The 280,634-nt window shown below is 39.9% G+C and overlaps 33 protein-coding genes, 1 long non-coding RNA gene, 1 other non-coding gene and 1 pseudogene across 52 annotated transcripts; 19 read left to right on the forward strand and 17 right to left on the reverse strand.

Annotated features, from left to right (window-relative positions):
* Nucleotides 1-1,159: 1,159 nt before the first annotated feature.
* LOC115767941 (dihydropyrimidinase 1-like) lies at nt 1,160-4,782 on the forward strand. 4 transcript variants are annotated; one of them, XM_030712315.1, is made up of 10 exons: nt 1,160-1,238; nt 1,951-2,097; nt 2,158-2,298; nt 2,356-2,405; nt 2,475-2,749; nt 2,802-2,948; nt 3,525-3,748; nt 3,817-4,052; nt 4,156-4,626; nt 4,687-4,782. In XM_030712315.1, exons 2-10 carry the CDS (start codon nt 1,955-1,957, stop codon nt 4,764-4,766), a joined length of 1,767 nt encoding a protein of 588 aa, XP_030568175.1. In that variant the 5' UTR covers nt 1,160-1,238; nt 1,951-1,954; the 3' UTR covers nt 4,767-4,782. The 4 variants fall into 4 exon arrangements, with proteins under 4 accessions (XP_030568175.1, XP_030568178.1, XP_030568176.1 ...); XM_030712318.1 differs by lacking the exon at nt 1,160-1,238 and adding an exon at nt 1,530-1,606; XM_030712316.1 differs by lacking the exon at nt 1,160-1,238 and adding an exon at nt 1,820-1,838.
* Nucleotides 3,757-14,994, reverse strand: LOC115767939. Of its 4 annotated transcripts, none has more exons than XM_030712314.1 (7): nt 14,150-14,994; nt 11,590-13,917; nt 6,902-10,898; nt 6,306-6,385; nt 6,121-6,249; nt 5,878-6,061; nt 3,757-3,852 (listed from the first exon to the last, which is right to left on the reverse strand). In XM_030712314.1, the coding sequence occupies exons 1-6, from the start codon at nt 14,561-14,563 to the stop codon at nt 5,900-5,902; spliced, it is 7,110 nt and encodes a 2,369-aa protein (XP_030568174.1). In that variant the 5' UTR covers nt 14,564-14,994; the 3' UTR covers nt 3,757-3,852; nt 5,878-5,899. The 4 variants fall into 4 exon arrangements, with proteins under 4 accessions (XP_030568174.1, XP_030568173.1, XP_030568172.1 ...); XM_030712313.1 differs by lacking the exon at nt 3,757-3,852 and adding an exon at nt 5,692-5,773 and having other exon boundaries at nt 14,150-14,993; XM_030712312.1 differs by lacking the exon at nt 3,757-3,852 and adding an exon at nt 5,717-5,799 and having other exon boundaries at nt 14,150-14,993.
* Nucleotides 14,995-15,430: 436 nt separating this feature from the next.
* Nucleotides 15,431-24,849, forward strand: LOC115767945 (E3 SUMO-protein ligase RanBP2). The gene is made up of 6 exons (XM_030712324.1): nt 15,431-15,718; nt 16,044-18,915; nt 19,454-22,542; nt 22,648-23,506; nt 23,614-24,378; nt 24,439-24,849. The coding sequence occupies exons 1-6, from the start codon at nt 15,647-15,649 to the stop codon at nt 24,768-24,770; spliced, it is 7,989 nt and encodes a 2,662-aa protein (XP_030568184.1). The 5' UTR covers nt 15,431-15,646; the 3' UTR covers nt 24,771-24,849.
* Nucleotides 24,850-25,046: 197 nt separating this feature from the next.
* LOC115767922 (protein RER1) lies at nt 25,047-26,715 on the forward strand. Its single transcript, XM_030712290.1, has 2 exons — nt 25,047-25,497; nt 25,556-26,715. The coding sequence occupies exons 1-2, from the start codon at nt 25,417-25,419 to the stop codon at nt 26,090-26,092; spliced, it is 618 nt and encodes a 205-aa protein (XP_030568150.1). The 5' UTR covers nt 25,047-25,416; the 3' UTR covers nt 26,093-26,715.
* Nucleotides 26,716-26,879: 164 nt separating this feature from the next.
* Nucleotides 26,880-32,219, forward strand: LOC115767894 (eukaryotic translation initiation factor 2-alpha kinase). 2 transcript variants are annotated; one of them, XM_030712263.1, is made up of 4 exons: nt 26,880-27,379; nt 28,335-29,076; nt 29,198-30,364; nt 30,441-32,219. In XM_030712263.1, exons 1-4 carry the CDS (start codon nt 27,153-27,155, stop codon nt 31,809-31,811), a joined length of 3,507 nt encoding a protein of 1,168 aa, XP_030568123.1. In that variant the 5' UTR covers nt 26,880-27,152; the 3' UTR covers nt 31,812-32,219. The 2 variants fall into 2 exon arrangements, with proteins under 2 accessions (XP_030568123.1, XP_030568124.1); XM_030712264.1 differs by having other exon boundaries at nt 27,337-27,689; nt 30,441-32,218.
* A 2,255-nt stretch (nt 32,220-34,474) lies between these two features.
* LOC115767944 (ras-like protein family member 10B) lies at nt 34,475-47,390 on the reverse strand. The gene is given in 8 exon segments (XM_030712323.1): nt 34,475-35,468; nt 35,539-35,606; nt 35,792-35,905; nt 35,968-36,081; nt 38,830-38,952; nt 40,116-40,642; nt 45,855-46,372; nt 47,315-47,390. Coding segments are annotated over 6 exon segments (915 nt in total). The 5' UTR covers nt 40,473-40,642; nt 45,855-46,372; nt 47,315-47,390; the 3' UTR covers nt 34,475-35,329.
* On the forward strand, nt 41,949-43,612 carry LOC115767943 (casein kinase I). 2 transcript variants are annotated; one of them, XM_030712321.1, is made up of 2 exons: nt 41,949-42,058; nt 42,131-43,612. In XM_030712321.1, exons 1-2 carry the CDS (start codon nt 42,050-42,052, stop codon nt 43,217-43,219), a joined length of 1,098 nt encoding a protein of 365 aa, XP_030568181.1. In that variant the 5' UTR covers nt 41,949-42,049; the 3' UTR covers nt 43,220-43,612. The 2 variants fall into 2 exon arrangements, with proteins under 2 accessions (XP_030568181.1, XP_030568182.1); XM_030712322.1 differs by having other exon boundaries at nt 42,134-43,612.
* Nucleotides 47,391-52,337: 4,947 nt separating the features above from the next.
* LOC115767942 (odorant receptor coreceptor) lies at nt 52,338-55,074 on the forward strand. The gene is made up of 6 exons (XM_030712320.1): nt 52,338-52,670; nt 52,734-53,248; nt 53,304-53,523; nt 54,262-54,466; nt 54,522-54,677; nt 54,730-55,074. The coding sequence occupies exons 1-6, from the start codon at nt 52,363-52,365 to the stop codon at nt 54,778-54,780; spliced, it is 1,455 nt and encodes a 484-aa protein (XP_030568180.1). The 5' UTR covers nt 52,338-52,362; the 3' UTR covers nt 54,781-55,074.
* Nucleotides 55,075-58,638: 3,564 nt separating this feature from the next.
* Nucleotides 58,639-62,369, forward strand: LOC115767923 (alpha-tocopherol transfer protein-like). Its single transcript, XM_030712291.1, has 3 exons — nt 58,639-58,762; nt 61,199-61,503; nt 61,568-62,369. Exons 2-3 carry the CDS (start codon nt 61,199-61,201, stop codon nt 62,187-62,189), a joined length of 927 nt encoding a protein of 308 aa, XP_030568151.1. The 5' UTR covers nt 58,639-58,762; the 3' UTR covers nt 62,190-62,369.
* A 387-nt stretch (nt 62,370-62,756) lies between these two features.
* Nucleotides 62,757-64,403, forward strand: LOC115767918 (odorant receptor 83a). Its single transcript, XM_030712287.1, has 4 exons — nt 62,757-63,343; nt 63,404-63,603; nt 63,668-64,217; nt 64,295-64,403. Exons 1-4 carry the CDS (start codon nt 62,792-62,794, stop codon nt 64,352-64,354), a joined length of 1,362 nt encoding a protein of 453 aa, XP_030568147.1. The 5' UTR covers nt 62,757-62,791; the 3' UTR covers nt 64,355-64,403.
* An 886-nt stretch (nt 64,404-65,289) lies between these two features.
* Nucleotides 65,290-67,208, reverse strand: LOC115767919 (ubiquitin domain-containing protein 1). Its single transcript, XM_030712288.1, has 4 exons — nt 66,991-67,208; nt 66,659-66,911; nt 65,895-66,135; nt 65,290-65,823 (listed from the first exon to the last, which is right to left on the reverse strand). Exons 1-4 carry the CDS (start codon nt 67,073-67,075, stop codon nt 65,641-65,643), a joined length of 762 nt encoding a protein of 253 aa, XP_030568148.1. The 5' UTR covers nt 67,076-67,208; the 3' UTR covers nt 65,290-65,640.
* A 4,538-nt stretch (nt 67,209-71,746) lies between these two features.
* On the reverse strand, nt 71,747-71,819 carry Trnar-ucg. Its single transcript has one exon. It is a non-coding gene; the product is annotated as a tRNA-Arg (tRNA).
* A 1,354-nt stretch (nt 71,820-73,173) lies between these two features.
* On the forward strand, nt 73,174-80,965 carry LOC115767891 (chitin synthase chs-2). 2 transcript variants are annotated; one of them, XM_030712257.1, is made up of 11 exons: nt 73,174-73,284; nt 73,704-73,890; nt 74,276-74,519; nt 74,577-75,806; nt 75,862-76,132; nt 76,615-78,545; nt 78,629-78,805; nt 79,798-79,998; nt 80,064-80,429; nt 80,489-80,590; nt 80,656-80,965. In XM_030712257.1, exons 2-11 carry the CDS (start codon nt 73,769-73,771, stop codon nt 80,812-80,814), a joined length of 4,803 nt encoding a protein of 1,600 aa, XP_030568117.1. In that variant the 5' UTR covers nt 73,174-73,284; nt 73,704-73,768; the 3' UTR covers nt 80,815-80,965. The 2 variants fall into 2 exon arrangements, with proteins under 2 accessions (XP_030568117.1, XP_030568118.1); XM_030712258.1 differs by lacking the exon at nt 78,629-78,805 and having other exon boundaries at nt 73,174-73,890.
* Nucleotides 80,966-81,306: 341 nt separating this feature from the next.
* On the reverse strand, nt 81,307-84,230 carry LOC115767900. 2 transcript variants are annotated; one of them, XR_004018413.1, is made up of 5 exons: nt 83,846-84,230; nt 83,133-83,779; nt 82,972-83,079; nt 82,378-82,916; nt 82,225-82,307 (listed from the first exon to the last, which is right to left on the reverse strand). XR_004018413.1 is itself a non-coding variant. In XM_030712272.1 (2 exons), exons 1-2 carry the CDS (start codon nt 82,403-82,405, stop codon nt 81,496-81,498), a joined length of 840 nt encoding a protein of 279 aa, XP_030568132.1. In that variant the 5' UTR covers nt 82,406-82,716; the 3' UTR covers nt 81,307-81,495. The 2 variants fall into 2 exon arrangements, 1 of the variants encoding a protein (XP_030568132.1); XM_030712272.1 differs by lacking the exons at nt 82,972-83,079; nt 83,133-83,779; nt 83,846-84,230 and having other exon boundaries at nt 81,307-82,307; nt 82,378-82,716.
* A 73-nt stretch (nt 84,231-84,303) lies between these two features.
* On the forward strand, nt 84,304-86,310 carry LOC115767898 (protein downstream neighbor of son homolog). Its single transcript, XM_030712271.1, has 3 exons — nt 84,304-84,486; nt 84,545-84,696; nt 84,749-86,310. The coding sequence occupies exons 1-3, from the start codon at nt 84,364-84,366 to the stop codon at nt 86,286-86,288; spliced, it is 1,815 nt and encodes a 604-aa protein (XP_030568131.1). The 5' UTR covers nt 84,304-84,363; the 3' UTR covers nt 86,289-86,310.
* A 25-nt stretch (nt 86,311-86,335) lies between these two features.
* Nucleotides 86,336-86,928, reverse strand: LOC115767903 (DNA-directed RNA polymerases I, II, and III subunit RPABC2). The gene is made up of 2 exons (XM_030712276.1): nt 86,845-86,928; nt 86,336-86,783 (listed from the first exon to the last, which is right to left on the reverse strand). The coding sequence occupies exons 1-2, from the start codon at nt 86,871-86,873 to the stop codon at nt 86,417-86,419; spliced, it is 396 nt and encodes a 131-aa protein (XP_030568136.1). The 5' UTR covers nt 86,874-86,928; the 3' UTR covers nt 86,336-86,416.
* A 174-nt stretch (nt 86,929-87,102) lies between these two features.
* LOC115767901 lies at nt 87,103-89,151 on the reverse strand. The gene is made up of 2 exons (XM_030712273.1): nt 88,119-89,151; nt 87,103-87,993 (listed from the first exon to the last, which is right to left on the reverse strand). Exons 1-2 carry the CDS (start codon nt 88,120-88,122, stop codon nt 87,119-87,121), a joined length of 879 nt encoding a protein of 292 aa, XP_030568133.1. The 5' UTR covers nt 88,123-89,151; the 3' UTR covers nt 87,103-87,118.
* Nucleotides 89,152-89,235: 84 nt separating this feature from the next.
* LOC115767902 (general transcriptional corepressor ssn6) lies at nt 89,236-90,046 on the reverse strand. The gene is made up of 2 exons (XM_030712274.1): nt 89,946-90,046; nt 89,236-89,884 (listed from the first exon to the last, which is right to left on the reverse strand). The coding sequence occupies exons 1-2, from the start codon at nt 89,947-89,949 to the stop codon at nt 89,295-89,297; spliced, it is 594 nt and encodes a 197-aa protein (XP_030568134.1). The 5' UTR covers nt 89,950-90,046; the 3' UTR covers nt 89,236-89,294.
* Nucleotides 90,047-90,263: 217 nt separating this feature from the next.
* Nucleotides 90,264-96,449, forward strand: LOC115767897 (ceramide kinase). 3 transcript variants are annotated; one of them, XM_030712270.1, is made up of 4 exons: nt 90,264-90,348; nt 94,000-95,754; nt 95,822-96,021; nt 96,093-96,449. In XM_030712270.1, the coding sequence occupies exons 2-4, from the start codon at nt 94,018-94,020 to the stop codon at nt 96,223-96,225; spliced, it is 2,070 nt and encodes a 689-aa protein (XP_030568130.1). In that variant the 5' UTR covers nt 90,264-90,348; nt 94,000-94,017; the 3' UTR covers nt 96,226-96,449. The 3 variants fall into 3 exon arrangements, with proteins under 3 accessions (XP_030568130.1, XP_030568129.1, XP_030568128.1); XM_030712269.1 differs by having other exon boundaries at nt 90,266-90,599; XM_030712268.1 differs by lacking the exon at nt 90,264-90,348 and adding an exon at nt 93,531-93,608.
* Nucleotides 96,450-96,739: 290 nt separating this feature from the next.
* Nucleotides 96,740-97,985, forward strand: LOC115767934 (proteasome subunit beta type-4). Its single transcript, XM_030712307.1, has 3 exons — nt 96,740-97,142; nt 97,198-97,699; nt 97,762-97,985. Exons 1-3 carry the CDS (start codon nt 97,003-97,005, stop codon nt 97,912-97,914), a joined length of 795 nt encoding a protein of 264 aa, XP_030568167.1. The 5' UTR covers nt 96,740-97,002; the 3' UTR covers nt 97,915-97,985.
* A 152-nt stretch (nt 97,986-98,137) lies between these two features.
* On the reverse strand, nt 98,138-99,487 carry LOC115767935 (uncharacterized protein CG1161). The gene is made up of 5 exons (XM_030712308.1): nt 99,344-99,487; nt 99,101-99,273; nt 98,930-99,038; nt 98,737-98,865; nt 98,138-98,461 (listed from the first exon to the last, which is right to left on the reverse strand). The coding sequence occupies exons 1-5, from the start codon at nt 99,410-99,412 to the stop codon at nt 98,303-98,305; spliced, it is 639 nt and encodes a 212-aa protein (XP_030568168.1). The 5' UTR covers nt 99,413-99,487; the 3' UTR covers nt 98,138-98,302.
* A 262-nt stretch (nt 99,488-99,749) lies between these two features.
* Nucleotides 99,750-104,431, forward strand: LOC115767931 (Bloom syndrome protein homolog). Its single transcript, XM_030712303.1, has 4 exons — nt 99,750-100,037; nt 100,103-102,108; nt 102,166-102,988; nt 103,054-104,431. Exons 1-4 carry the CDS (start codon nt 99,938-99,940, stop codon nt 104,307-104,309), a joined length of 4,185 nt encoding a protein of 1,394 aa, XP_030568163.1. The 5' UTR covers nt 99,750-99,937; the 3' UTR covers nt 104,310-104,431.
* LOC115767933 (thiamin pyrophosphokinase 1) lies at nt 104,355-105,616 on the reverse strand. The gene is made up of 3 exons (XM_030712306.1): nt 105,260-105,616; nt 104,668-105,201; nt 104,355-104,594 (listed from the first exon to the last, which is right to left on the reverse strand). The coding sequence occupies exons 1-3, from the start codon at nt 105,576-105,578 to the stop codon at nt 104,449-104,451; spliced, it is 999 nt and encodes a 332-aa protein (XP_030568166.1). The 5' UTR covers nt 105,579-105,616; the 3' UTR covers nt 104,355-104,448.
* A 70-nt stretch (nt 105,617-105,686) lies between these two features.
* On the forward strand, nt 105,687-110,672 carry LOC115767932 (zinc finger protein 208). Its single transcript, XM_030712304.1, has 2 exons — nt 105,687-107,245; nt 107,303-110,672. Exons 1-2 carry the CDS (start codon nt 106,025-106,027, stop codon nt 109,934-109,936), a joined length of 3,855 nt encoding a protein of 1,284 aa, XP_030568164.1. The 5' UTR covers nt 105,687-106,024; the 3' UTR covers nt 109,937-110,672.
* Nucleotides 110,673-111,586: 914 nt separating this feature from the next.
* Nucleotides 111,587-116,597, reverse strand: LOC115767888 (TBC1 domain family member whacked). Of its 4 annotated transcripts, none has more exons than XM_030712256.1 (4): nt 116,524-116,597; nt 113,383-113,603; nt 112,953-113,317; nt 111,587-112,897 (listed from the first exon to the last, which is right to left on the reverse strand). In XM_030712256.1, the coding sequence occupies exons 2-4, from the start codon at nt 113,587-113,589 to the stop codon at nt 112,363-112,365; spliced, it is 1,107 nt and encodes a 368-aa protein (XP_030568116.1). In that variant the 5' UTR covers nt 113,590-113,603; nt 116,524-116,597; the 3' UTR covers nt 111,587-112,362. The 4 variants fall into 4 exon arrangements, with proteins under 4 accessions (XP_030568116.1, XP_030568115.1, XP_030568113.1 ...); XM_030712255.1 differs by having other exon boundaries at nt 113,383-113,623; XM_030712253.1 differs by lacking the exon at nt 116,524-116,597 and adding an exon at nt 114,410-114,427 and having other exon boundaries at nt 113,383-113,623.
* A 497-nt stretch (nt 116,598-117,094) lies between these two features.
* LOC115767887 (GPI ethanolamine phosphate transferase 1) lies at nt 117,095-120,066 on the reverse strand. Its single transcript, XM_030712252.1, has 2 exons — nt 118,953-120,066; nt 117,095-118,892 (listed from the first exon to the last, which is right to left on the reverse strand). Exons 1-2 carry the CDS (start codon nt 119,683-119,685, stop codon nt 117,115-117,117), a joined length of 2,511 nt encoding a protein of 836 aa, XP_030568112.1. The 5' UTR covers nt 119,686-120,066; the 3' UTR covers nt 117,095-117,114.
* An 829-nt stretch (nt 120,067-120,895) lies between these two features.
* LOC115767926 (GPI ethanolamine phosphate transferase 1) lies at nt 120,896-124,129 on the forward strand. The gene is made up of 2 exons (XM_030712296.1): nt 120,896-121,731; nt 122,124-124,129. The coding sequence occupies exons 1-2, from the start codon at nt 120,954-120,956 to the stop codon at nt 124,040-124,042; spliced, it is 2,697 nt and encodes an 898-aa protein (XP_030568156.1). The 5' UTR covers nt 120,896-120,953; the 3' UTR covers nt 124,043-124,129.
* A 69-nt stretch (nt 124,130-124,198) lies between these two features.
* LOC115767925 (probable multidrug resistance-associated protein lethal(2)03659) lies at nt 124,199-129,597 on the reverse strand. 2 transcript variants are annotated; one of them, XM_030712294.1, is made up of 8 exons: nt 129,539-129,597; nt 129,306-129,448; nt 128,680-128,765; nt 128,148-128,307; nt 127,716-128,082; nt 126,049-127,661; nt 124,351-125,989; nt 124,199-124,281 (listed from the first exon to the last, which is right to left on the reverse strand). In XM_030712294.1, the coding sequence occupies exons 2-8, from the start codon at nt 129,380-129,382 to the stop codon at nt 124,246-124,248; spliced, it is 3,978 nt and encodes a 1,325-aa protein (XP_030568154.1). In that variant the 5' UTR covers nt 129,383-129,448; nt 129,539-129,597; the 3' UTR covers nt 124,199-124,245. The 2 variants fall into 2 exon arrangements, with proteins under 2 accessions (XP_030568154.1, XP_030568155.1); XM_030712295.1 differs by lacking the exons at nt 128,680-128,765; nt 129,306-129,448; nt 129,539-129,597 and adding an exon at nt 128,370-128,429.
* Nucleotides 129,395-133,301, reverse strand: LOC115767885 (annotated as a pseudogene).
* A 39-nt stretch (nt 133,302-133,340) lies between these two features.
* LOC115767924 (probable multidrug resistance-associated protein lethal(2)03659) lies at nt 133,341-139,833 on the reverse strand. The gene is made up of 7 exons (XM_030712292.1): nt 139,159-139,833; nt 138,303-138,388; nt 138,078-138,237; nt 137,654-138,020; nt 135,960-137,587; nt 134,267-135,905; nt 133,341-134,207 (listed from the first exon to the last, which is right to left on the reverse strand). Exons 1-7 carry the CDS (start codon nt 139,233-139,235, stop codon nt 134,172-134,174), a joined length of 3,993 nt encoding a protein of 1,330 aa, XP_030568152.1. The 5' UTR covers nt 139,236-139,833; the 3' UTR covers nt 133,341-134,171.
* A 1,785-nt stretch (nt 139,834-141,618) lies between these two features.
* On the forward strand, nt 141,619-144,458 carry LOC115767920 (fatty acid-binding protein, muscle). The gene is made up of 3 exons (XM_030712289.1): nt 141,619-141,753; nt 143,904-144,175; nt 144,254-144,458. The coding sequence occupies exons 1-3, from the start codon at nt 141,681-141,683 to the stop codon at nt 144,302-144,304; spliced, it is 396 nt and encodes a 131-aa protein (XP_030568149.1). The 5' UTR covers nt 141,619-141,680; the 3' UTR covers nt 144,305-144,458.
* A 1,334-nt stretch (nt 144,459-145,792) lies between these two features.
* Nucleotides 145,793-149,665, forward strand: LOC115767892 (putative tricarboxylate transport protein, mitochondrial). 2 transcript variants are annotated; one of them, XM_030712261.1, is made up of 4 exons: nt 145,793-145,889; nt 147,587-147,928; nt 147,988-148,315; nt 149,151-149,665. In XM_030712261.1, the coding sequence occupies exons 2-4, from the start codon at nt 147,600-147,602 to the stop codon at nt 149,451-149,453; spliced, it is 960 nt and encodes a 319-aa protein (XP_030568121.1). In that variant the 5' UTR covers nt 145,793-145,889; nt 147,587-147,599; the 3' UTR covers nt 149,454-149,665. The 2 variants fall into 2 exon arrangements, with proteins under 2 accessions (XP_030568121.1, XP_030568120.1); XM_030712260.1 differs by lacking the exon at nt 145,793-145,889 and having other exon boundaries at nt 147,436-147,928; nt 149,151-149,664.
* A 90-nt stretch (nt 149,666-149,755) lies between these two features.
* Nucleotides 149,756-151,038, reverse strand: LOC115767893 (8-oxo-dGDP phosphatase NUDT18). Its single transcript, XM_030712262.1, has 2 exons — nt 150,789-151,038; nt 149,756-150,726 (listed from the first exon to the last, which is right to left on the reverse strand). Exons 1-2 carry the CDS (start codon nt 151,036-151,038, stop codon nt 149,936-149,938), a joined length of 1,041 nt encoding a protein of 346 aa, XP_030568122.1. The 3' UTR covers nt 149,756-149,935.
* A 5,423-nt stretch (nt 151,039-156,461) lies between these two features.
* LOC115767927 lies at nt 156,462-157,270 on the forward strand. The gene is made up of 3 exons (XR_004018449.1): nt 156,462-156,544; nt 156,598-156,725; nt 157,151-157,270. It is a non-coding gene; the product is annotated as an uncharacterized LOC115767927 (long non-coding RNA).
* Nucleotides 157,271-165,324: 8,054 nt separating this feature from the next.
* LOC115767915 (limbic system-associated membrane protein) lies at nt 165,325-186,850 on the forward strand. The gene is made up of 6 exons (XM_030712286.1): nt 165,325-166,061; nt 168,988-169,194; nt 169,978-170,132; nt 183,640-183,850; nt 183,949-184,206; nt 185,368-186,850. The coding sequence occupies exons 2-6, from the start codon at nt 169,110-169,112 to the stop codon at nt 185,643-185,645; spliced, it is 987 nt and encodes a 328-aa protein (XP_030568146.1). The 5' UTR covers nt 165,325-166,061; nt 168,988-169,109; the 3' UTR covers nt 185,646-186,850.
* Nucleotides 186,851-219,191: 32,341 nt separating this feature from the next.
* Nucleotides 219,192-225,911, reverse strand: LOC115767905 (hemicentin-2). Its single transcript, XM_030712278.1, has 6 exons — nt 225,635-225,911; nt 224,867-225,000; nt 221,949-222,299; nt 220,058-220,315; nt 219,715-219,961; nt 219,192-219,650 (listed from the first exon to the last, which is right to left on the reverse strand). The coding sequence occupies exons 2-5, from the start codon at nt 224,964-224,966 to the stop codon at nt 219,789-219,791; spliced, it is 882 nt and encodes a 293-aa protein (XP_030568138.1). The 5' UTR covers nt 224,967-225,000; nt 225,635-225,911; the 3' UTR covers nt 219,192-219,650; nt 219,715-219,788.
* Between the last annotated feature and the right edge of the window lie 54,723 nt (nt 225,912-280,634).

The raw sequence follows: 280,634 nt of genomic DNA on the forward strand, positions 1-280,634 counted from the left end.
ACATTAAACATAATTTAGGCGTAAATGACAAGTTTATATAATAAGTTTTTATCTTAATCTTAATTTAAAAATATTCAACCTTAATGAAACACAGTTCATAAAAACTAGAAAGGAATACAAACTAATCGATATAGAATCACGCAAAATTAACTTACATGCTTACTATTATAAAGACGTGAAACCAATAGAAAACATATATCGCAGATTTATTGAGCACCTGAAAATGGACATGTGCGAAATGTTGTAAGCGGTACTTTGATGCATAACCAATTAATGCTCAAAGTACATGGAAATATAACAAAATGGACTGATGTTTAAAAAAAAATTGAAGTCAAGTAGACTGGGCTATTAGCAAGCCCTGACATAAGAATAATGTCATGTCGATCAACAGGAACACAAGGATCAGTTGAATCCCTAAAGATATATAATTTATGTAGTTTTCCAAAACAAAAATGTGACTCAACATCTCGATATCGATATATTTACCTGTAGTTATTAGTGTATAATTTTGCTAGGATGTAAATGTATGTCCCTCAAACTTAATTTAATTATTTAATTAATATACATATATAATATACAATAAAGTGTTTTTTATATGATCGGGGATATGCACACACTTGTATACGTAAGAGCTTACATGACGTAAGTGTAATGCGTGTAGGATTTTTTCGAATTCAATATTTAAGCGCTCTTTCATGCAGACTGGCATATCGGGGTTTTCGTGGTAAATGTGGGGACTCTAATGCTTATAACCGAACACTTCAAATACGTCGTCATAGGACCTCAAAGACACTACGCTGTAAAACCATCTGCTAAACAAGAAGTTGTCCTTTCCCTCTCGGATAAGAACAGTTTTCCTACGAGAAATAACAAACAGGGACGCCAACCTATAATTTAAGTTAAGCATTCTATTTACAAATACCGATATATTCAAGACCTAAAGCTCGGTTAGGAGAAAACATTTTGCTGGAAAATGGGGAAAATTGGGTGTTAATATTACTTTTGAGTGTAAACTTAAATATTTTGTACCAACGTTTTATGATGTACAGCAAATTAAAACCAATACGTTAAACAAGCGTAAACGAATTTCTAAAAAGTGGGCACACTGAACACATCAAAATATCGATAACGTTAAATCGACAACTGCACCAGTATCCGAGTTTTTCTGCAAAAGTGGGTGTGTGCTACTTGGTTTGCTAAATAAGATTCCTCGAAGCTTCAACGGTTAAATATAAAAGGTTATTAAGCTGAAACAACACTTCATTTTTAAATCGTCTTCTGAATATGGCATATCAAGTTGAAACTCGTTTAGAGATCGAATGATTTGCTAAGCTGCATACATATTTATGTACAGAAATGTACATGACATATACAGTTTTGTGTCTTAAGATACATATGTATACACACATGCGCAAGGATATACAACTACGGAAAATTATATTATCTTGTAATTTTGTGCATATATACCTACACACGCATGTAACATAGGGTTCGTGGTTTTCGTTTAGACAGCCTATTTTATCGATTCAACAAAAGTTGTATTACCGCTAGTATTTTTGCTTCAATGTACCTCATACTTTTTATGTATACGTATATATGTGGGTTGGTAAGTCCAATAAAAACTTAACCCGTTTATTTCAAAAGCCAGCTTAAGCTATGTATTAATATTAATAGAAAGCCGATTAAATTTTCTCTAATGACTATACTCATCTCTGGTTAAATATATGTATGTACAAAAAAGTGTAGGGAATGTCGTCGCACGTTCAAGTAATTTGGTACAATTCCCATTTGCACATAAAATGCTAAGACCGCTGCTCGCCGCATTAAAGTCCATAAAGGTCACTGGCCGCTTACGTGTTTATCTGATCTGAATAATTTGCGATTATTGATGTGTGGAAATTGTTAATAGCAGCCGCAAAATTATTTAATACAATATGCTACCTTTTTCAGAACAATGTCTGCTAGCCCAAAGCCTGTGAAGAAAGTGCCCATACACTTACAAAGTGCCCAAAATCGAATATATATTAAAAACGGCGAAGTCGTAAATCATGATAAGAGTTTTAAAGCAGACGTTTACATCGAGGATGGTATCATAAAGTAAAAAATAACAAAACTCCATTAAAAACTATATAACTAATTTTATTGGACTTATTGCAGATTTGTTGGGCCTGCTTTCGAAATAACAATACCTGGAGGCGTGCGTATCATAGATGCAACGGGAAGAATGATTATACCGGGGGGCATTGACCCTCATACCCATCTTCAATGTCCTATAGAAGACAACGTTACCGTTGATGAGTAAGTTTTCATTTAACTACATTATCGTATGGTATAACATTTTTTTTATATTTAAAGTTTTTATCGGGGAACAAAAGCGGCAGTGGCTGGTGGCACTACAATGATAAGTAGGAAACTCTTCAATACCACTGTTTGGTTTAGTTACTAGTAATATTAATAATTTTTATCGGAATTAGTTGACTGTGTACTACCCAAAAAACACGAGTCAATGGTGGAGGCTTATGATAAGTGGCGTAGCTGGGCGGACCCTAAGGTATGTTGTGACTATGCTTTACACGTGGGAATTACTTGGTGGTCCAAATCGGTTTCCGAGGAGATTGGTATACTATGCAAGGAACTAGGCGTAAATTCGTTCAAAATGTACATGGCCTATAAAGGCCTCTACATGTTAAGCGATTCTGAGCTTTTGGATATTTTCGAGCGAATTAGAAGCCTAAATGGGGTGGCATTGGTAAGTTGTACCTGTAAGCATATCATATACGATGAGCTCAATTATTTACTAGGTGCATGCCGAGAATGGTGACATCATAGCGAAGAATACCAAAAATTTGTTAGCCGATGGAATATGCGGGCCCGAGGGGCATGAATTGTCACGGCAGGAGGAAGTTGAAGCAGAGGCTGTACACCGCGCTTGCATTTTAGCCCACCAGGTAAGTATTATTTAAATAAAATGTAGGAATACACATTTAGTCAAAATTGTATAAAATTAAAGCTCGTGGGAACTAAGGAAATGTTACAATAAATGTACATATATGTTGCTATAATTGTTTATTTTGTTTTTAATTTATTATTATTTTCATTATGTATGATGCACTCTTGTACATAAATAAGAATGTATGCGGTATGTGGCACTTGATAATACTCCAATAAATGTAACCCCCGATGCTGCACTTTTATAAAATATATAAATCTTGATTGCCTGCTATATGTACTCAAATTATATGCAAATTAAATGGCATCAAGGTAGCGCGGCACCAATAGCCAGTGCCCGTACTAAAATCAAACAGGGCTATAAGCTAAATCAACTTTTGTGGCCAGTAACGATACAAAGACGGCCGTGATCCTGATCAAGCTTCTGGCGAAGTAAGTAATATAGATACTGGATTGTCCCATATTATTATCGCCCAATAATTTTGTTCATATCACTTAAAATCATCAAACGTACAGCATATAAATACTAATGCCTATAAATCTTTAATAATTTTTCTTATAAAAATTCTGCTTAGATGAAGACACCTCTATACGTTGCTGGTGTAACAACCAAGTCCTCTGCCGAACTCGTAGGTCGTGCCCGTCGTAGCGGCTATTCCGTGTTCGGTGAAACGCTTGCAAGCTCTATTGGCCGCAGTATGAGCAGTGTTAGCAAATCGGAACGAGTTTATTATATTACTAGTCCACCAATTCGTATGTCGGCAGAAACGCCAAGGCAATTAATGAAATCTTTAGCATAGTAAGTATATTGTAGAAACACACATTTGTTATTAATCTTACAATCTTCCATCGTTTTTGATATGACAGCGACGATCTACAGGTCACAGGGAGTGATAACTGCACCTATAATAAGAAACAAAAAGAACTGGGTTTATTTGACTTTACTAAAATACCTAATGGTGTTAATGGTGCTGAGGATCGAATGTCGGTGGTGTGGGAGAAGGGAGTACATCAGGGCCTTCTTGATCCATGTAGATTTGTGGCTGTAACTAGCACTAATGCCGCAAAAATTTTTAATATTTACCCACAAAAAGGACGAATTGGTATGTTGAAAATGTGTAAATATTTAAATGTGGCCAAAGTCTATGTATTTGAAAAAAAAATATATATATATAATATCAACTTTTTAAATCTTTTTTATCTTAGCTGTTGGCTCGGATGCTGATATTGTTATATGGAATCCACAGGCTACACGCACCATTTCTAAAGAAACCCATCATCATGCTTGTGACATAAATATTTTCGAAGGTATGACTGTTCATGGTGTGGCTGAATATGTATTAGTGCGCGGACGAATTTGTGCCGAGAATGGATCTATTCGCGTTGCAGAAGGGTTTGGACGTTTCATACCGATGCCCCTACGGTCGCCATTTGTTTATGACATTATTGAGGGAAAAGTGCGATCATCTGAAGAGCAGCACGAGGAAAATCAAAACGGCCACTTGGCTAAAAAATTTGCGGAATTAGACATTTTAATACCAGAAGAAAAAAATATAACTGCAATGCTAGCTGGTAATATGCCATTGGCGGCAGGAGGTTCCCCATGCAGCACGCCATCTGTGCGTGGCCGTGTTGATGGCCATCGAGACATGCAAGAATCATCTTTTTCGATTAGCGGTGAGTTAGATTAACTATGTTGTTTTCATTGTTACATATCATATGCATTTTTTTTTTTAGAGGAACTAGACAAATCAAGTGTTCGTTCTTGTATTAAAGTAAAGAATCCGCCAGGCGGGAAATCATCTGGATTTTGGTAATGCAATTGGCGTCTCTCAAGGGTATAATAATCGCACAACGCGGTCTTAATCACCAAAATCGGGGTTTATATAAAATTAGATATCCAAACACCAAAAATTCCATTCATATACCCCCAAGTTAACTTTAATATAGCCGCGAAAATTGTTTATTCACATCAATTTCTAGGTTAATGAACTGACATCAATATATTGGAATATAGCTTACTTTTCGTTGAATATACTCAGTGTTTAAATTTTATGAATTTGAAGCTACGTTTAATTTTTGGTATTTCAAAATAAATTAGTAAAATATGTACACAATAATATGATTGCTACTGATTTTACGTTACTTTGTAGGTATGCACTCTTTATTTAGAAATGATGATTGACAAATTATTTAATTAAAAATTAACTCAAATTAGGCATTACAATATACAGTTATTTACGCTTGATACATAATTACATTTGTTTCTTCAACGATTTACATAAATACTCATGTTGCAAATAAAATACTCCCCTATCTGCCTTTTGACAATTTGCATTTAAAATCTAACTCTAATATAATTCAGAGGGTAATTAGGTGCCTAAGTAAATGATCCCGAATTTTCAACAGATATATTGGGTCAATATAATTGAATTAATAATTTATATAAATTGAATCGATTAAGTCATGAGGTCCAATAAAAGTTTCTTTTTTGCCCGTCTGTTTTCATCTATTTACTTACAGTTTGTTAAAGCAAAGCAGTATTACTCATAAAGTCATATAAATAAAAAAAAGTAATCAACAAAAATTTGTTTTATTTAACTTTTTGAGTTTGCGGTGCTTTCAATAAAATCAGAAAAACGAAAATTAACAGACGAGTTTTACTGCTTAATATATATTTTCACTTCTGTATTAGCTTATTCTCTAAAATCATTTGTAGTGTAACCTAAAATTGACTTAACAACTAAATTTCAGTAGCAATGACAATATTTGTATTTGCGCTTACGGGCATCGATTTATGGAGGCGTAGGAATGCTTTCGGCCGCTGAACATAATATTGTTAAGAAAACGCTATGAAGACAATTTTGCTGTCCATTTTGAGATTCAAAATAATTTTGAATATATCTCATAACACGTTCAGATACTCACCGCCCACTATCCCTACGTTTGCTTATAGCTTCTTTAAATATGCGGCACATTTGACGGCACTGCTTACTTGTCCCGTATTTAGCAGACCTAACTTCTTGTGTTTAGCGCGGAATTTCCTTACATAGGCATCAATTAAATTTTTTATTTTGTGGGGATTAATTTCACCAGAGCGACTGTGACAAATCTATAAGTTTGGATGATATATATTAAAACATGTAGTATTTGTGTGCAACAGCCACATACTTTGGGTACAGCGCGTCGCATAATATCCTTGTAATCGTCCTTCGTTATCACTTTTTTATTGAAATGTGGTTTCAATACCAGCTTCACTTCCTCAACAACACGTTCCTGGCGGTTTAGCTTACGTATAAACTACAACCGATTTATGGAAGAGTTTCAAAAACATATTGATATTGTTATTTACTTACCCTATCCTTGACTTGTAAATCCACTGCTGAATTGGGCACATCGTCATAGAGTTTCACGTGCTCGTCGACCAATTTGCTACCTAAAACCACATAATGGAAAAGTTTATGATATGAAAACATCATTGTAATTGTTAGCAAAATTTGTTTGAAAATGGCAACAAACCGCAAAATGTTTAACGCACGGAATAAATAAGTGCGAATTCCATTCTATAAATATATAGGATATAATGAACTGGACGACGTTACCCTGAGTTTGGTGTTTTTTTATTTAAGGAACATACTCAAAACATAACCTATATATTCAAAGCACAACCTACTTTCTGATGATTTATAATGTTGGTAGATGATATGTAGAATAATACATATAGTCAACGTACGTACAACTTTGAAAATTCAAAAAATTAGCGGAATGAGATATAAAACAAAACGGACATAATGCCTTAATTCTCTTGTCAATAAACCAGAGTAAACCAGGATCCTTTGCAGGAAAGATACACTGATTTCAAATAATTATTAATATTTCCTTTGCGGCCCCAACAGCCTACATAGTAAGGTTAAAGTTACTGCAAATACAAGTATTATCAATTGAAACCCACCTTTGACTTTCGTTTTGCGTTCGGATTTGTTATTTGCACGTTGCTGTTTCCTTCCAGTTAAGGCATTGTACCGCGATGGCATCCTTTGTTGAGCCACAGGGGAACTGCTTCCAAAGAGATTGTCAAACATCTCTGCTTTACCTCCTGCAGCAGGCACCCCGCTGCTTTTTGAACGTCTAATTGAACCAATTGCGTTACCGCCATCTGGCGGGGGCTCAAACAAATCCTCGTAGTCTGCCGAACCAGGAGAATATGGGCTTTCAATTTCCATATTGAAAGAGTCGTCCAGCACAGTGGCCATACTACTAACACCGGTGTTGCCGTTACGCATTGCTCCACTACCCGAGGGCAGATTCACTATACCACTACTGCTGCTGGCCACACTACCGCCAGTCTTGGGCATGGTACCCAACTTTCTTACTAGTGTAGTCGGCGGACTAGATATAACGGGTATGTGTTGTGGCGCGGACACAACACTACTACTTGTTAGTAGGACGTTCGACAAAACCGTAATTGTATTATCAGCAAGATTATCCTCAGCACCAGGCACGGCCAACGATGTGCTCATTGTAGTGCTGTTGAGATACGATGCTGACGAGACTTCGCAGGATTTATTGGCCAGGTCTTGTTGAATGGTGTTACTGGGCTTACTCATGAGTGCCATGACCAGCTCTACTGGATTAATGCTCACACTCGTATTTACTTGGGTCGTTGTGTTGCTAGTGCTTGACAAGGTCGGTGTACCTGTGTTAACGTCGACCAGATCGTCGCTGTGGCTGTTGTGTTTTAGGGTGCACGTAAGTGCATCAATTTTTTCCACACCACCGCAAGCACTACCGCTAACGCCAGTGGAAGTCTGCAAGGTCATTGGTTCTAGATTCTGAGCAGGAGTTGGTGTTGGGGAACGCGGGGATAAAGAGGGTGATTTTGTCGGCTCAAAAGGATCATAAGCATCCGGGGAACAAGGTCCCGATTCCGGTGGTGTGTTTGGTCCTATCTTTTGCGCTGAAGTGAGCCCGTCATTAGCATGTGGCTGTTGCGGCTCTCCGTCAATAGCACCCCGCAGAGAGCATACTGTTTCTAGTTCGTCTGCAGAGTGTATATCGTCGGCATCATCGTGCAGCGGATTATTACGCACTTTGTGTTGTTTTTTGGCGGGTAAGTTGAACTTCACAAGATGTGGCTCCGGTGGCGTTTTAGGACCGGTAGTTTGTGTGAGATTTTCATATGAAGCCTCCAAAATCGTTTCCAAACAATTGGTCGGTGGCGTTTTTTCGCGTTGTCCATTCTCTCTCATCATCACATGATCCGTAGCGGATGCGACGCTGTTACGTCGCCTTTCGCGTCTCATCAAGAGCTGATTATCATTTGCATCTTCGCTATCGGTCAGCACAATAACATCAGCCGGCTCTTGGTGCACTTGAAATGGCGAACGTTCCAGATCAATAATCGCTACAGGCTTTGCATCTAGCTTTTTTCGCTTGCGTTTAGCCTTCTTACTTGCTACCCCGCTACTGTTAGTTAGCCGGTCTGTGGAGGTGCGCCGCCCTCCAAGGAACTCATCCCTAGTCGGTGGCAATGTTACTACAGTCTGCTGTTGTCCCGACCCTACTAGTGCATTGTTTACCTCCTTGTTGAAACTAACGCTGACAAGAATATTGTTGCCCGATGCAAATACCTCCTTTGAAGGCAACGGTTCAGGCGTCATAGTGTGGCGCTTACGCTTTTTGTCCTTGCGCTGCTTGTCTAACGGCTTTTTCTTCTTCTTGCTTTTGTCTCGCTTGGGTTTCACTTTTTTCCCTACTACTGGCGTTAGGCTGCGATGAGTATTTTCAGTATAGTGCGTAACGGGCGCTTGAGGAGACGTCAGGGGCGGCGTCCACGACGCAGGCTTTTCGTCACTAGTTCCAGCTCCACTCTCGTGAATAAAATGTGAATGTGAATGTTCCGCAGAAAGACTGGGCGTGGGGGACGGTGACCAATGCATGGCTCCTATGCTCGCTGATGATTTTTTGGACTTTTTACCCAACTGAGGTGCGAGGAAATCATCAGCATCATCAAAAGGGTCACGTTGCCGCGAAATACGTCGCTGCCGAGCCACCGGACTGTTACTAGAAGGACGCTTCTTGCCTTTCTTCTTCTTATCACTCTTCTTTTTCTTCTTTTTTCGTGGACTTTTTGAAGCACTACGACTTAGCCGTGGTGTATACCGTGGTGAATAGCCAGGCGAATTCTTTGCTCCCTGCATGTTGCGGCTGCCATTCATTCGCGCGGGCGTATTTGATCGTGATCGTACAGATATTGTGCTGTTACTTCGCTGCAGCGGGCTGTTACGATGTGCTGGTTGAAGTGGTTGAGAATTCGACGGTGAATGTTCGAATCGTCTATTACCCGATGACACTGATCTGCGACGTATTCCTTGTTCATGCTGATGCCTGGCAACACCTGGTGGCGGAGTTGGCGAAATGCTAAAACTGCGGAAGCGTTTCGGGGAGGTTGAACGTGTACGCGTGCGCCTGGAGCTACCTGAATAGCTACGGGAACGTTGTCGCCGTTCATAACTAACAGATCGACTCCTAGCAGACCGAGCTGCGTCCCGGCCATAACGATCCTTTTGGTGATGACGCGACGTGCTAACGACGTTGCGGACATCGTAGCGTGGCAGTTCGCGTCGCTTTTGTCGCTGAAAATGTGGCTGCATATGGTATTGATTTTGAGACTGATACTGCTGATGATGTTGGTGGTACTGGTGAGGGTATTGGTGTTGATTATGGGTTTGCTGGTAGTGTCTATGCTGGAATTGCTGGTTGCGAAAATTGAACCGTAACCCACCACGGCCTCGACCAAATCCTCGAACACATTCGCGACCCCTGAAAGTAGCTCGTTGGCGTCCGCCATGTGGACTATGTGAGTGCGATCTTGATCGGGAATAGGACTTGGAACGACTATTACGTCTACGACCGCGTGGCGATCTAGTAAGACTACGACTGCGGCTGCGATCGGTACTTCGATTACTGCAGCTGCGTGTGACAGAACGTAGCGTCTTAGAGTGAGAACGACGGGAATGACTTCGGTCCTGTTGTTGCTGTTTATCGCCTCGGTAATTGCGGTCTTTTCGCCGCTTGCCCACTTTTTTAAACGTCTCAGAAGCTTCCTTTCTACGTTTAGAACTGCGCTTAGATTTACCAACTTTGGTCTCCCCTTCATTGCGATGGTGACTACAACTGCGACTGCGTCGCTTTGATTCGTTTTCATTTGTCAACTCTTCGTCCTCGGATATGAGTTCGGTACTCATACCAGCCACGCGCTCCTCACTGTCTTCGGCATCTTCAGACTTGTTGAAATTGCTTTTTTTAGCTTCACATGAAGGATCTGATTTATCGTTTTGCTGTCCGACCGTTGCATCCTCCTCCATATTTTTCTCATCCAAACATGGCGTATAGGATCGATCTTGGTCAGATTCGCTGCTTGAAGTCTTCGCTGATACCTCGCCTTCTGTGGTTTCGTTATTACCAACAGCGGGAGTATCCTCGACAGTTTCCTCAATGAGCGCCTTCTCAAATTCTTTCGGTTTATCAATCTCTAACTCTTCCCAATCACTGTCATCGTACAGTTCCAAAACACCTTTGCCTCTGTCTACAGATTGGCCATCCTTGATTATGGGGCTAGGAGTACTGCGCGCTTTCGTTTCATCATCATCTTCAGGTTCTTTGCTAGCTGGTGTAGGCGATGCGCTTCGTTCACAATTCAATTTGCTACTTTCCAGTTTGTCATTGCATTCTTCCACGTTGCTGTCACCGCATTGAACAGGCTTTCTAACAATCTCGTTCTCTTCCTCTTCTTGCTCTTCTGTCGGGTTTTCCGGTTCATAAAGATCGCTACCGGCATTGCGATTATCCTTAACATTGACGACCGTTTCGGTTTGAGGCTCTGGCGGCAATGGTATATCGTCATCATCATCTAATTGTACTAAATCTGCATTCATTTCGTCGTCATCCTGAACAAGTAAAATAATTTCAAAATTGAAAGAAAGAAAATAACATATCACGGTTAGTATGCCAAGGAATTTCGAGGTGTGAATGGGAGCTACATACATACAGACTGCAACTAAGCCTCAATAACTGTTAAAAAAAACCTATTTTTATCAGATATTAATATAATTATACTCTGTAACCATTAAAAATGAGAGTATCAGTATAAAAGTATTATGTACTAAGCAGTCGGTAGAAGGCATTCTTATAACCTTCAAGGGTGTATGTTTATTCTTGGTCAGCATCAAGTCTGCGTAGCTATATTCTATCTGGCTATGAGAAAGATAATCAGAATCAGACATCTAATTTGGTAAACACTCACCAATCATACTTATTTTGATTTATTGTACATGGTTATACATTTCAGTTATCCATGTCCAATTTTATAATTTTCGGACAATTTAGACACAAGTTTTTAATGACGAGGTTAAGGTATAAATAATTATGGGAGCAGGATATCTCGGGAGCTCTCGAGTAAAACACTATTGATCTTTCGTGTTGGTTCAAATGATATATAAAGTATGCAAAAAAAAGTATAGGTACAAATATTTGAATATTGCCAACCCCAAAGAAAGTTGCATTCTTCGGACACTTATAGATAAGTGCCATTTGTCAAACATTGCTTTCATACAAGTCTTACAAGCAAAGAAATCTTACCTCGTCTGAGTTCTTTGCAGGTTTTTGCGGTTGCGCGAAGAGTTCTGTAGCTACCGCCTGCGATTCCTGTGAGTAAATGGAGAAATTCGGACAATTTTCATCGTCGTCGTCACCGTATTTTTTAGTATCAATTTGCTTCCCATAATCTGTGCTAAGTTTAAACAATGAGCTGTTCCACGACAAGCTGGGCGGCGGTGCCGGTGGTGGTGGTACAGTCAAAACCGGTGGCATTGATATGCGTGAGCCGAGAACGGGTGCGGGCAGGCCGCTGAAAAGTGGTCGCTGTTGCTGCTGAGGAGTTATGTGTGCAAAACTGGTGGATGGGGAGACAGATGGCGTTAAGGGCATACTTATGCCGCTGGACGCGTATGATGATTGGCGCGATTGTTGCAAATTTTGATTGCGCTGCTGTTGATTAGGTGAATTATACCGTATGTTGAATGGCGTAAAGTTTGTATTGGGCACAGTATTGCTGTTGCTGTTAGGGTTGTTGTTGCTATTAAAAGTTTGATTGCCAAAATTAGATTCTGCCGACAAATTATCACTGCTATTTGCCATACTATTGCCAGTTGAATGTTGTTGGTACTGATTAGCAGCAGCTGCACTGCCTCCTCCGCCGCCGCCACCACCGCCACGAGAGTTGTTACCGCTATAGCGATTGTTATAGTTTCCAGTACCACCTTGACCTAGGTTGGGTCCAGAACCGCCCCGTTGATAAAGGGGCATTTTAGTGATATGTTCTGAAGGCTTCTTAAAATCAGTTATTTTCGTTGGTTTGTTCATAGCCGTTGCCATCGCTCGCTCAGGTAAATTCAGGCTGCCATCGGCATTAATATGGACTTCGCTCAGATTTCGCGATGCATTATGCCAACGATCTTGCAGTTCCATTATACTGGATAATATATCACTGGCCGTAGCAGCAGCCGAATTGCGTGTTGAGGTACCTATTCTCGCTTTGCCCAGGAGGAGCGCTTTGCGATTGCGCGGCGCTCCTATGCAAGAACTGCGAACTGACGTTTGAACTGCAGTTGAAGCTGAGTTCCCAATATTAATATCTCCTCCAACATCATCGCGAACTTCATCGCTATCCGAAAAATACTCCAAGTTGTTAGGATTGCCAAATAATGTGAAACTAGAAGAGCTGCCACCGCTTATATGCGATCTACGCACTCCGTCCATTTTGACGCCAAGTTGTTCCGCTAATCGCTTGCTGGCCGACATTCGGGCGCTGTCATCTAAGCTTCGAGCGCATTTGGATCTAATTTTGCGGGTTACTCTCCGTCTTCTTCTACGCCGTATGACCTTTTTGCTAGTCCTTACTGCGAACTTTTCATCAAAATTATTAATATCATACTCTACTACGTATGTGCGATGATTCGTACGCCGGCTACTTCGTCGTCGCGATGTGGCGTTTCGTCTTGTTGTTGTAGTGCGTGTGGTTCGCGTTGTTGTGCCATTTTGATTGCGTCGAGTGGTTGCTTGTATCATTGTTGTGGTTTCCAACTGCGCTTCTGCTACAGCCTGGCTCAGGGATCTCGTCTGGGTGTGCCGCAAGACTGCGGCCCGTATTCGTTCGTTTTGACGAGTGCGTAAAATACGAGGCTGCTGGACTTGACGTACACGAAAACGCGTTTCTGGCAATCCCATTCCACGAATATCTTCGTACAGAGTGTGTAAGTCCTCAGCCAGCTCTAAATCTTCGTCTTCAGCCTCTTCGCTTGAGTCAATGCAGTTGTCGCAGTACCAGGAGCCTGCAGGTATTTCATAAAGAGGCGGATCTAAGCAGTCCATGTGGTAACCTTGGTTACAGCTATCGCAAAGCAGCATTATTTCTTCGCGGTCCGGCCTACTGCATATTTCACAATTGGTAATATCATCATCATCATTGTCCACAATACCAGTCGCGTACTCCTCGTCGTCTAACACTAGTTCCTTTTTTGACTTGCTCAGGTCTACTCGAACTTCGCGAACAATGTTGCGTCGTTGACAACTATCAAGCACAATGATTCTATCGAACGCAAGTCGATCAATGGGACAAGTTTGAACATTTTTCGCCCATGCCTCAATACAGGCTGCACAAAACATGTGCTCGCACGTAACAGGTCTGCCGATCTCCTGTTGGCGGAACGTCAACAGGCAAATTGGGCATTTCTCCAGCAGATCGTTACTGTTGTTACTGCCATCAGAACTAAAACCGCCATCGAGATCCGCTTGAACATCAGTTCTGATAATATTATTGGCCGCCGCTTTTTCATTCTCATCCTCGGAAATGATTAATTTCTTTCGTTTCTTTCCACGTACCCGCTTTCTCGTAATTTTTTCATCAATCTGAGGATAAAAAAAGATAAAATGTAATAATTTGTTAAGAAACACTTCTAGCTTTTCAGATACTATATATAGGTATATTTCAGATACTATAGGGTAAATCCTTATCCTTCTTGCTCTTTATTGTAACTCAAATCACTTTCAAATATTCATTATAGTTAAAAAAAAAAAATACGTAAAAGGAAGGCAAGAAAGGATACACCAATAAATATGTATAATTAAATCAAACTTTTACCTCACTACCACTGTCAGGATCATTGGCTGAATAAAGTCGGCTTGCATCACCACGTCTTTTAAGCTGGAGAACCGACATATTTGCCGCTCCATTTCTGTTAGCGTTGCTAATGTCATGGGGAAGTTGTTTTCGATTAGATCGGTAACTCTGACAAGATTGTAAGCCCGACGAGCCTGTCACCCGCGTACCAAGGTCAATACCTGCACTCGAAGAAGCAGAGGCAAGGGCAGGGGCAGCATTGTCATTACTTGATACCGAAGGCGAATCATCCGCGTCCGTGTCGTCCGAATCGTTAAATTCAATTCGCATAATTATTCGACGATTCCTCTTCTCACGATCATTACTCTGTACAGTCTTCCTGCTGCAAGACGGCTGATTCATCTCTGCATCGCTGCAGTCGCCGGAATCAGGCATGCTGATGCAACTTTGAATGTGTGTATATGTCAGTCTATATAGACTTCCAGTAAGTTCGCAAACCTCGTCTTTATGATATAAACTTGAGAAGAACTTTCTTTGCGAGGCTTTTTATGTATTTATGTTTATTTTCCACTTTTACTCCTTCATATACGATTTTTCTACTTCTTCGCAGCTACATTTTTCTGTTAAGTTGGCTGCGCTTACGCAAACCTATCGATTTATTGTAAATAGGCAATTGATATCGGCACTTCGGCGGCGTCTAAAACTGTTGACGCCGCTGCTCAAAGTCACAGTGCTCGTAAAACTGTTATTTAATCTGGTTGTCTTCGGGCGTCAAGAGCACTTGCATATTTGCCTTATCTTTTTTACCATGGAAGATATGTAGCAACATTAGTTAATATAATCAATATTAATGGGTTTTTGTATTATAGAACTTTCAAAAAAATTTTCTTGTACAATATTCACATACACATAAATATATACACACACACATAGCGAGACAAGTCAAAAATAATCGAAATATTACCAAGTGTTACTATCATAATAAAAAAATTCATCGATAATTGCTAATGGTGCTATCTTAATAAGTCTGACATTATTGGCTTTGGCAATGGTCACACTAAAATGTAACTTTATATTTATCAAAAAAGTTATGTGTACAACTTAACGTAACGAACCGCAAATTATAGTGAACAAAATTTGTGTTCAAGAATACATGATATGGATAATTTTAATTACAAATAATATGGCCAATTATTTTCCACATACTTCGATAGATTTTTTATGGTTGTTATCGATATATCGTATAAGCATATTCGCTGATTTCGGTGCAGTGTGCGCGCTAAAAAGTGATTCTTTGCTGTACAGCTCTTTACAATATAACAAATTTAACTTGATAAGAAACAAGATTTATTAGTCAGTTTAAAAGAAAAAAAAATTTATTGAAAGCTAATTGTTTTCTTTCTAAAAATTAATGATTTGTTTTCACTGTCGCAGAGTGCATGACGAGTAAGAACAAGGCACATTTTTGCGCAAGAAAACGTGAAAAATATAAGTTATAAAACATTAAGAAAATAAACTATGTTTACAACTCGGAAAGAGGTGGATGAGCATGTCCACAAAATGTTTTCTAAAGTTCCGCCTGGCCCAGAGGTTAGTTGCATACAACACTATTGCGTCTGCATTGCAATTTTTTAGCAACGCTTGCGAAATAATGGGTGCCCGCCATTCATATGCATACATACACACGCATTTGTGTACGTATATGTATCGGCGTCTCTTAGCATTCAAGAAGCCGCTATAGGATATACCTACATATATGCATACAAATTAAGTTTTTCTCTTAATAGTATAATAAATAAATACTGTAATAATTGGATTGTATGTAATGTTTCATCCAATGACATTATACATGTATATAATGCATATCGCAATACTAATTGAGGTTATGTTTTATATGTTCTTCCTTTACAAACAGCGCGACATGAAGGGCTGGGCGGTGGGCCGCTTGTATAGCAAGATCCAAGAATACGCCAAGGCCATTGAGCATTTAAATGCTTTTTTGAAGGTAAACGACGATGCTGGCGCTCATAAGCTAATTGCCCGCTGTTATAAACAGTTGAAAAATCCGGATTACCAAAAGGCGTTTGAGCACTACCAACGCTCCATTCAGTTAAATCCCAAGCAGTCAGACGTTATAAATGAGTGTTGCAGAATGCTATATGAGCAAAAGACTCTCTGCACACCAGATAGGGTTAGCTATTGGTTGGAGTTGGCTAGCACGGTTGAAGATCTTCAAGAAAGCGAATTGCTGCTTGTGCTCCGCATGCGCTCCTCGGCGGGTACAGTAGGTTGGGCAGAGCTGGATAACTCGATGGAACTTGTTATAAAAAAAGAGCTGTTGACCCGTCCACATAATACGCTATTGCAGTTACGGCTGCTACAAACCTACTTGGAAAAAAAACGCATCGACGAAGCCTTTAATTATGCTTACAAAACAGAGCTCGAATTCCCTGCTCACTCCCAGTCGACTGAGTGGTACGATGTGGTTTCGACGGTGCTTCAGAAATGCGAGTCCAAAGAGACATCAAAGGATTGGCCATACTGGCAGTTGTTGCTTATCACTTTCGATCGGCTCCTCCAACTCAACCTGCAATCCGATGCCAGCAATAGTTTGGGGGAAAGCATTGCCCAGCTCTTTAAATTGGATCAGTATGTATACAAATTTAGTCTACTTGCCGATCAGCTTTCGATTAACGGGAGCCGTGAACTGCATCAATATTGTCTAGAACACTACGCTGGACAATTGTTCCTACACGCAGTAACGGTGCTTTTTAAGCGTGAAATTCTCGGCAACAAAAACAAATGGTCCATTACGGTGCGTGCAGCTCTGCCGTTGATGTTACTTGGCTATCAACAGAATTTGCATGAGGCGAAATCATCTTATTGGCAACGCCATTGCAACAGCGTGCAGCAGAAGCTGCTTAACCTTTGGCGGCATCAAGCCGCCTTTCGGTGTGCCCAGCTAGGACGAACCCTTCTCGGCTGTGTGCAAATACCTATAGATGATGCCGGACAAAATGATTTGTGGGAAAGCCAATTGCAAGGCCTTTGGCCGAATAGCGATGAGCTATTGGCGGCAGCACGCCAACACTGTGTAGACAGCCAGTGGCGATCACAGCTTTATCAACAGTTATACACGCATCCCGAAAACAAATTGAAGGAGCAATCGTCATATTTAGTACGTGATCAGCGCCTCCAACAGCCGCTTTACGAATGGCCATCGCTTGCCCAAATTGAAGAACATGAGCAGCTGGCGCTTCAGCTAACACCATCAACTCTAGAACACCATGTTTACCTAGCGCTTAGCACTGACAATTTGGCAGAGGCGCCGCGCGTGCACTTTTATAAAGCCTTGCGTCGCGATTGTAAGCAGCCTTTGAGCAACTGCAGTGTTGACACTCTAAGTCAGGTGGATGTAGACATTTTTCTGTATGCTGTTGTACTACAGGCACAGCGTAAGATGAATGTGCAACGCGAGAGTTACAATAGCTACCATGTGGGCAATCGCAGCGCGGCCGCACGGCCCTATATGCTGCCTTTTGCAAACATAATGGGACACAATGAGTTGATAACACCGGAGCAGAACAGATGGTGGACTGTTATGCAGCGCATTCACGACAATATAGACATTGGTGAAAACCATCGCATTGAGCACCGAGACCACCTCCAGTTCGGACTTGAGGTAGTGCGCTGCCAGAATGAGCCGCATATTGAAATAATAATGCTACTCCAACTTGGCAAGCTGCTAGCCAGCCGTGAGGATTGTGCTAATTTGGAAACGCGGATCGAGGCATTTTACAAACTGGGTATTAGCATGATGATACGTCATCAGGAGCATAAGCTGGAGCCATTTTATAGGTACTTTAAATATATGAATATCAATGCAAGCAGTGTCTGGATACAGGTAAAGCAGTTGGCTGAAGAAGCTCTCGCATATTTAAGTAAGCGTTCAATAAAGCTAGGAAATCACCAAGAGTTCGTAAAAGATATTCATGGCCTTAAGTTGCCCATGGCCACATATCTGCAGGCGGAGGCCTATCGTCAGCTGGCAGATTCAAGCCACACGTCTCGAGTGGCGCGTCAAAACTTTCAAGAACGACGAATAGAGTGCCTGAGGGAAACTAAGGTTTTACTTGGAAATAATCATGAGCATCCACTCAGCTCTGTGGTGCAGCGCGAACTAAAGAATTCTTTAGCTGACGAGCGCTATGGTTCACCCGAACTTCATAACAATTCCAGTACCTATGAGGATGCTGAGGATGATTATTATACTGGTGCTGCACAGTCGCTTAATCGCTCAAGGCGCCAGCTGGAGTCGCAATCGCCAGCTACCTTACACCTGGAGCAAACGATAAAACTAATAAGCAAACAATTGTGCGTTCTCAAGGATAATGTAGGCGGTAATTTGGAGGCTATGCGCCAAGACATTAAAACTATATCCGAAAAATTCGATATGATTGAAGAGTTACTTAAGAAATTGAAGACGAATGGTGGCTGCAGTCACGAAGTTCAATCCCGTGATGTAGACGCCGCTGCTGCAGCGGCTGCACTTGGTCTTGATGACTTTTTAAACATGGATGATGCAATCCAGACAAATTACTTAAATTCCGTGCCGCCAACTCATAATGCCCAAGAACGTTTATATCCGTCCGGAAGTGCTACACAGCCTAATGCAGCATATGGGAGCCCTATGTTTAACCAGAATCAAATGTACAATTACTTCGCTAGCCAAGCCCAGTTTATGAGAACTCCGCCAGCAGCTAGTAACATGCCATCCAATCTCTATGGTAAGTTAGCCCACACATTGCGAAATACTTTGAACTATATACAACAGTTTTTCTCTGTTGGTTATATATTAAAAATTTCTGTAGACATCAAACAAATTAAATTTAAACAAACTTTTGCTTACCATCCGATCGGCCTCAAACTCATTGTTGAGTTTTTTTTAAGTTATTCTCAAAGCACTACATAAAAACTAAATGAATAAGTGTTTTGTTTATTTTCAAAACTGTTGCATTAAACATTTTGGTTTACCATCGGCTCAGCTTCAAACTCACTTTCAGATAACTTTGTTAAAATTTATTTAATACGATTTTCGAGACATGCACATGCGTCATCAAGATTTGCATTACAAGATTAGCGGAAATCGTTCATTCGAACTTATGGGGTTTTAGAAGATGGACTTTAAACATTCTATTAACATAATGGCAGTTCAAGATATTGCGGCCAGAATTAAATTTTACATATATTCATATAACAGCTGACGGGATTTTTATTTACAGAATAACTATATAAAAAATAATAATTATATTTTTTGTTCAACAGGACCACGTCCACCAGCGAGCTTTAGTGTGCCGCCCAACATGTATCCGAATCCAACAGGTGCTCCATTTATAGAGAGTTTGAATTATGGAATTGCTGCGCCGCCACCCAGCTTAGTACTACCGCAAGTTTCACAGGCACAGTCGTATAACCACCATCCAGTTCCACAAAACGTTAATATGGCTTCCGGTGCAAACTTCTTCAACACAGCACAATTTCTGCCATCGAACGTTCAAATTCCACAGCCGGTACCGCAACCAGCTCAACAACTACAGCCGCCTGTGCAGGCACCTCTACAACAGCACAAGCCCACAATAGGCACTACCACATCGATTACACTGGCTTCTGCTACAGGTACTGCTGCAGTAACTGCACCTGTCGACGCTTCTCCTGCTGCGGCTGCTCCAGCCTTAGCTCCTTCGGCCGGTGGCGCTTCTTCAACTATTTTTAATCGGGCACTCAATAATCAGCCAGTGGAAAAGGAGCCTCCAGCCAATGTGGTTATCACCAGCTCAGATCCGCTTCCCAAAACAGCAGTCGCTAGTGCCCAACCGACTCTCAGTGTCACCATACCGCCCCAGCATATAAAGCCCAGTTTAGTGCAGTCCGCAGAGCCAGCCGCCGTTGGAGGAAGTGATTTTAATTTCAGTCTAGGCAATAATAATGCAGGCAACATTTTCAGCGGACTGCCCACATCCACATTTTCATTCAAGACGCAGGTTGCGCAAGCAGCAGCCGAAAAGCAAAAAGAATTGGCTGCAGATGCAGCTAACAACGATAGCGTCGTGAGTGAGCCCAATAATGGTCTTGCTGGAGATGCGTCTGCTGAGCTAGACTATGATCCACGGCCAGATTTTCAAGGCATCATACCGCTACCGGCAGAAGTGGAAGTGCGTACCGGAGAGGAGGATGAGAAAGTCAATTTCAGTCATCGAGCCAAGCTTTTTCGGCATGTTGACAAAGAGTGGAAGGAGCGCGGAATCGGTATCATTAAAATATTGACGAACCAAACCAGCGGTTGCACGCGAATTTTAATGCGACGTGAGCAGACCCATAAGATTTGTGCAAATCACAAAATCACATCGGGTATGACCCTTACCACGCCCGAGCAGGATAAAGAGGAAAAGTCTTTTCTATGGGCAGCCAATGATTTTGCGGATGAGAAGTTAAAAGTGGAAAAGTTTCTTGTCCGCTTTAAGCTGGCCGAGACAGCCAAAGATTTTAAGTTAGCTTTTGAACAAGCGGCAAGAGAAACAAAAACAAATGAAATAAAGCCGCCTGTATTTGGTCTTGCTAAGAGTAGCGCCATCAACAGCTTTGTGACCAGCACGCCTGCTGCAAGTGCGTTGCCCAAACAAATAGAGCCAGTTAAGGTGGGTAAAGTTGAACCTAAAGTTGACGCTGTAGTTCCCAAGACACTTTTTGGTAATTTACCCGGTACAACAAACGCTGCGACATCCTCGCCCTTCGCCAATTTCAACTTTGGCACTACCTCAAAGGGCACTAAGCCTTCGGTTAATCTCTCTTTTGGTAGTGTATCAGTTGTAACAGACACAAGTAGTAGCAACACAGCCTTCACAACTGCTTTTAACTTTGGCAGCAACCTTTTCAGTAAACCTGCAGTGCAAAGTGAGCAACATGCAGGACCTCAGCTACAGACCCAAAATCAATCGACTGCTTCAGACGTAGAACCTGAGGAGGAATATGTGCCTACAGCGCAATTTGCACCTGTGATCCCGTTGCCAGAGCTGGTCGAAGTAGTAACTGGCGAGGAGGATGAACTGGTACTTTTCGAGCATCGCGCCAAATTATTGCGCTTCGACAAAAAAACAAACGAATGGAAGGAGCGTGGCCTGGGCAATATTAAGCTACTTCAGAAGAAAACGGATCCCAGTCTAGTACGACTGCTCATGCGCCGGGAACAGGTTCTCAAAGTGTGCTGCAATCAGCGTCTTCAGCCAGACGCTAAGTTCAGCTATTTAAATAATACACAGAATGCGCTAACCTGGGCAGCACCAGATTATGCCGAGCAGGAGATGACCACCGAGTTGCTATGTGTGCGATTTAAGACCGCCGAAATATGTAAAGAGTTTTATGATTCGGTACTCAAGGCACAGGCAGTCATGTCCCAAGAGAAACCTAATCCTGAACCGCAAAACAAACAGATTGACAAAAACGTCAATAAGGATACTGAAAACGAAACTCACGGATTTGGAGATGCTTTTAAGCCAAAAGCCGGAAGCTGGAACTGCAAAGGCTGCTATACCAACAACGATGCTGCGCAGCTTTATTGTGTGGCTTGCGAAACTCCCAAAGATGACACAGTTCCACCAAAGTCTGCAACGCTCGACCAGAGTGGGGTTCTAAATCTTAGCAGCAGTGCTGGCAAATTTACTTTTGGTTTTGGACAGTCCACAGCAACGAAAAGTTTTAGTGTTGATACCAAAACGGCTTTAGAAAAGTTACCACCTCCAGCCGATCCACTTGCTGCTACAACAAATGTAGCGTCCGATATCAACTTTGGCGATGCAGTTACTACTAAGCTCACTGCCTCAGTGTCAGATAAACCCAAAGCTGTTGGCTTTGGAGATGCCTTCAAACCGAAGACAGGTAGCTGGGACTGTAAAGACTGTTATACCCTAAACGATGTCGCGCAACTGTACTGTCTAGCCTGTCAGGCACCGAAGGATGACAACGTACCTAAGAAGGACAACAAACTTGACGGTAGTGGTGGGATAAACTTTCCAGCTTCCTCGAGCAAGTATACGTTTGGTTTTGGTGCAGTTCCAGTCGAGTCAACCAAATCAATCGGCGGCTCCAGTAGCGACAGCATTACCAATGTAATGCCCAAAAAAAACATCGAGGGCAACATCTTTAATTCTGCCAGTTTTAATTTTAAGCCAACAACGGTTACAAGCAGCAGTAATTTGGTTTCCAACACATTTAGTTTCTCAATGCCCAAGATACATCAGCAACCCAAAAGTCCAATTGGAGTTAGTGGAGGAGCCGATGTGAGTAATGATGATGAAAGTCACGTCGATGAGGAGGAGAATAATGCATATTTTGCACCCGTTATTCCGTTGCCGGATAAAGTAAGTAACGTTTGATTTAAATGTAACGTAAAACAAAGTTTATCTTTTAGGGATTATATACAAAAAAAAATTAAACCCCATAAAATAAAAACTTTGCCCTTACAGATTGATGTTAGGACGGGCGAAGAGGATGAATTCCTGCTCTACGTGCAACGTGCGAAGCTGTATCGCCTGACTGAGGCTGGGGAGTGGAAAGAACGCGGTTTGGGCGACCTAAAGATCCTCCGTCATAAGGAGACTAAAAATCTGCGTGTGGTCATGCGGCGGGAAAAAGTATTGAAAATTTGCCTCAATCATGTGCTAAACTCAAGCGTGGTCTATAAGCCCAAAGATGAAAAAACATGGTTGTTTGCCGTGCACGATTTTAGCGAAGGTGAGTCTGTATTGGAGCGGTTTGCATTGCGCTTCAAAAACGCGGACATTGCGCAAGTATTTTATAATACGGTGAAGTGCGCCCTCAATGGCACTGCTGAGCCCATTTGCGATGAGGAGAACCAACAGCAAGAGCAGTTGAATGCAACACCCAGCAAACCTGATGATGAACCAGATATTTCCAATGAAATTCAGACGCTGGCGAACAAGCTTACGCTCAGTTGCGAGTTTCTGACAACCCAGTCGAGCTGCAGCGGCTGTCGTGGCTGTGAGCCAGAAAACTTTGATTACGGACACCCGGCAAAAGATGAAGTAGCGATTAAGCCACTTCCCCTAACATTGCCTGCCTTGAAGTTACCTACACCCAAGGAACAGGATCAGTTTCCGGGGCAGGAAGGTGCTGCATCGCCCAATCGGGGCTTGCTCAAGGCAAGTACTCTGGCAGCCAACAGCACCACTAATAAATTTGGTAGCTTCGGCGGTTTTAGCAGCGCTGTCTCCGCCAACTCTACAGTCACCTCTGCCGCGTCACCGAATCAAACGGAGACAAAATCTGTTGGTCTGGGAGGTGGCTTCCTCTTTGGGAACCCAGGTAAGCATTGGTCCTGCGCCTTTAACGAGGAAAATCTGTCGAATTATGTAGTATAACGACAATTCGTACTATCTTATTTAGAATTGATTTTAATTTTGCTTTCTCAGAAAAACCTGTTTTTGGGCTTAGTGCATCGCTGTTTGGAGGAAACAACGCCGCCAAGCCGCAACAGTCCGTCTTTGGAGGTCTTAGTGGCGAGGAAAACAAATATAGTAGTCAGACTAATTCGATATTTGGTAGTACTGGGATTCCACAAATCAGCAATCAAGAGGAGGTGCCCAAGTCAATTTTTAGCCCGTTCGGTGACAGCAGCTTCAAAAACAGCAATAGCTCACCCGGTTTTACGTTCGGCACCATCTCTGGATCGAGTGTGGCTCTCTCATTTGACAGTCAGGTGAGGGATAAAACAATCACAGTTGCGGAAACGGCAAACAGCCAGGAACAGACCAAGGACAACAAAGAGAATATTGCGGAGACCTCTGGAACGAATCCAGGTATCTCCCCTTCGTCTCTTGATCAAAAAACTGTCAGTTGTTTCTCAGACTTGGCAGCAAAGGCCGGCGATGATTTTGCAAGCTTGGCAGCGAAGGGAACCAGTAACCCGATTGGTTTTCAAAAGTCAGACACTGGTGGCTATTTTGGCTTAACGCATCAGGATGATTTCAAGAACTTTAAGTCACCGACAGCAAAAGAAGACAACACTACGGAAAGCGTGAACGATGATGATAACTACGATCCACATTATGAGCCCATAATTGCTTTGCCCAATGAGATTGTGGTCAGTACCGGCGAGGAAAACGAGGTGAAACTGTTTGGTGAACGCGCGACGTTGTTTCGCTTCAATTCAGATTCCAAAGAGTGGAAGGAGCGTGGTAATTTTTCTACAAGTGTTTGCTAAATGAGTCAGGTTAATGTCATCTCGTTCATTATAGGAGTAGGCGAGTTGAAGATTTTAAAGCATACGACTTTAAACACCTGTCGCATGGTCATGCGTCGTGAGCAAATTCATAAACTGGTACTCAACATGAAGATAAGTAAGTCGTTCACGATGGAGTACATGAACGGACAAAAAAAAAGTTTTATCTGGGCGAACTTTAATTATGCCGAGTCCTCTGATGGTGTGGTAGAACGTCTTGCCTGCCGTTTTAAGAAGCAAGAACTGGCTGATAAATTCCATGAGACTATAGAACAGTGCGTTGCTGACGCAAAAGCGTCGTCTTCGGGTGAAGAGCCAAACCAGAAGGATGCATTCGTCGAAACTTGAGTTAATAATAAGCCGTACTACGTTTAAACTTATTCATTGTTATATAAGATTCAAAAGTAATAAAATGAAAATAATTGTATGGGTTCGTTTTTTATGGTTTTGCGGTCTGGCAGCGTAGAAATATGTGTGATTTGCGACACTGCCCACTTTGTGTTTTACATCACTGTTCACTGCAACCTTTTACAACACTTGTACTCTTGACAGATACTGCTGCGAGAGAGTGCATTATATTTGACATAATGACGTGGTGAACAGTGTGTGAAAAAAGAATAATAAATGACTGATGCCGACACAATTATTAATTTAATTAATTAATTTGTAAACAACTGTGCTATATTTACATATATGTCAGCAGCAGGCATTGATACTTGAAATACACATTGACAGCTTAATCGACACTAAAACAAGCATTTTGTATAAGCAAGAGGAAGGAGGTCGACCAGGCGTAGACGTCTCATCAAGGCAATGAAATAATTTAAGCTAAGGAAGTGTTTTTGGTCCACTTTTTGCTTGACAACGTGATTGCGTCTCAAGCAGCACCAACCAATTTACATCACAAACGCAAATACAACGTCGTCCACAATTGTGAAAAGAGAAGAGCGTGTAGCTGTTTTTGGTGAGGTAGCTAAAGAACGCTGCAGGGACTATGATGAACGAAGACAATAGCAGTGCCTCGACGGCGAGTAGCGCCGGTGGCGTTAAAAAGTTCTTTCAGCGTTTATCACAGGTAAGTAAAAGTAATTTAGAGTATGTGGACGCAATTTTGATTCTATCTTCGTTTGCAGACCTACCAATCGTCACTTGATCGCTCCACACCGCACACACGTATGCGCTGGGTTTTTGCCGGATTTGTGTTGCTTTTGTTTGTGCTGCGCATATTCATTTATCAGGGCTGGTATATTGTGTGTTATGCCCTAGGCATCTATCACTTGAATTTATTCATTGCATTTTTGACGCCAAAAATTGACCCTGAGTTTGATCCGTATGCGCAAGATGAAGAAGACGATGGACCTAATTTGCCAACGCATAGTAATGAGGAATTCCGGCCTTTTATACGCCGACTGCCTGAGTTTAAGTTCTGGTTGTCGGTGACAAAAAGTACTGCTATCGGTCTATTCTGCACATTCTTTGACTTTTTTAATGTGCCTGTGTTTTGGCCCATATTGGTCATGTATTTTATTACGCTTTTCTGCATAACAATGAAGCGGCAAATCAAGCATATGATTAAGTACAAGTACTTGCCATTTACCCGCAATAAACCACGATATCAGCGTGTCAACGAGACCGCGGGTGGCGCCAATTTTGGAGGTAACTCAAAGTGACAATTAGCCGCACAGACGCCTGACACACAAACGACAACATCGGTAGCAGCAGGTGCAGCAACAACTTGCGACAGCTCGGCTTCAATGGTAGCAGCGGGTTCAACGGCTGCGGCGGAGTCAACGGCTACTGCTAAACCACCGCAAATCATAGCAATTGAAGAATATTAGGAAGTTATATCAAAAACTAAGCAACAGTGTCCAACAAATTCATGTAAAATAGCATTTGCAATCAATTCAGGTTCGGCCATTGTATCCAATAGCATGCAATTTAGTTTGTGAAACATAGATTTAGTTTTTGATTTATTACGTTGTCGTGCGGCGTTTTGTGCAAAGCATTGTTTTTGTTTTTAATTTCTTTATTAATTTTATATTTATTTACATGCAATTTTTTTCGCTCCAACAACAAAAGTTCAAGATTCTAGCCAACAATTATATTTTAATTTCCGTATTGTAATACCTTAAACTATGTAAAATCCAAAAAGTAGATTTACTGAATCTAAAAATTATTTTTGATTACATACCTTGGCTAGATGTGTATTTTTCTTTATATATTTTGTTAGCGTTAACTATACAAAATGTTAGAATAAACGAGCTAAAGAAGGTTTGAGCTGGGTGCATCGTATGAATTAAATAAAAACAAATGAAACTAAAAAACCATTGGGCTTATGAAATTGAGCCATGCCGCTTAGTCTGTCATAGTTTGGCGTTGCCACCTAAATTCTTAAGTTGGTGGCCCTGTTACATACAATTCAACAGATGGTCACACTTTTTAGGCAGCCCTAACACGGATACAGTTCTTGCGAAACCGCACCACGCATTGCGTTGGGATAGTTAAAAAAAATTATTTTTGCCATTTTAAACTGTTGTTTTTGTTGTTCTGCGTCCAAGTAATGCGGCAATGTCCCTTAGCTTTGATGGGCGCTCCTGCTGCTGCTGTAACCAAAGTAAAATCTCCAGCGCCGTTGATGAGTCTGTCGCCGACGTCGTCAAAAAAAACAATTAACAGCTAATTCACCGTTCCGCTGCCCTTCTAAGAGAAAATAAACGGCACACACGTATAATGGGCATACAAAATGATCTAATAGGCATCACGGTACGTCGCCGTAGTCTAATCCTGTGTACCATGATCACGAGCATTGTGACAGCAGCTTTATTAATACCACCAGTAAATGCGTTAGCATCAACCCAGTCAAAAGACCCAACCGAATCAGATTTACTGGCGGCGATGCCAGCTCCACCCGCAATTCCTCACTGTGTAGAGCAGCAGGAGCGAAGCATTGGACGAAGGTAAGAAGAAGCACAGGCACAGGCATGTTAGCTGTGAGGAATACATATGTATGTGCGTTCTGGAAAGTTCTCGTCAAAAAGTGCAAGTGAAAAGAAATGCAGTGCAGCAACTATGTATTGTCATAACTATCTAACCAATGGGGTTGGACAGTATTTCTCGTCGTAACAAATGACAAGCGATAAGCACAACAATGTAGATTGACGAATAATTTAAATTAATTAGTGTAGCTCATAAATGTAAATTAATCCTGGCACAAAAAGAAATGATGTCGAACAAATTAGACGCATGTTCTAGCTTATCAAAGCGACGGTGAGTCATGTTTCAAATGTACAGCTATAATTGTCTGTTTACCTTCACACAATTATTAAAACGATAAAAAAAAAACAATCGGAAACTTAACCTGCTTAGAAAAATGTACGTGATTGTACCGCGATTGGCTTCAATATTCGATTTTTAACAAGCTTAAACAAATTTTGAATTTCACCATTCTTGGCCTTTGCTTTGCTGTCTTGTAAGGTGCTGGGCCTGCTCGCGTCGTTGCGATTTTGCTAGTGTATGTGGCAATATGAGTGGGAGCGTGTACCTGTTTGCGGCGAAGGCCCAATCATGTTTTGATTGATTGTCTCAACTAAAAAAGTTTTCTTCTCAGACCCTATTTATAGTTGCAGCATTAATGCGTTCTTTAATTGTTGGTGTACCCGCAACCGGTGCAACGCTGTTTCGTTGAAGAGTTTATGTTTATATAAGTCCTAATATATATATTTGTTGTAAATATTGTAAACATTCAGACTTCATTAGGAGTTTCTTTCTAGACTAATGGTTATAACCAACGATCTAGTGACAATGCATGGTGAATATACATTTACATAAATAGATACATCGTTAAGTACCAAAGAAATAAAGCGGTGACTCCCATAAGCTAACTAGTGTATTTCTCACCTTTTTCTGTTTTAGATTACTCTATATAACTACACTTGATGGCCGTCTCAGCGCCTTAGACATTGCCAAGTCAGGCAAGATACGCTGGAGCATAGAAACGGGTCCAGGTCCACTCATATCATCGAGCATACATCGCCTTGAGCTAACCAATAATGGTCAGTTTGTGCGCATGATACCATCGCTTAGTGGCGGTATTTACAAATTCGATGGCGACTCCATAGATCCCATACCTATTACTGCAGAACATTTGCTTAGCTCCAGCGCTAAATTCAGTGATGATCTTGTTATCTCCGGCGGCAAGGAGACACGTAATTATGGCGTATCGGTCAGGACTGGGCAGCTGCTTTATGAGTGCTCCATCAATGGCTGCGTAAATTCCACAAATGAGGGGCGTGCCATTGACGATACATATGAAGAAAAAGACAAGGACGAGAATAACCAACAGCAGCACGATGACCAATTACGGGATGAGGATGGGTACATTATCCCACACAATTCGCTCTTGGATGATGTTATTGTAGTCCGTCGCCAGACTCAAACAGTTCGTGCAGTGGAGTCCCGCACAGGCATAGAGCGTTGGAATTTTAGCGTTGGACAACACGAGCTAAATTTGATGCGCGCTGATGATTGCCATGAGCAGCCGCGTAGTGACCTGGAATTGGCTGTACTGGATGTGGATATCAGAGTTGTAGTGCCCGAGGGAATTATATGTGCATTCAGCAAGAGTGACCCTGAGCTGATGCTCTGGAAGCATCAGGTGAGTGAAAAAAAGGTTATTTTTTACAATTCCCCTTTTTTTATGAGTATTTAAATTGTAATACTAATTTAATTAGTTGGTTTAAAAAAGTATCTAAGGGAATTAATTACATTTCTTGCAGTTTAACAATCCCATTGTAAGTGTCTGGAAAATTAATGCTGCCGATGAGCTACAGTCCATCGATCTATTTGCTTCGGCGCATTGGCAGGCCGAACAACAAGCGAAAGGCAAGCAGCCTAGCCATGCGCCTTCCATCTATCTGGGCATGTACGAAAAGCAGTTGTATATACAAGAGTCCGTACGTCTGCGCGAGGAAATTATGCAACAGTCGGAGCATTACCAACAGCTGACGCGAGATACTAGGCTTATGCCTAAAATACCTTGGCGGCCAATTGCTGCCAGCAGCAACTCACTTGTGCTATTCCGGAACGAACACGATCAAGTGGTTATTGAAGACGGTTATGGAAAAAACGAATTGATTCCATATGACGAGCAAAACATAGCAGTTGCAGCGCAGTCAGTGCTAAATGCCTCGGAGTTTGTCAATGGTAATGGCTTCTACTTTTTTGCTGACACACAACTGAGTAAGGAAAGTAGTGCGCTGGAGTGCGGCACTAATGATACGCCTAGCGGATTTCCCGCCATAGAAACGCCGCCTGCCAGTAACGAGACGGCTAGTAACTCGAAAGCGGGTGGTGGAAATCATAGCATCAATGATGATCTAGGCTTCAGTTTGGATGATATTGATGCACCCGTTAAAGTAATCATACTCTCACTGTGGTTCTGGTGGAAGGAGATAGTGGTAATTGCGTTTACCTCAGCAGTGCTGCTCAACATGTTTATGGGCCATCGCAATCAGCGTGTGGAACGTGAGTACCTCGTCATTGAGCGCCATGTGCCAGTTCAAACGGCTATTGAGGCAACGGAAGCATCTACACAAGCGCTCTTAGGGCCAGTAATGCCTTTGACGGGAACACACCACCAACAGCGTGGTAATCGCATCAGCTTTACGGGTGGCGTCAGTCGTACGCAGCGCTCAATTTCGGAGTCAACGACGAATTCCGGTGAACATTTTACCTCCCGCTTTCAAACTGACTTCGATCTAATGCAATGTCTTGGCCGAGGGGGCTTTGGTGTCGTTTTTGAAGCAAAAAACAAGTTGGATGAGAACCATTATGCGATTAAACGTATAACGTTGCCCAATAAGGAGTCATCGCGGCAGCGAGTTCTGCGTGAGGCTCGGACTCTAGCCAGCTGTGAGCACCACAACATTGTTCGATACTTTCACGTAAGTCAGTTTGGTTACATTATCTAAATAACGTAATTTATAAAACTCTTTGTTTTTATTTTTGAATAATATACAGTCCTGGGTAGAAACTCCGCCTGTAGGCTGGCAGGAAGAGGAGGATCGTAAGCTTTTAGCACATGAACTGTCTACATCTATACAAATCGAGACACCCGATGGCAGTACCTTGCCATCATTTATAAATCACACGGAAGATAAACATCGCCAGCTGATCTCGTGGGTATCAGACCCCGCTAATAGCACTGCCTGTAGCTATGAGTTGGGACATACCGAGAAACCTTTTAAACAGATTAAGGAATACAACGACTATGAGGAAGATGATTCCCTTATTGAGTTTCGCAGTGAATCACAGTCGGCTGCCTTGCTTGCAGACGTGGAAGACGTTGAGGAGCAGTACCAAGGGCAAATAAAATATGAAACCCAGTGTCGTGCGCAACGGAGCTCTGTTTCTATTGATGTACACTCTGCATCTTTTGATTTAAAGAATATCAATTACACGCAACATCAGCTATCAAATTCATTTCAAATCGAATCAATTCGCTCCAAGGGCAATATCAGCGACACAGACGAAGACATTGAAGTATCCAGGCACAAACCGCTGACTTTGGCACTGTCCCAGAATCACAATCAGCAGTTACAACCAAAGTCACCCAATAGCAGCCAGGTAGCGCTGCCGAATGCTACTGTACAGAACGGACTCATAGTCAAGCCCAACAAGGTTTACCTATACATTCAAATGCAACTGTGCCGCAAGGAGAGTTTGCGTGATTGGCTGCGAGACAATCGGACCGAAGCGCGTGCCTCGCACATCGCCCATATCTTTCATCAGATTGTAGACGCGGTGGACTACGTCCATCTTAAGGGTCTCATTCATCGGGATCTGAAGCCCAGCAACATATTCTTTTCGCAGGATGGACAGATCAAAATTGGTGACTTTGGGCTTGTTACCGACATGGCGGATATACCCAACATATTAAACGATTGTGGTGACCAATCCGGGTTACCCTCGTGCGCCCGCCATACACAACTGGTGGGTACACACCTATACATGTCACCAGAGCAGCTGAGAGGCCAAAACTATGACTATAAGGTGGACATATATTCGCTAGGCCTAATATTTTTCGAGCTACATGTTTATTTTTCCACTGAAATGGAGCGCATAAAGACACTTCGTGGCTTGAGAGATGGCCAGTATCCAGAGGCTTTTGTCAAACAAAATCCGGAGCAGTATGAGCTGTTGCAAAGGATGCTCTCCTCGCAGCCAACGCAGCGACCGCAAACAAAACAGTTGAAACAGCAGCTGCACGAAATTCTGAAGCTTCCCGAAAAACTGGTGGATGGGCATAGCGACCAGGCAGCAATTGCGGCGGCCACGCATCGGTTGAGTCGTAGCCGCACTTTCAGCAGCACCAGCGAACAGCATCAGTGATAGAGAATATAGCCGGACGAAGTTGGTGCACGTAGACCTTAAGTTAAAATAAGTCACATTTGCTTTAAGTTATGATTCTGTTTGACTAAAGTAACAGCAATTATTAATCTGGGCACGTAGCCTATTACTTTTTCTGGTCTGACCCTGATAAGCCATCTTAATAGACAGCTAATGTTAAGTTATTCATTTTCTTTATGTATATTATAAGAGATATTTAAGGAGTCCGTTTTTGATTAAAAGATTTCAAAATAGAAGAGATACATGTGTATGTAATGACATGTAACTGGGATATAAACTCTTAATAATTTGTAAACTTTTCCCAAAACTAATTTATTGGTTTATATCAAATGATTATTTGTACTTTTCACAAAATAAGATCTACTTATTGTTTGTTTAATAACAACTAATTTAAATAAAAAAAAAACTATATATATATACTTTGTGTTCGCTTCAGCTTTAATAATGTTATTTATTTATTGTCTTTAATTCAACCGACCTTGTCACAACTATAATTTTGAGTAAAAATATCCAAGTTTAATATTTGGGTTACGGTTGTTGTAATCCCTTTCCGAATGCTTAACGTTTTTTAGTTAATACTGAGGATCTAAAATGGTATAAGATGTGATTTCCATTTGCGATTGTTGTTCAAAAGTTATTTACACTTAAGTTTTTGTGTACTTGAAAGGAGTATATTTATATAACTTCCCATCACAAAATACCCAAAAAATTTTCAAAATACTTATATAACTTTATTCTATTATTTTTTTATTTCAGTTTGCAGCTTTCCAAAAACGTTTTCTACATTTCTAACGGACTAGTCGTTATATACTTGCGGGTTAACGCATATTGCAAAAACACAATACATACACATGGCATAATATAAGCACATATATAAGTACTAGTACTATATGATTATTAGGTTGAGGCTTCTTCTTCATTGCTTAATAGTTATTTGCGGTGTTTTTTTCTTTTTGTGTGGTTAGCTCTTTTGAATTAACAGTTTGATCTATTAATTTTAATTATTTTATTTATGTGATTTTCATTGCATTAAAAAAGAGATCATTAGTGTCCTACTAGAGGACATGTGTACTCGTGTATAAGTGCCTTTACACTAATTGTTACCACTTCATTTAAACTTTTTTTGAACACACTAAACAAACAAAACGCGGTTGAATCATATTGCATTTGAGTCATTGATGTTTTATTTATATGTTAATTTTTAAGTACATAACTACAAGTTTTACGTTTTACTGTAGCAGGCAACGCGTTCCTTAAATTTAATTCAACCGCAATTTGTTTTGTATTAGTGTATATAATAGTTGGTTTCTCATTGTGAATCAGTTTTAGCATATTTTATATTCAAAAATTAACAGCCATTTTGACGAATCCGTAATCTTTCGAAATCATGAAAGAAAACTAACTAAATATATGTACATTATTTATTATAAAGTACAGTACGTATATTTTATACAAATAGTTTGATGTCCGCGTAGTCCGGCTTTTTGTGTACATTAATGAGCAATTTATATAGGATTTTCAGTTTGGCCGAAGTTAATTTTATGAATTTTGATATTTAATGAACACATTTCAACAAGTCAATGTATTTGGCTGCACATTTTTATAACTATTATAAATTTTTCGGGTAATTTTACATATATATTTTTTATCAAAGCATCAATGCTACAGTTTTAAGTTTAAATATAATTTCAACTACTTTTTTTTTTTTTAATATTTGTGTCGCTTTAATTTAAACATTATTATTGCCTATGAATTTTACCCTTCGCTAAATTCAAAAATGTACGTGTTGATAGGCTTCATCTTAATTGAGCACTGAACTTGAGTTGATTTCATTGACCGACCCGATTGGCAGTGCGCTCAATTGTCTTCAGCATAAATCACTATAAAGACTCACTAGTTTTGGTGTTTGTTCACAGTTCAAATATATTGCTGTAAACATTGATTAAATTTAGTTATGTAATGTGTTTGCTTTTTATATATTGCAGTTACGACAGTTTTGAAAGTTCTATGTACAAAGTCAGACTTGATTGCTTATCTTTCGAGTTTTGTTGAGGTAAAGAAAGAGTTCGGTATAGAGCTACGTAGATTTGTTGTGAAAATATTAATTGTTATTTTTAGGTCAGCAATTTTATTGTGGAAACTTAACAGTTACCTACCTAGTGAGCTAGGCAATATTCTTCTAGCCCTAAAAAATATACATATATTTGAAAATAAATATGAGTTCATCAAATGTGTATTTGCTCTTAAATTAACAATAAAGCAATTGTTTTCTTGTGCGCTTTATAAAATTGCAACGCTAATTTTAGAACAAATCGGTCTATAAAGGAATACTTTTTTTTTGGGTTGCATTAGTTAAGGCTTGATGCTTTAATTATTTGTAGTATTTTGGCTCCAGTTTGAGTTAAATACAATGTAGCGCTAAAAATTAAAGATTAATGAAAAGAAATTGTTTTAAGGCAACAATTCTTGTTTTTTTCTTATCATTTAATTTTGTTTAATAATACTTAATTTTATTGTATCATTTTTATAAATGAATACAATAAATATAAGGGCTGAGAAACTATTTAACTGTTTGTTATAATGTTGAGGCTTTCGGCAGTATTTAATAAATTGCTGCAATAAAACAATTTCAATTGCATTAGCATTTCTTATTAATATTTAAATACGTATTTTTCCAAATTTAAAAGGGTGTATCATTTATTTATTTGGTAACCTTTAAAGGGATTCTTTTTACTTGACTTTAACTGACATATTTATCATCTTGTGCCTAATAACTAATTCTTGAAATGATCACAACGTTAATGAAGTTTTATATATATGTATATATACACTATTTTGCCTATATAAAGTATACAATTTATACTGATGGATTTTTATTTTATCGCTCCCGTTGTGTTAACAATATTTATTCGTAAAATGTATTGTAAATTATGGTGGGATTAATTGCCTATTACGTACAAAAAATAATATAATATATTTCAAGCTTTCCATTAGCAGCTTTTTAACAATTGTAACGTTTTGAATTTTTGTTCTTGTAAATGTTCCTATAGTTTCCGACATACAACTTTAAGACTTAGCATTGCAATTGTGAATGTATCAAACGTTGCTAGCGATGCAGCTCGGACTCGCAATAAGCAAGGATGGAATGAATGTTGGATTTAATAAAGCAGCGAGCATAATGTTAAAATTATGGCAAACAAAAGTAAGGAGACAATGGCCAACAAGGATAAGGTAAGGCAAAGATTGAGGGCATGAGCTAACCTGCAAAGTGTGTCGGCAACAAATTATATTGTATATATAATTACATACATATATAAGCGTGTGCTAAAAGATGCATCAGTAAGCGTTTGAAAGGGACATTATTGTTGACGTAGTTAGCTCTCAGTTACTATGCTAAAGAGAATGCGGAATCATCGGCACGTCCCAGCTCAACTGGAACACTCGCTTGGGTATTATTCGCTAGAATAAAATGCTTGTTTTAATAACTTATTCAGCATTTGCTAGAGTATTGTACAGCGTCCTTTATTTCTAGTTGATTGTGAGTACTCAGTGCCAACAAGAACGCCGACAGTTGTGCCGCTGACGCCACTTCTGCAGCCCATTAGCTCGCGAAAAACATCGCCGATTTTGTAGTTGTATCTGGAATCAGCAAATATGTCCTGCATGGGCAATACCTGAATTTACAAAGGTTTTTGTAAGAGCTACTTACTGTGCCGAACACTCTACATATCCACAACGCCAATGCTTACGCACCAGCGTAGAAATGTCCTTGAGCTCCTAAAAGGCATAACATTAAAGAGTTTGAACGGCTAAAAGTATTTATATACTAAGTATTTAACAAAAGTATTTAACAATTTATGTAAGCATTAAACAATACCAAGAGTTCACATTTATTTTTAACCACATCTATTTATATAACACAAATTAAAGATCAATTATATGTTTGATAGGCCTTCACATACCTGCGAGTTAACCTGCGCCTCAGAAACATTGTCATATTTATTGCCCACCACAATTATGGTAAAATCACGATGACTGAAACTATCCAAAATTTGATCTCTTATGGAGCGGCAATACTGCGAACAATTCCCACAAATCTCTTAACTAGGCAGGAGTCAAAATTATTTGGTTGGCCTACCTGAAACGTTTCCAAGTTGCCCATATCATAAACTAGAACATAGGCCTGCACCGTTCGCAGCCCCAGCGGATGTCCATTATTCCATTCAGCAAAGTTATCAGCCGGAAATCTCTTCTGGGAAGGTCACAAAACATGAAGAAACGTTTGTATATATTTTATTTGTCAGAGTTTATATTATTACAATACGTAGGTAGTGACCCTTAGGACTCTCTTAAGTATACAATAAAAATGACAGTGGAAACGTATAATAGTAAGTTGTTAAGTTGTTACTTTCCCGGGTCAATTATCATTGTAGTTACCGTATGTAATGAAGGCGCTCGTTAGGACGGGGTCTCGGGAAATTCCACACGCATATGTGGAAAAATCGCGAAACACATTTGTATGAAACTTTTTTGTTTACCATCCGATCGGCCTCAAACTCATTTTCACACTTCACAAAAAATGCATTGCTCTTTGGTGGGAATGGGGGTCAAAGATTTGGTGGGTGACGTTTCGTGTTCAAATTTATTGCCAAAGATCTATTTGATAAATCATTTAAAACACGTTCGCAGAATCCAAGCTTTATGGGTAGAAATGCGATTTAAAGATTTCTTGGGCGAAGTTTTAAGTTTACATACATATATGCATTTTTATACCCTGAACTCATTGAAAATGGGTAAAAAGGGTACATTGTATTTGTGCAAAATGCAAATGTTTGTAACAGGCAGAAGGAAGCATCTCCGACCCCATATAGTCGATCTAGCCATGTTCGTCTGTCTGTCCGTCCGCACAAATACCCATTTTAAATGGGTTCAATCAACAAAAAAAAAACACAACAAAAAAGCATCAATAAAAACAAAAAAAAAAAAAACACCAAAAGAAAAGCGCTACACTACTAGCTTAGCATGAAAAACTTCAGAGCCTACTTGGATTCTTGAGAATCGATGAGGAGAGAACTTCACAGAGATTCGTTTTATTTAAACTTGCAGCACAGCGACAAATAAGCTTAGTCTACGTTTGGTATTAGAAAACATACATGAATGCATACATTAACACACACACGCCCAAACACACACAAACGTAAACACACACAAACACAAACATATATATATTACTTAAATCTCTTCGTACAAAATACTTGTATACTAACAGACAATAATACAAACATAGATACATAGATACTTGCATACATGTGTATATCCATACATGTTATACATACATACAGGCATACATCCACAAACACATTTACGTATATGCATACTTTTATGACTGCAAATGAAATTCATCTATATATTTATATATACATGTATGCACACGTAAATACATAATTACGTACATACATACATACATGCATACACATACAAATATTTATTCAGTCATACAAAAATAAAGCCTTTCCGATTTTCGTTACAATTTGTTAATAAGACATGCAAATTTGTCTATTTACTTTGTGATTCTTTTTACTTAATTTGAATATTCAGCCAATGACATTGGTATTTTACATTTCTCTTCTCCTTCTGCCTGTTGAGTAATGTTCCTGTCGGTGTTTAGCCCAATATTGGCTAAATATAAAATAAAAGGGCACGAAAGCTACGAGCCGCGTGTGCTTCCCATAAATTTTTATTGTGGAGTATACAATTGTTAATTTAGGGTGTGGTGGTATAAGGATGTGAAAAGTAAAATCTGTTGGAGAACAACACGCTGTTCACACAATTGGAAGCCATTAGAGTGGTCTTTGAATAATAACTGACCAGCATTTTAGTTGACAATGAAAAATTTACCATATTTCTAACGTTTATTCACAGGCCACCAGATCTCTAACTAGGGTACCTGACAGGAAACTATTTGGCCAACACGATGGAATAAGAAATGCTTAGCAAAACAAAAAAAAAAACAAAAAACTTGTATAGAAAAATAAATAATCAACTAAAAGGGAAGGCTATCTTTAGTGTATCGAATGTTTAATACTCTTGCTGGCTTTGCCATTCGCACGGTCTGAAACATTAAGACGGATCTAAAAAGTTACGTCAATGCAGCATTGAGCTAAAGGACTGGTTTCCATATAAAAAGGCATAGGGATATGGCAACACCTTGCTGTTGACATTTATTAAGAATATAAACACTTCATCGAGTCAAAAAAGACAAGAGCGCCTATTACATACATTCTTTAACACTCTGTTGGTACACGGTACACAAATGAGTTCACGCCAAGGTGGACATAAATGAATTGAAAGCCAAGAAAAACTATTGGTATGTTTGAGGCGTAAGTGGGGGACATGAAGTATATAATATAATAAAGTTGGTCAATTCTATAGCAATTGCCTGTCAGATTCGTCTTTTTGTACTTTTGCAAAGAAATGCAAATGAAATTATTTGTATATGAGGACTGACTGTATGTATCAGCATATTATACCCGTTACACCAATATACTTTTATCCGTCATTATAAGTAAGTCATAATTTCTATATATAACACTATCCTAATTGTCCTAATTGACTGACAGGCTGATCGATTGCTGACTAACGCATAGCCGTAAGAGCTGTGTGTTTCGGTTGAAAGTTGTTTGCTTAGATCGGCCTCAACATTTTTTTTCACAGATCTTTGTGAGAATTTATTTGATAGGTTTATAAACGAAAGTTTGTTTTTCAGCTTCAAGATTCTCACCGCAAGACTAACATGGGCGGAAACCGTTGTTTCTAACACTCGTTTCTTTATTCGAACAAATTTTTCAAATGAAATGAAAAAATTTTTCAATATACTTAGTGGAAAGCTAATATTTTTAGCACAAAACTTTGCACGGACAAGGCCGGGCAATACTTTGCTAGTTATTTATAAGGTAAGTGTACAGGTCGAGATGTTGTTAAGCTTTGAATTTGCACTCACCTGGGGAGGAACATCCAGTACCATCAGCTCCCGTATGCAGGTATCGCACACCAAACAGTTTTTATAAATTTTGCGATGAGTTGTCGTCTGATGAGTCTTTGGGAAGTCATGGTAAAAAAATTGCTGTAAAGAAATTATATTCAATAAATAAATTTGAAATATTAAATATACGTGATTTAATAGTCCGATCAAATGCAGACGAAGCATTTATTATTTCTTTTTATACCCTGAACTCATTAAAAATGGGTGTAAGGGTATATTGTATTTGTGCAAAATGCAAATGTATGTAACAGGCAGAAGAAAGCATCTCCGACCCCATAAAGTATATATATTCTTGATCAGCATCAATAGCCGAGTCGATCTAGCCATGTCCGTCTGTCTGTCCGTCCATCCGTCCGTCCCTATGTATGAACGCAAGGATCTCAGAACCTATAAGAGCTAGAGACTTGAAATTTTAGATGTAGGTGCTCCTAGTGCCTGCGCAGATCGAGTTTGTTTCCGATAATCGATAACATACTCCGTTTCCAAGCAATCGATAAAAAAAGATATCGACATCCTGTTTTTTGGGCGATTTTGGTAAATAATAAGAGCTAGAGTAACCAAACTTGACATATAGCTTCTAAAATAGAATATATATATGCATTTGATATTGGAAAAAGAGGGTTCAGGGTATCCCCCAGCTGGGAGCTCCCGACTAGAACCTCTTACTTGTTATGTTTACAAGACCGGTTGATAATAGTATCTGTACTTCGTGCTAGCTTCAAGTATATACAAATAACCTTTGAAAATGCTTTAAGCGTATATAAAAGCGTTCTAATAAACACCACTCGACTACATTCCATTCCATAAAATACATTTAAATATGTTCAGAAAAGGTTCATTCTGCAAGCGCGAGAACACTTATTTGCGGTTCACCCATGTCTAATTACAACTTTTAATTCACAAAGACGTAAAATGCAGCGTAAATGCAGTGATGCATCGGTGAAGCGAAAATCAAATTAGCGCTGCTTCCACATGCATTCAAATGCCATTAGTAGAGAATGACGCCGAATGGAGGACGATTCCATTAAGAGTTTAACCTGTTGTTAAACCTTTAGTGTTTCATCGGACGTCATATTTCACAGTACCCAAGCGTAAATGTTGGATATTTATATAAAAAATAAATTTATATATAATATATTTTATGAATTAACCAGGTTATAACAAGCTTTAAATTTAACTTTATGTGTAGTCTCTTTATATGTGCATTACATTATAAAAATATTATATGTGAAGATAGCACTTACCTGTAATATGCTTGTTTTGCCGACGCCAGTAGCCCCCAAAAATGCTGCTTTAAGGGGGCCCTGCAGCCATGGCGGCTCTGCACCACCCTCCAGAGTGATACGCTATGCCGAAATGCACTTATTTTGTATATGTATCTCCATTTCAATTGAGATTTTTGTTGTATTCGCTGGAATGGTGGTTGTTGTTGTTGGTTTTTGTTGTGATTTTGTCGCTGATCCCTTTGTAGCTGCTCCTGTTGCTGCTGTCTTATTATTGGCTGCTGCTGTTTTCGCACTATCACCGACATAATCAACGCTTCGTATACTACCGATCAATAGCTTCTTAGAATTTGTTGGTGATATTGTACTACTCCACATTATATAATTATTGTAATTGCAAGTATGGTCGTTATTTCCCTTTAACGACGCCAGTTTGATTGATGCCTTATTTTTTGTAAAGTTCAATTACCGATTCTATAGTTCGATGCATAGAGAATGCATAGCTTGAGTTTTTTTCCAAAACCTTTCCGAAAAATATATGTATTTATCTATTATTAATTTAAATAAGAAAATTAGAATTATAATTTTGTTCTGTATGCGTTAGTTTTGAGAAGTGAATAAATATACTTTAAACAAGTAAGAGGTTCTAGTCGGGAGCTTCCGACTAGGGGATACCCTGAACCCTCTTCTTCCAACATCAAATGCATATATATATTCTATTTTAGAAGCTATATGTCAAGTTTGGTGACACTAGCTCTTATTATTTACCAAAATTGCCCAAAAAATAGGATATCGATATCGATTTTTAGCGACTGATTGGAAACGGAGTAAGTTATCGATTATCGGAAACAAACTCGATCTGCGCGGGAACTAGGAGCATCTACATCTAATTTCAAGTCTCTAGATCTTATAGGTTCTAAGATCCTTGCGTTCATACATACGGACGGACGGACGGACGGACAGACAGACGGACATGGCTAGATCGACTCGGCTATTGATGCTGATCAAGAATATATATACTTTCCTTCTGCCTGTTACACTCATTTTGCTTTCGCACAAATACAATATACCCTTATACCCATTTTTAATGGGTTCAGGGTATAAAAAATAATAAACAGTTTTAACAGTTATTGAAGAATTCGCAGGTCAGAATGGCTTTGAATTACTACTTATTTATGAAAAGGGTCTAATCCAATTATAGAGACAGGAAATAATTGTCGGTCCACAAATTTAATATGTATAATTACATAATTGTTTTTTAAAAAAAAATAGGAAAATATGTGTAGATTAGTTTTGGAAGCAATTTTAAATTTATCATGATTTTGGAAGCTGTTTGTACATAAAGAGGTGAGGAAAGTTCTTACAGATAATTTGGCATCATTAGGGTTTTTTTTTGTTGTTTATGATTGTTAATAAAAATCTCCCGCCTGCCTTGGTCAATTTGCAAAATATCCCAGCGCCGCAAAACTTCAATCGTTTTCTTTTCTATAAGTTTTTAATAGATACAGCGTAGAATTATTGCGTCGTAAATAGTTTATGAGAGTTCACAATGGCAAGTGCTTGTCCAATCACCCACATATGGATATATAAACAGAGCTGATAAGTTTATGTAGATGCGGCTAATGTAGTTTTTATAAATTCTTGTTTGTAAATAGATGCATAGATACATATCTACAACCATAATTGTTGCCGTGTTAGCGTGGACTACGAGTTTTTTAAAGGTGTTTAAAAAAGTGCAATGCGCACTTGTTTTCCTATTCTTACCGACATTTTGATTATTTTACCTTCGCACAAAATGTACTCACAGTATATCCTTGACTTTATGGTTTTATTGCATTGTATTACTTTTTTGTAATATTGACAGAATATATTCCCACACAAGTCATGCTAGTCATGCCTAGCGACACTTTAAACTTTCTTTAACCTTCACCGAACACCGATCCGAGCACGAGAGGATGGCACAAGTAAGATATCCGAATGAAAATCAATGTTGGCAACTTGGACATCAAAATCGATACCTACACGTTCAATGTCAGCAGCTACGACCACAGGTGAAACCCATTAAGCCATTGGGGTCCACTAAACGAAGCGGTCTACGGGACATTATTGTTGGTGGCAAGTATCGTCTGTTGAGTCCAATAGGCAGTGGATCCTTTGGAGAGCTATACCGTGCCTCTGGTCTTCAGTGCGGCGAGGAGGTGGCTGTTAAACTAGAGAGCAGTTCCGTCAAGTACCCACAGCTGCCGCGCGAAGCAAAAATATACAATATACTTCGAGGTGGCGTTGGCTTTCCGCATATTCGTTATTTCGGCACCGAGGGCATATATAATGTGCTGGTTCTAGATTTATTGGGTCCCACCTTAGAAGATCTGCTAAACTTTTGTGCGCGAAACTTTAGCTTAAAGACTACACTGATGCTGGCGGATCAAATACTGGCCCGTGTGGAGTACCTGCATATGAACTGTCTGTTGCATCGAGATATCAAGCCAGAAAACTTTCTAATGGGTTTAGGCAGTCAGCGAACTCGCGTTTTCATGATTGACTTTGGTTTGGCCAAAAAATACTATCGTCCCAGCACCCGTACACATATCAACTACTATGAGCGTCATGAGCTCATAGGTACTGCTCGATACGCTTCTGTACATGCCCATTATGCGGAGCAGGGACGTCGTGATGACTTGGAGTCCGTGGGCTATCTGCTGCTCTACTTTTTGCGTGGTCGCCTTCCTTGGCAGGGCATCAATGCCGCGACACGAATACAAAAGTACGAGAGAATTGCCGAGAGCAAGTCAACGCTGCCATTAAATATATTATGTTCGGGAGTGCCTACCGAATTCTATTTGTATATGAAGTACTGTCGCAGCCTACACTTTACCGAGCAGCCGGATTACGTTTATTTGCGGCAGCTATTTAAGGTGTTGTTCCGAAATCATTTTCTGCTCTATGACTATCTCTATGATTGGGTGGACATTAATTTGGAGATGGCGCATAATAAACGCATAATGCCACAGCAGCGGGGTAAAGATCGAAATCAAGAGGAGGATGTGGAAGAAGTGCAGAAATCGGATTCGCGTCGTCATGTCAAGAAAAAACGCCACCACGAACAAAAGCGACAGAAACAGTAGTCAGAGCATCTGGTAGAGCAATGCGTTATCCGTTAATTGACTGCACCTTAACTATATTTGGCATGCATTTATCATTTTTATGTGTTTGTAAGAATATTAATGTAGGTGTAAGTGTGGGAGTGTATATCCTTTGTTCTTCAAATCAATTCCCTATGGCATAATTGTTCCAGCCACACTAAACCGAGTAACTTTTTAGCTTACTAACGAGAGAGGGGCTAAAGCTTATCAAGCAGAAAATCAATAGCTTTTGTATTTAAAACCAATTTAAATTAAATGAAGCTGGTTCACTTTGATAAGGAAAGGGCTATCTCTGGATTACAATTTGGTTTAATATAAGTTCAGTTGTAATATACTATGTATTTCGCTATGTTAAAAAATGTTAATAAAACAACTTCGATTTGACAGCGCCAATTTCATTCGATTGAAACGAATGAACAATCACAAAAGTGACAAATATCACAATGAAGAGTTCAGTATAGTTAATCCGTACGCAAACTGGGGAACCATAGAGCACAAGTATAATTGGCAAAGCATATTGCTAAAAGGGTTAATTAGAAGTGTTCACATCTATGGAGAATGGAGGTCAGCCAAAGCAAGGCAAAGTAGCATGCTTATTCACGCTGCAATAATATGGAATGGAGCATACACTCTCCACGTACAGATCCACATATGTACGTATACAAGATACACTCATACACACAAATGGCGACTTAACTATTTTCAGCCCCGAAGCGATTTTACCGACCTCTCTTCATGTGGGTGAGTGCGTATTTATCTAAAAATAGCATCCTTGTAACACGACTGCCGCCCACACGCTTCGTTCCTATGTCTTTGTGCTTGCGCCTGGCTGAGCAGAGTCTTGGGACCCGAAACCAAATCCCTCAAATACCACATATCAGATCCGCAAAATTGCCGCGTGCTGATGCATGCCTAATGGCAGCAGCTGAGCACATTCACTCATTACAGTGCGCTGGAGAATAACAATATTGGGTCTCCATTCAATTTTGGTTTTCGATAAAGCATTTGAAATTAATTTTAAAAATGTATATTTTGTTAATAATTTAAGTAAGGGGAAATGCTCAGGCCCATATTTTAAGAGCCAGTACAGCTAATAAAATGGATGCAAATTATTTTTATATTGGTCCCCAACTAAGCGACTAGCAAGTTAATTAAATAAATATATGTATAAGTAAAATAGTATTAAAGTTTACTAGTAAACAACTGGTTTTTATAAAATCCTGACGGTTGGCTGGTTGGTCAAGCAGCATCAAACTTTATTTTTAGTCAGCCATTATAAGTCAGCGAAGTCAGCCATTTATGAAGCTAATATATTTTGCATTGCATACTTTTCTGGGCACCTTTCACTGCAAATAATAATGCAAAAAGGAAAAACAGTGATTAGATTTAAATACCTATAAACGAGAGTCAGAACTGAGCCTAAGGCTTTTAAATTCGTATAAATTGGGTATTCGCCATTTGGAATTGTTAATATTGACTTGGGCTTGAGCTCGTTAAGGTGTGTGTATACGCGTGGCTTTAATGGGAATTGAGTTGCAAGACTTCTTTTATTAGTTTGTCCCAAGAGATGAAATTGTGCCGGGATGTTTACTCGTATATATAAAGTGGCATCATGCAGTGTGTAAGAGGTTTGGATTGCAACAGTCTAATAATATAATAAAAGATATAATCATTGGGAAAGAGAACTATTAATATTTATTAATTAATGAGAGTTTTTATACCCTGAACCCATTAGAAATGGGAATAAGGGTATATTGTATTTGTGCAAAATCCTAATGTGTGTAACAGTCAGAAGGAAGCATCTCCGGCCCCATAAAGTATATATATTCTTGATCAGCATCAATAGCCGAGTCGATCTAGCCATGTCCGTCTGTCTGTCTGTCCGTCCGTCCGTCCGTCCGTATGTATGAACGCAAAGATCTCAGAACCTATAAGAGCTAGAGACTTTTAAGTAAGAGGTTCTAGTCGGGAGCTCCCGACTAGGGGATACCCTGAACACTCTTCTTCCAACATCAAATGCATATATATATTCTATTTTAGAAGCTATATGCCAAGTTTGGTGACTCTAGCTCTTATTATTTACCAAAATTGGCCAAAAAACAGGATATCGATATCGATGTTTATCGATTTTTTAGAAACGGAGTAAGTTATCGATTATCGGAAACACACTCGATCTGCGCAGGCACTATGAGCACCTACATCTAAAATTTCAAGTCTCTAGCTCTTATAGGTTCTGAGATCCTTGCGTTCATACATACGGACGGGCGGACGGACGGACAGACGGACATGGCTAGATCGATGCGGCTATTGGTGCTGATCAAGAAGATATACACTTTATGGGGTCGGAGATGCTTCCTTCTGTCTGTTACATACATTTGGATTTTGCACATACATATACCCATATACCCATTTTTAATGTGTTCAGGGTATAAAAATATCGAATATTTGTTTAGTTTAATAATAGTTACATGGCTTTCCCTTATGCATATGCTGTAGGGAAAGTATCAAATGCGTTGCATTCAGTAATTAATTCAAAAAACATAATCATCTTAGTCTACACAATAGGTACAAGTATGAAAAAAAAACAATTTTAAAAATTTGATCGACATTAACCAACCTTTTATGTTAATGCAATTGTAACTTGCATTTAAAGTTCCACAAAATTGCAGATGTTCCTTTTGTTATTATGACTGTTGTTTCCGATTTGCACACAAATTGCAATAAAACAGGTAATCCATCATAATTATGCATTTCATTGTTTGTTGTTTTGTTGTCGTTTATTAAACAGATATATATTTATGTTGTGTACTTGTCTTGTCGGTATGTTGCTTATTAGGGATTATTGCTTCTTCTTCTGGTGGCGCTCTTTTTATTTTGACAACAGCAAAATATCCATGCTTGAATAACTGAAAACGTGACAACAAAGCTGCTGCCACCTGGTAGGAAAGGTACGGTAATTGTCTAAAGGGTCAAAGCTTTCATGCGTTGGTTTTGTTATTGTTGCTGCCACACGAGTATCTTTCAAAGGCGACCATTTTGTTTGCGGTCTGTAGGATTATACAATGCGCCGACATCCAAAAACCGCCGCGAATACGGGTCTAAAAACAAGATGGTGTGTCTAAGCAGCCATTTTTGCTGTCGCACAAAAAAAAACAACAATTTGGTAATAAATACATGTTTACTTCAAATAAAATTTCTATTTGTTTTTCTCTTCCGGTTTGGATTTCGATTTCTTTGCTGCGCATGCCGTGTCTGAACAGTATTTAAGATGGCATACTGATTAGGGTAGTTTTTATCTGGATTCAAATTCTTAACAGGGCCCAATCTATCTATTCTATATTTTAGGCAAAAAAATTAGTTTAATGTGCTTTATACATCGCAATAAAATCAACAGCTATACATCAAGTATCAGGGACATTTGAGGGAATATCTTCGGTGCATAGGCGTTATATCGAAAGATTTTAGCCTGGGGTAACAATTGCTATTGCCATTGTTGTTGGTGTATTTCACTAACGCTATTTTCATTGCTTCCGATGCTGGTGTAACGTCCCCGATGTTACATGAACAGTCCAAGGGCAAATAATCGTGCTTTACGCGCGACAGTTGGCATCATTGAAACTAAAGGAGTTGAATTTATAGCTGCTGATAATGATGATACCTTATGTAACTAACGCTGCATAAATCCGTGCACAAACACACCTACACAGACTTAATTTCCACACACACACATACAGGCACACAAACACTTACAGAAACAAAAGCTTCTACTAGGATTTATTGGCTAATTTTTTCAAATGCTAGTTTTTAGGACATTGTATTTCCTTCTATGGTATGATATTGTGCGAGTATATTCATAATAAGAAATGATTTTTTTTATGAATATTTTTAGTAGCAAGACTTAATATTTGTACAACAACTTTTTTCTTGTGCGCTTTCAACACTAGCCATGGGCAGCACCAGCGACAAGAACATGTTGGGCCCTTACTTTGCCGTAGGACTTGCCACTTCACATTTGGTCTGATTTTGCTGGCAACGTATATATATATATATATATATATATGAACAGAACACACTTACACATACGCACACGTTTTGCGAGTTCGGTTACTGAGGCTAACAAGGCTGCGGCTGCGAATGCTGCTGACGGTTCATGTCGCGCCGATGGACCATTTTTGACTGGCTTCGAATCGAAGTGATTTAAAATACAGAGATCTTATAACAGTCGCTGCTGCTCGTTCTTGTTGTTATTGCTGCAGCTCTGTTCTCGTTGGGGAAATCAAGAAGAAGAGATAGAGAGATTCTGATAAAGAGAGCAGGAATGCGAGAGTCTGACCCTTGTTGCATATGTTGTGTTTTATTTTTGGTTTTGCGTTACGCAGCTTAGTGCCTACGGAAGTTGCCAGATAGTTCACAGTGGCATATATAGAATATAGCTAGATTTTTATCATAGTTCTTAAATCAAATTTCGAAACAAAATAGTTGCCTGTTTAATAAGTTGATGTTGATAGTTTGCCTGTAAGACCAGATTAAAAAAGTTTTAAAAGAGGCAGACTGAGGTAATTTGAAAACGGAATAAACGCCTATATTAGAGAAATAATAAAAATAATAACTATTTAAAATATAAGTATATTTTACCAAGTTGTAAGTGGTTGTTGTACTGCGATTGCGCTAGACTTATATAACGTATAACCATCTGGCACCATTCATGTTCCCTTGTGAAGTACTCTTATATCTTTCACTCTGTCAATTCCTCACACTCTCTCTCTGTCTCTCTTTCTCTCTCTTCTCCCTACGGTGTTAATATCTCTCCTCGTCAACATTGCCTTTTTCTCATTTTGCCATTTGCTGACATGCGCACTAATCATCAGAACAACTTAGAAACTGAAACTGGTAACAACAACCATAACTTTTCTCTACAATAGCCATAATCTACTTATTTAGGCAACCTCAGGCAAAACTCGTTTAGTTTGCGCGTTGACAATTTTGTGGCAGGCAAGAAACATACAATAACACACACGTACCCATGTAAGCAGACGACAGACACAGAGACAATATATCTGCTGGGATACCAGACCAGGACCATTTCTTCTTTAATATAGACAAGTGTTTGGTAAAAGTATTGACCTGGTTACACCCCCACATAGCAGACACACATATGCACAGCGACGACTTATGCTGGGCAGAGTAGCAGCAACAACAACATCAATAACAAATGGCATATAAATCTAATGCTAAACTTTTGAATGTATTTCCTCCACACCTACATTTCCTATAACAATGTCAACATTTTTTTGGCATCTCTAAAATATATGTATTTGCAATTGGTTTGTTATACCCTGACCCCTTTGAAAATGGGTATAAAAGGTATGTTCTATTTATGCAAAATGCAAATGTATGTAACAGGCTGAAGAAAACATCTCCGACCCCATAAAGTATATATATTCTTGATCAGCATCAATAGCCGTGTCCGTCTGTCTGTCCGTCCGTCCGTCCGTCCGTATGTATGAACGCAAGGATCTCAGAAACTATAAGAGCTAGAGACTTGAAATTTTAGATGTAGGTGCTCCTAGCTCCCGTGCAGATCGAGTTTGTTTCCGATAATCGATAACTTACTCCGTTTCCAAGCAATCGATAAAAATCGATATCGATATCCTGTTTTTTTTTTAGCAAATTGGGTAAATAATAAGAGCTAGTGTCACCAAACTTGACATATAGCTTCTAAGATAGAATATATATATGCATTTGATGTTCGAAGAAGAGGGTTCAGGGTATCCCCTATTCGGGAGCTCCCGACTAGAACCTCTTACTTGTTATACCCTGAACCCATTAAAAATGGGTACAAGGGTATATTGTATGTGTGCAAAATCCAAATGTATGTAACAGGCAGAAGGAAGCATCTCCGACCCCATAAAGTATATATATTCTTGATCAGCATCAATAGCCGAGTCGATCTAGCCATGTCCGTCTATCTGTCCGTCCGTCCGTCCGTCCGTATGCATGAACGCAAGGATCTCAGAACCTATAAGAGCTAGAGACTTGAAATTTGAGCTGTAGGTCCTCCTAGTCCATGCGCAGATCGAGTTTGTTGCTGTTTCCAAGCAATCGATAAAAATCGATACCTACATCCTGTTTTTATACCCTGAACCCATTAAAAATGGGTATAAGGGTATATTGTATTTGTGCAAAATCCAAATGTATGTAACGGGCAGAAGGAAGCATCTCCGACCCCATAAAGTATATATATTCTTGATCAGCATCAATAGCCGAGTCGATCTAGCCATGTCCGTCTGTCTGTCCGTTCGTCCGTTCGTCCGTATGCATGAACGCAAGGATCTCAGAACCTATAAGAGCTAGAGACTTGAAATTTGAGCTGTAGGTCCTCCTAGTCCATGCGCAGATCGAGTTTGTTGCTGTTTCCAAGCAATCGATAAAAATCGATACCTACATCCTGTTTTTATACCCTGAACCCATTAAAAATGGGTATAAGGGTATATTGTATTTGTGCAAAATCCAAATGTATGTAACGGGCAGAAGGAAGCAACTCCGATCCCATAAAGTATATATATTGTTGATCAGCATCAATAGCCGAGTCGATCTAGCCATGTCCGTCTGTCTGTCCGTCCGTCCGTCCGTCCGTCCGTCCGTCCGTATGTATGAACGCAAGGATCTCAGAAACTAAAAGAGCTAGAGACTTGAAATTTTAGATGTATGTGCTCCTAGTGCCTGCGCAGATCGAGTTTATTTCCGATAATCGATAACTTACTCCATTTCCAAGCAATCGATAAAAATATATATCGATATCCTGATTTTTGTGCAATTTTTGTTAATAATATGAGCTAGTCACCAAACTTGACATATAGCTTCTAAAATAGAATATAAATATGCATTTAATGTTGGAAGAAGAGGGTTCAGGGTATTTCCTAGTCGGGAGCTACTGACTAGAACCTCTTACTTGTTATCGCTACGCATGCAGACAAATTAATGTGCAAGCACATAGTGCGCGTGTAGCGCCAAAAATTGGGCGAATTGCTTAAGTAGATTCTGATATTGATTGCTTATTTTTCAAATAATATAAATATGTATGTAAGTATAAAGTATAAACTATATTTATTTAATACTATTAAAGAACAATACCTACAATTGTAACAGCTGTTTCTTTAATTTCAAACGTAATTAAAATAGTTATGTTGGTGTGAGACATACCCGTTTGATGCCGCCTCCTCCGCCAAAGCTATATCCTCCAATTCCTTCATAGTGAAATCTGCCTCCTCCAATATTAAATGCACCTTCCCCCATAGTTGCAGCCGCAGTCTCCTCTCTAGTTAAAGCTACCACTTCCTTATTTGCCGCCGTCTCCTCCATCCGCTTCCCCCAATAAGAATATCCAAAATCATTACCACTTGATGAACACTGCTTATGAAGGGCCTTGGAAATTCGTTTGAATCAAATTGGACAAATCTTAATACTTCGCCAAAAATCCTTGAATCGCATTTTTACAGAGGATGATTCGATTTTGCAAAAAGTGTGAACCATCTCAAATGATTTTCGTATAGATATTTGTAGGCGGAATGAACTTTTCGATTTGAGCAAAGATTATTGAAAATAAGTAAGAAGTTCTAGTCGGGAGCTCCCGACTAGAGGATACCCTGAACCCTCTTCTTCCAACATCAAATGCATATTTATATTCTTCTTCCAACATCAAATGCATATTTATATTCTATTTTAGAAGCTATATGTCAAGTTTGGTGACTCTAGCTCTTATTATTTACCAAAATTGCCCAAAAAACAGGATATCGATATCGATTGCTTGGAAACGGAGTAAGTTATCGATTATCGGAAACAAACTCGATCTGCGCGGGAACTAGGAGCACCTACATCTAAAATTTAAAGTCTCTAGCCTTTATAGGTTCTGAGATCCTTGCGTTCATACATACGGACAGACAGACGGACATGGTTAGATCGACTCGGCTATTGATGCTGATCAAGAATATATATACTTTATGGGGTCGGAGATGCTTCCTTCTGCCTGTTACATACATTTGACTTTCGCACAAATACAATATACCCTTATACCCATTTTTAATGGGTTCAGGGTATAATAAATTCGAGACCAATCGGATGGTAAAAAAAAAGTTCCATACAGAAGCTTTTCGCAATTTTTCGGGTGGAATTTGCAAAAAACCTTAATTTAGGATTTTTATAACATTCCAATTGCTGTCCCTAGGTACTGAAATATTTTAAATCAACATCAAATCAAACCAATATTTCTATAAATTCAGTCAGCGGAAGCGAGTTGTTGCATAAGGTACCAATCTCTTTGTAAATAATCGATAGTTTGAAAATATGGATATCACAGATGGTCGAGCTAACAACAAATTAAGCCAATAACACAGTTTACAATTGTACATGGGGTGGAGGGGGTTAAACTTTGTAGTGTTCGATTTAATTGTGGGAATTCTACAGCCGGCGCACTATAAGTATATAATGTAGATAGGCCGTATATAAGTATTTTTATTAACATGCACGGACGGTCAAGCTGCCAGGGACCAAACAGAACGGGCCAATGATTTCAATTTACCTGAATAGCATAGAGCAGACGTGTCCTTGCTTTATGTACTTGGCCCCTGAAAAGGATCTTTTTAGTGGGCGTAGCGTGTGAATTTTGTTTTCAAAGTACACGTCCGTCTATGTCTAGAAACTAAATGTAATCGGGCTTTCATATAGGTTTAACCAATAAGTGGATGACAGCCGTGTTAAAACGGTTTCCCAGCAGAGCTTTTAACGCTGTAAGATTTCTGTTTTCATTACCATCGAAGACTCGAAGGAGGCAAGTTGCGATTCCGTAAAAAAAAAAAATAATTGTAATTGTTCACATTAATTGGTATTTATTTAACGCGCCTTTAAGAAATTAAAATTATTTTTTTTTACTTTTAAACACTTTATTTAAAATGTCAAAAATCTCTTAAAATATTTATTTTTTAAATCAGTCAAAAATGGCGATGTTGTTAAGAACTCGCAGTCATTTTTACGGACTGAAAATATGCATGTGCATTTGCTCAGTTTTAATATAACTTCTCTTCATTTAATGGATATAGGACATAAGACGAAATCTATTTTGTGAGCAGATGGCTACAACAATGCAGCCCAGCAAGTATACGGGCTTAGTTGCCGATTTAATGCCCAATATACGGGCTATGAGATATTCTGGACTGTTTATGCACAACTTTACTGGAGGCAGCACCTTTATGAAGAGGATTTACTCGTCAGTACATATGGTGGTGCTTATAATGCAGATAGGATTTATCATGGTTAATCTAGCGTTGAATGCGGACGAGGTTAATGAGTTGTCCGGAAACACGATAACCACGTTGTTTTTTACGCATTGTATTGTTAAGTTCGTATATCTAGCCGTAAATCAAAAGAACTTTTACAGGTGAGCAGGCACACTTTTTTTTTGGTAGGGGGCTTACGTTTTCCTTTATTTTGGTCCTGACAGAACTTTAAACATTTGGAATCAGGCCAACACACATCCCCTGTTTGCCGAATCAGATGCTCGTTACCACTCGATAGCTTTGGCCAAAATGCGCAAGCTCTTCTTTCTGGTAATGCTAACAACGTTCGCCTCGGCCACGGCCTGGACAACGATTACGTTCTTTGGCGATAGTGTGAAGTTGGCGCTTGATAAGGAGACAAATTCAAGTATAACCGTCGAGATACCTAGGCTGCCAATTAAAGCTTTCTATCCGTGGGATGCCAGCCATGGCATGTTTTACATGATTAGCTTTGCACTTCAGGTTTATTATGTGCTTTTCTCAATGGTGCACTCTAATTTGTGCGATGTTATGTTTTGCTCCTGGTTAATTTTTGCCTGCGAACAATTACAGCATCTTAAAGGCATCATGAAACCATTAATGGAACTTTCCGCTTCGCTGGACACATACAGACCCAACTCGGCGGCGCTGTTCAGATCACTATCCGCGAATTCCAAGTCAGAGCTGATACACAACGAGGGTGTGTATTTGTCCTAAGTTAACTAATCGAATGTTTAGCTCAAATTAAATTGTAGAGAAGGAACCAGTCACTGACTTGGACATGACAGGAATATACAGTACTAAAGCAGATTGGGGTGCACAGTTCCGAGCGCCATCCACGCTGCAGTCCTTCAACGCCGGTGCCAATGGCAACGGTAACCTGGCCAGTAATCCCAATGGACTCACCAAAAAACAGGAAATGATGGTTCGCAGTGCTATCAAGTATTGGGTAGAGCGTCACAAGCACGTCGTCCGGTAAGTCCAAGGCTAAAACTTAAATACAATTTGTGTTCAACACGAAAATTAAACAGCAAGATAGGTGGAAGAAAGCTAGGGCACAATATGATTGTGTGCGTGTGCTGTGTGATAATCGTTAATGCAAAGCTTATATTTTTACTAATTTTCTGGCTTTATATAGATACATATATACAGTGGAATATTTTTTTGCTGATTACCTGATGCATTTTGTATACCCATGCAGAGGGTATTTGACTTTTTGTCGTGAAATGTGTAACGCATAGAAGGAGACATCTCCGACCACATAAAGTACATATATTCTTGATCAGTATCAACAGCCGGGTCGATATAGCCATGTCCGTCTATCTGTTTTTATGCGAACTAGTCTCTCAGTTTAAAAGCTATCTTTATAAAAATAAAATTGTTGTATGGAAAACGTTTTGGTTTTCAAGATATCTTGACCAACCTCGCCCTTTATATCATGTACATCGGAATACTCTATCATGTAGCTTCCATAAGAACGATATGTCTAAAATTAAGTTGCATGAAAAACTTTTTGTTTTTCAAGATATCTTATCCATAGTCGGTATTACCTATTTTGCTCGTGCTTCTTAGATATGGGCTAAGCACTATAAAAAGGTTGGGTCTGCAAGGGTATTAAATCTTTGGAGTGCCGAAGATAGCCCTTCTTTCTCGTTATGAATTAATTATTTTTAACACAATTGCTGACCCTTATTATACAACCTATGGTTTTAGGTTAGTGGCTGCCATTGGGGATACCTACGGCGCTGCTCTGCTCTTACATATGCTTGTTTCGACAATTATGCTCACTCTGCTGGCTTATCAGGCAACCAAAATCAACGGCGTTAACGTCTATGCCTTTACGGTAATTGGATATTTGGGTTATGCACTAGCGCAGGTATTTCACTTTTGCATTTTCGGCAACCGTCTGATTGAGGAGGTGAGCGAACATATCTTTAGAAAAAACTTGAACTAACTCGATATGCCTTACACAGAGCTCGTCTGTCATGGAGGCTGCCTACTCCTGTCATTGGTATGATGGCTCTGAGGAAGCCAAGACTTTTGTGCAGATTGTTTGCCAGCAATGCCAAAAGGCAATGAGCATATCGGGGGCAAAGTTCTTTACTGTGTCACTGGATTTGTTTGCCTCGGTAAGTATTAGTTATCCTCATGCAAGCCATTTATAATTTCAAACTCTTTCAGGTGCTCGGTGCTGTTGTCACTTACTTTATGGTGCTGGTACAACTTAAATGAGTTGGGTTTACAGTCTTAACAACAACTCTGTCCACCTTAAGGTTGATCAATTGTATTGCTTTTTGTCAGTGTCAACAAATTGTGTCAAACTTTATACCTAACGATAGCCGCAGAGCCAGCAATAACATTTTCCCCAAATTATGTACTTGTTATCGAATATAAGCAACAACTACAAGCTTTCGACTACTAATTAAGCACATTCTTTTTATTAATTCTTTTCAATATTATCAATAAGATTAGTGTTTTGCCCATTACTGTGAACAAAAAATAAATGTGTTACAAACTCGATTAAATGCAAACAAGTAAGAGGTTCTAGTCGGGAGCTCCCGACTAGGGGATACCCTGAACCCTCTTATTCCAACACCAAATAAATAAATAAATAATTAATAAAAAAAAGCACACCAGCAAAAAAAAAAATAATAATACTTTCCCCGATAGGGCTCGAACTTGCGACAGACCGCACCAATTGCTATGCTCAGCAGCCACACCAACAATTAAGAAGTTATAATAAAACAAGTAAGAGGTTCTAGTCGGGAGCTCCCGACTAGGGGATACCCTGAACCCTCTTCCTCCAACATCAAATGCATATATGTATTCTATTTTAGAAGCTATATGTCAAGTTCGCTGACTCTGGCTCTTATTATTTACCAAAATTGCCCAAAAAACAGGATATTGATATCGATTTTTATCGATTGCTTGAAAACGGAATAAGCTATCGAGATTCGGAAACAAACTCGATCTGCGCGGGAGCTAGGAGCACCTACATCTAAAATTTTAAGTCTCTAGCTCTCATACATACATACGGACTCGGCTATTGATGCTGATCAAGAATATATACTTTATGGGGTCGGAGATGCTTCCTTCTGCCTGTTACATACATTTGCACAAATACAATATACCCTTTTACCCATTTTCAATGGGTTGCTGCAATCTAGTAAGTAAGTAAGTATGTATAATATATTATATGTAATAAAAAAAAAAAAAAGAATAATTGAAAAACGTAAATTCTGAATAATAGCTTTATGAAAGCAGCTCTTTTCCTGGCTGTACTTTAAGATCATCATATCATCAACCTATACACCACACCCTCCGACCAAAATTATTCTCGCCCACTGCACGCTTCGCTGCATGCCAATAATTTTAGCTGGACAGATGAGGAAATCTCGCTTAATTGAATATAAATTATTAATAGCGATTTCTAGTCTGCCATTTCTCATATTTTTATACCCTGAACCCATTAACAATGGGTATAAGGGTATATTGTATTTGTGCAAAATCCAAATGTATGTGACAGGCAGAAGAAAGCATCTCCGACCCCATAAAGTATATATATTCTTGATCAGCATCAATAGCCGAGTCGATCTAGCCATGTCCGTCTGTCTGTCCGTCCGTCCGTCCGTCCTTCCGTCCGTATATATAAACGCAAGGATCTCAGAACTGATGAGAGCTAGAGGCTTGAAAGTTTAGATGTAGATGCTCCTAGTTTCCGCGCAGATCGAGTTTGTTTCCGATAATCGAAAACTTACTCCTTTTCCAAGCAATCGACAAAAATCGATATCGATATCCTGTTTTTTGGGCAATTTTGGTAAATAATAAGAGCTAGAGTCACCAAACTTGACATATAGCTTCTAAAATAAAATATATATATATAAATTTGATGTTGGAAGAAGAGGGTTCAGGGTATCCCCTAGTCGGGGGCTCACAACTAGAACTTGCTTAAAATTTTTTCGGCAGCCACATTAAGAGCTAACAAAAGCAGCTGTTAGTTTAGTCAGTAACTGCAACAGCAATTGAAGTTGGCAATTAAAGTGTGTTGAGAGTTTTGAACGAAATGTGGCAAAAATGTATTTTAAAATCGCACAGACACACACACACACATTTTGAAAGCGCGCGTTTATGATTTCTCGAATTGCTCAACACAAGCTCCAGCTCCAACTGCAACTGAACTGAACCGAGCTGAACTCCAAGCAACGCTACACAACTCGCACTTTACTTAAATGCGGCCACGGCTGTGTGTGTACGGTCATACATCGTACTTGGGGTCCAGTGAGGGGGGGAGGTGGAATTTGGTCTTCTAACGGCTTTAATTGCCTGACACTAAAACAGGAAACACGAAATATCTGCTTATTTGTGTGTTTGAGCTTGCAACAACAAGTTACCTTCTTCTTCTTTTTCTTTATATTTCCTTCTCATTTTTCTCTTGTGCTTACATGAGTGCTGGCTGTTAATTTCTTTATGGCACAGACTTTCGTCTGGCAATGAAAGTTTCTTGACTTGTGCGCGATGCAACAACACACATGGACAGCAGCTGCTTAATTTATTAGTCTACTGTTTAATTACTTTTCTTCTCTTTGTTATTGTACTTGTTGGGCTTAAATTGTAGGCAGGTGAGGAAGAAAGCAGTAAAGGGCAGCATTTTTGAGTCATTAATTTCTTAAAATTGCAAGATTTTTTTGGTTAAACTTGATTTGTTATTGTTTCTCCATTTTTTAGGCTATTTCGTAAATTCCTTTGAATAGTTTAACAAACTGCCAAAATAACATGTGCAGTATAAAGTTGTTAGTTTTACTGTTAGCAACATTTATTAGCCCTAAACTAAAGATATTGAATAAATTACATAAATGCACGGCGAAAGCTTAAGCTTAACCATAGCTTTTAAATTATTAGGATTACCTTATATAACTATGAGCATAGCATAATAAAAGTTTTTTAGAACTGGATCTGCTAAAAAAAGAGCAGTAAAATGCTCAATAAACACAACTTTAGTTTAAGCGTAACCTTCAGTTCTTAAAAGTAAGGTTTATAAAAGCCCTTTTTAAGAGTTCGAATAATTGTAAGCAATCATCACGTGGAACAATAAAAACAAAATGAAGCTTAAACGCAATCTGTGGCAAAGTTATTACCGGTGTTCGTTATAGAAAACATTTTGCATTTGAATGAAAATGAGGAAACACTCCTGGCACTGACACAAGTTCAACGACCCTTATGTTGTTAGTAAAAACCGTATAGTAGAGTATTGCTGTAGACAATATTACGGACTGCTTTGGTCAAATTGCTTAATTGAAAAATGTCGAAAAAAAAACAAATGATATAATTATGGCAAAACTTATTTGATTTGAAATCCAATGTGCACGCCAATGCGTTTCAATTATATTCGACGATTGGCAACGATTTAGCTACACATTTTGTCTGCCGCACAGTTTTCGTCATAGCTCACATGGCGGGCATAAGATATTACTATTATTTTTCTTAAGTGGAAATACTTGGAAAGTTAAAAATATATATATTTTTACAACTTGCACGCAGCAGTTTTTACCATGACTGATAGGTGGAATAATCTGCAAAGGGCGGGGCAGCGCATTTGTACAGCACCATGCCTTCAAAGAACAAAAATAAAAGACTGAAGACACAAACTTGGCTAGCTACTACCACTCTACGGTTCGGAACTTGACTAAGCCTGGTTGACAAAATTTTTGGGCTGACCGTTGTGTTACTCGTCTGAACGGCTGGCTGGCAGTGGAGCGTGGCGGGTCTGTGGCCGATGTGCGCTCATTGAACTTTTCTTGCGCAAATGGCAGCAAAGCTTTCGTGCCTGCGAGCCTCGCGCACCCCTCAATGCCATGCCGCTTAGACTTACGCAGATGCAGACAGTTGCTGGTTCGTGCAGATTTTTCTCTTTGACCGATTTTCTTGGCATGATCTGTTTAACGGCTTTCGGGTTTCTTCTGCTCATGTTGTTGCTATTGCAATCGTCGTCGTGGTCGTTCGTCAGCTGGCTTTTTTGTTTTCGTCGTTGCTCGCGTGGAAGTATTTATATGCGCTGCAACTTGTTTCAAAACGATCAGATTTAGTTACCGTCTTCAGCGCTTCGGTCGTGTTTTGTGCGTTTAATATTCCATTCCTACGTTGCCCATTGGATACTTAAAGCCAAAGCTCCCAAAAAGGATTACCAGCTGACTATCCAATTAACAACGAAATCAAGGTGAGCTGTAATACTCATTCGACTTTACATAAAGCCGGCTATTCAGGAATATTTAAATCAACATGGCCTTTTATCCGATATTCTATATAAATTCCACATACCAATATATATTTGCATTTCACATCTTTGTCATGTATTCGCACATTCGGAATGCAGCATGGAATTTAAATGAGTGAAATAACAATAATAAAATGTGTGCAAATTATGTTCAGTTGAATTGTGCTCAAAGAAGAAAAAATGTAATTATAAACGGTCTTAAATTGCCAATGGGCAATTGTGACATAGGAATAATTGAGAACAATAATCTGAAAAATTCTTTAAATCGTTTCTGAAGCAATTTTAATTGTGATTAAATACACATTTTAAATTAACAATTAACAAAATAGACCAGATATACACAAAGTTTGGCTTTGATTAGTTACATGGCTTTGCCTCACACCATTTTGTCCAAGTTTTACTTACAATACTACTTTTAACTTGGCAAATATATCAATCATTCTCTCATCCGCTTCAGCTGAAAAACTCTGAAATACTGCACAACTATAAAGCAAATACGAACAACATAAGCAACATTAAGGTAATAACAATAATGGCATATATGTATATAGAAGACAGAAGGAGAAAGAAACGGAGTACCAATTAGACCCAAAGACCAAAAGCCAGACAATAAACCCGTTTCTGTTTTAACCGCCTTACATTTGGTTTTCGCGAAGATTTTCGCAATATTTGAAGTTGTTGCAGGCAACATTTGCAGTAAACGCAATGGCCATTAGCAGCAGTAGCAACAACAACAACAACAACAACAACAACAACAACAACAAAGCCACATGAGTGTACATAGAGAATTGTGTGCCTAGTTGCCTCACAATACCCAAGCAGCACATACACATCCAATATATGGTATACATCCACGTTAATCAAATTTGCAACCGATAGTAATTGTTGTTGATGTTCATTGCATGACTGTTAGTTGATGTGGTTCCTGCTGAGAGAATACCATACAGCACGTGGTTTGGAAATATGCAATTTTCGTTTTGCTTTTGCAACAATTTTTTTTTTTAACTTAACCACAAAATGTAACATTCGCTTTTCGTGTAACTGACCTCAATGAGTCATTTTTTTCCTATTGCACCTTGCAGTAAATGAGTTTACAATTAATCAAAATATAATAAGGATTGCAATTCCTGTATGAATACCACATTTGCATAACCTTAAAGTTGTATCTCTTAATTTAAATAAACACATACCATAAAAAAATATCTAAATAAGCTACCTCAAAGCTATTATACTATGAACCCCCGATACTCACGCAGATGTGATGCTAGACTATAGTAACAGCACATCAGTAATAAAAGAATCTAAAATTTAAAAAAAAAAAAAAAAAAAAAAAAAAAGTATCTCTTGACTAACCAATCCCTTAATTTAAATATATTTCAACCCTCAATTCGTTTTCTAAATAGTTTGTCTTCATCTATCGGTTTTCCTTATACTTTTTAGGAATTTGCAGATGTAGCCACCTTCCAAAGATTATGTTAGTTAATAGGTTTTAATCTAAACATTTTCGAATTTCCCACACACACAAAAAAGCAAAGAGTATATGAACCAAAGTCAACCAATAATAATATAAAGAAATAACCGTTGGGAGGTCAAAGTGTGGCGTAGCCAAGACTTAATTACAAAAGATGCATTTAAATACAAGGGTTTGAGGTAAGAGTCTTAAATATTGCTTTTCCGGCTCAATTAACGCTGAATTTAGTTTAAGCTGTTGCTACGTTTTGAGTTTGCATTAGGTTATTCAAAACATATTTGTTATTGTTGTTTAAAGTGTTTTTTCTTTTTTGTACTTACTTTTATGGAGGCAAATGTTGTTGTTGTTAAAATTGCTGCTAGTGTATCAAAAGTCAACTGAAATTGCCAAATAAACGTGAACCATGAACAGTTTTTATTTTGAGGTCGCTTCGCAGTTGATTTGGGCCGAGCTAAAACACCTTACGCAAGTGGGCGTGACAGTACTATGACTGGGACCGGGTCTAACTACGGCCGTGTACAGCAATCGCAGGGGCTACATTTTGACAATGTAAAGTCGTATAAGGGGTCTGGCCATGTTAATGACACGACGCAGTCGCGTGTGACTTCAGGTAGAGATTTCACCGTAGCTTAATTAAAATCTTAAAATGAATGTTAGATAGAAGATAATACGTTAAAAAAAATAATGATTGGGCAAGTAACAAATGGGTCTGATGAGTTTATTAGACAATATAATGAAAGTTGCTTGGCTTGAAAGAGTCAAAAACTTTTATTAAAATAAATAATGCATTCAGATTTTTTTCCTACCTACACCTGCGTTCAGGTGTTAATACTTATAAAATGCACCCGTTCTTTCTGTTTCCCATTTGGCATTATTTCATCTGGTATTCCTTGTCTTTACTTGATCAGATGATGATGCTACATCCCACACCCGCACAGCGAGTAAGCATTCGCGAGGAGTTGCGCGAACCTGAGGACCCAGCTGATATTGAGCGTGATATTAAACTGATTCGTGAGTGGCTGGAGACCCAACCACATCTGCCTAAGGATATGGATGATATGCGGCTGACAACTTTCTTGCGAGGCTGCAAATTCAGCCTAGAGAAAGTGAAGAAGAAGCTGGATATGTACTATACGATGCGGAATGCAGTGCCCGAGTTTTTTGCCAATCGTGACATAAATCGCGAGGAGCTGAACATTGTCCTGGACTATGTGTACTTATAATCAACAATATACATTCGATCATCCTACCTAATATACCTACCTACCTTTTAACAGTCACTGCCCCACACTTCCGGGAATAACGCCCAATGGACGACGCATTACGTTTATTCGCGGCATTGATTGCGATTTTCAGCCACATCATATTCTGGATGCAATGAAGGTGGCTCTGATGATTGGCGATGTCCGCTTGGCGGAGGAGTCCGTGGGCATTGCCGGCGATGTGTTCATTTTGGATGCGGCTGTAGCTAGTGCATCACATTTTGCTAAATTCTCGCCGACGGTGGTGAAGAAGTTTTTGATTGCCGTACAGGAGGCGTATCCAGTTAAGGTGAAGGAGGTGCATGTGATCAACATTTCTCCATTGGTGGACACCATATTTAACTTTGTTAAGCCCTTCGTCAAGGAGAAGATTCGCAGCCGTATTACCTTCCACAACGATGTAGAGAGCCTTTACAAGGTGGTGCCACGTGACTTGCTGCCCAATGAATATGGCGGCAAGGCGGGACCAATTGTTGAGCTCAACCAGTGGTGGAAACAGAAATTGGCTGATAATACCGAGTGGTTTAAGGAGCAAGAGGACAAAAAGGCAAATGAATCATTACGCCCAGGCGCACCAAAGACAAGCGATGATCTGTTTGGCATGGAGGGCACCTTCCGTCAGCTAAACATAGATTGAGATTACAATTATATTCAAAGTGTTTTTCATGTGTACTTACATTTTTTACATTAACCAATCATTTATTTAGCCCATACACAATAATATTGTTCGCTTTACGCTTCATTTCCTATATATGTACCTCATGTTGTCTCACATCGCTGAAAATCGCAGTAATTACAATAAAGAAAATACAGCAAATTAAGGAATGAATTACACACAAGTTTAGATTCTTCTACAAGATTAATTTTTATGAAAGTTTGACTGCCATTCAAAATAATAGGAGAAGAGGTGACATTTATATTTTTACCGCCCTTCCCCCATAAAATTGGGGAATAAATTGCCTTATTTTACTTTTCAATCGGAAAGTAAAGCAATGAAATAAGGTAATTTAATTATGGACTTACCATGGATACCAATTAAAGTATTAAAAAAGTTTTTGGCTTATAATTTATTAACAATATATATAATTTCAATAAAAAGTTTTGACAGCAAATGGTCGCCTTGAACCTAATAATTTAAAATTTATATATAAATACACAATATTATGACTATTCACAAACTATTTAAAAGCGTGAACATTCAAATAATATTCGATTAGTATAGCAGTATTAGAGAACAGCATGAAATGCTCAGATATTCCAACTAAAGAGGAGTCGCAACGCCGCGATCTGTTCGTCTTTATACTGTCGACGATGCGCGTGGCTGGCATGTATCCATTTCGAATGGGAAATCAAAGCAGCTGCCTAAATTTCTTGCTTATCGTGTTGAATTGGATCTACGAGATATTTAATTACTTTGTATGCATGCACATAGCCATATTATTTATCTATACTATCTACATTTACTACGGCCAAGGTGATCTAGAGTTTCTTGTCAACTGTCTTATACAAACGGTGATCTATCTGTGGACAATTACAATGAAGTTATACTTTCGACGCTTCAGACACAAGCTTTTAAATGAGATAATTAGCTCTGTCAATGAAAAACATCAGATACGCTCGGCGTACGGATTTACCTATGTGACCGTCACAGAAGCCCTGCGTCAGTCTAATTTATGGATCAAAAGTTATGTCTACTGTTGCTATGTGGGAACCATATTCTGGTTGATGCTGCCCATAGTTTACCGAGACAGAAGTCTGCCCTTAGCATGTTGGTATCCGTTTAATTATAGCGTAAGTCGGAATGAAGTCAAAAAAAGGAGCTCTTGTATATTATTTTGTTATTTTTGACAGCAACCGATTGTCTATGAATTGGTTTTCTTTCTTCAGGCTGTCGGACAGATTCAAGTGGCTGCCGCCTTTGCTTCTTCCAGTGGGTTTCATATGGTTCTAGGTATAGTAATATCTGGCCAATATGATATGTTGTCCTGTAGCCTGAAGAATATTCTAGCTACTAGTTATTTGAAGATGGGCGCGAATATGGCCGAGCTAAGGTTATTTCCTTCATATTAGACAAGACAAAATCATGCAATAAATTTTACCTTATCGATTTCACAGTAAACTCCAAAATGCACAATCTGTGGCGGATGACGAGTTAAATCAATTTTGTTACTCCTACGAAATTACTACTCCACTGGAAAAACTTATGCAGCAACAAAAACGAAACAAAATTACTACCTTCCCCACCGCATTCAACCACTCATTAAAGCGATGTGTGCAGCAACATAACTATATTATATCAATTCTGCAAAAAATGGAAAGTTTCTATAATCCCATTTGGTTGTTCAAAATCGCCGAAGTTACTTTTCTTATGTGCCTGGTGGCTTTTGTTTCAATAAAGAGCACTACGGTCAATTCATTGATGCGCATGGTGTCATTGGGCCAGTATCTGCTGTTAGTCCTCTATGAGCTCTTTATTATTTGCTACTTTGCTGATGTTGTGTATCAGAACAGTCAACGATGTGGGGATGCACTCTTGCGAAGTCCTTGGCAACTGCATTTGCGTCAGTTGCGCAGCGATTATATTATTTTCTTGATAAATTCCCGTCGAACCTTTCGACTGACTGCTGGTAAAATATACAATCTGAATGTGGACCGATTGAGATCTGTAAGTGGTGTCTTTTAATATTAACATAATATATTAACATACCTCTCATATTATTATCAATCTTCCTTGTCTTACAGACTATTGCAACAGCCTTTTCCTTCCTGACTCTATTGCAAAAAATGGATGCGCGTGGATAAAGAATGCTTGACTCGCAATTCCATTTTATTTTTTTTTTAATATATTACAGTTACTAAAATTTAAAAAAAAAAATGCATAAAAAGAAGTACACATAAACATTAAATGGCAAAGATATGCCGGTGCGGTGTAACTGTTTACATTGTTCGTTACTATTTCCAGACAAAAGCATATTTTAAATAATTATAAAATCTAACAATTATTGTATTCCATTTGTTGCGTTCAACAGCGATTTGCTCAGTCTAATATCGCATGGTCTCAATTTGAAGTGCTTCTCAATATTGCAATAAATAATTTAAACGAAAATCATACAAAACTAGAATCTTTTTTTAAATAAGTAAGCACTTCATTGTATTTCTGTTCTGGCTTTAAAACTATAAGCAAAAATCATATACATTTATAAGGTACTTGGGTTTACTCTATCCGATATTAACGTTTCCAACCGTTCAACCACTTTATACTATTGTGTTAACTACATTGAGCAAGAATTAAATTTAACAATTTCTTTTGGAATTTCGTTTGTTTTTGTTAAAGATTATTACATTAAATTTGTGCTCGGCGTTCCAACATTTTTACATATATGCTTTCTTGTACAGTATCAAAAGTTGATGTAGTATTTCGACACATTAAGCGAATGTTTGCTTTGCTTTTTCATTACAGCCAAATACTACAGTATTTTTTTTTACAATACATACAAATGTTTGCGTATAATTAGTTAATAAGCAATTTGTAATTATTATGCGTTTTTCTGAATTTGGAGTTCTAGTTTTGTTTTTGATTTCATGAGAAATGTACATTTGTTTATTTGATTTTTAATTGTGAATTTCATGCGCATATTTGAATATTTCTACTCAATACAGCAGTTTATACAAATTATTCTTTATAGCGACTGCTTAATTTTGTTAACATACATAATTATTATCAAAAAAATATATGTATTTATAATTAATTTTTATATTTATAGGCATTTTTCATTAATTTTTTGTATTTGCTCAGAATTGTATGTTTCGCAATAGCAATACAACAACAATAACAACAAGAACAACAATAAGGCGAGCTAATATAAAAACAAAACATAACTATTGGCATTTTGCGTGTGCTTTGGATAAATGCAATACGTTAGTTGTCGATGTTTTTGTTTTGGTTCTTTGTGCTTTATATTAAAGCTCTTTGTGTTGCTGCCGGAGTGCTTGGAATTGTTGTTGTTGTCACTGCTAGCCAATTGCCGTTGTTCACAAAGCTTATTGCTGTTGATGCCTAAGTTGACTAGTATGGAGTTGGTGTATTGCTAGCTCGCAAGCGACAAATGAACGATACTCGTGCTGTTGTCGTGATTATAGTGCTCTGTATTAACAATGACCTGCACCACATAGCCTTGGTGTATGCTGCACTCATCAATGGGTACCTTATCGCCTAGCAGCTTTCCGCTGTAGAACCAACGTTGGCAGCATGCATCGACGCCTTCTACAGACTGCGTGATTAAAAATAATAACAATACAGATTTACAAGCTCTATCGATAAAATAGTTTTATTCTTACTCACCTGCAACTTTTTTTTGCACTGTCCCACCGTATCTTTTGAATATACCGGCAGTTTAACATCAGTCATGGTCGATGATATGCGCAGTTTCAGAAAGATTTCGGTTCCTCCATCTACAGGCTCTGAGTATTCAGCTGGCGAGTCGCGCCCATTCTCCTCTTTTACAATGTTAATGGGATAGGACAGACAATAAATGGGCACCTTGTACTGTGTACCCAGTTCATCGTAGCATTCTGTGAGGTAGCTGCAAGAGAAGGATGTTATATAGATGTTACCAGCAATTAGTTACCAAACATTGTTTTAAAAAAAATATATCAACAGCATAGCAACATTTTAATGATTGAACTATAAAATGTTAAGATACGATGTGTACCAGAACATTATAAACAGCAATTTTTGACTGTCAATGAAAAATGGATTATGTATACCTTAAATCCAAAAGTTGTCACGTACTTTTTTCTTTTTAAACAAAAAAAAAATTAATTTGAATATTAAGTCTTCCAAACAATTTGTTTTTTTTTTTTTTTGATTCTCTCTCCACACCATGTTTTAAATGTAATTAGATTGATATTTACTTCTGTATTATTAGTTAATAAACTGAAGGTATGCAAAGTGTTGTGGGTTTGCATCAATAGAGTTATATGGTCAACTTAATCACATTTTATTGATTTTTTGTAGGTGGCGTCAAGAGTAATTAGTGTTTAATGCAGCCGCGTTGAAGCGGAGGGGTTTGATTTATTTGATAGGAGTCACCTAGTTAAACTCACCCATTGGGCACGGACACATTAGCGCCATCTAATATGGCCTGGGCCATTTGGAAATCCAGACATTCTGCTGCATTTGTGGCAGCTCGAAGCGCATCCCAAATCTCTTTTCGCCCGTCAAATGCCGGAGCAGTGTCCCAAAACTCGTCCCGTTTGGAGCGCAGTTGACCTTCAGTTAATGGGACGTCCGAGCGCCACTTAATGGTCTCATGGCATAGTGGACGATTCTTGCGCGCAGCGCCCCCCAAAGCGATTCCTATGTGACGCATACAATAACAAAGCATTTCACTTTGATAATGGATGCAAATTGATGTTGGTGTGGAAAGGCTACTCACCTGCGCTGGCCGGACGCGAAGCGCTCGCCGAGGAAACACTCATTGTCTCATTGTCGGGATTCATGCGACATACACAGGCTCCCATTGTACCGTCTTTGTTCTTTTACTCACATTAAAAGATGTTTTTATGGCTGCGGTGTGTGCGTTTGTGTAATTTCAATAATTTTTACACGAGCAACAGCCGAACAACGCGACATACAATTTTAACGCAATGTGGCCAGAGTTATAAAGAACCTTTCATACAGTTCGATCAAAAGACTCACTGTACTGAACTAAGGAACTAGATCAAATAGGTTATTCGATTACATTTTATCGTTCACTGTCACTGTTTATTTATAATGCATTCTTTTTACACATAAATAACACAATTATACTGGTACTTATAGGAAACGGTAATTTTTCTAGGAAATTGTTATGTATCAGTAATTACATTTTTATATACCATTCGATTAAAATTCAATTGTAGCTCGATTTGAACTAAACTGCTGGCCTTTTGATAAAGATAATATACGAGCCTTAACAATCTGAATGCAATGTGACCGAATTTTCTCATGCTTTCTAATCGATATTAATCGCATATATTTAAACGTATTTTAAAAAGTTTGTCAACTCTCCGCTATAAGTCGGTTGCTCTTGGGTTATAGAAAGTTGTTTTAGATAATAAAATCGAAATGGATTTGTTTTTCTTAATACATTAGATTTACAAGTCATCCTCCCCCATTAGAGACGATAACACATCATTCTCTTACTCCTTTTTTGCTCAAATGTTTTTCTTCTTATTCCTTATTATTATATTTTAAAACAAATAATTTATTAAACAGGCACTGGTCGTTCGCTTTACGTTGACAGGCTCCCACAGATGGCTTTTCCCATTGTATCGCTTGATTATGTGCTTCCCATGAGGAGAGGTAGCACTTACTTACTTACTTATTTGGTGCCGTCAAAGAGAGAAACAAGCAATGTTGAGCTTTTTCTCGAAAAGCTGCCCCTTACCCATCTGTTCATATAAACACGAAAATACACATGTACTACACACATGTTCATCGCAAAGAGAGCTAATTTTATTACTTAAGTAAAACTTACAAACTCTGTATCCCTTACTTGAATTAATGGATATCACAAAGATAGTGGTCCATCATATATGTTTTATTAATGGCATGACAATCGCCGAAAATGGCGAGCATTTTTCAAAAATAAAAAAAAAAAACTACGATGTAGCTGAGGCAATATTAATTAAGTAAAATAAGCTTGGTAATCTTATTCTATAAAAGAAACTATGTATATTTCTGTTAATTGATCCTCAGTCGACATTCGGATAATAAATATATATTTTTTGCATTCGGATATAGCTTCATCAGCTTCATCATTCTCTTTCACATAGTATTAATGGGTAAAGGGTACAAGAAAACGAAACCAGATGACCTCGACAAAGTTGTCGCAAAAAACATGTATTTGTGCAGCAAACAACAAACCTTATATTCACTAGATAGGAAGAGGCAAAATATTATGATTTCAAGCGGCTAGCAAAAGAGATTAATAAAAAGTGAAAATAAGAGAGTAAAAACTTCTTAAAGTGTACACACATACTGGCCATACATTGCCACTAGAACGACAACAGCCAACTGAACCGAAGAGCAAAGCAAGTACAAGCTAACAAGAAAAACTCAACAAACAACCACGCTCATATTTTACTTCCAGTTGCCAACGGCTTCAGCTAAAGAAGTAGCAATCAAAGTCATGCCCAGAGCCACAGTTGCGTCCACTTCCAATAAGCACAAACGAAAGACTTCAATTTAGTTTGGCGAAGACAACGAACTCGAAAAGAGCTTAGCGCGGATAAAAGAAAAGGCTAAAAGCAAATATCACGTCTGGGGCTCGCTCTCATAAACGGTACGTGCGCGCAGGCGTATACGTATGCATGTACATGTACATGCACACATATACAAACATGTATTTGTGTATAGCTGGCTAAAAGTTTAATGCAGCAGCAACAACAAAAAACAAGACAACTCGGGCAACGGTTAAGTAAAAGAAATAACGAATAATACGAAAGAAATTAAATGATAAATACAATTTGTATTTCAAAAGTTTTGAGCCACGCAGACGATTCGAGAAAAATAAAAAATACGTATGTGTGTGTGAAAAACGTATTTATAAAGATTGTAAAGAAATCCTAGCAGAATACAGAAAAGTGAAATTTATGTAAAGGTCAAAAGTGTATATGTTAAGTGAAAACGAAGATAAAGTGCGCTGAAATAGTTAAGAGCAGTCTACTGTGAAGAAGCTCTTAGCTTTCATAACAGCATTCACTTCTGCTGATTAACTGTACTAATATTATTTCTTTTGTTCTTTTTATTTTGTCGCCATTCCCAGTGGCATCAAACGGTACATTTTTATATGTGAAAGTTATGCGCCAGACAAATACAAAGCACAATCTCATTCTCGTTTATTCAGTAGTCTCTTTCTGTTTAGCTAAGATTTATTTTTCTTTCACTTCTTTTTTTTGCTGACTAACGGGTTTTGTGTAAGACTCTGGCAACACTTTTGCTTTTTATAAAATAAAAACGAGCTATTTTGCGATTTAAATTCGGTATGATTTTGCGTTGTGTACCAAAACCCGTTTCGTAAAAATATAAAGAGATACACAAACACACCTTAAAAACAAGTTGTTCTATAACTTATAAGCCTTAATTAGCAGATTATATAGATGGTGTGGCTGTGGCTGGCATCAACAGCTAAAATTCACTAAATCGAATCCTTGCAAAAATGTCAATTATAAAAGTATCCAGATGCTATCCAGGGCGTTCATCTAATTGGCTTTTTTAATCTGCGCCAGTCAATTTTCGCATAATTTTAAAGGCCGAACCGCCTACATGCAAGCCAAGAAACCAAGATAAAGTTTTTTTTCACTGTGGAGATATACAAGCAGTGTGTCGGTCTCTCTCTCTCTCTCTCTCTCTCTCTCTCTCTCTCTCTTTCTCTCTCTCTCTCCATATATTTTTTTGGCTCTCTTATCCACTGTTTGTCTTTCTAATTTAAATTTCAGACAACGTCTTTTTGCGCTCAGCTAAAATGTCTCCGCAAATATTAAATGTTTATTGCTCAAATCGGGCACATTCTTATTTGGATTGATAACTGTTTTTGATTTTTTTACGTAAAGTTGGAAAGGCGAAAACTGTTCATATGCAATCAAAATATAATTTGTCTCTTTCATACATCGGTGAAACTTTACCCTTCTTACCCATGTTAATTGGTAATGGGTGAAGCCCAAAATGTAATACCAGATTAAAATTAAGTTACGCATAGCGTAAAACCCATATTTTTGGTTATGAGTAAACTTTGTGAATCATGGTGCATAATTAAAATACATATGCATATTGTATGGAGAGTCCTTAGTTATGGGCAAAAATGGCATTCAGTACGGATGGAATTCAGTGGAAGGCGTACTAGCCTTTCAAATTTTGTGAGTCAGAGTTGGTTGAGGTCTTGAATTTATTTATGTGTATCTGTATAACAGTATTATGACTGGAACTTGACTCAATGAGTTGGCGAAACAAAAACATATTAAAGAACTCTTAATTGACAGGTCTTGAAAGGAAATTGAAAGGTTTGTTGAACTGCAAGGGGAATTCAAGAATTACACTAACTCTGCTTATATGTAAAACACATATGTAAAGCGTACCTGTAATAATCCGAACCGAACACGATAAATACCTGAGACCGATATACCTGAACTGTTCTCCATTTAGATCAGACTTACTTTAATACAACTGTTCAATCCGGTTTAGTCCATATTATCTTCCTATGTCACCATTCTGACAGCATTTGTTTCTACTATTATCATTTATGTTTGGGCATGTTTTTCGCATACTTTTCAAGTCGCTCACTGTTCCTGTAGTACTCCAGTACTTAAAAACTGGTTGGCTGGCAATGCTTATAATACAAGTTGGACTCAGTTGTCGGACTGCCGGACAGCCGGACAGCTTGGCGTGGCCGGTTTGGACACGTTCGGTTCGATTGGTTTGATTTTGTTTCCGTTGTTAAATGTAGCAATCAAATTCAACCAGCAGCCAGCAACAGTTGCAACTACTGAGTTGTTGTTGGCATGACGGCAATGCTGTTGCTGTTGGGTCTTGGCTAGTAGTATCTTATTCATAGATTGTTTTTATTATAACATTTTTTAGACTTTCACTTTTTTTGCCTTTGTATTTGCTGGGTTGAGCGGCGTTTAAGCTGTTGATTGAATCACGATGTACAGCTCAACAATATACTCAAGTATGAAATACATATTGCACAAATTTGTATTATGAATATTGTGTTCAGAGCCATAATGAACTACTAGGCATTATCATTACATTGTTCGCTATGGTATTTAATCCTTTGCTGCTCGACTTTTCTAGCTATAGACACATTCATACACTTTTCATAGTGTTGGCATGAATGCATAATAATAAGTTTTCAACGGAAAATCTTTATGTTTAGTTCACATTTGGTATGGCCAGCACGTTTTGTGTTTTTATTTACTTTTTCGTCGGTTGGAACTAGGGGTTTACTAGACTTATTACGTGAACTGTTTAATGACCAATGTGTCAAGTCAGTTCAATCAACTTAAACTTCTTTCCTTTGAAGAGGTTTAAAGAGGCTTAAAATAAATTTTGTAATCAAAAAAATTAAGTTCAGTAGGTCTGCATTTTCTAAAAAAATATACGCTTACGAGCACATATAAAAAAATTAAAAAAGAATTGCTAAAAAAAAACGACCGTGACAGGACTCGAACCTGCAATCTTCGGATTCGAAGTCCGACGCCTTATCCATTAGGCCACACGGTCCCGTTGTAAAGCGGCGTTTGTTGCGGCCTTATAAACAGCGAAAGAGGCACGCAGCAAAACCATAATCAGGCTAGAGCATCCTAACACATATAATGACTATCCACCCTTATCCTTAACATTGCGTTGAGGGTGGGTGTGACTACAGCAGCTGCGACTTTTGTTGGGGGTTGCAATCATATGACTATAAAGTTGATGACCCCATGTCGACGTCTTCCGCGCAGGCGCCAGGTTGCTAACAGCATCTTTGGCCTTTCTATAAGCAACGGCCTATTTCCCATTATGGAATTATTGTATTATATAATAAAATTCTGTTTATGCTCGGGAAATATATATCATTTTATTAACCTAACTTCCCGGCTAGCCAACAGATTGCAAACTGTGGATTATTACTAGTCTACATACCTTTGCTTTAATCTACCCAATAGAAACCTTAAAAATAAATCTTTTTTTTAATCTGTCCAGACTCAAAATTGTACAACCGAATTATAATACCGGCTCCATGAGAACACAATATAACCAAAACAATGCCCAAACAAAAGAAGTCTAAAATTCCAAATACCATCCAGGATGTGTTAAAACTTCAAAATCGCAAATTTGTTTTCGACTTGCTTCCGTTGACGCAACTGGTTGAAATTATGCCGTCAGATGTAGCCAAGTGTAGTCACATGGCCGCAAAAGATAGGAGTAGGGATAAACAGATCAAATTCTTTGAAACATACAAGACCAACAATGAGTTACTTAACTTTATATTGCAACCAAGCCCCAAGACTCGATCGCCACCATCAGTTCTGAAGCCGACACCAGTAAATCAAAATTCTGGGAGTTCTTTTAAAAACAAATCTAATCAAGGACCACATATTGAGCATTCACTGCCACCGCCCAAATCTACTAGGGCGTTCATAACAAGTCGGCGAAATTCAGAAGGCTCCAAGGCACAAAATACTCGCAGACCATTTCCCTTGAATGTCGCAAGCAATCCTAGCAGTTCATCCAGTAATCTTAGAACCCAAAACGTTTCTGCGCCTGCTGTTGCCACCAAAGTCAAGCTCCAAGCCACATTAACTGGCATTGTACATGGCCATTGTAGAGGACCTAGTGCTCCTTCCTATTGCTTTTACGATGTACGCGGCGAAGAATCTTCCGAGGCGTTTTACGACATCGAGAGTTCAAGTCGCAGATTTTAAGAAATGCTGGCTTAATTCCTTAGTTTTAACTAGTGCTTTAAGAAGTTTTATTTTATTTTTTATCAAAACTGCAAAGTAAATTGTCAAAAAAAGAGTTAAATTTAAGCGCACATAAGTTGCCGATGCACAACTTAATCCTTGTTAGCATTTCAACTTGCTATCGCTTGGTCATCAGCATCTATTTAATTTTTTTATATCATGCTTTGCTTCCACGGCTAACAGAAATCCGATGCGGTGCTGCTAAAATGTGGCACAAGGCCTGCGAAAAGAACAATGTATGAGTAGGTATTTGTACATGCAACAACATACGTGCTCGTAATTATCATAAATTCAAATTGGCAAAAGCTTTAGTTCCGTGCCAAAGAGGCGCATCCGATACATATGCCCGGCTCAGGCACATGCGTCTCGCCCACAGATCGTGCTCGACTTCTTTGTTTTACTAAATATGTGCAACAGAGTAAAGCAATCAGTTTTTCTCTTAGACAGAAACCACAGTAATTGCCAGTTCTCTTTCCCCTTTGCTTAGTAAGTTATTTTAGACGATCATGACTCGCGTGTATGTCAGACCAGCCCTTCAGGCTCGATGGACCGGTTGGAAGTCCTTAAAGGCCTATACACATACAATAGTTTGCTTTTACAGATTGGTGATAAATTCGCGTGCATTATAACTGGACTCAATTAATTTTCACTTCCACTTCAGCAACAGTTTGACTTCAAGATTGAGCACTTCCAAACAGCAGGGCTCGGTCGCAATAACCGTGGGAGATGTCTGCGGTGCGGCATCGCCCGATGGCTCCGCCAGCCACTGGGGAGCATGGCGATAGCGATGACAATAACTTTACCGACGACGAGAGCTCACCATTGACACACGATATTTATGGAGGCAGGTAAGTCTTGCAATGTTGCAAATAGTTGGAGGGTTTCTCGGGAGCAACCAGAAATATACCCTCATATTTAATATTTGTTGTTGTAATAACAAACCGGAACAAAAACGATCCATACAAACAACATTAATTGCCGTTCTGCACAACACATCTATAGCGGTCCGCCTTCTCTCAAATCTTGAGCAACCGCTGCTCAATAATCACTTTCAATGAAATGTGTAGCCATTCCAATGACAATTACTCTCAGCGAATTGAAAACTGGAAGTAACGCCAACCTCTTCTTGACCATTAAAACTGAACTTTCAAAAAACATGATGATCATACAACTTTTCTAACCATCAGCTTCATTGATTTTCGGCTTCTAATTATTTTGAAACCTGCTTTCTAGCCAACGCACAATACAGGAAACAAAAGGCTGGGATGTATTTCGTGATCCTCCAATTAAAATTGAGACCGGTTCAACGGCAAACCAAGAATGTCTCGAGCTAACCATTAAGATTTTAAAAATCTTCGCCTACATATTCACCTTTATCATAGTCTTAACCGGTGGCGTTATAGCCAAAGGAACAGTTCTTTTTATGACCTCACAAGTGCGGAAGGATCGCAAGATTGAATACTGCAACAAGGATTTGGTAAGGCAAACGTGATTATCAGTCACTTAATCAATACAAATGCCAATTTCTACATAGGGCCGCGACAAAAGCTTCGTTGTGCGACTACCTGAGGAGGAACGTATTGCCTGGATTTGGGCGCTAGTGATTGCATATTCCCTTCCCGAGATCGGCTCGCTGATACGATCGGTGCGAATTTGCTTTTTTAAAACTTTCAAGGTACCGAAAACAGGTCACTTTTTGTTCGTCTGGATGATGGAGAGCTTTAGCGCTCTGGGCACAGCGTTATTGATGTTTGTGGTGCTGCCGCAGATTGATGCTATACAAGGCGCAATGTTAACCAACTGCCTCTGCGTGATACCTGGCATTTTTGGACTGCTTTCGCGTACCTCCAAGGAGGGTAAGCGCTTCATTAAAGTCATCATCGATCTGGCTGCAATTGCAGCGCAGGTCACCGGCCTGGTTATCTGGCCCCTACTGGAAAACCGGCGCGAGCTCTGGGTTATACCGGTGGCCTGCGTAATGATCTCATGTGGCTGGTGGGAGAATTACGTCTCTGCGCAATCACCGCTTGGCATCGTACGTGCCCTGGGACGCATCAAGGAGGAGATGCATAATACGCGTTACTTTTGTCATATGTTCCTTTCAATTTGGAAGATTCTGCTTTTCTTCTGCGTCACTCTGCTCATATATTGGGCAAACGGCGAGGAGCCCAGTAATCTTTTCAGCCTCTACGGCGATGCATTTGGGCCTCATAAGATAATTGTCTATGAGTTACCGGCCGGCTTAGGAGGAGTGCTACCCGATACCTTAGAGTCAGCCAATATAGATACGGTAGATGTGGATGCCGCCTACAACACGGTGGTGTATGTTCTGCTCCTGCAGGTCTTTGGAGCTTATTTATGCTACATATTCGGAAAGTTTGCCTGCAAGATTCTTATACAGGGCTTCAGCTATGCCTTCCCCGTGAGCCTTACCGTGCCAATTGCTGTCTCATTCCTGATTGCAGCGTGTGGCATACGTATTGATGATCCTTGCTTTTTCCACGATACTATACCGGACTATCTGTTCTTTACCAGTCCATCCAACTTTAGATTTAATAATTTTGTCACTGAGCAAATGGCGTGGGCCTGGATATTGTGGCTTCTCAGCCAAACGTGGATTGCCCTACACATTTGGACGCCCAAGTGCGAGAGATTAGCAACTACAGAAAAACTATTTGTTAGACCCATGTACTCGGCTTTACTAATCGATCAGTCCATGGCATTAAATAGAAGACGCGATGACCAAGCGGATGTCAAAACTGAGGTAACTTGAGATTGATTTAAATTTATCTCGGTTTTATATGACATACTAATTTCAGGATCTGTCGGAGATTGAAAAGGAAAAGGGTGATGAGTACTATGAGACTATTTCAGTACATACCGATCGCTCCTCGGCGCCGAACAAGCCCTCGATCAAATCTTCAGATAATATAACTCGTATTTACACATGCGCCACTATGTGGCATGAAACCAAAGATGAAATGATCGAGTTCTTGAAAAGTATTATGCGAATGGACGAGGATCAGTGCGCTCGACGTGTTGCCCAAAAGTATTTGCGAGTGCTGGATCCAGACTATTATGAGTTTGAGAGTAAGTGATCTTATTGTTATACCCTTGCAGAGGGTTATATAATTTTGTCGTGAAATATGTAACGCATAGAAGGAGACATTTCCGACCCCATAAAGTAGAAGTCCCTCATTCTGTTGCACGCAGCATATATGTCAAAACCAGCTGGAACAAAAAATGTTGTTTATCAAGATATCTTGACCAAAATCGGAATTTATTAGTTTTACTATTCTCCTCATATATATGCAAAATCCTATTAAGATCGAATCACTATATCATATAGCTGCTATAGGAACGATCGGTCGAAAATTAAGTTGTTTTATAAAAAACATTTTCGTTTATCAAGATATCATGACCAAACTCGGCATTAATTATTTTCCCTGCGCTTCTTAAATACGGGCACAGCACTATGATTTTAGATCTTCAGCGTGCCGAAGATAGCCTTTCTTTCTCGTTTTTTAATAACAATGATACCTTCCTTCTTACAATTAATCCTACTCTTACAGCTCACATTTTTTTTGATGATGCTTTTGAGATTTCGGATCATAGTGACGATGATATTCAATGCAATCGTTTTGTAAAGCTGTTGATTGGTACCATGGATGAAGCCGCCTCTGAGATCCATCAGACAACGATTCGATTGCGACCACCCAAAAAATATCCAACACCCTATGGCGGCCGATTAGTATGGACCCTACCTGGCAAAACAAAGTTCATTGCACATCTTAAAGATAAAGATCGGATACGTCATCGAAAGCGCTGGTCGCAAGTTATGTATATGTACTATCTGCTTGGTCATCGGCTAATGGAGCTGCCCATCTCTGTTGATCGCAAGGACGCCATTGCGGAAAACACTTATCTGCTCACACTTGATGGCGATATTGATTTCAAGCCGAATGCTGTCACCCTGTTGGTCGATTTAATGAAGAAAAACCGAAATCTAGGCGCTGCATGTGGACGTATTCATCCCGTGGGATCAGGACCCATGGTGTGGTATCAGCTATTTGAATACGCGATCGGTCATTGGCTGCAAAAGGCAACTGAGCACATGATTGGATGTGTGCTCTGTTCTCCCGGCTGCTTTTCACTGTTCCGTGGCAAGGCACTGATGGATGATAATGTGATGAAAAAGTATACAACGAAACCAACAGAAGCACGTCACTATGTACAGTATGATCAGGGCGAGGATCGCTGGCTGTGTACCTTATTGCTGCAGCGTGGATATCGAGTGGAGTACTCAGCTGCGTCGGACGCCTACACCCATTGTCCGGAAGGCTTTAACGAGTTCTACAATCAACGTCGTCGCTGGGTGCCTTCGACTATAGCAAACATCATGGATCTTCTTGGCGATGCGAAACGCACTATTAAGATAAATGATAACATATCATTGCTGTACGTTTTCTACCAGATGATGTTGATGGGTGGCACCATTTTGGGTCCTGGAACTATCTTTCTTATGTTAGTGGGTGCCTTTGTCGCCGCCTTTCGAATTGACAACTGGACGTCCTTCCATTACAACATTGTACCTATTCTGGCCTTTATGGTAATTTGTTTCACGTGCAAGTCCAATATTCAACTCTTTGTAGCCCAGGTGCTGTCCACTTGCTATGCTCTTATTATGATGGCTGTGATAGTGGGCACAGCACTGCAGTTGGGAGAGGACGGAATTGGTTCGCCCTCGGCCATCTTTTTGATATCAATGGTGGGCTCATTCTTCATAGCCGCATGTTTGCATCCGCAAGAATTTTGGTGTATAACATGCGGCTTAATATATTTATTATCAATACCTTCTATGTATCTGCTCCTTATTCTTTACTCTATCATCAATTTGAACGTCGTCTCCTGGGGCACTCGGGAGGTTGTCGCCAAAAAGACCAAAAAGGAGTTGGAGGCGGAAAAGAAAGCCGCTGAGGAAGCCAAGAAGCGAGTAAAACAAAAAAGCATGTTAGGCTTCCTACAAAGTGGTATAGGCGATAATGATGATGAGGAAGGCTCCATTGAGTTTTCGTTAGCTGGTCTATTCCGTTGCGTTTTTTGCACCCACGGAAAAACATCCGACGAGAAGCAGCAGCTGACCAGCATAGCCGAGTCCCTGGATACAATCAAAACACGCATTGACACCATCGAGAGCGCTGTGGATCCACATGGTCATCATGCTTCCCGTCATAATAGACGTCGCACGACGTCTAGTGGCTCCAAGGATCATCATTTGCTAACGTCGGTAGCTGAAAAATCGGGCGACGAATCCGATGAATCGGATTCAGATACCTCGGCAGAACCTAAGCAAGAACGTGATTTTTTGACAAACCCCTATTGGATCGAGGATCCTGATGTCCGCAAGGGTGAGGTGGACTTTTTATCAAGTTCGGAAATTCAGTTCTGGAAGGACCTCATCGATCAGTACCTTTACCCCATTGATAATGATCCTGTGGAACAGGTAAGACTAAATAAGTTATAATTGGATTTACAGGCCCAAGCACGTTTTATGCTACCTACCACCTGCCGATAAAATACTTTTAGGCACGTATAGCTAAAGACCTCAAAGAGTTGCGCGACTCGTCGGTGTTCGCGTTTTTTATGATCAATGCCCTGTTCGTGTTGATCGTTTTCCTGCTGCAATTGAACAAGGACAACATTCACGTCAAATGGCCTTTTGGCGTGCGCACCAATATCACATATGACGAGTCCACCCAGGAGGTAATTGAGTCTCCCGCAAACACTACTAACATTTTCTTTTTTTTTCTCTCTCTGTTTTTCTCATATAACTGTGTGAATACGCATGATCGATCTCCAAACTCAGGCCCGCATAGCCTCCGATCTGATTGAGCTGCGCAATAAGTCGGTCTTTGCGTTTTTTATGGCCAACGCCTTATTCGTATTGATTGTCTTCTTATTGCAATTGAATAAGGATAAATTGCATATTATATGGCCGTTGGGCGTCAAAACGAATATTACGTATATCGAAGAGACATCTGAGGTTTATAATGCTATACAATTAAAATCAAAATTTAACTTTTGTTTCTACTACCAAAACCCGTTTTGTTCTGTGTCGTTCAGTATGTGTAACTTATCTTAAGCCTATTCAAGGAACCTCTAACTTTTTTCTGCTCTCCTCTCTCTCTCCTACACTATATGTTTAATGTGCTCCTTACATATGTCACGTTACATATATACTTACCCAATGGATGTTTCTAATTTTTTATATATGTTATATATATTTTTATGTGTTTATAAGGCATTCCTATTTTTTTCCTATTTATTGATACCCATCCTAATGGTTGTGGCATATCACCAATAAAAAATATATCATACAACGCAGAAACAACAACAATAGCAACAACATATTGCCATCAAATCCGATTCTAACAGTTAACCCTCAACACGGTAAACTGTACGACCTATGCCATAAGTTCTACAACAAAATATACTATATAATAAACCTAGATGTATATATACAATAATATACATGCTGGAGCCATGCATGGCATTCACATAACACACTTAAATGGTATCACACACATAAACATAGCACTATCACCGACCAATTGGTACTATGTTCTGCCATTTACCCGAACTTAAACATAAAATCAAATTTGAAGAACTCTTCATTTGTTAATTTGTTACTAACAAAAAAATGATGTGTAATTAAATTTGTTTGTAATACGGTTTCTCGCTACACTTTCGCACAGGTACACATTTCCAAGGAGTATCTACAGCTAGAACCGATTGGTCTGGTTTTTGTGTTTTTTTTTGCCTTAATTTTGGTTATACAATTTACGGCCATGCTGTTCCATCGATTTGGCACACTTTCGCACATCTTGGCCTCTACGGAGTTGAATTTCTGCAAAAAGAAATCAGAGGATCTAACACAAGATCAACTTATAGACAAGGTGCCCAAAAAAAAAAAAACAAATATGTTATCTGTTAATTGTACTGATTGATGTATTCCCCCTAGCACGCTGTGGAGATCGTTAAGAATCTGCAACGCTTACAAGGCATTGATGGGGACTATGATAATGACTCGGGCTCGGGGCCCGATCGCATAGCACGCCGCAAAACCATACAAAATTTGGAAAAGGCACGTCAGCCGCGACGTCAAATCGGCACCTTGGATGTGGCCTTTAAGAAGCGGTTCCTTAAGCTAACAGCTGATGCGGAGAACAATCCAGCCACACCAATACTGACACGTCGACTGACCATGCGAGCTGAGACCATACGAGCTCTGGAGGTCAGAAAGAACTCCGTAATGGCGGAACGACGCAAATCGGCAATGCAAACCTTGGGAGCCAAAAATGAGTACGGTATATCCGCAGTTCCACCGGTAAGAATTAGCACGAATTCAACATAACATTTTAAACAATGCGATTTTTTACGGAATAGCTCAATAACAATGGGGCCTTGCCCAATCAGCGTAGCGGCCGCGTGTCCAATGCAGGCATTAGCATCAAGGATGTATTCAATGTAAACGGTGGACCAGCCGAGGTGAGTAGCAGGCAGAGTGCATAATGATGATAAATCAGCATTTTAATACTATAACATTGTATCAGCAAATTTATGGTTCCAATGGCGGTGGTACCATAAATCAAGGCTACGAGCATGTCATCGATGAAGATGGCGACGGTAACTCCCTCCGTTTGACGACTCGGAATCCGCATCAAGTGTCTTGGGGTCAAAATGTAAACGGCAATAATACGGGGCGTTTGTAAACTAATTATGATCATATAACTCTAAAATCTAAAAATTTACAAAAAAAAATTGAGTTTATAGTCAATACATGTATTGGTTACTTGTATATATAATGGACATTGCAGGAGCCTTGTCAATACACAACGAATATTTGCTAAGCTAATCACACTGCCAGTGTTCTTTTCGAATAGTGTATTGTAAACCCAGTGGGCAACAACATTCATATCATATATATATATATATATATATACATCAATAGTTAGGTTAGGTTTAAGAAATTGTGATGCAGCCGCCCCATTTGGGACTGTCGACTTAACCACAATACCAGTGAATGCTGACACATAATACTCATTGTAAAGCTGATTGAAAGTGCATCAAGAAAAACCTATTTACATACATAAATCTTTTAAATAACTGAATTTTTGTGAACTTTCGAAACAATAAAGATATGAGTTTGAGAGTATGAAATGACTAAGTATAATCAAAAGAAAATTGTTCATTTTTGTTTCTTTTTGGCTTTAAGCCATAGTTTATTCTGAATAACTTTATTTCTATGGGTTGTTGAAAGCTGCTATGAGCTCTATATATGCATGTGGAACAACATTTAGAAACGACTATGATATATAATGGTGGATAAACTAAAGAAGCCAACAAATATTTAGGTGGCCAAGTAATGTTGTGCTTAGTTATTCTTAGGATGTTTAATTGAAGAGCATGTTGCCCTTTTTAGCTGCAATTGGTAGACGGTCACCTGGAGCAACTTGTAGAAAAGGATTGGGTATAGAATCCATTTGAAGCGCTGGCATATGTCCAGCCTTCTTGGCCACGCCGTTGGCATTGTCTAGGACATTCTCGTTGCCAAATTGATGCAAGAGAAACTTCTCCACAGCCGAATTTAAATCGCTGTTACCAGGGCCAACACCAGCGGCGTTTTCCTGATCGGCGCAATCAAACATATGCTCGCTGTCACACGTGCACTCCTGGGCAGCCTGAAATTCGCGGCTATAAATAGCTGTATTATCAAAATCACTTATGCAATTGCCGGCCTGTTGTTCCATGTCATAGCCCTCGGGACAAGGATTGGGCGGATTGCAATAGGCAGGCAGGCTAGCATCGGTTTTAACTATAGTGTTGTAACGATTTGGCACCTCGCCCATGCCACCCGACACGTATTGATGTCCCCAAAGCGAGCTGTGCTGCAAAAACTCCTGATCCCGTAGGGATGGATGTGCATTGTTCGACTGCAGCAAGCAATCGCTGCCTCCATTGCACAGTCTAGCGTATTCCGAACGCGATACCAAATCCACATTGTTCTTGGCGGCAGCAGCAGCCGCTGCGGCCAAATCTCCTTCATTGTCCACATCGTAGTAACCCACCTGCATGTCATTATCCATACGATTTAGCAAGTCGGTAAGCAAGACGTCTGCAAAGATGCTGTCTTTGGAGTCAAAGGCACGCACTTGAGAAGCACTGCCCACCAGCAAAATAAAGCAGCCAAGCATCGTGCCTAAAGCTAAGGAATATTTAAATTTATTTTTCCTTCAGTATCTGTATAGGCACCCTTTTTTCATGAACCAACTTACCTTTTGACTGGGATAGCATATTGCGCATTTATAATACTCGTATCACTGCTTACGTAGAAGTTTGTGGTCTTATTGATTTTTCGGCTGCACCAGCTGTATTTCCGTACCTGTATGTATAACTATATTGAGCTGGTCACTGTGAACTGGTGGCAACCAGTTGAATACACTGAATACACACAAAATTCTTTTTGTACCCCCATTTATAAGGCTACTTATGTTGTTGAAAAGCGGCCTCCCATGCGCAGGCGCCTTGCTGAAAGCTCTCTCTCCCTCTCTCTCTCTCTCTCTCTCTTGTTAACATTATATTAAATAAATCTTCTGTTACTGACTTACTTTAACAAGCATATTTTTGCAATTTGAACTATACCTATTTTAATACTGGAAATATAAATTAAATAATCTCCGTTTCCTCCTCTGTCTCCCCATATAGCATATCAATTTCATCCTGCATTTGCTGCACAGTGCGTTTATGTGGATATGTATTTGAGTGCGCTACGAGATGTTTGCGCATTGTGAAGTCCATGTTACAAGGCTCGCACCTGCAAGGGGAAAAGTGTATCCAGTATACTGTCGTATCAAACATGTGTGTCATACCTAAATTTCCGCATTGCATGGTTAGTGGAATGCGCCCGTAGCTCGGATACGCTATTAAAAATTTTATCGCATTCTAGACAAGGGTAGGGTCTCTCATTGATGTGCGCTCTGCAAGATAATTAGATGTTGGTTATATGGTTTGTTAATTGTAAACCACTTACTTCTCATGGCGCTGTTTGGCGTTGTGTTCTAGAAATGTTTCGCCACAAGTTGCACACTTGAAATTACGCTCTCCGGAATGTTCTTCCCGTCGATGAAGTTTCAACGCGATTCTGGTTTTGAAGGTCGCCGGGCATTTGTAACAGGGAAAAAATCTCTTTGATTCTTTGTTTTCCAAATGTCCTTCTTTATGTTCATTGTAATCGTACTCATTCTTAAAATATTCTCCACATTCTTCGCATATAAAAAAATGACGTAACCGCTTAGCGGGCCGTTTGTCTTCCAACAATACCCAATGCCGTTTCTCGCTTCTCGACTGATCCTCTTCCGCGTTTACTTCTGCATGTCCAGTTTCTTCAACTTCATCCTCAGTAATCTCTGCACTAATGTCGTCAAATAGATTTCCAACATCGGTATCTTCTAAAAACTGCACATCTTCATCAATGTACTCCAGCTGTTCCTCATCGATCAAGTCCTCGTATAGCTCCCGTTCGGCCGTGTTTACTACAAATTCCTTGCGGACCTTTGTAAGCATTTCCTCCAAATACTTTTGCGAAAAGATACAGCGCTCGCGAAACTTGATGGCCAAATCAAGTTCGGAATAGCATCGATCGCAAATAAATTTGGGCAAGCCTTCGTTCATCGACAGCTACAACGGCAAACCGAAGATTAGTTAATTGCACGTCATAAGCAATAATCACGATACCTCACTTACCTCGACTCCAGTAATGAGCTTCAGATTTTGTAGTAACTTGCCCCGCAAATAATTAAAGATATGCCGCTGGCGCTTCTTGTCCTTTATTTTGTTGGCACACACACGGCAAACTTCGTGCAAGTTGCTTTCTTCATTGTCCATTTTAGCAACAATGTCGAAATTGTTTTTGCTTCTGTTTCCGGCTTTGCCTGCTAAAGAGGCTAGTTCTCTGTTAACAGGTCGATAAAATGATATTTACAGCAAGCTACAATATTGAGTGCCAATATTGCCGTTATTTTCATTTGATTATGCAAAAAATTAAAAAAAAAAATGTTTTGTTTTTTAAACTATTACAAGGAAGACTGTTGGTGACAAGTTAGTTAAGGCAAAAAACGACAAAAGGTTAGATGAACAGCTAAAGTTGGCATCAACAGAATTACAAATGATACAGCTGCTTTCATGTGGGCCAGAGATGGACATAAAATTTTCGATTAACTTATCGATAAATATAAATATTTTGACACCTTTTGCAAAATTGCATGAAAACAAGAAACATATTTTGCGCGGGACTTCTGTTAAGGTTGTTGACTAGACAGTTACTAAACACTGTAATCATGTCTAGCGAAGGGAGTTTGAGCTCCAAGTGGACGCGGCCAGATGATGTATAAAGAACTGCTTGAAATATGACTGGAAGGCTTATTAAAATGTTACTAATTTCAGTTTATAAAACTACAAAGATTAAAGCAAAAGAAGAAACAACTAGCGGCACGTGTGAGCAGCAACAACAATAAGCGTCCCGAATTGGATGAGAACGATGAGTGCAAGCTGCTGGAAGCCAAAATAGCCCAAAAGCGCAAAAACCCATTTGCCAAGTGAGTGTTTTATTTTAATCAGCTGCTTGGCTCCAAATACAGTCATCTACAGATTCGCAGATGGCGCCAAAAAGCAAAAACATGATGAACCACACGTTTCAAGTATTTCCGATGTTCAAACGTCATTGACCAACAATTTAACCTGCTTTACCTCAAAAAAACACTCGCCACCCGCCACATTAGTGCTACAGAAATTTGATGCCCAGGCTTTTGCCAAACTATTGCACCAGGCAAAGGTCACACAAGCTGATGAGGAAACTGATGCTGCACTAGCTGCTCGGCAAAAGCATACATCACATCTGCCCATAGACTGGTGCCTTAAGACGCGGGTGCGGATTTTCTGTCCTACAGAACTGCCCGCTACGCAGCTAAAAACTTCACAACTGGCCAGCGGATTGACAAGCTTTGTGCGTTGCTTCGACACGTATCATACGGAGAGTACGTTGGACATATCAGATGCCACGCGATTTAATCAATGCACCTACTATTGGCAACATCCTCATTTGCCCTGGTTAACGCTTTATCCACGCAGTGCTAAAGAGAATAACGGCATCACAATTGGCGAGCGGGAGCGCAAAGCTCTAGCAGAAGAGTGGGATTATAGCTTTCGCGGACTTTTCCAACTTCTGCGAGCACGTCAGTGCCCGTACTTTTATTTGTGCGCTAACTCTTTCACTGTGCTCTTTCGAGCAGCGGGCAGTGGTGGACGCGCAGAAACACATGCCCTTGTTACACCATCTACTCGCGGTATGCGCAGCGCTCTCCGACAAGAAGGCATTGAGTACAGCATGCCACTCAAACAGCAGGATGCAGCATATGGTGTCGCTTCGAATAGCAGCTTTACAGAAGAGAGCGAGGGAAACATAATCGATGGCCCGACAAGCGTTACGGTAGCTTATGGCCAGGCCGAAGATGAGCTCATTTCCGACCAGGATGATGACGATGATGCTTGGCTGGAAAGCTTGGGCGTGGATGAGCGCGAATTACGGCGCATACAAACCACACACGCGAGGAGATTGCAGGCAGCCGAAATGAGCGAGGATTTTAGTGATAATTCGCTGCTTCTGATCGAAGGTGTAGAGTGCCAAGGATTCTTCAGCTACTTGCTGAATGCCAAGAGTACAATCACCAGCGTTGGTCGTTTGGCAGGTGTCCCGCCTACGCTTCTGGCCCCCGTAGCCTTTCCAAAAGCGACGATGCAGAATTTGCTGCCGCGCTCCAAAAAAGTGCGGCTTGACGGTGTCGATTACTACAGCATTGATATCAAGGGACTGTTGCTGCCCACATTCCTGCCTAGCGTTGCAATGTTGTTGTGCGAAACGCGTCAGGCGTTTAGTGCCACGCTGGCCAGTAGTATTAATACTCTGGCTTTTACCAAAGCTACGCAGAAACTGTTGGAGATCACGCCCGCCGAATCTAAGGCGGCGGAACAAGAGGCTGGCGTCTCTGGGCAGGTTTTTGGAGAGCAAAATCTTTCAGAGTGTGGCCTACTGCCTGCCGTAGTTGGTGCCATCTGCAGGACAGGTCAACATGCCGTTGGCCTACTGGAACGTTTCTGCTATCAGCAGGGCGAGGGGTATGCCTGGAGCTGACTTCATTTGCATCTTTTTCTTTTAATTGTTTATTTATATATATTTTTTTAGGGTGGCTTTATATTTATGTTTTTTTTTTCAAATGTAATAAATGTGTTATAGCTATTCTGTTCTTACATCTAACCGTGCTAGTTATCCACCATGATAAGCTCGTCTATACTCCAATCCTCGTATGAGTGATCTGGCAGAAAGCGACGTATGATAATTGGAATTTTCTTTTGCTTCAGTTCTTTCATCGCAATCTGTAGTGGATCCGTCTCTCCATCCAGTTCTACCATAATGGGTGCGCACATCGCAATCTGAAGTGCTCGTGTGCCTAAAACACGCGCGCGCTCGTATTTCGTCATATATTTAGTGGTGATCCGTTTGGACTTGGGTACACCACCGCCCCCTGCGCCACCGGGTGCAATAATCTCAATATTATCCACTTCTTCCTCCTGAGCGATATCCTCGTCCACGTCCTCATCGACATCATCGAAATCATCACCGCCGACACTGAGAAGAGTAGGAACCGTATAAATTGAAAAAGAGATAAATATGGGAAGTATGCACGTACTCATCATTATCATATTCCCCGTCATCCATTTTTTAAGAGATTGTTCAGAATTCACGAATAGCGCACGCTTCTTTTTGTTATTCCCTTAATGCCTCGATTGCGGTGGTGGGTCGATAGCCGACTGATGGACTAATCGACCGCTGTATCGCGGTATTTTTATACCATGCTAATCTATTCCATTAATTCTTGAATGTGGTGGTTGTTCGATTTGTGACCGATAGTCGGCTATTTTGGTTGTTTAGTATTTTTCTTGTGTCCATTCACATTTTCAAATTCAGTTTGGGCATTGTCTGTCGACGGCGGAGCAATTCCGCTGCGAAGGACAACGATTCAGTCGTGTGGGTACAAATTGTGGATATAGACATGGTTGGCGTGAATTTGGATATAAAGGGCGATTGCAAAAGGCATATGGTTGCCTATGGTTAACTACGTGTCCTGGTTCATAATCATAGTCCACGCAAGTGCGAATGCTGACATTTCTTCGACGTCCAACATTGTCGCGATCGAATCTGTTTAAATCAAAGTTAGCCAATCGATCAGCTCCTGGCCTTCGTTGACTACAGTCATAATCATAGTAGGGATCAAACGGTTCGTCAATACACTCGTTCATTCTCTGAACCACAGGTGCGTAATGATCAGCTTGTCCATAATGATTCGAATAACAAGGTTGATATGGCGGCGGCATAGGTGCAGCAAGTATGGGTGGCAACTGAGTCGGACATCGAGATCGCAGTGGTTCACACATCCGTTGTCTAGGCAGACCGCAAACTGGGTTTTCCGGCATTGGTTGCCTTACGGGATAACATGTCAATTGGGCTGGCGGCGGGGCAGGTTCCAGTGGCGAACAGCAGTCAATTGTACTTGAGGACGCTATCTGACGGCATGGTCGCCGCAAAACTGGTTCTGGCGGTGGACAACAGCACTCTGAATCTACGCTTGAGAAACGCCCTTGACGGCATAGTGACCGCTGTCGTGGTTTGGCAAGAGGTGGACTGCGAATGACAAAACAGTTCCGGCTGCGTTTTCTACACATGTCTCTGTGAGTCCCGTGCCAAACGCAGCTTTCAGGATGACATCCCTGGCGATTGGGGCAATTTGCGTACCTGCGCTGTATGTTACAAGGCGCCGCGCCGTAGCCTAGGCGATTGCCTAAACGGAACAGAAATATGCACTTATTAAGAAATATTAACTTAGGCGCCGCGCTGCAGCTTGGGCGATTGCCTAAACGGAACAAAAATATGTAACTATTGAGAGCTTTGTTTAGATTGACTTGCCCATCAGCAATCACATTGGGTTCAATGCCGTAAGTCCTAAGGATTGCTTAGTGTTTGAATGAAAAACTGAAAATTTTGCTAAATGTGGATGTCACTATTTTACAAGCAGCCTCTTTAGTTTCTCCATTTGTAACGCCTGCTATGCCGATTGTTTTAGAGTATAAAGCCTATTCCCGTTCCGATATCATTGCTCAAGATAAAATCTATTGTATGCTGCACTTCCGTTTCTGTTTGCGATCTTGACAACCGTAATACTGATTGGGTTGCAACTCGGGAAGAGGTCCGCTAGTGCAAGGAATTCGTATTATCTCTGGTTGCAAAGGTGAAGCCCGTTGTTCTTGTCGTTGATGCAGTGGAGTACATTGGCAATTCGATCTAGGCTCTGAAGGCTCGCTAGACATATTTGGCTGGGACATCTTACTCTTGGGTCTCGGTGGGAGTAGTTAACAATGGACTAGATTTCGCCAGCTTCAGCTTTCAAGGTGGAGTTCAGCTTATTTTTTTTTGTTTGCAATTTACATTTGGAGATATTTTTGTTCTGCAGCCGACTTGAATTTTGAAATTTTTCTAAATGATTTGGAAAAACTAAAAGTTTGGTGATTCTGTAAAGCCAGCTTTGATTACTTAAATATTGTAAATTTTTTATTGCGACAACTGCTTGCGCCAGAGTTTACTGAATGGCGCATCGCTTTTTTGTCTTTCGCCTGCAATGATGGCACTGGGCTTGGTTTCGAGGCCTTTTATATACAGATGCGGCTGGAGGCCCATATCTTACAGCACAGTGTTGACCCTGTGGACCGCCGCATGGTAGTACGGCTGCTCCAGATTGAATATTCGTTTCGATATTAGTTCGGCTTGGAGCGCAGCAGCATCCTGCTCCAGTATTAGGCTTAGAGTCCTGTATTCTTAAGCCAGACATAATGGGCCTTCTTAACTCTTACTTGTACCGAATGGGATAAAGCTAGCTTAAAAACTGCACTAGATTTTGAGATGACTCCGGTCGCATTAGCAATCACATTTGAGAATTTTTTATTTTATAAATTTCCTAAATAAGCATTATGCGTAAATTGTGAGAATATTAGAAAATTTTTGTTCATTCGCCGACTGAGCATCTGGGTCTGGGTCGCCTACTAATCTGTCCGAATCTGATAGCATTTCAAACGAATTGACGTTCGTTCACTGTATGCTGCACTTCTTTTTTTTCTGGGTTCGACAATGCGAACAAGGAGCGCGCGCCTGTTGATTTCCATATTGCGAATACTGTGGCTGGTTCTGGGTTCGATAAGGAGTCGGCTGGCCGCAAGTAATGTAAGCATGCGTCCCCTGCTGAGCTTCTGCCCTTTCGCGATCTGCTGCGAGCCGCTGCTGTGACGTCAACGGTGGGGGTAACACTGGTGGGCTACACTCGCACTGAGGCGGGGCAGCTTTTGCTTTGCATGTGCAACGCTCCTCGATCGGCGCGAGTGCTGCCTGAGGCTGAGGTCGTGGTCGAGAGCATGTGTATGAATCAGCGAGCGGTGCCTGCACCGGGGCTGTGTTTCGTCTACTACTTTTGCTACTGCTGACGCAATGGCATTCAACTCTGGATCTCTTTTCTAATTGTCGCTCAACTTGTTGCTGTTGCGGTTGTTGACAAGAACTTTCTGGTTGTTGTATCTGTTGTTGCTGTATTTCTTGTTCTTGTTGTTGAGGAACTGGCTGCTGTCGTGGAGCCTGATTCGACTGACCAGAGCACGGACATGTGTTACACTTGCCACAGGGAGAGGCTGCCACAAAAGTAACCAACTGAAGAAATACCGAGAGTTAAGAAATCGTTAAATTACTTACTCATATTGTGGCGGCAAAATAGAACAGGAAAATTTATATTGCTTTATTGCATGACAAAATGGGAGAATATAAATGACTGACATATTTTGAATTACTTTCATATTGTGTGATAAGAATAAAAAAAATTTTGTTTGAGGAACTCAGTAAATGTGTTTTAGGTTAAAGATTTTTCAGGTTTCCAGAAAAAAAATCACTCGCAATTATACCGTCCTACAAGTCTTTTGCTACGGGTTGGTATTATGACTGTGGAAAGCTTTTTTGGTATTATATAGCCGACGATCACTGGTCACATTGAGTTTTTTCATTAGTATTTTGTTTGGTTTTTCCGAGTGGGGAGCACGCTCAATGCTTTGCAATTTAGGAACTTGAGTATTTCTTGCATTTCTGTTGTGGATTTACGTTGGTAATTTCTTATAATGTTGCATTTTTTATAAAAGTTAGTTGCGGAAGTGAGTGAAAAACGTGTAATATAACTGCCGTTGAGACTACCTGCTTGCGATTGTATGTGCCGTGTGTGTGTGTGTGTGCTAAATTGCAATGTTTATCCAATTAGCTTGATTTTCCAACAACATAACTGCAAAAATTATAATCAACTGTAGTTTATGTATGCGTCAATGATTGCATGGATATACGGATATTCCTTCTATGTACAAGGTAATTTTTCCTATTGAACATAACCGTAACCAACTACCGGTATTCCGACTGTCAAAAACAGCCAAATGAGTACATATGAACCAAATGAATACATTCAGAATGTGCTGAACTGAAGCAAACAATGCGTACGCAAAACAATTTGGAAATATGTGAATTCGTACATGCTATCTATATATACATATATGTACTGCGCTGTTGTTGCTGTTCTCAGCTGTGTTCAGATAACGGTGCTTGGCGTAATGTTTGCTGTGTGCCCGCTTTAAATGACTCCCTAATGTTCTCCTGAGTGTTAATGCTTTCGTAATTGTATAATTGTAAAGTATAACAGCTTTGTTGTTTTGCCTTATCCAAGCTCGGTCATACCTATTCCCGTCTCGCTTTTGCTGATTTTCATTATTCTTTGCTAATTGATCTGGCTTTTATCTTAATATGGTTTATGTCTGGTTGTAGAATATTTTTGGACTGCGTGTCAGCTATAAATAGTTAAACGCGTCCACTTTACCACTTCAAGTGAGGCTATAAATGTTTCAACTCTGAAAGCTAGTTTTTTTTTTAATGATTCCAGAATGTTTGCATTTATAATCTTTATACAATATTTAATTCATTTTAACGCGGACACCCTTACCCGCTGGTACCTGGCACATACACATTAAATGTCGTCTTATTAAGTTTTATTGATAATGTTAAATTATGTGATAAAACATGACTCACAAACTTGAATTTTGAAGGATATTGAACAAATATTTTGACATAAAACCGCTATAAAAAATAATAATTAATTATGTTTCGCTGCAACTTGATCTAACGCGCCTTCCTCTATTCTAGTTCATTAGTTTTTTAATCATTGTCGCTATCTTATCTTTCGGTCGCATGCACTTATAAATTGATAAGCAGACGGCTTGCTAAGTACTGAGGAACTTCAATGTTTTTGTTTAGTCACAATAAATGTACAGAATACAACAATTACAATATTTTCTATCTGAGGCCGACTCGTTTACAGCCCGCTAATGCAGCGTGCTGTGCTATTATCGAAATAAACTGTTGGCGTGCGTTTTTTAAACAAAGTAGATTTATCAAAACAAAACACTCGATTTGTATAGCTTTTAAACAAAAGTGCTACAATGTACTCTAGTATATTAGAAAGTATTTTTATATTTGTAAAGTTATGCCAATTGTCTAACATGTTTCTCGTGCCTATATATAAATAATGTTTGCTTTATTCATTAAAAATATAATTGATTTTTGGCATGCAGTCAAGAAGGGCGTGCCAGACACCTGAAAGTACACAATCAAATTATTTTGATGGGTTTTAAGACATTTTTGAAAATTGCAAACGACAAGGTTAATTAAAAGCGTAAAATAAAAATTGTAATTATTTAATATATGTATATAAAGAGGAATAGGTAATACCTAAAAAGCAATTACTATGCTCTATACTAAAAAAAATAGCAGGTTCATTAGCTTTCAATTGCTAGCCGGAAATGCGCACAAAATAAACAAAACAAAACTTAAATGTCATTTGCATAGACTAAATGCATATGTGGTTATGTTTTTGACTTGAAAGGCCTTCAACTCTACTAATAGTGTCCAATATACATACATACAGATTCGGTCAGGAGAGTCGGGCACTTTAAAAATGACTATACAAAAAACTTGTTGCAATTCAAGGCGAAGGTCAAAAAGCTACACGCCCTGAGTGGAGAGCAGAGTACTAAAGAGAAGACGAGAAAAACTCGTTTTTGAGCAACATTTTTTACTGCTGTTGTTGATGTTGTTGATTTCTGGTACTAGAGCGCAGCTTCCTAAACTATTCTGATACTCTACTATATATAATACACTAATATACTCATAACCTTGATCGTTGCGTATACGACGTGTAAGCGTGCTTCGTCCATGTGGCTGAACTGGTAAATTCTCAGCTCTATTTTGTATACCCTGTACCCATTAATATACCATGGCCCCAAATGGGTGCAATTCGATGTGCTTGATGTTTATATATATACTACACTATATATATATATATACTATACTATATATATATATATACTACACTCAATAATTATATGGATAAATGCTTACTTACTCAAATACAGTGCTTTAGGCTCAGGTACCGCCTAGTCGATCACTCTTAACTTGTTTTTGTGTGTGTATCTTATTAGCAGTAACAAATATTAGCCATATTGTAGGCCCTTGTGTGTTAAGCTCTGTGAAGGCCAGTGTCAGGTGTACAACTTAATAGGCATTGAACATGTGTGTATAATATGTTCTAAAATATTTTAAAAGCCAGGGCCCAGGTGAAGCCAAGATAAGCGTTTTAGCAAAATCATATGTATCTCCGTTTCGCTATTCGAGTTGCGAACTACATAGGCATGTCATTAGCATGTCATTTTTATACCCTGAACCCATAAAAATGGGTATAAGGGTATATTGTATTTGTGTAAAATCCAAATGTATGTAACAGGCAGAAGGAAGCATCTCCGACCCCATAAAGTATATATATTCTTAATCAGCACCAATAGCCGAGTCGATCTAGACATGTCCGTGTGTCTGTCTGTCCGTCCGTATGTATGAACGCAAGGATCTCATAACCTATAAGAGCTAGAGACTCAAAATTTTAGATGTAGGTGCTCCTGGTACCTGCGCAGATGGAATTTGTTTCCGATAATCGATAACTTACTCCGTTTTCAAGCAATCGATATCGATATCCTGTTTTTTTTTTTTTTAGCAATGTTGGTAAATAATACGAGCTACAGTCACCAAACTTGACATATAGCTTCTAAAATAGAATATATATATTCATTTGATGTTGGAAGAAGAGGGTTCAGGGTATCCCCAAGTCGGGAGTTCCCAACTAGAACCTCTTACTTGTTAATATTGATTCGGTTGGTTGATTATCAGCAGTAAATATTGGGAATAGCACATTGCGTCGTGGCAAAAACTAAATGAATGATATATTTTAATAGCACACTGGTCATATATTGTGGAGCGTACTTGTATAGAAAAAATCAAGTAAGAAATATAAACGTATGATCAGTTTCTTACATCCGAATATATTATAGAGAATATTCAAAATCGATTAAAAAAATGTGTGTGTAATATATTTGTTTTATAATCCGATATTATTGAATTGAAATTAACATATGTTATGGATGTATGCTTACGATATTCAAAAACAATTTCGATTTGGCTGCTCTAGGTCTATTATTAAACATAATATAAATCAAAATCAGCAGAAAGCCAAAATCTTTGGTTGCAGTGTTTAAGTCATTAAAAAGAGAATGGAGCTCAGATATACCGCAACGTTCACCCGTCTCCACTCGCAATCACGCCAGTCTAAAGCAAAGTTCAAACGAGTACGTAATTCTAATGGAAACCTGTTTTTCTCGCATTTGTCTTGCAGAGACAAAGTGATACGAAGATGACACAGAGCGGCAGCACAGAGTTTAACAAAACGACAGCTGCCGCTGCCGCCACTTGCTCCTCAGATGTGCTGCTTAATAACTTCCAGCTGAAAAAGAAGAGCTACCGTGTTCTGCTCCATGGTCAGAGGTTGGTTTGGGAACGGATGCAGCGCCAGTCAAAAGCGAAACAGTCGCGCCAGAACGAGACGCAAAAGAGACCGCTTCCCGAGGATTCTGTATACGAGCAACAACTGGCTGGCGATGGCACCTGCAGCTATGGCCCGCACAGCCACATTCTGCACATAGATGACATCATTAGCGTATGTTCTGGCGACACCAAACACGAAAGCCGACAGCCCCCTTCTAACCAAAATATGCATCATGGCGATGGGGATATGAAGCCCACAGCACAATTTTTGACAGTCAATTATGCAGAACGTCTGAGCAAATCCAAATCGGACTGCAATCGCTGGCAGCTACGACGCATCACCTTTTATAATGCAGATGCGTACATTGTGCGTCAATGGCATTTGCAGCTACAGGCACGCTTAAAGTCCTCGCCCGTTGGAGGGCAGCGTGTACAACGTCTGCTGGTTTTCATCAATCCATTTGGGGGGCGCAAGGCTGGCACTCAAACCTATGAGCGTTTAGTGCGACCGCTTTTCCAGTTGGCCGGCATCGATGTCACCTGCATAACTACCCAGCGTGCCAATCAAATCCGCGATATACTGCTCACTCACGATCTTGGCTGCTATGACGCCGTGTGCTGTGTGGGCGGCGATGGTACCGTGGCCGAGGTCATAAACGGTCTTGTGTTTCGGCGCATGCGAGAATTGGGCTTGGATGAGCAGAGACCAGCCTATATACCACGTCCCAGCCTGCCTGTGGCTGTGATACCAGCGGGCAGCACGGATACTATTGTCTATAGCATGCACGGCACGGCTGATGTGCGGACTGCGGCCATTCACGTGCTGCTCGGCCAGAGGCGCGGCCTCGACGTCTGCAGTGTGAGCAATAAACGCACCCTTTTGAGGTTCTGTGCCAGTGTGCTGAGCTATGGGTATCTGGGCGATGTAGCCGCCGAGAGCGAGCAATATCGCTGGATGGGAACACGGCGCTACGAGTATAGCGGCATCAAGGCGTTTATTAACAATCGTGGCTATGACGCGGAGCTGCAACTGCTCGAGGAGCCCATTGAGCCGGATACGCCACAGAGCCCGGTCAGTGCTCACGCTGACTCTCCCTCCGTGTGTTATGCAAATTGTCAGCGCTGCAGCATAGCTAGTTCCCTACAGGAGCAACGCCCTGCGTTGTTTGCCACTGATATAGAAATAAGGGAAGAGCGACAGCTACACCCAGATCAGCACGAGCAGCTGCACCCACAGCAGGAATCACAGATAAATCTACCTGTCGGTGTGTCCGTTATGTCAAATCGTGAACTGCAGCTAAATACAAGCGAAACGGCATTGTTGCGCCCGCGACCGATACGTCCGGTCAATCTACCGTTGCAGCCCGGCGGCTCCTATGGCTCCAACCTGAACCTGCCGGGCGACCTGCAGTGGAAGATTATTCGAGGAAATTTCTTTATGATTTGCGGCGCCAACATCACATGTGCTTGTGCCCGCAGCCCCAATGGCATCTCGCGCTATAGTCATCTAGGCGATGGCTGCCTTGATCTAATTCTAGTACGGAAAACTTCGCTGCTCAACAATGTGCGGTTTTTGTTGAATACTGCAGGCCGAGCAGGCGACATTGTAAGTACTCATTATATACATCGCTATAAAGAATATAAACGTATCATGCTTTTCCAAATTATTGCAGCGCAACCTACCTTTTGTGGAAGTCTACCGGACTCGTAAGTTCATTTTTCGTACATTGACAGCGGTCACAACGGAGGAAAACCTTAGCATTGCCGGTTCACGCTCACCAATTGCCCAAAGCGGCAATGACACGGTTAGTTCAGAGTTTTCTAGCTGGAATTGTGATGGAGAGGTTGTCACCGATCTAGATATAACAATGAGGCAAGCATACGATGATATATAAAATATGTATACTTATATTTTTAACTTACTTTTGATTTTTCTGCATACAGCTCCCATTGCCAGCTCATAGATGTTTTTATGCGTGGTCCACATTCCTATAGTAAGCCTCAAAAGGCAGGCGTTAGCGCGCCCACAACCCCCGCCAGCTCAAGCGATAATGTGTATTGTTGTTGCAAGGATTAGTACTTTATAGGTAAAGCTTTAATTTAGTAAGATACTAAAAATTGGCCGTGACACTAGCATGTAATGTAGACTATTTTACTATTGCATAATCGAGAAATTTTTTATATTATGTATGTTAAATGTTTTTAGTAGTTAGCGAACTGTACTCTCTACAATGATATTCTATTCATCTGTATTATGCCATCTGTAAGATGCAAGCAAAATATTTAAACAGTCCCTAAAAGGTGTGTGTATTATAATATATATATACATATATATATATATATAATATATATATATATATATAATATATATTATATATATAATATATATAATATATATATATATATATAATATATATTATATATATATATATATAATATATATATATATATATAATAAAAAAATATATATCTATATATATGTATATTTGTATATTCTATTGAATTTTACTACCTCTAAAAATAAAGGTGAGCATGTATTTTTAATCAAAATTGTATTTTTCCTGCTTTGCTTCAAAATTTTAAAATTATAGTTCTTAAATCTAGCGCGTTTTGCGCAGCGCCAGCCAACTAATCGTTGTCAGAGTTGTCACCATATCGTTTGCTGCAACAGGTTGCCCTGGCCTATTTGTATCGATAGTTGCGTATATCGATCAAAACGCCTTGCAGTGCTGCAAAGCTCAATAAATTCGTCGCTATCTAAAACTGTTCGGCTTTTATTTGTGCCTGTCATTCTGCGACTGCTTTTGCTGTTATTTTCACTTGATATCAAAGTACTATTATTAAATATATTAAGATGATGAACAGCTTCGCACAGCCAATGTGGTCAAATGGACCTTCGCCCGGTCAATTTTACAATTTCATGGGGGGCAATGCCCCAACCCAACTGCCGCGAGAATTAACAACCGCAGGTCCTTTTGGTACCAAGCACAGCACGTAAGTTAAGGCAGTTTCCACCGTCTGAAAGCTCTAGCACTTTTTACATTATTAGCGCTGCAATAACTACGGGCTCCTCAGTGGTGGGCATTAAATTCGATGGTGGTGTCTTGGTGGCTGCCGATACGCTGGTTTCCTATGGCTCCCTGGCACGTTATCAGGATATTCAACGCGTATTCAAGATCAATAACAACATTTTGCTAGGTGGAAGTGGAGACTTTGCGGACATACAGTCTATCAAGCGTAACATCGATCAGAAGATGATAGAGGATCAGTGCTACAATGATGGTGTAATCATGAAGCCAGGAGAATTGGCCAGCTGGTTGACACGCGTGCTGTATAACCGACGCTCACGCATGAATCCACTCTACATTGATGTTGTGGTCGGTGGTGTTGATGAAACCGGTAAACCGTTTCTGGGTAATGTTGATATGCGAGGGCGGGCCTATAATGATTATGTAGTGGCCACCGGCTTTGGACGACATTTAGCTCTACCACTTGTGCGGGAGCGCAAGCCTAAGGATCGCGATTTTACTTTCGAGGAGGCAACCAACTTGGTAGGCCAACAACAAGCAAATTATTATCGATTAATATTAATACATTTTTTGTATAAGTGCAGATTCGTGAGTCCATGAAGGTGCTGTACTACCGTGATACGCGCAGCATTCCGCAATACACGGTTGGCATTTGCACTGCCGCCGATTGCAGCATAAAAGGTCCCTTTAAAGTAGAAGAAAACTGGACCTTTGCTGAAACCATAAAGGGCTACTAGTCTGCTTTTTCAAATAAAATGTAATTTAAGAACCAAACACATTAATAAAGCCTGTAGGCTCTTGAAAATAACAAATGATCTTGGGAATATCGAGAAGATTAAATTCCAAGGAATGCTTGAAATTTTGCAAATGAAGCGCATGTGCGAAAATTCTTATAGAACTTTGCCCAGCTCTGAAGTAGTTTCATGCAATTTGATCCTTTACATTTTCTATAGTTATTTGGTTATGTGAATTTATTTATAATATAAAATGTTGCTAATAATATTAATTAATTCTGTTCCAATTAATGAGACAAGCAGTGTTAAAGAGCAAATTCAAATACAATACGTAATTGCTGCCGGAATATGTCTTTAAGTCGCCAAGGGCTCTAGCACATAATGTTGCTGTTCAATTTAGCATGGTGTGGCGATCGTAGATGTGGCGTCGCTGTTCCCGCACTTGACGCTTCCATTTGTCCTGCTGATGTCCGACACGATTCAGAACATTGGCACGTGCGCTTAGCTCTTGATTGTTGGGGCCAGCGGGTATAGGCGGTGTGGGTTCGTCCTAGGAGGCGCAGCAGAAAAAGAAGGAAAATTTTAAGCGAATTATTTGAGGCCGTTATTGGTTAACACATAAACAAAAAACTTTGGTTAAAAGCATTAAATAAAATAAAACAATAAAGTATTTCTATATAAATCGTTTGGCAAACGGCATCAAACGTTGTGTGCTTCTTTATTGCCAACTAGCTGCGTCTCATCATCACTGTCGTCATCAACGGCAGGATTACCGGCTAGTCGACTATATTTAATGCCTGCATATTTAGAATATTTGTTATGTACATCTTCATTGGTGTGCTCCTGATAATTGTTAGCCTTGACGCGTTTGTTAAGCAGTGGGTCCAAGCACATTAGGAAGAGCATGTATATTACTAAAATGGATATTATCCAAATCACAATAATGACAACGACCTAGAAAACAAACAAATTCAGAACATTTTGGGCATATTTGATACGATACTTAGACTATACACACCTTTATAAGTGTCGTATTGCGCGCTACATGGGAGCATTTACACTCGGCGCACATGGGAAGCTCCTTTCCATTGGAATCTACTTGCGGCAGCAGAGCTCCAACACAGGAACTAAATGTAGAACGGCATATATCTAAAATCTGTTTACGATTCGTAACTACGTGATTACAAACCATTCACTAGGACTGCTACTTGTGTTGGCGCTTGTTGCCGTACTGCTTATGACTTTGGGAGTAGCGATTGCTGGCGCTGCAGTAGTTACTGCCGCCTTGCCAGGTGCATTAAGTTGACTGGCGTTGTTGCTATTACTGCTGCTGATGGTCAGTGTTTGTGTTGCTGTCTCAGCCTTTGCCAACGATCAAACACAATCAACATTAAAGTTTTGGCGTAGTAGGCATAACGTTGAGAATACTTACCCATGTCGCGCCAAGTAAATAACATATCGCCAGAAATGCAGCGTAGACAAATAAACGCTTGTGTGCCATTAATTTTTGCCTAAGCGAAATTTTTTTAGCTTTCACAGAAAAATTACTGCATCACTTGCAGGGCACTAAATCGCTTATTATATATCGATAAGTGCGACTTTCCTAGAGCGATTTCTTTTCCGATACCAAGTACTAAAAATCGACGCCAAGTCACCGCCGCTAGTTTGACGCACATATGATTTTGGCATTGCCAAAATCGAAAATCCTTTAACGACATTTATACCTGGTCCAGTCTATTCATTAACATCATTTTAAACACAAACTATTGATAGTGACCTTTTATTCTGTATAAAGTTCTATATAGTAGATAGGAAAATTGTCATAGTTTATTAATTGCGATATATATCTATCTTGACAACTATTAACATTGACAAACTCTGGCAACACTGGTCGATGAACTCAACAAGATATGCGACAGTTGCCCGCGTCTTTTATTTTTTATTTATTTGTTTACATACCCCGATTCAGTTAATTAAGTTGTATAGAAGTTTAAATAAATGTTAAAGTTGTGCGCGAGTCTACACAATGTCCAGAAAACCCGTTAATCAAAACAAACAACTGTCAATGTCTGCATTCCTTGGCCTAGACAAGAACAGCCAGAGCCAATCGACGCAATCACGAAAAAGTTGTAGTTCCCACTAATAATATGAGTTATATATAGGTAATGTAAAACTATATATTTTGTTTTAGATATTTTGGCGGCAAGGACAGCAAAAGCAAAGTTTTATAATCCCATTTATCTCGACTCATCGTCATCCGATGAGGATGGTGCACAGAGTCAGAGCCAAGTGCCATCTGCGACAACGACGACTAAGAATAAAGAGCCAGATAAGGACACCAATGGTAATGCGCTTATCAAACGATATAGCTTTGATAATGCCAACCAGTCGCCTCTAGCACCACTGCCAACAAATGTGGCAACCACGAACAAAACTCCCACAAAGCCTGCCGTCGCTGGGGGCCTGAAATTAAACTTTGATAACTTCGATGAAGTGCTCAAACAAGATGCAACCTATCAAGCTACGTTATCAAAGCTCAATGGACACATTAACAAGCTGTCCGTATCACCACGAAAGGCACTGTCACTGTCCCAGTCCCCACTTAAATTGGGTGCCATGGAATCACCCAAATTGAGCAATTCAAATGCAAGCAGCACCTTGGACGACAGTTTTGATGCGATGGTAAAGAAGACTCCAAAAGAGAAGCCTTTCTCTGATACGCCGACCCAGCCATTTTTGCCACCTACCAACTTGGAACTAACTGCTAGCCAGTCAGTTACGTCCAGCTCCATGCTGAGTATGCCGGTGAAACCAGCACATGCGCCGGCGGCAACCACTGCCAAGCCCAAGCTTAAAATTGTTTTTGATAACTCACTGGCCGACTATTTGCGCGATCTAGGTCAGTTTGAGATAGGTATAGCCAAGACTGATTTTTGTCAACAAAATGAGACAATGCTAAGGAACACCATGAGCTTGTACAAGACCAGGTACATAGAGCTAATGGAGAAATATTGCGAGGTGATTGATCAAATACCCGCGGTTCATTTCAATGAAATCGCTGGCTTCGAGGCGAACACCTTTCTCAAGCTAAAGGTCATGCGTCAGAAATTTAAGGCGCGCACACAACTCCTGGAGCGACAAATCGAGCGTAAGCATCAGCAGCAAGAGGCGCAACCAGACGAACCGGACTTTGATGCATTGGCGCAGGAGGAGCGCGAGATGCAGGCAGAACAGCGGCAAACAAAGGCGCTAACGCCCAGTAGCTGTGCAACGGGTCCTTCAGAGGACGCGAATGAGGAGGAGCTAAACGACCTGGTGTTAATTACAAAGCCAGCAACAACAAAAACAAATACAACAAACAAAAGCTATGTTAATGATGCACCTGTTGATTTGGAAGACCTGGTGCCCATAGATGGTCCAACGTTGGAGTCTGATGAGGATGATTATCTAGCGCAGAGCATGCGACTCGATGAGGAGGAACTGTGTAGCTCAACACAACACGCTCCACTCGTGCCGGCTAAGCCGGCCAAGGCCACAACTATTGTTGATTCCGATGATGATTTCGAGGACACACTGAGGCAAATACGCGAAGAGCATGAGGCGCTTCAGGGACGCAAATCACAGTACAAAAACTATGCCTACGCGGACTTTGAGGCTGTCAAGCAGGCGTCTACAAAGGAACAAGAGCCTGCCCAACGCAACGTTGCCAGCAAAGCGCCTATAATTTTAGACGATGACGGCTTTCCAGAGTACGATCCGGCACTATTTGAGCAGGCGCACGAGCAAGCGGTAACATCCAGCATTGACTTAATCAGTCACGTAGAGTTCCAGTCCAAGTCCAGCGTAAGCCGCGCCAACACCGCTGCAGCTGCTGCACAAAAAATCGATGCAAATTTTCATGCCAATGTGCATAATGATGGGATCACGGGGGAATTCGATGGCCAGAAGTTCGAGCATTCCACGCGTCTGATGCAGGCGCTTAGCTTTAGCTTTGGCCTAAAGAGTTTCCGACCTAATCAGCTGCAAGTCATCAATGCGGCACTGTTGGGAAACGATTGCTTTGTACTCATGCCCACGGGTGGCGGCAAATCCTTGTGCTACCAGCTGCCTGCTATACTCACCGAGGGTGTTACCATAGTTATAAGTCCGCTCAAATCGCTGATATTTGATCAAGTCAACAAGCTGGCTTCGTTGGATGTGAGTAGTGTATGGAGTTGGCATAAGCTCTTGTAACATCATTTCAATACTTTGCAGATTTGCGCCAAAAGCATGTCCGGAGAGCAGACTTTGGATGAGGTTATGACTATATATAGGGATTTAGAGTGTCATCCACCGCTGGTAAAACTGTTGTATGTGACGCCCGAGAAGATTTCCAGTTCGGCGCGCTTTCAGGACACACTCGATCAGCTGAGCGCCAACAACTATATCAGTCGCTTTGTCATAGATGAGGCCCATTGTGTTTCTCAATGGGGTCATGACTTCCGGCCCGACTACAAGAAGCTGGGCATTTTACGGAAACGCTTTCCCAATGTGCCTTCCATGGCGTTGACGGCCACTGCTACGCCACGCGTTCGACAGGACATATTGCAGCAACTGAATCTGACGCATTGCAAGTGGTTTCTGTCTAGCTTCAATCGCAGCAATTTACGCTATCAGGTACTGCCCAAGAAGGGCGCCTCCACGTTGGACGATATACGCAGCTTTATACAAACCCGGGCAGTAACAGCCAGCGGCATAATCTACTGCCTGTCGCGCAAGGAATGCGACGAGGTGGCGCAGAAGATGTGCGCTGTCGGCATACGCGCGGTGGCCTATCATGCGGGCTTAACGGATGCGGCACGCGAGTCCCGTCAAAAGGATTGGATAACGAATAAGGTCCGTGTGATATGCGCCACAATTGCGTTTGGCATGGGCATTGATAAGCCCGATGTGCGCTTTGTGCTTCACTTCTCACTGCCCAAGTCCATTGAGGGCTATTATCAGGAGGCAGGTCGCGCTGGACGCGATGGCGAAATAGCTGATTGTATACTCTACTATAACTATAGCGATATGCTGCGCCTGAAAAAGATGATGGATGGTAAGTTGTGCTTCACAATACAAACTTCAACTGAATTAACCGCACTGAATCTTCTCCCACTGCAGCTGATCGTGCGTTGCAGTACCATGTCAAGAAGATACACATCGATAATCTACATCGCATTGTGGGTTACTGCGAGAATATCACCGATTGCCGTCGTGCCCAACAGCTGGACTACTTTGGGGAGCATTTTACCAGCGAGCAATGTCTGGAGGATCGGCGCACCGCATGCGACAATTGCCTGAAAAAGCGCAGCTTTAAGCAAATCGATGCCTTGGAGCAGTGCCGTAAGGCGGCGTGCGCTGTGCGAGACTTGTGCAGCGGGCGCTCACGCTTCACGCTGCTCCATTTAGCGGATGTGCTCAAGGGCTCCATGATCAAGAAGATTGTCGAATTTGGGCACAATAAAACGGCGCATCATGGTGCTCTAAAGGACTGGGATAAGTCAGATGTGCAGCGTTTATTGCGACATATGGTGCTGCAGGATTACCTCAAGGAGGATCTCATCTTCACCAAGGACATACCACAAGCGTACCTTTATCTGGGCAACAACATAACCGCGCTCATGAATGGCACGCCCAAAATCGAATTTGCTCTGTCACGCAAGGAGACTGGCGGCTCCAAGACGGTGGCCACTGTCTCTGAACCCGCAGCGGGTAAAAACGAAATGAATAATCTGCACGAGCGCTGCTATGCGGATCTGCTTGATTTATGCCGCACCATAGCCGCGGCGCGCGATGTAACCATGGCTAGTATTATGAACATGCAAGCCCTGAAGGCCATGGCCGAGGAGTTGCCGACAACGGAGCAGGACATGTGCTCCATACCACACGTAACCAAAGCTAATTTCGATAAGTATGGCGCTAAACTGTTGGAAATTACTAGCGGCTATGCCACAGAGAAGGAATGTCTGCAGGTCATGCACGACATGGAAGCAGCTGAAATGGCAGCAGCTGCGCCTGTGACGCCACAAGCTTCGAGCAGCGCGCGCGCCTCCTGGTCGGCACAAGGTGGGGACGATGATGACTGGGGCCGAGCGGCAGCATCGCAGGGCTCGAGTAGTTCAGCGGGAGGAACGCGTGGCTGCAAGCGGAAGCGCGCCTGGCGTGGACGTGCCACGAGCACCACCAAACGTTACAAAAGCGCTGCATCGCCGCGCAAAAAAACCACGCCTGCCAGAAGCACTCGCGGCGCCAGCAGCAGCAGTCGTGGCGGCGTCGTATCCAAGCGAGGCGCTGCTAGCGGTGCGGCCAGTTGGTTGGGCAAGAAAACAGGCACCAGCAGCGGTTTCCAATTGATGCCGCTGCCCGGTTCGCGGTAGCTTGAAAAGAGTGCGAAACAATAAAAATTTTTTTTTGTCACTTTTTTAACCAACAACAATAGGCTTAAGCTATAAGTACTTTTTAAGTCTCAAAGCGGCATTTTTGATCGAAAAAAAAAAAATTCTTTACGCTGCCAATTTATTTCATGGTCGAACGCAATTTCTCCTCAAAGCCATAAGCACCCATGGACCATATCAAATTGCTGTCCGTCTCCACCTGCACAAACTCTGTAGAATAGGTATTCGAGGTGCTGACCATGCCACCAAACTCCATTTGAGCATGATCTACAAAACAAGAGACGGAGAGAACGTATATGAAACTATTTATGGTTAATCGTCAGCACATCTTGATACCCACATAGATTCCACTTGAGCCCCTGTGTGGTGACATTGTGAGCCGTGCTGCCGACGGGCATTAGAGAGCACCAGCGCTGGCTGGTTACCAGATCAAGTGGCACCTGAATAGTATGTTTGCCCGGCCGCAGAAGCCATGTTATGGAATCACCGCTCAGCAGATAAACATTACAATTATCCTTTTGCATTTTGTAGAGGGTATTTAGGTTGGCCATCACCTGATCCAGCCGACCGGAACAGTCATGGAACACCACCACATCCTTTACCTTGCGCTGCAACATCACCGGCTGCAGCACTGTGAACGCTTTGGTAAAATCCGTAGCATCTTGATCGGGCGTATTTATTTTAGGTATACTCTTAAAAAATTCAATTGTCTCTTCCGTTATGGAATCAAAATCGCCCGTTATCAGATCAGGAGGCTCTATGTCGCCCGGTTCAATGTCACTTTTGCTGCCCTTGTTCTGTTTAGCTGCCGACTGGGCCACTATGAAGTTGCGCAAGTGATTGGAGCCTCCATCGACGGCGCATCTCAAGGTCGCTGCAAGCGTTTTTTATTTATTATTTCTGTGGTGGGTTTATTTACATTTGACATTTACCGTTCTTCCATAACAACTTGACCACGTGCGCGGGAACTTGAATTTGTCGGTTGAGCACAATGCAAACGTGACCGTTGGGACCCAGCTTAAAGGACTCATTGATAAGATTGCCAGGCGTCCATTTGTACTCTTTTGGAGGTATCGTGTGGTCCATTTGTTGTCGAAATCCAATAGTTGTTTTTGTACAATAGTTGCGTGGGTGCGCTCTAAGGTTGCCAGCCTGCTTGAAAATGCGGCTGTCATCTGGCAACGCCAAGCTGGTTCCCGCGCCGCGCAATAATTTAAAAAGGGCATTTTTGATAGCTGCCGCTGCTGCCATCTTACGGCAGCGCGTGCCGTTAATTCGTACGATACTCATAAAATTTGATTTATTATGCTTGGCACGACTTGGCATTTTAATACAGAATCTAAAAAAGCAATATTAATGTCGACAACAGGCACTCCGTTCATAAAACAACGCCGTCATCAGACCGATTATACGCGGCTTGCAACTCTGCGACGCCGCAAACAAAATGGCTCTGATTTTTGCAGACTAAAGAAGTTTCGTTTTGAATTTTCGCAATTTAAAATGGCAATAATTTGACTAGAATGAAAAAACTAAAATGCAACTTGCGATGGACGTGTTTGCGAGTACAAATAAGATTATACAACCAAAATTGTTGAATTAAAATGGTGTCGAAAGTGCGTGACTGAGATTTGAATACGAAAACTAGTTCTTACAAAACTGCAAGCACACACGCACGAGCTGCGGACAGCATCCCAAAAATGGAAGGTATGGACCTGTGGACGTCCATGTTTTCAGCCGATTTCGAGGAAGGCGACGGTCGGGTAGAGAGTCACGATAACGGTAACAGCGCGCTGACAGACGAGTTTATGGGCGAAGAGGAGGAGGATGAACAAGAGGCTGAAGAGGATGAGGGGACGGGTGAAGGCAGAGACAGCAAGCGAAAAGGACACGAGCCCGATGACGATGCTATATTTGATTTTGAACTAGAGCCAATTGTTAGCATCGCGGAACCAGAACCGGAACCTGTGCCAAGACCAACGGTCCCCCTTGCGCCACCAATGCCAGCGGGTCCAGCCATCCGACCACAGCACCGCCAATCGTTGCCAGCATCGTTTGGCTCCCAGTTGATAGTGGGACGCGGGGGTGCAGGCGCTCCACCCACACGGCCAACAACCTCACAAATCAATGCAACCGACGAGAACGGTGTGCCCATTAATTATGAGCTGGGCGTCATCTATATATGCCCCGCCTGTGGCGCTGAGTATCGGCAGCAGGACATGTGGAAGCGTCACATGAACCAGATGCATCAGTATAATACGCGACGGGGTCTCAATTTCGTGGCCATTGATAAGCTGTATCATCGGTGCTTGGAATGTAATAAGCGCATCGCAATGCACAGTCGGGAGAATCTTCTGAAGCACAAGTTCACCCATTTGCCATACCGTTGCACCAAGTGCTACATTTGTAAGCGCGAGTACAAATACAGGCAGGACCTGATGGTGCATTTACGCATGGTGCACTGTGACGAAGTGGTGGCCATGATGCGCGGCGGTGATGCCAGTGCCGGACGCAAGACACGTGTGCGGGAGCCGCGCATTGAGCAGCATCACGGACTCTACGGGCCGGAACATGACGATGACGACGGCATAGAGGTCAAGAATGAGCTGATGTTCGAGGGGGAGGGCGGCGTGCTGACTGCTGATGAGTCCAACATTGGACCGGATGATGAGCACAGTCGCAGCTCCAGTCAAACGGCTAAGAAGAAGCGCGGCACTGCTGTGGCTGGCAATGGGAGTGGAAGCGGTGCAGCAGACATATGCGAAGATTATATACATTATATGTGTCCTGACTGCGGCACCGATTGCGAAACGCACGCCCAATGGAGTCAACATATTGAATTTGTGCATGACTATGTCAGTCGGCGAGGGTTGAACTTTTGCTGCGTGGACATGCAGATGCAGTGCCTCGAGTGCAAGCAGGTAAGCAATACCTAGGTATTGGAAAAATTTCCACTTATAATCCTTTCCTGTGTTTAGTTTGTCATTCCGAATACGATAAAGACGCTGCGGGCGCACAAGTTTAGCCATTTACCTCAGCCGGAGTGGATGCGCTGCAAGCTGTGCTATCAGGGCTATACGGAGCATCATGAGCTGCTCACGCATCTACTGAAGCAGCATAATTTGGAAACCCTAATTCCTGAAAAGGAGGAGGAGCAGTCCTTGGCCAGAGCCGGTGCGGGTGATGAGGGCGAGGATACTCCAGGCATTGGCGGCGATGAGGAATCCCAGTTGCAATGGGACGATGTGCCGCGTCGTGGCGGTCGCATTGGCAGCGATGATATGTACGAGCCGCATATTGATTATCTGTGCCCGCAGTGCGGCAGGGAGTTTATAGAGAAGAAGCACTGGCGTACACATGTTGTGCAGGTGCACGGCATGAACGATCTGGCCAAGTTGAACTTCGAGGTGATCAACGATCGCCAGCTGAAGTGCACCGAGTGCGATAAGATCATAACGAATGCCTATGGCATACAGAATGCCCAGCAGCACAGGATAACGCATTTGCCCTACAAAGCGTACGCAAGATGTCGTAAATGCCATAAGTCCTACACTGATCGCAAGGGTCTGGTCAAACATTTGGCCACATACCATCGCGTCGGCTATGAACCACGCAAAGCGGGCGCCGTACTAGGCACAGGCACACCATCGATCATGGCCTTAAACCCAGCCAAATCACAGACGCCGCGCAAACAAATTGTTACTGTAGCTAACGAAACCTATGAGATTATATATTTGGATGAGGAGCAATCGTCGCCAAGTAATAATAATATTAATGAGGAGAATGACTTTGGAGAGCAAATGCAGGCGGATGATGATGATTATGCCATCATAGGCAGCACCAGCGGCAGCATGGGACGCCAGCTGCTACCAATTGCTGCTGCTTCCGAGATACCGAATCCCAATCGCTACAAATGCGTGGACTGTGGCTCACTGTTTGCTACGCAGGCGGCGCTGAAGACGCACATCAGCGAGGAGCATGATTTCATGGACACACAGTATAGCGCCAACAAGTTTGATAATGCGGAGACCTTAGAGGAGGCAGCTCCAGCTGCGCCTGTTGCCGTGACGACAGCAGCCACTGCTATGCCCGTCAAGAACAGCGCCGGCGGCTCTACCATAGAACAGAATTATATATTCCTGTGCCCGTCATGCGGCAAGGCCTACAAGACGCAGTTCGAGTGGCGACGTCACATCAACGAGGAGCACAATTTTGACAAGCGACAATACTTAAATATGCGCCAGCTGGACAAGTATCGCTATCAGTGCACTCTGTGCAAGGACATTGTGTGCAATTCGAAGCTGAAAGGCCTGCAGGATCATCATTTTCGTCATTTGCCTTATCGCCTATATCTGAAGTGTCTGGTGTGCGGCACCTGCTACAATCATAAGCCCAACATTGCGGCACATCTTCGCACACGACACAACATTTACGAACGCGAGTCCTTGTGGCGTGAGCAACCACCCAAGACCCAGAATGGCTACGAACAGCTCAAGTACAAGGATAAGGATAGGGACATGCAGACCACGGCAGGCACCAGCTCAGGATCACCAACGCCAGGCAGCAGTCGCACGCTCAAACCGCAACCGGGCGTGTTACCCACGCGTCCCGCTGGCCTCAATACGCTGGAGGACAGCATCTCGTATCATAATGCCGTGGATCTGGACTTTATTACCTACTATTGCCCCAAGTGCAACAAGAACTTTGATTCGCACGCCTTCTGGCGCAAACACATTGTCGAGCAGCACAACTATAACAGTCGGCAGGGTCTGAACTTTCGCCAGATTGACAACCATCACTATTTGTGTCTGGAGTGCTATAAGCGTGTGACTGTGACTCACACCAAGGGGGCAATTGGGCAGCTGCAGTCGCACAAGTTTCGGCATTTGCCGTATCGCTCCTTTAAGTGCTTGACCTGCAGCGGCGAGTTTGTGCGCAAACAAATGTTCTTCAAGCATTTGAATCGGGACACCAATCGATGTGACAACAAGTCAATGAGTTGCCAAGATAATGATGAGGATACAGGGGAGCAGCCGGACAGGCCAATTGCCATGACCGTTAAGGCGGCACTTGATGGCGCCACGTATCGTTTGATGTGCCCGCAGTGTGGTGATGGCTTCACCACCAGCAGCAAAGCGCTCTGGCGAGAGCACATAAATATTTATCATGGTCTGGGCAAGCGCGATCTGCTGCATATGCGTAAACTGGGCGAGGAACTGTATCGCTGCACAGACTGTGATGAGCAGCTGCAGACCAAACAGATGCGCGTGCTGCAGCAGCATCGCTTCCAGCATTTGCCCTATGCCGCCTACATACGCTGCCAACTGTGCGAACAGCAACAACCGCCGGATGGTCTGGCGCATGGTGCAGCCGCTGCCGGATTACATAGTATGCGCGAGCTGCAGCAGCACATGCGAACCCAGCACCCCAATGTGGCGGAGCATGATGACCAAATGCAAGCGCTGCTGGAGGAGGAGGAGGTGGAAGAAGTTCAGCAGGCGGTGGATAACAGTGAAACGTCAAACAATGGTCCATATATGCCATTACCGCCGCATTTGCTGGACGATGACGTCGAGGACATGGAGTTCGAGGAGCAGTATCTGCTGGGCTAAGCTCTGGCCAAATCTTGCCAACCCAGTGATAAACAGAATCTACAAGTCTACCAACAGGGGGCACACTCACAATTAAATATATATCTAGACACATATATATATTTCTAACTTAAGTATTTATAAATAGTTTATATCACTCATTTCACATACACATTGTAATTTCATCTAGAATTGTCAACTAAATAATTAAGTATATTTACTCAGAAGGTATTTATTATTTTCCCCTAATCCCACTCAAGTACCCCAAATCGTTAATTCTAAATTACTTAGGAGTTCGTAACGTTTAACTTATCTATGAAATTATTATGAGATTGATAAATTTACTACTGTATATTTATAAGAAAGCGTACAACCTTAACTTTGAGTCTGGAATGTAGTTACACGATTAGTATGATTCCCATGATACAGTGATCGCTCGATAAGTAGTTCAATTTTAGATGTGGTTTTAATTTGCATAAAATTGTGATTTTTGGCACAAGGAATAACAATTAGTAATATTACATTCTGTTCCTTCAATTGAAAGACAAAGGTAGGACAATTGAAATTATTATTTTTTAAATGCAGAGTCTTGCCATTTTCTATTCTGGACCATGCTAAATGGTGGGAGTTCCCAATTCGGAGCGAGCACTGTATCTGTTTATTTTAGTGATTTTCGGCTAAGGCACCTTTAAGTTTCCTTCCGCCCTTTGTTTAAATTTTATCTGTATCTTTTCGTTAAAATACTACAAATAAATAAGAAATTGATCATGACATACTCGAATCTTCAGTTTTATTATTGTGAACTTTTAAGGAAATGTTAAAAATTAGATTGATATTTTCGGACCAATGGGTTTATCAAAATTTATCAACAAATGTTGATATTATATATGCTGTATTTACCAGCTGTAATTTAAAGTGGCGCCAATGTTAACAGTTTTATGTAATGTTAAAAGCTTTAAGCATGAATGGATGGCGCGAAAAGTGAAACTTTCACAAATTGTAATCATATTTAAAGAAAACGAGAAAGAAAGGCTATCTTCGGCATGCCGAAGATCTAATACCCTTGCAGACCCAACCTTTTCATAATGCTTATAGTGATTTGCCCGTATCTAAGAAGCACAGGGTAAATAGTTAATGCCGAGTTTGGGTAAGATATCTTGAAAAACAAAAAAGGTTTTTAATCAAAAACCCAGTTTTCGACCGATCGTTCCTGTGACAGCTATATGATATAGTGTACCGATCTTAATACGATTTTGCATTTATATGAAGAGCATAGTAAAGTTAAGATATCTTGAAAAACAAATTGTTTTTTCATACAGCTTAATTTTCGACCGATCGTTCCTATGGCAGCTATATGATATAGTGGTCCGATCTAGCTGGTTTTGACATATGTTTTGCGTGCAACAGAAAGAGGGAGTTCTGCAAAGTTTCATTAAGATAGCTTTAAAACTGAGGGACAAATTCGCATAGAAATAGACAGACGGACAGACGGTCAGACCGTCAGACCGCTATATCGACTCGGCTGTTGATGCTGATCAAGAATATTACAAGATTATATACAAGATTGCTGCCTGGTAACGAAATAATCGATGTAACTTTTTAAGTACAGGCATCCAAGCTCAAATTGTTTATGAAATCGAACGACGCATGTTTTCTGTATTTTCATTAGCTATAGTATTTTCATTTATTTTTTCATTAATAATTTCGAGTAACGACCCCCTATAACTACCCCACAAAAGTGTTTTTCAATTTAATATGTGTATGTGTGTATGTATATATCAACGACATATTTGCATTTGTTAAAAACATACCGAAAAAGAAGTTAAACATTTAATAGTAAAATAATACATATATATATAAATCAATATATATACATAGTATATTTGTAATACAGATCGAGAATTCATGTGTCATTGCAGCTGTCAATGAAATGTGATTGTAATTAAATTTAATATGATAATAATACGATATGTTTACGGTTTAATAGAACGCTAAGTCTAAAATTGATTTCTCGTTTGTTTTTGTTTAGTTTTATGTAGTACAATAAATAATAATAAATACTTTTGAAAAGCATAAACAAATTGCACGCACATAATAATTGCAACTACTTGTTAAAATAATGTAAATTAATAAAATACAAATTAGAAAAAAATATTTTCCTTTTTAATATTAAAAAAACGGTTGTTTTCTTTTGCCAAATACATTATCGTATGTGCATGGAATGAAAGTTAGCTAATTGACTGTTGTTTAAACAGTTTTTCATTGTGGTTTTCCCCATAATCGTTTCGAAGTTTACATGTCAGTTCCTTTTCTTTTGTGCACGCCATTCTCATTATTCGACTTTGCATTTAGATTTGTTTTTTATATAATATATGAAACTTATGTATTGTGTGTGTGTTTCCTTAGTAACAATTTTGTTGTTGGTTTTCTATTCTTATTGCGGAGCCTCACAGCGTGGGCATATTGCGTCTGCCATTGCTGCTGCTGGTGCTGGCATCTCCGCTACCCGCTGCTCCGTCCTGTTGCGCCTTTTGCTTGGCACGTCGCACCTTCTGACGCGTATGCTCTATTTGAAAGTCCTCGACACGCAAATTGAGCCGCATCATATTGTTTATGACGAATTCCTCCTCCATAATGTGTTCGGGCGGGGAGCGCAACACTGCGAGCGTTTCACACAAACCTGTGCACGTTTTGCGCACCTTGTGCCGGCTGAGCGAGGCGCCAATGATTACCAGGGCCACCTTGAAGATGACGCGTATGCCCTCGGCGAGAAAGCAATCCCAGACACGCAAGAGCGTCTCCCAGGGCAAGGTGCGAGTCATGGCGCACAGAAACCAATCGGTCATATAAAGCAGCGGCTCCACTTTGTGCTTCTGCAGATGACGATAGACGGGTGGGCAGGTTTTCTTAAGCAGGCCCTCCAATATGCCCGCATCGTTTTGTATCACCTCGAGACCAGGTATAAAATAATCCTGCAAGTAACTGCACGGGAATGAGACTGTAGTTTTAATTGAGATTTTTGAGTTGGACTACTTACACATCACATACGCTTACAAATACCCAAAAGGCATCCTCTGCCGGCAAATGCATCAATAGGAATGCGGCTATTGGCGCTTGCGCTTGACAAAAGCCCACCTTGGGATTATATATCGAATAGGCCTTCAGCACATTAAATAGCTCGATTTGGCCCACCTTCTGCTCGTCGAGAAACATTTCGTGAAACGGAAACTGACGATGCTTATCTTTTTTGATCTCCTCTATGGTCGAGGGATTGCCCGGATTCTTGAGCAGCTCCACGTATACATTCGGATTCTTTTTCTTCAGCAAATACGCGCCGGATAGATAAAACCAAGCCCTGGGACGCACAGATTTAGGTATGCCCTTGCGGCATCTGTCACGTATCTGTGAAAACAGTGGGATTTAGATTAGGTACATATTGGGATTTTTGTTTTGTATGGCTCACCAACCTTTTTATAGTTCTTGGACATATAAATGGACCAATTCTCAATCATATAAAGCCATTTCTTTTCTCGCGCTATGATTTGTGCTTTGGATAGCGGCTCCTTGGGTTTGTCGGTGCGCTGGAATCCGCCATAGAAACCATTGCGATCGGGGCAACTGGACACGGTGGAGCATAGCGAGATGGTATCCAAAGCGCGCGGTGGCGTTGCCATCTGTGTCGAATGTGCTGGGCAGAACGATATCAAACTAAATCCATAAATTATTACAAAACTAAAATACGCCCACATTAAAGCATGTAAGACTGAACTTATCGATATTGCTCGGCAAGAATATGCGCTGTATTAAGCTGCCTATTAAACATATTGGTTGATGCACACATAACAACTCAAAGAATTCATTTCTTCTAATCAAGGCTGTTTAAAATTTCATTCATTTGATTATAATACAGTTAAATATAATGTTTAAAAATGTGTATGTTTACATTTGCCTAATGTGGATTTGTTGCAGGAGCTTATTATGCCTGGCTTATGCAAGGGTACAGGGTATAGAAAGAAAAACAGCTTAGCTTATTTCTAAAAGCGTGTAGGTGGACTGAGAGAGCGACTATGGATATATTTTGTGTGTAAGTCAAAAAAAAAAGAGAGAGAGGGAAAGAGAGAGAGGTTGCGCACCCAAGTACTAAAACATAAGACAATTTGCATTAATAATCTGATGTTTGTATCTGCACAATGAAAAACTGCACAATTAAGTGCGATCAACGTGAGTTTGACAATCTCTCAATCATTCTCTCAATTTGGTTCGTTTAGCACAATTTGGGCGAACATTACTCATATATAGGATATATAAGTATATATCATATATAGGCAAATATGTATGTATATCTATTCGGTTAACTAGGGAGATATGATTATTATTGTTTATTTATAACATTAACTTATCAGTAGATAACTAAGATAATATTACACCTTGAATATTTGTTTTTTTTTTTTTTTTTTTTTTTTTGTTATATTTTTATTTTATTTATATGCCCACCTCATTCGATTTAGCTGCAGCAGCTCCTCCAAGCTGGCGCTTCTTTTTCTGTGATGCACGCGAATTAATGGAACCATCGTAACTAATTGCAAATTTGCCTATGTGAAACCTAAAAGCCCAAACCAAACTGACCGACGGACAGACACAAGAACAGGCGGCACAACTGTTTTAGTTAGGGGACCACTATATAAACATATATATATATATATATATGTATATATATATAGGTACCATACACATAGGCGACAAGTGGAATAAAAATCAAAGAATTTGCCATTATTTACAGCGTTTGAAATGCTTGTAAATTAGTCAGCAAAGGTATTAAAGCTGAAAAGGGGAATAGTAACGCATAAAATATTGAGCACAAAGAGCCAAACCGATGAGCGATACCTGATTTAATACATATAAACTGTTACAGTTAATTCAATTTACTAGTATAATACAAGGATTTGAAGTACAGTGATCAGAAAAAGCACCAAGTAGTATTAAAAAGCAACCATTTGAGCGATATGTGTTTTTGTAGTAAGAGTTTCGAGTTAACGAAAATTTAATATATTGCAGTATTAAATAATTTGTAAGTAAAGTTAAAGTTAAAGCTCAAGTCAAAAAAAATTCCCCGGTAGGGCTCGAACTCGCGACAGACCGCACCACTTGCTTTGCCTTTACCCAACAGCCATAGCAATAATTGTGTATTGAGAAAAAAAAAACGAATTAAAATAGTAGCACAGAAAACAATCGCAATTGCAATGCTGTTGATAGAATTCGAAGCAGACGCGCATGTGTGTGTGTGTACATGTATACAGAAATTCTTACAATTTCGCTAGCTGCCCCATCCAATTGCGCAGTAAAATATAACTTTGGTTTTTTCTTAACCGATCTTAATGAAATTTTGTACAGTATATCTTATTGTACTATAGAATATTTGTGTATTCTTAAAAAGTCAATTGCATTAATTGTGGCTTAAATTAGTGGGCAATATAAGTTGGGTTATTAGCTTGATTTATAGCTGTGTGGTGGTAGCGGGGAGGTGGCGATAGGAATAAAATGAAAGATACTTGATATATATATAATACCCAAGAAGCAACATATCAAGTTTGGTAACTCTAGCTCTAAAGAACATGATGTCGATATCGATTTTTATCGATTGCTTGGAAACGGAGTAAGTTATCGATTATCGGAAACAAACTCGATCTGCGCAATCACTAGGAGGACTCAGCTTAAATTTCTAGCTCTAGCTCTTATAGGTTCTGATATCCCTGCGTTCATGCATACGGACAGGCGGACGGACAGACAGACGGACATGGCTACATCAACTCGGCTATTGATGCTGATCAAGAATATATATACTTTATGGGGTATGAGATGCTTCCTTCTGCCTGTTACATACATTTACATTTGCACAAAATCATTATACCCTTTATACCCATTTTCAATGGGTTCAGGGTATAAAAAGGAAGCGCGAGTCTGGCCATGCGACCTCTTATACGTTACTCTTAAAATTGGACACCGGAAGCTCCAACTCAAATTCTAGCTGTCGCCTAAGCTCACGTTGCAGCTTGAGCTTGAGTTGCTAATGACAGGCGACTAACTAATTGAGGCAACTGTGTGTGTAACTGGCTTTCAGTGCCCAATGAATGCTTAATTGCAAAACAAAAAGCGAGTAAACGAGCGCAAAAAAGGCGAACAAACAAAAGTGCAAATGCAGCCGCTGCAGGGCAAAAAGAAAGTCACTGCGACACAATTCTGATGGTAATGGCGAAGCTGGCGAGGTCGTGTTGTTACTATTCTTATCAGAAATAAATATTTCATGGCTTTAGTTAGACCAAGTAAATGTGAAGGTTTCATTGAGTAATATAAATACACATACACATACATACGTCACAGAAGCGGCGGCCCACCCACCAAAAGCGCTGGCTTTGCTCTTGGCTGCCATTTTGCCTACGCGCTCCAAAAACAAGTGTCACTGTGTGCTACTATGGCGGCTGTGATTGCTTGTCTATGAGTGTGTGCGTACAATACTGAGCAATTGTTATTATTAACAGCACAGCACCCTCAGCCGCCTCCCCCTCTCCTCCCTCACTAACTTCACACATGCACGTCCACTTTTTGCTTACCTTTCGGTCTGCTTCTTCTCGTTGATTGCCGTTGTTTGTTGGTACTGAATTGTTTCCGTGGAATGCGCAATAGTTGTTTTCACGTTAACTTTTTATGCTTTCTTACGTTTTTAGTTTCGTTTTACACACACACACACTGCGCCCGCACAAATGTGTTGCATTTATTGTGTTGGTGGAAACACTGTTTTCCAATTAGATATTTGTTTATTTCCTACATAAACTGGAAAGGGAAAGGTAGCCATCGAAATAAGAGTTGCTTTTGTTCTTCCATTTGGTTAATTGGCTACGTTAATATACTTCTACAATTCGTTTAACCACACCGTTTGGTTTGGCACACAATTATGTGTTAATTTGGCAAATTTTTGACAAAAATATATCTCTTTCGTGGAGCTGCGTGTTGCGCGATGTGAGGAGCCGAGCAATAATAGATGACATATCGTTCGCCTTTGTGCGAGCGCAGCATTGCATAAATATCGATAGTGCGATAAGTGTCAGGTGTCGATTTTAACAGGATTATGTTATGGGTTAACAGACCTTTTCCGCGCGCATTATTGTTGCCAACATGGAAAATGAGTTTAATAGTTAATTATTTTAATAGATGTGCACGTTCCATTTGGGCAGCTGTGGCGTTTCCATTATGTGTTCACTCAGCATAAAATGCGCCAAATAACACAGCAGCAGTAACAAAAACGGTAATGCTTGTACAAAACTAAAATGGAGAAAGCCAACCAAATCCTCCCACCAGATGTATCCAGGGCGCACATGAAAAAGGAAAACAAGCGCCATGACATTGCACATGATGAGCAGTCTGCGGAAGATTTCTTGTCGATATGGCCAAGCAATCTCGCAATTGGCACAAATGATGCAGAGCAGTAGTAGAATCGGCAAAAGGAGCTTCAGAGCAATCAGGGCTCCATTGACCAGCATCGAGTAGCAACCAAAGTTCGCGAAACGCATATAGAAGCGAAATCTGTCCACTGCCTTTATGTTTCCAATAACAAACAAGGAGTAGCAGCTATAAAGCAGCATGTACATTGCCAGGGTGATATTCCGCCTGATTCCAGCGCCGTGCTTCTGTTTAAGGCGCAGCGCCAGCTGAAGTTCCATAGCCAGCAGCTGTATGACTAAGGACTCGTAAGATGTACAAATCAGTGCATACAACGTGCTCAGATTGTAGACGATGACCTCGAGGCCTTGTTGTCGATAATACGGATAAAAGACATAGCATGCATACGCACGGGCGATCAGGTGCAACATCCGCGCCTGCGAACTAAACAGGACGTGTAGCGCAGCCGTGAGCAGCACGAGGCCATTACAAATCAACGAACGTTTGTGCACGGCCGAGGACCAGTGCAGCGAGCGACAGACAAGGGGACGTACAAAGGTAATCAGCAGACTAACCAAAAGCCAATTGCGTTGCCAATAGCCCAGCGCCGGCGGCAGCCAGGATAACGCTGTTAGCGCGCAGACGTACAAAAACCAGAGGTAAGCGCTGCGGGAGCGCTGCACAAGTGCACTGCGATTGTGGTAGCAGGCGAAGCCTAGGTAAATGAGCGCTATGAAGCGGCGAAAAAAGAAGCCAACGACGCAGCAAAGCGCCAACAGCATGGATAGCAGCTGGTGCCTGGTCAGGCGACACTCCACGTTAGTTTCCATCGCCCGCGTCCAGAGCAGGGGAGGCAGAAGCAGCAAGCCACTCGTGAGCCAGGGCACACGCTGCAGCAGCACAAACAGAAGCAGCAGAAGCAGGACCAGATGCAAAAACGCCCTGCACAGCAGCAGCTGCAGACTGCCCCAATTGGCTGTCGGCACGCCGCACAAATGCAGCAACCAGCCCAAAAAAGCACATGCGCTGGCATGAAGCAATCCACGGCGATAATAATGTACATAGTAATCGATGCACTGTAGCACCGTGGGCATAAGATTGCCGCTGTACTCCGTCAGCGTGAGGAAGCGTTGCTGGCGCCACAACAAATTGGCGTTGTTCAGGAATGACTTTAGCAGCTGTTCGCTTAGCCAATGTCTGGGCATCAGGTTGGACAGGAGACCACGACTATGTTGGCGCAAGACGCACTGCGCCTGGTTGAGCAACTGCTGCGCATTGTTGTATGTGGCGTGTGCCTCATGCATGCTGTCATTTAGCAGACCCGCGGACAGCTGACCACGATTGTGTACGGGCGTCGGCAGACCTAGTAAGCCGCTCATTAGCGGTGTCAGCTGTATAGACTCGAGGATGTGCAGCGGCAGGCGTTGACCCAGCTCGTTGGCAACAAAGCTGCGACCTGGACCGGCACTGATATGGGCTACACCGGCGCCCCAAAGTATAAATGGTGTCTCCAGTTCCTGATTGCTGCTGCCATTGCTATAACCTGTAATAGAGTGCGGCTTGATCGTATTGGCCCTATTGCATCTGTTGACTGGTAGCTCACCATTCTCTGGTCTGCCATGATCGGACGTCAGTAAATAAGCAGTGCGTTGATCCGGAAATGCATGTTCAAATCGCTGATATATGGTCCAAATCCGACGTTGCGTATAGTTAAGCTGTTCCTGGTACATACGGAATCCAGTTGCCTCCCGCAGGCTCAACAGCTGCACAAAGAACACCACACCCTGGAGCTGCTCCAGCTGGGACGCCTTCTTTCGCAGAAAACTTCGAACTGCTTGAAATGCCCACTCGTCCAGTTTGTAAGAGCTAATGCCCAGGCCCGGTATATCCGGTGGATGCGTGTACACTTCATGCACAGCTTGAAAATGTTGCAGCAGCTCCGCAGAGCCCCAGGCAAAGCTGCGTGTGCTTCGATTGAAGATGGTGTCTAAGGTGATGCCTTGCAGTCCAGCCAGATGATCCTCGTAACGACCCGAGAAGAGCGTGAGATGCGCCGATCTGCATTTGCTGGCCACACGCACACGATTTATGCCCACCTGGCCTTGATGCAGAAAGATCTTCTTCAGCTGAGGAACATTACGGCAGCGTTGTTCAAAGAACACCTTGGCGCTGAGGTCATCGATGACGAAGACCACCAGGCGATCGGCGGGCGCATATTTCAGCAATGTCTTTTGTGGCTCTAAGCCCGTAAGGATCGTGGACTGAAAGTAGATGACGTACACGGAGCTCAGCAGTAGCAGCTGCACAACGAATGCATGCCCGTACGTAATCAGCATTTCGAAAAGATTGTGTTTTATATTTCTTTGAGTTGTCAAGAGCTAATATGTCAGTAGGAATAAGCAGAAATAATAGGCTAGACCTAGGGAATACTTTCATAATCAATCAGTCAACAAGCTGGCGTGAAAGGCGCTCATATTTTGAAGGAAAATGTTGCTCTGTATACTTTTGGTTTCTTCTTAGTCACATTTTAGCTTCTTAGATCTAACAAAACTTAACTAGTGGTATTTTTATTTACATTGGAAAGAACACATATTCTCCCGACTTAACTCAGTAAAAATGATAGATCTTATGTAAAAACGAGAATGAAGGGCTATTTTTGGCATGCCGAAGATCTAATACCCTTGCAGACCCACCCTTTTCATAATGCTCATAATGCTTTGCCCGTATCTAAGAAGTACCGGGAAAATAGTAAATTCCGAGTTTGGTCAAGATATCTTGATAACCAAAAATGGGTTTTGATCAAAAACCTGGTCCGTGGTCCGATCTTAATAGGATTTTGCATATATATGAGGATCATAGTAAAACTAATAAAAGCCGAGTTTGGTCAAGATACAATTAAAGTTTCGACCGATCGTTCCTATGGCAGCTATATGATATAGTGGTCCGATCCAGCTGGTTTTGACATATGTGCTGCATGCAACAGAAAAAGGGACTTCTGCAAAGTTTCATTAAGATAGCTTTAAAACTGAGAGACTAGTTCGCATAAAACAAGACAGACGGACATGGCTATTTTGACTCTTCTGTTGATGCTGATCAAGAATATATATTCTTTATGGGATCGGAGATGTCTCCTTCTATGCGTTACACATTAGAGACTTAGAGACCTACAAAGAGACCTACAAAGATAGAAAAGATCTTAAAGATTATTGTTCTATAAAATTCTTTAATTTTTTAAATTTTGTTGTTCACTAATATAATTTTGTTTAGTTTATTTTCAGAGAAGTTTTTTCATTCTCTTTACTTAGACAGACATGAGAATGTTAGCTTTAAGTACCGAACGTTCGCACAATAAAAAAGTTATTTAAACAAGAAATTTTCTAAAGAGGAGCTGCGAACAGCTGACACCCTGTGTATGTATTTAGGGTATTTCTATGTCGGTCACACTCCCCTAGAGAACTCTAACTTGATTTGTTTTGTATCCTTGAAATTTCTTGAAAGAAAGCAAGCTTTGATCTTTTGCCTACGGCAAGAATTCAACTAATATACTCAATCATTGATAGGTCACCTCTGTAAAAGTACTGTTTTATTTATTGTTTTTTCAAGAATGTGGAAACTTTTGGCCCTGTTGGTGCATATATTGCTGCTCGGATTTTTGACTCTGATTTATTACAAAACATCGATAATCAATGGCATGCGACCGCAGGCTGGGCATCGTGAGTTGGGCTTGGAGCCGCCAGCAGATCGTCTGGTTGTATTCCTTGTCGATGGATTGCGTGCCGAATCATTGTTCCGGAACAATTTAAGTGCCGTGCCGCAGCTGAAGAATATGTTTTTGGAGCGGGGCCTGATGGGAATATCGCGTGGCAGTGCTCCAACCGAGACGCGTCCAGGCCATATTGCCATCTTCGGTGGCTTCGACGAGGATGCTGCCTCGGCCATGACGAACTTTAAAAGCAATCCCACGGTCTTCGATACGGTGCTTAATCGCACGGCGGGCGCCACGTGGGCCTGGGGCGCCAAATCTGTGCTGCAGTTTTTTAAGCTTTTACCCGACGGTGGAGTGCCAATAAATTTAGATATGCACACCCCATTAGATTTTACAGAAAGCTATCAACGTCATCAGTGGATCTACGATAAGGTGCGTAAATTGCTAGATAACCTGGACTCTGAGGCTGCTGGAAATAAGTTGCCTGCGGTTTTCCTTGTGGACTTTGAGAATGTTCATAGCGTTGGCAATGAGTCAAAGATAAATAGCAAGGAGTTTTTAAAGGCTATCGACAATGCAGAGACCGTTGCTAAGCTATACGATTTATTTGAGCACATCTTTGAGGACAGCCGTACGGTATACCTTCTGACATCCGATCATGGCATGACCGACAAAGGTAGGTTCTCGTATTTTACTAATTTAACTATGCGTTTTAAGTTTCTTAACTTATGCTCGATGGTTTGGTTAGATACATTTTTTTTTGCACATATTAAGAAACTGAGTTCGTCAAAGTTCATGCTTACAAAGAACATGTTAAAATGCCAGCCAATATTGCTTGCTTAACATCAACCGCGCTTGCAAATTTCAGGTTAACTTTACAATTAATATGTAAAAATGCTGAAACTATTATTGCTTGCAACATTCAACAGCATATAACCTTACAACGAACCTGTTACATTCATTTATCGTGCTTGCAATTTTTACCTAACAGTTACACTCTGTAAAAGTTTATCTTAACTTTAGAATGGACATGAGAAAATATCTCCTATAAATATGTCGCGCCTGTAGGTACTCACAGCGGCGACAGTCAGTTTGATATAGAGACGCCCTTCGTCTTTTGGGGCGCTGGCATCAAACGTGTGGAGTCTCCCATTAGAGGAGTTCAGTCGATCAACAGCGATGCCTTTCCGATGCAATTGCAGAAAGTGCAGCAAACACAGCTGGCGCCGTTGATGTCCGCCCTGATTGGATTACCGCCGCCGATGAATAATCGTGCCATGTTGCCGCTGGGCCTGATGAATGTGAGCGTAAAGTACGAGGCGTATTCAATGCATCTGAATACAATGCAAGTGCTGGCGCAGGCGGAGCGGGTGCTCGAACTGAAGCAGCGTAGTCAGATCTACAACTGGTTGCCTAGATTTGAGCGCCTCGATCGACGACGCATACAACAATATAAGGAGCAATTCCACAGGCAGATGCAATTGGGCTGCGGCAATGATGCGATGTTATGCAGCCAGGAAATGATACATTTGGCATTGGAATGCATTGAATATCATAGGGTATACTATCGCATACCCGTGGTGGTGGCTTGCCTGGCAACCTATCTGGGCTGGTTCTACTATTTGCTGGCCAAGCAGACTCGCTCCATGAGTGCGCCCAAACAGCATTGGCTTAATGCAACCAATATAATGCTTCTGCTGCTGGAGATTGTGGTGTTGCTCGCCTGCTACTTGGATCGGGTGCCCTGCTGCATCAGCTTCTATTTGCTGGTGCCGCTGCCTGTTTGGATGTTTGCGTTGCAGGAGCGTGGCATGAACAGCGGCTGCGTGCGTGCGCCGATCATTCAGCTGGCTTGGATTGGCGGCACTGTGGTGCTGCTGATTGCTACTTATTTCTTTAAGCAGCTCATCTCGCTGGGCTTTTTGATTGTGGTCTGTGCGAACAACGGACGCGCCTTTACCCGTGCGCCCAGGCTACGCTTTTGGTTGTGGCTGGCGCTGGTCGCCCTGTTGACTGGGTTTACGGTGAAGCGTCCCGATTTTGGACACAACAGTCCGTATTTACTGTGCCTGAGCATGCTGGTGACAATGCTGCGACCACTGTTGCTGAGCGAGCGGCACGCGTGTCGCGTTTGGCTGATTAATGGCGCGGCCTTGCTGCTGGGCGCTTACCTGGTGCATCAGCGCCTCTGCAAAAAGGAGCTCGCTCCAGTGCTGCAGGGCACTGCCTGGGGCTATGTATTCTATGCCCTAATCTCTATACCCTATAGTGATACGAAGACGCCACGGCATCGTGTGCAGCTGATACTCTTTAATTTGAGCACAATATACACATTGATGAGCCTCTCGTACGAGTCCATGTTCATGCAATTGCTGTGCACAGAGTTCTTGCTGGGTGTGCAAGTGCACGAGGATTATAAGCAATCGGCGGTTGAGGACAGCGAAGATGACGATGAGCAGACACCGGACAAATCGTTGACGCCCGAGGGACACATAAACAGAAGCTACCGCTATGCTGTGCTTATTCTGATATATGCCTATTTCTCTATGATAGGCACTGGAGTTCTGCCGAATATAAATTCGCTTGATGCGAGCGTTGCGCGCATCTTTGTCAGCGAGTGCTCCATAATTTTAATTGGCTTCATCTACGTTCTGAAGCTAATGATACCCATTATTATCATCATGTCCAGCATGTATGCCTTTTGCGCTCATGCCCGTCAGAATCTCTGTGGCATATTTATCTGTATCTTCCTCATCTGTGATGTCTTGTGTCTATACTTCTTCTTCTTTGTCCGTAACAGTGGCTCCTGGCGCAACGTACGCGAGTCCCTCTCCCAGCAGTTAATTGTGCATGGCCTGCCCATGCTGTTGGCAATATTCTCATGGCTACCCAAGCAACTGCTGAGCGCCATACCATTAACGATGCTGCCCATGCTGCGCTGGAAAAGCGCTATACATTTGGAACAGCCAGGTCAAAGCCAGGCATAAAAATCGGTTTCATCCCTCAATTTGAATGTTTTGAAAATTTAAGTATTTATGTATTGTGAAAAATTTGCCATCGGTTCAATAATCATTAAATTGAAACATTTCATGTACTATATAAAGATTCTGGGATTTATTAATGTAATCTTGAAGCTAATACTTTAATTGGCTTATTTTGATTTTAAATGCAATGCAACAAATTGTTGATCTTAGGCAGTTTTTAGCTTCTGTGATTCCAAATGGGCCTGTAAATGGTAATTGGATGATGAAAATTACATATATGCATGTTGATATCCTAGGAATTGGTTATTTACCTTCTCCGCAACTTTTAACAGATTTTCGAAGCTGCTCTGACCCGTCTCCATGACCATACTGTGAAAGATTTTCGTCTCACATTCTGTCAGCAACTCGTAGGGTGAACCAAACTCTACCATCTGACCCGCATCCATGACTATCACCTTGTCCGAGTCCATAATTGTGTTTAGGCGATGGGCTATTGTCAGCACTGTACACTCCCTGAACTTATTCCTTATTGTCGCTTGGATGAGCGCATCTGTCTGTGGATCCACATTAGCTGTGGCCTCGTCCATCACCAGGATACGATTTTCGCGAAGAATAGCGCGTGCCAGACACACCAATTGCCTCTGTCCCACACTGAAATTGCTTCCGCCCTCTGAAATCTTGCTTTGTAGTCCACTTGGAAGCTCGCTGATGACAGGCTTCAGTTTGACCTCCTCGAGTGCATCCCACAGCTTAGCATCGCTGTATTCCTCGAATGGATCCAGATTGTAGCGCATGCTGCCGGTAAAGAGCACCGGCTCCTGAGGTATGATGGAAATTTTGCTGCGCAGGTCGTGAAGTCCCAGTTCGTTGGTGTCACGACTGTCGATGATGATGGAGCCTTCGTTGTAGGAGAGGCGGAAAAGAGCGTTGATGAGCGAGGACTTGCCTGCACCGGTGCGACCCACAATACCCACTTTTTCCATGGGTTTGATCTCGAAGTTGAGAGACTTAAGTACATACTTGGATTGTGGATCGGGGAAATACCGAAGACTGAGATCGTCAGCTACAATTTTGCCCTGCTCTGGCCATTCGACCGGTGGCTTTTTGCTTGGTTGGGATTCAAACTCGCCTTCTGGCTCAATTTCATCATATTCCAGGATGCGCTCAACTGCAGTCATTGTGGTGTCCAATTCGGCGGATTGTGTCATGCCATACTGCACCATGCCCGCCAAGCTCATGGCCTGGGTAATGGCCAGCCCAACCTCACCAGGCTGGGTGGGAGGATTAATAAAGTAGTTAAGTACAATGATGATAGTGTATAAGGTGCAAAAGAAGTCCACATAGTAGCCAAAGGCACGACTCGTGGACAGAAATGTGTAGTAGCCGGAGCTATGCAGATCCTGGAGATTATCGAACTCGGCAATAAGCGCCTTCTGTGCTCCTAAAGCCCTGATAGTGGTCAGTCCATTAAGTGAGGTGCTAAGATGGGAATAGATGGGAGATCTGGCAACTGCCTCCAAACGCTTCACGTCTCTCGAGGTCTTAAGGTAGAATTCTCTGATATAATAGAAAATAATACCCAGCACAAACGTCAGTAACAAATAATAGGGATTGGTTATGCAGATGACTACAAGGACGCCAGCCAATAAGAGAAAGATTTGCACAACATCCAGCATAATGGTTGGCAAGACTTCATCAAGTTGTCCAAGATCCTTTGAGAAGCGATTTAATATACGACCAGACGGATTTGTGTTAAAGAAGTACATGGCTGCTCTGGCTATACCACGGAACATGGAATTATGCAGCTCTGTGGAGCTGCGCCTCGCCATCGAATAGAAGATTATTGGACGCATTACGCTGAGCACAATTGCAGCCACATTAAGCGCTGTGAAGTAGTACATGTCGACGGGGTCGTATGCCGAATCTGCGTTGTTCTTATTTTTGTCAACCCTGGGGTAAGAAAAATATTGTTATTCTAAGAGTACTTCAATAACATCAGCGAGACGTACCAGTAGGAGAGAAACACATCTGCTGCTGAGGTCACGACTTGTGTACCCACACATAGAACGATCATAAAAGTTATCAGGAACAAGCCACTGCCTGCTGCAAAGTATTCCTTATAGAGACCTACGCTGACTTTGCCCTCTACGCGTGTCTCCTGCGGGACCATGGCCGTGTCCTGAATGACCGAATCAGCCAGGGAGCTCAAGGAAGCAAAACTCTCATTGCGTGAAGCCTGACGGCTAGTTTTTGAGTGCAGGCTAACACGATCCCCAGCATCGCTCTTTTGGTCTTCCAGTGCCTTCTCATCTGCCTGGTTGATATCGGTCAAGAGCTGTGCAAAGTCCAAGCCACTGTGTTGCATCGTTGCATAGGTTCCCATTGCACTGATTTTGCCTTTGTCCATGATAACAATGAGGTCGGCATGCTCCAGAAACTGCAGCTGATGTGTTACCAATATGACGAGCTCGTTTTTCAGATAGCCTCTCATGCACTGGTCAAACAGATGACGACCCACGTGCGTATCCACAGCACTGAGTGGATCATCCAGCAGGTAAATGTCCGCCCTTCGATACACAGATCGTGCCAGACTAATGCGTGCCTTCTGTCCACCCGAAAGAGAAGCTCCTCGCTCGCCAACAATCGTCTTATCACCCTGCGGAAGTAGCTCGAAGTCGCGTTCTAAAGCACACTTCTTGATGACTGTGCGATAGCGATTCTTGTCCAGGGTTAATCCAAACAATATGTTCTCACGGACAGTTCCAGTGAAGAGCCAAGGCTCCTGAGCTGCATAGGAGTAACTGCCGTTGACTTTAAGGCTACCTTTTTCACCAGCCAGCTCGCCGAGAATGGATTGTATCAGACTGGATTTGCTTGCGCCGACGGGTCCAATCACCGCGACTAGCTGTCGGCGACCCAATTTCAGATTTATATTGTCCAGGGTGTTCTCTGTCGCGTTGGTGTCCCACTTGGCAGAGAACTGGCTGAACTCCACGAGCGTCTCCTCCATTACTCTGCCATTACTTTTTGCCTCAACTCCATTGTCATTGTTGCTCAGTGTTCCATTTTTCTTATCGCGTATCTCGTTAGTAGAGCTAGGCACAGTTATTGCATTCGACTTGTCTTGCACCTGAGTCTCCTCCCTTAGCATAAAGGTTTCCAGACGCTTAATGGAAACCGTTATCTCTGCTAGTTGCGTAATGCTAAGCGGAAAGAAATTGGTGACCGCTCGCTGCAGCAGATTGTAGTAGGCCGTTATGAAGAAGGCCTCGCCGGCAGTCAACACGTTTCCTAGCAGCACAAACCCCACCAGGCTGACAAACGTAAGGGTACGCGACAGGCACATGCCAAAGGCAATTAGAACTCCGCGTATATAATTGACTTTTTTGATACAGATCATCTCCTTGCGTCGCATGAACTGGATTAGCTTGCCGAGTGGCTTTTCCCATGCGTACATCTTGATCACCTGGATGCCGGAAATAAATTCGTTCATCATTCGCACGCGCTCGTCCGTGCGTAATGCTGTCAGGAGGCGCAACGCAGATGTTTTCTTTGCTAAATAGGCTTGCAGAGGCAGGAACAGCAACATCACAGCGACGCCAAAGAAGGAGGCAACTCCGATCTATAGGTTTAATCACATAAATAGATAATTCTAAATACGACCACATTAAGTTACCTTTTGATACATAAAGAATGTAACCACAAATAATTCCAGTGGAGCCAGCCATAAGAAGTGAACATTGAGGAGAATCATATCAAAGCGTCCCACATCGTTGGAAAGCAGATTCACAACCTGACCTATCGATGTATCCCCCAGAGCTGTATGGCTCAGGCGCAGCGCCTTCCTATAAACTAGACTGCACAGTGAAACGCGCATTTTCATCCCCAAATGGAGCAGGCCGAGCAGAAACGGATGTCCAGTAACGACGGAGAGGACAGAGGCAATCATGAGGCCTGCTGCGTATAGCTGTGCCTTTATGGGGTCAGGATCTTCGCCCGAAAAGTATTGCATTATACCATACAGGCACATGGGCTGCGTTACCCTAAAACAAGACTCTCATTAATATATCTATTTGGTTTCCAAAGGACCGGATTGCGGTGTACTTACTTTACTATGAACTCTCTGACACCAAGCAGTAACCCAGTTAGAAACAGATGCCAACCAAACACGCGCAGCACAACCCGCCCCAAGCGTGGCTGTTTCTGCTGGGCCGATCTCTTAATTATTTCCTCATCCCAAGCCGCGCACAGGCGGTCGCCAAGTACATCTGTGAAAAGGGAGCATATATATATATATGTATGTGATGGATTCCAGGATATCACTCGTAACTGCGAATATGTCTATTTTCATTCTCGATCTTCCTGAGACTGTCTTCTTTTTCTAACATACTTGAAATATTGTAAGCCAATCGATAGTATCGCAACGGACGATAGCACAATGGAGTTAATTTGTTATCGGACTAAAATGAACTAAATTTGGAGATACAATGCAACAACAACTAGTTTCATTTTAAAAATCTAAACGTTTCTTGTTCTCATACGGTTTGAAAGAATTTAAGGTAAATGCCAGTCATTGAATGTTATAAATTTCATTTATCTTTATCTTAACACCTTATTTATTATCTTATGGCATGCCTTACCTGATTTGTGCTCTTTAAGCGGCCGGTATAGATCTGGTTGCTCCAGAGTTTTCGTACGGCCCTTGAATAATACCGGAAAGACAAAGCTTTACGATGCCATGATGCACGCATAAATAAAGATAAAGTTAATATTATATGGTGTCAAGTAGAAAAAAACATATTTAAATTTGATGGAGGCCAAGCAACTAACTACAAAAGATAACTTATATATTTTATATAATATACAAAATGTGTGTTGTATTCATAGTTAACGAAAATATGTGCCAATCACATCGCAGTTTGTGCACAATATCAGTGCAGAAAATCAAAAGTTTTATATATGTATGTACATACATCAATCATATATGAGTACAGGGTATCTGAATGTGGACTATATTTGCAGATTCACACTTACGTGCAGTTGTTTTATGTTGTATTTACATACTAGATACCTCAACATTTTACTACAACACTTATTTGTATATTTTAACACTCTGAAAGATAAGATAATGGTATATCATGCTCAATCATATTGTTCTGTTAATGATTAAATGATATTCGGTGGGTCCAAAAAATGTATTGTCATAATTGTCAATATTATATCTAACGCCACAAAAATCACTAGGCTGGTGAAATTGCAGACTCACCAGAGCATAAGTTCCGAAAATGGGTTGCTCCGTTCGCGCGGATTTTCTGGTAGCTCATCTGCTTTAACTGATTGCATATTGGTTTTGTCTTATTTATTTACGCCGACAAGTAAACCAAATACACTTTACACTTGTGTACAAGCCTATAAGTGTTGAATTACAACAAATCACACATTTAATTATTCGCTTCGATATTCTTTGTATATGTATATATATTTATATAGTTTATATACCCTTGTTTTGATTTGATTTTCTCAGCACTCGAGGTTTGGTGCGTGTGCAACTCAGTTCTGTGGAATTTGCTTTTTAAAATTACGAAAATATTCCACTGTGCAGGTTGTTTGTGCCAGAGATGGTGCCGCTATATGATAGACGATTTTAATATAATTAGTAAATCTGAAGAACTCTACGAAACTAACACACTTCTTATACATATAATGAATTATATCACGCAAAACATTTTTCAGATAACTGTATACATATGTATATTTAATTATTTTTTAAGACACTATTTATCGAATTTCTCCGGTCTCTATTCACGCACAGCTGTTCACTCTCCGGCTGACGAACACGTTCTAAATCACAGCTGACAAGCTGGTCCCTTTTATGGGAACAGACAACTGTTGCGGACGCTTTTTGCTCTCTGCGACTTTTACTCTCTTGTACGCGTGTGCTTTTATTGCGCGCTTTCCAGTTTATGTAAAACGTATCATTTAATTCATTCTCTTATTAGCTGGCTGATAAGATAATCTAATAAAATTAAGATGAACATACAATTTTCTATGTAAATACATTTTTAATTTGCATACTCAGTTTTTGCGTATGCCACTTTGAACTGCTTTGCTAGTTATTTTGTGTATATTTTATTGAACTGCTTTGTTGTAGCGTGGTTAGGAAATCAGAATACTGAAATAAATTTGTCAATACTCGGACATACAAAATGCACTTTATAGTATTTTTTAATTAAACATTTCAATTCTTTCTAAGAAGTTCTTAGATTCTGTGATGCCAAATGTGTCTGTTAAAGTAATTAAAAAATTACCTTTTTGAATATTGACGCTCGTAAAGTGGATAACTTACCTTCTTCGCAACTTTTAGCAGACTTCCGAAACTACTCTGACCCGTCTCCATGACCATACTGTGAAAGATTTTCGTCATTCTGTCAGCAACTCGTAGGGTGAGACAAATTCCACCATTTGGCCAGTATCCATAACTAAGACCTTGTCCGAGTCCATAATCGTGTTTAGGCGATGAGCTATCGTCAGCACTGTGCACTCCCTGAAGTTATTCCTTATTGTCGCCTGAATAAGCGCATCTGTCTGTGGATCCACATTGGCTGTGGCTTCGTCCATTACCAGGATACGATTCTCGCGAAGAATAGCGCGAGCCAGACACACCAACTGACGTTGACCCACACTAAAGTTGGTGCCGCCCTCTGAAATCTTCCTCTGTAGTCCACTTGGAAGCTCGCTGATGACAGGATTCAGCTGAAAGGAACACCATAAAATATATCATTTTTGCTCGAAGTATTCCTTGCTGTGAAGTATTCCTTGTATAGACCCAGACTGATCTTGCCCTCGACACTCGTCTCTTGCGGTGCCATGGCTGCGTCCTGGGCAATAGAATCGGTAAGGGAGCTCAAGGAGCTGAAACTTTCATTGCGCGAAGGTTGGTTTGATTTGAGGCCAAGCTCAGACGGTCCCAAATATCACCAGCCTCGCTCTCATGATCATTGGCTGCTTCATCGGTCTTGTTGGGATCCGTTAAGAGCTGTGCAAAGTCCAGTCCACTGCGCCGCATTGTGGTATAGGTTCCCATTGCACTGATTTTGCCTTTGTCCATGATAATAAGGAGGTCGGCATGCTCCAGAAACTGCAGCTGATGTGTTACCAATATGACCAGCTCGCTTTTTAGATACCCTCTCATGCACTGGTCAAACAGATGACGACCCACGTGCGTATCCACAGCACTGAGTGGATCATCCAGCAGGTAAATGTCCGCCCTACGATACACAGCTCTTGCCAGGCTAATGCGCGCCTTCTGTCCGCCCGAAAGAGAAGCGCCCCTTTCACCAACGATCGTCTTATCTCCCTGCGGAAGAAGTTCAAAGTCGCGTTCTAAAGCACACTTCTTAACCACTGTGCGATAGCGATGATTGACCAATATTAACCCAAACAGTTCCAGTGAAGAGCCAAGGTTCTTGAGCGGCATAGGAGAATTTGCCATTGACTTCAAGGCTACCTTTTTCACCGACTTCGAATTTCAAATTGATATTGTCCACGGTGTTCTCTGTCGAGCTGGTGTCCCACTTAGTATGAAATTGACTGAATTCGACAAGGGATTCTTCACTACTTTTGTTTCGTCTAGCCATCCTTGAGCTGCGTTTCCTCCCCATTCATAAATGTCTCGATTCGTTTAATGCTTATTTGAAGCTCCATTGATTAAGAAATGCTAATCGGAATGAAACTGGTTACTGTTCACAGCAGTAAGCTATAGTAGGCGGTGATAAAGAAGGCCTATCCAACAGGCTGACAAAGGAACATCATTTCATTGCAACGCGTAAGCTCCACAAGTTTAACAAATGGCTTCTCCCACTCCTACATCTTGATCATTTGGATGGCCGATAAGATGTCGTTCATCATTCGGATGCACTCGTCCGTGCGCAGAGCCGTGAGCAGGCGCAACGTTGCGGTCCTTCGTGCCAGGAAAGGGCATGTAAAGCAGCATCAGAGTTACGCCAAAGAAGCAGGCGGCGTTAATTTGCAGTGGGACATTAGTAGGAAGTTATTGTAAATAATCTTAGTTCAATCTTCAGTTTACCTTTTCAAACATAAAATAGGTTACTATTAAGGGGGCCTAGCCATTAAAAATGTATATTGGACAGGACACAATCGAAACATTTCATATCGTTGGACAGCAGATTCAACACCTGGCCTATCGATGTATCACCCAAAGCTGTATGACTCAAACTCAATGCCTTCCGATAGAACATGCTGCACAGAGCTACGCGCAGATGCCCAGCATACAGGGATGTCCTGTGACCACGGAGAATACAGAAGCTGATATAAGGGCCACCGCGTATAACTAGCCCTTAATTGGATCAGAATTCTTGCCCGAAAAGTAGACCATAACACCAAAGAGGCAAATTGGCTGGGTAACCCTAGAAGAAGTTACACTTTAAGCAATTGATCTTGGGCGTCTTGTGAACTGTCACTTACTTGGTAAGAAATTCTTTGGGGCCCAATAGCAAACCCTTTACAATAGATGCCAGCCGAAGGAGCGGACCACAACGAGCCCCAAGCGAGGTGGTTTCCTTTGAGCTGATCTCTGAAGTAGTTCCTTATCCCAAGCGGCGCTCAAGCGATCTGCAAGGACATCTGATGATTAGCTTGAAAGCTATTTACTTTAAAATTTAACTTTCAAATTTAATTTTATATAACACCCAAGTTGTGCTCTTTCAGCGGCCGATATAAATCGGATTGTTTCAGGGTCTTTTTGTGGCCCTTAAACAGCATGCGAAAGACAAAGCTGCTAGCTTTTCTTGACTCGAATAAGTAATGTAATGATATTTTGTTTCATTCATGATCTAAGCTGCAAATAAACTACACAATAATAAACGTTGTCTAATCAACAACGCGTCAAATACAAAATGTACTTCAAATACGTCACACTTTTTTAAAAAAGGTTGGTGGGAGTGTGGTCAAGTGTTGGGCTATTAAGTCTGATAAGTTATCGAAAAATAAAGACTTTGTATATAATCTGATTAGAATTAATTTGACACAACGCTGGGAAGCCTTAGCTAGCCTTGAGTCATATTTATTGAGGTGTATTACACACTTGTGTGTCGATATGGAATTTAAATAGTCAAAAACTATTATTGACTCATCAACAGACCAATTCACTGTGCACAATTGGACTCACCAGAACATGAGCTCTGACAATGGATTGATATACTCTCTCGGATTCTCCGGTAGATCAGCTCTTATGTGTGGCATTGTAAATTCTAATATAAATTAATTCACTATAGTTATTTACATACAATTATGTGTTAATTAGTTAAGTATTTATTTTAATTCTTATAATGTTACGATCACAAAACGTGGTTTTAAATCTGGGGAAATTCCACTGTGCTTTAGATGCTGAAAATATCACTGATATTACTATTGTTATGATCTCTAATCTACTTAAGTATCTAAGAGCAAACAGTTTATATTGTATTTTTACAGATAAATCTGCATTTTATAATGTATTTAAATCGTCAAATAAAAAAACAAACCTATTTTAGGATTAATTTATTTTCATTAAGAGTAAAAGTGTTTGTTCTACGGCCGCGGAATTCGTTCTAATATACAGCTAATCGATTACCGCATTTTATGTGAACTGCTTGCGGTGAGCACAGCTTTTACTCTCTCCGACGCCTTGGACTTCAACTATGAGCCTTATCGTACAACACGTCTATTGGAGTCTGAAACGCTCGACACTGTCGCATAAGATAAACGTGGCGCCTATTATTAGTAACTAAGTAGTATATATTATTAAATCTGAAAAACCTCAAAAAAGCTTGGTAAATTTATCAACTGCTTTGTGCGTTATTTAAATGTGAACTGCTTTGTTACTTCTCTCATTGACAGTTATTCTGCAATGTTATGCTCAGATGCCATTTCCACATATTGTGAAATCTGTAGCTTATAACATTTATTTAATCTTAGTTTTACTGTAGCATTACATTCTAAAGTTTGTAGAAATAATACTTTAAGTAGCACATACAAAAACAATCACTTATAAGCAGTATAATTTCTATGAGACGTATGCTCAAAGCTAGTCAATGAGAATATATTTTAATGATTTCGGAATATTCATTGGATTTTAGACAGTTTTTGATTTCTGTGATTCCATATATGCCTGAAATTTAATAAGATGTATTACCACATGGCATTTTAATCATAGGAATGACCAATTACCTTTTCAGCTACCTTTAGCAGACTATCGAAGCTGCTCTGACCCGTCTCCATGACCATACTGTGAAAGATTTTCGTCTCACATTCTGTCAACAACTCGTAGGGTGAGCCAAATTCCACCAGTTGGCCAGCATCCATAACTAAGACCTTGTCCGAGTCCATAATCGTGTTTAGCCGATGGGCTATCGTCAGCACTGTGCACTCCCTGAACTTATTCCTTATTGTCGCCTGAATAAGCGCATCTGTCTGTGGATCCACATTGGCTGTGGCTTCGTCCATTACCAGGATACGATTCTCGCGAAGAATAGCGCGAGCCAGACACACCAACTGACGCTGACCCACACTAAAGTTGGTGCCGCCCTCTGAAATCTTGCTCTGTAGTCCACTTGGAAGCTCGCTGATGACAGGCTTCAGCTTGACTTCCTCCAGTGCATCCCATAGCTTGGCATCACTGTACTCCTCGAAAGGATCCAGATTGTAGCGCATGCTACCCGAGAAGAGCACCGGCTCCTGAGGTATGATAGAAATTTTGCTGCGCAGGTCGTGAAGTCCCAGTTCGCTGGTGTCACGACTATCGATTATGATGGAACCATCGTTGTAGGAGAGGCGGAAGAGGGCGTTGATGAGCGAGGACTTGCCTGCACCCGTGCGACCCACAATGCCCACCTTTTCCATGGGCTTGATCTCGAAGTTGAGAGACTTGAGCACATACTTGGATTGTGGATCGGGGAAATACCGAAGACTGAGATCATCAGCCACAATTTTGCCCTGCTCTGGCCATGTGATTGGCGGCTTTTTGCTCGGTTGGGACTCATATTCGCCTTCAGGCTCGATCTCATCATACTCAACGACACGTTCCACTGCTGTCATGGTGTTCTCTAGCTCCGCAGATTGTCGCATGCCCCACTGAACCATTCCAGTCATGCCCATGGCTTGTGTAATGGCTAATCCCACCTCACCAGAGTTTTCGGGAGGGTTGATGAAGTAGTTAAGTATAATTATCACGATGTACAATGTGCAGAAGCAATCCAGGTAGTAGCCAAATGCTCGATTTGTAGACAGAAAAGTGTAGTAGCCGGAGCTGTGCAGATCCTGCAGGTTATCGAACTCGGCAATAAGCGCCTTCTGAGCTCCCATGGCTCTAATCGTAGGGAGCCCATTGAGTGAAGCACTGAGGTGGGAATAGATCGGAGATCTAGCAACTGCCTCCAATCGCTTAACATCTCTCGAGGTCTTTAAGTAAAATTCTCGAATATAATAGAAGACGATCCCCAGAGCAAGAGTTAGGATGAGATAATAAGGATTGGTTATACAGATAACAACAATTATGCCTATCAGTGTCAAAAACACTTGAACCACGTCCAGCATGACGGAAGGCAGAAGTTCATCTATTTGCCCCAGATCCTTTGAGAAGCGATTTAATATCCGACCTGAAGGGTTTGTGTTAAAAAAGTACATTGCCGCTCTGGTAATGCCCCGAAACATGGCATTATGGAGCTTTGTGGAGCTGCGCATGGCCAGCCTATAGAAGAGCATGGTCCTGACGAGGGTGAATACGATGACGGCTATGTTAAGGGCGGTAAAGTAGTAAATATCGATGGGATCCGAGTCTCTTTCCGCGGCGTTTTTGTTCTTGTCAACCCTGAAATTACGAAACATTAGTACGATCGTCTTATGTAGAAGGATTATATATTACCAATAGGAGAGAAAAACATCAGCTGAGGAACCCACAATTTGTGTTCCCAAGCAAAGGAACACCATAAAAGATATCATTAGCCAGCCGGTGCCAGCTGTGAAGTATTCCTTGTATAGACCCAGACTGATCTTGCCCTCGACACGCGTCTCTTGCGGTGCCATGGCTGCGTCCTGGGCAATAGAATCGGTAAGGGAGCTCAAGGAGCTAAAACTTTCATTGCGCGAAGGTTGGTTTGATTTGTTTGTTCTACTGCCACGTCTGCTGCGTGAGGCCAAGCTCAGACGGTCCCAAATATCACCAGCCTCGCTCTCATGATCATTGGCTGCTTCATCGGTCTTGTTGGGATCCGTTAAGAGCTGTGCAAAGTCCAGTCCACTGCGCCGCATTGTGGTATAGGTTCCCATTGCACTGATTTTGCCTTTGTCCATGATAATAAGGAGGTCGGCATGCTCCAGAAACTGCAGCTGATGTGTTACCAATATGACCAGCTCGCTTTTTAGATACCCTCTCATGCACTGGTCAAACAGATGACGACCCACGTGCGTATCCACAGCACTGAGTGGATCATCCAGCAGGTAAATGTCCGCCCTACGATACACAGCTCTTGCCAGGCTAATGCGCGCCTTCTGTCCGCCCGAAAGAGAAGCGCCCCTTTCACCAACGATCGTCTTATCTCCCTGCGGAAGAAGTTCAAAGTCGCGTTCTAAAGCACACTTCTTAACCACTGTGCGATAGCGATGTTTGTCCAAGGTTAACCCAAACAATATGTTTTCACGAACAGTTCCAGTGAAGAGCCAAGGCTCTTGAGCGGCATAGGAGAAATTGCCATTGACTTTAAGGCTACCTTTTTCACCGGGCAGCTCACCGAGTATGGATTGAATTAAACTGGATTTTCCTGCTCCGACGGGTCCGATCACCGCCACGAGCTGTCGGCGACCAAGTTTCAGATTTATATTCTCCAGGGTGTTTTCCGCCGCCTTACTATCCCACTTGGCATTGAATTGACTGAATTCAACTAGAGTTTCTAGATTCCCATTGACCTTTGGCACATCACCATTGGCGTTTTTGATAAGAGTGCCATTCTCCTTATCAATAACAGGGGCAGAGGTTGCGACATCAATCGATTTGTCTTGGATCTGCGTCTCCTCCCGATGCATAAAAGTCTGCAGACGTCTTATGGACACCAAAAGTTCCGCAAACTGTCCGATGCCTTGGGGAAAAAACATAGTCACCGTGCGTCGTAGTATGTTGTAGTAGGCGGTGATATAGAAGGCTTTTTCGGCCGTCAAGATGTTTCCCAGCAGCACATAGCCCACTAGACTGGAGAACGTGAACACGCGGGAAAGAAACATGGCAAACGATATGAGAATACCACGTATATAGTTGACCTGTTTGATGCATATCATTTCGCGGCAGCGCGTGATCTCAATAAGTTTGCCAAATGGCTTTTCCCAGGCATACATCTTGATCACCTGAATGCCCGAAATGATCTCGTTCATCATTCGGACACGTTCATCTGTGCGCAGGGCCGTACGCAGGCGTAATACCGAGGTCTTCTTGCCCAGATAGGCTTGCAGGGGCAGGAAGAGCAACATAACAGCGACACCAAACAGCGCCGAAATTCCTATCTAAATAAAGAAAAAAAAACAAAGACATTAAAAGAATAATCTTAAATCCCCTTTAGCCCCACTCACCTGCTCATACATAAAATAAGTGACAACGATAAGCTCCAGTGGCGCCAGCCAGAGGTAATGTAAATTAATCAGTACACTATCGAAGCGACCAACATCATTCGACAGCAGATTCACCACCTGCCCGATGGTGGTGTCACCCAATGCGGTACGGTTTAGCCGTAGAGCCTTGCGATAGATCAAGCTGCAGAGGGCAACGCGCATTTTCATGCCCAGATGCAGGAGACTGAGCATATACGGATGCCCAAATACGACAGTGAACACAGAGCCCGCCATGAGACCCGCTGCGTAGAGCTGTGCCTTGGTTAAATCTGTATCGTCGCCCGCGAAGTAGGCCATCATACCAAAGAGGCAAATGGGTTGCGTTACTCTGAGAGTGGTTATAATTTAAAAACGAATGATATTCGGTCTTTGACAAGCTACTTACTTGGTGAGAAATTCCTGAGCGGCCAGCAATAAGCCTGTCACGAACAGATGCCAACCAAAGACGCGGATTACCACGCGGCGCAAGCGAGGTGGAAGATTTTGCGCCGATCTGCGTGCAACTTCCTCATCCCAGGCCGAAGAAAGGCGGTCGCCAAGTGTATCTATAGATAATATTATCAGTATTAATATACAGTGTTGTGATATGATATCTTGTGGCGTTACTCACCTGACTTGTGCTTTTTGAGTGGTCTATAAAGATCCGTTTGTTCCAGTGTCTTTTGTCGACCCTTTAACAAAACGGGCATAGCAAAGCTTCATGGAGACAGCAGAGATATAAAGCGTATATAGATAAGTTGCATGCATACATTTTAATTGTTAGTAAAGATAGGTAAAGACAAGCGAAAGAGCTCTAGTCAAGAGCTGGCCCGACTAGGAGATACTCTATACATAATTCCAAAGTCGGCATCTCCGGTTGTACAGAATATTAACAATGACTTTACAGAATGTTATTGCAAGTATCGTTAATAGCTTAAGCTGGTGATGTTAGGAAAATACTGGGTATTTGCCGAGTCACGTAAAAAAAACAGCAACAGTTGTTATTTTCCAAAGTCCAACCAAATTTTTGTTGCTTAGTGTATTGACATAGGGATCTATTAGCACCTTGGAAGATAACAGTTTTTATGAAACTCATTTATATATATCTTCAGCAAGTCATTAGACAAAGTCGTATCGGTTTAATGTTGCTATCAAGCTATGCCAAATTCAATTACATATTTTTATGGTGATCAGTTTTTATTAGCCCATAGCCACGGCTATGGCTGACAGACGATATTAAAGTTGCCTTAAGTGACAGCCAATTGAATAACTTGAAATACTTCACGCAAATATGTGCGTACATGACATACATATGTGGATATATTTGTATTGCTCACGCTTGGGGTGCTCAACAGCCGGAGCCCAGCTCTGACGCGCTAACTATGTAAATTAAACGACCCATTGAATACAATGATAACGAACTCGAGGCAGTTGTCACGCTGTCAACCCTATAGCTAACGGTTTGAATCGTGGGGTATACGACTTACCAGAACATCAGCTCCGACAAGCAGTTGGCGCGCTCTACGGGATTCTCCTCCAGCTCATCGGCCTTCAGTGATTGCATTTTGCTCTCTTGCGTTTTACTTTAATTGTTCTAGAAATATTTTTCACTTATGATGCTTTCTAAAGTTATTTTTAAACTTATTTTTTCTATAATTTTTTTTTCTTCAGTTTTTTTAAAGATTTGGTGACTTTTTTTTCGACTTGATTAGCACCCAACAGCAGGCATTGCAGACACGCGCTTGTCGTTAGTATAATTTATTTAGTTTTTAATAGCGCTTTGCCTTATGTGATGCATAGAAACATTGGCATTCAAAATTTTCCACTCATACCATATCCGAACATTTGATAGGGTATTATGAAAACGTTCCAACGAGCATACTGATAGCTTTGTTTTGTTCTCCTCTTGTCTATCAGATGCTGTTCTTATATCATAAATAGCCTTAAACTGATTCACAATATTTTCGGTAGGCGCGCCTTGAATGTGTACAAGTCCGATAGCTGGATTTCATCACTTTTATGTACATACATACATATGTATGTATATATATATGCGTGTAGACAGATAGATAATGAATTTTTCTTTTTGTGCTTTTTTTTAGTTTCACTTATCGAAAATTCTTAACACTGTGTAGATTTATATTTGCTGCGCGCGTTCATTCATTGCTCACGGTCCGAGGAACGAACTCTTTCTAACGTACAACTCAACCGACTACCGTTGTTTTAGTGTAATTAAACGACTGTTTGCTCTTCGCACTCCATCAAGCTTGCGCTCACAGATCTTCCCGCGCGCTCACTGGCTGTGTAGACTCTACGCTGTAGAGATTTTAGCTGATCAGCACGAATGCATACGCTCTCCAAATGTTGACAATCATGTTTGTTGACTTTGCTGTTTTGTTTAATAACTTTTCGATAAGCTTTAATACCGGCCGGCATATTCACTCAAATGATTGACACTTGCATATTTTAATAAGCCATGTACACTTGCCATAATCAGATAATCAGATAAAAAAAAAACAAACAGGGTTAAGGAAAATTGACTGCATGTAACATAAAATGGGATGTTTATTTATTTAATAAATAAATATATTCAACTTAAATTGGGCGTAAAATGTATTTTTACGCTTTAAGTGCATATGGCTAATGATCATTCGTCTGCTGCACTGCTTTGTTATACAAATTGGTGTAGAACTGGGCTAAGAGAAAAGCAGTTAAGTTTCGGGATTGTTTTCACTCAACAGCTATGGCCACACTGGCGTTGAAAGTCAATTGATGCAGGAAAATAAATATAAACAAGTTGAAAATAAATTTAAAACTTTTTTTTTAAATTAACACATTAAAGCGAACCTTATCTTAGCAATGCTGATAACTTAATGAAACTTAATGAAAATAGAATGTTGTGTTCATCCTGAATTTAAATATTTTCTTGCATATCATGCTATAAACATGTTTATCTTTGTGAAACGCAAGATAAGTAAACGTAAACTGCAATGGACGAATGCTGAAGACGTTAATTGGATTAATAAGATAAGAAAGCAATGAAATATAAATTGGTAGACACGGCTAGCGTGTCATACATAGTCTTTGTGGAATTGCATTCGACTGCCTTTAATGTATTTGAATGCTTGATTAGATTATTTGCACAATTTGCCAAATTCGAGCACATTCATGATACACTTGAAAGTGTTCTTAGAAAAACACGTAAAGTTTTATTGCTGTGGATATTGCCGTTGACCCACAATGGGTATTTTGCAGAACAAGTATATACATATGTAGAAGATTTTCACAGCAACAGATTCCACTTGAACTTGCAATTCTCACAGCATATGATTCGTGATATACTTATGACAGTTATACCGACGGCGCGTTTGAATCAATTAAAGTGCAAGCAATTGATCAAGTCAAGCTGGGTGGGGTTTGAAGTGTGTATGTGGCAGATATATATATATATATATCGTAGTGCTGCTTAGTAACGTGCGCAAAAAAGATTCAATCATGGAAACTTTACTCGAGCACAAAGTTGTTTTTGTTTATAGATTATTACTTATTTATATTAAAGTTAATATTGATTTAGATATATCTTAATGTCCATAAATCCTCGTGTATAATGCATATAACGGTCAAAGCTTATACAGTTATCGATGTTCGTCATAGTGTCGATAGTCTATAACAATACGCACCCCCAAGTATATAAATATGACACATTCATCATTGTTTTGTCTTTAAGCAATATTTATCTGTTTACGGTAAAAGAAAACGTAAGTATCCACCTTTATTTGTAATTTAATTGATGTACTCACATCGATAACGCCTTAAGTGTGTTGCCATCATGTATCCCAGCGCAAGCTCACGTTCACGCTCTCAACTAACTCAAAGGAAGCTTTCATTCGGTGTTTTTAGATCTGGCAATGCCGGCCGCGTGAATAAAAGTGAGCCGCTTGCGCGAGCTTTCAGCAGTGGTGGTCTGATTCTCGTGTACCTCAACCAAGTAATCGCGTTACGCAGCAAAATGGCATCTTTCATTGGCAAGAAATACAAGCTGGACAAGTCCGAGAACTTCGATGAGTACATGAAGGAGCTGGGTAAGTGATTAGCTAGGATTTTATTAACAGTTAAGTACTGTAATATTGCAAATAGTATTACGTAGTTAATGACACGTGTGGCCGAGAAAGTGGAGTGAGCAAGCAAGAGCGTGAGAAAGAAGCCGAAAAAACACAGCAGAAAAAAAGCCGCTAGCCGGCCGGCAAAAAAAAATTCGCTCTGTGCAGATGTGCAAGAGAAAGAAGATGGGGAGAATCACTGAGAATGAAAAACGTGGTTGCAAAAACATATTAGTTTTTCTACAGTTTTATGCGCTGCTCCACTTTTTGGCAGAGTTACCCGACGAATCAGGTGCAAAGCGCATAAAAGTCATAAACTGCTTATCGGGCAGGAGGTAATGGGTAATGGGTAATGGGGGGCAATAAACTTAAAAACTAATTAAAATTAAGTGTGTACTTTACTCAATGAAGGTTTTCTATTACTGACGACCACCTGAATTGTTAATTACAACATTATACTATACTATTCCATAAGTGCATGCACGTCTGTGCATTTCTTTGTATATTGTATACTCTGTTCTGGAAAAAAAGATTATATATCCCACTAGCAGGGGAATTGCGAATTCCCATCGCTAAAGAGTACAAAAGTAGATAACTAACAGTTTAAATTGATAGATGAAGGTATAGATATTTTCAACGAACCGTTAAAATCCTATTTTTTCCATAAATCACCGTCCAAAAGTCGTAATTTTTCCATTAGATATATATTTGTTAAAGCTTTCGTTTTTGCACCGCAAATGTAGTATTAATCAATCGTGCTTAATTTAAAAAAAGAAACGTGCGCCCAGTCATCCAGTCATTTATTTAGAAACCCGCCGAACTTTGTTCTGTTTAGTCTAGTCTGAGTCCAAGTTGGGGGAGAAATTGGTAATCCGATTCGATACGCATTATGTGACTCGGTTATTTTGTTATTTTCTGCGGTCTTTTGTGGTTGGAGGAAAACTCAAATCACAAACGAGATCTCGTTTTTCAACGTCGAACGACACTTTGAAGAGGTTTGAATTACCGGCTTTTTAAAGAAAATAACTCTCGAAAATGATTGTTGAGACACGTCAATAATACTTGTATTTATCTGATTGAACGGTGTACCCAAAGTATATAGTACAAATGATAAACATTATAGCTACATACATATATGCAGCTCAATGATAATTTAGTTTTGAGATTAGGTATTTTTTTTTTTGCACTTTGCACCTTATCAATATGTTGCTGTATGGCAACAATTAGTGCGATTTTTTTTTTGCGAACTCTTTTCTAATCTATTCCAGTCCAAAGAAGCGATATACAAAAGTTTTTCATTGATTATGCACAGTTGTAAAGGTTCCCACAAATTATCTATAGATAGGAGGCGATGGGAACTTACCGAACCATAAAACACTTGAGACCAAAAGGTTGTCCACTTTTAAAATTGGACAAATACATAATTGAACATAATTGATTTGTCTGTGCTGATGGATAGTCAAAAGGCACAGTTCTTTCTCTCTCTCTCTCTCTCTCTCTCTCTCTTTGTAGAGTTTGCATACGTATTTGCATATGTATGTATACATGTGTGTGCCTTTTATATGTATATCAATATCATGTATACTATATGCTCTTGTGCATTGCGATAAGGTCGCTTGCATTTTACGTTGCTCGTACAGTTTTGCTATATTTAGGCTGACCAATTGATAAGTACCGGAGGCTGTGCGTCCGTCTGCCCCGGTATATCCCCTGGGCCCGTATTGTTAACCTTGAGCATGACTTTCGGTCTGGTCTGGCCCGGGTTATTTGCTGGCAACTTCATAATTTAGCTTTATTATTTCAATTAAATACAATATGATTTGCATTTTGTGTGGGTCTTCAACTTTGACTGGGTAATTCAATTAGTAATTGCCCGATTCTTCAGGCTCTTGGAATGTATATTTGTACAGATTCATATTATTATAGGACACAGCTAAGCTTTTTGAACTGTCGTTGACTAACTATACTATAAACCCGAACCAAGAAACCCAAGATTCGAACTCGCAACTTTTTTAGCCACTAGTGTATATTATGTAGAGCTAGTATATCCAGCTATTTGAAACTAACTTACGCATATCAGTTTTTTATATAAAATATATGTATATTCATTCTGAAATTTCCTAATTTTGTAGGCGTTGGCATGGTACTGCGCAAAATGGGCAACACTGTCAGCCCCACTGTGGAGGTTACCTTGGAGGGTGACACCTACACACTGACCACCACGTCCACATTCAAGACCTCTGCCATTAGCTTTAAACTGGGCGAGGAGTTCGATGAGGAGACTCTGGATGGTCGCAAGGTCAAGAGTGTCATCACCCTCGATGGGAACAAGCTGACACAGGAGCAGAAGGGCGACAAGCCCTCGACCATTGTGCGCGAGTTCACCGACAGTGAACTGATTACCGTAAGTTCAGCCAGACTCTGACTGTACTTTCGATCCTAACTCTCTCTCTCTGTCTCTTTTAATCTCTCTCTTTTACAGACCCTTACCATTGGCAGCGTGAAGAGCGTGCGCGTCTACAAGGCAGTCTGAGCATCTGTTTCGGCTGCAAAACATGACTGAATTATCAACTGTCTAAACTAAATTTGCATTACGAACTAATTCCCAGCTTAGTGACATAATGTTATTAAAAACCATAAAAACCAAACAAAAATATGAAAAGAACTGCACTTTAATTCTAATGTTTATTTATAAACACATGCATATATGCAATATATGCATGTAAATGACATGTGAAAAATTTCAAAATGCATTTGAATAAAATTAATATTTCGCTTTAAGTTTCAAGTTTTTTAAATGGATCTTGTAAATGGTAAACATCAGGATTTAAGGTTAATTTAAAGCAATTTCATTTGAATAGGATTTAATTCACATAATCTATGTCTTCCTAATTATACTGCACAACTGCTAAGCTAAGATCTGATTTATATGGTAATGGAATCGAACCTGGGGTACTTGAGCGGGCCCTTACCACACGTGCTGTATGCTGATATTCGAATTGTATCCGATAATACAAAGTTGGCTTTTGTTCAGGGTCGAAGTATTGTATGTCGGCGGCTTTGCTTGATATTATATCAGGTTTACATGGGAACAAATTCAATTCGTTTATGTGTTTTTTAGCATATTGCAGAAATCTCGAGTTATTCGACACAGCTTTTACCCATAGTAAAAAGTAATGCGGCTCCTACGCAATTCCTGGCGTCACTGTAACTGTTGATGTCAGCACATGAACAGCTTTGTTTGTGTGGGTGAGTCATGCGCAGTTCAGTTATGGGAGGCAACAGTGACTAACCTTACGGCATTTGGTTGCGCTAACAGTTACAGTTTGCCGGTTCTAGTATAGAGTATAGTATCATCCACATGTCTGCTGATTAAATAAGAAGTATGGTAAATAATAAAAAAAATTAAACACTCATACATTATGTGCTATAAACTGATAACAGTTATATCGATTCGTGGGCGAAAGATAAATAACGGTGCATGACTTGAGTTAATCAACAACAACAGCATATCACACGTACACGTGCCTGTGTGTGCGTGCTTGCATTGTGTAATCGCTGCAAAGCTAAAACGAAAAAACTGTTGTCTACTTTGCGGCTGTTTACTGCGCGCTTATTTAAGCACTTAAAAAAAGTCATTTCTGTCTACTCTCCGTTTTTTTAGCGCAAGGGCGAGCTTTTCCAGTTGAAAAAGCTCTGGTAAGTTTGGCAAAACTGGTTTTGCTCATTAAGAGGCGCAAATCTTTTTTTCTGCCGCGTCGTCATAAACGAAAAAATCTAGTATCACGCCATCGCCGTTAATTTAGCTCTCCGCCGTCGCGTCGGCACGCTCTTCCTCTCAAGCTCGCTCGCGCTCTCGCTTTGGCGCTTGATCGCCAGTGAGCAGCAGCAGTTGGTTTGTGTCTGCTTGTTTACAAATGTGCTGCTTATTTGAATTTTTGTAGCTTTCTCTTGTGATTGGAAAATGGAATTTGTTTTTTCCATAGCATGAAGGCAGTTGAGTCGCTGCCTTAGCCGCGAACGCGTCGCCGTCGCATTCCAATCAGCTCATATAGAAACAACCAAAGAGTTCCAGTGCCAAGGCAGTTCGAATATTGCATTTACACAATTATAATTAAGTAAGTTGAATTGAAGCAACAGGCTTAGAATAAGTGCACTGTTTTATTCAATCAGAAATGCCGATCGAATAGCGGCGGCAGCTCTCCAACTAGAAGCTTACTGGAATTGGTATTGCGTGCGTGCGTGTATATGTGTGCGTGCGCTCATTTCCAACGAAAAGTTATCATAAAACTTTGTTTATCTTTATCGGCAATGTTTGAGTTTGTTTAATTGTTATAAATATTGAGCGAAATTCCTGAACATGCAAAATAATTGCTATAGATTCCATAATTTATTATGTGACAGCAAAAATTATATAACAAGAAAAAAAATTGTCAAGTGCAAAAAGCTCAAAAAGCGAATTCTTCTGACATTCCCTTTTCCATCCGTTTCGTTTCGAATCACTCTAATACGATCTTAAGTAATCGCAATCAGTTGCAGATGTTTCAAAAGCATTTGACAGACTCGTATAGACACATTTCTATTCATTATGTATTAGCTCCGACGTCTTATACAACATAGTTTTCAATGTTGAACTTTGATTTCAAGGTGAAAAACGTCGCGATAAAATCAAGAATTGTCACGAAACAAGCAGACGTTATTGATTAGCTATAAACCTAACCTTAACAAAGTTCTTGGAATATATGAGAAAGGGGTATATTGGTTTCGTGAAATACCTACGGGATGAACGTTATTTATTCAATCTGGAGATTCTAAACTTTGGATAACAGTTTTTTGAAGTATTCACATGTGTGTGATACAGTTAAGGAGCTGCTCAGTTAATTATACCCTGAACCCATTAGAAATACGTATAAGGATATATTGTATTTGTGCAAAATCCAAATGTATATAACAGGCAGAAGGAAGCAACTCCGACCCCATGAAGTATATATATTCTTGATCAGCACCAATAGCCGAGTCGATCTAGCCATGTCCGTCTGTCTGTCCTTCCGTCCGTCTGTCCGTATATATGAACGCAAGGATCTCAGAACCTATAAGAGCTAGAGACTTGAAATTTTAGATGTAGGTGCTCCTAGTGCCTGCGCAGATCGTTTTTTTTGTTTCCGATAATGGATAACTTACTCCGTTTCCAAGCAATCGATAAAAATCGATATCGTTATCCTGTTTTTTCGGCAATTTTGGTAAATAATAAGAGCTAGAGTCACCAAACTTGACATATAGCTTCTAAAATAGAATATATATATGCATTTGATGTTGGAAGAAGAGGTTTCAGGGTATCCCCAAGTCGGGAGCTCCTGACTAGAACCTCTTACTTGTTTTATAGGTGCATTAGATAATAACTTTCATATATCAAGACAAATTTATTAGCGTCAATAATTCCTAAAAAGTCACAGCTTGAAAGTCACAGTTACAGTTTTGTTCGGGCATAAATGGTCCATTTCTTGCATGTTCTATGCATCCAATGATAATGTTACCTCCAGAACTTGTTTTCCGAATGTATTTATAGCCTCCCCCTACACACCTCCTGCATACTCGGAACTTGCCCATTTTGACAAGAAACTCCCCTTGAAATGGATTTTTTATTCTATCTAAATTTAGTTCAAACAAACACTGTGCTCTTCAAAATTTGTTGTAGATGAATTTTTGAATTGGTTTTTATTTTGTATAAGCACATAACACCTATGACCACTGCAAAAACCATGTATTACAATAGCTTAATCGCGTTCTTATTCTCCGAACTTCACGGTTATGCTAGGTCAGAGCTTGACATGGATCGCCAAAGACTGTCCACGTTTATGAGCCCCTTCCATGCACGCCCCTGGATGATAAACAGCGGCGCTGCCGCGGCGCCCGGTGGTGGCTCCAAGGGATTGAAGGGTATCATTGCCGGCGGCATAACCGGCGGCATTGAAATCTGCATAACCTATCCCACCGAATACGTGAAGACGCAACTGCAGCTGGACGAGAAGGGCGCCAATAAACGCTACAATGGCATTGTGGATTGCGTGAAGAAGACGGTCCAGCAACGCGGCTTTTTCGGACTCTACCGAGGCCTCAGCGTGCTCATCTACGGCAGCATACCCAAGTCGGCAACCAGGTGAGTTTCCACTCGAGCTCGTAGCTGATGCCAGGCTAAGCGCTTTTAACCCGTTGCAGATTTGGTGCCTTTGAATTCCTGCGCTCCAACTTCGTCGACTCTCAGGGCCAGCTTAGCGGCTCAGGCAAGCTGTTATGCGGCCTGGGGGCTGGTGTGTGTGAGGCCATCATTGCGGTCACGCCCATGGAAACAATTAAGGTGAAGTTTATCAACGATCAGCGCAGTGCGAATCCCAAGTTCAAGGGCTTTGCCCATGGCGTCCGGGAAATTATCAAAACGGAGGGCATCAGCGGCATCTACAAGGGCCTCTCGGCAACCATCATGAAGCAGGGTTCCAATCAGGCCATACGCTTCTTTGTCATGGAATCGTTGAAGGATCTGTATAAGGTAACTTACTACTTGAGATCTGTATTCCATATGAATTATACTTTTAAATCGCTGTTGACAGAAAGATTGATTTGATTTATTACACATTTGTCACATTTTTACCTCTAAAATTCCAAGGTTTGTTTGACCCACCTTTCTAAGATTTCTAATTTACAGGACAATAATTTTCATAATTATGTGATCTCAATTTGCATTTAATAATTGAAAAACACAATTCTAGTATTTTATGACAGCAACTTAGCTTTCTTTTTGAGGTTTTTTAAAGTAATTTTTTGAAAATTTAGAATTTTAAAAATTTGATTCAATTTTATGATAGCATAAAACGCAATATTGAAATCATTTTCTAGTTCTAAATATTAATTGTTTTTACTTATAGGGCTTTCTAATTCTTAACTTCATCCCAGAGTTGATATTATCAGTAATTTTTTCATCAGTAATTTTTTTTGAAAACTTGAAAGAAATTATTTTCTTATTTCTAGGTTTTTTAAATTAATTTTCTGTAAAAATTTAGAATTTAAAAAATTTGTATTAGCATAAAACGCATTATTGAACTTATTTTCTATCTCCAGATATTAAAAGTTCTGACTTATAGGGTTTTCTAGTCTTAACTTCATCCTACATTTTAAATTTTTATAGTGGAAAAAATTTCAATCTGATTTTATCTTTAATCTTTGATCTAATCTTAACTTTTTCCCAGATTTTACACTTTCAATAATTTTTTTTAATCCGGATCGCGATTTTTATGTGTTCGAAAGCATTTCAACCTAGTTTTATCTCTAAAATGTCAAATAACAGATTTAAATATAGTACCCACCTTTAATTCTCTTCTCTGCAGGGCGGTGATCATAAGAAGCCGGTGCCCAAGTTGTTGGTGGGTTTGTTTGGTGCCATTGCGGGAGCCGCATCCGTGTTTGGCAACACACCCTTGGATGTGGTTAAGACCCGTATGCAGGGCCTTGAGGCAGCCAAGTACAAGAGTACGGCGGATTGTGCAATGCAAATATTTAAGAACGAGGGCCTGGCGGCATTCTACAAGGGCACGGTGCCGCGTCTGGGACGCGTGTGCCTGGATGTGGCGATTACGTTCATGATCTACGACTCCTTTATGGATATATTTAACAGGATATGGAAGGGATAAATTTATGGTTAAGTGTTAGTAAACGTCGTGCATGCTAATTTGACCTAGTCAACTATAACAATACTGGATACACACACACACACACACGCACACCCACACCCAAACCAGACATAAAGTTAATTCTGCATGAACATATATAAATTGCGTCAGATCACTTCGCAACGAACTGTAAATAGCCAATAAAATTTAGTGTACAACTGAGAAACGTTTGATTTTCAGAAACTTTGCCCAGGCTCGAAACTAAAACAGTTGCTAACCAAGAGCTAAGATTAAAGAAAATCAAAATCAAATCAAATTAAATAGCTCGAGTAAAATGTTTCACATTTAATTTAAAAGATAGGAGTCCAAGTCAAACACAGACTCGACTGTCTCATTTGTGTAAATGAGTGGCCATTGGTATTATCTAATTAAAGGTTATATATATATATATGAGCTTGCACCATTGGATAGAGAGATTAGGCTAGAACTAGTCCGATAAGCAGTTATCGTACCACGTTCAGTGGAATGGACGCATGTTTGCTGCTGAGTATGCGGGCCAGCGTCTCGTCTAGCGGCGGGCTGAGCTCCTGCCAAATGCATTTGCCAATTAGCGAAATCTCCTCAAGCGGCGGCCTAAAAGCCACCAGCAGATTCAGGCAGATGCCATCGGTGCACTCTTCGCTGCTTGTTGCATGCTCCACGCTGAGCAGGCCGTGTGGCCGATGCTGCGGCAGCTCGGCGCCAAATATTTCAATCATAAATTTACGCAATGTCGAGTGCAGGCTGCGATTCGGATGCAGTTCGACGGTCGGAAAATGATGCGTATTCTTCTCGCTGATGAGTATGTTCATCGAGTTGCTGGCACGTTTTCGCGCCACGGCAAGCACACGCATATAGTTGCGCTTGTGCGGATGACGTGTGGGCAGCACATTGCCATGCCACTGTGGTTGGTGTGGCACATTCGGCTGCTGCTGTGTCTGCTTCTGGTGCTGATGATAGGCGCGTCCGATTTCAATGATGCTCAGTATGTCGTTGGCACGCAGCGGCACCTCTTTGGGATTGCGCAGCCACAGAGCTTGTATTGACTCCGAGTCCGCATCGGCGGGCGTTTTAAGCCGTCCGCCCGTAATGCGACCCGTTAGCACAAAGCGAAACCAGGAGCCACCGGCCGATTCCACGGCCAGCAACGTGGTCAGTTCGCCATTGAGGCCTGTCTCCTCGAACAGCTCACGTGCCGCTGCCTCTGTGATCGACTCGCCCTTTTCCATGCGACCTGCCGGCAGATACCATTTGCCTTATGAAAAGAAAAACAAATCATATTTCATTTCACTTTGCCAAATAACTTGGTTGACTCACCTGCACAGCTGGGCTTGGCCTCCTCGATCATGAGTAGCTCGTCGTGCTCATTGAACAGCACACAGGCCACAATATAGTTGATCGTCTGCCCGACCTGGGGCACAAAGTCGGCCGTCGCCGATGGCTGCACGCCTTGCGCCTCGGCCGTGGCAAACTGCTCTTTCAGCGAGAAATCGCATAGTTCTGCTGTTATATCGCCCAGATCTTTGGCGTTCAATATGCTGCGCACTTTCTCCTCAATTGAAGACATCTTGTTTGTGTATATAAAAACAATATATATATATATATATATATATATATATATATATATATATATATAGGATATATATGGTTATGTGTGGCCTAATGTGAAAGCGGATTTAGAACATTTTTCTTCTTTAATTTTTTTTGGGTGGACTGACAAACTTACTTTTAGCACAAAATTCCGTGGCGTAATGACTCAATTGGAGAAACATGCTCGGCCAGGGCTATGCATATAGCAAAAATTTATGCAAATTATGAATTCTTAAAGCGCGAGAGTATCGAGAAACGCACTCAAGAGTGGGCAAGATGTGACTGGCCAATAAAGACGGCTAAAGACAGCAATCAGCGTGCTTGATTTTCGTTGTTGTTGTTGCTGTTGTGGCACACAGGTGCTTAGTAGTCTGCTAACAACACAACACACAAACGCGGCAACGTATTTGGCCTGTATTTTTCTATTGATATCGAATAGATGTCAAAAACAACAACAACAACAAGAACAGCAACAAAAAGCCGCAAGACTGGTTTTACACCATGGAGAGAAAGTGCATTGGAATGCTTGTGTCGCGGCTGCTCGCTCTGTTTTTCCTGCTGCTGCACATCAGTTAGAACATGTAATTGCTGCACAGCTGGCAGCCAATTATTTCGCACATAAACTGAGCACAAACATACACAATTAGTTATTTCTTTAATTACAAATCTGTGGTATTTGTGTTATGGCAGTATTCGATAGTCTGGCAACACTCTACACTTGTTTACAATTGTGAGGAAGTGTGACCGTTTCCTTGTTTTGCCAAAAATACCTCAAAAATATACCAAAAATTGGTATTGACTGAAAACAGCTGTTTGGCATTTGGCTCAGCGCTTTAAAGGGTGCCTCAAGTTAATTATATCGTTATTTTTTTAAAAGTACTCTTTTTTTTATAGGTTAAAAGTACTCATTTTTTATAGGGGTGGCTGCACACCTACACACATATGATCTGACAATAACAATCATTCAATTTCTATTGAAAATTAGCTAGCTAAACAGCAAAAGGGCGGCACACTTGATAGATTAATGCAATTTTGGTAAATAAATGTGTTGTTGTATTTAACATTACGCACTTATTGTGAAGGCGAGCAACCGGAAAGTACGCCACTGATTGCTGGCAATAAAATTTGAATGCGGAAATTCCATTGTTTACCCAAATCGATCATCATTAAAAGCGTTTGCCATTGCGAGCATTGCGAATTGCTCGAATCCGTGTTGTATACTTAACATAGTCATTGTGCTGTGGGTGGTCCCAAGAGCACAGGGCGGCCCCATTGTAGGTAATTCAATTTTTTTTCGGGATGAATGCTCGATACCTTATTAGCAGGCTGGCTGCTGTGTGTGTGTGTTGGAGAGAGTGTGTGGGTGTGAGTGTCTGTTTTCAAGAAGCCGCAGCTTGTTTATGTATGAAACATATATGTTTATTTATGTATGTATATGTGGGCCATATAAGACTTTGTCATTACATTGTTAATTTGTTTTAGTTGTTTTTTTAATTTCCTTAGAGACTCGCAAAACTCATAGAAGCGTGCTTGTGCACGTGTGTGCGTGTGTGTTTGTGTGTAAGTTTGAGTGTGTGCCCTAATGTACTGAGTGTGGGTGGTAATAAGAGCCAAAGTAAAATGCTGATAAAGTGGTGAATGCTGTGTGTGTTCGGAATGCGTTGCGAGTGTTCGGCGCGATGCGATGACAAGCAGAAGCGAACACAAAACGTTCATTTCCCACAAGCGCCATTATTCGTTAAAACCCGTAAATTTTGCTCGAAGCTAACACACGCTCACCCACACACACGCATGCTTCTGGCAGCAACAACAACAACGAAAACAACTAGCAGGCAAGAAGCTGCTGCTAAACACGAATATAATGTTTAAAATGTTTATTATGTGTGTGCAAGTGACGCGCGCTGCCAGTGAGACCAGTCGCGGCCAGACAAGCACTCACATATGCTTGGCCATATAACTGTATTACATGCCAGCATATATGTATATATGTGTGATTCTTCTTTTTGCCGGCAGCGACATTGACGCCGCATGTGAAACAAGTAGCCCAAATAAACCGCAATAAGCTTTTGTCACGATTAACAAGGCTTACGCAAATGCGAGAGCGAATGAGTGTGAGTGAGTGAGTAAATGCGTGTGTGGTTGAGCATAATTACATGCACATCGTTAGACGTCTCTCTGTGTTAGTGGTTGTGCGTATATGTGTGCGTGTGTCTTAGCCATATTTTAGATTAATGATGGCGTCGACTCGTATTAGGCAAATGAAGAAATCGACAGCGACAGGCCTTTGCGGTGCTGTGTGGTGGGTGGTGCGGTCCTCCTGGGCTGCCGCTTCTCTCAGCATATCCGCTAACAAATTTGCCACAACAATAAGTGCATATCATTATGCTGATTTAAGTGGCAGCACGGCACGTAGCAACCGCCACACATATCTATAGCAAGTTATTACGCGCACACCTGACCCACGCCCACACATACACATACACTCACACACAACAACAACAATAACACACTTTGTATATATTATACTTGGGTAGCTATGAGTATGCATGCAAGTGGGTACATAAATCTTTGTTTAAAGACACATGCACAATGTAAGTTAAATTGGCAATAACGTGCTTTTCTTTTATACGCCAGCTACAGACACACACAAACACATACACACACACACACACACACACACACATGCATATGTAACGGCATAACGGTAACGGAACCTTGTTTGCAAGGAAGTAACAACCTGTTTTCACCCCATGTAGTGGGTTTCGCTTTTATGTGCGCCCTGCCTTGCCTCGCCACGACTTTTCTATCCGCTATCCCGCCTCCCTCTCGCCGCCGCGCCCTGATCCGCAGCGCCTTGGCTAGGAACTGTAACGTTGCCTGGCAAGGGGGGTTTATTTTTTGGTGGAGCCTGTTTTGGGCACGTTTACGGGGCGTTGCTGTTACTCCTGTTATGCTTTAATTATGCCCTTGTCAAAAGGTGGGTACGGCGCCCGGTTGCCCAGAACTTCGCTACTTTTGTTATGCACACACACACACGCACACACACACACACACACACACAAACACAAACACACACACACACACACACACACACACACACACACACACAGGCATATGTATATATATATATATATATATACATATATATACATATAGTTATGTATGCTATTCATGTCGACGTCCAGGCGAGTTTGTCCACAGAAAACGCAAACATGGCCAAGTTTGCTAGAATAAAATGAAACCAACGAAAATAAAAAATTAAATTGAAATAAAAATAACAAAACACATTTATACAAACATACATTAAAATTTTCAAGTACTAATTGGTAGCTTGAGCTACAAACATTTTGCCATTTTTATGAGGCAGTCAACCAACAGTTTTTTCCCATAGAAAACCAGGCGAATTTCTAAAGAGTTATTTCACGGTTGACTGCTGTATAAAAGAGAAAAAAGTTAACAAAGGAAATATTTTCAGATATGAAGAAGAGTTAAGTGAATTTATTTTCATTGCATTTTATTGTCTAATAGCATTTTATCATGCTGTAAATTAGTGGCAATGTGCAACAAAGATGCTCTAGACATGCAGGAATTGTTTGCCAAACCAATTTCTACCTTGCCTTTAGTTACAAAAAGTAATTTTCAGGAACCCATTTTTTTTCTATTGTGTAACATAATTTAATAGGATACTTAAGCTAAATATAAGATAATCAATATGTTGTCTCATTTAAGTGTTAATATTCATGGGGTATTCTGTGCAAACATATTTAATACTTTCTTCAAATTAAAACATCTTCAACTAACTAATCAGCAAACGTTTTTTTTGGCTTAGGTTAGACAAGGGTCGCAGTTCAAGTAAATAAAATCTGGCTGATAAACACATTGTCGCGCCGACCAAATTTTAACCAAATATTGGCCAAACAGACCCCAACTGCCAAATCTCTTTGTGACAACTTAAATGTGCGTATAAGTATATTTCCGTCCCCTTCGTTGCGGTTTGTATTTGGTTTGGTTCTAGGGGCTTATTGCGATGTTACAGATTTGTTTGCATTTCATTTATGAGAAGCCCTCAGCGCATCCAACAAGCGGATTCCAAGGCGTAAGCGCATTCCGATGTGCGATTATGCTCGGAATTGCGTGTGGGCCAATTGCTGCAGATGATATGTGGATATGTGTGGTTGTATATAGTATACAGATATTTATATATGCATATGTATATATACATACATAGTTGTATATCTGTATATCTGTGGACACGCACTTCTGGGATCTGCTAGGAAGCTGCCCGCTTAACAAATAGAAATTATAGAAAATAAAATTTAAGAAAAATTTTTGATAAAGTTCTTTCAGCTTAAGAATATTCTCAATTTTGACAAAGTTTGTGCTTGATTTCAGTCGGAATTGCGTGGTAGAATTTTTCTCTAAGTGTAATTAATAGAAGAAAATTATAGAATAATAGGTAATTATTTTACTTGATTTCAAACAAAAATTCACATTTTGGACTGTTTATAAATTCGATGCACATATTTAAGTCCAAATGTATTTATTTTGTTTGCAAAAATTTGCTTTGCCCGGCAAAAGATTTTTATACCCTTTCAGAAGGTATTATAATTTTGTCGTGAAATGTGTAACGCATAGAAGGAGACATCTCCGACCCCATAAAGTATATATATTCTTGATCAGCATCAACAGCCGAGTCGATAGAGCCATGTCCATCTGTCCGTCTGTCTGTTTCTATGCGAACTAGTCTCTCAGTTTTAAAGCTATCTTAATGAAATTTTTCAGAAGTCCGTCTTTCTGTTGCACGCAGCACATATGTGAAAACCAGCTGGATAGCACTATATCATATAGCTGCCATAGGAATGATCGGTCGGAAATTAAGTTATTGTATGAAAAAATATTTTGTTTATCAAGATATTTTGACCAAGCTCGGCATTTATTAGTTTTACTTTACTCCTCATATATATGCAAAATCCTATTAAGATCGGACCACTATATCATATAGCTGCGATAGGAACGATCGGTCGAAAATTGAGTTTTTGTATGAAAAAACATTTTGTTTATCAAGATATCTTGACCAAACTCGGCATTAACTATTTTCCCTGTGCTTCTTAGATACGAGCAAAGCACTATAAGCATTATGAAAAGGTTGGGCCTGCAATGGTATTAGATCTTCGGCGTGCCGAAGATAGCCTTTCTTTCTCGTTATAATTAAAAGAAGATATTTTGGACAAAAGGTGGGAGCACAATTGAGCCGAAGTTAGTTGAAAGTCTGAAGGGGTTGTACGTTCTGAGAAGCTGTTCGATCGTTTGTAGTGACTTCACTGTACTTGCATTTAAAACGGGTAATGACTGTTTTTAAGATGTTTTTGTAAAGAAAATAAGCATTTTGGGGCAAAAGTTGTCAACAAAATTGGGCCGAAGCAAATTAATTGTCACAAGGAGTTGTGCGCTGCGCTGAGCTGTTCGTTCTTAAAGGTTTCACTGTACGTGTACTCCATATTGGCAACGGCTGTTTATAAATTTCTTGTTTCAAAAGTTGGCCACAAAATTTAGCAGCAGCAAATTCATTGCTCCAAGGAGTTGTGCGCTGTAAGGAGCTGTTCGTTCTTAAAGGATTCACTGTACTTGCATTCAATACTGGCAATGGCATGTTGATACGCAACGGTTGGTCTTTGCGGGGGCAAAACATAATCTTATCGCAGAAAGCGTGCGCTTATCTCATTAAATGTCAGGAGACGCCATTGAATCATTTTACAAATGGCTGACTACATGTCGCATATGAATGCGGGCGGTGGGGCATGGCCGTCTGGGCGAGCACTTGAGCTACGCACACACAAACACACACACACAGAGAGTCACACATATATGCACTAACACACGCACAGCGCAATTGCTGACAAATGAGATAATTTACACGCTGAAATGAAGCCCATAAAGGCTCATTTAAAATTCAGCGGCGTCTGGGGCATAATTTTTTTCCTGCTTTTTCCGCTGCTTCCTCTACATCTTTTCTATATATGTATGTGTATGTATCTGTGTTTGTATATATATTTTCTTCCTTTTCTATGTTGTTTCGCTCCTGCATTCAGCTCTAGCATTTTACTTTGCTTTTTGTGCTTAATGGTTTTGTGCCATGACATACGTGGCTGGATATTAAAATGGGTGCCCCTCCTCTGCCCCTCCGCCTTCCTAGAGGTAGGACGAGAGCCAGAGCAGAACCAGAAGCTTTGCTTTGGCCGTGGCAAATGGCCTGGGGCACGACAGAAAATCTTTATTAGCATACGGCATAAAAATTTATTAAAGATGAACGCGGCCAAATGAAAAGCGCGTCAAGGATATTCGAGTGGGCTTTTTAGTTAGCTCTTACAGTTAGCCTCTGCGCGGCTGCGGGTTTTCAGTATTCCTTTTTATTATAAATCGATTTGAAGACTTTGATTAAACCGTAGAGCACAAAAACTGGGAGACTTCCCCTTGTTAGCTATTTAGTTTTTGTTCTGTTTTGTATTTTGTTTTTATTTGCTGAGATTTTGTTTTTTTTTTCTGTTATTTTTGTTATTGTTATTTTGTTTGTGGGCTGGTTTTTATGTTGCTCAACTTAATTTTATACAAATGACCTAAGGTCATATCACCATTTATATCCGTCAATCCCTTTTTGGTATAAGTTTTATATTTGCTTCGTTTTTCTTGATGGTTTGTATTATGTTTTTTTTTTTATATTTTATTTGTGTCCACTTTCTTGTTTTGTGTCTTCAGTCTCTGTGCCGGCTTTTAAGGGCATTTTTATGTTCGCTTGAAGCGCCAACTAACGGCGAGCTGGCCCTAAAAGCCTTTAGCCAAATATCTTCAAGCGACAGACAGTCGTATATAGTACATATATATACAATATATATATGTATATAAACTTAAGTATATATGCTACAAACATATATGTATGCTTATGTAAATAAACAAAACGCAGCATTTGTTTGTGTTTGAGAGCAGAGTTTCGGTAAGCGACACCGGAATGCCAATAGAACAAGTGAGAATGGTGTGCGTGCTCGACGAACAGATGCCCTATAATCAGTTGGAAAGTGGCTTAACTACTCGCTTATTTTATGAATAGAGAATGTACTACTTCTGTACTTATATGAATATAAAAAGAAATATATATAGATTATATGCGAGAGACTAGCAGACTTTAAGCTTCAAATTTTGTTTTTAAATATGTTGTAATTATTTTCGAGTGTGTGAAAAAAACTGTAGGAAAAATATCTTGTATGCAGCCGAAAGAAAGAAGAAATTAATTATATTTAATAAGAATAAATAACTACATATTATAATTTGTGATAAACTCTTGCACGGGTTAATATATAAAAGGTTATGACTATATCATAGCAAAAAATATATTAACTATATAGTTTGGGAGATGAAACTGCCTGCTTAACAACCATATACCATTCCAAGTGAATCACATGTTCACAGGGTATAAAAAGTAAATCCGAAGCCACTTGCGAAAATGAATGGAAAATGTCAGGATGAGAGTGTGGTATACCACAGCGAAAGAGCACATATAAATATAGATGCAGATTGAGAGATAGGGAAAGCAGGAGCAGAAGCTGGAGCCGGAGGAGGAACTGGCACAAACAGCTAAAGGGAAAAAGGGGTGCCAAAAGCAACCAATGGCCTAAGTTTGGCCTAAGTCGAAAGTATTTCCTGGTTATTCAGCTCCAAAGAGCCAAGTAGTCCGGCAATTGAGTTATATTTGATGCATATCAGATGCTTAATGTCCAAGTCTAAAAGGAGACGCAGACAAAAAGTCCTTTTGGCCCATACGTCGTATGTGTGTGCTCTATGTAAATGCTCCCGCGGGGTGAATGGGCAGCGGGGGGAGAGTGCGGGAGCCTGTGCGGGGAATTCAATTCAGTGTTGGACAGTTAAGCTCAAGTGGAAAAAGGATACGAATGCTACAAAGTCGAAGGGATATATATGTATGTAAATATTTATATGACACACACGCGCATGGCACATGCATATTCCATTAATTATTATATATGCATGCCTTATATGCAGATTTCTTTGTTTTGGCCATAACATAAATCATTATTAAGCGGAAAGGCAATAGTAAAGTTTAACTGACCATGTGACATTTAAGTAGTTTGTGAGCCACAGTAAGAGGGCCGTTAACAAATCAAATAATCGTTAAAGGATGTTGCAAAAACATTTTAAATAAATCAGACGCCTAATGACATATGCATAACAACAACTATGTCGACAAGTGGGACAAAAATATGGAGGAGGCAAAGCTTATCAGCAGAACTGAGCGAAGGAATAAATAACTGAAATAAAGTAGTCTTTATATGAAAACTCGCAATTCGCAAGCTGAATGTCCTATTATTTTAAGTCTAATAAATATTCAAGGCTATAGACCTTAAGAATTTGTGGCACCCGCTGCAAAGGCCTTGAAATAAGTCAAGCTTATGCAAAGAAAACTTTTGCAGCTGCCAGTGAAATGTTAAGGATGCGACACAAAGCAGACACAAAGGCGCACTCTCTCTTTTGAGCGTTTTAATACGAAAGGGAGGGAGAGAGGTGGAGAGAAAGAGAGAGAGAGAGAGTGGGAGCGATAGAGAGGGAGAAGAGTAAGCACAACTGCATGCATTACCTGGCAGGCTGCACTCTTCTAGCAAACAATAAAATATGAAATTTAAATGGAGAGACAGTGGCAGGTTATAAATTGCGAAGATATCAGCTTGACAGCGTGAAAGCATCGGATTCAACCTCATTTAACTTTGTAGTACTTTGTTTGAAAGCTTTTTATAGCCAATACAAAATAATTGAAATGATTGAATGCTGCCCTCATCCATGGCTAAGCACTAGCTGCAATAAAACTGAAAGTGCTTTTTAATACACTTCGTTCCGCTGCGATTGGAAATTTACATTGAGCCGTCGTTATCGACGGGGATGGCAAGTGCTGATTCTATTTGGCCTCGACAAGGAAATATTTTCCCTAATGAATTGCTGGCATTAGCTCGACGGGCTCGACTTTTGCATGTAAATCAAATTGGGTAGTCCTAGAAAATCAGACATGAAAATCGATAGAAAAACATGAGCCTTACCAAGTGCTTGACAGCATTTCAACAGCCTTGAGGCAGCATCCAGACTAACTGAAGGTGAGTTAAATGGCAGCTGATGCGATGCGATGCGATGTTGATGCGACGCACACACTCACACACGTACACAAACACACCTGTGCGTATGGGTGACATTTTAAGATATATATAAAAGGGAATTCTTGATTTGTATGCTAAAGGTCAAAGGGTGCAAGTTAGCTATGCTCTTTGATATGGTTTTGAAGCTAGTTAAAAGTCTCTAAACACCTCCAATAAGAGCTTATGCACTGAGCTAAAAATTGGTTGACAAATAGGTTGACTTCTATGTTCTATGTTCTATGTTCTATGTTCTATGTTCTATGTTCTATGTTCTATGTTCTATGTTCTATGTTCTATGTTCTATGTTCTATGTTCTATGTTCTATGTTCTATGTTCTATGTTCTATGTTCTATGTTCTATGTTCTATGTTCTATGTTCTATGTTCTATGTTCTATGTTCTATGTTCTATGTTCTATGTTCTATGTTCTATGTTCTATGTTCTATGTTCTATGTTCTATGTTCTATGTTCTATGTTCTATGTTCTATGTTCTATGTTCTATGTTCTATGTTCTATGTTCTATGTTCTATGTTCTATGTTCTATGTTCTATGTTCTATGTTCTATGTTCTATGTTCTATGTTCTATGTTCTATGTTCTATGTTCTATGTTCTATGTTCTATGTTCTATGTTCTATGTTCTATGTTCTATGTTCTATGTTCTATGTTCTATGTTCTATGTTCTATGTTCTATGTTCTATGTTCTATGTTCTATGTTCTATGTTCTATGTTCTATGTTCTATGTTCTATGTTCTATGTTCTATGTTCTATGTTCTATGTTCTATGTTCTATGTTCTATGTTCTATGTTCTATGTTCTATGTTCTATGTTCTATGTTCTATGTTCTATGTTCTATGTTCTATGTTCTATGTTCTATGTTCTATGTTCTATGTTCTATGTTCTATGTTCTATGTTCTATGTTCTATGTTCTATGTTCTATGTTCTATGTTCTATGTTCCATAGTATACTCTACATTCTATATCTCAACTTTTTTCGAGTGTTTGTATAGCACGTAATGCACACCCATCGATAAGCATGGTGGCAACCGCTGTGGCCGAGGCTGATGCCCCAATCGGTTGCACATCTAAATCCACCTCAAATTGAATAATGAACGCAAAGTGACTGAGTGGCCGCCGCCCATTGCTATCGCTCAATGAAATGCATTAAATCAGGGCATCGTTGAAAGCAACTTCTGGTCGCCAGTCCTTAGACCCCCAACCCCTAATCCTCAACTCCAAGTCCCGCTTCGACAACAATAGCAGCAGCAACAGCAGCAGCAGCAGCGAGCGGACAGGTGCCCCAAAAAGTAGGCAACGAAATGGTAATTCACGAAATGTGAGCGACGCACACCCCCCTGCCAACCCCCAACGCCCAACGCCCAACCCCCACCCATCTAACACTTTGAGTCCCATTCGCTTAGCTGTAAACATCAATTATGGCGCCCCCAAAACTATTCACGCGATTAGCCGCGTTTTCTAGTTATTGGGTAATAGCCATTGCCAGTTGTCGGTTTTTGGGTAGCCAACACAGGGGTTATTTGGTGGGTGGAGGAAGGGGAGTGGGGTACTTCTAGACGTATAGGCGCAAGCAAATTTCAGCGTTACGCTGAATTGAATTAACGGGTCCGGTTGTGCCGTTCCTAGCTGTAAATTTTACAACGGTGCATCTGATAAACGTGGCCGTGCCGACATGCGGGCCCATAAAAAGGCTGAGCCAGTGAGTCAGCAGCCGTCGGGGCCGAAGAGTTATATCAAATGTTGAAACCTGTGCGAAAAACAGAGCGAAATGTAAAACAGACAACGCTCGCGTTTTTCTTTCTCTCTCTCTGTATGTGTGTGTGTGTGTGTGCTTGGTGTGCGTGTGTAAATTTGCTGTGCTGTGCTTTGCTTCTGGCCCGGTCTTAAAAGCGAAAAGCCATTTGTATTCATTTGAAATTAATTTAGCATTCATGCAAGGCCCAAGACGCGCCAGCCGCAAGAGGCGCAACATCAGCAACGGCACCAGCAGGGGGTTGCAGGGGGTTCGCAGAGGGGTTGGGCGAGGGGCCCACAGTATCTGGAGCAGTAGCTGTAGCAATATATGGCGCCTAAGCAATGGATAAATACGTGTACGTGGTATACATTTTGCCCGCAATACAAAAGACGAGCCAAACAATTTGCTCCTAGAGCCGCGTCGTTTGCGCCTTCGCTTATCGATAAGCAGTAGATGCCCTCCATTCCCCCTGCCCGCCCGCCAATGATTGCACAATTGAAACTACCGGCTGCCAGGTTGGAGGCACAAGCTATGAGCCTCGTGCCTCGAGACGTGCGCCTGCTCTACTAATTTTAACAAATTAATTGGCAACAATAAATATACTGGCAAAAAGGTGCGCAGATAGCATCTCTCATGGGTTTTAAAGGAATGCGTCACTTCCTACTCGGCAGCGGGGCGGGTTGCAGCTATAGATTGCTCCACTAATTTGATTCGCTCAATGACAGACGCTTAAGCACCACTGTACAGCTAATATATTTAAGATACCCGGCAGTAATAGCAGCCTATAGACTGCGAGGGCTGAGTTGTTCAGCCTTAACCTCACCTTTAATAAACCTTGACTACGAGAATATATGAAATTAGATGGAGATTATCCTTTTAGCTGGAAAATATAATTACTAACATATAAATAAATCGTATTTAGGTGTGCATTGGTTAAAGATTTACTCTTATAGACATTTAAATAAGTATATATGTATACTAATAAGCAGACAAAAGTGATCGACAAGTTAGAAATTCATAAGAATCACATAGTAGGGCATTTAAAAATACTTTCTTTTTAATTGGCAGCGCAGCGGAAAGTTCTTAATTGCGTTTGCTAAAACTTAACATATATACATGTAAGCATACATACACACACCCCCACACATTCACATATACAAGATACAAGAACCAAGTTTCTTAGATTGCTAACACAGCTTGTTAATATAGCACTCACAATCAGAGCATTTAAACCTGTAGATCGTAGTCGAATTCATGAGAATCGCATAGTAGGGCTTCATGCAAAAATACGTTTAGTTTTTTTTCATTCATTTTGCAGCGCAGCGCAGGAAAGCAAACTTGGTCTGCGACTGGCATAAGAGGAAAGCATACAAACATAAACACGTAGATACACACATATGTACATAAATACGTTTGTACAGTTCTAAAATGATATGAAGTCTGAGAAACTTATGAAAGCGTCAAGGCAGATATAAAACTTTATAAAACTTTAAATCTATCAATCATAACAAAAATACCAACTAAATAAACCTAATCAAGCAAGTTTGTTGCTGCAAAAGCTGTTGCATTAGATGAATATATACCTTCTTTTCCTTTCATGTATATATATATATATATATATATATATATATATATATATATATATATATATATATATGTATATATATAAAGGAGATGGTATTAACAGCAGCTTAAAACACGATTAGCTTTAGAAAATTTAACATTTTGCAAGCTTAACCAAAATGATGTGTAAACTAAACACTGCTTAGAGCAAACAAAGCATGCGTAAATTTGAATTTAAATTTATTAAAAAATAAATTTTTGCTTTTCTTTTCAAACTTTTTACCGCAACTAAAGCACTTGCCTTGTGCAGAAGCGCATTATATGAAAAATAAATTTGTATTTCTGCAGCTGCCACAACAATCAAAAATGCCAAAAATAGTTTTTATTGTGCCACAAAGCATTGTGCTATATATATATATAAAAATATAAATTTATAAACTTATATTATTTGGTCAAGGGAATCGTGAACTTGAAGCGCTCGAGTGCCCCAATTGTCCGCTAGGTGTCGCACTCTGGCATTTATACATTGTTCCCACACAGAATTTACATTCAGCAGCGCACCGAGCGTTTTTCTAGTCAAGCACTCTTGACCGAACATTTTGGCACTTTATTTATTAGCTTGTAAGCCGCGCGTTGAAATGCCCCCCGACGCCAACGCTGACGCCGACGCGGACGTTAACGTCGACGGCGACGTCGACAACGACCCCCGAAGCTTAGACTAAAAGCCAGGCGCTCGTCGCGTCCCTCTGCTGTCCGGCCATGTTTTGCGCGGGGCTTGGGGGCCAATTGCGGGTGTGTGAGGTTACGGATACGCTTTCGACAGCAGCATTTGCGGCCCATAACACGCAACATTTGACACGGTCGGCCATGGAAACCAGCAGCAATAGCAGCATGTACAGGTGTTTATTGGACAGGGGGTAGTTAGTGGAGCGGCCTTACAAATCTTTCACGACTGCGACGCGTGTACATAAACTCAAATTGGCCTATAACTGTCTGTTCAATTGTTTTTGTCGCATGCAAATGTGGTGGTGGTGGTGAGAGGGGGGGAGGGGGAAGTTCGGTGCTCAGTGTTGGGCAATGCTTACAAACATACCTACATATTGCGGTAAAAATCACATTGCTGTGGGCCAACGTAAATCATTCATGTGCGATGCAAAGCCCCCAAATGTCGACTATATTAATATGCCAAAACGAAGGCGTGTGTATGGCGAATATTCATTTGTACGTGACTATTGAGCACATTATGCTCGGGCCCGCGTTCCGATGCGACGAGACGCGACGCGACGAATTGAGTTGAGTTGAGTTGAGGCAGGTTGTGCTAATAACCCAGTTAACGTGAGAGCCACTGTCAGAACACTCTCTATTTCAATGCGCTCTCTGTCGCATTCTCTGCTTCGTTTCGTTCAACTTAAGCTTTGGCTCTGCGGCCGTTGCTTTGTACTACCTGCGACAAAATCAAACCCTTTGCCGAGCTTTAATGCATTGCGAAAAAAATTTGCCCACTTTACTGCTTATTAAAAATGTAAAGAAAAAACGCAAATTAAAGTTTCATGCTGCCGCGCGCGCTCTTATTCTCTCACTCTCTGTCTCTCTCTCTCTGCTTCGTTCTCGCTGCGACTGTGCTGTGAGCTTTTGAGAGCGCACTTTGAGTGAGCCGCTTCGGGTGGCATTCGGCTGTGTGCTGCTCTCGCCTAAGGTAGACGACGACACGCGTTGACTGCCTGCTGCCTGATGAATCAGTTCCAGTACGTGAATCCTGCCGCTAGGATGCACGTGTACGCACGGTTGCTGCAATTGAAAACTTACATTGTGCCACATTTAATATAAAAATAAAAAAACAGCTTAAGCAGAAACGAAAATAAAGAAAAACAACGGCTATTTAATAACTGTATCCCCAGTCAAACCAACAGCAACAACAACACGAACGTTGCTCACGTACGAGGCGGATACACAAAAATGCGAAGCTCACGCGCGCCTATGTGTGCGTTTGTGTGTGTGAGTGAGTGATTGTATCGAAGTGTGTAGTGCTTATATCGCATACCTATAGAGCAGTACCTAACGGGCCCATGCATACATATACATACAAATAAAATAATACAAAGGCAACGCTGTCGTCGCTGTCCTCGACGCCCTGCTTCTCCCCGTTTCCCCCCGCCCTTCGTGACCACGTTCACTGTCGTTGGTCGAGTGCTAAACGGAAATATTTGGTAGTCCAGGTTATTGCCAGAGAAAATATATAAAGAAAAACAATAAAAAAATAAAAACAGAAAGAAAAACACAAACGTTAAACCGGAGAAAGCAACAATGGCAGCCCAAATGAGCGGCAATCGAAGCGAAAAATGTTTGCACACATAAATGTTGACTCTCCACTAATTATTCCGCATTGCGCAATCGATTGTCAAAATAAATCAGCTCTGCAAAAAGTATAGAACTCCGAATTGGGCTCAAAATGAAGCCGGCACACAGGCAATGCGAGGAGTACACATAGAAAAGGTGCTTTGAGGTAAGTAAAAGCATACTTTGCATATGATCTATAGGGAAATATCATATAAGACACTGGTAGGGATAACAGTTAAGAGTTCTGTTTTTGGAAAATAGCTTAGCAAAGCGCTAAAGATAACTAAAATTAGCAACATACTAATTATATTAAACAAAATAGGATATATCACAAAAGGAAATACACGAAAAGAAAATACAAGAAAAGAAAATATAATAAAGAGAAATATTAGCTATAAGAATATATATATATAAGGCTCTAGCAGAGGCAGCAGCTAAAAGTTCTGTAAGGTAAAGAACTGGTAAGTGAGAAATCTAATTAGAAAATATGAATGGATGGTTTTTAATTTTGGCAAATACAAAACCAAGAGGATAGGGCTAAGAATAATCAAAATAAGTAACATCCTAAAAGACATGATAGAGGAGGTATCACAAAAGAGAATATAAGAATAGGAAATATAAAAGATGGACATATTAGCTATGAGAATATATCATATAAGACTCTAGCAGAGGCAACAGTTAAAAGTTCTTTTCGGTAATAGAACTGGACTATGCGAAATCCAATTGGAAAATAAAGACTAAGAAAAATTGTAATAAGTGGTATATAAATTATACGAAAAGAGCATAAAAGGAAATATAATGAAAGGAAATCCAGGAAAACCAAAAGCTAGAGTCTACTTTTTTGTTGAATAGAGCCCATTAAAGCGTGTGTAATAGCGAATATAACATTGAGGTTGGAGAACGCCTCTTACAGGTTATTTTGACTTAAGACTACTTTTTAAAGAAAAGTTTCATAAGAGAATGTTAAAAAAAAAAATATCATAAGTAACTAAAAGGAAAATATCATATGAAATCAGATGGCAACTAGTGTTAAGTGGACCTCTTACTGTCCAAATCATCTAAATGGTTTTTACCATATGGAACTCATATTCTAGAGCCCGCCCTTTTGCTTGTGACTTTGACAAATATGCGGTTTTAAAATGCTTTATTCAAAAATGTAGCTAAGTGTTGGTTAGGACCTGGCATTTGTTTGTTTGATTTCCATGGAAAAATGACGTTTGGGGCCCCGGGGCGATAATTCTTTATAATAGCAGCGCAAAATGCTCATGCAAAAAGGGACAGCGGTCAGAGGCACAAACAAATAAACACAGTTGCACACACACATATAGAGGGTGCTACTGACCAAAACAAATAGCGGGCCACACGAACCCCTTGACCCGAGTCACGCAGCTAATTGGACAGACAACGAATATATATATATATATATTGTATGTACATATATATATGAATATTTTTGAGTAATGGCGCAGGATTATGAACACTTTCCCGTGCTAAATGTATTTTCATGGAATTTTTCTGTTCTGTTCCGCTCACCCAACGCAGCTGGACAAATATTTCGGGTTTTCTGGTCTCGGCTATGATAGAGGGAAAGAGCTACGGCCGTAAGTGGCCGTCATAAATTGTAAATGTAATTTATAACAAATTCACCGAATAATACGAGTACTTGGACCGCTGGAGAAATAAGTATTAAAGCGTATAAATAAGCACTTATTTGGTGATAAAGCTGCCTCGTTTATCTAAAGGCTGTAGCTGAACCGAGCAACTCCCCAAAAATAGTAATTACAATAAATTATTCTATTAAGCACTGGGCTCTGCTCCTCAGCTACTCAAGAGTTTCTCATTTATTCAGCGTATGAGTATAGAAATTGTTGGAATTTGTATAACATTTTCGATTACTATTACAATCTAGAAAAAATCTCGTCACGAAAATATGTTTAAGTCATAAGTTTAAGACAACTTGATTTGAAAGTCGAACTATGTAAGTGGGTTGAAATGCGATTTAAAAGCTTAAACTTTAAGTATTTGTGACTTTAATGCTGAAAGCTGCCTAACTGAAGCTTTAAGAGTTTCCATAGAGCTTTTGCTTAACTCGTTGAGCTTTTGCAAGCTTTAATAGTGTTTCCCAATTGCTCACTTAAATTAATTAGGGTTTCGATTATGGTTAAGATTTTTATTTTTTTTATTTTTTTTAACAATTAGTGAATTTAATACATTTTTATCTACTTCATTCAATTTCATTATCAGGGTATCAGAAAAAATGTCCTTAACTTGAAAACAGTTTCACTTTGATTAATTTCATAGCGAAATGAAATCGAGAATGAAATCTAGAACAGCCCATATTTGTAATTTTTATTTAGCCTACTTTTCAGAGCTGCTTCAAGTTTATTGCTACTCATTTTTATGGCCTTCAACGCAGCAAAATTATGAGCTTACAGCTAATCAAATGTAATTGCTTAAAAGGCACTTAAATATAATTTAATTTTTAATTTTTAAGATTATCTTGTTGCATAATTCTAATTCTCTGCTCGTCTAGCCCCTGATCAATTGATAAAAAGTACAGCCAGGGCTCTTGGGCTATTGACTGTATTCAAATTATATAGGTATATAGTAGTGTCCACCAGGTGTTATTATTGTCATTTCGATAGGCAGATAGAAAATGCATTAGTGAAAGTACAAATATTATCTATTTGTTATGGTAAAGCTAATAAAATGGTTTGGACTGCCAATTAGCCAAAATTTCATGATTATAAATCAATATATATAATGTCTATTGAGTAAGTTGGTTGCAGTTGGTTGTTTATTAAAGGAAAAAAGGTCATATGATAATAATATATACTAAAAAAATATATATTAATTAAATATAATATATGTTTATAGTTTTAAGTTGACTGTTTACTTCATTATTATATTAAACCTATACTATAAAATATATTCATAAATATTATAAAATAATTAATGGTAAATAATTGGTAGCATAATCTTTTATTTCCCAGCTAGATGAAGCCCGTCATCTGTTTATACAGTTTTCTTAAATACCTATCGCATTACAACTTTTAATCTGAGCATTTTTACGCATTAACTTTCTTTTCTAGACTTTATCAGACTTAAGCTTCTATGTTGAGGCAGAGGCCACTGGAAACAACAACAACAGCAAGGAGAAAGTACAATAAAGCCGAGAAAAAATCAGCTGCCAGTTCATCGATCAACGTGAATTATGTCGAGGGATAACAAATACAGTTGGGCCTGCCCCCAGAAAGTGCTTTGGCTAACACAACTGTGGCTCTTGCTGGTGTTATTTGGTAAGTTTCTGGCTTCAGATGCCAATGACAGGGCATTTAAATCGACACGAGGCGCAGCAGCACAAAATGCTTGGCTGATTTGCAATACTCTATTCACAAAACAAATCGAGCTTATTGGCTTACTCCTCCGTCTAGATGATGATGATAACTCTTTATGTAAGTGCTTATTGTTGTCAGGGAAAGTTTTTACAAGTGTTGGCCACGCCCACTAGTGCTGCCTTAGCCAAGTAATAGAGTCACGAAATATGTTTTGTTGGATTATCAATTTTTTTCTCTCTCAAATATAAAGCCAAAAACTTTTGGCTCACGCACGCCATCGCACACGCAAAAATCTAAATTGATTATAGTTTGAGAGTTACGAGCGTAACAGTTTTGGAGTCACCAAGCAAGATCTTATACGGCTTCTATAAGCAAGACTGAAAATGACTCAAGCCCGATTATCGAATATTTGCTAACTGTGAACCAAGGCTTAAACTGAAGCAAATAACTCGAACGTCCAGTCAAAACATAATATTTCAATTAACGAAAATCTGTTCTCTAACACGTTCAAAATCAGGTACAACTTATGCAACTTACAGGTATTGAACCATCAACCGAATGGAAATCAAATCAATCCCTTTTCCGTTTTTGTAGATTGGAGATAATATTTGTAATATATTACTTTAGGCATTACAATTTTCTTACTGTGAACAGAGTATTGCGCCGTTGGCTTCATATTGTCTACCACTTTTTTAATTATTATTCTTGTTTTTTTTTTTTTATTATTACTCTATGTGTATATAGAAAGCAGCTTGGTCATCAGCGAAGTGCCTCCACACTACTGGGAAACCCCCTACTCGCAGCCGTATTTTGATAACTCCTCGCGGCGTGAGGTCACGGCAACCGTGGGGCAAGCGGCGCTGCTGCATTGCCGCGTTAGGAATCTGGGCGACCGGGCGGTAAGTTGAGTGATGTTTCTTCGGGTGTTGGGGGTCAGACCAGGGGCACGCAATTAAAATGCGCCCCAGAGTCAAAGCCAAACATTATATATGTATATGTGACCCACAGAGGGTAGACATGGGGTATGTTAGGGGCCTGGAGAGGAGGAGGGGCGGGGGTAGGGTCACAAGCAAACGACCTGCGGCGAGCGCCTGGCAGATTTGTAGATTACTTTTAAAAGATTACGCCATAAAGTTGGCGGTCTAACCGACATGGCCCACAGTCCTAGCACGCGTCGCCTATCTCTGTCTCGCTCTCGCTCGTTCTCTCCCTCTCCCTCTCACTTTCTCTCTCTCTGTTGCACTCGCTGGCTTGTACAGCTGCTTGTTCTTCTTGTTCTGGTTCGCGCATTTGTAACACGACTTCGCTTCCGCTCTCAGCGATTTGTTAGCAAATGCAACAACGGGCGCTTCCTTTGCTAACCCCTACCCCCATCCTCTCCGCTGCCACGCCTCCAGCTGGCTTCCACCTCAGAAGCGCTCTGGCTGTGCAATTATGCGGTGTAATAAATTTTGTGCTGTCCGTGTTTTGTCCCCCTACCCGCTGCCTCTCTCTCGACAGCCCTTTGACCCCAACGACAACGTTGTCAGCGATTGCGTTGTCTCGCCCAACTTTTAGCCCAAAGACAGTTGAATTGAGTAATTAACGCTTTGAACTGCAAGACAAACCATGTCTGACGGACAATCAGTCAGTCATTCAGCCATTCAGGCAGTCAGTCATTCAGTTGGTTGACAACGTGTTTTGATCCACGACAAAGCCAAGCGCATTGTCGCGTCTTATATTCAGCTAATTGGACACGATGCCCCACAATTGCGTGTCAATCAAAGTTTCGATCAAAGTTAAAAACCACAAGAAAGCACAGTTAACTGGAGTGTGACAAAGATTAAATACCGTAGCAGACATATAGCTCTTATAGGGCATATACTTAGCCACGAAAAATGCTAGAATTAAGTTTTTGGCAACTTGTTTCCCTGTACCCGTGTGATATAGGGCTAAGATGTTGATATGACTTGACCCTTATTAAGGAATATTTTAAGCTGCTTCAAGTATTGAATTTGAGAGACTTGGCTCTCGATACTGGTTAATAGTATAAATATTTAGCGTTTTACCATATGCGCTATTATAGTTATATTTTATCTAGTATTTATATCCATATCTTGGCTTTAAATAAATAAATATATATTTGTAATTACGAACTCACCTGTAACGGACGATTATTTTAAAATCATCTATTAGTGCTGGGAGACAAACTTTACTTGAATTGGTGATAATTACATAGAGCATTGGTTCTCAACATACACACTATAATACGAACCAGTTTTTTCAAGTGCCATATTTAATGCAGCCACCTCTAAATTTGAAGCCGCCTCCTCATTTCTTGACGAAGCAGTCTCCTCCTTAGCTTAGGCTGCCGTCTCCTCCATAGTTGAATCTGCCTCCTCCAATATTAAAGTCGTATCCTCCTTTGCTCAAGCCGCCGAATCCTCCTTTGTTCAAGCCTTCTCCTCCTCCAATATTAAGGCCGCCGTTTCCTTTGATCAAGATGCCGCCTCTTCTATAGTTAAAGCAGCCGTCTCCATTACATACCTAAGACTATCTTGGGTTCATGAGAATCGAGTAGAAGGGATTTATCTAAAAGCGCAGCTGGTGGTAAGCTTGGTCATATATATATATATATATATATATATATATATATATATATATATATATATATATATATACATACATTAAAATATATGTGTATATATGCATACATTTATTTGCATATATGCATGCATATACACATACATACATACAAACATACACACATAAATGCAGTCATACATACATACAAGCATACATACAACAAGTAAGAGGTTCTAGTCGGGAGCTCCCGACTCTTATTCTTATTTTTATTCCAACACCAAATGGAGTTGTTTCATTGATGTTTTCGCTTGCTGCCCATCCAATTGCGCAGTTACATATAACTTTGGGTTTTTCTTAACCGATCTTAATGAAATTTTCTACAGTATATCCTATTGTAGCATAGAATTTTTGAGTATTCTCAAAAAGTCAATTGCATTTAAATTGTGACAACCCAACACTTTCTAGCTCTTATAGTTTCTGAAATCCTTGCGGTCATACATACGGACATACGGACAGACGGACGGACAGACGGACAGACAGACAGACGCAAGTGGCTAGATCGACTCGGCTGTTGATGCTGATCAAGAATATATATACTTTATGGGGTCGGAGATGCTTCATGCCTGTTACATACATTTGCATTTTGCACAAATACAATATACCCTTTTTACCCATTTTTAATGGTAAAAATACGTTAAAAATACGTACATATGCCTTCAAAACACATACATACAATAGACATAGAAAAATACATACAAACACTTATATATACAGACGTATATTCAGAGAAAACTTCACACATATATTCACACATGATTCATACATGCATACATACAATCTTAAATAAACACACACTTAAGACGTACATATATGCACCTACATGCATATAAGTTAATTCCAAAGTTTATTAAACGATGAAAAAAATTATTATTTTTAGGGAAGCAAGACTTCCTTTATTTGATGGTAATTTGCAACTGAATAAACTTAAATCAATTCTAGCCCTAGTAACCTGTGGCTTAGCGGCAGCGGCGTTGGCAGCGGCGTCGCTGCTGATGTTGTTGGCCCGTTGGGCAATTCTTCTTGGAATTTTCGGCGGTTGCCAGTCGGCGCGTGGAGGAAATGGCACAGACACCAAGTCAGCATTTCGCTGCACTTCTTATGAGGTGTTGCAATGCTTCTTATTGGGACTGTGTGAATTTATTTGTTGTTAACTCTTCCCCCTTTAATTTAAGCTTGTCCTCAAGCGATCATCAGAAGAAAGGTATGTTGTTGAACCTGAGGTTATTGGCATCTGTATTTTGTATTTGGATATGTGCTGGTTCTTTTCTGGGTCTCTCTTGTTCTTTGTTCAGTTGCAGTATTATATTTTTCTTATTTTTCTTCATTACGTGTAATACACAGGTAAGAAGGATGGCAACTGTGAACAGAGTTATGAAAGCGACTCTATTTGCTATAGAGTGCGTCTGAAGTTTTTGCATGTTTTTTATGTTATTGATGTGCAATTCTTCAAGTGCTTCCAGAGAAAGAATCTTAATTCTTTCGTTTTCTATTGGGGTTATTTGTATTGTGGGATTTCCTGGGGTCATAAAGGTGACCTCTAGGTTGCTGAACTCTTGGTTGTTGATGAATAAGGTTTCGTTCCAGAAGTTAATCATGTAGGTGCCCCTCACACGTTTCTTCTCTTCTTGCCATCTAATAGTGCCGTTGAAGTCGTTCACTAGTATAAGTCCATCGTCGATTTCCTCGATCTCCGGGATATGATCTGCATTGCTAAAGCCACAGAGCGCTTGCTCTCCACTAACTAGCTTAGGTATACAATTATTAGTATTCAAGTTTACAATTTTTGATTTGTTACAAATTTTAATATTATTGTATCTTTTACAATTGTTGTTTATGCCATAGATTGTTTTATTACAATGAAACAGTTCGTTAAATTCTAAATTTATTATATTGTTGTTTTTCACTACTGGCTTTATTAAAGTATTTTTGCATTCTATTTCTTCTAAATTTGGAATTTTTACAACATAAAACAGAGTGGTTCCATTATGCAAAATGGATACATCTGCGAATTCTAGCATTTCTTCAATATTTAAAGGTGGCATGTTACTTTTTTTAAAATTATCATTTACTATCTCTATTTCTTTTTCGCCAAGTAGGAATGTGTTTATTAAATTCAATTTCGCCCATTGTATGGCGTACTTAATATTAATTATTTCTTCTTTTATGAGCCTAATTTGATTTTGTAGGCTAATAGCTATCTCATCACTTATGAGAGATTCCTTTCTTATGCTATTGGTTAAATCATTTGAGATTTTCGTGAGTTTATTAATTCGCTCTTCTAATTGCCTGTTTATGATAAGCTGTTTATTGTCGTTTTCTATAAGTTTGTTTATGTTGTCGGTAAGCATTACTAAGTCGTCATTGTCCGGGCTGCCGGCTACAAACTTCCAAGCTGTGCCTATAATGTTGATCGCTCTAGTCTTACGTTTATGAAAAAGTGATATTGTGTTGAAAGTGACAATAGCTTGCGTTATTTCGTGCCGTAAAGTGTGGTATAAAGTATTGGTTCTTAAGTCTTTTTCGATGTAAAAAAGGAGATTATCTAATGCGTTTTTGATCTGTTCTAGCTCTATGACTTGTACGATTCGTGTTGTCGATGTCTGTAGTTTCCCTATTCCTTTTAGAATTGTAATTGTTTGTGCGTCTGTGTAGTTCAAGATATCCAAGTGTCCTTCTGTTGCCTTTATTGTCATCACTAATAGGAATCTGTAATTTTTATGTATTTTTTATGTTGCTTTTATGTATTATTTTGTCAGTTGTTGTTAGTACGGTTGTGTTTCTATTTTCTTTAACTATTTCCTTTTTGTATCTGGGTGACAGTTTGGTACCTAATCTGGTATTGACTTTGACGAATATTTCTTGACCTGGTATATAAGTTCGTATGTCGTTACGTTTTTTGTTATGATTCTGCATGTCGGTCGATTGTTTCTGTTTGAGTCTGTCAATGTTCTCCTGCCTAGCTTTTTCGTATTGGTCTGGGTCTGTAGTCACGTTTCTGCCGAAGAATATGTCTAATGGTCTCTTGTTAGTTGTCGAGTGTATGGTGTAGTTGTAGTCGTATATTGATTTGTTAAGTAATTCTTCGAATGTTCTGTGTTCCTGTTTTCTTTTGTTGCATCTCATAATATCTGATAGTGTTGAATGAAATCTCTCTACCTGACCGTTTACTGCGCTTTTGTAGGGTGGTGTTTTATAAACTTCTATATTTAATTGGTCCTGCATCATAAAAGTGATTGAGGCTGAATTAAGGGATTTTTCGTTATCTATTACAACGGCTTTAGGTACACCAAAATAAAAAAGGATTTCATGAAGTGGGTTTTTAATGTCTTCTATTGCCCTAGATTTGATTATTCGTCCCTGAGCTAATTTCGAAAATTTGTCTACTGCCGTTAGTACTAAGTTTTTTTCTGTCGTGTATATGTCGATGTGGATTGTATGTCCTGGGTATTCGGGGATTGGTGTTTCTTTGAGTTTTGGGTTAGTGGGATGCCTATCGTATTTTTCTTCTTTACAAACCTGACACTGTTTAACTAATTCTGTTATTCGTTGCTTCATTTTTGGGAAATAGAATCTTTCGGACAATTGCATTTTGTTTTCTAGTGCGTTGCGGTGGGCTCTGTTGTGTGTAACCAATATCTTCTCATCTTGTTCGGTTTCATTTGTTAAATCTTTTACTTGAGACTGTGTGAATCTAATCTTGAAGTTACTAAAATGTTGGGGATATATCTGCTGAATTTGGTTCATTATTTCTTCTGAGGTTATTATTCCGTTGATTACGGATGGGTTTAGATGAGCTTTCAGTATTTGCGTAAGGTCGTGTTCTGAGAAATGTGGTCGAGTAATCGTATGCCTGTGGAATGTTGGGAATGGGATATGGAATTCGTAATTTGTTTCGTTGGCTTTACTGAGAAATATCTGGTTTTTGAATACGTTAATTGGAGCTTCTATGCTCGGAATTAAGTTGTGGCTTGAACTGTCTGCACTGTGCTGGGTGGAGGCTACAGATCCAATATTATTGATCTCAGGGATACGTGATAGCGCATCGGCTACAATGTTATCCCTACCTGGCTTATAGAGGAGTTCATAATCGAACTCTTCTAGGTAAGCTTTCCACCTCTTTATCCTAGCGTTGCCGTTCCAACTGCTAAGAGAGTGGGTTAAGGGTTGATGGTCGGTGTATATTTTTACACTCGCTTTACCGTAGAGGTAATTCTTGAGAGCTTTTAAGGCCCAAATTATTGCCAACATTTCCCTTTCATTGGTGGCGTAGTTCTCCTCTGTTTTAGATAGAGTTCTAGAGAGGAAACAAATGGGTCGCTTGTTCTGGGATAGGACAGCCCCAATAGCAAAGTTGGATGCATCTGTTGTCAGATGAAATTCTTTGCTGAAGTCCGGGTAATGAAGTATTACCTCATTTGAAACTAGGGAATTTTTTACTTTATTGAATGCTTCGATCGCTTCTGAGTTGAGATTAATGAGCTTTTTAGCTGATTGGTTTTTGGACACACGTCCATCTTCCCCTCTTAAAAGAGAGGTAAGGGGCTTTGCCAACTTAGCGAAGTCTTTTATAAACCTCCTATAATAGCTGGCGAGGCCAATAAACGATCTTAAATGTTTGAGTGTTTTTGGAAGTGGGTACTTCCTTATTGTCTCAATTTTGCTTGGATTAGTTTCTATACCCTTGTCTGAGATGATAAATCCCAGGAATTCTACTCTGCTTTTAAAGAACTCGCATTTGTCCAACTGACATTTCATGTTGGCTTCTTGTAGAGTTCTGAATATGGCGGCAAGGTGCTGCGCATGCGATTCATCATCTTTGCTAAAGATAATGATATCGTCAATATAAATGAAGCATATTTTTCCAATATGCTCACGAAGGATGTCGTCAAGAGCTCTCTGGAAAATTGAGGGCGCATTCTTGAGACCGAATGGGAGTCGTGTAAACTCGTATTTTCCGTTGTTAACGGAGAAGGCAGTTTTTTCTATGTCTGACTCCTTAAGGGGTATTTGATGAAAGCCACTTTTCAAATCTAAGACAGAGAAAACTTTGTTATTGCCTAGCTGTGCTAGTACTTCGTTGATTTCGGGTATAGGGTATTTGTCAGCGGTAGTTTCTTTATTTAGTTTTCTGTAATCTATAACCATGCGATATTTCTTTTGCCCTGAGGCATCTAATTTTTTCGGAACAATCCACACAGGTGAATTGTATGGGGATCGGGAGGGTCGGATGATTCCGTCCTCTAAAAGTTCTTTAATTTGGCTGTGTACTTCGTCTTTTAAAGACATTGGAAATTGGTAAAATTTTGAATATATGGGGGAATTGGTTTTTGTTCGAATCTCTGCTCTGACGTTGGTTGTGTATGTCAGTTTTTCGTCCGGATTGGCGAATAAGTGTGGGTGCATTTTAACTAGTTGATTAAGGCTATTTTTTTGTTCGTTTGTCATATGTTCTGTCCGTGGTATTACCGTGTTGACCGCCTCTATTTTTTTCTGTTTAATTGGTATGCAAATATTGTTTTTGATTATTAGTAGATTCTTGCTGCTTTGTATCACAGCATCTAGTTCCTTTAGACTGTCGTTACCTAATATGGCGTCGAATGATTTTAAGGTGGGTAAGAGAAAGAATTTTATTTTTATGTCGTTTCTATTGAAAAGATTAGCGAACTTGTGGTGTGTGATTTTAATGCTTCCGCCGACTGTGACGGCCTCAAAGGGTTTTTCGTTTGCGATAGGTTCGGACACAAATTTCGGTTGGACGTAATTTCTGTTTGATCCTGTATCTATTAGTATTTTGAGTAATTTTCCGCTCCCCATCTTACATTCTATGTAAGGAAGAGAGGAGCTCTTTATCCTAAAAAATTAATGTCTGAGAGTTCGTATTGGGTATTTTGTCCGTCATCTGATTCTTCAATTTGTTGGGCGTATTCGTTTAATGGCTGCTCGTATTCAGTCTGCTGTTCGTGGTTTATCATTGATTGTACGTATTCTTCCATGGTCACATAGTTGTCAGTGTTTTCTGTCTCGGTCTGTTCTTCTCCTGTTTGTATGTTAAAATTTCTTTGTTTTTTGTCCGTGGCGTTTGTTGGAGGTGGAGGTCTTTTCCCTACTTCAAAATTGGGTCTGTTCATGTAATTTATCATCCTCGTGCGGATGCTTTGGTCCACGTCCATTGGCTCTGGACGTGGTTGGGGTTTTGGTGCAGAAGGTCTATTGGGTGCGTATACTTGTTGTGGTTGTGTCTGGTAGGTTCGTTGGTTGGGGTATTGTGGAATCTGTCCGTTATTGTTGTAAGTCGGTGGTCCATGGTTTGTATTGGTTGGCCAAGGTGTATGGATCGGGAGTTGGGGCCTGAAGCTAATAGGTGGTGGCCTAAAAGTTTGGACGAAAGGAAGCTGAGCTGTTCGGGGTGGCAGTGTAGGTGGTGGTATATTTCTATTTGGCTTTCTGGCATGTGTCTGTTGATTTCTATTCAAAGCCATGTTAGTGCGATAGCTTTGATTCTCTAGTTTTAAACAATAGTGGAGGGCTGAAGGTAGATCTGCTGGCTCCTTTATTCCAAGGATCCGGGGTAAATCTCCCTTCAAACCTCTAATGAAGGTATCTAATGCTTTATCTCTGTAAATTTTTGTCATAAGGGTTTCAGATTCCCTATTTAATTCCATGCAGCCGACTTTATTTAATATCAGCGACAAGTGGTTATAAACAACCTGGTAGAATTCTTCTACTGTTTGGTTGTTACCCTGCACTAACATTGTCATCTGATATTCTAATGTTCCCAGATCTCTTTTGTCTGCGTAGTGCAGCGTGAGACATTTGGAGATAGCGCTCCAATTAAGGGGAACATTATACGACTCGAGGGCCGTGTCTGCATTGCCAGTGATTTTGTTTCTCACTGTATGCAATATGCCAAAGTATTTTGGCGAACCTGCCTCGGCTGCATAGGCGGAGAGTATACGATCTACACTCTTCTTCCATGAGCTAAATTCCGCTGGATTACCGGAGAATTCTCTGAGGCTTTTTACAATGTCCGGAACTCTGTCTAAGTCATTCAAATTGTGGTTGGCAGTTATTGTTTGGTCGTCTACGTCACTAAACTCTCTAGAGGGGTTGATTAACTGCTTTACTAATGTCGGCAGTTGTTGTGTCAAAATCTGGCTAACCGTGGCTGCTATTATCTGCTCTGCGTTATTCGCCATGACTCTATTTTGTAAATGTTCGTTTTGTCTGTCGATATGTCGTTGTTGCTGTCTGTTCAAGTTATGTCCGCCTACCTGTGGTTGCTCTGATACTATTGGGGGCCTAACTAAATTGCTTTCATTAGCCATAAACGAGATATATTACTTATTTTGTATGTTTTAAGATGTTTTCTAAGTATATTTAAATCTAGTGTTAATTTCTTACTCTATATTTTAATTGAATTTTTGATAGTTTTTATGTTCTTTTTAAAACCAGTGGCTGGTTTCTTCCTTTTACTTTGGAGGGTCCCTTGGGAGTCGCAAAGTTGGAAATAGTTTATACTACGTTCGTAGTCTTTATATTTGTTTATCGTTTTACACTTTTTTATCTTGCTTATTGTTGTTGTTGTTTGGTATTTTTTGTTCTTATAATTATGTTTTGCCTTTGTGTTAGTTTTTTGCTTGTTTTCTTTTTCGTATTTCACTTAATTTCTAACTTACAGTACTATTCCTGATGTGGCAACCTCCCCTGCCGGTCCGGATTTCATCCTTTTTGAAGCCTTTGGGTATCTACTGGGGATCCTGCGACCAGTCTTCGTCGAGAGTATCCTGCGGGCGGGCCTTACAGAATGCGTTGTCCACCGATGGGCCAAATTGAACAATTAAGTTCCAATTGCCTTTCGCGAATTTCACCAACCGTTGAATTTAATCACCGCGAGTTGCACTTGGTTTTTTTTTCGCGTATAACCGACTAACGCGTACGTAGAAGCGTTTTGTTCTTTTGTATCGCGAGCCGGTCCCTGCTCGGGCGCCAGTTAATTCCAAAGTTTATTAAACGATGAAAAAAATTATTATTTTTAGGGAAGCAAGACTTCCTTTATTTGATGGTAATTTGCAACTGAATAAACTTAAATCAATTCTAGCCCTAGTAACCTGTGGCTTAGCGGCAGCGGCGTTGGCAGCGGCGTCGCTGCTGATGTTGTTGGCCCGTTGGGCAATTCTTCTTGGAATTTTCGGCGGTTGCCAGTCGGCGCGTGGAGGAAATGGCACAGACACCAAGTCAGCATTTCGCTGCACTTCTTATGAGGTGTTGCAATGCTTCTTATTGGGACTGTGTGAATTTATTTGTTGTTAACTTATATACATGCATACATACATGCATACGTACATACTTACATACAAACATACTTATATACACACATACACATAATACATACAAATGTGCAAACAAGCAACACACATGTATACAAACAATCATAAATAAACACACACATATCCACACATAATAAATACATATATGCATACAAGCATACATACATATATACATGCATACATATATACATCCATGCATACATACATACCTACATACTTACATACTCTTTTTTAAAGGCCAGAGCTAATGGAAAATAAAGGTGAATAGCTTGTAAACAACTCTCATTCATTGAGGGATTCTATTATTTAGAAAAAGAAAAAAAGAGTGTAGTAAATTGTTTAGATGAAGTGTACAGTAGTTTTTCACGCTGATAGCCATTTGTTTATGTTAGTTTATAGATAATACAAAATTGTCTGCAATGAGATATTGATATATTGATACATACATACATACATACATAATTACTTACATACATACCCATAAGGCATACATTTATGCTTACAAGCATACATACATAAGCAATTTTTATACATACGTATATACATACTCATACATACATAAATACATTCTTACATACATACATACTTCCATAAATACATACACATAATACATGCATACATACAAATTCATAAATGATGATAATTCCCTTTGGCAGAGTATGAAAACTTTACCCAGCTGCGTCAGACATGCGGACAGTCTCATCTACTCAAATATTCCCTTTTACAGACTCGAACTATCTACACACAATTAAATATTCCCTTATATATGAACACAAATATTTCACACTCTAAAATTCCTTCACATTTTTGAACATGTCGCACATTAATTAACTCATAAATTTGTAATTAAAACAATTTTCAATTTGAATCTGACTTTCTTCGGTAAAAAATCATTTCCACCTCTATTCACAATGGTGAACAATTATTGACACTTTGTGTTCAACATATGCCAATAAATTTCTGATAGACTGAATTTGTTTTAATACTGAGATTTATTTTATTATTTTTTTTATGCGCATTCAGAAAAAATAGGTTCTAATAAATGTAAAAAGTTTTTATTTTTGTTATCTCTTTTTTTGCCTCTTTTCAGCAATAGAGAAAGTTGCAACCTGGCTGAGTAATCGCTTTATATAACTTTCACCTACGGCTTAAAGTCAATTAGTTGAGTTGCAGTTAAAACTAATTCAAAGCGCACAGGTCAAAAGATTTTCCATTTATTTTACTTGGCCCAATTTGTTCTGCCAACTAACTGGATCAGTTGGTCAGCTTTTACGGAGATTTGAAGTCATTAAAGAATTTGTTTTGTTTAATCGGAAAACTTGAACAATAATATTTTCATAATAAATCTAAGCCGCTTGCACAGCTAAACCATTATTCACAAAAATATTTATATCTCCAAAGCTGGTATTCATTTCAAGAAAAAAAATAAATACTCTGGGGCTCTTTTAAGGAAATTCGTTTTCAATTTAAAGGCGTGTGCCTAGGTGTGGTATTGTCTTTTTCAAAGGTCAGAGCTAATGGAAAATAAAGGCTAATAGCTTGTAACCGACTGTCATTCATTGAAGGATTCTATTTTTTAGAAAAAAGAGAAAAGAAAAAAAAAGGAGTGTAGTAAATGCTTAGATGAAGTCCACGGTAGTTAGTTACGTTGATAGCCTTTTGTTTATGTTAGTTTATAGTTAATACAAAATTTTCTGTAATAAGATTATATTGATTGCTTCTTACAAGCACATTTCACGTGGCTCTTAAAAGTTTTTAACAGGAAATCTGTTTAAAAAAAACTATCTAAAAACAAAAGTGTTCCAGTCAGAAGTGCCCGTCTAGGAGATAGACCGAACCCAATGCCAGGCTGCCGTTATACACATTGTCCCTTGCTTCTTGCATACGTACACAAAAGCACGGACTCACACATACACACGAAAGTACGCCCGCGGCTCTGCTTCTTTGTCTTCTCTCAACCCAACACTTTCTATGAGAAGTGCATTCTTGATTAGCTTCGGTGATTATAGACCGATCTAAACGAAATTTTCAGCATTTAAATAAGGCATAGTAGTGTGTGCAAAGACGCAAGGCACTATCTTTAAAAACAAGTAAGAGGTTCTAGTCGGGAGCTCTCGACTAGGGGATACCCTGAACCCTCTTTTCCAATATCAAATGCATACATATATTCTATTTTAGAAGATATATGTGAAGGTTTGGTGACTCTAGCTCTTATTATTTACCAAAATTGCCCAAAAAACAGGATATCGATATCGATTTTTATCGATTGCTTGGAAACGGAGTAAGTTATCGATTATCGATCTGCGCGGGAACTAGGAGCATCTACATCTAAAATTTCAAGTCTCTAGCTCTTATAGGTTCTGAGATTCTTGCGTTCATATATACGGACGGACGGACGGACGGACAGACAGACGGACATGGCTAGATCGACTTGGCTATTGATGCTGATGAAGAATATATATACTTTATGGGGTCGGAGATGCTTTCTTCTGCCTGTTACATACATTTGCATTTTGCACAAATACAATATACCCTTTTTACCCATTTTTAATGGGTTCAGGGTATAATAATCTTTTTCCAATTTTCGGAGCTATGCAAGAAGTAATATATTTAAAAATAAGGTAGTTCTTTCCAATTTTGTGGAGTTGGGGATAGTTATCCAATAAGTGAAATGTTCTTAATCTGTGTATTCTATACAAGAATATACCAAAAAAATTTGGAGTATCTTTATATTTTCGAGTTTTGCCCAAAAAACCAAGTCACAAAAATCGATATTTATCGATACTATGAAAATGTGAGCAAATATCGAGAGATCAATGATACATATGACAAATTCCAATATGTCTATCTGTGTAGTTTCCGAGATTAAGACGGTCACACAGAGTTTATCTAGACAGATGAAATTTATCTAGACTTCACTCAGAAAGCAGGAGTTTGCTACTGCTGCTTGATTAATTGGAGTAAATAAATAAATATCCAATAAATATATAAAATTGATAAAGGTTTCAATAATATAATTTTTAATTTCTGAGTAATTTAATCAAAAATCGTATTATTGTCTCCAGTAAAACGGTTCGTGATAACCTTAATAATACGACCCGTGGGTATGATAATGAGACGTTAGAATATGCTAAGGTTGTAATCGTTAATTCGTGCACGACAACTTGTTGTTTAATTAGTGTGGTCATTTATAAATGGCAACCGGTTATATGTGGGCAATATGGACACATTTTCAAGGGGCAACAGAAGCCAAAAATAGATTTAGGTTAAGGCATGAAAGCCTGAGCCGTTAGCCTCTCACCTTATGAAGTCTGGCGCACATATAAATATACTCAATTTATTTCTTTAGGGGATTTAAAGTGTGTGTAGATATTAAATTTCTTTTGAAAAAGTGCTCAATTCATTTAAATTTGTTCTTGTGCGTGGTTAAATTTTGCTTGCGGTCTTTTTGTAGGTCTCCTGGATACGCAAGCGGGACCTGCATATACTGACCGTGGGCATATTGACCTATACGAACGATCAGCGCTTTCAGTCGCTGCACTCGGAGGGCTCCGATGAGTGGACGCTGCGCATCTCCTCGCCGCAGCCGCGCGACTCCGGCACCTACGAGTGCCAGGTCTCAACGGAGCCGAAAATCAGTCAAGGATTTCGCCTGAACGTCGTAGGTAAGTGGATGAGGGTGTGCGCGCGTGTGTGGGAGTAGGTATTTCCTTTGCTTTAAGCATGCGAGCAATTATTTTTATTTTGTGGTCTTGCTTTACAGTGTCGCGCGCTAAAATTCTTGGCAATGCGGAGCTGTTCATCAAGAGCGGCAGCGACATTAATCTCACCTGCCTGGCGATGCAGTCGCCGGTACCACCGTCGTTTATCTATTGGTACAAAGGCAAGCGGGTCATGAATTATTCGCAGCGTGGGGGCATTAATGTCATCACCGAGCGCTCGACGCGGACCAGCAAGCTGCTGATAGCCAAGGCCACGTCCGCTGATTCCGGCAACTACACGTGCTCGCCAAGTAGCTCAGGTGAGTTGTCTCTGCCACACAGTGCGGTGGCTGCCACTTACCTGCATCTCCTACTCCTCCTCGTCCTGCTTCTGTTCCTGCTCCTTCTTCCGCTTCTTCGCCTTCGCCTTTGCCTTCATCTGCATCTTCATCTTCATCCACTTTAATGCCAACGTACTTATCCGCCTTTCTGAGTGTTTGTGTGTCGGTTGCAGTCTCTTTCTATGCCCGCTGGCAATTAATGTGACGTCCCTTGCCAAAGGAATTTCCACCACAAACTAACAGCTCTTCCCTAGAGATGTGCGCGTGTCTAATTTTTATAGCAAGTCACAAACACAAAGTAAGGACATGGGCAAAAAGTCGTGTTTCAGATCTGGTAAATTCGTGTTACCTCGCGTATGGGTCGTGATACAATCGTGTTTAAGTCGTGCAATTATTATTACTTGAGTCGTGTTAGCCCGTGCTAAGACGTGTTACGTTGTGTAAAAGTCGCGTAGAGTCTTTTGTAAATCGTGCTAGGTCGTGATAAGTGCTGTTCTAGTTGCTGTAAAATGTATATAATCATCCTAAGTAATTTTGGGCTTTTTTTGAGTCATATTTAGGTAAGCACTGGCATTGCAAGCAATTTGAGTCGCGCTAAAATTGTGTTGAATCCTTTGGTATTCTTATAAAGCCATGTCGAGTTAAAACGTGCATAATGCTGTTTATAAGTAGTCGTTTTGAGGCATCCAAAGTCCTTATATTTAATTCGTGTCTGATTTGTGTTCAATCATATAATCTCGTGTTGAGCAGCATTTAGCTGGTTTAGGTAGGTTTTGACTCGCGCTTACGAATTAAGTAGATTAAATAAAATTGAGTCTTTTTACAGTCCTGTTGAAATTGTATATGAGTCGTGTTCAATGTCGGATTTGATACGTGTTTAGTAGTATTAAGTAGGTTAAATCGTATTGATTCGTCTTGCAGTCGTGTCACATCGTGCTGAGGCCTATTTGATTTCCTTAAGTCGTGACTTATACTTACCAGTCGTGCCAATTCTGAAGAAGTCATGGCAAAACACGACACGCATCCAACTCTAGCTATCATCTCTTGCCTCCCTCCTCAGGCCCTCTGCCCACTCTCAGCCCAAGTGCATCTCGGTGTCTTTTATTTTATATCCTTATCTTATGTTCAACGTATGCACAGACTCCGCCTCGGTGGTGGTGCATGTCATAAATGGCGAACATCCGGCTGCAATGCAGCATGGCAACAGCAGCGCCAGCTCCTTGCGCTCCACGTGGAGCCCAGTGCCTTTACTTGCCGTGACAACGACGACAGCTGCGGTAGCTGTCACATGGAACTGGAATTGGAACTGGAGCAGCAGCAGCAGCTTTGTTGCAGCCGCAACGCTGCTACCGGCGGCCCTGGCGAATTGGTTTGGTCGCCGCAGCTCCAGCTGGAGCTGGAGTTGGAGCCTGAGCTGATGATGTGGCAGCTGTTGCGGCAAGCTGAATGACAGCCCCGGCCTAGTTGGGGCAGTTGCACTTATCTTCTGTTTAGTGTTAATGATGATGCATTTAATGTATGTGTATGTGTGTGTTAGAAGCCCGACTCGGTTCATAAACTAAATGGTGTACATACTGCAAAAGTCCTTTAACGAGTATAATCTGTAAGCAAACCAAATACGATATGGCAGCCAAGGTGACTAAAAAAGCAAAAATATAAAAAGAGAAACAAGTATTAAGAAGCAAACTTTTAAAAATGAGAAAAAGAAACCCAACCTAAACATACGTTTGCAGTAAAGCATATTCGATAAACGAATCTCTCTAAGCTTTTCATTTCAATTTAAAAAGATAAAAACGCTTTCATCTTGAATTTCGCAAACATTTTGTAGTTTGATTTTTTTGTGGCGCTGCTTGTTAAAATTTAATAGCTAAAATATTTCGAAGTACAAGTTTATTAAACATAGATATTCATTCGGGTCAAACACACAAAACTTGTTTATTGCCGCCAAAAAGTATGCAACGAAAAACTAATTTTGAGTTGAAAGCGTTTTCAGCCCCAGCCTCGCCGTTCGTTCCCCTTGTACACAAAACTCACTTGTAATTCTTTGACATAATTCATATACATATTCATATATATATGCATATAAAGTTAAATATAGTGAAAAATATAAATCTATACAGCTCACACAAAGTCCAGCCAAATTACACGCTATTTAATTTTGATTTCCCAAATGGTTTTAGGCATTCAAACAAAATTAATAATAAAATAACAAACGTAATGAATTGTGCAGCCTGGTCCTGTGTATATAGTATAAATATTTGTTGTGCATCGGCTTGCATCATTCATTATTTAAGCAAAACAAAACAAATGCATGGTAATAACCACAACAACAAAAACAACTACAACTAGAACAAGAACAAAATTTTTCCTTGATTCTGTATTTCAATCTGTATACAATTTATAAAACTTGAAAAAATGTCGATGTATATTTCTAAGTTCTTATCTGATTGTCTGCCATAAAGTTCTATGTAGTCCATCAACGTGTAAAATAATTAATAATTGATATTACATTATTAATAACTGTAAATTTAGCGCTCGATTTTAAGCGGTCTTGATAAGACTTTTAAGCGATAAGTATAGACGACCCCAAGTTGACAACTCTCAAATCACAAAAACAAAAATAAAAACAAAAAAAAAAACAATTGAAGAAAAATATAAATAATAAATAATGTTTTCTGTTTAAAAACAAAAATAAAAACAAATAAAAATGTTTCTCCATATTAAAAATATGGTTATGGTTAAAATAATAAAATTGTACTGGGCTTTTAACTGCAGGAAATTGGGTAATTTTTGATTAGGTTTTTTAAATGGAATACTAAAGGCGGCATTTGGATGTCAAGGATTTATTTGACTTGGCAACACTGGCTAGTTGCTTGCTGAGATCAATACGAGCACCGAGAGAGTGCAGCGGCAGCTGCTCAGCTGTCCACGCTCTCAGCGTTGCGGCAGCCATTCAAAATGCTTTTGGCACATTTCGCTGCACTGCGATATTCGCCTAAGTCGTTGAGCGCAATCACAGTGAGCACTTGTCAAATGCCGAGAGCCGCTATTTTATACTCAAACGCATTTAAGCTGAGCTTAAATGGGGACATATGCTTCCAGTGGAATTTCGTCTCGTGAAATTTTGCACTCAACAGGGCAAGCAGCTTAGCGTCGCAAAGCCGCTCATCGCCATTCGCCATGCTTTGCAGTTGAGTTCGATGGAAAAGCTACTTTAATTTTGTAAACGATATAAATAGAGGTGAATTGGACATATTTCTTCTTATACTTTTAACATAGTTCTAACTAATTGGCAACAGTGTAACTTGACTGCTGTAATAAATATAGCTTTAACTAGCTAGGGCAGCACTGGCGGATTGATTTAAAATTAGGCTCTTTTCTGCGCCTGTTTCCGGCCGTGTGCTAATGAGCAATGCTAACGAGCAAGAAATGCTGCCCATCGTTTATTCTATTATGGAAATATTTAATTAACACGCAATATGTGGTATGCTTGCCAGCTTTTTGGTTCGATCTTCTTCATTATATATACGACCAACATGGCCACTTTGTTGGCCCTAAAAAGCCTACAATTTTTGCGGCTGAAGTGCACCCAAAATGAAAGACTAATTAAGCGGCTTATTTGCGCGCATTAATGGACCAACTTGTGGTCAGCTTGTGTGTGCGTGTTTGTGTGTGTGTGTGTGTGTGTGTGTACGGGTCAACAGCTACCATAACAATAATAACAAATAGTCGTGACCAGAGCAGTGACCATTTATTTATATTTCGATTTAAAAATAGCAAACACACAAATGGACTTATAAAACTCTCTGGCAGCTTACGGGCCGGTGCCGCGGGGGATGTCCGAGCAAAACACAGAACAAAAACAAGGCTGAACAAAAGTAAAAAAAAGGGTACAAAAGTCAAAAAGAAATAAATGGCTTTTCAAGTCTTATTTACTCGAGAGAGTGAGAGAGAGAGAGATAGAGAGAAAGAGTGAGTGAATCTGCAAGAGAGGGACATCGTGCGAAGGGCAATACCGAATGGAATCAATGTAAAGGTCACAATTTATTCAATTGCCCTGGCCAAGATATTTTTATAGCGTGTTCATGCGCCAAGACCCAGACCTAATCCCAAATCACAACGGAATAGCAGACTGGTAATGGTTATGTAGGGGATGAGGCGCCAGAATTGTGAGCGCCAGGGTTCAAGAATCCAGCGTATAATGGCCAATTGATAGCCAAAAGGCATTAACACGCCAAAGCAGGAATTCCCCTGGCTAAAAACCCAGCTGGATACCCCGCATCCCTTTTCCTTCCAGCCCAGCCAACTTTTGCTGACTCAAAGAGAACCAATTGTTTCGCAAGCTCACAGAGAGACAAAAATATTAAGTTCAAATGTAGCAGAAATCCAAAATACGTGCCTGCAGTAGTAAACAGCAGCAGGGTGACCCCTCGTAGGCGACCTTAGGACCCAACCCCTAGACCCCATCCGAAAGCCCAACCTTTTGCCTTGTTTAGGTGTGGCTTATGTGTGTGTACATGTTCGTTTGCGCGTGTATGTGTGTGTATGAAAAGCTGAAAATCACGTCTTATTCAATGCGTTCCTTTGAGGATTTATTAAGGGATAGGTCAGAATATTCATATATCGATATTTCTTTGCTTTATGGTTTTTTATAAAATTTAATAAAATATTGCTGCCAGCCATTGAGACGGAGACAAATGATGGCCAGTCCGTTGCCAGGACTACGTAATGGCCAATGGAGCTGGTGCACAGCGATTCCAAACACTTAGAGCTATTAAATATTTTACGTTATAATATATACGCACGTATACGGTTAGAAATTGAGAGCGAGAGAGCGCATGGGACCTGGGCCAGGTTAATGGCTTAGAATGAAAGAAGCGAATGTAACGCATCGGGCATATTTATGAAATTTTTATCATCATTTTTCAAAAGCCAGTCAAGAATGCAGCAGAACGCTTCGACACACTTCAAGAGCGGTGCGGGGATCGGGACAAATGCTGCCCTGCATTGGATTCCACAGATACTCACATATTTGGTTGCCTTTGAACACCAGGCAACAGGCCAGCCCAGCGGGTAGCTCAGCAACTAAGCACAATATTGGCTACGCAGCAGAAATAAGCAAACATCGTAGTTACACATATATGTACCAAATACCCTGTAAGCCTTAACTGCATACTTAGATGGTAGATGAATTCAAGGTAAACTAATAAATCTAGGCGCTAAATTAGGTGAGTTTTTATACCCTTGCAGAGGGTATTATAAATTTGTCGTAAAATGTGTAAGGCATAGAAAGAGACATCTCCGACCCCATAAAGTATATATATTCTTGATCAGCATCAACAGCCGATCGATAGAGCCGTCTGTCTGTCTGTCTGTTTCTATGCGAACTAGTCTCTCAGTTTTAAAGCTATCTTAATGAAATTTTTCAGAAGTCCCTCTTTCTGTTGCACGCAGCACATATGTGAAAACCAGCTGGATCGGACCACTATAGCATATAGCTGCCATAGGAACGATCGGTCGAAAATTAAGTTTTTGTATGAAAAAACATTTTATTTTTCAAGATATCTCGACCAAACTTGGGATTTGTTAGTTATATTATGCTGCTCATAATTATGCAAAATCCTATTAAGATCAGACCACTATATCATATAGATGCCATAGGAACGATAGGTCGAAAATTAAGTTTTTGTATGAAAAAAAATTTTGTTTTTCAAGATATCTTGACCAAACTCAGCATTTATTAGTTTTACTATGCTCCTCATATATTTGCAAAATCCTATTAAGATCGGACCACTATATCATATAGCTGCCATAGAAACGATCGGTCGAAAATTAAGTTGTTGTATGAAAAAACATTTTGTTTATCAAGATATCTTGCCCAAGCTCGGGCATTAACTATTTATTATTAACTATTTTCCCTGTGCTTCTTAAATACGGGCAAAACTCTATAAGCATTATGTAAAGATTGGGTCTGCAAGGGTATTAGATCTTCGGCGAGCCGAAGATAGCCTTTCTTTCTCATTATAGTAAAGATTAGGCTGTAGGATTGAACTGAAAGAGCCCATTTTTAACCCATTAATAGACTATTACTATAGGTATATATTTTTATACGGAAAAATAATGAAAGACATTTCCTTATTAAGAAAAGATAAATACATAAAATATATATGAATAAAAAATGTATATGTTTATAAAAGAAATAGACACTAAGCAGCTTATATATTAAAAGATTATCTTATGTTTGTATTATATTAGTAAAAAAATATCCTTCAGAGACTAACTATTTATTATAATTTGAATAGATTTTTATACAATAATACAATATAATTTAAAAGGCAGATCCTAATTAAGAGGTGGATCAAGGTGGATAAATATTATATTTGATACATATATTATAAATCAAATATATATTTTCTATAAGAAAAATTTCGTGCACAAGCTTCCTGTTATTTAGGAAATTAAGATATAACCAGAAAAGTTTTATTTCAAATAGGTGGATATATAGTCAGAAACTTAAGCAACTCTTATAATAGTATACATTTATATATATTTTTGGGTATACAATCTCTAATTTCGAATGCTTTTTCGATCAGGCTTAATCAATTTTAGCTAAATCAATTAATAGATAAATAAAAATATACTTAAAAATGCAAACAACCTGTAAGCCTTGTATGCCTCACTAGTGGAACAGGGTATGTGCATTTACAAAAATGAAATAAAATGAAAATTGCTTAAACGCATGGAAAGTGCTTGTGGGATGTGCGCATAATGTTTCTGAGCTACTTACGGCTGGGCGGTGGGAAAATGGAGGGGGGGGGGGGGGCGAATTGGATTGGCCAAGGGCAGGGGCATTGACGCTTGGCAAAGAGTTGCAGCTTAGAAGCATGACCATAAAAAGGTAGGATATGGATGAGCCTTAGCTAAGACAGCAACCAAAACAGAGACAGCAAGAAACAGGGGCGAGAGAATTGAAAAATGGAAATTGTGCAAGTGCATGGAAATTGCTAATCGGATGTGCGAGAAATGCTGTAAAACGAGTTGACTCCAATAGAGAGACAGCCAAAGGGAAGTAGTTGGCAGATTGGGGGCTGGGGAAGGGGTTGCCGGTGCTTGGGTGTAGCCAAGACCACAACCAAATGAAAATTGCTTAAGCCAATTGCATGGAAAGCGAACAGCGGATGTGCCAAAAGCCATTGCGACAGTTAACAAGCCTTTAAGACAAGGCACAAGGCACAAGACACGAAGTTGAATAAGCCAGATATCAGATTACTTAAGATACGAAGCAAGCTCTTAACACACATACACACCATTGCGTGTGCGTGTGTAAGCAGCTTGGGACTATTAAATTAATCGCTCTTCCCGTCTGGCAAATACATGAAACAAAAGTGCTTTGCTTCACACTGATTCGATTATCGATAAATAGTTACAACTGAGTTAGGAGTGTTTAATAAGTCTATAAGATATTTTGATTTACTTAAAGTACTTAAAGAACAGCTGCGATAGCTTGGCAAATACTATTTTGATTTTATAAGCAAGTACTTTTTATTATCGAGAAAAGGTTCACCTTGAGGGTCAAATTTCGATTCAATGCACGACTAGCATTTAACCTAGGAACTAAGCAATTTATATAGTATTATTATACATTATATTATTGTACGTTTCGATTTAAGAGGGAAATCGATTATTTTTATCGATAGTTGCATGTAGAGAGCTACAGTTAAACGTAAGACTTTTTTTTATCATTATTTATTGTTTAACAGTAAAATGAATTTTATTTTGATCGGCTACTTTTTTCCTGTTATCGATAAGCATTTAAAGATAAGTAATTATAGTCTTAGCATAGGAGTTTTAATTGAATCAGGAAACTGATTGGCTTATTGGTAGTTGCTTGAAGATAAGCTTCAGTAATATAAGGTATTTAAGTTTTATCGGATATTCTACTTTGTTATCGATATGCATTTTAAGGCAAGCTAAGATAGTTTTGCATGAGATACATATGTTGATTTTATTAGGAAGTCAATCATTTTATCGGTAATAATTTAATTTTTTATTAGGTACTATTGGCTATATTTGGCTTTCGGCTTCCATATATACATACGATATAAACGACTTTTTTATATGCTTGCATTGAAAATTGTCTCTTTGATATTTAAGGTTAAGTCAAACTCTTATAAAAAAGACTGCAGTAACCAATTCGATTCAAAGAAGCACCTCAACATAATTAGAAACAAATTCAGTTCTTTGTGCTTTTTTATTTTAGTGATAATTTAATTGCAGTTTCTGGTTGAGCTAACTTAATTCCTACAAGTACATAAGTAATGCCAATTACAAGTTTATTGCATTCCAAACTGTTGGTGAATGAAGAACAATAACCGAAATAATAAGATAAGAGCTGGGAAGCCCAAAACAAAACAAAATGCAAGCACGCAGCAACAACTAACCAACAACTCGAATTGGAATTACCCTGTAATCGAAAAGTACTTAACTACAAAAAATGAAATGGTTTCAAGGTTGCAAATAGACTAGAGGTTCCCAAGTAACTCGGCGGTTTTTCATGCGATCGTTGTAAAATTGTGGGAATATGAATATCTCAACCAACAATGCATGTGTACAAAGAATGAGAGCTTGATCTTCTAAAATAGTAGCCACATATCCAATTGCATGTCTCAAGGCCTAACCGTTGTAGAGAGAAATGGGGGAGATAGCAAAATAATTGGATATATGGGAATAGACAAGGCTATGGAAACGTAAGGTATATCTTAAAATGTGTATAAAAAAAATGTTTTGCCTTCTGAGTCTTTAATGGCCTCTTTTTAATCCGTTTTTCAAAAACAGGGCATAGCAAAGCCTTGAACGCTGCTCAAACTCTCAGAGCACGACGCCAAAGCCCAGACTAAAACCTTTTTAAGCTGCGTAGTTTTGGATGCCTTGAAAGCCGCAGCAGCAGAAGCATTGGGGGCCTGAGGCGTAGGGCTGAGTCCCCTAACAAGTGTTTGCCATTGTGCAGGGGGCGGGGATGGGGCGTTGGGAACTGAAGCCAGAGACTTTGCAACTTGTCGAATTGTGCGCAGCGATAAGAAGCCAAAGTGCCAATACACCTGGCAAAGGCAGTAGCAGCAGCGGCAGCTGGAGGAGCTGTTAGCAGAAGGCGTGGCCAGGTGTTGCGGTTTGGCAGCCCCTTTTGGGATGTTTTGGTCTGTGCTTTGGTTTTGGCCATGTTGTAGACTGCAAAGAAAAATGGGCAATGACTTGGCCCAATAGCTCATTGGTAAGCATGTGAGAAGGGTGTGTTATTGAGTGTGTGTATGTGAGTGTATGACTGTGTGTGTGTGTGTGTAGCTGTGCGTGTGATTGTGTCCATGGGACACGTTTTTATGACTTAATGCTAACAAGCGCGCCCACGTGCCAAAATAATCGTCTGCCTTTTCTGTCGACTCGGCTCATTGTGCAGCTGTTAGCCCAAGCCCAAAACCCCAAACCCCCCTTTTAGGAATCGTCGGGACTAGCACAGGTTTTGGCCCAGGCAGCTTTGGCATTTTGTTGCCAATACGTTTTAACCATGTTTGTACAAAACGCAAACGGATTTGCCAATGTATGCCGGGGATTATTGCGGTGTGCGTAAATGCGTCTATGGAAGCTGCTCATGTGTGTGTGTATGTAGTGTGTGTGTGGGTGGATGAGTGTGTGTGTGCGTGGTCAGTGGAATGGCCAGCACATAAAGCCGCGCTGATGTCCAGCTGACTGTCAACGAGCTCAACCAGCCAACTGGCGAATGTTTGAAGCCGTATTAAAATGTATGAGCCCTAAAGTACGCGCCATCGTTTGCCACGCCCAGCCGCAATCTAATGTTGGCCGCTTAAAATTGTCAGATTTTTGCTAGTGCTTTGCACTTGGCAGAGCTGCCAATTAGCGAAAAGGGAGACAATTGTCAGGCGCTTTTAATGCGATGTTGCCGCTGAAAGAAAACTAGAAAAGCGCACAGAGCTAAGCTGACATGCAACATTGCAACAAATTGCTGCAATGATGAGTGACAGCGGAGTGGGGATGAGGCAAAAGGGGGCTGTGCACAAATTGGAGCAGCTCCAATTGAAAGCAGGTTCCGGCAGGTTCAGCAACAGCTGAAGGTGAGCTCTGTTGCCGGCAGCTTTGACAGCTGCTCGGAAATCGCTGAGCGATTGAATTATCAGGCAGCTTAAACCAATCAAATTTATATGCCAAACTACTTATGCATGCATTACAGACAGATAAATACGTGTATATATTTATGGCATATACATATATCAATACATATACCTATATATATTTAATCCGTTTGTGCATTTTTAATTGATTCTACGTGACATGGCAATTGTGCTTGTTGCATTTGACATTAACAATTTTCTGGGTTTTTGTAATTAACACGTTCCAGCAAAATAATAATCTATATTATGCATTCATCATATTTGCATTTTGTTTGATTTCAATTCATTTCATTTCATTTAATTTCATAGATAAAAGCGAAGCATAATACATCTCTCCTGGCTGACAGACAACTGAGGTTCTGTTAAGCCGCTTAACACTGGCTCGAGGCAAAATTTTGAGTTCAATTTTGTGCAATTGTTCGTGCTAACAAATGCAGCTGGCTTGCTAACTGCTAATTAGATTTTATGAATGACATCTGACCAAATAGAAAACATAGGTTGTCATTCCACAAATAACAGTTTCGTCTTAATCTACGCAGTTTGCTTGATACTTACTTTTAGCATATGCGTTTAAGAGCAGTGCAAATGAAAGTGGCAGGCAGAACAAGGCATATCCGACTCCATATAGACCGTATAAAGTCTCTATATATATATATACTAGCGGGTATAGCCCGGAAATGTCCGTGGCACGTACATGTAAAAAAAATGTTCTCAAAAAGGCAAATAAACAACTTTCATACAAACTTTTTCCGCCAATTTACCACTGTTGCGGGTGGAATTTCCCAAATCGTGAAACATGTTATCATAATGTTTTTGTGTAGCGCTTTAAAAATAATTTTGAACCAAATCGGAGAAAATAAAAACATCATCAAAAATATCTTTGAATATCACTTTGATTTTGCGAAAAATGTAAAACAGGACTCAAATGATTTTTCTTATGGATCTTATGAATTTAAGCGCGAAGCGTCACCCAACAAATCATTGACACCCATTTCTACCAAGAAGGGATAGATTTTTTGAGAAGTGCGAAACACCCCTCAAATGAATTTGAACAAAGAACTAAAAAATGAGTTTGAGGCCGATCGAATGGTAAAAAAAAGGTTTCATACACACGTTTTTCGCGATTTTTCGACACTCGTGGGTGGAATTTGCCGAATCCCCGTCTTAACGTGCACCTTTATCACATAGGGTAACTACAGTGAAAATTCCAGCTTCCTAGCTCTTACGGTTTGGGCCGTGCTTTGATCACCAATCAGTCAGTCAGTCAGTTAGTCAGTCAGTCAGGACAAACAGTTTTATTTTTTTCAGCAAAGCACGACTAATTGTATAACTCTGTTTATTTCGCCCAGAACCGGTCAAAAACGAATTTTGTTGAGGCAAAAGCTTTGGCAAATTCACATGGATGGGTGCCATATTTGGGGCCTGTAAATTTCAAAACGATCGGATTCCAAAGACCGAAGAATTTGCCATAGTATGCGGCCATAAATTGAGTGTGTGTGTGTAATTGCGAGTTGTTGTGCGCTGTTGAGCTATAGTCAGGATATTTGCTAGTCGAGCACTGCCGATTAAAGCACTCTTAATTATTCACTAAAGCTTTATCTTCATTTCGGATAGTAACTTTAGCTGCCTATAATTAACGCATCAACATATCTGTGAAAAGCTGCTTTTTAATCCTTGCTGGCATCCTTCAATGGTTCCATCAAGTCTCTGGCGGGGCAGAAGGGCAGCTCCTAATTAGCGCAAGCACTGGAAAAACGGTGCATATTAATGATGGCAGCGAAATAAAAGGCGGGTTGACAAAGGGTGGAGTGAGGCAATGCTGTTTAGTCGCAAAAATTGTTGAAATTTCTCTACCTTCGCCTGACGGCAACCAACACCAGATATCCGGAATTGATTCTAGCAAGAGGCAAAAGAAAACACACAACTAGCTGCAGAATTCCCGGAGTGCCTACATTTAGAGCGCACGCATAGTAGCTGGGAGCTGCGAGTATGAATGGCTTTTCGAAATGCAAGGTAGCTGGAGTCAGGGCCACTAAACTGGAGACTCTTATACTAACTACACTCAACGACCTCTATGTGAGAGCCACTCGTATAGAGTTCAATCGAAACTAACTTATTTATAATGCTCGAAATTCGAATTGGTTGTGCCTTTAAACAACTATCCCTAATCAAGTGAGGGAAGCTGCATGCGAACTGGTTTTTAGTAAATAATATTTCCAATTTACTTTTTCATTTTGGATTGGCTTCAACTATGTCTTGTGCTCAAGAAAGTTTATTTTAGCTATGCCTTCACTCATTTGCATATTTCTTTCCACATTTTGCCTACTATATTAAAATGAGTTTTCCCTTTTTATATCCTGAAGCCATTGAAAATGGGTAAGCCGGTTTTGAACAAGCGTTAGTAACAGGCAGAAGGAAGCATATCTACGACCACATAAGTTAAATATTCTCTTTCCGTACATATGAATACGTTGATCTCAACACCTAAGGACTTGAAATGAACGTAGATTCTCCTAGGATCCGCGCAGTACAAGTTTGTTTCTAATAATTAATAGGTTTCAGGTTTTAAGAGCTAGAGTCACCAAAACTAGTATAAGGCTTCTAGAAATGTTTATACAGATCAAGTCTCTTTCATTTTATAGCTACCTCTTTCGCCCCCCTCTTCCTATTAATCATTTGGAACAATCCACAATTCTGTTGTATTTTTTGTAAATATACGAATATTCTACAGCACAATAAGATCTCCTTTAGAAAATTTCAGCAAGATCGGTTCAGAAACACAGAAAGTTCAGAAATATTTAAGAAAATATTGATATTTCAGTTATTTTCACTCCAACTTAATTCTGACCTATTGTGAGGTCTGAGATTATGGCAAATTGTGTTCGGTCGATTGTAGGCAGATGCGAGGGCGACACCGGCAGAGGAAACTGAATATAATTTGCTTTTAAGATGAATATATATTTTATGCTAACGAGCGCGTAGCGCGAGCTGCGTTTGCTGCTGGTGGAAGAAGAAATGTTCAGGGTATTCTCTAGTCGGACACTTTCAACTTGAACACTCGCTTAGTTGATTTTTTCCTCTTGCCAAAGAATCTACTTGGATGAAGGCGTGACCTAACCTAATTTTCCTTCGTGGCACAGGGTTGTCAATATATTTTTTGACATGCTGCTGCCGTTGCTGTTGCTGTGGCTGCGGTTGTTATCCTGCCTGTGTCTTTTGCTAAATTCAGAAAATATTTGCCTGGTTAGTGGGTTAACTGGCATACGGAATCGCTCTATTTCGCCCACGATCCGTGTTTGGAGGCAGAGGCTCGAGTGGCTTACATAGATTGCAGCGGAGCAATTGTGGGCGGTGGGCGTTGGGGTGTGGCTGACTGCCTTAATGTCTGACTGACTGGCCCAAATGACTTGGCAAATGGGCTGGCGTATGCTCATTTGTATTGGCTACAAATACAATTTGATGGGTCTCCGCTGCTCGGCTGCAGGCGTCTGAATGTATTTATACACACACGCACACACACACATGTTCGCCTGCAAGCAGAAAACATTTAAGCACAACGCATAAAGGGCAGAAGCGGAGTGGGAGGAGAGGCGGGCATTTCTGCCATTGGGTTGTACTCGGTTACACCTAGGCGTATGCGTTATAATAATATGTATACGTATGCACAGAAGGACGGACCAAGTGCTGGACAAGGGCTGCTTCCGGCCCAGCTGAGCGGTGATGGGCGAGGAGGGGTCGGTTTGAGCGCAAGATAAAAAGTTGAAAATAAAATTTTATTGTTATGGGGCACACACATTCTTCGTCTTGTTGTCCTTGTATCTGTTTGCGTGCTTGCGACACTCATTTTCTGCAGATGTCTTTTATGTGTGTGTGTGTGTCTGAGTCTCATAGTGTGTACGATTGTGTGTGTATGTGTGTGTGTGTGCATGTGCTGAATGTGCTACGGAATCCAATGAGAGCATGTGTACTTAACATAAATCGCTCACTCATTGAAAGCAGTTGCATAAAAACGAGCTCTGAATGCGCCATTGCTATAGATCTGGCAACCCTGGCAACCCTGTAACTAGGAATTCCCAACATACTCACACACACACCTACGCACACACACACATACACGTACACGTGCATTTAACTAGCTAGCCAGTGCTACATTTACAAACATTTATCGATTTCTACCCGAAAAATTATCAATGCAGATTTCCGCACATGCGAAGCGCAGGCAACCAACTTTCCGTTCATCAGTAAATGCTGCCCCCTCCCACCCACCAGTCGAATTATCCACTCCCCAGGACCCCTGTGATCCGTTCATTTGCCCCCGCACACCGCACAATCGTTGCGCCCACAGACCCACGTGTGCAGAAAGTTTTGCCAACAGTTTTAATTTCCCATAATTACACAATTACAAAGCGTAAAGTTTTCCAGCACATGCCACGCCTCCAGCCCCCTATGGGCACTCCTTGCACAATGCCAACTGCGCGTCATGGAAATGAGCAGTCGACACTGGCAACAAAAAAAAAGTGGAAAGCAAAAAAACAGAATGCACCCAGAGAAAATAGTTTTGTAGTTAAACGAGTCGCGGAATGCCCTGAAATAATCGAAAATCTATCGAAGATCGATCAAGGGTAGGACATGGTACAATATGTGGCTGCAAATAGAAAACAGAAATTGTCATAAATATTTATATAAAATACATGTACTTATAGATAGAATAATATATGCAGTAATAATCGAAAACATACCGACGATCGATTAAAGCTTTTATGGATTGTGAGATGACAAAGTATAAAGCAATAATTAGAAAAATATCCAGCTTATGCATGCAGATAAGTCTTAAGCGATATGTTAGAGCATACATTTACCTATTCGGTGGATATAATTATAACCAATCATGTTGTCTTTAAATTTTCTTACGTCTGAATGTGACACGAGCCATATATCATCCCATACCATAAAAATTGTTCAAATGTCATTCTCGACATTAAATTGTGTTTGTATTTATTAGTACAAATATTCTGGGGCTTGTGTACCTAAGAGGCGAAGTCTTATTCTTTAGAGGGAATTTGTGGTTTAGGTCTTAACATTCTCTTTTGGGTGAGGTTCTTTGGTTGGGTATATATAACTGATTTAAATGTGATTAATATTAATCAAAAAGTGATTGAGTTCGAAAAGTTCCAAATAAGAAGTGTATAAGTAAAAACATGTACTTCCAATAGTGGTACATATGTTTTATATTATTAATAATATATGTATATATATATATATATATATTCACGTTTCTGTGATACATATGCATGTCTTCGCAGGGCACAGCACATGTGTTCACAAAATGGACTTTAATAAATTCATCGATTTTCGGCTCACCGCTCACGTTCTCATTATTATCCAACTACGAAGTTTTTATGGCGATAAAAAAGAAGTAGAAGAAGAAAATAAAGGTTTGACTCGAAATATGCTGAAGGCCCTTGTGTTTAATGCGTGTCCAAAATGTAGTTAAACCTATCGATTGGCTAATACAGTATATTATATTATTATGAAACGTGTTTATCGTGAATTATATAATAAGTAGTCTCCAAGTGCTGTGCTGTACAAATAACGTGCCAAAGCGCAATGTGTAGGCCGCAAAACAAGGGTAAAACCTGAGGAACCAATCGAGTCAAGCGAGCAGCAGGGCCCAAGTTTTTGGCCACACACACACACGCACAAAGTTAGAGGCGCACATATAGACAAAAGTATTTATTGAAAACTGTTACCGTTAGCAGCAAACACTTACCCTTCACCCTTGACTGAGCGTACGCCCCCGGCACACCACGGCACACCTGTGACATAACCCAGCAAGTGCGCAGCTCACAAAATTGCAATTTTTGTGTGTGGGACACAAAAGCAACAACAACACTAACAACAACAACAACAACTACAACAACAACAACAATAATAACAACAACAACCGTTCACACTTTGGCAGCGTGTCGGTTATCGCTGCAGTGCGGCGGAAGAGGTTTTTAGTTGCGAAGGGTTGGATGGGGGGCGCAGAGGCCGAAACCGGTTTTTGGTTGGTTGGGTGCCTTCAAATGACATCCTGACAGTGTGCATTCCCTGCCAGCGCCGGCAGCGACGTAAGCGCCGACGCCAGCGTCAGTAGCGAGAACAACGGCTTTTATGTGGGATTTTTAAATCAATTGTAAATGCAAGTGATTCGCGCTTTAATCAGCGCCTGTCCGGACTGTCAATGTGCTATAATCCATAGCGCACTATTTAATTTTGAATTGAAAGCCCCGGCAATTTATGGCAGTTACCAGGCAGGCTTCTCAAGCCCCCCACCCCTTCCTCGCCACTCCTCCCCTTTTATAAGCGCCTTGCATAGTTCTTAAAAAACAATCAAAATTTTGGCCAGCGGCTTACAAGTTTTTGGGTTGTGCTTCCATAATTTATGTCTTGCCAATAATAAAAGACGTGCGTTCGTCTTCGTCCCTCCGCCCCTCCATCTATCTGCCCCTCCGTGAGACCGTCCGCATCGGACATCAATTTCTGCGGGCTAAAAGCGGTCTATGCGTAGCTGGCAGCCAAAGCGAAGGGCCACGTTAATTATGCACGGGGTTAGCTGAGCAGCAGGCCAGGGCCAAACTAGGCCACATGGTTAGAGCGGGCGGGCGGTTCGCTCCTGCCAGCCGCTGGACCGAAGGAGGCCTCGACCGGGTAACTGGCGACTTCATGGGTTATGTATGTGCGGCGTGCAGCGAACTTTTAATCCGCTTTAACTAAAAACATTTAAATTTGCCTGACGTTAGGTGGCGGCGGCTGGCGAACCCGACGGCTAACCAGCCACCCGCCGAAAAAAAACACACTTAAAAAAAAAACTTTTGCCACATGCGAATACCAAAACCATAACCAGGCATATTGACTGAGTGAAAGCGTTTGGCGGGACTTGAGTTGGGGTAAATATAAATTGTATAGTTAAGTTAGATAAAAAAAATAACTTGTATCCACTTTATCAATTTTGAGTATCTACAATAAAATATGCTACTAATTTATGATGTTAAATAGCTTGAGGAATTATTTTTAATTATTTTCTTCAGATTTATTTGTCTTATATGGTTTCTTAAAGGATATATAATTGGTTAGAAAAAAGCGTTTTAAAATTAGTTGCAAGAAAGCAATCTTAAAATGTATATAGGATGTATAGCTTCGATTTTTTCTTTAGATATATTTTTGTAGTAATTGAAATCTGAATAATCTGCATAATTTCGTGAAAAATAAATATAAAAATATAATAATAATTTTATAATTGACAAGAAAAAGGCATTCAAAATACTAAATCTCTGCAAATAAGTTTAGGATTTTTAATTGAAAAATACAAAAATCCAAGAAATTTCATAGTTATAACTGAAATTCCAACGTGTCTTCCAATATTTCTGGAAAGGGTATTAACTGTGCGACGCAAACGAGCGCAGCCTCGTTTTTCATATGTTTTTATACCCTGCACCCATTAAAAATGGGTATAGGGGTATATTGTATTTGTGCAAAATCCAAATGTATGTAACAGGAAGCATCTCCGACCCCATAAAGTATATATATTCTTGATCAGCATCAATAGCCGAGTCGATCTAGCCATGTCCGTCTGTCTGTCCGTCCGTCCGTATGTATGAACGCAAGGATCTCCGAACCTATAAAGCTAGAGACTTGAAATTTTAGATGTAGATGCTCCTAGCTCCCGCACATCGCAATCGATAACTTACTGCGTTTCCAAGCAATCGATAAAAATAGATGTCGATATCCTGTTTTTTGGGAAATTTTGGTAAATAATAAGAGCTAGAGTCACCAAACTTGACATAAAGCTTCTAAAATAGAATATATATATATACATTTGATGTTGGAAGAAGAGGGTTCAGGGTATCCCCAAGTCGGGAGCTCCCGACTAGAACCTCTTACTTGTTTTTTATTAGAAACGAGTGGGTTTCTTTTTCTGTACGGAGATTTTATTTAATTTTTTTTTGTCGCTGGTTGTTGTGGGCTGTTCGAGTGTTGAATTTGCTCTTCTTTTTTTTTTCTTTTTAATTTTTGTTTTTTTTTTTTTTTTTTTTTTTTTGCTAATGGAAGCCACAACGCGCTGCAGCCACAAGCTGCTGTGGAATGCTGTGTGCTAATCACAACTTGCAGCTAAGCAGCTTAAAAAACTTGTGTTTTTTGCTGTAATTTCTATGCCGAAATACGGCAGCGAATGGACGTAAAGTTGCGCCGAGTTGCGAGAAACAACTGCAAAACCATTTAAGAACATGCTGAAAAGTTGTCATCAAAAGCGAAGGTTTCTGGCGTGCAGTCTAGTATATATATATTTTTGTCAAGTTCCTTAACAGTACATATTAAACAATAAACAATTTTTCATGACAAGCAACAACAACAAGCAAAGGAAGAAAACAGGGCTACGAGGCACGTACAACGATCCGCTGGGAAAACCGCAAAACAGCAGCCCGAGCCGCAACCATAACTTAAATTTTGACAAATGTATCTGACACTTACAATTAGTATAAATTGACTGGCATGTTGAGTGCCACACACGCAAACCAACAAAGGCGACGTACACCATGCAACACACCAACATACACACACGCGTACGTACTCAAAAGGCCTGCCATGTTGTAGGCCAGACAATAGAGCAACGAGTACGCCAGACCACAGCAGCAGCTACAACAACAGGAGCAAGAGAAACAACAACAATAACATTAACAACAAAAACAACAACAATAACAACAACAAAAACAACGACAACCACAACAATAATATCACGATATCTGCTATTGTCAGCTCGCAAAATGCCGATTTGCATTACACTCGAGGGTTTCTTAAAACGTTTAGCACATTGCGAGGGCGGCAGTTTCTTAATACGAGTTGTAGAGATGCAGCGCTTAAGATAAATCTAGAAAATGAGTAGAAAACGTCTCAAAGAGCTAGTTGAATGAATTTAATAATTGGCCCTCGATGCATTTAAGATAAACTAAGAGCCAAAAAATACACTAGGTAGATTATATGATATTAAGTATATTCGATAAATGTATTTACACTATTTAACATATTGTTCGATACATTTATCGATATAGTGTTCCTTGTATTTTTCGATAATTTTATGTGCCTTAACTCATTCAGTTATTTTGCAACCAATACCATACGATATTCAATACCATATCCCATCTTTTTTTTTTCAAATGAATTTAAATGTCTGATATGAACATTTCGATATACTAGTCGATATATTATCGATAAACGGTAACTAGCTATATATATTGAATTTTATTTATATTCAATATTAGTCAATAACCTAGGCTACAACAAATTTGTATATCCTTTTCGATAAATTGCACTACACTCTATTCGATATACTGCTCGTTTTACTGTTTAATATACCATCCAATCGATATACCGTTAGACTATTCACATGAATTGTATATACATATCGATATATATTGTATTCGATTTATTGTTGGATCTAGCACTCGATTAACAATTGTATACATATTTTAAGATAATTCTATATGATTTGTACCATCCGACTTGAGTATTTAGCTGAAGAAGAACAATTATTGAATAAACCCGCGCACATTTGCCTTTTACTAGAGCTGTTAAGATTTATATGTGCTTATGCATGTACATAAAGGAAATATATATATGCACACATATTCTATATACAAATATATCATCGAAGTTTAAACTGCTGCAAAAGCTAAGGGCAATTGCTTTTGACAGTTATGTATAAATTTATGAGACCTAATGGAGGAACTGGAACTGGAACATGGACCAAGAGGGGAGCAGGAAATGCATCCGCTGTCTCCGCTCCTCTTCGCCTGGCGATAAGTTTTGCCTAGACGCCAATGGGCGTGGGCGTGGATTTCAGGTTTAATTGATTGACTGACTGACTGCTCCATGCCAGAGAAATTCCTTCTACTCGAACAGAAACAGCTATACCTATTCGGAACGTAAGTATGTAAGGTATCAAAAATTACTTACAATTCAAAACAAACTTTTGCGTCGGGCAACCTAAATTTGTAAGTCAACACAATGAGATGGGGAGGGTGGGGAGGTGGGGCTGCTTAAGCGTAAGCCGAAATCGGAAAATGTCGCAGAGCCAAAAGTAAAACCAGCTCGTGGAGATGCTTCAAGTTGGCTTTTGGGTAGCGGAGAAGCAGCAGCAACTGCTCTGTTGCAAAGTGAAGAAAAATTGTGGAAAACTTTTGCTGATTTCGCCCAGTGCGCTTCATTTATTTCAACGATTTGTTGCCAGGCCAAAAGAAGCTGCAGTAGGATGAGAAACAGAGCCCAAGAACCAAGACCAAGACCAAGACCAGAACCAGCTTTAGCCACGACAACAGCAGCAGGCTCCGGATCCCGCTCTCCCTCCCTCTCTCGCTCTCTTCCACAGCCCCTACCTAACTCCGGCCCAGCCATTGTCCAAAGAGCAGCTGTTTTAGTTCTTGATGCGGCTGTCTACTAAACCAAACCCCCCTTCCCGAAAAAACCCTACCAGGCACTCTCCACCTACCCTCTTCCCAGCTGACTTTATCGCTTCAGTAAGTTGCCCTCCTGCTGCCGTTTTATAATATTATAACGTGCGTTGTTTGTGCTTGAACAATTTTTCGGCGTTACCTTTTCTTATTGGAAAATTGCAAGTTTTTGTTTGTGTGCGTGTGTGTGTGTGTGTGAGTGTGAATGTGTGTGCGTCTGCACAACAGCTACAGCAACTAGCAACAAAAACAACAGCAATAACTAAAGATATGCACACTAGGAAAAAACTTTTTGACAGCAGGAGTTAAATTGGCGCAGAGAGGTATTTACCTAACAGATTTCAATTGCCATCCCGCTCCCCACCCCACCCCACAATCACACACACACGCACATCTAGCACACACAACAGCAAGTGTCGCAATGTTAATTGAATTAAAGTCGTTTTTATTTTTCCTATTATATGCATTTTGTTTCTCTGATATCCCTTCACATTCGTATTTTGAGCCTTGCTCTTCGGGTAATTAAAAATACAAATCCAAAAGGTCAGCAAAAATATTTCTAAGCGCAAAATAAAATACGAAGAGCAAAGTTTAGCTTATCTTTAAGTGCTTGCCAATGACACTTAACCTTTATTTTCATTTCTTCAATTGTAATTTTTAAGCGTTATCTTACTTTCAGCCTCTCTCCTCTCTTCCTTGCTATTGCCAGGAATATTTTAATTTGGTTTATTTTGATACCCTGTGGCCTGCTCATAAAGCGGCACGAATGGGAAATTAAAAGGTTCGCAAAATATGTAAAACTAAGTCGAAGAAGGCAGCTGAAAGCCAACAAATTAAATATATAGTTAAATTGAAACAAAAGCTAAGCTAATTTCATTCTATTCTCTATATATAAAATCCTCATACTGCGTTATGGGGCTCGGCTCTAAATAACATTTCCCTTCCCTTGTTGTTAAGGTATAAATTATGATTATACACTTAATAATAATAATAAAAAAAAAAAAACAATTAAGAGGTTCTAGTCGGGAGCTCCCGACTAGGGGATACCCTGAACCCTCTTCTTCCAACATCAAATGCATATATATATATTCTATTTTAGAAGCTATATGTCAAGTTTGGTGACTCTAGCTCTGATTATTTACCAAAAATGCCCAAAAAACAGGATATCGATATCGATTTTTATCGATTGCTTGGAAACGGAGTAAGTTATCGATTATCCGAAAAAAACTCGATCTGCGCGGGAGCTAGGAGCACCTACATCTAAAATTTCTCTAGCTCTTATAGGTTCTGAGATCCTTGCGTTCATACATACGGACAGACGGACGGACGGACAGACAGAAGGACTTGGCTAGATCGACTCTTTGCTATGCTGATCAAGAATATATATACTTTATGGGGTCGGAGATGCTTCCTTCTGTCTGTTACATATATTTGGATTTCGCACAAATACAATATACCCTTATACCCATTTTAAATGGGTTAAGGGTATAAAAAAATCGATATAAGTACTCATTGAACTCAGAGACCATAGGAGCTGTATACAGCAAATTGGGTATGTGGGTTTTTGTGGACTTAATCTTAATCGAATATTAATTATTCTTAATCGAATATTACTGAATATCAGTTTCGAATGTTATTTTTGAAGCAGACTACTGAATATCTTTCTATTCTGATCTTCCTGGCTTAGTCCTTTTTCTTCTTTGTTAAAATTTCTCAGTTTTCATTTACAATGCGTGCCCATAACAAAAAGTAATGAGAGCCATAGAAAAGGTTCCACTCGGACCCAATGAACTATTTTTAATGTAACTCTGACTTGCAAATGAGTTAACTTAATTGTGCCGTCAATTTATATTTATTTCATGTATGTGAAAGAGCACCATTACACAGGATAAGGTCTAGAATTAACCAGCTATTATGCTATTATTCTGGTCATCAGGAATCGTTTTAATATGCAGTAATTTTAGCGTATGAAAAATTTCATTAATGTGAACAAGAAATAATATCCGCCGGGTATACTTCGTACAACTGCCGGCATATGGTATTGCATTAAATTAATAAAAAAAAATTACAATCAACCATTTTAAATTATTAATAAAGTGAATGAAACAAATACAATACAATGCTATTAGAGTTGGGCCAGCAAAACCGTTTTATAAACCTCTGAAAAGGATATAATTACAAATTGAATATTGAATATTCATGTTATTGAGTACAAACTGCTGTTATTTTGTTTGATTAAAGGTTATCCAACAGGACTCAGCCGCATATGATGTTAGCCCAGGTTCGGTCATTACCCTGGACAGTCCGGCATGTCAATAGAATTAAAATACAAATAACTAAGCCGTGGAGAGTCAAGACTAGGCAAGCCTGAGTATCTGTTCATTTTGTTTTTATGCCTTGAGAGCAAATCCTTGGAGCTTGCTTTGAAAGTGTGCAAGATATTTTTCTAATAAATTTGTCTTCTGAAATAAGGCGAAAACTAGCTGGAATATTTAAGTTTTCGGATTTTTACGAAAACATCAAATGGCCATAACTCAAGTATTTGAAGTCCGATCTCGGCAAGATTGGGCGCTTTGTAATCGTGGAGGTCCTTATAAACGATTGGCATCAAAACTTTTCAATTCCAGGGCCAACCTCATTATAGAAAAAACGTGATTGCTGCATCTTTGGTCATGTGTAAGAATCGGAATTTTTGAATGCAAATCGAAGGTCCTAGTACGGACTAGGACGAGTCGAAACAGGTTTATCGTTCCAAAATCGGGCGAAAAATAGCGGAGATATTCAAGTCTTAGGATTTATTTCAAAAACTTTATTTTATTTTATATTTTTCATAATTAATCTGATCCTTAAATAAAATAAAAATCAAAAGTATATTAACATACATTCACCTTTTAACATATATGTATGTGCAGCATGACACAATGGTATTGCTGTTATAAACTATGAATTAGCTTAACAGAAAATCAAAATGATTTACAAATTGATTTTATAAATATAAAGGTAAATATTATTTTCTTTTTTTATTTAATACATACAAATTAAATAGGTAAATTCCTAATCAGAATACAACCTTTTGATATACATGTTCAAAAAAGCACTACTAACCAAAATTACAAATTAATGCATTCACAAAATTTGGTTATAATGCTAACAAACAAATAATAAACAGTTAAAACATGCCCTTATACATATATATACTAAACTGGCAGTGCTTGATAAGCTGCATATATTTACAGTTTCCAAGTGTAAAAGTTCTCGCTCTGCGTCCAATTTTGTAGCATACTTTCCAGGGCAGCAGCCAAAATGTAGCTCTCAATTTATTCAATTTAAATAAATGCCAGCATCAACATGCACCCATGTAATATGAGCATTACGTGAGAGCACTAAAATTCCAAATTCTGCATAAGAAACAATTTCATAAATATTACTGGTGCATGCATTTGAAAATCGTTTGCCTGAGTTTCCACTCATTTCTGTGTTTTAAACAAAGAACAGGTTTTTGTGATGTGCTTTTAATTAAATTTAATTTTATTCTAATTTTGGGCAACCAAAAATGTACATTTTTTTGCTTCTGTATTGTTAGTTCCTTAAATAATTTGTGACTGTGAATAACTTATACGAATTTCAAGAAAGCAACAAAGTTAGAAAGTTATGCGATTTACACGGAGAATCTTGTAAAATTTGTTTGCCCAGAGTGGTTCGTTAGTTGAACCGGTTAGCGGAACTGGTTTATTTTAAAGCACTTTATGCCATACAAATGCAAATGCTGTTTCAGATTTGAAATTCTTCTCTTTCGCTGCGTTCTCCCTCTATCTATCTCTCTCTCTCTCTCTGTCTTTCTCTCTCTTTCTCTCTCTCATACTCTGTTTTGGGCAGCTGTATTTGATGCTACGAATTTAAAAGTATCTTCAAATGTTGCCTGCGTTTCAGTTGTTGTTCTTGACGTTGCTATTTTTGTGCGAGTGTGTGTGTGTGTGCTGCAAACATTTGCAAAAAGCAACACACGCTGCAAAACTGCACAATGGAGCACCACATAGCTCCTCATTGCTCCTCATTCGCTTGACTTCACGTCGTGTCGCCTGCCAACGCCTCCCCCTCGCTCGTTTTCAGCCGACCCGCTGCCCCGCTTCGCTCTCCGCGCTGCTCCTTGTAGCTTAACAAAAAGCATTAACACAATGCAGGCGCAGCATGACGAGGGCCACGTTTCGGAGCACAGGACATGCAGCTGTAGCTGCAGCTGAATCTGAAGCGGGGGGCTGCAGTCGGAGCAATCGCGGGTCGTGTTATGTACCGACATTGTCGTACATAGTGTGTGGAAGCCGGGCAGCGGTTGAGACGTTGCGGGGCGAGCGGGGCCGAGTGGTTGCCTGCAGCTGTTGCCGGCGGGCATTGCGTGGGACTTCCGCTGAAATGTAACCACAGCAGAGGCAGCGCCAGCGGCAGCGACAAAGCGGCACACAGTGAGTCAGATAAAGCGAGGCGAGAGACCGAGAGCGAGTGAGAGATAGAGAGAGAGAAAGAGAGAGGGAGAGCGAGATACGAGCAGCGACTGCAGCTCCCCCGCGGATATGCATTGGCCAGGGCAGGCGTATTTGCAAGTTAGCCCTGGGCATGGGTTTTGCGGCATGGCAAACGGAAAGGGTTTATGGCCAAAACGGAGTGTGGCAGCAGCGTGGCCTAGCTGGGAGGGAGCCAGCTCAGGGCAAGGCGGGTAAAGCTGCAAAAGGGTAATTGCTAAGCAATTACCTTCTTGCAAAGATTAATGGTCATGGCAACAACTTGAAAATGTTGCCGCAATGCTAACAATGAGCCACAACACACACATTCACACATACACACATACACACACACACACACACATGCTGGGTGTGTTTCATTAATTAGATAATTGTGGGCGCGGTCGTATTTCATGCATATTTGTGCGGAAAAAATGCTTGACTTATATGCAAATTAATGTGCATTTTATTGTGAGGCAATATTCAGTTGAAGCTCAACTGCGCGGATTGTATTTTATAATTCGCACCGGATATATTTTTCACAACTGCAATCGTTAGCTGCTGCGCCGCAGTCAGCCCGCCCGACCGACCATCCGACCGACCATACCTTGGGTCACCCGCTGCGCTTTACATAAATTATATTTCCGGCGGAAAAATTAACATTTTTATGAATTTCCTTTCAGCGGCGCGCATTGTGGTGTCAGCAGCGGGCGGATCGAGAGAAGCGAAGCAGTGGCCGGGTGCGTGGCATGACAGTCAGTGGCATTGCATTTGTCCGGAACGCACACTGGCGCCAAGGCGTAAGCCTCAAAAACAGGCAACAGCTTCGATGCCGACTCGACTCGACTTGACTCGAGACACACAGCTCCCCAGCGTGCGTTTTTGGCTGAGGGTAAACGGTTGAGCAGCGGACTGCGGAGCTGCGGACTGAAAATGAAATGTTGTTATTGAAATTGGCAAAGTTTTATGTGCGCGCGTAGTTCATTTTTCTATTTATTTTCTTTCTTTTTTTTCTCTAGAAACTGCGGCCATGACTTGCTGCTCAAATCATATAGACGAGAGCCCATTGCCGCAGCCGCAGCCATTTTAGCCCCATTCTAGGCATAAACTCGGTTGCGTTTTGAGCTTTTGCGTTTTTGCTACGGTGTTTTTTTTTCTTTTGCTTGTCTCTTTTTCGTATTTTGCGCCCTTTGCAAAATGATATCCGCACATTTGCGCCAATGTGCCGACGCTTGCGTCGCAGTCGACGTCATGTTGCTGCAAAATGGCACAATACGCCAACAGCAGCAGCAACAACAACAACAACAACAGCAACAGCAGCAGCAGCAGCTGCAAGAACAAAAAACAATAGCAGCAGCAACAGCAACAGCTAAAGAATAAAGTGCCAGGAAACACATTTAATATCTACGCATAAAAATAAAAGTCTGGTAGCACCGGCAATGGAAGTGACCAAACGTAGCAGCAGCAGCAGCAGCAGCGACAGCGACAGCACGAAAAGGCTGACCAGCGTTTAAGCAAGGCAGAGTGAGAGAGAGTAAGAGTAAGAGGGATAGAGAGTGTGTGAGCGGAACGTCGTCGACGACGTCGGTTGAAGGTCTTGTTTATTACGCTCGCATAGCCAAATGCATAAATTTACGGACCGATGCGTGCAAACTGTGCAAAACTTAAAAAAAAAAACACACACACAAATACAAAAAAATAAACGTACAGAAACGAAAGAAATGAAAAAAATTATGGCAACCCCGAAGCAGAAAATGAAAAAAGCGACTCAGTATAACGGCAGCCCCAAAAGCACCGAGAACAAGCGTAAGAGTAACTACAATTACAACAACAACAAGAGCGACGACTAGCGTAATGGCAACAGCCACTTGCCAGCTTTAGCTTACATGCACTGCAAGAAACAAGCAACAGCAACTACAACGGGACAAGCGAGAAGCTAAATGCGTCTTGCGCAAGATTAAATGCCCTAGCAAATGCATTAAATTATATAAATAAATAATATAAAATTTAGGTTAATTAAACATCCAAACAAAAGCTGTTAAGCACTTAATCGCTTTAATTAACTGCAAAGCTTTTGCAACACTATACATACATGTTCATTGTACATGTGTCTTTTTAAGTCAGATAAAGAGCTTGGAAATTTTAGCATAAAAGTGATCAGACGAAATGGAGATGCCCAATGTATACATTTGCAGATTAAGTGCTTTGTAACTCTCGCAAGAAGAGTTAGGTAGTATTAATATACAAAAATATATATAGTAATAAAAGTATATGTAAATTCATAAAAAAAAATGTATATAATTAAAGACTCTATTTAGCGTTGAATGAACATGTGAAAAGCAGCCCTTAATGGGAAGCAATAGAAAAATAAATCAGATGGTATAAGCCAAAGTATTACATATTAGATTAAATTCGTATATTTGTGCTATTGTAATAATCCTATTTAAATATTATTAATAATATGATAATTAATATGAAAAAATAAATGTTATGGTCCTTGTAGCGCCTAGAGCCACATGTGTTACTTATAGCTCGACAAAACTATATTACCCAGGGCAAGGGCAAAAGACGCAGTCAGTATATTTTTAATATGGAATCAGTAAGTTTACAGATAATTGTTCAAGTGGAAATGTAAAGCAAAACGGGGTGATAATTAAAGCCAAAGGAATATTGTATTCTATAGATGTTTTAAATAAGCTGAAAGAGTTAAACGACAAATATTTGAAATTATTATTACTTTTCACACAAAGTAACTGCTGAAAGACGGAAATAAAAGTAAGTAAATAGACTGAGATATGGCAGCTGTGATTTGATAAATAAACAAGACTATGCTACAAATGATTTTGGCACAGTGCACTCTGTCTAACACACACAAGCACACACACACGCAAGCAAACACATGCAAAGAAATTATGTAGACACTAAAAAGATAAAATAGCCGAAGGGCAAAACAAACGACGATCGCAAGAAATGATAATTTATGAGTATGAAGCTATTTTTAGCGCACGCCTCTAAATATGCACAGTCATATATATTGTAAATATATATATATATAGTATTTTTATATAGTGTGCGAGTCTGTGTGATGAATGATGAATAAGGCAGGGCGACTAGAGTTTGGGTGTGATGAAAATTACTTAGGTGCATATTTATGAACAGGCTGTACACAGCGGAAGCTGCTAATGTGCTTAGTGCTTTTGGCCGTCAGGCTGTCGCAATAACTGGCTAATGGGCTGTCATTTGTTCCTCCCAGTTACAGGGCGCTCGTCCATCTTCGATGCAGAAGAAGAAGAAGAAGAGGGCCAGGTGGAAGTTGTGGCTCATTATGGGCGCAACGGTTTTTGTGCAAAGCTTTGCCCACAGACAGCTCATTATACGCAAAGCCGAGCTTTTGGCAGCAAGCAAAAATTGAAAGCTTTTGCGCTGTGAACTGGCTGTTGCAGTTTGAGCTTGCAATAAAGCTTTTTTTGTGGGCACTTTTATAGCACACTTTTATGGCATTTGGGTAATTTTTCAAATAATTTCCCTGCGAATTAGCCGCACTCTCTCATACAAACATACGTAGGCACAGAAAATAACCGAAAAACTTGAAGCATATTTTGAGCATTTTCTTTGGGTTTCCCTGTTCAGGTTCTGTTTCTGGTTCTGGCGTTTGGCTGGAAAATACATATTTAATAATTCAAAGTTGACTGCTATAAAATCTCAGCGGGTGGTTCATATTTCAGAGCGGTAATTTCATATTGTTCGGCTCGTTGAGCCAGGTGGGGCAGCCCCTCCTCCCCCCGAGACGCCTTACTGCTGGCCTTTTTCATCTTTATGGCGGCCTGTTAATGTTCAGGTTTACTTAGCGCGCATCCATTTCTTTTTTTTTTGTTCTTTAAGGCTATTGAGTTGTGTGCTTCCTGGGGGAAATTAACCTCTTGCCAGCGGGTGCAATTGCGGCGTGCAGTTAGCTGTCACATTGACCGCCCCGCCCCACGCGGGGGGCATTTAACCCTAACTCTGCGGGCTGGCGGGGCTACGCGATATGGATCAAACGATTTTGTGTGAAGATTAAACTATATGCGGCAGCCATTGCAGCAAATGGTAGCAGCTGGAGTTTGGCGCCCGCCCGCCCCAAAGGCCATGGCTCACATATGGACTCCTTTTAGGAGGCCGAGGACGGGGGAGGTGACTCCAAAAGGGCCTACAAAACTACAGCGCGAACATCGCGTGTCGCATGCAAGAAAATGACAGTAACGAGCAGGGAAATAAAAGCAAGCCCTTCCTAAAAAAAAAAAAAAAAACAAAGTGGGGGCTATACAAAATGCAAACCAAATGAAATTGCTACAAAATGCAGGCACTTTGCACTTTTGTGCGCTGTTAAAACAAAACTTAAATTAAAACCCAAACCCAAGCCCAACTCTAACCAAACCGAAAATCAACATTTTCGGGGTGGTGCTATTCAAATAGTGCCAGGCCATTTATTACACCGAAAACTGACTTGGATTTTAAAGCCAGTCAGCAAATCACTTAAATCTCTCTCCCTCTCTCCCACCCTCCCTTTCTCCTCTCTCTCTCTCTTTCGCTCCCTGTGCAAAAGTCGTGGCAAACTTAAAGCCATCTCAGTCGGAGCAAATCGCATGATAAATGTTTTCAAACGCTTTTACGCTCAGTTTAATTGATTTGTTAGAGGAATATTCGCTTTTCGGGCTGCTTTGCAACATCCGCAGAAATCAAATACTTGAGCTACAAATATTTGGTATGAATTGGGCTGTTTTCAAGTATTGTAACTGTTTTTCCAGTATTATTTAAAGAGCGTACTTTAATGCAAAGGGTTTTTCTCATCCATAAAAATACCGCTTATATTCGTTGACTTCACTTGAGGGGTTAATAAAATATATGATTTATTTCAAGTGATAGTTGATATAAGATATTCTTTAGATTTTCAAATTGATTTCCAATCATTTCTGCATTCCTATTATATTTTTTCCTAATTTCTTGCGCTCCTGGATATTTTTGACTATATTGTAATCGAAATTCCTTCCTTTCCTTGCAAATTTGTAGTTTTCTAATTTATTTTCGAATTATTTCCGCATTCCTTTATATTTTTATACCCTGAACCCATTAAAAATGGGTATAAGGCTATATTGTATTTGTGCAAAATCCAAATGTATGTAACAGGCAGAAGGAAGCATCTTCGACCCCATAAAGTATATATATTCTTAATCAGCACCAATAGCCGAGTCGATCTAGCCATGTCCGTCTGTCTGTCCGTCCGTCCGTCCGTATGTATGAACGCAAGGATCTCCGAACCTATGAGAGCTAGAGACTTAAAATTTTAGATGTAGATGCTCCTAGTTCTAGCGCAGATCGAGTTTGTTTCCGATAATCGGTAACTTCCTCCGTTTCCAAGCAATCGATAAGAATCGATATCAATATCCTGTTTTTTGGGCAATTTCGGTAAATAATAAGAGCTAGAGTCACCAAAATTGACATATAGCTTCTAAAATAGAATATACATATGCATTTGATGTTGGAAGAAGAGGGTTCAGGGTATCCCCTAGTCGGGAGCTCCCGATTAGAACCTCTTGTTTGATTTAAATACCTGCTTTTCGTGCATATTTATAGTTTTCCAATTTACTGTCCAACTATTTCCGCAATTCTCTATATATTTTGAAGTATTTAATTAAGAATTATTTATGCATTCTCTTTATATGACCTATTTTTATTTATTCTGATTTTTTATTCCAAATATAATCTTTAAATATGTCTAGAAACAAGATTTCAAAATTTCAGCTAGAATATTCTCTCAGATCTTTGAAGTTAAGATAAGCTTTATCTTTACTTTTCGGCGATATCTCCGACACTGTAAGAGGAAAGTCTCTTGTCATAAAGCTTGGCCTGAGTTTGTTTTTATGTTGTTTGGCAGATCGGGTCACTTTATTTTGTAGCTGGAATAATCGGACCATTCATGATTAACTTTTTAACTAAACCAAACTGGGCATTAATTAATTTTGACATTTTACTAAAAAATAAGCCAAATCTTAACAAGATCCGTAAACTTTACAATAACAGGGAAAAACTTAGCCAAAAGTTAGTTGTTTTCCTTTTTTTTAGATATCTAGACCTAGCTCCGCATTACGAGTTTGCCAAACTGCAAAGCCGTCAGCCATATGTAGGGTATTTAATCTTCGGCGCACCGTAGCTTGCCATTCTTGTTTGTTTTTCTATGTTAATCAATTATTTCGTTGGGAGCATTTAAATGTACGCATCAAGTACAAAAGCTCTGACATGTGTACCATACCTAAAACAATAATACTTATATAGAGTATTGTTATCTGAATCAATCTGATGTTGTTGCTGTTGGTTTTTTGTCGACTTTGCGGCTTGCATTATATATTTAATAAAATCGTTTGCATTTCTTATGTGTTGCTAAGTGTCAGCGGGCATCTAGTTTGATTTATGACCCGCAAAGTTATGCCCCAATAATATCGAGAGATAAACTTTTTTAGCTGCCAGTGTGTCGTCTTTTTTTCTGCTTCTTCCGCTGCTCATTGCTGATGTTTTTGTTGTTGTTGTTGTTGTTGTTGTTTCTGTTTATCTGGGTTAGGTTAACGACAACGATGACTAAGGCCTTTTTAAATGTTAAGAGTTGTCATTGTTTTTGCTAAAGTTGCGTGAATACCAATCATAATTTATTCACGTGTGTGGGTGGCTGTGCATATACTATACTATATACATATTTGTGTATGTACTATATATCATGACACACACGTGTACATACAATTTATTACAGTCTAATAGCCCGCCCCCGCCACCATCACACGCCACGCCTCTGCGCAGTGAGGCAGCAAATATTCATCGGATTGAAACCAATTGGTTGCCTTGGAGGCAGGACATTCTAGAAATTTGTCAAGCATAATACCTGATAATCAATTGACTAACAGCACTAACTGAATAATGAATCATTTGCTAGTGTGTGTGTGAGTGAGCGTGTGCGTGTGTGTGACTATCAATCAAAATGGCTGCCAACGCTTGCTAATTAGCAAATTAAAAATGTTACAAGGTTTTTTTGGGAGCACACTGTTTTGGTTCTAGCTGCCGCATTTAAAATGTTGATTTTTGTGCAGCACGAAAAACTCATTAGTAATTAAATATTTTCCGACGCAGCGACAATGTCCCGTAGTTTTCTTAGCGCTTGTTCTTGCTGTTGTCGTCGTGTTCGCACAGTCGGAACTTCCGCACTTCCGTTCGAGCGCTTCGTCTTCTGCTGGCACACACAGCGTATACGCAATTTTGTTGTTGTTGTAGCTGTTGTTTTCTTTTCGGGCTTGTGCGTACATATTAAGGCCGTAAACAAGTGTACGGCTACGGCTAGGATGGCGGCGCCTGGGCTGTTGCCTGTTCTGGGCCGTAGCCCTGAGCATGATTTGTTACTGACAGCGTCTCAGGCAGAGGCTCCAGTTCTAGGGAAAGGCTGAGTTTGATTTATTTCACGCTGTACAATTTATGAGTGAAGGTGAAGCAGCAGCAGGAGCTGCATTTCATTGAGCTGAGACTATGGCCCGATGGGTTACACACTCGCACACACACACACACACACATTAATATATCTATATAAAATATGTGTGTTACTTGGGCCTTACTGCGCGCCTGGCTGCAGATACGCAAAATATTCCCAAAAGACTTCAAATGCCTTTGGGCCAACAAACACAGCATGTTAACCGGGCCAACAACTGCTGGGCCGGCCCATCTTCCACTCTAGCCTGCGCCCGGCTGGCCATTATGATAGATGCGGCGGCTGTGCTTAGCGTTATGTACTACCATTTTGCTTTACTGTACCATTAGCACTGGCACTTGACGGCTTTTATTTCAATTAGTATTGGCTCGAGCAGAATGCCAGCGCATGCTACAATCAGCATAAATGCTGCAAAGTGTTGCCTACTTTACAGCGCTGCCGCAGCCCTTTCTCCACCCGTCAACCGGCCACGTTCACTGCCATGGTGCTGCCTACTTAGCGGCTTCTTTTTTGGGAACAACGCGCAACATTCTGACTTTGGTATTCCGAATAAAGGAACTATCTACAAACGCATTTTGCGGACACTTAGTCCTGCAACTGCTGCAAGTATATCAAGTCGGATTAAAATTTAATTTTCAGATATTCTTTGAAAACAGCCCCTCTTGATGTGTGCCTCAAAATGCCAGCTCAACGTACTCCAAAAATTCCTATCTGCATTTTCAACTAACGCTGTAAAAAATGGTTTTCGATGGCAATAGTATGTATGTAAATAATAAATATAATATAACTAGCAGGTATACCCCGGCCATGCCCGTGGCACCTACAAAATAAATCCATCGGTAACCCAAAAACTTACATACAAACTTTTTCGCTAATTATCCACTGTTGTGAGTAAAATTTCCCAAATCGCTGAAACACGTATTTATTAAGTTCTTATGTAGAGTTTTGAAAATATGTTTAGAAGCAATTTGGACTAAACTTACAACTTGACGAAACAAATCTTTGAATCGCATTTTCCCCCGAAAGATGAAAGACGTCTTAAATGATATTTCATATGCATGGAAAGGAATTTGAGCGGGAAACATCACCCACCAAATCTTTGACCCGCATTTCTAACAAAGAGGAATGGATTTTACAAATAGTGCGAAACATTTCTTTACAAAATTTTGAACACAGATCTTTCAAAAGGAGTTTGAGGCCAATCGGTTGGTAAGCAAAAGAGTTTCAAACAAACGTTTTTCGCACAACGCCTTAACGTGGACATTCATCACATAAGGTAACTACAGTGAAAATTTCAGCTTCATACTCTTACGGTATGGATTATGCCAGTCAGTCAGTTAGTTAGTCAGTTAGATAGTCAGTCAGTCAACACAGATAGTTTTATATGTAGAGATAACAATTTTAATTTTGGAATAATTAAATCTACGTAAAATATTTTCATTAAACTTGTTTACTTACAGCAATTCTTCGTCGTATTTAAACTTACAAATCTTTCAAATATCTAAAATAAATATAGAAAATAAAAGAAAGGAAAATTAAACAAAATAAAAAAATAAACACAAATATTAATATGAATATGAATAAATTCCATCAGATATGTTCCTAAGTTTATTTTCTAAAATTATTCAAGGATTCACGTGCATATTGTTGATTTCATCAAACCCTTTAAAGGCCCAATTAAAAATATATTTAAATATAAAATGAGGAAATAAAAAATAAGCGAGTAAACAACTATGAATAAATTGTTCAACTTTCATAGTTTTTCAATGCAATAAACCCTTAAAAAATCCTTAAATTCTGTCGAAATGATGATGGCGAATTTAATGAAATGCAAATGAATATATATATGTATATGAATTTATAATATTGGAAATTCAGTGACTTTGCTACCGAGTTGGTCTTTTATCAATTACCAAGCAATTGCAAAGTGTTGTCAAATCTGCGCCGGAGGGTCTGCTCAAATCGACCATTCGATTCGCTCATATGTGTGGGGAGTGCAGGTGCGCGGAGACCTTTATCATTTTTCAATTACCGGCTGAGCTCGCGCGTCTCCTCTTACCTCCTTCCCCTTGGATCCGACCCTTGTGCAACAAAGTGCAATTAAGCCGCATAATCTCAGACATAGCCAGGGGGGCAATCTATGGCGGAAAGCCAGTGTCGTAAATGTTGTTCAATTGCTCGGAAACGGGTGGAAGATTGGTGGGAATATCGAATTTCGGGTTCGTGCACATATTCATAATGCCATTAATCATGTGTTTTTTTTTTTAAATTTAATTTTGCACTCGCAGTGGCACAATTAATCATAATTAATCTAGATGACAGTTAGTATAGCAATGCCTATATGCGTGTGTGTGTGTGTGTGTTTACATATGTTGTGCACACCTTCAATTTGTATTTGACGGGCGCGACAGTTTAACATGGTTCTTGTCTAATTAAGATTAAACATATACGTATTTACATTATTTTTCTATTTTTCGATATTTCGATTTTTCAATTATTCGATTTAAAGTTTGCATTTTCGTTTCACTTGGCTTAGGGCTAGTCGATCGCACGATTTAAAGATGTATCGATGAATCGACATGTATTATTTGTTGTTATTTTCACTTAACTATGTATAAAAATACTTAAAGCTGTCCAAATGAAAAACCCAATTCGATTTACAATATATACACAGATGCATCTCTACCTCCTATGTACAGCGCTTGTATGTTGGGCTGTGTGGGCGTGGCATCAGCATCCCTTCGGGTCAAAAGTGCTGTAAAGTGGGCAATGAAATCAATTGCGAACGTTCCCCAAAGAGCTGTCGCAACGCAACTTACCCCTATGCCCACGCACCCCACCGCCCAAGGGCTTACGCTAAAGCAGACATCAAACATAAGTTGCGGCCCAGAGCTTAGACGAAGGCCAGCTGGCGCAGGGGGCGGTGTGGCATATGCTGCAGCAGTAGGAGCAGGCCAAGCAGCAGCCACAGGCTCGGGCCTCCAGCCTCCAGTCGAATGCCCAGCTCATGCTGCATGGCCGCGTGCTGTTCGCTCTTAATGATATGCACAAAGACGCTGTCAGAGTCTGCAGCAAGAAGAAATGGGCGTGGTAGATGAATCATGGGCGTGTGTGTGAGTGGGTGCGAGTGTGTGTGTGTATGTAAGGTCAGCTGGCACTCACTTGAGTTATCCGCGGAGCACGTGTAATTGCCGGAATCCGTGTGCAATACACGGGATATAACCAAATTGCTCGTCTTGATTTGCTGTTCGGAAATGACGCGTATGCCGCCGCGAGTCGAATCGCTCACCAGTTCGGTGTCCTTGTACCAGAGCATGTGTGTGTAGGGTCCTGGCGCCTGGGGTGCTATGCATGTCAAATTGATGTCGCTGCCGCTTTGGATGAACAGTTCGCGATTGGCCAAGATTTGTGCCTTGGACGCTGTCAATAGATCGCAAAGGTTATGTCAATTACAAACTGTTGGCAGCACTGTGTTCCATTCCGCGCGTTTCCCTCCCTTTTTTTTTGGTTTTTTCTTGAGTACCCAAAACTCATTAGTATTTGCTGCTGCTTCTTGTTGGCACTCGCACCTGACGCTCAGCACAGCTCGTTAAACTAATGCACGACCCCTGCCCCGCCCACTCTATTCCTCTGTGCCTTGGTCCCCTTCAATCCTCTGCAGTTGTTTGCCATCCCAATTTGAATGTGAAAGTTTCTCTTTTTCAAGTATTAAATGCTAGTTTATGTTGTCAAACTAGTTTTCAGCATGATGAGTTTTGCAAAATCGTAACTGAATTCCAACTAAACTGCAACTTTTAGCCAGAATTCAAGTTGTGTTAATAATAACTAAACTATTACAAACTTATAAATGAATTATATATATATTTCTGTTTATTTTATTATTTTTTTAATATTACTGTTTCCATTTTTAATTTGGATTTTGATATATTTTGACCCAGTTTTATTTTTATTCTACTCTTAATTTGCTTCTTTTCTCCATTCTCCGCCTAATTGTCTGTCTTCTGACATAACCTCACACATTTTTTTTTATTATTATTATTTTTTTTGCGGCTTTTTTCTGTTCTCTGCTTGTTGTGTGCACAATTAGTTTCTTTTATATCTCATTAACACTTTTCCCTGTCAGCACGATTTCAGTCAGTCTTCACTCGTTCCTTCGACAATAGTTTATCTTGGGATTTCTGTTTTTTTTTTATTCTTGTGTGTTTTCTCTTTTACTCAGATAAAAAATAAATGTTGCAATACAAAATGCTCAAAAATAAACAAATAAATTTGCTTTGACTTGGTTATGGTAATATAAGTTTTGTGTCACAAAAATGTAAAAAAGTAATTGCTTGGCATTTAGATTAATAATTACATAAATATATATTATTAACATAAAATAAAAAATATAAATATAAGCGTTAATAGTTGGTATCAAGGTTTCCACCCGTTTTAAAGTTGCGTGCGGAATTTCGCAAGTCGCGTATTTAAGTTTTTTGTAGAGCTTTGAAAAACTGTTGTAAGTCGTTCGGACAAAATGTAAGACTTCACACATTTTCGAAAGTTTAAAATCGACTTAAATAAATTTTTTTTTATCTTTTCAAATAAGTTTGACTTCCAAACTTTGACCCTCATATTCCCTAAGAAAGGTGGGATATTTTGAAAACTGTGAAACACCTGCCCGTTTAATAAATTTACACAAAGCGGATTGAAAATGAAAATGATGCCTATCGGATAGTAAACAAAAATGTAGAATACAGCCGATTTTCGTGATTTTTCCACACTTGCGCGTCGAGTTTATCAAATTCTCGTCTTTTCTGTTTTATATAACATAACTAACAAGCAACAAGGTAGAAAAACCAAAAGGTTAGCTGTTTCTACGTGATAAAATTCTTCCGATTTTGTTAATAGCAGTCTCGGCTTGTTGCCCTTTTGGCGCTATAACTCATTGTGAATTACAAGCGTTAAGAAAAAGGAATTTGAAAAAGGAATTGAAAATAAAATTTGATAAACTTATCTAAAAGTTTTATAACTTAACTCAATATGCAAGCCCAATTCGTTGCCCGATACTTACTCACAACCATCAATTTGTAGGCGAGACTTATTTTTGGCTCCGTGGAGACCTGGCACTCATAGACGCCGGCATCGCGTGGCTGCACCGAGACGACCTTGAGCACCCACTCATCGGAGTTGTCAATGTGCCGGGCCAGAAAGCGTTGATCATTGGTGTAGGTCATGATGCCGATGGTGAGTATATGGAGATCCCGCTGCCGGATCCAGGAGACGGCACGATCGCCTAGATTACGTACGCGACAATGCATGCGAGCTGTCGTGCCCAAGGCGGCGATTATTTCACGCTCCGAGCTATTATCAAATTGCGGCTCGTACTCCTCCGGTATCAGATTGGAGAGCTCCGTGGCCAAAGCTGTGGATGGCAGTGGTAGCATATATAGAACTTGGCTTACAATGTGATCTAAGGCCAGTGTCAATAAACGCTTGTCAAGTGTGGTTGCAGACTACAATGCGAGACTTGTCGCACTCAATCATGCACCCATACACACACACACATACTACTATACACGCACTTGAAAAGGGTATTAAATAACTGTATCTAAATGTCAATCTTAATGTATTCATGTGCATTTATATTCAACATCAACGTCTACGTTTCTATCCAAATGGCATGAAGGGCAAACACTTGGCTACATGTTGCAAAAGACAGCTCGGCAAATGGATATGAATGAGTGCGAGTGCGAATGATTGTGAGTGTGAGTGAATGGCCAGACAGCATACGAATCATTTGATTAACGAGTATTTGTGCTTAATTTATACCAAAGTTTGCCTTCTTATTGGCATATCTACTGAATACTTTTCGTGTATATGTGTCCATGGCTAAAAAGCATTCGTATTATGATCCATCATTGGGGCCCGCACTTGAGGCTAGTGATTTATGTGGAGGCCGCTTTATCAACATCGTGTATTAGCCAACTAATGCGCTAATAATCCACGAGTGCCTAAACAAATACAAATACAAACACAGAAGCACACACAAATACAGTGTGTTTGTGTGTGTGTGTGTGACTGCCAAACATACATTATGCTGCTCATACGCATGTATTTATATTGATTTATATGCACGCCCATTAGCCCTTGTGGGGGGCTATCAAATATCGAGCAATAAAATGCCGTTAAACACTTAATTGAAACTGTTGCTATTCGCTTCCGTCCCGCAGGCTTCACGTTTGCCGCCAAACATTTAACAAATGAAATTGTTTTTTCTTTCTGTTCGCTGCACAGCAGAAAAAATCACACACACACACATTCGCACTCATACGGGCACCGTAAAATAACATAAAAATATTTGTATTTTTTTTAATAAAAGTTTTGTATTTACATGCAAAGTGCGCGGCTACTTTCAAAAGTAACTGGAGCCCAGTTTTTTTCGGTTTTTCAAACTGTTGAGTTTAACCGCAGCTCGCCAGTAACAGCCCCCATCCCCCACACACTCACATGTGAGCACTAAAACTGAGGCCAGGTGCCATAAATACGAAATGAGAAATTGCATTTGCTTTACCTTACTCAAAAAACGAAGAAGAAAAATGATACAAAATGTTTATACAAATAAACACCCGCACACTCTGCCTCCTTTTTTTTGGGTCTAGCGAATGAGTAGTTGGATGTAAAATATAACTATTTATTGGGATATTATTCCGTGCGGACGTTCGACCTTTAAATATTTATATTCATATTTATTTATTTTCATATTTGTTCATATGCAATATGAAAGTGAAGTTCAACAAGGCTGTCAATAGGCTCAGTTATCAATTAAAATGAACTAGCGCCGGAACTGAAGATGACCTTTTAAAATATTGAATCATTTATCAAGAGAACGGAACGGAATTTTCCAATTTTAATTTGCTTTAAGACTTGATATTTTGTTTCTCTAATTTTGAAGAGCAGCTCATATAAACTGCAGCTTATAAGGCTGATCAATTTTCTAGAAGCTTAGTAGCTGATTAATTAAATAACCTTTTTTCCGGAACTAGTGAAAGCTCAGTGGTTGATTGATAAAATTATCTTAGTTCCGGAACCACTGAAAGGAAACTAAAAGCTCAGTATTAGAAGTATCTCGGAACTGATTTGGTTTCAGCTAAAATGTACTTTTGAGTTGCTTTATTGATCAGTTTAAAGCTCACAAGACAAAATTATCTATAGTTCATTCCAGCGGATAATGTTCAGCTGATTTATCACATAGTTCAACAACTTCAAAGTAGCTAAGACTCAAAAATTATTCAGTTTTTGAATTAAGCAAAGCTTTAAGTTTTATAACAGCTCACGTTTGAATGATTTAGCTAGTTTAATTGATTTTCCAATTTCTTAACCTTCTTTTCAAAGCTCTCATTTCTTTATTATACACTTTGTTCTGGAAGTTCAGTTTCTCTAAGTTTGCAATTAACAAAATCTTGTTTTACTTTATTACTCTCTAAAGCTGCTGTGCAGTAATACAAAATCAATGTAAATCAATATGAAACAAATTATTCTAAATTTCTTAGTTATTTACATAATTTTGATTGGCCGAACATTTTTAATTCAATCACATGCACATTACTGAGCATTTTTCAATATTCATTCTCTGCCTAATTAATTGATGTGAGGCAATGCTGGCAGATTTGACAGACAAAACGATCTGGCAGCCCTGAATATTTGCATGTGCCTGTTAAGTTGGCTGCGGTTAAACACTCTAAAAACAAATAAAGAAATGCATGCTGGATGCTTAAATTGTGCTGTGATTGAAACTACTGAAATAAATAATAATAATATATGTTTTTCAAGTCCAAATTATTTTACAGCTTATTCCTAATGACAAATTTGTATCCATTTGGTAGAAGTTCTTCAATTGCAAAACTTGTTTCAATTTCTCTCAACAAACTTGCAAGTTTTATTGATGAAATTTGATGCTGGTTGCATTTGCTGATGGTGTTGGGTACTTACCAAAGTGTTGCATGTGGCTGGTGATGCGGCTTGTGTGCTTATCGAATGTTGTGGTTAATCCCATGATCACAAGCATCGCCATAAAGTATTCCAACAACATTTCATGCGCAATTTGTGACGCTATTAAATTATAACTGCAACCAAGGACGACAACAGCAAAAAGTAATTAAAATAAATGATGGCAATCGCAAAACTCGAGACAAAGACACTCTGCCAGCGACTTAAATGAGTCAACGCCATATTGTTTTTACCAGCCGCCGACCGCCAACAGCCAACAGCCAACCGCCAACCGCCATGCTCAATTTATAAGGACACTGGACACGTCGGAGGAGATGGGGTGCGGCGTAACCGCTGCGGAAGGGATTAGATTTTGAGTTCTAAGTCTTAAGTCTTATCGGAGACTGAGTCAGAGACGGGCGCACATTTATTTGAAATGATGACAAGTCCGCAATGCGGTTGAGTTTTCAATCACCATGAAGGCCGCTGGGCAAGCGCGGAGCGCGATAAGCGGTGGAGCAGTAGTTGGGGTGCGGTGAATGTGCCAAAGTTAAGCAATTTCTTCATTACGCACAAAGCTGCTGAGAAATTGATGGACGTCTACTTTTGGGGTGCCCGTGGCTATAATTTCGGTCTGGTCACGTTTTACTAATACACTTAATTGCACGAGTACTCATACTCAATAGAGATACTCATGAGTATTCATGAGTATTGGCAGACGCTTTTGCGGGTATTCGAATTTCTGTTAGTGTGTGTGTTTGGCAGACGCACCTTTTTGCGTAGGACTAGAGGGATTTGCTGTCGATGCGCTTGGATTCAATGTAGCGCGAATTGCGTGCCGCCATTTCATGCGTCGCGTAACGCATTCGACCGCGTGGCGTTACGTGTTACGTAGCGCGTTTCTCGTATTTGCCGTTGCCTCTTTTCGAACTTTACGTCATAACAAAATTGCGACACTCGCTAATCTAACGAGCCGCATGAGCACCGTCACGTGTTTCGTGCTGCGTGTTGCTTCGTGTTCAACTCTTGACCGAATCACAGCCAGTCACAGTGAGTCACCGGGTCACGTTTGCAGTACTCTGTGCGTGCAACGCGTTCCGACAGGCTTGAGGCGCGTTAAACAACTGAATTCGATGTGAAAACTAACCTACGCAAAGAGTGGTAAATGCAAATGTTCTTCGCTCCGGCGCAGGCGCTCTGCTGCCCATTTGGCAGCAACATGTTGCAGCAACATTTATTGTAAGCGTAATTTAATTGTAGCATATACCATTTGGCAGTTCCTGAGTAGGTGTAACACACACACACGCATATACCAATCTATTGGAATTTCAAGCTTCTTTGCTGTGGGGCAAAGTGTTTATGAAATATTTAACAAGGCTTTGAGCATAGCGCCAAAAGCACATACAAAATGTCGTTTGATTTTTGTCACGCAACAACAACAGCAACAACATGAGAAACAACAATGGGTAAAATAAGGAATAAGCGCAACAATTGAAGCAGAAACAGGAACAACATTAATAAAAAAAGGCAAAAACTCATGCATGACAAGGCGCGTTTTACAAGTTTTGTCAGGGCGCGTCTCAATTGAAAACGGAAAATACACACTCACACTAACACACGCACATACCGTGACCCATTATGTTAGAGCGGAAACGGATATGAAGCCTGTCGCAGCTGGGTGGCAACTCTCTGCCAGCGCCTTATCAAAATCGATGGGGCAACATATGGTTGATTTTAATTTTCTAGCACACAGACAACGGCAATGCCAGCGAAACCAACACACACCAACACAAACCAAAACACACACACGCGCACATCGTCCATGCAAATTCGTTTAACATATTTTCTTTGGAAATTGAATTTTCAAAGTTATTATAAATATTATTGTCAGACAAATGCAATTTCAATGGAATTTCCTATTTTACCTACGCGCATTTTTTTGCTAATACAAAAACAGAAAAGAAAAATTGAGAAAAACAAATCATCAAATAGCCGAAAAGGTGTCGCTCAGCAGACTCTTGAGCATAATACTTACGACCTACTTCTGCTCCTCCCCGTTCTCTCCGTCCAATACCCCAACACACTAGTCTGCTTGGCATCTATTATTTTACACTAACAAGACAAAACATTCCTCAACTAAGCGGCGACATTTTACCGAGCTCAAGCCCCCGCAACGTTCTCGTAACAACCACCCCCCCAACAAACAGCACCCCACCCATTTTCCGCGCAACACATCGCTCAATGCCCTAAGTGAATTTTTATGCACAATTGGGTAGCTTTACTTGTTGGGGCTTCCGCTTTAGTTGTAGGGGGGAGGGAAAAGTATTTATCTAATAAAAAGTTAAATATTTCACCGAAATATACTTTTCTATCGAGCTAAAATAAATCGTAATTTAGTGTAATTTATACTGACACTGAATTAAAGTCGCGGTTGAATCAATTTTTAAATTTAAGGTTTGCTGTAAATATTTTCATAATAGAATATTTATTAAAATTCAAATAATTTAAAGTAATTTAAGCTTTGCAAATTAAGGTAATTATTTCCACATAAAGTTACGTAAATACCAAAGCTCTACAGCCTTTACGATTCCTGCACATTTATTTTGAAGAGTTGCGCAATAAACAATTGTATACTTTTTACATAATTAATATTATGTGATTGCTGTTCATTAGTTTATTATCAGACAAACTAATTATTTGGGCACATTTAAAATGTTCACCTAATTATTCCCAAATGCTCATTTACAGACAGTTGATGGGCCGCTTGTTACCCTAACTAAGTAGCCAGGAATGACATAAGACCTATTATAAAGAACGAGATAGATGGCAAAAGCTTGTTCTTGTTTGTGAGCAAGCAATATATTTTAACTTGGTAAAAAAAAATATCAAGGTATAAGAAAGCAAAATAATTTATTAGCTTGGCGCGTAATAGATATTTTTTGTTAGATTTTCTACTCCAAGGACACGACTGAGAAAGAAAAAAAAAACAACTTTAAATCGCTAGGCGCTGTTAAATTTAATACTACAATAAACATTCTTTGTAATGTGCGAAAAAAATATTAAGGTATATGTATTGTAAATTATATGATTTATATGATATTCATAGTACTTATTCATTGCATATATTTTAACTATTAAAAAAGTATTGAAAAAATATTAATTAATTTCTTTACATAATATGGAATTTTTCATTTCGCTTAAAATAACTATTATTATTTACTGTAAATAATAAAATAACTGTAAAATAACTGTATATATATATTATTCTTGGCATTATAAATTATGTAATTGTCCTTAGAAACCCACAATTAAGAACATTTTTTTTTAATTGTTCAATTACTTGGCATTGTATATATATAATATATATTATAATAATATTGTATATGTATATTGATGAAATATTAATTAATTAATTTGCCAAAAGTTGATGCCTACTCCATTTGGTTTAAAATAATTATTTATATATTCCGTTCAATTACTTGGCATTATAAATAATTTTAAATAACCCTCAAGCGCCAACACCTACAAATATTGTCTCTAAAGCGAGCCAGAACATGTGGCTGCTATACTGCCAACTACTTGAAAGCGGGATAGAAAACCCCCTTGGCGTGTATTAACTGACCTGTGTAAACTTTGCTCGGACAGTGTATTTTGTTGTTATTATGCCTCATGTCGGGAATGTGTTAAACAACCCTTGGCGGGCGACCTCTGGTACTCCATTTGTTATTGTTGCTGAGAGGCTTCGACGCGTTGCGTCTTCGATTTGGACATTGATTGCATACAGAGTTGATGGAAATGCCGACACTCGGTGAGGGGTACGTACTCAAGCGGGGAAAGGGTAACAGGTGATAACATGTTGTTATCCCGACGGGTGGCGGCATCCCATCCACCGGGAAATTGAATGTGGGGCGTGTGTAAAATTGATAACTTTGTTTGTGTAAACAGCGTCGCGACATTCAACCAGCCCCAGTCCTCAGTCCCCAGCCCACGACCGCCTTATTCCCAGCCCCCAAGCTGAACCGACAAATTTTACTCGACATGATGTATGTGTGCGTTACGTGTACATGTTTATCGCGCATACGTTACGTTGGCTCTGGGTACACACACACACACACACACACACACACACACACACACGCACACACACACACGCACACACACACACGCACACACGCACACATGCGAATTATCGGTGTCAATTTTTATGCTGCTACGTGTGCGAAATTTAAGGGAGAGCAGCTGATGATGAGTGGACGCACACGCCATGGTCTACCTTTTGCAAAAAGAATGCAACAACAACAACCTGAACAACAGCAACAACCAGCAGCAGCAACAACGAAATAGCACATAAAACGATGTCGCCCAATTTGGCATTACATTTTGGTCCATTGTTGTCGACATTGAGTCGATAACGAAATGAATCCAAAAGCGAACCAGAAAGCAAAGCGCTTAGTGAGCAAGAGAGTAGCTGAGCTGGACGGAATAAAAAAATAAACAAAAATAACAATAAGCAAGTAAGAGGTTCTAGTTGGGAGCTCCCGACTAGGGGATACCCAGAACCCTCTTCTTCCAACATCAAATGCATATATATATTCTATTTTAGAAGCTGTATGTCAAGTTTGGTAACTCTAGCTCTTATTATTTGTCAAAATTGCAGGATATCGATATCGATTTTTTTCGATTTCTTGGAAACGGAGTAAGTTATTGATTATCGGAAACAGACTCGATCTGCGCGGAAACTAGGAGCATCTACATTTTCATTTCAAGTCTTTAGCTCTTATAGGTTCTGAGATCCTTGCGTTCATACATACGGACGGACGGACGGACGGACGGACGAACGGACAGATAGACGGAGATGGCTAGATCGACTCGGCTATTGATGCTGATCAAGAATATATATACTTAATGGTGTCGGAGATGCTTCCTTCTGCCTGTTACATACATTTGGCTTTCGCACAAATACAATATACCCTTGTACCCATATTTAATGGGTTCAGGGTATAAAAAAAACAAAAACAACAAAACTAACGGCAAACAACTTTAAGTGCTCTAGTCGAGCCTGCTCGACGCAAGGCTATCCCTTAACTTGATGAGAGCTAGGGGACTTTTTGCTAGCATCAAAAAACCAAAAACGAAAATCGATAAATGTCGATCATGAGGGGGTTTGAAGAAATTAGCACGAAAGGAAAACTTTTACAAGAAATGAGAAGCTATAAGACGAAAAGATAGATGAATATGACTGATATGCCTGAAAATAGATAAGTATCGATAATAACCCATTTAAAAAAAAGTATAAAAACTGAAGACTTTTCTATGAAATGAGAGGCATATAAAATCATCTGAAATCGACACGAGATAGATGCACAGCCGTATAGACAGATGAGCCTGACTAGAATGCTTGAAATCGATAAATAACAATTTTGCACATCATCATGGGAAATGAGAAGCTATATAAAAGCTTGTAAATCACAGTTTCTGTAAATATATAATGTTAAGAAATTTAAAAAATTACCTGCTTAGCCGGTTCATAGCTTTATATATAACTGGAATTAAGCTCTCTGGACTACTCTCATATTTTACAGGGCATAACACCATCAAGAGTCAAAGAGACATTGTGCCAAGTAGTGGCTGTTGCGTAAAGGACAGGAAATCCAGGAGCGAGTCCTTGTTGCTCGTCCAGGATTCAGGAGTGCGCTTAAAGCTTTGCACAACTGTTCATCAGAATTACAAATTGTATTCGATTTCCGGTATTTGTGACGCTTGAGCTAACAATAGAAGTTAACAGCCAAACAGGGTGCTGGGTTTTTTATTTATTCTTTTTCGGTGGGTTGGCTAACCCAACTAGCCACGCCCCCCGCCCAATACGCCCGCCCTGCTATGGTCGCGCACACAATTTAAATGCCATATAAAGTTTTATGCATATTGTGCACTTGTTGTTCTTTTTGCTGCTGCTGTTCTTGTTGCTATTGTTGTTGTTGATTTGTGCGTTAGTTTTACAAGTTGAGACAAAGACAAAGCCGGGAAACTGCGAATCATGTTCAGCTGCTCAGTTGTCAAAAACGTTTGATTCGATTAGACCGATTGATTTGTATTAACATAGAAAACGCATTGATTTCCCTCACTTGAGCAGCTACAGCGATAGGCAAGGGGGGGGGGGGGGGGGGGGGGTTGACGGCGGCGCTATATATTATCCCACTTTAATAGTTCTTTGAGCTGCCGACGCATTTGACGCATTTTTTATAGTTTCCAATCTGCAAATAACTCGAATGCAAATAACAAACTCCTTCAGCTCCAAATGGTAAACAAATCGCAAGGTGTTCATGTGCTTAATAATACGCAGCGGGGCAAAGAATGCGCAAGGGGGTTAAGTAAAAAAAAAAGTAAACTGTGTTTATATGCTTAGCAATTTATAGGTATTAGTATATAGGAATAGAAAAAAGTAAGAGGTTCTAGTCGGAAGCTCCCGACTAGGGGATACCCTGAACCCTCTTCTTCCAACATCCCTTGTACCCATTTTTAATGGGTTCAGGGTATAAAAAGATTAACGCAAGCATTTAGCTAATTAAAATAAAACGATAGATTTAATTTTCTAAATAAATGATAAAACAATGTATATCAAAAAAACTTTATTTTAATTGACGGTTTTTATTTTAAACTCCACGTGTTACACACACTTTATATACCTGTGACCACCTGTGCCTTTGTATAGCATTTACTTTCGCTGCCCTTCAATAATCATAATCATTTATTTTATTAGAATATGCATTTTTGCAATCTGCTAATTAACTGAGCGCAATTCAATATTATTGATGATTCAAGCACAACATTTGTTGTACAACAAAAAGCTTTTTATACCCTGTACACAAACAATTGCTCGCAACAGGCATTGTTTACTATATGATGTAACTGCTTAATTAATATAAATATATGCTATTATCCTAGCTGGATGAAAATGTAAGTTTTATATGATTAATGGTATTTTGAAATTGTTTTTTTTCCAGTCTAAAGGTGTAATTTCATTATTTAGCATATTAAGCTTACACTTCATGTGTCCTACAGGGTATTTTGTAGCGTCACCCTTGACTATAAGCAATTAATTGAACCGTAAACATAATTGAATAGATTCATCTTGTAAAAGCCTCAATTGGATGATAAAATTATTATTAATAATTTTAAATCAGCTGAAAATGCAAATCAACTGAATTAAATTGGTAAAATTAAAGTGCAAAATATCATGAATTATTTGATTAAATGAGGGTTTGCTTTTGTGTTCAACAATTGAGATATCTATAGAATATTCATTTTATGATTGCCGATGAAATTAATTATTTAACTAATTGAAAACTTGGCCCTCTTGGCCTTGCTAAAAGTGTCTGAAGCGCACAATTTCGTATGGGCTGGGCGCGTCGGCAAGGCGCCAGTTTAATGAGCCACAGACAGAAGCGAATCGAATCGAATCGAATCACATCGCTTCGAATGTAAAGCATATTATTTGGGTGAAGGCCCCAAACGTTGACACTCTTCAGTCACATAAAGTTTTAAACGTCTGTTAGCCATAAAAGCAACCAATGATTGACCAGCCATCAAGCGGCATTTGGCTGGCTGTCACAGGGCCAGAAGCGAGGGTCAAATGCCAATTGGCAGCGGGCTAAACTGGACGTTTAATTATAGCCAAAATAATGCGCACAACTGGCAGGTTATATTCAATTTGACATGTAATTTTATCGCTACAAACGAAAACTTTGTGTCCGAGTTCGAGAGTGTGCCTGTGTGTGAGCAATTCAAACACATATATTTTATTATTTTATTATCTACTGTTTTATAACTTTTTCTGTGCCCAGCTCCAGTGTCCCTCCCATGCTAAGCTGACACTCAAACTTTCCGCACGTTTTACGTATAAAAAAATGCTCTGGTCCAAACGTATCCAAAGCTTCCGTCAGCAGATTTGTGTCGTACACGCCCAAGCGCCCACCACCCTCCTTTTCGATTCCCTTCACTCCATCCATCGTCGGGCATCATAAGACGCGGCAAATGGCGCAATTGTGTGAAAGTTGAAAAACGTTTTTGGCGAAATGTGAGGCACTAAACAATGCCATAAAGCGTCAAACTTGTCGATACTCTTTTCTTTTTTTTCCATTCAACGTATCAGCGAGAACGCCGCGCATCCGTATCTGCAAATGTATCTGTATCTAGAGAGCTGTAGCTGTATCTGTATCTGAGCTATATGTGGCTTGTATCTGCTGCTGCTGGGTTTTTTATACCCTGAACCCATTAAAAATGGGTATAAGGGTATATTGTATTTGTGCAAAATCCAAATGTATGTAACAGGCAGAAGGAAGCATCTCCGACCCCATAAAGTATATATATTTTGATCAGCATCAATAGCCGAGTCGATCTAGCCATGTCCGTCTGTCTGTCTGTCCGTCCGTCCGTCCGTATGTATGAACGCAAGGATCTCAGAACCTATAAGAGCTAGAGACTTGAAATTAAATGTAGGTGCTCCTAGTGCCTGCGCAGATCGAGTTTGATTCCGATAATCGATAACTTCCTCCGTTTCCAGGAAATCGATAAAAATCGATATCAACATCCCGTTTTTTAGCAAATTGAGTAAATAATAAATGCTGGAGCCACCAAACATGATATGTTGCTTCTAGAATATTATAGATATTTCAAGTATCTTTCATTTCACACCTATCGCCACCTTCCCGCTACCACCCCACAGCTATAAATCTAGTTAATAACCCAACTCTTATTGCCAACCAATTTAAACCACAATTTAAATGCAATTGATTTTTTCAGAATACGCAAATATTCTATGGTACAATAAGATATACTGTAGAAAATTTCATAAAAATCGGTTAAGAAAAACCAAAGTTATATGCAACTGCGCAATTGAATGGGGCAGCAGCTTTAAGAATTTCTGTATACATGTACACACACACATTCATGCGCGTATGCTTCGCATTCTAATAGCATGGTAATTGCATCTTTTTTTTTGTAATGTTGTTTTAGTTCCTTTTTTTATCGTAAGTACTTAGTTGTCTGTGTGACAGTTGGGGGGCATAGCAAGTGGTGCGGATTGTCGCGAGTTCGAACCCTGCCAAGGGAACTTTTTTTTATTAATTTATTTGGTGTTGGAATAAGAAGGTTCAGGGTATCCCCTAGTCGGGAGCTCCCGACTAGAACCTCTTACTTGTTCTATATTGCTTGAGCTGTCAATTTCAGTTGGGGGTTTTTTTCCTTCGCATTCTTATTCTTCTTCTTATTTGTGCCACTTTGATTATAACAATGGCAAACTGAAGCTGCGATAGGGGGCAGGAGATATGTGTGTGTGTGTGGTTGACACACAGTGAGACAATCGTTTACAATCTTGGCAGAGAAAAGTTTTCAATTTGCAACTATTTGTTGTTCTGGGTTATGTAAATTGGCTCTGATTCGTTTCTTGGAACTTGATAGACAACAACAAATGCAAAAAAACAACATTTTCATTGCGTTTGCATTTACGAATAGCCCCTTGCCCTTTCCCCTTACCCATCCCCTTATCTGGTTTACACTTCATTTGCACAGGCAGCTTTTAAAAGTGTTTGCCAAAAATGCCAGGAAATGCTCATTAATGTGCATTCCAGTGAGTGTGCGGGTGTGTGTGTGTGTGTGGTGTGTGTGACTGTGACTAATTTCGAGTGCCTGAAAATTGCATAAAGTGCAGGAGCGGGTTGAGCTGAGCGGTTGGGTCATCGTCAAGCGTAACGCATAACTTGGCCCATTAATCATTTATGGGGCGCGTCAGTTTTTCACTTTAGCAGTTTTTCAATATATTTCAACAACTTGGCCGCAACTTTTGTGCCGCACAATGCACTTTTATAGGCCAGGCAGCAAGGACGAGCGACCAGGACCTTAACATAATGGCAATCGGTAGCTAAAATTGCAGTTTGCCCCTGCTTTGTACCCTTTGTTGTTGTTGCAGTTGTTGCAACTTGTGGCCTTGCCATAGCCGCTATGGCAACAATTGTTTGCCCCAGGCAGCCGCTCTCAATGGGCAATTTAACCCAGCCCCAGCGATGGAGTTGTCTCTGTTTCAAGCAGGGAGCGTGGTTAAGCGGGGGGAGATGGCGTCCAGTCATTGTGTCCCTGGCAACAACTATCTTGATAAGTTTTCTCAATATTCTTAGGGCTTCATAAAAATATATTTTTTACAGCGATAAAAAAAACAAAATGCACAAGCATCTCATCTCATCCACAAACGCAACGAGTGCCTATTAAAAATGCCTCAATAATTTAATTTTAAAAAATTTGTTTGCACAAAGTAAAAAAAATCTGCCTAGTTCGGGAATTTTGTGTGCGCTACAGCTTAAACGCAGCGGAAATAACAAATTATAAATAATTGGCAACTAATTTAGCAAAAGTTACTTTTAGTACTTACTTTTATCAAGCGTTTTTTTGATACCCTGAATCCATTATAAATGGGTATAAGGGTATATTGTATTTGTGCAAAATCCAAATGTATGTAACAGGCAGAAGGAAGCATCTCCGACACCATAAAGTATATATATTCTTGATCAGCACCAATAGTCGAGTCGATCTAGCCATGTCCGTCTGTCTGTCTGTCCGTCACCAAACTTGACATATAGCGTCTCAAATAGAATATATATATGCATTTGATGTTGGAAGAAGAGGTTTCAGGGTATCCCCTAGTCGGGAGCTCCCAACTAGAACCTCTTACTTGTTTATTTTTCCAAAAGCGCCAATTTATAAATAGTTATTTTGCAGTTCACTTTAGTTTGCACCTGCTAAATGCCAGACAGAACAAAACTGGCGAAAAAGTTGTTACAGTTGGGAATATTATTACAATAGGCTAACAGCAAAAAAATATGATTTTTATATTTGACATTGTTTGCATAGTTACACATAAGCTAAGCAGGTAAAAATGATACTTTTTAAACTGTATTTAATTTTGTAATTGATTTTTAAAAGTAACAAGTAGTCGGGAGCTTCCGACTACGGAATACCCTCGTATTCCACCACCAAAATTTAAAAACAAGTAACAGGTTCTAGTCGGGAACTCCCGACTAAGGAATACCCTGAACCCTCTAATTCCAACACCAAATTGATTTAAAAAAAAGTTCCCTTGGCAGGGTTCGAACTCGCAACTGACTGCATTACTTGCTGTCGACTCTACTCAACAGCCACACCAGCAAAAAAAAAATAAAAATATTTTCCCCGGCAGGGCTCGAACTCGCGATAGACCACCGCACCACTTGCTATGCCTCTACTCAGCAGCCAACACTTAACTAGTTATGATAAAAAAGGAACTAAAATAACATTACAAAAAAAAAGATGCAATTACCATGCTATTAGAATGCGAAGCAGACGCGCATGAATGTGTGTGTGTACATGTATACAGAAATTCTTAAAGCTGCTGCCCCATTGCGCAGTTGCATATAACTTTGGTTTTTCTTAACCCATCTTTATGAAATTTTCTACAGTATATCTTATTGTACCATAGAATATTTGTGTATTCTGAAAAAGTCAATTGCATTTAAATTGTAGCTAAAATTGGTTGACAATAAAAGTTGGGTTATTAACTTGACTATAGCTCTGTGGTGGTAGCGGGGAGGTGGCGATTGGTGTAAAATTAAAGATACTTGACATATAAGTATATATAATATTCTAGAAGCAACATATCATGTTTGGTGACTCTAGCGCTTATTATTTACCCAAATTACTCAAAAAACAGGATGTCGATATCGATTCTTATCGATTGCTTGGAAACGGAGTAAGTTATCGATTATCGCAAGCAAACTCGATCTGCCCAGGCCCTAGGAGGACCTACAGCTATTTTCAAGTTTCTAGTTCTTATAGGTTCTGATATCCCTGCGTTCATACATACGGACAGACGGGCATGGCTAGATCGTCTCGGCTATTGATACTGATCTAAAATATATATACTGGGTCGCAGATACTTCCTTCTGCCTGTTACATACATTTCCACAAATACATTATACCTCTTTTACCCATTTTGAAAGGGTTCAGGGTATAAAAAAACAACCAAGTCTTTGCCAGTTTTTATCTGCGTCTTTTCGACAAGTTTCTATAATCCAGATGAGATGGTTCAATTGGGCATTCCCGAAAGTGCACGTAATTATGCAGCATTACAAATGTACTGTTCATGTTTAGTATGCCCTGATAGCGTAGCACTCCAATCTAATGATGCCCAACTCTCAGTTCCTGCTGGTCAAAAGTAAAAAACACACCAAAACAACAAGAACAACTACAGCAACAACAACAACAGGGCGAACAACAAAGTAAACATATGTCAATTTTCCACTCGAACTGCGATGCAAAGCTGAAGTGAAAAACGTAACAAAAAAGTGAAAAAGATAAAAAAAAATGGAAAATAGAATAGAAAACAGCGGAAAACGGAGACCAGCACCAGTGGAGCTCAGAGAACGGAGATGAGAGACCAATGCCCAGGAATGTGCCATTCGCATTTATTTGCTATATGCGAGAGAGTGTGTGTGTGTGTGTGCATATGTAACTGTATAGCTGTAGTTGTGCATGTATGTGTACATTTTCCATGTATTTTCATTTTGGCTGCCAACAAAAGTCGATTTTATTGAAAATTTCTTTAGCCATTTTGCAACGTTTTCTTTTATGCGATTTTATTTGATTTTTTCTATAATTCGAAAGCATTTTAAGAAGTTGCGCCAGGCGTCCAACACGAACGCTGCTCGATAAATATTGGCTTACCCATATGTAGCCAAATATATATATATATATATATGGGCGGACATATATGCGCATTGAGGGGCGCAGGAGTCAGTGACTGGTGACTGGACAAGTCCGTTGACATGTGGGCGGTTGCTGGGCTAGTTTTGACTAGGGTTCGGGGTTCAGATGGTCGGGGTTGGGGTTCGGTTATTGCTGGGTTGACAGGGTCATGTCAAAACGGCAAATTGCTGGGAAACATGTAATTTTCATGGTTAGTTACATTTTTTTTGTGACATTAAGTGGTTCGAGTTCTTGCTCAGTTTCTTTTTTTGAGCCTATAAATTGATTGCAATGCCCACATGAAAGGCCATTATCTCAACGATTACTAGCATTTTCAGCCTCTACTGCATGCAGCAACCCTTTCTCTCTCCTCCCATCCCTTGCCCTTAGCTTAATGTGTCTGATGTGCACACGCGCAAAAAAATGAAATATAATTGACAATTTGGGAGCTGACTAAGTTTGAATACCCTTCTTTTTTTGCCTTAAACATAAATAACTGTATATAATGTATGCCATTGGATCAATTGATCTAACTCACCTGATCCTCCATATCGCTTTTCTTTTTAATATAAACGAGGAAATATGGAAGAATTCCAGATGGAGGGATATTGAAAGAAAGTAGAAGTCTACTTTTAATAGTAATTTTATTATTTCTAATCTATTTCTCAGATCTACTTATCTACTTTTTCATAAGAGAATTCTCAACAAGCTATGTATTTAAATGCAGTACATACTTGATACCAAATTTGAAGAGCCACTGTTAGTGTACGGTAGCATTCAGCTGCTTAGCCGGAAATGTGTGAGTGGGCCAAGTGTTGGCTATTAAACTGGGTAATTCAACACTCCAAACAGTGGACAGACTGACGGACGTGGATTGCCCTGACCTAGCTCGACTGCCTGGCTAGCTGGCTGGCTAGCTGGGTGACTGATTGACTAACTGGCTGCAACGTCATGCAGCTCATTGGCGTTCTGCAATTTCGCAAATCCGAATACATTCATCAAGTCTGTGGCGTTTGGCTGAGGAGTTTCTTTTGCTATTTTGCTATTTGGCTCTGTCATGGGGTGCGTCTATCCTAGGCCATGACTGGCCCGACGGATTAGATCAACATTTGTGTTTACTGCGCCGCCTGCCATGCCAGTCGTGACCTTAAGGGCAGCTGCCGCACCACCACCAACAGCCGCACCACTAAACACGCAGCGGCAAACGTCAAACAATAAATCGCAGCTCCTTGTGCTTACCAGCATAATAAGTACGTTAGCTTCTCGGTTTATGTAATCCATTGCCTACACGGCTACCCGTTTGCGATTAACCCGCCCGAAGAGCCACAAACACATACACTAGATAGAACATACACACTCTAAACACACACACTCACAGAGTCCGCCACAGCACATAGATAGAAACTCACAGACACTGGCAAAGCCGCAGCTACAAAGTAGACAGCATTAGGTTGAGTTTACCTTGAAACGGGTTGGGGTTGGGGTTGGCGTTATGGCTTAGCGGGGTGGATAAGCTTGATAGGGCTGTGCTCTCCGTTGGACTCTACTGGTATCTTCTGTTGGTTGCCTCTTTGCATTTTATTGTCGAAACGTTACGCTCATTGTTGTGCTTCTTGTTGTTCTTAATATTGTTGTTGCTGTTGTTGTTGTTGTCATTGTTGTTTATGTGCGGGTATCAAAACGCTATTATGGCAAGACTATGACGACTGTACCTCTATGCCCCTTAGCAGCGGCTTTATGCTTCTATAACACTTTAATTCTATACCCACTTGTGCTCATGTACTTGAAGAGCAGGCAACGACCTGAAAGCTAAAATATTTCGAGCACTGAAATACCCTTGGAAGTTATATTTTATTTTATAACTGACTTTTTCCGGATGACGCGCTGTAACCTCTAGAGTTTATTTCCTTAACGAAAATCAATCTCTTGAATTTATGAACACTTTAATAAATAAGCTCAAGCGACTATTTTTGCAGGCTTGCAGCTTTGTAATTTATCAGACGACAAATACGATCTGTTTAAGCCACAATTAATTAAAAAGTGCGCATTATTTTCTCTAATAAATCCTAAATAAAAATGTACTTAAAGGAAGGATAGAATATAAAGAACAAAACTGAATACGTGGCTGACTAGATAAGGTTTTTATAAGGCTTTTTATTACACCTCAGAGTGCCTATTACAGGGTATAATGTATTTATAAATCTCATTGTAGTTGGCAAATTAATAGTTAGTTGTGTTTTCTGTGTGTATGTGTTTCTGGCGCTTGTTATCGCCCTCGTTTTGGCGGCTTTTGCAAAGTTTGTCAGCACTGTTGTTATTAGGCAAAATTAAAGACTTTTGTCGCCTACACGCTCTTGGAAAAGGCACGTACCCAGAAACAAATGGGCTTTGCAAATAAACAAACAAAGCCTCGCACCAGTCTCTGGCATGGGCATGGGCGTGGCAGACTGAAGGCATAAGCTTGGACAGCGTGCAAATTATTTTAAGCAAACTTCATTCTTGAGTTTGTATAACTCGTTGCTGCTCGCCAACAGCGGCTGAGACGAAGAGTTGGTGGTAGCAGGGGGCTGACTCCGAGTGATGCTGGAAAATCGGGGACGGCAGGCCCAAACAGCCAAAGAGCCGAAAGACCGAGACCGAGCAACCCGTTCATTGCTTGTTTTTCAATCATTATTCAGGAAAAGGATTTTTCAAGGCTTTTGCCCCAAAAAACATTGTATGCGGCCAGATTGTTACTATATACAAGTATACATATAAATGTGTGCATATATAAATATGCGTATGTGTGTGTGTGTGTGTTTGTGTGCTTGTTGAGTATCGTGTTTTGCACGCTTTTAATTAAAATGGGGGTCTACGATTTTTCACTTTTGCTCGGCTTTATGCCTGTGATTTATGAAACTTGCTTTCATGTTTTATAGTTTTATATGTGTGTAGGTATAAAACTAAATGCTAAGTAAATGCTAGAAAGGTTCAACCAGACACAAATAGACGCACCTACACACCACCCACATGCGCTAGTTCAGCTGGGTCTGCAGTTTTAATTGAAAACAAGTTTAAAGGTCAGTCGGATGCGGCCAACCGAACCAAAGCAACCTGGCAAAAACCTCAAAAACAGTTCCTTACTTTCACATAAAAGAACCGACACAAATACTGTTACAACATGAAGAAACCAGGAACACCTACACTTGCAGCACGTCCATATATAATTAGGTAGTGATGGGCGCGAGTTTCATTATCGAGCCCAAGCCGGGCACGAAACAAGCTTAAAAAAGAAAGTCCAAGCGTGTTTGGACAATTCTTCGAAAAATCTTGCCTGACACGAAAGCCCATCTTTTATATGTTAATTTTTTTTTCGAGTTCTTAACAGTCTTGTCGATAAATTTTTATTTTTATAGCCCCTGTCCACTGAACACGTTTCTTACACATTTCTGAAAATGTCATATTTTTGAAAAATGTGCATAATGCGGCCTGTACGTTTCCCCATAAGAAAACACATTTCACAAGTTCACAAATTTTTTGCGATGATTAATCGAGATTTCTATCGATGTTGGGAAAAATGGTAAAGTATCATAACCATAAACAGCTGATATATCAACGAAGGAAAGCGGCAACATTAAATAAGAAATTTACTAAAACAGTTTTTAGAGTAAAGAAAAGAGTAACTAAAATGGATCCCTAACTTCGAGAGTGCAACTTTTATGTTTTGGAAGAAAAACCTTACGGCGCTTATGTAATTTAAAGCAACTCGATCAGCTGTTTATTCAAAGAAGCGGTACTTTTGTCACTCACATGTTACTGACAATCGGTGAAACATCAATATGTGAAATTGGAAAATATGACATTTCTTAAAACAGTGGACAGAGGCTATTACTCTTATTGACTTTTGGCAAATAGAGATGTGCAAATAAGGCTTTGCATACGAATATTTGTATCAATAGTTCGATATATTGGTGGATTTAACTGCGATATTCGGACAATCGCCAATATTGTATGCCTCATATGAAACAAGATAAAGATTTTTGCTTCTGGGCCGTGACTTTATTTTTCGTGCTTTTCCGGGTGGTCACAAGCCAGCACGAAACAGAATTCCGAGGCCAAATCCCATTTTGAGTGCGAGAAGGAAGAATAACCGTGCCGACGGTTACCACCGGGGGTTAATAAGGGTGCCAGCACTACCCGCTTCCATCTCTAGCAACGGGCAACGTGTTCTTATCAGGAAGCGCAGGCTGTCCCAGTGTATGTTTTTGCTTATACATCATGCGATTAATACTAAACTAAGCACAATTAATAGCATTCTACTCACCCCTCTCAGCCAACCCTTCCCCCCTTTGGGGACATAACAACGCGGCCGTAAGACATTTCCTAATATTGATACATACATAATAAGATTACAGGGCATGCGAATGTTGCCATTTGTTATCACTCATTATGGGCATGAGAAAGTAGCAGCCAGGAGCAGCAGCACAGTCATGGCACTTAATGACAGACGCCTTTCGTATTTCGTTATATGTACGTATTTCTCCTTAAAGCTTTCGCTGTCACACGCTGCGTATGCGTAATATGCCCATTGGCTGACATTGACAGCGCTTAACGCGCAGCTGGGCACTCGCATAAATATGGACATATTGAGTACAGTAATTGCAGAAATTTTCATCATTTTCCAAGCACAAAAGCAAAAAATATAAAAATTAAATAACAAACAATTAAGTACAACAACAAATAACATACAATGCCTGATTTAATAGCACACAACGTTGCGTATACTCAATGTGAACATTGCTCTACTCTTGCAGATGAATTGAGTATTTGGTCAATTAATGGAAACAATAGCTCGACATTTTAATAGAGTTTTGCACCTGTCAGTGCCTGCATGTCTGGCATCACAGCAAAAGCAAACTGATGCCACATAAATATGCATGAATATTTTATACATTCATTGATTTTATGTGGCATTAATAATTTAAATATACTTATTGAATATCTAGAGCTTCATATACTGTACTTTCAGCGATGTGTGCATATAAAAACAACTTTAAAGTAACGCAACAAACGTAGGAAAGAGGTCAATATTTGTATATTTAATTAGAATATTAGGAAATAAGCATTATGGCGCAGTCTGAATAGGTTTAACATTCTTTTTTATATATAAATATGCATTTGCTCTACAATTTACACTATTTGCTTATTGCCATGAATTAGTGAAAGGAAAGCAAGAAACATGTTAACTAAGGAACAAGAGAGCGACAAAAGAGAGAGGGAGAGAGAGTGAGGAATAGAAAACGATAAGTTTATCAAACGACCAACACAACTTCATTCTTAAACTATGAAAGCCTTATTTGAGTTTCCATAATAGAGCCTTAACATATACATGCAAGCCCAAAACACTTACATACATTCACAGATAAATGGATACACACATACAAAAATTAACTGTTTTAGATGGGCTGTCACATTTTGTAAATTCGTGTTGATTTTTTTTATTTGCAAGGGAGCTGAAAGTAAACTGTCCCTGTGTTTCGTGCCGAAAATCTTCTTTATAACAAGTTTGTCTTTCGAATTTGTAATTGTAATGGCTAAAGAGCTTATAACTACAGCATGCATTGAAAAAAAGCAAACTGTCCTTTGGTAAATGCAGCAAGATGGTGCACAATTCGTAGACCAATTAATTGCGTACAAGTCACAAAAGCACTTGAGTTTGTGTAGAAAAGAGCTCTAACCGAACGCCCTCAATTTGCACAAATTCTTCAATCGCAAAAGTACCTGTAAATTATTTTGTCTTTTATTTTCACTAATAAACATGGAAAACTTGCAATACTCAAGTATTAACAGGTAAGAGGTTCTAGTCGGGAGCTCTCGACTAAGGAATACCCTGAACCCTCTTATTCCAACACCAAATTAATTTAAAAAAAAAGTTTCCTTGGCAGGGTTCGAACTCGCAACTGACTGCATTACTTGCTGTCGACTCTACTCAAAAGCCACACCAGCAAAAAAAAAATAATAATACTTTTCCCGGTAAGGCTCGAACTCGCGACAGACCGCGCCACTTGCTATGCCTCTACTCAGCAGCCACACCAACACTTAACTAGTTATGATAAAAAAGGAACTAAAATAACATTACAGTAAAAAGTCGCAATTACCATGCTGTTGGTATGCGAAGCAGACGCGCATGAATGTGTGTGTGTACATGCATACAGAAATTCTTCAAGCTGCTCCCACATTCAATTGCGCAGTTGCATATAACTTTGGTTTTTCTTAACCGATTTTTATGAAATTTTCTACAGTATATCTTATTGTACCATAGGTTATTTGTGTTATCTGAAAAAGTCATTTGCTTTTAAATTGTGGCTTAAATTGGTTGGCAATAAAAGTTGGGTTATAAACTTGATTTATAGCTATGGGGTGGTGGCAGGGAGGTGGCGATAGGTATAAAATGAAAGATACTTGACGTATATATAATATTCTAGAAGCAAAATATTATGTTTGGTGGCCCTAGCTCTTATTATTTACCCAATTTGCTCAAAAAACAGGATGTCGATATCGATATTTTTATCGATTTCCTGGAAACGGATTAAGTTATCGATTATCGGAAACAAACTCGATCTGCGCAGGCACTATGAGCACCTACATCTAAAATTTCAAGTCTCTAGCTCTTATAGGTTCTGAGATCCTTGCGTTCATACATACAGACGGACTGACGGACGGACAGACGGACAGACAGACAGACGCCCATGGCTAGCTCGACTCGGCTATTGGTGCTGATCAAGAATATATATACTTTATGGTGTCAGAGATGCTTCCTTCTGCCTGTTACATACATTTTCCCTTATACCCATTTTTAATGGTTTCAGGGTATAAAAAGCCAAGCAACTTAATTTACGAAACTATTTTCATCCTCATGCAATTGCAACATAAGTAAATTTGCAATTTGTGGCAAGAATAATTTTGTATTTTAAATTTGTTGGATGAAATCAAAAATATTCGGCATGCCCATAAAATGCGACTAAAAATGCAATAAACTATTTATGGACGACTGACCCTTAGACATGGCAATTGCTTTTAATTGAGTTTCCACTGAATTGTCTATTGCTTAATTAGAGAGTTCTTGGGCGAGCTCCTTACGCAGAAATCAACAAAAATAAGCGCATAAATAATGCAGCAATTGTTGATTTTGTCGTAATTCTTGACATTATTTTCGAAAGTCATTAAAAACTTAACAAAAATACAAAATACAGCTCTTAAAAGCAATTCAATTTGGCAGACGATAGCAAATCGATATAAGCATATATAGATTAAAATTATTATTTTTCAAGAATACGAGCTTAGTTTTGTTGCTTTAATTGAAAATGGCTTTTGTCATTAAAACAGAGTGTCAAATCGGGCTCAATAATTGTTCAACAGAAAAAAAAAATGTGAAAGAAACGGGCAAGTGAGAGTATAAAAACCTTTTGTCATGCCACTGTTTCTATTTTATGCCTGCTATCAATGCCTGTCTGATGACCGTTTCCATTTAACAATAACAGTTGGCCAATTAGAAAACGATATTGCCTTTTGGCCATGAAGCTGTATCCGTTGCCGTTGCCGTTGCCTTTGTCGTTGTTGCCATTTCCTGTTTGTTTTTGTTCCTGGCTTTGGATTTGTACGAACCATTGTCCTGCAGCTGTATATTTTTTTTTTTAACATTCTTTTCTGCTGTTTAATTAAAGCTCGTTATGGTTTCGAAGCCATAAAAGTTGTGGTTTGAGCCAAGTCAATTGGCTTTTGGGCCAATTGCATTTAGGCACATGAACATTAAAATTAAACGCTGCCCGTTGCAGCTAATGAAACTCAAACCAACAGACAATAAACGACAACGATGTGACATAAAGACAGATGGACACGCAGAAGCCCAAGAAATGACAGCTACGTGTGTGGGAGTGTGTGTGTTGGCTGCTCACTTTAATTTGAAGTGCGCATATGTTGCCCATTATTCCAACATTATGCTGTTCAGTTTGGCGCTGCTAGGAATAGTCATCACCAAAACGCCCCCAAGCTGTTTTAGGGACCGTCTGGGCTGAATTTCATACATGCCTCGTGCCTCATGCCTTGTGCCTGGTGCCCCAAATTGAGCATCATTCACATTGCACACATGCCGCGCGTCTGTTGTGTTTGTCTGCGGACGGGCGCTCGTCTCGTAAGCCCAAGATCTATTTTACATTTCCACATCATTTGTTCTAGCCATGAATTGAATGTATTATACAGCATCCGCACCATAGGTGGCCGCCTAACAGCCGCATTTTCAGACAGCCCGGCAGCTGGCTGACCATTGCGAGCTGCGTGTCTGTTAGATGCGCATCTGTGAGCTGCGAGTCTGCGAGCCGTGCGTATGTGATGTAGCGCATACAGATAACGTGCACCGAATGCTATCCCAAAACAGGACAAACACACTCACACGCAGATTGTCAATGCCACGCCCAATAAGCGTGCGGCATGCTAACCGACTTTTTATTGGCATATGATTATGGGCTCCCATTTTTTATGTTCCACTCTTAGCACTCTCTAAGTGCAGCTCTGTAAAGCGAAAAAACGAGAGAGAGGGTGAGAGAAAAAGAGAATGTGGGTTTGAGAGTTGCACCGTAAAAGTTATATAAACACAACATAAAATAAATTGAAATATTTACAAGCGAGCTTGTAAATGTTCTCACAATGTGTTATATGAGCGTAAAACAGAGAGTCCCTCCTTTGTCATATGAATACATGCCACACCCATGAGTGCACACACAACAATGGACCATGCATATAAAATTGCCTCCAATACCAGAACCCAACAATTCATAAATTTCACATACAAAAACCGAAGACCACTTCTTAACAGGCCAAGACAAATGTGTTCCGACATTGGATTTCTCTTTCATCTGATAAATATTTGGATAAGGCATGAAACAAACAATGGATTTTGAATAGCCATGTGATAGGTCTTTGTAATGTTGTGTCAGAAAATATATATTGTGGTTAATTTAATTATTTTGTTTAGTATATAACATAGCCATGTGCAGATATATATAATTATTGGCATAATCTTTAAGTAAAGTTGCTATGGGAAACTTCATACATGTAAAAGTCTGCCGAGTTTCTCCTTATATTTTTGAAGTGAACTGTCAACAATGGTAACCACACAATGGAGTTGTTAAAACAAGCTGTGATCCTGCCTCTAACCTCATTTAAATTTATTGGGGCAGCTAAAACTAAACAGGCAAACTGCAAATTGCTTTTATTGGGATTAAATTTTTGTTTAATTTTAATTTAATTTTCGGCTTATTGTTTGTTATTAAACAGAGCATTCAGGGGGAACAATAAATTCATTATTAACCTAATAAATCTAATGCATTAAATACTTTTGTGAATAGACATTTTATACCCTGGTTATTAGAACGGTCAAAAAAAATATCGTTGCCTACTTTTGTGCTGCTCGCATTTGAGCTGGGAAATTAACTAGGCATACCTCAAAGGGGCAAATAAAATGCAGCCCGTATAAATTGGAATTAAGTGCTAGCTTGGCAAATATCTGAAAAGATTTTAGGCAATATGGGGCGAATATTATTCCAGGAATAAATACAATAATTGAATTGTATGCCTTATGGGGTAATATAAATATAACCGGCTGATCAATTCGGCATATGCAAGCCTTGAGCATCGCTGCAAAATTATAAGCGCGCAAATTAAAACATTGTAAAAGGCTTTTTTGTTTTATAGCCTCATTTCTAAGCTAAAACACATATATAAATGCTAATTTATTTGGTTGACTGACTTTTTAATAGCATTTGTATTTTTTATTGCTTGTAGATAAAATTACGCTCATATTTTGATAGACATTATATATAAAGTCGCTGTTCAGAGAGCCCCATTTACTAAACGCTTTAAAGCCCGAGCACAAACTGTGATCCCTATAAGTGATGTCTATATATGTGACTGTACGGGTGCTTGTGTGTGTGTGTGTGCGTGTCCCACTTGTCTCCATATCAGTCGCTATTAATGTCAACCTCCCGCTGGCTTCGCTCACTGGCTAAACTTAACTGGTCCTTTAGCTCACGTTACCTTTACTTTATGAATTTATGGCTTCGAAGTTGCTTTGCCAGTTAAACTGCCGTCAAGTGGTCGACTAAAAAGGGGCGGGTGGCATGCTAAGTAGGCTGTGCTGCTTTAGGGGCTGCGTCACTATTTGCGGTCGCAAAGTCTATGTAACTGCGATGAGAGCCAAGAATTTACAGTTCATACAATATTCCTTAGCATACAGCTTTACGCAGTGCCGTGTGTGTGTGCGTGTGTGTATGTGTTTGAGCGTGTGTCTGTATGAGTGCATGCGTGTGTGGAATGTGCATACATACTTAGCGCAAACTTTTGGCGGCCTACAGCATGCCAACTTTGAACTTCGACGCTGTTGCTGCTGCTGCTTGGCCGCTGTTTACATTGTTTCAAAGCTAAATGACATTATAGCTGGGCACACCCGTACGCTTCCCTCATGGAGCACCCTACACGACACGATTCGCAGCCCATTCCATTGGCTCCTTTTGATGCAAAGTGAGAAGCGTGTTTGCTTTTATGCATGACGCCTGTGTACACATCTATCTGCGCTGAGCTGTGCGTGTGTGTGAGAGAGTGTGTGTAACTGTGCGTATGCGTGATGCGCATAAAATGCCATGAGAAAATAAAAGCCTGTCGCCCACACACACACACACACACACATTCAAACAATTCATTTATGTGCCCAACGTTCTCCCCTCTAGATTTTTGCTGCCTGATTTCAGCGTGTCCTTCGTGCAGCGCTACCCCTTTTTGGCATTGGAGCGCGTCCTCCTGGCAGAGTGGAGGCGTTGTCACTTTATCTTAATGTGTTACCACCTACAACTTGTCGCTCCTCGCTTTATATCTGCTTGGGGTGTTCTCGCGTATTAGTGTGTATATATGTGGCAGCTCAATGTGTCCCTGCGGTAGCATAATATCATCATTTATTGATCCGATTTATGTGACAGGCGAAAACTATCTGCTAGCTTTTATATTGGCTGACTAGCATGTTGATAGCGGGGCGGTTTCAATGCGGGAATTTAACAAAATATATATATCACAAAAAAAGGCATTTGTGATATTGCGAATTTAAAGCGCTTAACTAACCAGGCGCTTAGGGAGCTGTCAATTAATCATCTCATTGATGTTTGGCTCCACGTGCGGTGCCTTTGCTGTCTCAATCACTTGCATAATTTATATGTTAATAAATATCTATTTTGCTTTGCGGCTTTTGCCAGCGTATAAATTACAAATTCATTCCTAGCTACAGGCACACACAAACGCACAAGCACGCACACTATCCGCTTCTGTGAACTTTAATTTACTGACTTTTGGGCAATCAGCTGCCAGACGCGGCAGTCAGCAGCAGCTACCAAACAAACCGAGCCCAGTTGGCTAGTTAAGTGCAAAGCAAATCCTGCTAAAGGCAGGCACAGCCATATCCTGCAGCCCCCTCCCTGCCAAGCCCTTACCCAAGCACAACTAACCGCCTACCAATCGAAGTGGTGCTGCGGCTCGTACGTGTAGCGGATGCTCTCATAAATCAATGCTGAAATCAAATAGTACTCGTAGTTTTATATATGTAGTATATATAAAGCCAACGCTTCTGGCCAAAGCCGGCTCGGAGCCGGCAAAGCGGAAGCCAGCAAAATGGTCAGCGACGCCGTCGTCGCCGCCGGAGTGTGACCTCTGCCCCCATCTGGGGGGTGGGACAAAACTGCCTGCCAGTGCTCAGCTCCTTGACATGGGCCTCGAATCAAATGACAGCTGTAAAATATACCATATACACTTTATAACAAGTAAGAGGTTCTAGTCGGGAGCTCCCGACTAGGGGATACCATGAACCCTCTTATTCCAACACCAAATAAATTAATAAAATAAAGTTCTCTTGGCAGGGCTCGAATTTGCAGCTGACCGCATTACTTACTGACGACTCTACTCAACAGCCACACCAGCAAAAAAAAATAATAATACTTTCCCCGGTAGGGCTCGAACTCGCGACAGACCGCACCACTTGCTATGCCTCTACTCAACAGCCACACCAACAATTAAGTAAAAAAAGGAACTAAAATAAGATTACAAAAGAAAGATGCAATTACCATGCTATTAGAATGCGAAGCAGACGCGCATGAATGTGTGTGTGTACATGTATACAGAAATTCTTAAAGCTGCTGCCCCATTCAATCGCGCAGTTGCATATAACTTTGGTTTTTCTTAACCGATCTTTATGAAATTTTCTACAGTATATCTTATTGTGCCATAGAATATTTTTGTATTCTGAAAAAATCAATTGCATTTAAATTGTGGTTTAAATTGGTTGGCAATAAAAGTTGGGTTATTAACTTGATTTATAGCTGTGGGGTGGTAGCGGGGAGGTGGCGATAGGTATGAAATGAAAAATACTTGAAATATCTATAATATTCTAGAAGCAACATATAATGTTTGGTGGCTCTAGCTCTTATTATTTACCCAATTTGCTAAAAAAAACAGGATGTCGATATCGATTTTTGTCGATCTGCGCGGGAATTAGGAGCATCTACATCTAAAATTTCAAGTCTCTAGCTCTTATAGGTTCTGAGATCCTTGCGTTCATACATACGGACTGACGGACGGACGGACGGACGGACGGACGGACGGACGGACAGACGGACGGACATGGCTAGATCGACTCGGCTATTGATGCTGATCAAGAATATATATACTTTATGGGGTCGGAGATGCTTCCTTCTGCCTGTTACATACATTTGGATTTTGCACAAATACTATATACCTTTATACCCATTTTTAATGGGTTCAGGGTATAAAAAGCGTGAGAATTAAAAATAAGTTTGCAGCACATTTTATTTATTTCATTTTATTTGTGCTTAACCTTTTCGCCCAACCTAACACTAGCAACCCCTTATTCAAAGAGAGAAAGTAGGCACGAGAAAAAGTGAGTTATTTAAGTCGCAGCTGAGCTCTTGTTAGGCAAGTTGAACGGCCATTAATATTGCCAATTTTGTAAGCTATTTATAATACAGCTTAATTCTGTTGGTCTTTGACCTGCCCTTGTCATAAGCATTTTTATAATATGCTCATATTGACTAAAACAAATTGAATTTTTATTGCCATCCAGTTTATTAGCATATTTTTGGCTTTTTGTCATTTCACGTTTTCCGCGCATATTTTTACAATATCAAATGTATATTGCCAAATTCCTGGAAATGTGTCGAATGTCATACAAATGAAACCGCGTCTGATACATGTATATACATTTTTTATTAGCTCAGGCGGAAATTGTTTTGTTCTCAGTTTTGCTGTTTAAATATATAACAGCTGTTAAATTTGCCTGACACGTGTGCTTTAAACTGCGCTGCTAACAGTTCAACTGTTAAGGGGCTTAACATGAATGTTATAGTGGTTGGAAATCCTTTAGTGGCTTTGACTCTGAGACTTGAAATATTAAAGAAGTTACCGTTAAAAACAGCAGGACACAGTACAGAATGTTATGTTATTACAACCTAACAGACAATATTAATCATATTTGCTACAGTTAAAAACAGAACGTCACAGCTGTTAGGAAATTTTTTGTTATGATAAGAAAATAATGCTAAGTGCGCGAATTAAAAGCATTTGTAAGCTTTAAAGAGACGAATAGCTATTTACTTGATGTGTTCCATTTACTGCATTTTAAAGGCTCAGGTCTGGATATTGAAACTGATTCGGCAAATCTGATTAACCTTTTAACTTGGTTTACATGCGCATGTATGTTAATCCACGCAAAGGCGTATGTGTATTATATTGTTGACATAAAAAATCACGAAAAGTCAACAGAGATAATTGGGAAATTTTGTTTGGGCGTAACCCTAACAACACTTTCTGGCCCATTAACAGCTGACGCTTTTGCGGGCCCACAAACGAGCTGTTAATACAGTATCTGACAGAATTACACACACACAAACACACACACACACACATACACACACACACACACACACACACAGACCTTGACACACCCTGTTCCCCTCCTTTAGTGTCAATTAAGTAATCAGGTTGTTGGCTTACCAATTTTGCATGAAATTCTCTTATCAGCTCATTTTTTGCTTAGACAGAAGCCGCCGCCGTCAACTTTGGCCGGGATTTCGGTCTGGTTGAGGCATAAGTTTAACGTGTTCTTTTTGTCCTTTGGCTATGTCGTCAATTTCTATTCTCACGGGGTTAAGTGCCTGGGGCAAAGTTTTTAAGGGCCTATTCAATTTCTACGCTTGATTAAATAATGTGCCATGTTGTTAGTTGTTGTTTTTGTTGTTGGTAGACGCTTTTAGCATTTGAGGCCTCGACTAGGACATTTTCCATGCACACACACATATACACACACACACACTCTGCTCAGATTATGTTTATTTTGTATGCGTGTGCGTGTGACAGACGGCAGACCATCAAAATGGAAAATGTTTTGCTCGATGAGCTGTGAGAAAAAAAAAACTTCAAAAAAAGAAGAAGCAAGGGCAAATTATACATATATATATAAATATATATATATATTTATTTATATAGAAGCTGGCATATAGCAACAACTGTGAATGCGGCTGTGACCATGGCCCGGACAAGTTCTTTTTAGCCTATAAATGTCGCACTCGCACACAATTCGAACTACACTCAATTCTATGTATTTGCATATATATTTTGCAAGAGCCGAGAAGTACTTTAAAATACATATGCATATTTATTTATACATATATATACTTATATAAGTATATTTGTGTGCTGGTACACACTGATATATGCATTTAAACATGCTGCTTTCATTATTTTAATTTTCTAACGCATAATTGAAAGTAACCTGCAACATGTTGCCAAAAGTCTGCAGACGCAGCATGTTGCTGGCTAAAACATGCTCTCACAGTTCGCTCGCTCTCCCTATCTCTCTCTTTCGCTGCCACGCTCTCTGCATGTGTCGCTCTGACTCTCTTACTGTCTGGCATGGTGTTAGCCTAGTCCTTGCGCGCACTGCCTATGGGTTAACGTGGAACTCTGTCAGCAAGTCAGTGGGTCAGCCAAATGAGGCGTGTGGGTTTTAGGACTTTAGTATAAGATCTCTCTCTCACTTGCCACGCGGCTGCAGCTCATTGAAACTTTTGGCATTGAAATAAAAACTGGTTAATTAGCAGGTGGCAAATTATAAATTGCTTACAAATTGCAACACTCCAAAAGCGATTCATCGTTTGTGGCAAAAAAACAAAAGGCGTCAAAAGTGACGGCAAGGCAACGTGGTGTCTACTAGAGATGTGTAAAGCTCGTGTTTTCTGTTCTGCGGCAGGCGAGTGAGCCAACTCTAAGGTCTGGGCTAGAGCAAAAAAAAAAAAATGTCAAAGTCAGTCGAAAAAAAACCTCAAATGCAACTTTATTAAGAAATTCGACGCAAAATAAACTTGCTTACTCTCAAAAGTCTTCGGATGAGCACAGCCCGTGCCGTAGTAAATTTTTCCGTGCGTTCTCGTACTAGTCCGTGCCGTAAGAACTTGCCCACATTCATCTCCAGCGCCGACTGAGTGCAAAAAAAAATTGGGGGCTAGTGAGAACGAACGTTAATTGGCTGGGTCAGTGGATCAGGTTCAGGCTAAATATTTGTCTTGTGTTTGCTAATTTTTGTTTTAACAGTTCACATGTTTTGGCTTTGACCATGCGCAAGCACAAACAATAACAAGTTAACAGGGTCAGGCGCATATCCAGCAGCAACAGCAACAACAGAGCCAACAATTGCAACTGCAACAAGCCAAAAGTAAACAAAACGCATGTAAATCACGAATACGCAGCGTTGCATGCGCACAATAACAATGCGGCTACAGGAGGGCGGAGAACGGTGGGCGTAACGGTGTGTTGTCTCCAAGTCTCCCAGTCCTCCAGTTTCAAGAGCCAAAGGGCCTCTACTTCCGCTGCAATTGAAGCGAGCTGACAAGCCTCTAACTGCAGCATTTTCCGCATAATTCAAAGCACGTTAACAAAAAAAAAACCAACTACACACACACATCCGAAATAAAAAGCTCACAATAGCTGTACCACAGGATGAGGCAGAATGTTCCGACACAGTCACCGGCTCAGCTCCTGCTGTGGCCTTAACCAAAAATAGTTTCCAGCTGAGCAAAATCGAATATATCTGCTGATTACGCAAAACAAAGTTCACCTAGCCCATAATTGGATTCATAGCTCTTTAAAATGTAGCACCCTATGCAAAAAATATAATAAATACAAAAAATATGCCGAGCCGGTTAATTTTTATTTAATAAAGTTAAAATTCATATTGATTTCTCTCTGCTTTATAAATAACACAGTTTTTATTTGTGAGCTTTTCATAAAGCACTTGTTTATTTGGATTTGTTTTGTATTCTGTTTTCAATTAAATCAAGTCTGATGCTTACTAATAATTTTTTTTTGTATCATTTACTCAAGGCTATAAAGCTATCATTGATTGTTGGTTTAAAAACAATTCTAGGCTGATACGAAATAAACAAAATATAAAAATTGTATATGTGTTTTAATACTTTTTATTAACTTTCTACAATAACATATATATATATACATTATTTATTGCCATATAAAAGCAAAGTTTCCTAAGCATTTTTTTGCGTTTGCCTACCCTTTTTTTTGTAATAATTTCAATATAAAAACAAGTAAGATGTTCCAGTCGAGAGCTCCCAACTTGGGGATACCCTGAACCCTCCTCTTCCAACATCAAATGCATATATATATTCTATTTTAGAAATTATATGTCAAGTTTGGTGACTCTTATTATTTAACAAAATTGCACAAAAAACAGGATATCGCACCTACATTTAAAATTTCAAGCCTCTAGCTCTTATAGGTTCTGAGATACTTGCGTTCATACATACGGACAGACGGACGGACGGACGGACAGACGGAAAGACAGCCGGACATGGCTAGGACGACTCGGCTATTGATGCTGATCAAGAATATATTTACTTTATGGGGTCGGAGATGCTTCCTTCTGCCTGCCTAAAAGCAAATTCATTGGAAATGCAAATGAAGGGAATAGTGTCCACAAATAGTAAACTCATAAGCCACAAAAATGAATAAGTAAAAAATATATAAAAAAATCCCAAAAAATGTGGGAAAACAGCACAGGAATTCCCGAGAAATCAATACAAGAAAATGTTTAAATATGTATATCGTGATCGACGGGTGTGTTTTTGAAGTGGGCGAAGCAATTGGAAAACAAAGGGGTTCAGGTTTGAGTTCCATAATAGTAATAAAAATAATAGTAATATATTTAATATATATATAATATTAATAATAAAAGTATTGAAATGTACACAATTAAATAAAACACTTTGTTTGGTTTAGTCGATTTCAATATTAATTAATTTACTTTTCTGGGCACGTTAACTTGTTTTACGCTCTAAGGTTCAGAGAAGAGTGAGGCTAAACTATAAAAGCATTTCAGCATCAAAACTGAAAATAACAAAAGCCTACTTGGTCATTGTACCTTTTGTATGAATGAGTGTTTGTGTATATTTCAACACTCATTATTCCAACACGCCTCCTCAAAAGATACATTGATCTTTTTAATTATAATTGTAAATGTTACAATACAGTTTCTTCTAAAAACCTATTGTGCTTTCTGGGAACAATATTAATGATCCACATTTTCTTTTCAAAAAACTAGTTCTAGGATTAAGGGAAACCCAGAAAAAACCTTAATCGGATCATGGCTTAATAAAAATTATATAAAATAAAAAAAAAAATATTTTATTGAACAAAATTTAGTTTGTGAGACTCAATTCATTTCTGAGAGTCAGAAATCTGGCTGCAGGCAACGACTTTGTCATGATATCGGCCACTTGGTGCTCTGTGGAAATATATTCAAGAGTGATTATTTATTTTCAATTTGTTCTCTTGAAAAATGATACTTTATGTCAATGTGTTTCGATCTCTTGTGGCAAGTGGTATACTAATACAACCTTTATTGTCTTCTAGTATTCTGATTGGCCCTTTTAATTCGAATTTTGTACTAGATATTAAAGATTGAGGCCATAGAACTTCTCTTACTGCTTCAAACAACGCCATATATTCTGCTTCAGTAGAAGAAGCAGCCACTGAGTTCTGTTTCTTTGTATTTCAACATATTAGGCATGTCCCAAACATTTTTAATATATACCCAGTTGTACTTTATCTATCAGTTTCACTCCCAGCCCAATCAGAATCAACATATCCGATTATAGTTTCTTTAAAATTTAAATTTCTTACGAATGTAAGTTTTAAATCAATAGTACCTTTTAGATACCTCAATACTCTTTTAAGGCATTGCCATAACTCTTGATTATTTTTATTTGTATATCTACTCAATATACTGATTGATATGTACATTAAACAACCAACATGGCAACTACATGGCGCATCACATTGAACATCAGAGTTCAAGGCAACATAATTGAGCTTACTAGGAAGTGATGTAGTAACTGAGTTTCATTCCTTAAACTTCTTTAGAATATTACTAATGTATACTGACTGACTTAGATCTATATGATCATCACGTCCTTCTACTTTAATTCCTAGGAAATGTCTTATTTCACATAAGTCTGTCATTCTAAATCTACTCATTAAATATGACTTAAAATTACTCAATGAATCATAATTCTCAGTTGCAATCACTAAATCATCTACGTACAAAAGTACGTAAATATTTTTCGTTATCTCCCCTTTATCAAGAAGATAGATACAAAGATCAACGGTTGAATTAACAAAGCCCATACCTTTTTTCGCTTTTTCAAAACACTCAAACCAACATCGTGCTGCCTGCTTCAATCCATAAATTGACTTAGTTTGCAGACGATCACTTGCAAGTTATAAACTGGAATACTCATTTAGACTTCTTCTTTTAAAATACCATGTAGAAATGCAGTTTTCACATCCATATGGTGTACCTTTAGCTTAAATTGTTTTGCAATTGATAAAATGAATCTAAAGCTAGATATTCTTACAACTGGAGCAAATGTCTCATCGTAGTCTATAAGATACTCTTGTGTGAATCCTCGAGCTACTAGTATGGCTTTATATCTAATTGGATTGCAATTTTCATCACTTTTAATTGAAAAAATCCACCTGTAATCAACTATGTTTCTACCTTTTGGCTGGACTACTAAAGTCCATGTCTTATTATACAAATGAGAATCTAATTCTTCTTTAATGGCTTCTTCCCACTTAGTTCGGTCACTTCTATTCTTTGTTTTAGCATATGTAACTATAATACTATAAGAATAATTGTGCGCGTTTATTAAGCAACTGTTTAACAATTTATATGAAACCTGTGGTCTATCTTTCAACCTTTCTTGTTCGAAATTGATTGTAGATTATCCAGATCACTCTGGATATTTTCTACCCGTTCCATTCTCTTAGTATGAAATCTCTCTCTCTTTTCGGATATGACTCTTACATGAGTCCAACAGTCCTAGATTTTTCATATTGATCATAACATTTCTTGCTACCAAAAAACTTTAGCACCCATATCCCACAACTTATATCCTTTTGATTCCTAGCCAACAAGTTTACCTTTCAAATGGAGTTTGCAGATCCAACGTTAAAAAAAAAAACATTTAATTTCGCCGAACTAATCATTGCGTTCGGATACTCCATTTAGTTGTGGCGTATGGGGAACTGTTAAATGGTAGTTTACGCCTTTTTCTACACAATAATTACTCATGTCGTTAGATAAGTACTCTCTCCCATTATCAATGTAGAGATTTGCCACATAATCTTTAAAAACTGAAAACACATCAGATTTATAAGTTATCAAATAGGTTACACAAAAATGTGTACATTGATCTACAAAAACTACATAATAGCTTTCGCAATAAATACTTGATGTCATTGGACCACAAACATCCGAATGAACCATAAATAAAGGTCCGCTAAACGGGAGTCTTTGTTTACCATTAACACAAGCCTCACATTCAGTTGTACATTTCTATATCCTCAAACATTATTTCACACAATTTCTAAAAACTGTACTCATGTGTCCTAATCTTTCATGCCACAAGCAATAATTTTTTTCTGTTTTAGATTGAATTTAACCATAGGAACATTCATTACATACGTACGTTCTAAAACGTCTTGTCTGTTCTTGAACACTCTTACACCAGTTGAACTGAACTGGATTGTCATACCAGCATCCTGCATCTTTGGCACCGATAGTAAATTGTGTGGGATGTCCCTTAGCAGTAGCATAAATGTACTCTCCAAGTTTTGCAATAGCAATCTAATTTGCTGTTTCCAGTAAACCATATTCCACAAACAGATTTACATTATTTATCATATGGTCTAAGACTCCTGAATTCAATATAACTGAGATGCTTCAACATAAAAGCAAATCCTCTGTTCGGCTGTGTGGTTGCTACTTGGGCCTGTCCATTTCATTCATTATTTTTCAAAAAACTTTTAAAATTAAAACAATCCTTTTTAAAATATCCCTTTTTTCCGAAAAATGGAATTTAACATTCATCTTAAAATTTGTGTGCCTGGGCTTAAATCCTGTTTTATTGCCCTTTTGCCATTTTCAGTTACAGCTTGCGAAATTTTACTGCTCGTATCTTTACTAGCATTCTTAAGTTTGATCTCATGATCAAGTAGTCGATTTTTGACAAATGCCAGAGTCAGGTTTTCAATTAACAAGGTTTCAATAGCATTTTCCATCCCATCATAAGTGGAAGTTAAAGTTAAAAGTAGTGACACCTTATCCACCTCTTCAATTTAAGCTCCTGATGCTATTAACTCATTCATCAATTAGGCAAATATATTAAAATGACCCATAAGTGGAGTGTCACCACCTAATTTGAATGTTAATAATTGCTTCCGTATAAAAAGTTGCGATGCTAAAAAAAATTTTTCTTTTATTATTTAATTGTGTACGATTTTAATTTTGTTTGGTTATGTGATGTCTGGCCCCATAACCTATTGAAATGTACACAATTAAGTAAAACACTTTGTTTGGTTTTGTCGATTTCAATATTTATTTATTTACTTTTCTGGGCACGTTAACTTGTTTTACTCTCTAAGGTTCAAAGAAGATTGAGGCTTAACTATAAAAGCATTTCAGCATCAAAACGGAAAATAACAAAAGCCTACTTGGTCATTGTACCTTTTGTATGAATGAGTGTTTGTGCATATGTCAACACTCATTCCAACAAAAAGTATCTTCTGATTGGTCAAGATTAAATAGCCTAACTAACAAATTACAAATTTGGGGTGTGAAAATAGCTTACTTACGGTGTTTTAATGGAATAACTCAATTTCCTTCAAAATATTTATATATAAGTTATATGATATGCTCATAAATATATTATAGCTGGTATTCCGTGATCAAGTAAGGACTTCTTAAAAACCCAAAAAGTTGTCCACAAAATAACTGTGTTCTACTATGGCAAATTAATGTTATAGTTATCCGATCTTGGAGACGCCAATTTGTGTGCGACATAAAAAAATACCGATCTAATTAGAGTCTTATTGAAAACACTTTAAAATGTAGAGTCTGGATTGCATAGAAACAGACAGACAGAAATATAGAGACCTTCCTTTCGACTGTTAAAAATGATCAGGAATATTTATGCTGAATGGTAAATGCTAAATGCTCATAAAATAAACTATATAAGAATTTGGGCAAATGGTTAATATAAATATAGGTATGAGAATCCCCAATTGAAAACAAGAGTTTCTAGTCGGGAGCTCCCGACCCTGAACCCTCTTATTCCAAAAACAAATGCAGTTGGGCAACGCGCTCGCGTGAAGCAATAAAGATAAACTTAAAAAAAAAAGTTCCCTTGGCAGGGTTCGAACTCGCAACTGACCGTATTACTTGCTGACGACTCTACTCAACAGATAAACCAGCAAAAAAAATCCCAGGTAGGGCTCGAACTCGCGACAGACCGCTGCACTTGTTATGCCTCAACTCAACAGCCACACCAATAATTATGTATTATTGAGAAAAAAACGAACTAATTTCCAGAAACTTTGTATATTCATATTTTAAATACAAAATATTAGGCTATAATGTTTCAATATTTATACAAAATATTCTACAAAAATTATATATAGAAATAAAAAACAAATAAAATTTGAAGCTTTATCTGGTTGCATATATTCAAGACATTATACAAGAGTTGGAAGCGCAAAGTTTTTTTGAGCATGCACAAATAATACTCTGTATAGAGCCCAGCGATACATAAATTCACCATATGGTGTTGCAAAGGGAAACTCCACTTTAACCACTAAGCTTGGGCGATGTGTGCGTGCAGACATGTGTGTATGTGTGAGTGAAAATTGAAGTGGGCTTGTAGTGGTTTTCATTTGTGCTGCAGTTGCCTTTCGCTCTCTCAAACTTTCCCTCTCAGCCGTGCTGCTCGCTCTTTTGGCTGCCTTTCGTTTGTGTGTGTGTGTATGTGCTCCACTTTTGCCAGTCGAAATATCATACAAATTTCATACATTTCTTTTGAGATTGCCCGTGTCGCGCCCATTAACCGCCAAGTGTGCGCAATTACAGGCGGGCCACGTGGCAAGACGACGACGACCCTCGGGAGAAAGGACGCAAGTGGCAGGAAGTCGCCTGGTTCGCGCTTTACAGCTGATTTGCATTTTTTGGGACAGGCGCTGCAGGTGGTAACAGCAGTAGCTGCCACAGCAAATGCCACAGCTCTAGTTATTCTTGTTGTTGTTGTTGTAGCAGCTTGACTTGCGTCTCAGCTTACAGTTAAGGCAGCTTTTGCCCTTCTCCTTATGGTTCACTTGTGGCATCCGCTTGGTGGCGCCCCAAGCTGGCACTGGCGTTGCCGCCGGTCCTGTCACATTTCCTCTATGCTTGAACCGTCTGTTGAGTGTTTCGCTTAATGCAGGTAAACGAGTTTTTTATGCTTCCACAGCTAAAGAGCGCACAGTGGGCGTGGCTGCTGCTCATTCGTTCGCTTGCTTAATGAGACATTTTGCACATAAAAAACAAGTGAAGCTAGCAAAAAAGAAAACAACACACACACACAGCTGACAGCAAGTGCAGTTTATTGTGTTGACGGATGCTTCAATTGGCCAAGCGGTAGCAACAACCATAAATCAGCTAAAGAGTGTCTGACTGTGTGTGTGTTGTGTATTAAAATTAACCAACTAGCAGCTCAATAAACATTATCTTGAATATGTAGCACTTTGCCGGGGCAAAGCCACAGACTGTTGCTGCTGCAGCAGCTTTAGTTGCTGCTATGAAGACGACACTGACAGCATGTGATGAATTGTGCGCACGTTTACAGGCGGAATGGTGGCTGAGACTGATGGTAATGCTTCTGCTCATGTGGGATATACACACACAGCAGCTAGCCCGCATTCCAATCGAGTTTGAAGCTGCTGCTGCTGCTGCTGCAAAGCCTTTTTGATGCAGCAACCATAACTCATGGTGGCAAAACACTTGCCGCCTGAGATAAAAACTATCATTTGCTAAAGCTGACTGAAAAGATGGCCAGTGTTAAGACCAGGTGACCCCCAGCTCAACCCACTCCGGTCCACTTCACACACCTGACCTGACCGTTTCGTGTGTCCTGGCCCTACCAAATGACATTTCACACGTTTTTATCAAACGAAAGCAAATAAAGCATGAAGAAATTTTTTGTTAACAATGGGCTTTCGAATATTTAATGCCCTTGCGGCCATATTCTTTGCATATCAGAAGCATCAAGTTTATGATTGCTGTATAGGGCAGAAACATAGTTTGCAAATCTCGAATCTTTAGTTATAGTTAGTATGTAAGGAATGTGAATCCAATTAAAAAATGAATAATTAAAAGAAATAAATAATAATAATAATAATAATAATAATAATAATAATAATAATAATAATAATAATAATAATAATAATAATAATAATAATTTTCATAAGTAAACCTGCAAAAGCTGATATTAGTTAAAAGTCTGGGCGGAATAACCAGTGAAAGGTCGCCGGATCAAATCCAGGAGAATTTGTCAGCGTTTATATTTGTTTCTCTTGGTAATATTCGGAAAAAGTGCAAAGCCTTTTAATTTAAAAACAAAGAAATGAATAAAAAGGGGGGACTGAGCAGAGCTTTGTAACTTTTATATTTTATTATTAAATATGTATATGTAAAAAGGCAAGCAGTCGCTAATTCAAATCTGGCAGAAATGTTTAATTTTGCTTATTTTAAGCAGACAGATTAGCAAATATAACGATTTATGATAGTGAATGCTTATAGCTAGGGTATATTAAAACGGAAGTCATTTGTTTTGCTACTGCTGCGCCTGATGACGCTACTGATGACTAGATGACTTGCCGACTTGACGACTCAGCAGCCTCTGGGCTGGCATTCGCTCTGACTTCTTCCTTCCCTCTGAACCCAAAAGACTTTGGGCCAGTGTGACGCCATTGATGACACACACGCGGGTGGGTTTTGTATTTTGTGGTTGACAACACATAGGGCAACACAGGGCAACACAGGACAACACAGGGCAACACAAGGCAACATATATAGAGCACCACATAGCGTGCCATATTTGACACCACACATAGGAACTACTCTGGGCCAACTAAGCTTCGACTTTGCATATGTTTTTTTGACATTTGTTTATTGTTTTGAAGCAAACAAAAAAGAAAAAAAAAACAGCACATAAGCAAAGCCAGTAAAGCGACATTGTGGCGCAAATTATTCATGAAGCGCATGAGCTCAACACAAATATGCCACGCCACCAAAGCACCCGGGGCAGCCCTTTCTTTAAGGGTCGCCGCCCGCCCGCGACGCAGTCAAGTGGCCTAATACATATTTTTGGCAAGACAAAGTGGCTTTAACCCCAACCCCTAAAATCGGAGCCAGAATTCCTCTTTAGCTCGTTTCATTTTTTCCTGTTTTTTTTTGGCATGTTTTGCATATTTGCGTGGGCGTAACCTCGCAGTCAGCCCCTCCTTCTGCCCGCAAGTGCTGTTGTTGTTGGCTGTCTGCAAATTGTGCGCCAGTTAAATCGTATTAACTTTTACCGCCAACTGGCTCAAGTATATTAAGAATATATTGAGCCGCTTAAAATACAAGTCTATTTCAATCTCAAGCGCTGCCCCGCTAACCAGCTCCTACTTGGCAGGCAGTCAAATAAGAAGAAGCAGCAGCAGCTGCAATAACATTCACATGCAACGTTTGGCGCAGATTTTCGCCCAAAAAAGCTGCATGGCAATGCAGGAGCAGGATATGGGTTTCCCAAGGATCCGACACATTGCATCCAAGTGGGTTTAAACTGCAATTTATCTAGACAGCCGAAGGCAGGTCAGAACCATGCCAGAGCAGAGCGTCGCATAAGGATAAGCATAAGTTTGCACACAATTTTCTTCTTCTCTACGACTTGAGTTGTTACCCTGGCTAAAGGGCGAGGGAAGTGGTGGAACGGGGGGAGGGGGGGGGGGGGGGTGTCGGTGTGGGTTTCAACGTAACTATGTATAACTGCGGCAAATAGAGAAATGCATATATACGAATACTTTGCATCTGTGCAACGCGGCTTTGAATCTATTATTCATACGTGGGGCCATATGTTTTATGGCCAAGTCCCAACACGCAACACTCAGACACACACACCCACGCGCACACACTTTCAATAAAACTAATTGTTGCTCTTATTGTTGCTTGTTGCTAGTTGTACATATGTGCTGTCTCCCTGTTTCCTTAAGTCCCCTGAGCGTGTCAATGCCGAGTAAAGCATGTATGTGTAAATTGTTGGATTAGATTGTTGGATTAGACGATTAACCCTTTCCCTCGACAGCCTAACCGAATGCGGGGTGGCATAAGGAAAGGAGCTTATAGCTCAACTTTTCGAAGCGTTCAAAGCCAGCTCCAAGACATCAGCAGTTCAATTGATTGCTGGCTTAAGGCTATGCTAAGCGTTAATCTGCTGAAAAGTTTTAAAATGTGAGGCATACAATTAGGCTGTCAGCAGTCGACTTACATTTTCAAAATAACTGAGAGAGGCTTACAGCTCAGGTGATTGAAGAGCTGGCAGAAGGTTCCGGCTTGCAGTTGCATTAGACAAAAGCTGAGAAGCAGATAGAGAGGCTTGCAACTAGGTTGGTTTGAAAATTTATGTCAGGCTGAAAGGCATAGGTGATAGCACTGAAAGCTTAGTGCACATACGTAAAGGAGAAGCTGGAGGCAGAAGCAGAAGAGAAAAGGTGCTAATGCTGGTTGCGGTCTTATACCGTTTCTTTTAGCCCTTAACCTCCAGATTGAAGAGCCGATAAATGTCCTCAGCCAAAGGATTGGATTGAACAGGCAAAATCGTCCGAGCCGATAAGTACTTCTAAGATACTGAGCATTAAAAAAAATGGGAAAAGTGCAGACGAAGCATTTTTGATCAGAGATGTGAATAATATAGCAATATAGCAAAAGAATTGAGAAGTACATATAAAGGCTTCAACGCTTATATTATTCAAGGCTTAATAACGATAAATAAATGAACTTTTATGTTAGTTTTCAGGCATTTACATTTGAATTGAGCTTAAATGTAAAAATGGAACATAGATTTGTTGGTCTTAAAGATATTTCTTCCATTTTAAACTTTAAAGCTCGCTTTCAACTCACTCAAAGCCCACAAGATTTCAAATCCAGTTGCTTTAGCCTTAACATAATATATTGTATTAGAATGTTGCAGAAAAGTGTAAATATGAAAGTTAATCATGAAGCCCATTGATTTTGATGACAAGCATCAAGCCCTTCCTTCATTTAACCGGAATATACAAGCTTTTGCGACCCCGCAGAAAGCCGCAATAATTGACTTTGAAGCATCATAAAATAAACTTGAAAGGATTTGAATGCAACGAAACGTAGCTTTGTAATTTCTTTTGAATATTCTCGGAATATGCGGAACTCTTAAAGAGAATATAGTATATTTAAACTTGAAAACATATCAAGGTAATGTGTCTGTAGGCTGACTCAGTGAATGAATTACTTTTCCAAGTGGGCAAAAAATTTAATAATAACAATATTTAAGGCTCTTGCGCGCTGGCAACTGGAAAACTTTGAGGACACCCAAGGGACCAATTAAGCGGTAGCAAAAACGACTCTGGAATATTTAACTAAAAATTTAAACTGGCAACCCGGCCATTTTACGCACCCCATGAAACGGACACAGCCGCGTTAATTGGGCGCAGCTGTAGTCCAAATAACATTCATTTTGATTGCGGTATCACATGTTAATCAACAATTCGACAATCAATAGCACTAATTATGCTTGTTATTGTTGTTGTTACGCTCGGTACGCGTATTTGCGCAAGATGTTTAAGTACTCCCGGCTGTGTTTCGTGTGTAAACAGGCAAGTCAAGTTTCGTTTGACCCAAGTACCCCGAGGTGCCAAAGTTCTGGCCAGTGTTAGGTAATGCCAAAGTATATTGTATACATGGCAAAACATGCGTAAATTAATTTAATGTGCCTTATAAATATATAAGCCGACCCAAGCCCAATAAATTCATTCTCTATTTTACCCTGGAAACAAAGAAAGCTACCAAAAGGGTAGCTGAGTTGTATTTTTTTTTTTTTTTTTTTTTTTTTTTTGTGGTTTTAAGTTACGTTTATTTTTGCTAATTTTCTGTTACTTTTTACTTTTAGCAACTTTTATCAGCGTGAGTAAAGCCGAGTTGTATGAAATTTAAGGAAACAGCTTAAGCACTCAAATTTTTCATTGTTCAAGAGACTTAGCCCCATCAAACTCGAAATCTATAAGAGATTGGCAAATGAAATTTGGTATGTGGTTTCTTTAGTAACCAATTAGATTAAATTCAATCTTAGGTTGGCGTATCTTTATATAACTTGATAGTAGTTTTAGAGCTTTTTATTAGGTATTTCGCAGTCTAGCATTCATTACTAATCCCTACTTATTTGTATTTCTCCCACTGTAATTCCTTGCCAGCCACGAGGCCGCTGGCAATGTTATAGTTCTTGTTGTTTCTACGCTTCTTCTTGCTCTGCCCCAGTAGCTGCTGTTGTCGACAAAGTTTCCTTTAGAATTTTTGAGCCCCAACTAATTGCTGCAAATTACAAATGATAATAGCCACAACACACGCTCAAGGTTATATGCCACACCATTTATTTTATTTTCAACAGCACAACAGGAGAGGAGAGCTGTTGCAGGGGCATGTAGCGGGTAGGTTTTGGCCTGTTGTACGCCCGCCCCCATATATCCAGTCGGCGAGGCGCCTCTAAAGCACTGTAAGAATTATTGGCTATTTATCAAGCGACGCGTTGGTGGCTGTAACTCCCAATTGGCCCCAGTCTACCTACCCTATCCTCTGCCCACTAAGTGTTGACTTCACGTAGCCCGCTAATTAAATATACATATGTAGGTATAACAGTACATATGTATATAGTGAGTATACATATATACACGCTGGACATGACCGGAGGGCGTCATTAAAGGCGCGTTAATTGCGCCCAATTAATGACATCAGGTTAAACGTTAAGTGAAATGAAACAGACGCCTGGGAATGGCCATGCCGAGGGTCCCATATATAAATTAAATATATTTTTTCTCTCTTTATTCTTCTTTTTTTGGTCTATTTACAATAAATCTTGGCCAGCAAAAAAGGTACTTAAACTTTAACTAGCTGGGCCAAAGACTGCCCAAGGCAGCAATACAACGTTCCGATTCGAGTTTTCTCTGGAGTATTTTGCAACAGTCTTCAACACACATACGCCAGTTTCTCGGCTTATTTCGCTCAACGGACATTTACAATTTATTTGGCTAATTAAAATATGTTGCATGCTAATGGAGCATTGTCAGTGACTGCCACAAATGCTTGCTACTTGGCCAAGTGCGAATACATAGACCCGCATCCGCATCCGCTTTGCTCCTGCACCTACATCAAAGTTAACGAGCCGGAAGTGCTGCACATTTTTGGACTTGGATACTGCAGCCAGCATCCACTTGATAAGAGCTATTAAAGTCGGGTGATTAAAGCGTCCAGAGAACAAAAGGCAACTGAAGCGTGAATATTACCCCGCACCGCACCGCACACTCGTACCCGGCTTCTCTAGAAAGTACTGAAAACAGTCTACGAGTCGAATTTACTAACGTCATAATTGCAAATTGCAATTCAAGTGTTTTTGTGGTTTGCCTAGAACGGAGGAAAGGCTACTTTTATAGTCGTCTACACTTCAAAGACAGTTCACAGAGCGGACATTGATTTGTGTCCACTTTTGTATACTTTTGTATACTTCATTTTCAATTCTGCAATGAATTTTCTTTCGAATGCCTATCAAATTTTTTTACAGTTATTTTCACACATTTTTATATTACTTACTCATTAACTTATATCTAGAGATTTTTAAATGTTATTAAATTAGCAATTCCTCAGGAAACCTCGAATTATATGCAACATTAAAAAACGAGTAAGAGGTTCTAGTCGGGAACTCCCGACTAGGGAATATCCTGAACCTTCTTATTCCAACACCAAATAAATTAATAAAAAAAAGTTCCCTCGGCAGGGCTCGAACTCGATACAAACCGCACCCCTTGCTATGACTCCATGCAACAGCCACACCAACAATTAAGTACTTATGATAAAAAAAGGAACTAAAATAACATTACAAATAAAAGATGCAAGTACCACTCTATTTTTTTTTTTTTTTTTTTTTTTTTTTTATTTTGCGCTGGAATCGATCAGTGTCTTCTGATCTCTACCAAGCGGAGTTAAGGGTATAGAGTATAGTTATTATTTAATAACTTAAATGACAATTACAGACTTAAAAATATATAACAATAATGGGAAAGGGATGTTTAAGTGATGCGCCTCGTTGGTAGGTCGTCGGGGTGTAGCCTTCGGAGGCGCCTCTCACTGATGGGCTCAGCCAGGGCCCTTGCGGCCGCGTTCGGATGCTGCACCAATTTGTCGGAGTATCGGCTGCTGAAGAAGTTGAGCTGATCTCCGACCTTTGTTAGGCGGAGATCGCGTTCGATGGCGTCTGTTGTTACGTACCATGGCAGGCCAGCCACCTTGCGTGCTGCCTTGGCTTGGACCACTCTTATGCGACGAAGCTGGTGTGCTGATGCAGACGCGCATGAATGTGTGTGTGTACATGTATACAGAAATTCTTAAAGCTGCTGCCCCATTCAATTGCGCAGTTGCATATAACTTTGGTTTTTCTTAACGATCTTTATGAAATTTTCCACAGTATATCTTCTTGTACCATAGAATATTTGTGTATTCTGAAAAAGTCAATTGCATTTAAATTGTAGTTTAAATTGGTTGGCAATAAAAGATAGGTTATTAACTAGATTTATAGCTGTGGGGTGGTAGCGGGGAGGTGGCGATAGGTATGAAATGAAAAATACTTGAAATATCTATAATATTCTAGAAGAAACATATCATGTTTGGTGGCTCTAGCTCTTATTATTTACCAAAATTGCCCAAAAAACAGGATATCGATATCAATTTTTATCGATTGCTTGGAAACGGAGTAAGTTATCGATTATCGGAAACAAACTCGATCTGCGCGGGAGCTAGGAGCATCTACATCTAATTTCAAGTCTCTAGCTCTTATAGGTTGTAAGATCCTTGCGTTCATACATACGGACGGACGGACGGACAGACAGACGGACATGGCTAGATCGACTCGGCTATTGATGCTAATCGAGAATATATATACTTTATGGGGTCGGAGATGCTTCCTTCTGCCTGTTACATACATTTGGATTTTGCTCAAATACAAGATACCCTTACACCCATTTTTAATGGGTTCTGTATATGATGTATATATATTATCTTTAATATTTATGTTCCAATACAATAAAAAACAAGTAAGAGGTTCTAGTTGGGAGCTCCCGACTAGGGGATACCCTGAACCCTCTTCTTCCAACATCAAATGCATATATACATTCTATTTTAGAAGCTATCTGTCATGTTTGGTGACTCTAGCTCTTATTATTTATCAAAATTGCCCAAAAAACATGATATCGATTTCGAAAACAAACTCGATCTGCGCAGGCACTAGGTGCACCTACATCTAATATATTAAGTCTCTAGCTCTTATAGGTTCTAAAATCCTTACGTTCATTCATACGGACAGACGGGCAGACGGACGGACAGACAGACGGACATGGCTAGATCGACTCAGCTATTGATGCTGATCAAGAATATGTTTACTTTATGCTTACTGCTGCCTGTTACATACATTTGCATTTAGCTCAAAACCAATATACCCCTCTTACCATTTTTAATGGGTTCAGGGTATAAAAATATTCATTTTCATTGCTCTCTCCCATCTGGCTTCTTTCAGAAGCTATAAATAAAAACAACCACTCAAAATATTGCGAAGGAACAATTCTCTGACTTTGATAAGCAGCAAACACTCTCGACTATGAACTGACTGCTTATCATAATATGTCGAGTCATCATCAAGCAGCTCTCGCCCTGATAGAAAATATGCAACACCAGGAACGTGCGAACCGAACATCCGGTCCGGTTGACCGACACAAGAGAAGAAAAAGAAGAAGCCGCAACAGAAAATCAAGAGAAACAGAAGCAAATATGACTTTTGAAAGAGTAAGTAAAGACAACATTTATGAATCAGTACTGTCCGCAGGAGTGTGCAGCATAAATATTTACTCAGCTAATAGTAACGAGAAAGAAGGGCTATCTTCGGCACGCCGAAGATCTAATACCCTTGCAGACCCAACCTTTTTATAATGCTTATAGTGCTTTGCCCGTACCTAAGAAGCACAGGGAAAACAGTTAATGCCGAGCTTGCGCAAGATATCTTGATAAACAAAATGTTTTTTCATACAAAAACTTAATTTTCGATCGATCCTATGGCAGCTATATGATATAGTGGTCCGATCTTAATAGGATTTTGCGTGTATATGAGGAGTAAAGTAAAACTAATAAATGCCGAGTTTGGTAAGGATATCTTGAAAAAAAAAATGTTTTTTCATACAAAAACTTAATTTTAGACCGATCGATCCTATGGCAGCTATATGATATAGTGGTTCGATCTTAAAAAATTTTGCATATATATGAGGAGTAAAGTAAAACTAATAAATGCCGAGTTTGGTCAAGATATCTTGATAAACAAAATGTTTTTTCATACAAAAACTTAATTTTCGACCGATCGTTCCTATCGCAGCTATATGATATAGTGGTCCGATCTTAATAGGATTTTGCGTGTATATGAGGAGTAAAGTAAAACTAATAAATGCCGAGTTTGGTAAGGATATCTTGAAAAAAAAATGTTTTTTCATACAAAAACTTAATCTTAGACCGATCGATCCTATGGCAGCTATATGATATAGTGGTTCGATCTTAATAAATTTTGCATATATATGAGGAGTAAAGTAAAACTAATAAATGCCGAGTTTGGTCAAGATATCTTGATAAACAAAATGTTTTTTCATACAAAAACTTAATTTTCGAACGATCGTTCCTATGGCAGCTATATGATATAATGGTCCGATCCAGCTGGTTTTCACATATGTGCTGCATGCAACAGAAAGAGGGACTTCTGCAAAATTTCATTAAGATAGCTTTAAAACTGAGAGACTAGTTCGCATAGAAACAGACAGACGGACAGCTGTTGATGCTGATCAAGAATATATATACTTTATGGGGTCGGAGATGTCTCCTTCCACGACAAAATTATAATACCCTCTGCATGGGTATAAAAATCGCGTAGAATGTAGTGATTCGACACTTTCATTTGTAAGACTCACATATTTCATGATAAATGAAAAACTTTTTATGAGCGACGCAAAGAAAGGCACCATAAAAACTCTATATTTCGAAGCAACGTAAAAGAAATAATGTAAAGCTTAATACTTATCTAATTTAAGGAAACTCTAAAATAAGTTAACATCCTCATGAACAAATATAAGAGCTGCTATATTTCTATAAGTCAATTCGAGGTGCAGTTCTTAGTTTGCCCGACTGTCGGGATTTACTAGTTCAACTCTTTACAATGATTTAAAGGAAATTTAATTAAAGCTTATAATGTTTAGTGCTACTAAGGGCAGTAACTGACATTAAATGGAAAACTTGTACAAAGCGGATCCAACTGGGTTCTAACACTTGCGATTGCCAAGTGCTCATTAAGCAGGACGACGAATGAATGAAGTGCGTTTTCTTGACAGGTTCCCAAGGCAAACTAAACGTTTTGGCCAGCTTGCTGAGTGGCCCGGGGCGGGGGTAAAATAAACCGCTAAGCTTCATTTACGCCCATTCCAAGGCTTCATTAATTACGAAATCACATCGAGCGAGAGCATCCGATCACATCATCCAAAATGGCTCAGACAAGGACTGTCAAATGGCACGAGAGACGATGGCTTTTAAATGCAGAAAACATCGGTTAAAGACTGCATAAAGGAAGAAGAGCGAGAGAGAGAGAGAGAGAGAGAGAGAGGGAGAGAGGGAGAGAGGGAGTGAGAGAGAGGGAGAGAGCAAAGCAGCGGGTCCATCAGCCAATTGACAAGACAGAAAGTAGCAAAGGCAACTTCAATTAAGTTAAGTCAGTTGCCTCATTTCGAGGACAACATTAGAGGGTGCTCCTCCTCGTTCCCCCATCCGTACTGCCAAAAATGTTGTCGTTTGCTTCAGCGTTGAAGCTTTTTACATCATTAGCATTTCAGCTTCGTTCAGTTCAGCACAGTTCAACAGAGCTCAGCTCAGCTTGGAGCAATTCCCTCCTCTAGCTTCGGTAGCGCCTGGCACAAATTCACAAATTTTCCCATCATTAGCATTCAGCGCAATGAAACAAATACACTTAGAGACTGAGATGGCGAGATATGATTGCGACTCGCTTACACTTAAGGACAGCAAGACTTTCACTGAGAGTTTACTAACCAAAGTTAACACAATATTTTTATTCATTCAAAGCCCCAAGCAACGAACTGCCAGTTTGGGCAAATCTGTCGAACCAACCAGGCAGGCAACAAACAAACATTCACACATCGACTTTAATACGTTTCCCCCACACAAGCTCAATTAGAGGCAGGCCATGTCCTGAATCAGAGTGCCTAGCTACCCCACAGACAGCTCCCGCCTCCCCCATCTCCTTTGTTCAGCTCAACTCAGTTAGAGATGGGTCGCATTTAATGAAGCACTGATTTATAAATATTTATTTAAAACAGAACTTCTAAATTTTCTATGATTTTATATATGTATACAATATTTTCCTTTTTATTTCGAAATCTGATTTATTTTCATAACTGCTTATAATATCATTAATGCAGATTTGTTTTTTTTTCAAAATAGTCTGACCAATCGCATATTAATGGAAAATACTTATAAAATATGTTTATGTCATATTTATGTTGTATAAGTATAAATATATGTCGGGCTTCAGTAATTTTACATCATGTTAAGTTCTGATATTTGTCGTGGAGTAAGATATTATCAAAAATAATTGTGTTATGTTGAGCCTTGTTAAGTCATGTTTAGCTCGGAACTTAAGTCGTGATCTTTAACCGAATTGAGTCAAGTAGTCTTTTTTAGTCTGGTTAGATCATGTCAGTTCGTGTCAAATTGGATTATGTCGTATTTAAGTAGTGATTAATCTAGTGTTAGGTAGGTACACCCTGTAAAAATTCATGTCGTGAGCCTGAAACGTGTGAATTCGTGCCAGGTTGAGTTATATTTTAATCATATTGAGTCGCCTGTGAAGTCATATTATTTGTTGTTTTGCTTTGGTAAAAAACACACCTTAAGACGCAGTCCCAAGACAGGAAGCACAGCACGCGTTCAGCACTAAATCGAACAGATTTTACTGCTTCGATAGTCTTCATCTCCTTGCCTTCGGTTTGTCTCTATCAAGATTTTATTATGCTTGCGCTCTTCTCGAGTCACAGCGAGGTCAGCACAAAACATCAAATAGACTGGACCCCCCCAATGACAGTACCGCACAGTTGTGAGTTCCTCTCCGTATACACTCTCCCCTCTTTCCATCTCTTTGTGGTAGTTTCTGTCGCCTTGTTTCTTTTCGCTCCTTTGACTGGGCCAACACTTGGAAGCGCCAGCCAACATGGTAGCTGGGGCTAATCAAAATGTTTTACTTAGAAATCCTTTGGTATGCGTTCTACGTATCTCATTTTCGTTGCGCACAATTTACGATATAAACTTGTCTCAAATTCCCCAGCAATGCCCAGCTCCACCTAGCACCGCCCCAGCTTACTCCGCACCCCTCTCGCCCTTTATTGATTTGCATTGGTTTGCCATTTATTGGAAGGGGGTGCAAGCTCTTTGCTGTGATTTCTGGCACACACAACAAAAACTTTTATACGATTCGCTTAAACTTTTAATAACTTTTGTCAATTGATTATATTCGGTGCCAAGCTCCTGGCCAAATGTAGGCCTAAACATAAGCTGTGCGCAAATCGATTTTAGCCGAAAGCGATTTAAGCCTAAGCTGTCGGTACCAAAGAAATCTTTTTTATCCGAACAGCTTGTTGTTTACAATTCATTACAAATTTCAACTCAAAACTTAAAGATTTTCAATTTTAAAACATATTTTTCAGTTGAAAAAAAATTAATTGGGAAGGCAAATAAGGACATTTTTGGATCTTTTTAATCGTTGAAATAAACTGTATTATATAGATTATAATATTCGGTTCAGTTTTGGGTGAAATTGGGTGAAATTACAAAGATTTCATGAACTATAAGAGCCTAACTGTAGGACTTTTGGCATTGACTATGATAACAATTAATATAAGAAAAAATGTAGCATCAAATTAAAAAAATTAATATAAAAGTAAGCAAACATAAGAAAAACATTGAATATGATCCACACTCAATCATATCGAACAATAGATTAAGAGCTATCAAAAATATATATGCCAATCCAATAAAGTCATGAAGTTAAGACCAAAAATACTTATCCTGACAACAAAGTTTTCGGCTTGTTCGGCAAAGTTTGATATAGGAATTGAAAACTTGAACTTTAACTTTTTGTTAAATGCATTAAATTCAGCTGCCAGAGCAATCAAGCAGGCTGCAAAGAGGTCAGGAGAATCCTTTGTGCATACTGTAAATCTTTTAAGCATTCCACATGCATTAATGGATTTTTTTTTTGGCCTGCGGCTGTGTGTTTGGTTTGGCTGTGAGTGGCATTAGATTTAATTAGTGTACAAATTTCGTTTAACTTTTTTTTTGCTATTGCTTTTGCTTTCTTTGTGGAGCTGTGAGACGTTTGTCACGCCAGCATGGCACGGATTTGCGCCTGCTTATGTAATAAGCCATATAAAGTTAATAACAATGACATTTTGGCCGGCCACCAACTGACAACAATGTGTCCGAAAAGGCTGCTCAATATGGTTATGGGCCTACGTGCAGGATTTATATGAGCTTGTTACACAAAGCGACTTCACGCACACAGTCTCCCTCTCGCCCAATCCCTCTCACTTTCTCAGTGTGATTATCTCATTTCCAAGTTCTCTCTATCCACACTCTATGCGTGGCTGTGGTGACTAACGAAGACCCAGGCACATTACACATACCCCCGGTAGGCTTTGATGAACTGACAATTTGTGTCAACTGCCGCAGCCGCAGAGCAAAGGGCAACCTCCCTGCCCCCCTCCGCGTACCACAATTCCGAAATCGGAGTGCTCTCTGCTCCCACTCTGGAATCTAAATATCGCAACGCCCCACTCGAATAAATGTATTTTCGAACACAAATTCCATTCATTCGGTTCGTGCAATGTGTAGCAGCGCATCATAAAAATTATTCGTTTCATGTTGCGTCCTGGGACACAAAATACGGGACTGGGTCGATTGCGGCAGACATTAGAGGGGTTTGCGGTGCAAACACAAAATTTATATTTCAGCAGCGACGAATGTGCGGCATATGGCAGCGGCGTGACCGTGACCATGCCCATGCCTGCGGCCGTGCCCCTCTCACGGTTCTTGCCTGTCAGCTGCCAGTTGTGCGGCCATATTGAAGCGTGAGTGTGTGCTGGTGTGTGTTTGGCAAAACACGAGCAGCTCGGCACAGGAATTATTAACTTGTAATGTGCTCTGCATAGCGTTTTTAATAAAAGCAAAGCTGAACAGAGCACAACGTGACCAGCAGCAGCAGCCGGAGCCGTAGCCGTAGTCGGAGCCAGAGATGGAGCGGATGCCAGTGGATCGATCTGATGTCGTTGACACCACGTGTGTGCCCGATGGGTATTCCGCAGGACACACAGGCTCATACATTTTGATGTCCTCAATGAAGTGACGGTAAACATTGTTGTTGCTTTTGTTGTAGCGTCTGTCTTTCGGTTTTTTTTTTTTGTTTTGCATTGATTGCGTCGTCCGGTTGGAAATGGCTGCGGGTTAAGGGACGGCCGTTGGTCATGGCAGTTGTAGTTTGAATGCGATTGATTTAACGAGCACTGTGGGAATCAGTACAGGACACACGTAAATGCCTTAACTTAAAGCTGAACAAACAGTTATTCTTTTCCAAGCACCCAACCAGCCCAGACCACCTTTTGCCAGTCGGGCTGGCAAGTGTTTGTCCCTTTGGAACTGGCCTGGTTGCAAGCTTAATGCGGCGTCATGGCATCATCAAAAACTTTATCAATTAAACTTGGACAGTTTTTTTTTGTGCTCAGTTCGCCCGCAGCTTTTTTTTAACTATGGCAGCAAGCTGCTGACACCAGAGCTACAGCACAGGTCCTGGTCACAAGCCTGCGGGTCACTTGTAGGCAATGCAAAAGTGGATGAAAAAAATAACACAAGTATTCTAGTCGGCAGTTCGCGACTGGTAGATGCCCTGAACTGAGCTTCAAGTTACCTGTATACAATATTGTGGTGCTTCTTTCTTTGACCCTCTATAGGAAATGCGTACTTGATTAACTTTGTTTCTTGCAGATCGATCTCTATAAAAATTGTGGGACGTGAATATTATATTGGAATGTGCAATTACAAAGGGCAAGGCTATAGCTTTATGGAGAGTATGTGCGGAGGTATCCAAAAAGTAGAATATTCTTAATCTTTGTATACTTAAAGGGAATCTACATGCAAAATTTTATATAACTCGCTTTTATTTTTCTCGAGTTATGCCTTAAAAACCAATTCTACAAATCGATATTTATCGGTAATTTGAATATGGGAGAATATGTCTAAAAGGAACAACTATTTACTGGTAAGATATTTACCAACCTTTCGTGAACTTAAGTTCATAATACCAAAAAGGATAAATACTAAAAAAGATCAACTAATCCAGATTCTGAACAAGAATATATAAAAAGTACGTCTTTAGAGATGCTTCCTGCTGCCTATCTTTAACTGTTACACAAAACCATTATACCCCTTTTCACCAAATTTTTTATGGGTAGATGGTATACCAATGGCTGGCACATTCCAACCACTGATACTGTGTGGCCAACCAGACTCTCAACACCCTGTTGCTCAACAGTTGTTGGCAATTATTCAGTACATATACATTTATCTACTCACAGTCACGAAAAACTGAGAATGCAATTATAAAACAAGTAAGAGGTTCTAATCGGGAGCTCCCGACTAGGGGATACCCTGAACCCTCTTCTTCCAACATCAAATTCATATATATATTCTATTTTAGAAGTTATATGTCAAGTTTGGTGACTCTAGCTCTTATTATTTACCGAAATTGCCCAAAAAACAGGATATTGATATCGATTTATATCGATTGCTTGGAAACGGAGTAAGTTATCGATTATCGGAAATCGGAAAATTTGGAGTCTCTAGTTGTTATAGGTTCTGAGATCCTTGCCTTCATACATACTGACGGACGGACGGACGGACAGACAGACGGACATGGCTAGATCGACTCGGCTATTGATGCTGATCAAGAATATATATACTTTATGGTGTCGGAGAAGCTTCCTTCTGCCTGTTACATACATTTGGATTTTGCACAAATACAATATACCCTCTTTTAATGGGTTCAGGGTATAAAAAGCTTAGATAAAAACTCAACTTAATTTTGCATAAAATATAACTATATTGAAGCAGTTAAACAGTTTAGTTTTATTTTTTTTTTGTCAATTTAAATATAATTCTGAATAGCATAATACATATTTTAGAGCAATTATGAAAAGCCAGATTCTTGTACTGCTTATAGCAGCAATATATAAAAATATTTATTAATTATGTAAAATGATTTAACCTCAAATAAGAATAAACATTTCGCAAGAAAATATTTCCCCCAACAAAATAAATGATATCGCTGTAAATATTTAAAATTGAAACAAGGGACGTTTCCCATGAAATTTTCATGGGTACTGACCAATATCTAAGTATTTGAACAGATAGAAATTGCTTAGAATAAAAGCTACTTACTTATATTATTGGCACATCACATTGTTCAGCTCTGTGTGCTTGTGGTGTGTGCGTGTTCTGTTGTGTGTGTGTTGTGTTGTGCTGTTATGGACCAAATAATTTAAACAGAATGCGATGCCAAAAGCGGATTAGTTGAGTATATTAGATGTACAATATCATTGGCCAATATTGGCAATCAGCTTATTCGCTTTTGTTTACCTGTGCATTGGTCGATCTCAATTTTCAATCAACTATTGTCCGACGCTCATTTTCATAATCAGATTCTGACAGCATAGGGAGCAGATGTTGACTGTGAGTCTTAAGACGTTGCAACAACAGCAGCAACAACATGCACCATCAACATGCAGCAAGCAGCTTAGCTGCCATTTGCGCTGTGGCACGCACTTGGCAGGCCAAAAGGTGCACGGACCAAGTCCTTTGGTAGCACTTTAACAAATTGTGCCAGCGCCCAATGCAGCCCAGTGGGGCGCATGCAGCAGCAGCAGAAGTAATACACTCGACGAAAAAAAGACACCTTTTTGTGCACTCAAATAATGTAGAACGCAAATAGTTTGCCTACTAAGCGCTAAGAGCTGGGGAGCTTAAAATTGTATATATTGGAGTCGGACTGACAAGAGAGAGGCCGCCGGCTTAGATTCAGAAACAATATTTACATTTTTATTCCTTTATAAATTTATTATTGACAAAGAAACAAAAGACAATAATAATAAGAACAAACACGTTCTGGCAACTCGAATGCCTTTGTATCTGCGACAGCGGGTAATATCTTCGAGCTTAAGAGTATTTGGTTACGAAACCAAAGAATTATATGATTTTTTATCTATTTCTTATAAAATTTAGCAATATTTTTTTTTCTCTGAGCGTTGCAGCTGCTGCTGCTATTGCTGCACAGACAAATAACGCTAAGACGCAACTAAGTCCGCCGAGTCAGTCACAACCGCAAACCGCATTTAAGCCCATTCCGACCCCCCCGCCACCAAGCACACACACACACACCAACAGACAACACCCAGTCCGCAGACCCAAAACTATTGTGCGCCTTTGCAAGGCTTTTGTTTTAAATGCCACGCCCCCTAACCGAACGCCCATTTCTGCAGCTGGAGCTTTTTTGCATGGCTGCTTTTGTTGTCGCTGCTGCTGTTGCCTCCACTTTTGCCCCTGCCTCTGTCCCTGCTGCTGCAGCACTGCGCTTCTTTTAATTACAAAAGTTACGTATACGTCCTGCAGGTGTTGCAGCTGCGTCTGTTTTCGGCTGCCAGCTGACGCCACAGCCACAGCCGCCGCCGCTCCAGAAGCGCTGCTTCAAAGTCGCCAGTTCCGCTGAGCTCGTTAATTACCGTTACGAGGAGATTCCAAATGAGAGCGGGACAGACAGAGAGATTGAGAGAGGGACGGATCGGATAAATAGTAGCGAGCGGGCAGGCCCGGGGGGTAGTCAGCCCACATTGCAGATAATAATAGCTGGCAGGAAATGTGACCAAATATTTTTATGGGCCAAAAACCTTCCGCTAACCCTCGCCCACTCATTGTGCATATAGTATAAATAAAGCCCTATATAAGCCGTATAACTGTATAATTAGTGCCATTTTATGAATGCAAAATAACCGAATGAGAGGTTATGTGTTTGCCATGCCAATTGCTACAGTTTCGCATTGTTGGTGTTTGCGGTCGTTTATACCCTTTAGGCTATAGGGTATGGGGTGTATTGGTTGTGTGCTTTTAGTGTTTTGATAATACTAACCGTTTTCTCCATGGGTTGGCTGAGCAATACTTTAGCCACACCCACTTCTGCCTTCTTTCGCCCACAATTTTTACAAAGTGTTTTCGTACTCAAAACAAAGACTGAAACCGAAAAATTAATCAACAATTGACAAACGAAATTATTGAGGGTTTATTTATATACACTAACATTCTCGATGATAGTATCTATAACCATGCGGTATACAATTGATATATATAAGCATTTTCGAAGATGGCAAAACAAAATGATTAACTTATTGACTGGTTATCAATAGACCAATATCAATTCTGATGTTGACTACCATACACTCATCGATATATTATATCATTATATTAATATTAAAAATTATAATACAAAAAATCAATTATCTAGTAGTTATAAATATATTAATAATTCGTTAATATTATAAATACAGGTAAAAAGTTCTTGATCATGATAATATTGGACCGGTAATATAATAAATAAGGTTTGGATGATCTCGTGATCCCCAAAAGTAAATATAAATGCATATAAAATCTATATTCACAGAGAATATTGGGTATAAAATATAGTCAGAAAATTTTCTTTTGGATAATTAGCTCAAATTAAAGAAAAGCCATACCAAATTTATGTGCGAGGATTATATATGCCTAATTCCATTCATGGGATATATCTGTGTTCTACTATGTATTTCAACAAGTAACAATATCAACTATTTGCATTACCACCAGTTTAGCAGTTTCAAGCAATTAAATAGAGTAGCTAGCAGTCATTCACGTGCAGCTTAAATGTTTTTACTATTTTTATACCCTGAACCCATTTGTATTGTATTTGTGCAAAATCCAAATGTATGTAACAGGCAGAAGGAAGCATCTCCGACCCCATAAAGTATATATATTCTTGATCAGCACCAATAGCCGAGTCGATCTAGCCATGTCTGTTTGTCTGTCCGTCCGTCCGTCCGTCCGTCCGTATGTATGAACGCACGGATCTCAGAACCTATAAGAGCTAGAGACTGAAATTTAAGATGTAGATGCTCCTTGTTCCCGCGCAGATCGAGTTTGTTTCCGAATCGATATTCTGTTTTTTGGGCAATTTTGGTAAATAATAAGAGCTAGAGTCACCAAACTTGACATATAACTTCTAAAATAGAATATATATATGCATTTGATGTTGGAAGAAGTGGGTTCAGGGTATCCCCTAGTCGGGAGCTCCCGACTAGAGCCTCTTACTTGTTGTTGCTGTATTGTTGGGCAGTTTTATGTACTCACACTCAAGCTTAGAGCATGTGTATGAGTAGTTGTGCGAGTGCTCAAAGTTATGAGTGTTTTGTGCCGCTGCAAATGAATTCTAATTTTTTGCGCAAACTTTTCGACAAAGTGCCATAAAACAAGTATAGAACGAGTATAAACCGGGTATAAACAGTAGTAAACAGTGCGCATAGCCTTGGATGGATTCAAATGGGCAACAATAAGCCAGGGCTTATTGAGCAACTTCTGTGCTGTGCTGCAGCCATGTTAATGGCAACAACAGCTCTGATGCGTAGAGGACACAGGACTCATGGCAGTAAAAATTGTAATTCTCTTAAACATGCTCAGCCGTAATCCCTGAAACTAAGGAACCTGACAGGCCGCCCTGAAAACACCACCAAAAACATCTCAGCCAACACCTCAACAATTATGCACCGTCAATTACATTGCGGTCACACTTCGGCAGCAACTCAACGCCATCAAGCCGGTGGGTAGGACGGGGAGGGGGAGAGAGAACTAAGAGAGGACTGAGCAGGGCACCCAGCATGGTGTGAAAATCATCCGACACGAAAGTGCCCCAAAGACCCCGCAGGCTGAGCCCTTGTAACCGGCAGCAACAGCGGCGAGTCCTTTGTGTATATAAAAATGAAATCAAATAACCAAATGTAAATACGCAGCACAACTGCACGAGTGTAGAGCAAG

This window comes from Drosophila novamexicana, unplaced genomic scaffold (assembly GCF_003285875.2).
Source record: "Drosophila novamexicana strain 15010-1031.04,08,12 unplaced genomic scaffold, DnovRS2.1 tig00001488-arrow-arrow-pilon, whole genome shotgun sequence".
In the NCBI taxonomy this organism is placed as follows: Eukaryota; Metazoa; Arthropoda; class Insecta; order Diptera; family Drosophilidae; genus Drosophila; species Drosophila novamexicana.

Excerpts from the sequence above, each read along its gene's own strand:
- LOC115767903 (XM_030712276.1), bottom strand. The coding sequence starts at position 86,873 with ATGGATGACGGGGAATATGATAATGATGA. Across the intron at positions 86,784-86,844 it reads GGGGAATATGATAATGATGA|TGTCGGCGGTGATGATTTCG; the intron begins GTACGTGCATAC and ends TACTCTTCTCAG.
- LOC115767932 (XM_030712304.1), top strand. The coding sequence starts at position 106,025 with ATGGAAGGTATGGACCTGTGGACGTCCATGTTTTCAGCCGATTTCGAG. Across the intron at positions 107,246-107,302 it reads AGTGCCTCGAGTGCAAGCAG|TTTGTCATTCCGAATACGAT; the intron begins GTAAGCAATACC and ends TCCTGTGTTTAG.
- LOC115767900 (XM_030712272.1), bottom strand. The coding sequence starts at position 82,405 with ATGCGCAATATGCTATCCCAGTCAAAAG. Across the intron at positions 82,308-82,377 it reads TATGCTATCCCAGTCAAAAG|CTTTAGGCACGATGCTTGGC; the intron begins GTAAGTTGGTTC and ends AATATTCCTTAG.
- LOC115767905 (XM_030712278.1), bottom strand. The coding sequence starts at position 224,966 with ATGTTGTTGGAATACTTTATGGCGATGCTTGTGATCATGGGATTAACC. Across the intron at positions 222,300-224,866 it reads CAGCCACATGCAACACTTTG|CTTTGGCCACGGAGCTCTCC; the intron begins GTAAGTACCCAA and ends TGCCATCCACAG. Across the intron at positions 220,316-221,948 it reads CTACAAATTGATGGTTGTGA|CGTCCAAGGCACAAATCTTG; the intron begins GTAAGTATCGGG and ends ATCTATTGACAG.
- LOC115767888 (XM_030712254.1), bottom strand. The coding sequence starts at position 113,664 with ATGTGGGCGTATTTTAGTTTTGTAATAATTTATGGATTTAGTTTGATA. Across the intron at positions 113,318-113,382 it reads TGTCCAAGAACTATAAAAAG|ATACGTGACAGATGCCGCAA; the intron begins GTTGGTGAGCCA and ends CTGTTTTCACAG. Across the intron at positions 112,898-112,952 it reads TTTGTAAGCGTATGTGATGT|TTACTTGCAGGATTATTTTA; the intron begins GTAAGTAGTCCA and ends ATTCCCGTGCAG.
- LOC115767892 (XM_030712260.1), top strand. The coding sequence starts at position 147,513 with ATGACCACTGCAAAAACCATGTATTACAATAGCTTAATCGCGTTCTTA. Across the intron at positions 147,929-147,987 it reads ATACCCAAGTCGGCAACCAG|ATTTGGTGCCTTTGAATTCC; the intron begins GTGAGTTTCCAC and ends AACCCGTTGCAG. Across the intron at positions 148,316-149,150 it reads CGTTGAAGGATCTGTATAAG|GGCGGTGATCATAAGAAGCC; the intron begins GTAACTTACTAC and ends TCTTCTCTGCAG.
- LOC115767934 (XM_030712307.1), top strand. The coding sequence starts at position 97,003 with ATGATGAACAGCTTCGCACAGCCAATGTGGTCAAATGGACCTTCGCCC. Across the intron at positions 97,143-97,197 it reads TTTGGTACCAAGCACAGCAC|CGCTGCAATAACTACGGGCT; the intron begins GTAAGTTAAGGC and ends TTACATTATTAG. Across the intron at positions 97,700-97,761 it reads TCGAGGAGGCAACCAACTTG|ATTCGTGAGTCCATGAAGGT; the intron begins GTAGGCCAACAA and ends GTATAAGTGCAG.
- LOC115767926 (XM_030712296.1), top strand. The coding sequence starts at position 120,954 with ATGTGGAAACTTTTGGCCCTGTTGGTGCATATATTGCTGCTCGGATTT. Across the intron at positions 121,732-122,123 it reads TCATGGCATGACCGACAAAG|GTACTCACAGCGGCGACAGT; the intron begins GTAGGTTCTCGT and ends TCGCGCCTGTAG.
- LOC115767887 (XM_030712252.1), bottom strand. The coding sequence starts at position 119,685 with ATGCTGATTACGTACGGGCATGCATTCGTTGTGCAGCTGCTACTGCTG. Across the intron at positions 118,893-118,952 it reads TCATGGCAGACCAGAGAATG|GTTATAGCAATGGCAGCAGC; the intron begins GTGAGCTACCAG and ends ACTCTATTACAG.
- LOC115767942 (XM_030712320.1), top strand. The coding sequence starts at position 52,363 with ATGGCTACAACAATGCAGCCCAGCAAGTATACGGGCTTAGTTGCCGAT. Across the intron at positions 52,671-52,733 it reads AATCAAAAGAACTTTTACAG|AACTTTAAACATTTGGAATC; the intron begins GTGAGCAGGCAC and ends TGGTCCTGACAG. Across the intron at positions 54,467-54,521 it reads GCAACCGTCTGATTGAGGAG|AGCTCGTCTGTCATGGAGGC; the intron begins GTGAGCGAACAT and ends TGCCTTACACAG.
- LOC115767931 (XM_030712303.1), top strand. The coding sequence starts at position 99,938 with ATGTCCAGAAAACCCGTTAATCAAAACAAACAACTGTCAATGTCTGCA. Across the intron at positions 100,038-100,102 it reads ATCGACGCAATCACGAAAAA|ATATTTTGGCGGCAAGGACA; the intron begins GTTGTAGTTCCC and ends ATTTTGTTTTAG. Across the intron at positions 102,989-103,053 it reads CCTGAAAAAGATGATGGATG|CTGATCGTGCGTTGCAGTAC; the intron begins GTAAGTTGTGCT and ends CTCCCACTGCAG.
- LOC115767891 (XM_030712257.1), top strand. The coding sequence starts at position 73,769 with ATGTCTGCGGTGCGGCATCGCCCGATGGCTCCGCCAGCCACTGGGGAG. Across the intron at positions 75,807-75,861 it reads AAGCGGATGTCAAAACTGAG|GATCTGTCGGAGATTGAAAA; the intron begins GTAACTTGAGAT and ends TACTAATTTCAG. Across the intron at positions 79,999-80,063 it reads AAGATCAACTTATAGACAAG|CACGCTGTGGAGATCGTTAA; the intron begins GTGCCCAAAAAA and ends TATTCCCCCTAG.
- LOC115767925 (XM_030712294.1), bottom strand. The coding sequence starts at position 129,382 with ATGCAATCAGTTAAAGCAGATGAGCTACCAGAAAATCCGCGCGAACGG. Across the intron at positions 128,308-128,679 it reads GCTTAAAGAGCACAAATCAG|ATGTACTTGGCGACCGCCTG; the intron begins GTAAGGCATGCC and ends CCCTTTTCACAG. Across the intron at positions 127,662-127,715 it reads CATTCTTTATGTATCAAAAG|ATCGGAGTTGCCTCCTTCTT; the intron begins GTAACTTAATGT and ends TTAAACCTATAG.
- LOC115767945 (XM_030712324.1), top strand. The coding sequence starts at position 15,647 with ATGTTTACAACTCGGAAAGAGGTGGATGAGCATGTCCACAAAATGTTT. Across the intron at positions 18,916-19,453 it reads CATGCCATCCAATCTCTATG|GACCACGTCCACCAGCGAGC; the intron begins GTAAGTTAGCCC and ends TTTGTTCAACAG. Across the intron at positions 23,507-23,613 it reads CTTCCTCTTTGGGAACCCAG|AAAAACCTGTTTTTGGGCTT; the intron begins GTAAGCATTGGT and ends TTGCTTTCTCAG.
- LOC115767918 (XM_030712287.1), top strand. The coding sequence starts at position 62,792 with ATGAAATGCTCAGATATTCCAACTAAAGAGGAGTCGCAACGCCGCGAT. Across the intron at positions 63,344-63,403 it reads GGTATCCGTTTAATTATAGC|CAACCGATTGTCTATGAATT; the intron begins GTAAGTCGGAAT and ends TATTTTTGACAG. Across the intron at positions 64,218-64,294 it reads ATGTGGACCGATTGAGATCT|ACTATTGCAACAGCCTTTTC; the intron begins GTAAGTGGTGTC and ends CTTGTCTTACAG.
- LOC115767924 (XM_030712292.1), bottom strand. The coding sequence starts at position 139,235 with ATGCAATCACTGAAGGCCGATGAGCTGGAGGAGAATCCCGTAGAGCGC. Across the intron at positions 135,906-135,959 it reads GATGTTTTTCTCTCCTATTG|GGTTGACAAGAACAAAAACG; the intron begins GTAATATATAAT and ends TCGTAATTTCAG. Across the intron at positions 134,208-134,266 it reads TGCTAAAGGTAGCTGAAAAG|GCATATATGGAATCACAGAA; the intron begins GTAATTGGTCAT and ends ATTAAATTTCAG.
- LOC115767893 (XM_030712262.1), bottom strand. The coding sequence starts at position 151,038 with ATGTCTTCAATTGAGGAGAAAGTGCGCAGCATATTGAACGCCAAAGAT. Across the intron at positions 150,727-150,788 it reads GGCCAAGCCCAGCTGTGCAG|GCAAATGGTATCTGCCGGCA; the intron begins GTGAGTCAACCA and ends TCTTTTCATAAG.
- LOC115767939 (XM_030712314.1), bottom strand. The coding sequence starts at position 14,563 with ATGCCTGATTCCGGCGACTGCAGCGATGCAGAGATGAATCAGCCGTCT. Across the intron at positions 10,899-11,589 it reads CTGCAAAGAACTCAGACGAG|GATGACGACGAAATGAATGC; the intron begins GTAAGATTTCTT and ends TTACTTGTTCAG. Across the intron at positions 6,250-6,305 it reads ATTTACAAGTCAAGGATAGG|TTTATACGTAAGCTAAACCG; the intron begins GTAAGTAAATAA and ends AATCGGTTGTAG.
- LOC115767894 (XM_030712263.1), top strand. The coding sequence starts at position 27,153 with ATGGGCATACAAAATGATCTAATAGGCATCACGGTACGTCGCCGTAGT. Across the intron at positions 27,380-28,334 it reads GAGCGAAGCATTGGACGAAG|ATTACTCTATATAACTACAC; the intron begins GTAAGAAGAAGC and ends TTTCTGTTTTAG. Across the intron at positions 29,077-29,197 it reads TGATGCTCTGGAAGCATCAG|TTTAACAATCCCATTGTAAG; the intron begins GTGAGTGAAAAA and ends CATTTCTTGCAG.
- LOC115767922 (XM_030712290.1), top strand. The coding sequence starts at position 25,417 with ATGATGAACGAAGACAATAGCAGTGCCTCGACGGCGAGTAGCGCCGGT. Across the intron at positions 25,498-25,555 it reads TCTTTCAGCGTTTATCACAG|ACCTACCAATCGTCACTTGA; the intron begins GTAAGTAAAAGT and ends CTTCGTTTGCAG.
- LOC115767915 (XM_030712286.1), top strand. The coding sequence starts at position 169,110 with ATGTCGAGGGATAACAAATACAGTTGGGCCTGCCCCCAGAAAGTGCTT. Across the intron at positions 183,851-183,948 it reads ATTTCGCCTGAACGTCGTAG|TGTCGCGCGCTAAAATTCTT; the intron begins GTAAGTGGATGA and ends CTTGCTTTACAG. Across the intron at positions 184,207-185,367 it reads GTGCTCGCCAAGTAGCTCAG|ACTCCGCCTCGGTGGTGGTG; the intron begins GTGAGTTGTCTC and ends ACGTATGCACAG.
- LOC115767933 (XM_030712306.1), bottom strand. The coding sequence starts at position 105,578 with ATGGCAGCAGCGGCAGCTATCAAAAATGCCCTTTTTAAATTATTGCGC. Across the intron at positions 105,202-105,259 it reads CAAGTTGTTATGGAAGAACG|CGACCTTGAGATGCGCCGTC; the intron begins GTAAATGTCAAA and ends AAACGCTTGCAG. Across the intron at positions 104,595-104,667 it reads GGGGCTCAAGTGGAATCTAT|ATCATGCTCAAATGGAGTTT; the intron begins GTGGGTATCAAG and ends CTTGTTTTGTAG.
- LOC115767935 (XM_030712308.1), bottom strand. The coding sequence starts at position 99,412 with ATGGCACACAAGCGTTTATTTGTCTACGCTGCATTTCTGGCGATATGT. Across the intron at positions 99,274-99,343 it reads ATTTACTTGGCGCGACATGG|GCTGAGACAGCAACACAAAC; the intron begins GTAAGTATTCTC and ends TCGTTGGCAAAG. Across the intron at positions 98,462-98,736 it reads AGGAGCACACCAATGAAGAT|GACGAACCCACACCGCCTAT; the intron begins GTACATAACAAA and ends TGCGCCTCCTAG.
- LOC115767941 (XM_030712315.1), top strand. The coding sequence starts at position 1,955 with ATGTCTGCTAGCCCAAAGCCTGTGAAGAAAGTGCCCATACACTTACAA. Across the intron at positions 2,098-2,157 it reads ATCGAGGATGGTATCATAAA|ATTTGTTGGGCCTGCTTTCG; the intron begins GTAAAAAATAAC and ends GACTTATTGCAG. Across the intron at positions 2,406-2,474 it reads TGGTGGCACTACAATGATAA|TTGACTGTGTACTACCCAAA; the intron begins GTAGGAAACTCT and ends TATCGGAATTAG.
- LOC115767923 (XM_030712291.1), top strand. The coding sequence starts at position 61,199 with ATGATGATGCTACATCCCACACCCGCACAGCGAGTAAGCATTCGCGAG. Across the intron at positions 61,504-61,567 it reads AACATTGTCCTGGACTATGT|TCACTGCCCCACACTTCCGG; the intron begins GTACTTATAATC and ends ACCTTTTAACAG.
- LOC115767898 (XM_030712271.1), top strand. The coding sequence starts at position 84,364 with ATGAAAACAAGAAACATATTTTGCGCGGGACTTCTGTTAAGGTTGTTG. Across the intron at positions 84,487-84,544 it reads AGTGGACGCGGCCAGATGAT|TTTATAAAACTACAAAGATT; the intron begins GTATAAAGAACT and ends TACTAATTTCAG. Across the intron at positions 84,697-84,748 it reads CGCAAAAACCCATTTGCCAA|ATTCGCAGATGGCGCCAAAA; the intron begins GTGAGTGTTTTA and ends AGTCATCTACAG.
- LOC115767897 (XM_030712268.1), top strand. The coding sequence starts at position 93,546 with ATGATATATTTTAATAGCACACTGGTCATATATTGTGGAGCGTACTTG. Across the intron at positions 93,609-93,999 it reads ACTTGTATAGAAAAAATCAA|AGACAAAGTGATACGAAGAT; the intron begins GTAAGAAATATA and ends TTTGTCTTGCAG. Across the intron at positions 96,022-96,092 it reads GATCTAGATATAACAATGAG|CTCCCATTGCCAGCTCATAG; the intron begins GCAAGCATACGA and ends TTCTGCATACAG.
- LOC115767920 (XM_030712289.1), top strand. The coding sequence starts at position 141,681 with ATGGCATCTTTCATTGGCAAGAAATACAAGCTGGACAAGTCCGAGAAC. Across the intron at positions 141,754-143,903 it reads TGAGTACATGAAGGAGCTGG|GCGTTGGCATGGTACTGCGC; the intron begins GTAAGTGATTAG and ends CTAATTTTGTAG. Across the intron at positions 144,176-144,253 it reads CCGACAGTGAACTGATTACC|ACCCTTACCATTGGCAGCGT; the intron begins GTAAGTTCAGCC and ends TCTCTTTTACAG.
- LOC115767919 (XM_030712288.1), bottom strand. The coding sequence starts at position 67,075 with ATGGGAGCCTGTGTATGTCGCATGAATCCCGACAATGAGACAATGAGT. Across the intron at positions 66,912-66,990 it reads TTCGCGTCCGGCCAGCGCAG|GAATCGCTTTGGGGGGCGCT; the intron begins GTGAGTAGCCTT and ends TGCGTCACATAG. Across the intron at positions 66,136-66,658 it reads AATGTGTCCGTGCCCAATGG|CTACCTCACAGAATGCTACG; the intron begins GTGAGTTTAACT and ends CTTCTCTTGCAG.